Source organism: Hyperoodon ampullatus (assembly GCF_949752795.1).
Source record: "Hyperoodon ampullatus genome assembly, chromosome: 13".
Lineage (NCBI taxonomy): Eukaryota > Metazoa > Chordata > Mammalia > Artiodactyla > Ziphiidae > Hyperoodon > Hyperoodon ampullatus.
In genome coordinates, this window is record NC_136926.1 from 63,385,469 (window position 1) to 63,673,826 (window position 288,358).

General features: G+C 39.8%; 5 protein-coding genes and 2 pseudogenes across 10 annotated transcripts; 3 read left to right on the plus strand and 4 right to left on the minus strand.

Annotated features, from left to right (window-relative positions):
• Nucleotides 1–1,537: 1,537 nt before the first annotated feature.
• On the minus strand, nt 1,538–62,643 carry PIAS2 (protein inhibitor of activated STAT 2; the record flags this gene model as incomplete). Of its 4 annotated transcripts, none has more annotated exons than XM_079717818.1 (13): nt 1,538–2,095; nt 4,789–4,826; nt 9,885–10,024; nt 17,810–17,981; nt 20,472–20,605; nt 26,852–27,012; nt 33,318–33,391; nt 35,015–35,120; nt 37,365–37,499; nt 45,495–45,585; nt 45,716–45,766; nt 55,897–55,981; nt 62,169–62,643. In XM_079717818.1, 13 exons carry the CDS (start codon nt 62,638–62,640, stop codon nt 1,913–1,915), a joined length of 1,842 nt encoding a protein of 613 aa, XP_079573944.1. In that variant the 3' UTR covers nt 1,538–1,912. The 4 variants fall into 4 exon arrangements, with proteins under 4 accessions (XP_079573944.1, XP_079573945.1, XP_079573947.1 ...); XM_079717819.1 differs by having other exon boundaries at nt 1,538–2,092; nt 62,169–62,640; XM_079717821.1 differs by having other exon boundaries at nt 1,917–2,066; nt 62,169–62,640.
• Nucleotides 10,822–11,392, plus strand: LOC307061879 (small ribosomal subunit protein eS25-like; annotated as a pseudogene). The gene has a single exon. The product of its transcript is annotated as a small ribosomal subunit protein eS25-like (transcript).
• Nucleotides 62,644–100,006: 37,363 nt separating the features above from the next.
• On the plus strand, nt 100,007–100,480 carry LOC307062476 (small nuclear ribonucleoprotein Sm D3-like; annotated as a pseudogene). The gene has a single exon. The product of its transcript is annotated as a small nuclear ribonucleoprotein Sm D3-like (transcript).
• A 4,837-nt stretch (nt 100,481–105,317) lies between these two features.
• On the plus strand, nt 105,318–202,874 carry KATNAL2 (katanin catalytic subunit A1 like 2; the record flags this gene model as incomplete). Its single annotated transcript, XM_079717016.1, has 16 exons — nt 105,318–105,418; nt 142,657–142,727; nt 155,543–155,709; nt 157,026–157,068; nt 160,778–160,895; nt 162,219–162,317; nt 172,689–172,787; nt 172,997–173,074; nt 175,953–176,051; nt 178,159–178,222; nt 178,421–178,539; nt 183,792–183,883; nt 186,015–186,125; nt 201,159–201,321; nt 202,121–202,223; nt 202,735–202,874. The coding sequence occupies exons 1-16, from the start codon at nt 105,368–105,370 to the stop codon at nt 202,872–202,874; spliced, it is 1,617 nt and encodes a 538-aa protein (XP_079573142.1). The 5' UTR covers nt 105,318–105,367.
• LOC307061895 (elongin-A-like) lies at nt 118,864–120,576 on the minus strand (the record flags this gene model as incomplete). The annotated part of the gene is made up of 1 exon (XM_079717266.1): nt 118,864–120,576. The coding sequence occupies one exon, from the start codon at nt 120,574–120,576 to the stop codon at nt 118,864–118,866; it is 1,713 nt and encodes a 570-aa protein (XP_079573392.1).
• A 7,888-nt stretch (nt 202,875–210,762) lies between the features above and the next one.
• On the minus strand, nt 210,763–233,081 carry HDHD2 (haloacid dehalogenase like hydrolase domain containing 2). The gene is made up of 5 exons (XM_079717303.1): nt 232,937–233,081; nt 227,853–227,937; nt 216,863–217,079; nt 215,453–215,516; nt 210,763–211,255 (listed from the first exon to the last, which is right to left on the minus strand). Exons 1-5 carry the CDS (start codon nt 232,974–232,976, stop codon nt 211,152–211,154), a joined length of 510 nt encoding a protein of 169 aa, XP_079573429.1. The 5' UTR covers nt 232,977–233,081; the 3' UTR covers nt 210,763–211,151.
• A 19,857-nt stretch (nt 233,082–252,938) lies between these two features.
• On the minus strand, nt 252,939–280,293 carry IER3IP1 (immediate early response 3 interacting protein 1). The gene is made up of 3 exons (XM_079717017.1): nt 280,177–280,293; nt 254,037–254,138; nt 252,939–253,148 (listed from the first exon to the last, which is right to left on the minus strand). Exons 1-3 carry the CDS (start codon nt 280,265–280,267, stop codon nt 253,093–253,095), a joined length of 249 nt encoding a protein of 82 aa, XP_079573143.1. The 5' UTR covers nt 280,268–280,293; the 3' UTR covers nt 252,939–253,092.
• Nucleotides 280,294–288,358: the final 8,065 nt, after the last annotated feature.

The window sequence follows — 288,358 nt, forward strand, 5'->3', positions numbered from 1 at the left end:
TAACAGAACTTGCATCCATATTTAGAGCAGCAACATAAAATTTTACTAGGAAGAAATTCTGTATCTGGACCAAAGGACTGTAACCGTGGACTAAGAAGGTAAAACTGGCAACTATGATGCAACTACTGCAAGAAGATTCAGGTTCGTTTTCCATGCTTATAACTCTCCAAAAGGGATAATACATTAAGGGGATAATGCAGCCAAAGAAGGGATGATGTAGAAAATCACATGAAATTAAATGAGTACAAAAAGAGCACGGGGGGTGGGGGGGCATGAGAACTTGAGAGGGTGTGAAAAACCAAGCAGTGACAAGTCAGCTCCCTGGAGTTGCACCAACCCAGATTGTTCCCTATCCTAACTGAAATTGGTGGACTCTTCATCTGGGCACTTCGGCTTGAGAAATCAGTTAGATTAATCATTTTTAACACAGGTTTATTTTTAAAGTAGATACAGCTTAGGGAGAGAAAGCTAAATATTAGGGAAGTATTAAGTCCTTGAGAACTCAAAATTTTGCAGCCAAATGAAAGCAAAGGAAAGTATAAAATTTGGATAAAAATGTTTCTCTAAGGGTAAAACAGTTTTCTGAGAGACTTTAAAACCAAACACACAGTAAGAAGAGTGGTTTTCAAAGTGGGTTTCAGGCCCATCCTCTCCTCTTCAAACCTTTCTTATATTCAAACATTTCTAATTCTGTTTTGTCTTTTGTGGCTTCAGGAAAGATTTCCTTTTAAAAAAAGGAAAGGGAAATCTGATGCCATCCCCATCCCCTTGCTACTTTTGTTTGTTCTTTAAGTTTGAAAATCACTGCTATGAGAAAAATGAGATCTAAAACATATTTTGTCAGTGTTACTAAACTGAAAAGTTTCAACACAGATCTGTACATTATCCTATAATGTAACAGAGGATAATGTAATTATCCTATAATAAATAAACGAGCAAAAGAAGTTCTTAGGAAGAAATTAAACTTTGCTATTCCCACCGCCCCTAAATCTGTTCTTCCACTGCCTCCAACCTCTCAATATTTCTAGACAGTGTGAACAAAATTCTAACAAACATTCCAGCCCACACCTTAATCTAAAAACATTTCATTTGACGGCTGCAGAGAATTTTTTTTGAGAAGGTAAGCCCCCAATTTATAGAAACCTCTAGAATAAGAATGTACGATTACCAAAATAACACACATTACGTCAGGGCAGACTCCGCATAGGGTTTCTTCAACATAATCACTAATAAAGAACAGCCAAATCCCAGAACTTCACTCTGCATTCATCAGCACACAATACCAAAGTGTAAACAACAACCAGGGGAAAATGCTTAATACAAAGGCCATTTTTCTTTGATGGAATCAGGGAGAAAAGTGGAACTGCAGAAAGAAAAGTGGAACCCAAGCTTTGGCCACTTATCAAGACTTCATTACTTCAACGAAATAGAACAAATCTCCATGGAAAGGACTCATTCGGCAAACGTAACTTCTTTCCATATATTTTTTCCTTCATATCAGATTAAACAAAACTTGTCATTTCAGAATCATTGATTACGTCTTTTTTTAATTAGAAAAAAGTTTACTTGAATATTTACATAACTTTATTGCTGTTTATTACAACAAAAAAAATTTTAACTGATTTGTAGAATCCAACCAGTAACATATGAAATTGAAATCCATCTCTCAAGAAGATGCAGTTACAGCTGAATGTATCTGATGCTCAGAGTACAGCATGAATAAGAAAAATCCTTGCATGTCATGTGGTTCTTGCTGCAGTCATCTGTGTTCATCTCTCAGAAGGCAAAAGGATTCATTTGACACTTCAATAAATATCAAAGTAATCGTTACCAAAAAAATAGCTTCCACGGACCAGAGATCCAAGAAACAGCAGTTTTAATGAATGATTCCTAGAATCGAGTGAGTCCTCCTTTAGTCCAATGAGATGATGTCAGGAATGTTACTTCCACTGCTGGTTATGACCCCTGTCTCACTCCTGCTGCTGGATGAACTAACATGAGTACTGCTTTCATGGGGGCTGGTGGTGGTGACAGACGTACTGCTTGCTGTTAAGGGTGAGGTGAGACTATCCAAAAACATAGGAGGACAGTACTGCTTGAAACAAACAATGATGTCGATGAGGAAGAGGCTACATTGATTTTAAATACAGAGACTAGAAATTGTTAGATATGCACAAGTGATAGCCACATATTTAAATCTCAGTGGGACTTAAAAACTTCTCAAAACTTCACATCTTTGGATAGAAGGTGGCATGAATTTTAACATTTTACATTATTTTGTGAGTGCAGCATATTCCTGATTGTCTCAAAACTTACAGAATTTGTGACCAAATATGTAGTAGTACAAAAATGTCAACAATAACTAAAGTTATTTAATACTAAATACTGGCCCCAAAATTATGACTCATACTTAATCTCAAAAAGAATTTGCTCACTAAATGTATTTATACCAGATTTAAAACACACTGTAAAAGGCTAATAAACTTATTTTTAATGGTGTTAAGAAAAATGCTAATGCAAAATTCAATAATTCTCTCAAAATTTAGTATTAATCAGACCCTTAAGGAATAATGTTAAGACTGATCAGCGGGAAGGCAGCATCTGAACCCTTTGTACATACATATAACAGTACCTGTGTAATTAGAAAATAGCATACATTCTAATATAGAGACTACATGGTAGCTAACTACCATGGGATGCTCAGAAAGAGAGTTATCTCAGGTACTCACAAAATTTTGGAATAAATCTTAAAGGAAATCTAATCTGATCTAGTTTCCTTTGAGATGCTTGCTTGACACCCCCTTCCAACTGTTCAAATTTCTGGTTTCTTTAACATCTTAGTTGCCGATTCCCAAACTAATCCAACCTGAGTTTAGTACTCTAATATTGACCTGGAGAACAGAGAGAGACAAGAGCTAAAAGCTTTATGATCACCATAGAATATTTTATGTGAGAGACAACTGCACTGACTTGAGTGAGATAAGTGAGGTCCAGTATACATTACAAGAGGAGAGGTCCTAAGTCTGTGTTTACATTGACTGTATGAAAGAAGATCAGTAAGGATATCTGATCAATATTATCAATTCTATATATTATTCAACCTATCATCAGAGATATTAAAAACAGAAATTTAAAACTGAAGTTGTTTAGACTACATGATCTTCAAAAAGACCACAAAATGGGAACAATGGCCCCAGGTTTAAGGCTGCCAGTCAGTGGAAGGGCAACAACTAAAATTCAGGGTGACTTTTAAAAAAGTAACTTAATCTTTAGGATGGACAATTGTCTTGGTTCCTTAACAAAATGAATGCCAGGCACAAAGACATTCAAGGGGAGTTCTTAAAGAGCTTCTAAGAACCTCTATAGAGAGTTGCATTGTCAGGTATTAAACTTCTTTAAAAGCAATTTCTAATTTTCCACTAAAATTGAGCCAAGAATCTGGAAAAAGCCCAGAAAGTTAACGTTTTATTTCTACTACCTCTGAGGCAGTTTTTGACCACCTAGGAGTAAAAAGGTACTCTTCTTCATTTGTATAATGAATGCTAGATACTACAGTCCTGCTATCAATAGCCTCTACATCTTGAAATCTTACAATACTCAGGTTGCAGCCAATCTAACTCTGTAGCCTTTCTGTGTAATTTGAACACATCTGCATAAGGATAACAGGGATTCAGGGGGCAATGTGGAGGTAAAGTAGAACAAATCTAAGGATTCAAGGAAAACTGAAAGCACCACCTCACCCTTCATTTGGCTTAGCAACAAGTTAGCCTGACACCAAGCATGCTAAATAGCCCTATAAAATCAAAATCCTCTAGGTTCCAAGATCATTTTTTAAAAAAGAATGATTCACAGTAAAAACAGTAATACTTTAAGCCTGAAGAATCTATTTCCTAAAAAAACAGATAGATATTTTGTTATAGAATCTACTGCTGTAACAAAGTCAACTCAGGGTGAGAAAAAGAAACTCCTCATTCTGTGCCTGTTACCTTGGGCCCAAATTTCCAGTGCTGTTTATGTGATCAAATACAGAATACTGAACCAGGAAGGTGACACAAGACCTGTGGTTAGCTGATTCTGAGCAGCCTACGAAGCAGTGGTGCATGGTTCGTCCTCTATCCCTCCCTACTCTCAACACTTCTCTCAAAGTCTCTTTCTCTGTTTTGCTTTTCCCTTCAGCTTTTCCCATGCTTTTTCCTCCTCCGCTCTGCCTCTGCTAGAAGCCTTATCAGTGGAGTCCATGCTCATTGAAAGGTTTTCATGTTGGGACGCTGGGATACTAGAGTTTCTTATCCCTGACAAAGAAAACAGGAATGACTGGTTTATAGCAATTTTAGATTAGGGAATCTCCAAAGTCTGAATCTGATTGCCTTTAAAAACAAGGAAGAATCAAGCTAATGATTCAGTCTGTTTAATCAGCTTCAGCTATTTTCTATGTATAGAGCAAGTGTTTTACAACTTATCTCTATAAGGTTTTAACTTCCAGTCATTTAGCACTGCTTCCCCTCATTTTAATCACTCAAATGCTCGTAAGAAATGCCAACTGATGATATTAAACTAAATAAAATATAATTTAAAATTCCAGTATTAAAGGCCAAAGTATCATAAACTGAGAACTAGCAACTTCATCCCTCCAAGTAAAATGTTGAAATATTTATATAGTACTTCCTTTCCATCAATTTAAGTAACTGAGAGTTAACTGTCCTGATTTTATGCAACTGGTCATTTTTCGTTAGTATGACACAACCAACAATCAAATACAAATTAGTTGCTTAAATTCAGGATACATACCTGGGGATCAACTGGAATAAGGGAAAGAAAATCCAAACCTAAAACAAAAATGTTCTGTTAATAGTTGTCTCATATGTTGGAGACAAGAATTATTTCCCTAAATCATTTTTTATTTATCTTAAGTCATAAAACATTTGGGTTAAGGTCTTACCATTCTGCCATAGAGAAGGTCTATACCACGATCAGGATATTTCAGGATGTTTATGTGGATAAAACCCCAAAATGAACATATTTCCTAACAAAACAACTAGAAAAACCGCCTCCCAGAGACTTAAAGGGGGCAGTCCAAAATTTTTCAGATAAATAGGACTAGTCAAAGCAAACTTTCCCCCTTTATCACTTAGCAGAATGAGAAGCAATAAAATGAAAAGATGACGATCTGGATTCGGACCATTAAAAAAAATACTTAAGACGCTTAAGGTACTTCACATTTATTTTTTAGAAATACACCACACTGAGCTTCATCTAAAATATCACTTCTTAGGCAGATAAATGTCTATTTCATGGACAGTTCTGTTCCCCTGTTCCCACAACAAGAGTAGCAGTACACAGTTCAACGTGCTGCACAAAGCAAGCACTTGCTAACTGCTGCTCACTAACAAGCTAAATCTTACCAAGGTTTGCTGGGTTATAAGCTAATGCAGTTTTCTAAACCAAAGCTTTGGGATTCTCCAATTATGCTTTTGAAATAGAACTGTGGTAGAACGTTGCCCAGTAATACCATTTTGAAATATTAAAGTTATAACAATAAATAATAAAAAACTTCAGGTCTGAAAAATCTAGCAATAAACTTCAAGGTCAGTCCCCATAGACCTCTGTTTGACTAAATTTCAAAACATTAAAAAAAAATAAAAATCATACTAGGTGTAGGTTACTAAGACAGGCCAATTTCTATTCATTCTATGAATTTTTATATGCTGGTATTCAATGTCATCTCAAGTATAATAATCATACAGAGTGTACTCTAATACTAGACTGTTACTCTAAAGAGAGAATATTAGTGGGAAATGATATTTAAAATATTTAATAACCAGTATGAAAAATTTGTAAATCAAAATGTTAAAGTAGGGCTTCCCTGGTGGCGCAGTGGTTGAGAGTCCGCCTGCCGATGCAGGGGACGCGGGTTCGTGCCCCGGTCCAGGAGGATCCCACATGCCGCGGAGCGGCTGGGCCCGAGAGCCATGGCCGCTGAGCCTGCGCGTCCGGAGCCTGTGCTCCACAAAGGGAGAGGCCACAACAGTGAGAGGCCCGCATACCGCAAAAAAAAAAAAAAAAAAAAGAAAAAAAAAGTTAAAGTATATTTATTCCCTGATAATCTCTAAATAAGGGTATGATAAAAATACTTATCGAGTAATACAAGCTATAGCACCAATCATTTGAAAGAAGTCATTTAATTTCTAAAGCATTTTTGAAAACTGCTGATATTTTTCATTTCATATGCCTATCACTAGCTATATGATACAGCAAGGTTTGAGCCAATACTGGAATCACAACAAACTTTTCCAAGGAGTTTCCCATTACATTGATACTAAGTAGGTGACATATGTCAATAAGCAAAGAGTTTCTCTTCACACTAATGATACTGTCCAGTAAATCCTCTCTCTGCGTCAGCTGAACGGTAATTCACAATTTGTCTAGCCCTTATAATACCTTCTGAGAGTTTTATACATTCAACATTTCAATTATGGACTACGTCACAAAAAGAGCTTATTTGCATATCATTTAATTGGCTTAATTTTATTAATTTTGTTTTGCTCCAAATGGTATATAACATTATTTATATAGTAATTTCTGTTTTTAAAAGCTTATTTAATTTCAAATATTCAATCACTTTTAATGTTTGTTGAATCACTCAGTCCATTTGAATAACAAAATTTCTTTATAAAGCCACAGAAAGTATTGTTATTTCTGTTGGAATATTGTGTATTGAAGCCAAATCACTCAAAATGCTCATTTTCTAAAGTTTATTCCCATTTCATAACTTCAGGTTAAATAAATACACAGGCTTGATATAATTTTCAAGCTGTTTTTGCAGTTCTAGCACTGGAGACTGCCCATCGAGGAGGTGCCAAGTGTCTCCATATTTTCATTATTTCAATTCCCATCTCTTCAGATGTACTGCAATTCTCTTTGATGATTATTTCATGTGTGCTAGTAGATATATAGTCTACTGATAAAACATTTTAAGAGATTTGTTTGACCTGTATCTTTTGACACCTCATCCAGGGATAACTGAATATAGTAACTTATACAATGCCATAATAAAATGTCTAGAAATTTTTCTGAAATTTTGGTTGAAACCCATTGTCTCCCTAGCATTACACAGATGCTGTCTACACAAAATTCAATGTTTTTAATGTAAATATTTCTCACTGAAACCATTTTTCTCAAACAGTAACACTGAAGTTCGATATAGTATTTCAGATGTTATTCCTCCTATTAAAAAAGATTATCAACAATGTCTTGCAATTCTACTTTGTAAGTACAGACTATTAAAACTCTTACATGAAATAGATGAAGTTTCATGAACAGTGATCAAATGTTATTGCCTTATTTTGTTTAGTAAAATGCTGTTTTCTTATTTCACCATAAGTTTGAACTGCAATGATATGCTGTACTGACGTATTTGTAGGCCCTCCTAAGTATTCCACAGTTGAAAATGCTCAATTATCTTTAACTAAAAAGCAGGTAGTGTTAAAAATTCTGATGGTACATTCTAAATGCTTTTGTCAATACTGATAAAATTGTTGTTTTAGATTTTAAATGCTTCTTCATGTGAAACTGACTCTGTATGTCTTATTAACAACAACACATTCTCCTTACTTGAGCCATGAACTTTAACAAAACATAACTCCTACATGATTAAATATGTAAATGTTTAGCACTTTCAAATTTTAATGATACAACTTTTGAGCACTATTCCCACCTGACAAATATGGCACTAGCAATAATAAGGCAGTCATATTTTTTCATGAAATAATCAAGCTGTTTTCCATTCCATAAATACAAATTATGTTTTATTTTGCATTCACTGTTGCACAGTATCAGAAGATGTTCCAAGCTGCAGTTCATTATTAATATCATTTCTTCTTTGTTCTCCTGCAGATTCAGAAGATTCATGTTTATGACGTTTAAAAGGAATGTTAAGAAATGTATTAAAAGTTTGTCATCTCTCCATTCTTGGTGTTCTATTTAATATTTTATTATAAATTATTAAACTTATAAATATCAAAACTGTACAGTATGACTAATTACATAAAAATTATGCACAAAAAAGCCCCAAAGTAATTACTAATTACAAAAGAGCATATTAACAGTAAAACTAAAGTAAAAACTAAACTATTTAGATGTAGTAACTGCTACATAATTCATAGATGACGGTAAACTGGTAACTCTTCTAAAGTACAACAGTTCCTATTCTATTCTGTTTATCAACTGATAAGAAAGCCTTTCAACATTTTAATAACCGGTATGACTATATTGGCTTATATTGGCTAAATATCAGCCCTGGATATTAGTCTTAGTTCCTTAATGTCAGCTTGAAATGCATTTATGTATGAAATACACCGTTAACATATTTTACTGTTTTTCTCAAATCTGTGCATTTTATAAAGTAAATAGGCTGACTTTATGCCCAAATTTTGAAATAATATAAATTCCCTGAAATTAAAAATTCATCCAAACTCACATAATTCAAAAACTAACAGGGCAAGTGATTTGTACATTGTACCTATTCTATTGTTAAACAGCCAGTCACTTAGTAAAAACAGAGAACGTTCATTATCTTTTTTCAGGATTTTTAATTCAAGGTCTTTAGGAAACAAATCCTTCTGGAATGCTTGTTTGTAAGATGACATGTGGACACTCTTCAACTTCATTTGAAACTAGCCACAGTTAAAGCAAAACATGGCAGGAAGGAATTAAGACTCTCTGACTTTCCATCTTTCTTAGGACCATGAAACCTCACCTGTAACTCAGCATCAAGCTTTGTACCAACAAATACTCTATTATTGGTGCTAGCTGGGTTTACAAACAATTTTTTAAAATACCAATTCCCAAAGTACATGTGGAGTAAACACATTTAAGAAGCAAAAGGTACCTAACATTTTTTTTGATGGATACTATTTTTAGTCTACTCTTTTCCATTAAATTTTATTCAAACTGAATAAATGCTGAACAAACTTCAAGTGACAAAATTACACTGGGGCAGAGTACACAACTATCAACTTTTTCAACAACACAAACTTTGCCCAACAGAATATACATTGTGCTTAAAATAAAGACCTTACTAAGAGGGGCAAGAAGAATAAATCATAGGTCAAAATTAATTTCCTAAATCCAGAAAATTAGTAACAGGAGGAGGTGACTGTATTCCACTAAAAGGGCCCTTCAAAGAGAAGGGAAGTCATGATTTTAAGAGTCACCGGTACTAACTTGCTCAAATTTGATCGACCAAAAACTGTCTGCAAAAACAATGGCTATGTAGGGAGAGAAAAAGAGGGAGGGAGGAAAAAGCTTTAATTTTATAATATGGCCTTGGTTCCATACGTCTTGGTACTAAGGTAATTCAAGCAGCCTTGAAGCTTTTAACTGTTGAGTTAACATACATATAAAAGATATCCCTCAATATTAAGCAGAGCTCTAGGGAAACAGCAGGTAGATCCTATTTTTACAGGGTAAAGCTGGTAGGCAACACTGACCTCACAGTACACCAGTATATTCTGAAGTTGTGATGGGATACCAAGAAGTGATGGGCTACTAAAAAAAGTATGAGAAAACACTCTCCCTAACCTGTGAAGCTTCCATGATAAATGAAGAAAGAGTCTCCGAGTACAAATTCTCTATGAGGAAGAACAAATTCTGTAAAATTTTTGTACTATATTTCCTCTCATCAAAATCTACAGATTGCTCTATAGTTAAAATGATAGGAACTGAATGTGATATATTTAAAACAGATACTACCTTTACAGGAAGCCTTTCCTTAGCAATTTCCTTAGCATTTCTATTTAAGATATTTAAATTATATTTGCTCCACAGATTAAGATAAAAAATAAATGGTAAAACTTGATAAAAAAACAAAACACCTCTTCACATACCTGGCAAATCTGATGACATGCTTGATATTGGCGTGTGGTGGAATGGTACTGAGTAGTCTGTTAATGAAGGCGGAATAGCAGCAGGATCAACCGAAGTCACACTGGGCACCCTTACAGAAGATGGCTGATACATGAGAACCCTGTTTTAAATAGCATGGGAAATTACAAACAATCTGGCTGTTAGTTCACAGGAGAGAAGGGCTGTACCACTGGGCATTGTCAGTCGTAAGTTCACTAAGTTTCCAAACAACTATATGGCAGCTACTCACTACACAGTACTCCACTCACTCTCCTCTTTCATAACAGTCTTCACTTTAACATGAACATATGTTGGCTCTCAACAGCAGCTGTGACATAAGAGCAAGGTGGCATTAAAACATAATGGACAGTGCTGGAGCAATACATAAAACTTTGATCCATAAACAGGAATATACTCTACATAATGATTTTATTAATGTATGTGTAACATGTATGTGAATATTAGTAATTTTATATATAAAGAAATTTAGAAATAAAATAGAAGACTCCTAAGATTTGATTAAAATCAGGGTACCTTTATGAGTGAAGCTACTTACTATAGCTCAAGCATGATTTCTTCCATTCTAACGTGAATTGTATTAATTATTAGTGATCTTATCTGGGAATCACCCAAGCCATGAGAGCCAGTCCTAAAGTCAGCCAGCCTGATAACAACAGGCAGCAATCAGAAATTAGAATAAGACAACTACTCAGGATTTAAGACATAATATCCAGAAATAAAAATACTGGCTGCCATGATACCATCTACTCTTCTAAGAGGGCTTATGACTTTGAAATTCGCTGTTCATGCTATGAAAAACACAAATTAAATACACTTAAGATATACTTTATTACTGGTATTTATACATGTACGTATACACACTATATATATAATAACTTTATAATTTTAAGAAGCAGTATAGTTAAACATATTTTTGAAAAAGTTTAGGAAAAAAGAGAGATGATTTTGCATTCTTCCTACTTAACCTTCATTTTATCTTAGTCCAGGGTAAACAATTAGAAGTTCTCAAGAAAACATCTTGAACATATACAAGAAACTAAGCAATGTTACAGACTCTCTGGCTGATGGTGGCCACCTTTTTGTCCAGCATCTTAGTGAGGCTGCAGTGGTAGCACCTGCTCTCCGAGCTCTGCGATGCCACACAAGGATGACAAGAAAAAGATAGATGCCGGAAAATCAGCCAAGAAAGACAAAGACCAAAGGCAAAATGTGGGACAAGCTCAATAACCTAGTCTTGTTTGACAAAGCCACATAAGACAAACTCTGTAAGGAAGTTCCTGACTATAAGCTTAAAACCCCAGCTGTTGTCTCTGAGAGACTGAAGATTCACAGTTCCCTGGCCAGGGCAGCCCTTCAGGAGCTGCTTAGTAAAGGACCCATTAAACCGGTTTCAAAGCACAGAGTTCAAATAATTTATACCAGAAACACCAAAGGTGGAGATGCCCCAGCTGCCAGTAAAGATGCATAAACAGGTCCCACCACTGTACATTTTGAAAAGTAAAACTTTACTAAACTAAAAAAAAAAAAAAAAAAAAAAAAAGGAGGGTGGGGGACGGGGACACAGGGACATTAGGTCATTAGGACATTAAGGTCAGCATTCCAAAGTGCTGCCAGTAAACTACCGTGAGCTTAATGAGAGAGGCACAGAGCTCTGTAGCTGGAAGGGACCACTACAAAGATGAAGCACAACTGACAGAAACAGTACAACAATCAAAGTTAGACTGACAGGACAAGTAGGACCTCTAGACGTCCTTTCCCTTGGTTGAAACTTCCTGTTATTGCTCAGATTATTAAATACTGGTAATAAGAAATGATGACATATTTGCATGACATTCTTCATACTCTAAACAACTGACAAAACTATTTCATAACCTCTATTAAAAATCTCAAACCACTTAAATAATCACCACCTATTTAGACACTGGAGTCCCTCTAAAACCAGTTTGCATTATAACATGAGGCTCTTGTCTAGCTGTTATTCTGTACTATTTGTCAAAAATACAGATGTTGTTGGAAAGGAGGAAAATGAAGCCATCTTGAGAGGACACACATGGCTGTGCTGGCGAAAAGCAAATAAAAAACATAGGTCAGAGTTCAGGAATCTTAAACTGATCCATTTGGGAGGCAAAGGAAATATAACATGCTTGAGAGGGTAACATAAGCCTCATGTTTCAAAACACATTTTCCAGATGTAGATGAAGATGGACAAAAAGAGCAACCTGCCTCTGTTAGAATCAGAAGGTTTCTTGGCCTCCAGTTTTACCTGTCAACCTAAAACCACAAAGGTAGACTCCAGAGGGGGAAAGAGAAAACCTGAGATGAGCTCAAGTACATATGTTATATTAAAGCACATCTTTTTCTGGAGGTTTGAAGACACTGGTCCTCTACAAGGATGAAAGTAGAACAGAAAATCACCAAAAGTGTTTTCAAATTACAAATGATCCTACCTCCCACACAGGAATGTGTATCAGAAATTGGGGGATGGGAGATGGGGATAAGAAGGAAAAAGACAGGGACTTCCCTGGTGGCACAGTGGTTAAGAATCCGCCTGCCAATGCAGAGGACACGGGTTCAAGCCCTGGTCCGGGAAGATCCCACATGCTGCGGAGCAACTAAGCTCATGCACCACAACTACTGAGCCTGCGTTCTAGAGCCCGTGAGCCACAACTACTGAAGCCCGTGTGCCTAGAGCCCATGCTCCACAACAAGAGAAGCCACCACAATGAGTAGCTCCCGCAACTAGAGAAAGCCTGCGTGCAGCAACCAACACCCAACACAGCCATAAATGAATGAATGAATGGAGACACTGGTATATGTTAGTACTAAGGAGGGGGTTTAAAAAGTGGCTCTGATTATTATGGTTGTTTCACAGTATTAATATATCATATATATATTTTTTAAGATGCAAGCTTTTGAAGAAGACCTATATATATGTGTGTGTGTGTGTATATATATACATATATATGTGTGTGCATATATATATACACACACATACAATATACACACATACATATGACTACATTTATTTTAAAAAGTTCCTACTTAAAGGTACATTTAATCTGTCACTTTTTCTCTGACACTGAAAGAAATGAAAAGAAAAATTTCAAGTTTACAAGAAAAAGACAATGGCTGCCTTCCTCTTGCTCCCTCTTCTCTTCCTTTGATATCTCACATTGGAGATTGTCTTTTGTCTTGATCCTGAACTGACCTTTCAACCTGGATCAGACTTATAGAAAACAACAATAAAACTCATTTCCCTACCCTGGCCCCTTTATTTCCATCTGTAAAGGAGTAAGGTCAATGTCCCAATGCACATGTCACCACAGTAACTTTTTTTTTTTTATTCTTTTTTTAACCACAGTAACTCTTAACCACTGCATATCTTCTGTTCTCATAACATGAAACTTTGAGTGATTAAATAACTATTCCTTGTTTCTCCAATACAAAATGCTGTCACAACACATGAAAATGTCACAATCCACTGACAGTACAAATTATTAAATCAACATCTAAAATCTCAGCAAACATCAAACTATTTAGTGTAGGTTAATTCCTATTACCTGAACTTTGTAACCATTAATACAAATTCAACTTTATATAGAATGGTAGAAAGATTTTTGTTTTAATCAGAATCTTCACAAAGACCACATTCAGAAAGGTAAATGAGTCTGATGCCTATGCAAAAAAAGATGTACTTATAGATACGGAATAACAGGAACCATGGAGAAATGTAAATGGCTATGTCTGGTGGAATTGTGGGTATGTGATGCTATAAAATAATAAAAACATTTTTTAAAACTTTTAATATTTGTTACTCCCTCCTCACAGGATTGGCAAATACACACACAGGCTTTGTGTGTACAATATGTATGTGCACATATATAAATTTTTATAGCTGTATCCCTAATATCACAGCACAAAGGTAAACTGCTGGCATGCTGCTAGACAGCAAATATTAGTATTCTAGACTGTGTACTAGATCACTGGATTCATCATACTTGGCCCCAACTTACATGTCTGAAAATTCAATAACTTGAATTTTTATCCATAAACCTGAAATTCACTGGGTGCTCCCACTTTATGATCATAAAAATATTTTAAAAGATTCAATTTTGCTAATGATTCTTAATCTATTTCTAATCTTTGTTTCCTGTCTTTAGAATACCTCCTCATTAATGACAAAGCAGTCATTCAATTTCCCAGGCATGCGGTAGGGACACAATATTTAAAATTATCTTTTAATTTAGAAAAATAGCAGAGGTTTTCTAAAAGTCTTGGATTAAGGTGCCAATTTCTTCTGACAGGCTATGCAGGGAAAGAGGCTAGAAGAATTACCATCAAAGTGTTAACAGAATGCTTTTTATTTCTTGATGCTTTGAAAAATTGTCTATAAGAATAATTTTTTTCAAAAACAATACCTCTTAAAAAATAACTGCTCACCTGAATTTTAGACTGTAACTTAAAGTAAGTTTTCCTGTTTTTCCTCTATTTCCCATTTGCTTACTATCATTGACCAAGAAGTCCTATGATAAACTTACACCTCAGAGAAAATTTCTAGATGCTGACACAAAAGAGAGGATACAAACAGAATGACCAGGAAGAAAAACCAGGAGATAAAAATTTAAGAGTTGGAAGGGATTACAGAGATGATATAACCATAGCATGAGTCTCCACTGTGACACCTGGACAAGTGGCATCCACTCTTCCTTAACACAGAAAATGTGATTTTAGCACAAAACATCAACTTTCTTAGCGTTCAGAAAACTCCAACGGGAAGTTTTCCCATTGGACTTAGATCTGCCAAATGTTATAACAAAGAATAAACTTAACCCAGTTCATCAATGACTCTTGTTCAAGAACTACAAGATAACTATAACATATTCTTTTCTCCTGGCTTAACAGCTTCAATCCTTAGACCCATTCATCCATCAGGCTATGTTTCCACTATTCACATCCTGTTTCCCTCCTCTGGCTGCTCTCATTAATACCCTTCTTGATGACAGCCCTGACTAAAATGGTCTAAGTGAAAGTTTTCTAGCCTAAAATGGAACAAAACTGGCATGCGTATGTATCCTGGACACTGCTTCATTTATTAATGCAGTCTAAGAACAAATCAGCTCAAGTGGTGAACCCTTCAAACCATTAGGTGAATTCTGACATTTCAAAGAGTTTCTATCAGGAATGGCCATTAATTTATGGAATGCCACCATCTATTAATATGACTATATACAGTCATCCCTTGGTATCTACAGGGGATTGGTTCCAAGTACTCTCCCACCCCCTACAGATACCAAAACCCATGGATGCTCAAATCCCTTATATAAAATGGTGTAGTACTTGCATATCATCCCATATACTTTAAATCATCTCTAGATTACCTTATAACACCTAATACAATGTAAATGCTATGTAAATAGTTGCTGACAGCAAAGAGCAAATTTTGCTTTTTGGAACTTAAAAAAAATTTTTCCCCAAGTATTTGTGATGATCCCTGGTTGCCTGAATCCATGGATATAGAGGGCTGACTTGTTATCCTATGACAAGATCCATTTTATCAATGTATTTCCTAATAATAAAGCATTCTTAGATAAACCCTACTTGGTGGTAATGGATGCCATTTTAATATATTATTAAATAATTTACTAAGACTGAATTCAGAATTTTCACTGAACTTCCTAATGTGAGCCTGTTTCATAATGGTTCTTCTCTTTTGGTTGTTAATGTTTAAGTCTAGTTAGGGTATTAAGAGTTATGTCAGTGGCTTCCCTGGTGGCACAGTGGTTGAGAGTCCGCCTGCCGATGCAGGGGACACGGGTTCGTGCCCTGGTCCGGGAAGATCCCACATGCCACGGAGCGGCTAGGCCCGTGAGCCATGGCCGCTGAGCCTGTGCGTCCGGAGCCTGTGCTCTGCAACGGGAGAGGCCACAACAGTGAGAGGCCCGCGTAACGCAAAAAAAAAAAAAAAAAAAAAAAAAAAAAAGAGTTATGTCAACTTTGTGGAATGAGCTGGGAAGCTGCAATTTACAGACATTTTAAACCAAAATTTTCATGTGTTGCTGGTTTAGTCAAAAACTCCTACCTTATACTCACAATGTTAGTTTTTATTTTCTTTTTAACCTCGATGAGGAGACTTACATCTATCTCTACAGTAGCTGACCACAGGTGTGAACTATCCTGATTCCTCTGCATGTTGAAGTCATTTCAGATTGTCACCCAATGTACGTGCCACTCCTCCAGTTCTGAGTCCTCATCAAGTATTGGTAAAAATGTGCTAAAGGACACATAAAGGGTAGACCCTTATGGCGAGCCACCAGAGACACCCTCTACGATCACAGTAACTCACGAGTCCATATCACTACGCACAACCCTTCAACCTGGCAGGAACCCATCTAACTATAATACTGTGCAACCTATGTTTTTCCAGCATATTCTAAAGGGTTTCATTAGAGAGTAAAATCTGGAAATACCACATCTAAGTATTCATTCCCATGATTCTCCACTTCAGTAAACATTTCAAAATTACATTTTCATTTTTTATTATTTAAATTCTAGAAGTGCCAAGCAAATTGTCTGAAAGGAACAATAAATGATCAGCATCCCCCCCAAAAAAATCCCACTTGAAATACTTCATTTTCTGTTCCACTAAAAAAACAAACAAACAAATAAAAAACACCCTTACTGTGATGTGTAAATCACATCTGGAAATATAAGCATTTTAACAGTGAAGAAAGCAGCACAAAAAGTTTAATTCTCCTGGTTTCAAAAGTAACTATAAAAAAAGAATGTTTCAAAAGTGCACCGAGAATATAACTCCACTTGTATAAAATGTCTAGAAAAGGCAAATTTATAGAGATAAAAAGAAGATCAATGGTTGCCTAGATTTGGGGTGTGCATCAGGATTAACTACAAATGAACATGAGAGACGTTTACTGGCTGTTGAGAATATTCTACAACTGAATTGTGATGATGACTATACAACTGTATGAATTTACTAAAATCACTGAACTGTGCAATTGAATACTTAAGATGGGAGAATTTTATGGTATATAAATTATACCCCAATAAAGCCACTAGAGAAAAGAAGTGCTATGAGAGGCCAAAAGATAAGGCTGGCATACCCAAGTTTGAAACAATATGCTCATGGATGTCAAGAGAACCCGCTGCTACTTTCCTGCAGGTTCCAAAATCTCTAAGAAGCACCTATTGCTAAATACTCAAACCTGTCACTCACTATATGTCAGCAACAGCTTCTGCCAGATGACTCATAAATAAATGCTAGACTGCATTTACTAGCCCATATTTTGCCCTGGAGAGGGTGAGAAGGGAAGGCAATCAATTTTTTAGTGAGACAATGACCATGTGGCTGACACTGAGGCTGAGCTCTTTCATTACCTTATTGAAACCTGAATTTAGTCTTATGAGGTAGGCATTATTTAACCCCATTTTACAGAACAGGAAAAGGAGGCTCAAACAAGTTAAATATTTCACCCAAGATCACAGAATGAGTAAGCAATGGTGTCAAAACTGGAATCCACACTTGTCAGATTCCCAATTCCACACACTCGGCTTCCTCATGTTGGTCGGTGATGCCAAATTTACTCCTTTCAAATAGATTCAAGAAAATAACAAAAAGTATCAAATCTGAAATAAATATTTAGACATGAGAAGATTTCAACTCTCACTTCCCAAAGATGGGAATATATTCTTCATCAAAATTTCCTTTCCTATAAACAACATGCTCACTTGAAAATATTTCAACTGAACAAAAGGCAAATTAAAATAGCCCTATATGGTTATGCAACTCTCAAAGAGACATTTACAAACTTATCCCAAGAACAGTTAGTTCCAAGTGTAATAAACAATAGTGAACTATAAATTAACAAACCCTTTGGTTGGGCTGCTTTGTGTTTCTGACATAAAGATGCATTTCCTTTTGGCAGGAGGGTCTTCCTCTTCATCAGAAGAGCTTTCTATTGTTAGGTCAATGACATCCACTTTCTTCTTGTTTGCTTCATTGGCTACAGTCACTGAACAAGGCTTACTGAGGACACCTGCAGCTGCAAGTAGGGAACAGAGGGGAAAAAAAGTCAAAGGTGCAACACGAGCTCTAGCCATAAGAGTTTTAACAGTGCAGCACATCCTGGAGAATACACAGCCAATAAAGCCCATACTCTGTCCGGACAGAGACCAACTCTCTAACTCCAGTCATCTGTCTATAAAATGACTGCTTACCTAGGGAGACAGGGTGAGCGCTATGCCTTGTGAGAAGATCGAAAGCCTCTTTCAGATGGCACACTCCGCGTTATCTCCCCAGTACTGCCGACAGATTTGCACAGATCCTGCTCCTCATGCTATCTCCCTAGGTGAGGACTCATGTTATACACAGACATCCGGAGTTAAGGGGCTGGTCTCCGGCCATGGACAAGAGTATGTTGCTTTACTGGCTGTGTACTCTCACAGACATGTGGTAGGGTTAAGTCAGAATCATACTTCCAATCTAGCAAAGCAGTGGTGCTCATATCAAAGAATATATAAGCTCTACACCATAAGCAAGAACTTGATAAAATTTTCACCTTGATAAGCGGAAAAAACCCCAAACAGCTCACTTAAGTTACTCAGACATCTAAAGTTCTTCTTACCAGCTATCTACTTAGGTTCTCCTTTCTGCCCACTACAATAGTCTCACATGATATGTTAACTCACCATTTCAAAGAGTGGTGAGTTGAATCACCATTCTATTACAATCTATTTAGTAGAAAATGCATGCTACTTAATAATGGAAAAGCAGCAGCAACTAATTAACTAAATCACTATTTTTCTCAAGGATGAGGAAAACCCTGATCATTCCACCCATAGGTTCAGTAACAATCACAGGAGAATGATTAATATTGACATAAATCCTTTACTTTTTCCTCTCTTCTTACTCTGAACACCTATTATTCATTACATTATTAGAATGTTAAATATAGTCAGCACAAAACTCAAATGCAGTGAGTGGACTATGTCAGATAAAAGAAACTAAGTTCACCTATCAGTTTCAATTTCTCAAACAGTCTTTATTTTCCCCACTCAGTGTAGACAGCACAGGGAGTTGAAGGTTGAGTATAATTCCTAGGTAACCAAGGCAATAGTCAAATTTCTTCCCACAAGGCAATGGAAACAATTAGTTCACTTCTTTACCAACTAACCTATGACCATCTTCCCCCACCCTCCATTAATGGATGATACAGCCTCTCTAACCACACCTCCATCTGGGGTTCCTCCAACAGGTGCTCTAAAAATAATTCTGAGGGACCTCCCTGGCAGTCCAGTGGTTAAGACTCCATGCTCCTAATGCAGGGGACATGGGTTCGATCCCTGGTCAGGGAACTAAGATCCCACATGCTGCACAGTGTGCAAAATAAATAAATAAATAAAAATTAAAAACAAATTTTTAAATGAAAAGTTCCAAATAAGTGTCCACAGAAATGTCATTTATAATTTTTCATGTTGTAACAAGCACCAAATATTAAAATGATTTTAAAGAACACAAGTAACAAATGTTGGAGAGGATGTGGAAAAAAGGGAACTCTTGTGCACTGTTGGTAGGAATGTAAATTGGTGCAGCCACAGTGGAAAACAATATGGCAGTTTCTTAAAACATTAAAAATATAACTACCATATATGACCCAGCAATTCCACTCCTGGGTATATATCCAAAGAAAACCAAAAACACTAATTTGAAAAGATACATGCACCCCCAATGTTCATAGCAGCATTATTTACAACTGCCAAGATACGGAAGCAACCTAAGGGTCAACAGATGAATGGATAAAGACAATGTGGTATATATATGTATTAATATATATAATGGAATATTACTCAGCCATAAAAAAGAACAAAATTTTGCCACTTGCAGCAACATGAATGGACTTGGAGAGCATTATGCTAAGTGAAATAAGTCAGAAAGAGGAAGACAAATACTATATGATATGACTTATATGTGGAATCTTAAAAATATAACAAACTAATGAATATAACAAAAAAGAAGCAGACTCACAGATACAGAGAACAAACTAGTGGTGACAAGTGGGGAGAGGGAAGAGGGGAGGGGCATTATTACAGGGGTGGGGAAGCAGGAGATACAAACTATTAGCTACAGGATGTGTTGTACAACACGGGGAATATAGCCAATATTTTACAATAACTATAAATGGAGTATAACCTTTAAAAATTGTGAGTCACTACATTGTACACCTATAACTTCTATAATATTGTAGAGCAACTATACTTCAATTAAAAAAATAATAAAATGATTTAGGTGATTGTTTTATTTACTTTATATATGAAAAATATACTATGAAAAAACTGATTATAATGTGGTATAAACTTTAGCACACTTCTTACGAATAAAAATCATTTGGGAGAAATTACATATGTAATAGATGATCAAAAGATAAAGTGAGCAAACTGAGCTCCAAATGGTAGCTCTAATGGCCAAAGTTAACGCTAATGATAACATCACAAAAGTCTCATCGCTTTGCTCTCTGCTGCCATTCTGCACATACTTTCTATTTTTGTACATGGTTGGCTGGATACTTTCATAGCTTCTTTCTTCGGTCTCATTGGGCACCAAGAACCATCTTCTTGGAATTTGATCTCATCCACATCAGAACAGTCATTGAGAATTTCCATAAAAAGCCTATAAACCAAGTAAGAAGTACAGAAATGTAATCAAATGGCTCTGTTCAAAGGTGAAATAAAGTAACACATTTTACCTTGGAGACAAAAGTAATGCTTTTTGTTTGTTTCGGCCCTAGGCTTTAGTTGTTTAATGGGCAACAAAAGAGTTAAGTGACTTACTGAATATCATCTTAAAAATCAGTGATTAAACAGAAATAGACACCTGGAGCCTTCTTGCTGGGATTGGCAGTAAAGAAACCACCCTCAGGGACATCCCTGGTGGTCCAGTGGTGGTAAGTCCGCCTTCCGGTACGGGGGACACGGGTTCCATCCCTGGTTGGGGAGCTAAGAGCCACATGCTGCGGGGCAACTAAGCCTGTGCACCACAACTACTGCGATTGCACACCTCAACAAGAGAGCCCACGTGCCGCCAACTACAGAGTCCATGTACCCTGGAGCCCGCACACCACGACTAGAGACAGAAAACGTGCACTCCACAACTAGAGAGAAGCCCATGCACTGCAGTGAAGAGCCCGTGCGCCGCAAAAAAAAAAAAAGATCTCACATGCCACAACGAAGACCCAATGCAGCCAAAAAAAAAAAACAGCAACAACCCCCAACATAACACATAAACCAAACATAAAAATTCTTGTACGAAAAATCATTTATAAGCTTACTATCAAGAAAAAAGGATTACAGGGGTGGGGAAAGGAAGTAGAAATATGGACACAGAAGAAGTCTCAATAAATTTAAAATAACTCAGCATACAAATTATGTTCTATGATCAAAATGAAATTAAATTTGAAATGTCTTCAGAAAAATACCTGGAAACTAAACAAAACAACCCATGAGACAAAGATAACATTAAAATAATCAGAAATTATTTTGAACTGAATGGAAATGAAAATATAATACAATCTGTGGAAGGTAGTTAAAGCAGTACAATCTTCCTATATTACAAAAGAACGCAAATCAATAACCTCAGCTTCTACTTAAATGAAACTAGAAAAAGAGCAAATTAAAGTGAAAGTAACCAGAAAAGGAAAATAACAAAAAACAGAAACAAATGAAGTAGGAAAAAATAAAATAAAATAAAATAGAGAAAAATCAATGAAACCAAAAGTAGGTACTTTAAGATCAATAAAATTGACAAACTTCTAGTCAGACTTAGGCTCACTCAGAAAGAAACAGATAACCCAAAGAGCGCTGTGTCTATTAAAGACATTTGTAGGGCTTCCCTGGTGTCGCAGTGGTTGAGAATCTGCCTGCCAATGGAGGGGACACAGGTTCGAGCCCTGGTCTGGGAAGATCCCACATGCCATGGAGCAACTAGGCCCGTGAGCCACAACTACTGAGCCTGCGCGTCTGGAGCCTATGCTCCGCAATAAGAGAGGCCGCGATAGTGAGAGGCCCGCGCACCGCGATGAAGAGTGGCCCCTGCTTGCCACAACTAGAGAGAGCCCTCACACAGAAACAAAGACCCAAAACAGCCAAAAATAAATATAAATAAATAAATAAATTTGGAAAAATAAAAAAAAGACATTTGTAAAAACTTTACCACAAAGAAAATTCTAGGCCCAAATGTCTTCACTAGGAAATGCTACCAAATATTTGAGGATTCATGATACCACCACTTCCCACTCCCTATATAAGGCCAGCATTACTCTGATACTAAAAACAGAGAAAGACAAAACAAGAAAACAACAGACCACTATCTCTCATGAACTTTAGCAAAACAAACCCAACAATAAATATAAAAGATAACAAATCATGACCAAGTGGGGTTTATCTCCAGAATGAAAGGTTGTTTAATATTTGAAAGTCAATCAATGCAAATCATCACGTCAACAGACTAGTCAGTTCAAGACAGCAGGACAAAGATATAAAAGGCATCCAGATTAAAAATGACGAAGTAAGACTGTCTTTATTCCTAAAATATTACTGCCTATACGGAATATCCTATGTTCTATAACAATGCTATTCTAACTACAAAATGCATTTAGTAAGGTTTCAAGATAGAACATACAAAAATCAACTATATTTCTATATAATACAACTAAAAATATAAAAAACAATACCACATGAGAAATATGAAACAATGGGATAAATCTGACATAAAGCATACAAGACCTATATACTGAAAACTACCAAACATACTGAGACCTAATTAACTAAATAGATATATATCATGTTCATGGATCAGAAGACTAAATATTGTGAACTCACCGTTAACTTATCTATAGATTCAACATTATACAAATCAAAAACCCAGATTTGTTTTCTAATTGACAAGCTGATTCTAAAATATGCAATGAAATGCAAAAGATCTATAATTGTCAAAATAATTTTGAAAAAGAATGAAGTTAGAAGTCCCAGGTTACCCTGATTTCCAGACAGTGCAGTACTGACATAAATACAGACAAATCAATGGAACAGAATAAAGTTCAGAGATAAATCCACATATATATGGCCGACTGATTTTTGAAAAGAAGGTGCAAAGGCAATTCGATGAGGAAAATACAATCTTTTCACCAATGTGGCAGAACAACTGCATGACCGTATGCCAAAAACAAAAATGAAGCTAAAACCTTGCTTATCTCACACCATGTACAAAAATTAACTTGAAGTAGATAACAGATCTAAGTATAAAATTAAACTATAGAACTTCTAAAGCAAGCAAGGAGAAAATTTTTGTGACCTTAGGTTAGGAAAAAATGTCTTAATATGATATCAAAAGCACAGTACATAAAAGAAAGCCTTGATAAGCTGGCCTTAATCTAAGAACTTTTTCTCTTTGAAAGACACTATTAAGAGACTGGAAAGAGGAAATGGCAGAAAACATTAGCAAACTACAGATCTGATAACGGACTTACATCCATAATATATAAAGAACTATCAAAACTCAGTAATATGAAAAACAAACAACCCAACTGAAAAATGGGCAAAAGTTTAAGCAGTCACTTCACCAAAGATGACACACAGATGGCAAATAAACACACAAGAAGATGCTCAATACAGTCATAAGGGAAATGCAAATTAAATCCACTATGGGGTACCACCATATACCACTAGAATGTCTAAAATTAAAAAAACTAACCATACCAAATGTTGATGAGAATGTGGAACAACTGGAACTCTCATATACTGCTAGTGGGAATATAAAAGAGTACAACCACTTTGGAAAACAGTTTGGTAATTTATTAAAAGATTAAGCATACACCTAGTATGTGACCAGGTATTCCACTCATAAGTACTTACCCCAGATAAATTAAAACATCAGTCCACACAAAGACCTGGACGTGAATGTTCTTAGCAGCTCTATTTGCAAGAACCCAAAACCAGAAGGAACACATAAACAAGTGAATTGATAAACTGTTGGATATCTGTACAACGGAATGCTATTCAGGAATAAAAATGAACAAACTATTGGTACATGCAGCAACGTGGACAAATCTCAAAGCAAGTATACTGAATAAAAATAAGCTAGACAAAGGAAGCAGACTCTTCATGATTCTATTCATACAAAATTCTAGAAAATCCAAAACAACCTGTAGAAACAGAAAGCATATCAGTGTTTGACTGAGGATACAGTAAAAGAAAGAGATTAGAAAGATAAATGAGAAAACTTTAGGTAGGACAGATATATTCATTATCTTATTGTAATGATATTACAGGTGTATACTGGGTCAAAATGTACCAAATTGTACACTTTAAATATGGGCAGTTCTTATACCTCGATAAAACTGATAAAAACAAATAAGGAAAAATGCTACCTTCATTAGAATATGTAATACTTTAAATATGTATTTTCCCTAATTATATGAAAAACATAATTCCAATCAAAATCCAAACAGGATTTCTTTGTGTAATTTAAGGATGCTTTTATTCAAGTGAATATGGCAAACTGTAAAAACAGTCAAGAAAATGCTGAAACATATGGCCTAAGAGATATTAATAAATAACAGAAATCCAATAATTAAAATAGTTTTGTGCTGGCCAATACTTTGATCAATGGAACAAATACCAGTTCAGAAATGACACTTGAGTACAAAAAATGGTTTAAATGATGGAGGCAGTGTCTTAAGCCCATGGGAGAAATTATTCATTAAGTGTTGGTGAGATTACTGACCAACCTTCAGGTGGAAGGGTGGAGTAGTGGGATCACCTATTCGCTACCCTGAAGTTTCTCCCCATCCCCAATTTTTTCACGTAGTTCCATTCTTTAGCTTCATAGAGCTTAACACAATATGCAGTTCTTCACTGTCTCCCACTCTGGAAGTGCTCTGTTTACCATTTTAGATCTAGTATCTGACACAACAGCCAGTATTTAATAAGTATTATATTGAATGAATTCATGAAGGAATGCATGATGGAATAAAGAACTGCATGAATGGAAGGGGAAAAAAACCCGAAATCTTAAAAGTACCTGACAAAAAAACAAGTGAATGCTCATATAAAATCTCTGGGACTTTCTAAAACACATTGAAGACAGAAAACCAAAATGAAGAGACAGACTTGATGGAATAAAAATTTAAAGTTTCTGAATGAGAAAAATGTCACAATACAATCAGAAGGCAAACTGGGAAAATATATTTAGCATGTGTAAGAGAAAATAATATCCTCACTATATAATGAGCATTTATAAGTCAGTAAGAAAAAGATGAACCACACAGGAAAAAAAACATTAAGAGGCAATTCATACAAAGTATTATAACAACCAATATATGGATGAAGATAATAATTGATAATTATTGATAACTGATAATTCTTACAATAAATAAAAGTCAAAACAATAAGATATCTTTTCAACTAGGAAACTAGTAAAGGCATTTTTAAAATAAGATTTAATATGATAAGCTTGGTAAGAAGACTGAGAAGTGGGCTTCCAATACACTACTGGCAGGAGAGTGAAACGACAACTAGGCGAGTAAAATCGTTTACTCCTCCTGGGAGGCATCTTGGTAATAAATAGTAAAAGTCTTAAAATTATATATTCTCTTTATTCAGCATTTCAATTTCTGAGAGCTTAAGGGAAAACCCATAGACATAAACGAGCAAACAAAAGCTTCAAAAATGTTCATATCACAAGGTAAAATAGAAAGAGTGGCAACCACGTAGGCAATAATATTGGGTTGGCCAAAAAGTTTGTTTGGGTTTTTCCGTAAGATCTTACGGAACTTTTTGGCCAACCCAATAGGAAAGAAAACAAACAAACAAACAAAACGCTTAAATGATTAGTAGTGTACCCACAATGGAACATCAAGTATTTAGGAAACACACCCTAAAATATTAATGGGCAAAGGGACATGACATATGCAACTTAATTCTCAAATGGTTCAAAAGGTTTCTGAAAACAGTTATCTCTTTCTCTCTATATACACACATGCACACACCAAAAATACCTACACATTAAGAGGGAATGTGACAAAACAAATATGGCAGAACGTTAACAACTAACACATTATGCTACTATGCAACTTCTGGCTAAATTTGAAATTATTTCAAAGTAAGTTAAAAAGTAAAAGTTTACAGAGAAAAAAGTCCCATCACTTCATTGTCTCATTCCTCTCTACAGTAATACTCTTTTCAAACTGAAAAAATGCCGAAGTATCTTTAAAGATCTAGGATATTTTTCACTCTATAGAGTGAAAATCATGATGTATATACACATCATTATGCAAAGAGTGATTTCAATCTTTTTAATACATCAATAACAAAATCATCACCATAGGGTGGGATGTTGATGATTTTATTTTAATCTTTTCATTAACTGTATTTCCTAAATGTTAATAGGGGTGCATGGATGATATATGCAATTTTTTTAAAACAGTGTTACAGGAAAAGAAGGGTACCTCATTTACCAATAATTAGTTTATATCATTTTCCTTAATTCTGACATACACAATATGACATGAAAGATAATGCTTAAAAGTTTGGGCTCCAGAGTCAGAAAAACCTGGAAGTGAATTCTAGTTTTAAACTTAACAGCTGCGTAACACAACTCTATCTACCCTATCACTTGCTCTGTGGTTTTACACAGACCTGGTTGCTCTTCAAGAAGTTCTAGGTAAGCAAAATGACATCACTAAGTGGATTTTACCCTTTCCTATGGACAATGAAATATGATCATGAAAAGCAAAAAGAAAAGGAAACTACTCACCCTCTTGTCCCCAACACAAATAATATTATAAAGATAAAAGGGCCACTAACTACAATTTAGAAATAAGATTAAGTATAATTAAGTATTATGTTGGGATATACTTACCCGTCTAAAATTAGACTTTCATAGGCAGCTTTTTTGTCACACACAGGACAAATCCAGGTGGGCTTCTTCTCATTCATTTGCAGATAAAGGGCAGCGTCAAAGCACTGTAGATGTGTACAAGTCACTGCACGGCATGGGATTGTCAGCCTCATTTTTCCTAACTATAGTACAGGGAAGACAACATGGGAAATCATTTCAGAAAAGAGAACAAAGCCTCAAAAGTCATAAAAATGTGAAGAAGTCATACGAGACTAACAAAATGAAAAAGAAACTAAAACCAGAATTTATTTCCATCAAGATTGCTATATATTTTATTTGTATTCACTAAAGGACCTATAATTTTTATTTAAAAGACTATCTCACTTTTTGAAAGTAGGTAAAACTTGTAAATTCACAGGTAGGAAAAGATATATATACAATGAAAACATGTCTCTTTCTCATCTCTTCCCCCGTTTAGAGAGAACCACTGTTATCCATCTCTTGCATGTCCTTTCACAGATGTTCTATGCATAATCAAATGTGTATTTTAAAAAACATTTTCCCAGATATGGTGGCATGAAATTCACACAATTCTGTACTTACATTTAAACTGTCTCCAATCTCATCACTACAAATAATGCTGCAATAAATAGCTATGGGATAAATTCCTAAAAGCAAACTTTTTGAGTCAAAGAAAAAGTGTATGTGTGATTTTTGTCACAATGACAAACTATCTTCCACAGAGGTTACCTACTGATTTACGCATATACATGTATTAATGTGCTTGGTTCCCCTAGACCTTGTCAATATAGCACTATTGAATCCTTTGACCTCTGCCAATCTGATAGGTGAAAAGTACCCCATTGTAGTTTTGGAATACACTTCTCTTATTATAAGTGAAGTTGAACTGCTGCTGCTGGGTTTTTTTATTTTTATTTTTTTACTTCTAAGGGTCATTTGTGTTTCCAAGAACTGTCTATTCATAATCTTTTCTCATTTTCCACTTGGTTATTTATCTTTGGTTACCTGTATTAATCAGCCTCATGTATGTGATAATGAATTGCAAATACATTTTTATATACTTTTCTTCACTTTTGTATAAGCGCATATGTTGATGTTTCAATATATTCATATAACCTAGTACTCTGTTCAATTCTTATTCCAACTGGTAGAGGAATACCAACATCAAGACATATATAGCATCCAGATTAGATCAGATCAAGTTTTTCTGTAGAGGCTTTTGAATCTCCCTGTATACTCCCTTTATAGAAGAGATCTCAGTTTATAACCAGCTCTCTTATTCTGATAGAAAATCTGTTTCTCCCACTACACTCTAAGCCCCACAAGGTCTATGTCACTGTTCACCAGTGTAATCCAAGTGTCACAGCACAGTACCAAGCACGCAGCCTATGCTCAGTATTTGTCAGCCAGATGGTAGAATGAATGGAGAGAGTGGGTACGGGGCAAAGAGAAAGAAAAGCAAGAAGGAAAGACTTCTTTATTTGCACTATAAAGTCTAGAAGAAGTCACAGCTAAACTATAACACTGCTAACTCTGCCTGAGGGGTAGGAGTTTTAGAATGTTCCTGTTTTTTTTTCTTTTGGTTTATCTGTAGTTTCTTTCTGCTAAAATGAACATTTGGTTATTTTATAATTTAAAAAGAAAATAATTATCCAACTCATCATTATAGCAGTAACTAATGCTTATACAGTTGTACCTACATGTAAGGTATCACGTTGAATACTTTACATTAATCTTCGTGACACTTTACATTTTAACCTAACAACTACACTAAACAGTTGATATATATTATCATCCCCATTTTATAATGAGGAAATAGGCAAAAAGAAGCTAACTAAATTGACTAACATTACAAAGTTAGAAAGTGGCAGAGTCAATATTTGAACACAGATGCTCTAACTCCAGAGTCCATAGTACCTCTAAGTGTCTAGGATTCTAAAAGAGATTTTGGAAGTTATAGTGATTCATGCAAGTAAGTAGCACAATTTAACTATTTAAGGTGGAAAAAAAGTGAGAAAAGAATGTGAGGCAATTTCTCTTCTATGATATTTGCCTCTATATTTTCCCTTCCTTTAATAACGAATTATCCCTTAAGTAATGTAGAACCTTACAGCATGCTAAAGACTTTTATGTAAATTTCATATAATTCTCATAATAACCCCATGACTCCAAAATGACTAGTATCTATATTTCTACTTCTGAAATGAAGATGCTGAGGCTACAAGAGGCTAAAAACAATACAATCACTAAGATGCAGTTGCTAGAGCTATAACACAAATCCAAATGTTTTTCACTTTCATAAAGACATTCCTAGTTTTACATTATACATGGTGGTAGTTTTTGGTTTTACTTATCTACCTTTTCCTACTTTGCTAAGAGTTTTTGTTCTATAGGAATGGATGTTAACTAAATATCTATTTAGCACCTAATGAGATGATCAGAGGATTATTTTTTCTTTTCCAATTATTATTATAGATAATTTCAACAGATTTTCTAATATAAAACTATACTTGCATTCCTAAGAGGCATCCCTTTGTTATCACATATTATCCTTGAAAAAGAGTACTGGATTCTACTGGCTAGTGTTTTATTTAGAATTTTCCATCATTGTTTTTTTACATAATCCATGTTTGGAAACAACCCAAATAATCACTAAAAACGGTTGAAAAAAAATAAGCTGTACCATACCAATTCAACAAAATACCTAGAGTGGTTAAAATTAGATCTAGACATATTAATATATTTAAGATATACCATTAATTTAAAAACAGTAAACCACTGAACAGTATATATAGCACAATACAGTTTTTTTCCAATAAACATACACATGATTATAAACAGAGTTAAATCTAGAAAGAAAGATATCATATTATTTAAAATGTTACTTCTGAATAGGTTTTAGTAATTTAAAATTTTCTCTTTTGTTTATTTGAACAACTGTATAATAAAGTAGGTATTATTTGTCAATTTTTTGGATTTGTTTCTTTAAAATAATGCTCTATCTAACTCAACCTACTATGGTTTTTTTAGGCAACCCGTTCTCAAACTTTTGGCTTCAGAATCTCTTTACACTCTTCAAAATTGAGAACCTCCAAGAGCTTATATGTATGTAAGTTGTATTTACCAATATTTATTGTATTAGAAATTAAGAGACATTTTTAAAACACAAGAATACACAAGTACAGATTCCATCAGCCATCAGAGCAACGACAGCAGCCCCTGTCAGGTAACCCCTATCAAATATCACTGTCTACTCATGAGAGAATGAGAGCAAGAAAGGGACAAACTGTGTCCTAGTATTATTATAAAAATAGTTTTGACTTTCTGGACCTCTTCAAAGAGTCTCAGGGATCCCCAGGTACCCTTGGGCCACAATTTGCAATCTGCTGCTTTTTTCTTTTTCTTCCTCTTCTACGCCATTCTCATCTCTCCTGTAACTGCTTTAGAATTTCCATAGCATAAAGAAACAAAAACATTCAGGACTACAAAAGTTGCTGATCCTAAATTTAATGCTACTCTAGTGTCTTACAAGAGCTAATGAACATTTCCCAAGTTAAAAAAGCATTTATTACTAACTGGCAAAATCTGACCGATTTCCTAATACTGATTATGGAATGTTAATAAACAAAGATTTGAATGTGCTGAATTCTATTTAGTCAGATGACGGCACTGTTTTGAAATGTATTGATTTTATGAATAAAATGGTATCTAACACTGTAATGCAGCTTTTTTATTAATCAAATATTAAGCAGGTAGTATTTAAATTGATTTTTACTTCATTATAGACTAATTAGTATCTGTCTAAAGAAAGAGTAGGTATAAGCAAAAATGGCTCAAATCAGTGGTTCCAAACTATTTGTAGAAGCGGTACCTTTTTAAAAAAAAACTTGAGTCAGAATCAAACAAGACATAAAATCAAACCTATTTTTCTTTTCTATACTGGGGCACCCACCTAGCCCACCTCTGCAGGACAGTCCAAAAATCACTAGCTAATATCACTAAGATGGAACTCCTATGTAAAATTCAGATACTGTGTTCAAAAATTTAATTATACACTCAATCAGATCTCTCTTTAACAGGTGTTGTAAAATTACCTTCCTTAGGTCCTAAGGACAGAGGTTTTGAACCGTGCTCTCACTATCCAGATTCATGTCTACTTCAAATCACTTTACAAACCATATTGTGAAATAGAACATTTCTCCCACAACCTTAAGCTATCATTTTCTCTCATTTTTGCCTAATTGACCCATGGTTCACCACTTATCCTTCCAAACGCCTATGATCCTTTTTACTTCACCATTTCTCATCACCACCCCAGATCCTGTGTTATTTCCACAGTCAGCTGGCTATACCCCCTCCATTCTGCTATCTTCAACTGATACTAGTATTATCTCTACCTCTAAAACTACTTTCATCATCTAACTTCTGTCATCTATCTGTTAAATTTGATCAAAACACCTGTTTGGTTTTCTGATAACATAGATCACATCCTATAGTTAGCAACCCAACGTTAGGTTAACACTAGTATAGTCGGAAGAGTACCATTCACTCTTTTCTTAGAAAGTGCTCTGAAAAAATCAGGTAGGATGAATACTGAGGAAAGCTCAAAAGATAGTCTCAGAAACAGATCTGTTTTCACTTGTAAGCAGAGAAAGAAAACATTTAATGAACTTAAAACAGAATCTTGTTACTTCATTTCTTCAAATAATTGAAATGTTAATTTTCTTAAAACTGTCAGTTTTATTAAAATTGACACATGTGAAAGGAACTATTCCCTATTCTTATATAGAAGAAATCCTAACCATGCCAATATACCACTTTCACTATTTTGAATGTCCAAGAATCCAATAGTTCGGTTATTGTTTTGTTTTGGTTGTTGTCATGTAGAACAGCACAGTGTTTTTGTTTTTGTTTTTTTAAATTTATTTGTTTAATTTATTTATTTTTGGCTGCGTTGGGTCTCCGTTGCTACATGCAGGCTTCTCCCTAGTAGTGGTGAGTGGGGGCTACTTTTCATTGGGGTACAGCACAGTGTTTGAAGGAAAAAGTGGAAAAAAATTTAAAGACCAGTTCCAAGACAGTAAGACTTACAGAAAATGGAACTGTGCAAACTGTACAACTCCTTAGGTAAATTGTGTAGAAGCGCTTTCTTCCTGATAGAATAGTTTGACATACTAAAACAAAAAGGTGACGTGAGTTCCCTTCCCAAATAGTGGTTGTGCTTAGAATACAGCTGGCAATGAACATTTGCTGAATATACTAGAGTTAAATCATAAGAAACTTCCAATATCCAAACTGTTTTTGACCAACAAAATGGCAATTTCATGTGTTCCAGTTTAATATCAATCTTAACATGAGAAGGTTCTGTGAAGAAATGAACTCAAATGAACTCATGACCAGCTTGTGAGTAGAGGAGGTCCCAAGCCCCTATAGGGCCCCTGCCACCACCTCAGGGCATTAATGTCCTCCTGCAGACCTTCTCTGTGTTTCATAAACACACGTTTCCGATTTCGAAGCAATCCCAATTTCATGTTAAGTCTATCCCTTTCCAATAAAGGTAAGTTAAAGTTAATGATAATAGATAATAAAGCTTTAGAAAGAAAGATATCTGCTTTCCCAAATAGAGAGGTAGACTTATCATCAGGATATTTATATTTTTGGCCCCATGTGGCAATATGGTACATTGTCTTATAGGAGAACTGGAATAATGTCAGAAGATCAAAATTTAAATCCTTGTTCTACTACAAACTAACTGTGTGATTTGGGTTAGCCAACTCCTTTCAGTCTCACGTTCCTCATCTGCAAAATGGGAACAATTCCATACAGGCTTGCTAATAAGACAATATAAGGAGCACATAATAGGAACTCAACAAATTATTCCCTTCTCTGACAATTCTCTTTCCATTTAAAAAACTGTATGTTTCTCACAATGGTAGCTGGTCACCAAATGCCTCCCCCCGGCAACTATATTATAAATTCCTAATTCCATACTTTTCTCATAAAGTTCCTCTCATCTGGAAAGGGTCCCCTCCAAGAGTAGTGATTTTATAGAAGCCTTCATCCACTATTCCTGATCTTGCCTATCAATTAGCAGTTATTAGGTCCTAATAACTTTACTGCTATTTTTCAATACCGTTTATATTCTGATAAAAGCAGTCAACTCTCTAGATATGTTCAGTATTAGCTGTGGATTATCGATAATTAACAGTGACAGATTATTCTGAACCTAAAACTCTCTTCCCTCTTTGATGCCATATCCCTTTACATCTCTTCTTGCTTAGTCACTGCCTGAAGAACGTTTGCATTCTTTGGAATTATAATGCTTAACCATGAAGATCCTGGAATGGGAAAATGAAAAAAGTTCAAAATTCTATAATATACCATTCATTCACATACTTACTTTTATAGGAAAATTAGTAACTTATAAAAAGTAAGATGCCCCAGAATGTTTTGTTGCTTTACTTACAGGGCACATCAAGGACACCCGAAGGCTAGTGGTAGCAATTTCACTATCAGGATCCGCAGTAAGTTTTTCTTTAACTTTAGGAGGGAAAATCAATAATAAAAACACAGTTTAAAAAATTAATTGTGACATATGAACAGAATTATAGAAATATATATATCATCTTATATAGTCTCCCAAACACTTCAAATAGATCAAGAAACTACAAAAACAAAACAAAATGTTAAGTATTAACCATACTTCCAGTTATTAGGTTAAAGAATTACAAACTTACAAACTCTAGATGACACGTTTAATTGAATTTTTAAAATTTCTTTTTAAAAGTAAAATTGCAGGTGAGGAAGAGTTTCAAAGCAGAAAGCTGTTTAAGACTTAAGAACAATACAACAACTAGGAAAGAAACTTGGAAGGCAGCTATCCTCTGAGCTTCAATGCTTTTCTAAAACACATTCATGACTGTTTTAATTTGGGAGTACTGGTAATTTCCAACAATTGTTAAATCTGTAAACAGAAAAGGTAAAATATTCTTATACTTCCTTTAACTACTGAAAACTACTATGGATGTGGGAATGTCTGTGATCTTAATCATCACGTAATGTATACAAGTTATTGTCTATACAAGCTAATGAAGACATACACCACCTTCAGACGCCTAATTCTCAACACCACGATAGGGAGAACAGGACTGGAAGTAGAGACAGTGGAACCTGAGTGGGGTAAAAAAAAAAACTATGGAAGAGCTTCCACGGCTTTCAGCTCTAGGCAGGAAGATCAATACTGTACTGTCTGACATGAGAAATGGCTTGAGTATAAGAAACAAAATACCATTTCACCCCTACTTGGTTCCCTTTTCAACCTAGAGATCCTCTCCTCCTTTCTGGTTCATTCAGTGATATGGGAGGTAACTGGGAGAAAAACATTCTCTTTCCCCCAAAAAAATGTCCTGCTCCATTAACTTCAATTACTGAACTGAATTATTTACACTTTGGGTTAAGACATTTTTTTCTCTACCTATTATTATACAGTATGAAAGCAAAGTACAAAATAAAACATCTCAGAAGGCAAATATTATTGTTGATGGATATCAACATTCCTTTTGCAAAAAGACCTTTTTTAGTTAGAAGTTTTTAAATGTACATCACACTACACACCGCAGGTTTTGAAGACTTGCATTCCTATTCTCAGGTCAACGTAGGCATCAAAACTGCCATCAACCTGACATTTACCTAAATAACTTCTTATGGAAGGGTGAAAAATCAGATTAGTTGAGATTTAAAATTAATCCTCTTGGGAGTGGTTTCTAAGAGAAGGGCTTTTCAATTCATGGGGCTCCATTCTTAGAGTGTTTTTTTTTTTTTTTTTTTTTTTGCGGTACGCGGGCCTCTCACTGTTGTGGCCTCTCCCCTTGCGGAGCACAGGCTCCAGACGCGCAGGCTCAGCGGCCATGGCTCACGGGCCCAGCCGCTCCACGGCATGTGGGATCCTCCCAGACCAGGGCACGAACCCGTGTCCCCTGCATCGGCAGGCGGACTCTCAACCACTGCGCCACCAGGGAAGCCCCTTAGAGTGTTTTTAATTCATAATTCATTTTAGGTTTCTAATAATTGTTCCCAAATTGTTCCTGTACGGAGGTATATGTGAAGCTTTTTAAATTTCCATTTAAAGCATCTCATATGCTCAGTCTTACAAACATTACTTACTTAGTGCTCTGGAATGATCAGGGTTTCTAATACCTTTCATTTTTAATCTCTGTAATAACATGGCTGATGTGAGCTGTCGTACAAGATATACAGACATGGAGTAATTCTACAAAGAAAGATAATCTGTATTAAAGATGAGAGATAATAGTCTATTTACATAAAACACTTGTCTAAGAAGCTCTGGTTTCTAAAAATAACATTCAAAATAACTTCCACAGGATGGTCAATGACTGGGAAGGGAACAAAATCAACTCAGCTACTTTAGGGAAGATGAACGCTTCATCATCTCAGTGACTGAGATATTTCTCAATCACTTATAACTTTAAAACATCTATGTGAAAGATAAAATGGCTCAGATCAGTGGTTTTCAAACTGTGTTTCTAACTTAGCAAAACTGGTACTTTAGGGGCCACCATGGTATAAATGAGAATGCATTCTCCCATGCCCACTTCTAACTAGAATTTTCTGTTTTTCAATGAATATATTATGAGAGCAATGGGGCTCTCATAATATATTCATTGAAAAATACGTTCCACTGCAGAAACAAAGTTCAAACACCTGTGGTCTAAATTAACACTTCACATCCAGAGTTCCACAGTTCTAATTCTGGCAGACACTTGCTACATGGCCTTAGGCAAATCACTCATATGAACCCAAAATCAGCTTTCTTTTGAGAAAAAAATTTGACAATTAATTCCTGTTCCCAAACGGGCATTTTACTAGGGAAGGGGAAGCTACTACAGTATATAAGACACATGAAGAAACTATAAAAATCAAAAAGACAAGGCCAGAAAATAATAGCATCCAATCCCATACTCTCTTAGATCTGGCACAAAGGAACTTTCATTAGCTATTTATAAAGCTATGAAGAGATGATATACAATTTTACCTAAATGCTAAAAACCTACTTTACCATTTCATTACATTCATTCATTCAATCAATTCTATAATAAACAAAATACTTTTAATAGTTGCCAAACCAAATACTTTAAATATCATTTTTAATGTCCTGTAACAGTCCTTTCAAATTTCTGAATACCCACTATAGTGTGAAAATTTAAGTCAATTAATCATTATAATTACAAGGAAAGAATATTATTCCCATTATGTGGCAAAAAAAACCCCACACCTGTCAGGCCTTCAATGTCTGCAATCTTTTACTCAAAAAATCTGTAAATTCATAATCATTTCAAAAAGATATACTACTCTTCTGTTCAAATTCCTCTCACTAAGCTTTAAAGCATTAATACTTGTTCAGTTAACAATGTCCCTTATATTTGCATATAACACCCATTCTCGAGATTTTATTTATTCTTTATAATAAGCAGGCCTCAGGGAATTAAGCAATTTGGCCAAAATCAAACAATTTGCCGACTTGGAACTAAGCCAAGATTTCCCAAATCCTTATCCAGTGCTTTACCACTGTACATTCAGTTCACACAAATAAAAAATATTAGGGATCAGTGTCTTATGATAAAAAAGTTAGAGTAAAAATTCAGAAATGAGAGCTCAAGAGAACAATCATTAAAGAGATCCTAATGTCTGTACAGTCAATACAAAAATATTCTTTATATCCAGCTCTGCAATTACCTTGGTGATAAAACCAAATAATTCTGGCTACAAACATGACTCAACTTCTCCATCCACAAATAGGAATACTATCCTTTATTTCTATGAAACAGCAACATTAAAGCTGATGTTCAGAAGTTAACTGAAATCTCTTGCCATTCTATTATTTCAGTTATACAAACAAGCAGTTCTAAAACGGAAATCCCTTGTTGTATTAATCAGTATCTCATAATTGACAAAACGCATTTTGAGACTAAGCATCAGCAGAAACCCAGGTTCATCAACCTAAAAATACAGAGGAAATAATATAAATCTAAGTAAATATTTTCATATGGATGCCCACATGTTATCTGTTCATATAAAGGCTGGAACAGATTATTTCTAATCACAACATGAGTACATTTAACCAAATGTTAATCTTCTTCAAAGCCTGAGAAAGCTTTCTTTGTTCCTCTTCAAAAATATATAACATTACCCCAAATTCCCAGTTTCTTAAAATACTACTTAAACACACATAAACACAATTGTGATTAACCATTAACTTAAGAAATACTGTAATGATACTTATTTCCTTTCTAAGAAAATAAAGAGATGATACTCAGGAAACCTTAAAGTTTTAACCTTGAAAATCTCTACATCTCTACCCTGAACTGAAAATTACTGCTTTTTGGGGTTACAAACAGAAAACTGAATGAGCTGGAGCTAGTAGCCTAAGAAAAAACAAAGTAAATCAACACCTAGTGGGAACACTTTCATGCTACCCAGAGAAAATAATCTTTACCTTCCCAATTTCTGATGCCCAAGAAATGGAAATCTGGTTTGGCACAGCTGAGGATAATCTAACTAAAGATGTAATATTCAAAGGGCGTCCAGGGCGCTTCTGTTCAATCCCATTTTTAGGTGGTGGTGCATAGCCCTATAACCAAGAAAGAAAAATAATTTAAAATTCTCTGTAGAGGAGCAAACATTTTCTCCAAGACGAGTACAGTATCTTGCCTAATTTCAGTCACACTTAATTACTTTTATTTTATCCTGGAAATCACATAGTCCTCACCCTAAGGTCACCAATCCAAAAGAGGAAAATGACCTTTTAAAAATGTTACAAAATATTTCACAAATACAGAAAAATACAAAAAAATCCATGTTCCATTAAAATTAAAGATGCTGGGCTTCCCTGGTGGCGCAGTGGTTGAGAATCTGCCTGCTAATGCAGGGGACACGGGTTCGAGCCCTGGTCTGGGAAGATCCCACATGCCACGGAGCAACTGGGCCCGTGAGCCACAACTCCTGAGCCTGCGCGTCTGGAGCCTGTGCTCTGCAACAAGAGAGGCCGCGATAGTGAGAGGCCCACGCACCGTGATGAAGAGTGACCCCCGCTTGCCACAACTAGAGAAAAGCCCTCGCACAGAAACAAAGACCCAACACAGCAAAAATAAATTAATTAATAAAAGTTCTTTCCTTTAAAAAAAAAATAAATAAAAAAATAAAGATGCTGAGATCTTGCCATATTGACTATGATTTTTTTTCCTTTTTTTAAACAATAAAGTTGCACCTCTTTACACTGATTCATCTTAGGAGCTCTCATTCATTCAAATACTAGGGGTGAGAGAGGGAAAACGAACTCTGGAAATTAAAAAAAAAAGCAAATCAGTGAATTTCAAAGGAATTATTAAAATCTTCTGAGTGATATAAAAGCTCTCCACTGTCTTCTCTCCGAGTAGAACAGAGATTGCCATCTTTAAAACCAGGTCACGTTAACAAAAAAGAATAACCAATATTTCATTTGGCATTGAATTAGCTTGATGGCTATAATAAAATCGCTACTTATATATTTTTCTATTTTTTCTAGTCATTAAGTATTTGTTTTAAATAGTAAACAGTCTCACTTTTGATTTCACAGTACATCCAATTCTCAATTACCACAGGACTTTTCAGTTTCTGATTTTCAAAACCAATATAGTTTTTAGAAAATTAAAATTTCTTAACTGCGAAAACATCTACGTATTGAAAAGCACACACCATATTTCATTGAATCTAAGATGCCAATGATGCAATTTATGTACCACTGAGAAGGAAAAAACAGTAAGTTAATGATACAACCTAATGTACTTTTTTTCCTGCATACATATCAAGAAAACATAAGCAAAATGAACTGGCTAACATATTCCTTTAGGATATACAGAAGAATCTTTTGAATCATTTTTTTCACTGTCATCAATGCATGTTTTCCACATGATACTCTCCTATATGCCACCAAGAGCTCGAGATAAAAATACTTCTTAAAATTATATTCTACTCCACAAATATCTCTCAGATTTCCTTACAAGTCACTGACACCCTTAGACTAACTGCAAGTGTTAATGTTGACACACCCTGGATATCAAGAGAACAAAAATTTCAAATAACAGCCAGGATTCACGAACCTTCCTCGAAATGTTCTCAAGTCATTTGTTGACAGAAAAACCGATGAAGGGGAGTTAACCAGTCATGCCATGGGAATAATAACATCAGGGTTGTACAAGTGCAGGCAACAACAATACATTACAGCTGCCACCTGATCATCAGAAACTGTTAAGACACCTCTAGATTTTAAAGATGTCAAAAATATGCACCTTGGTAACTATGAGATACAGTTTTGGTGGTATCACACAGCAGAGCCTAGGAAAACAGTCTATCACACTAGGGAACACCTTTCGCTGCCTTGTAGGATGTAGGATAGTAATTATTAAGTGTGAATTCCCATGATAACTTGTAATCTACAACTTACAACAAGACTTTGAAAATCACTGAGAACTGTCTGAGCAGAGGAATAGAAGACAAAGAGAAGAACGTAAATAACTTTCATTACACTATGGAAAAGGGAAATTGTGTGTGCGTGTGTGTGTGTAGAGGAGGATTATGCCCATCTAAAGTTGTTCAAGTGAAATAAAACAAAGAAGCAAACTCATAAGAAAGTCCTCTTATAAAGACTAGGAATTGGTTCAATGAGCAACACACACAAGGAATATCAACACCAATATCTGGGTAATTGTGAATGAAACCTTTGTTTTGCCTGTTTTGGGCTTGAAAGACAATTCTGTCTTCTGGTATGTCCACTAGTATGCTAACCAAATAAAAATAATGGCACAGGGTGTGCCAAAATGATAAAAACTCATGAACTAGTTAGACAATAAACTCTGTAAATTGGAATTTGAGACACCCAGCAACAATGTTGTTAGTTAATTTGACAGAAGAGAGCAATAGAAGGGAAGAGAATAAATGAGCATATAAGAATGAGGTGTTAGCAAATTCAAAACCAAATATGGTACTAGTATTATTCACCGAAATATTTTAAATCTATTCTCTACCCACATGACTAGTTTAATTTCATTGCTAATTCTGAGTTATCTGTATACTTATATTCTCCCTCTGACCAACAGTATCACCTCCAGTCAACCATCAGTCACCTGATTATTGAGAACAGGATATACAGTTGACCCTTACACAATGCGGGGTCTGGGGCACTCACCCTCCACACAGTTGAAAATCCAAGTATAACTTACAGTCAGCCCTCTGAATATTCAGTTCCTCTGTACCTGAGGCACATGCAATACTGTAGTATTCACTACTGAAAATAATGCAGTATTTGGACCCGAGCAGTTCAAACCCATGTTGTTCAAGGGTCAACCGTAAAAGCTGAGCCTTCACATATTTCTAACAATTTTCCATATCTAAAGCAAAAATACAATTAAGTTCATCTGACAGGAGACCTCTGGAGTAAATCTAAAGCTTTCTAAATAAAGGCTGCTGGAGAGCCATTGAAAGATTTTTTCATCAGTCTCAACCTAACATTTCAATAAAAGATATACCTAAAGAACCTTTTCTGTTACATGCTCTGACAACATCCCATCTACTTGTAATTCTGACAAAAGATGAGGGTTGCTCCTTTAACATTTTCCCCCTAATTTTCTAATTACCATTACTACTATAATACTACCAACATATTTACTATTTTACTTTGTATTATAAAAATTTTCAAACATACACAAGAGTAGAAAGAACAGTAAAGTACCCACCAAACCACTTCAATAACCAACATGTTGCCAATCTTGTTTCATTTGCCTCTGGCCCAACCCGAGCCCACCCCAAAATACATACCCCCCTCCCAAAATACATACCCCACACATATACACATTTATTTTTGCCCGAGTATTTAAATGCAAGTTCTAGACATGCCATTTGACCCATACTTTTATATGCATCTTTAAAAGACCTTAAAAAAAAACAGTATCATGACCTTAATTTAATCATAACTTAAAAAAACTGTCTAGGGCTTCCCTGGTGGCGCAGTGGTTGAGAGTCCACCTGCCGATGCAGGGGACACGGGTTCGTGCCCCGGTCCGGGAAGATCCCACATGCCGCGGAGCGGCTGGGCCCGTGAGCCATGTCCGCTGAGCCTGCGCGTCTGGAGCCTGTGCTCCGCAACGGGAGAGGCCACAGCAGTGAGAGGCCCGCATACCACAAAACAAACAAACAAACAAACAAACAAAAAACTGTCTAATATCTTTATATTCCAATTTCTCAACCGCCTCAGAGATGTCTTTTTATTATTACTGAAAGTTTCAAACCTATAGAAAAATAGGGAAAAAGTATAACAAATTCCCATATACCTATCATCCAATTCAATAATTTACTTATAAGCAGTCTTTACCCCCATCTCAGATTATTATATAAGGTATCCCAGACACATTACTTTATCCATACATAGTTTGGTATATATGATGTCTTTTTACAGTTTGAATCGCAATCCAAACTTGACCCTCACAGTGTTGTTTCTGAAGTCTCCTTTATTCTATATTAAAGAATAATTTTTATTCTCTCCCACCCGCTGCCTCCAATTCTACTCCTTTTCCAGTGCTGTCATTGGAGACCCCAGGGCTTCTGACCTGAAGAATGACCTCTTCTTCTGTATTAGACAGACTGCTTCCTCACAGTATGAAAGTGTGATACTCCCATGTTTTAAGCTGGTAATTAGTTGTACAGGCTTGACCAAATTCAGGTTCAAATTTTCAGGCACAAAAACTACATAAGGAATGTTACGTTCTTCCTATTGTACCACATCATGAGGCACAGAATGTCTGTTTGCCCCATTTTCAGAAATGTAAAAGTTGATCAGTTCAGCTGATGTAGGCCTGATCCTTCCACTATAAAGTTCCGCATCCAGCTTTGACCTAATGGTTTTAATATCCATTGATGATGGTTACCTAGATCCATTATATGATTACGGATTACAAAAAAAATTTTTAAATCCATTCTTCCTTTTGCTTATATTAGTTGAAATCTTTCCATAAAGAACTTGACCACATCAACATTTGGTTACTCTGAAATCAATGATTCTCTCCCTTAACCAGTTTTTAAGAGTAATGAGTTGATGTAACCTCCAATGGTTTATTTTAGCATAATTATAAACTCATTTATATATTTGATAATTTTGAGTCCACTTAAGTATTATTTTTTTAGATGCCAATATTATCCCATCTTAGGCCAAGGGAATATCTTCAAATTGGTGTGTGTGTGTGTGTGTGTTTCAAAAGAAAAAATATTGATTTACTTCAGGCCAGATTTGCTGTGAGGCAGACCATCGGTGTAACTAATATATGCAGGAAAAAAATAATATATCAGCAAAAAGAAATCCGCAAACTCAGAAAGAGAATACATTGAGATAATGGCACTAGTACTAATAAGTCTCCCGCTGCACCGAGAGGAAATACTTAGGAGATCTTTGTCAGCTGAACTGTAAGCACACATTCTCTCCACTCTTTGGAATCTTTCCAAGAAATACTACCCCATGTCAACCCACCTCCACACCCCAACCTTACAGGTCCACAGGTTTACATAAATTTCTCAAAATCCGTTTAAAAGGAAAAATAATTCAGCCTCTCAAAATAACTCTCCAAGCAAAGAATTTTTCTCTTCTGCCCTTAAAAACATGTAATTTTCTCATTTGGCTGTCAGTGTGTATGCTCGCACTGCTTGAGTCAAAGGTGGAGGTGTGGGGAAGATTCTCAGAGGCGGTTTCACTTGTGTCTGTCCACTCTGCACTTATCGTTCTACAAGTCCTGCTATGAACTGCTTACTGTCATCCCTGTATCAAGGGACTGGAAAAATCAAGGGATAAAGATGTCTTATAAAACTCAGCATGTTGATATGGGTAAAACAGCACATAAACTGCTTTCATCACTATTTGACCCTTAAGAATCCAGGGACACATTGCTATTATCAAGGTAACACCATTTCCCATTCAGTTTACTCTTTGTTCATCATGGATCCATAATGACTACATACTGCAATAAGGTCATACACATAGACACTTGTTCCCAGACACAAATTCGAATTTATTCAGAGCTCTAATGGGAAATCCCATGACTTACTCCTCCAGGATCTGTTGTATGATAAACCAGGATCATGGGCAAGGACACATGTCGAACTTCTTTGTGGCCTGTTGATGCTTCTTACAATTAGAACAAAGTCCCTGAAAATCTCCATGGTGGTGAAGAGCTCACTTCTTCTTCTCAGGCAGCAGTACACTCACATGATTCTCATAAATCTGCTTCATGCTAGTAAAGGCTCCATATTACATTAACCCAAACAACAGCAATTGTGGATCAAGGGGAGGTCTCAGCAGTTTTTCATCAGTTGCATGTCAATTTATGTCAACTGTTCCATAGGCGTTCACAGGGCTGAAGACGAAAAACCTGGGAAAGACTGGCATCTGGTCTTTGGGGTGGTCCTATTAGGGTCAGGCAAGCTCACCCTTGCCCCCACCATCACCCCATTGCCTTCTGTTTGTGAAATCTGTTTTGAAATCCTTTGTCCTAATGCTCACCTTTCTTCTCCTCCCTCACAAGTGCTCCTGGAGCCACTGCAGGACTCTGGCTCCAGAGGTGAGTGCAAGACTCATCAGACAAAGGGTGTTTCACGTAGTAGCTGATGTGTTCACAAACAGCTTAGTATAAGTGCTCAACGGTTCGTTAGTGCTTTTGGTAAGAAAGCAGCAGTGACTGAGTAACAATGTCCCAGAGGAAGTGCTCAACTGCCTGATTTCTTCTCTCTCAAAAGTCTTGGAAGAATGACAAATTCAGAGCTATCCATAGTGGTGCTGCAGATCTCATGGATGAAAATATTATAGCAAAAATACTGGTCCACCTGGAAAATTGTGTGGAACGTGTGTATACACATCTGTCACTATCATATTTTCTGAAGCAATGCCAGAGTTTAGGTAGAGCCTCACACATTTCAGACACGACCCCCCAGCATCGGCACATATAATACTGGATAGATCTTCAAGGTGGGTCTATAGACACCAAGAAGATCATCATAATTAGATATTTCTTCAAGGAGAATGAGAGTTAAATAGCAGTAAAAGTCAAAGGTCAAAAGAAATCTTAGCCCATCGTGGACAAAGAAAATTGGATATGAAAAGCAATGGAAAATGTGCTATCATTCCAAAATCCCAGGTTTCCTTTGCTACACATCTGGCCACCCAGTGGCATCCTTCAGCTCCAAGTAAGGCTACTTCTTCCCTTGGTTTAGATCATTATATGATCCATCCAGATAAAAGACAGCTCCTGAGATCTGTTGTTGCTTATAGCCAGAAACCCAAGAGACAAAATGTCCAACCAGGGTTTGAACATGCACAAGGCCATGTAAGCATTCCTCCCCACCATATCTGCTCAGCCTCTGAAATTTCCCCTTTCATCCCCAGAAAACTCTCTCTCATGATTTCAGCCTCACAGACATCTTTCAAAAAGAGTAGGCAGTGGTGCAGTATTGCTCAAGCCCTATAAAATGCATGAAACACGTTATTTCTCAGGTCTCTAAATCCACAGGCTACGTATGAGAGAAATGAGACTCGTGACAACCAAGAAGTCACATCTTTGACTGGCAGGGTCGGCCTTGGCCATGGGCCATCTTCACTTTGGGCTTCAACTACAACCACTTGTTCCTGGTACAGCCTGCTCACAGTTGTTGCGCATATACTTATTCCAGAGACAAGACTTGTGCCCAGCAGGGCTGCTAAACAGCTGCCCCATCTCTATCTCAACAGTCACATGGTATCTGCTTTGCTGAAATGGCAGCTTAACATAATGGTGGAATCACTGTTCTCACAGCACTTCTTCAGTTACAATACATATCCACTCTGTAGGGCTTGAAAAACAGGCCATGCTCTACTACTATTGTGATTAAGGCTTTACTTCCACACAGCTGTACCAAATTAGTAACTTAGTCCAAACCTCAGTGGAGATAGATACATAGTCCAGTTCAACAATAAATTGTTATATTAAGATTTGACTAACAGGATTTGAAGAGTCTGGAGCTGTCTAACAGGTCAGAAACAGGCTATACACACTGAGAGAGAGAATGTGTGTGTTTATCTCCCAGGTGCTGAAGCCCATATACTACTTCACTGCTTAAACAATAGGTTGTCAATCAAATACCACTGCATCCATCCCCCAAGTGTGTGCACCATCAAGGCTCAAGCTCAGAATTCTTAATCTCCATGTCCAGTTGCTCTCAGCAGCCTCTAACTTTCATCATCTCATCCATGGCTGAGGCCCAGCTCATTCAGACATCCACTACAACATGCTGCCCTAGATATGCAGGTCCTGCCCTGCTACTATGCCATTTGATATGATCTTAAGAGTCTTTCACAGCTTCCTTGCTTCCTGGCACAAGATGCTTCAAGCTCATCTTTTCCATCTCCCCCAAACCTGGAATCAGCCACTTCCCCAAGGAGCCATGAATCTCTTTAGTGGAAAACAGTATTTAATGCTGGGACTGTTCATTGGTACTAAGTGATCACTATTTCTAGGCCTTGTTAGTATTTATAATAAACTTACATACAAAAGCCTGTGAATAAAAAGCAACTTACAGGCAAAGGAAACAGCTTCCCATTTACTTTTATGCAGAGACTATTGGGATAGTTATCTTCTTGAGGACAACTCGTCTCTGCCAGGCAAAGTCTGCATTAAAGGAAAAAAAGAAATACTCTTAAATAATGTACTCAAACATGCTTATGTATTTACAAATTCAGGACTATATACATATAGTTACAAGTATAAAATTAAAGTAACTAGAAAATTTCAAACTCACCTCAACTGAACTTGGACTGTATAATCTCTCCTACCACCTGGCAAAAAATCCCTGTTGGAAAGAGAAAAAAATTGGGTTAAGAAAACACAACTAGAATTCACAGAAACATTCTCAACAGAAAAAAGCATTATTGGTATTTTTACTCTTAGTCCTTAAAAAATGAACACTACCTTACCAATAGCACAAGGCTTAATTAAAACACTGTAGTGATGAAAGCCCTCATTTGCTTAACATTTAGTCTTGTCTTTATGGCAATTTTAAAGTATTTTCAATTCATGGGAACTTGCACAATACAATTTTTATTTCAACAGACAACAGTCTTGGTTAACAGGAAAAGGAGCATGGTTCTAAAAGAGATTAATAAATTAATTTGTTTACTTACAGTGGTTCTGAAGCCTTGGCTGAGCATTCTAATCACTTGCAAATTTTGTTTTAATATACAGACCCACTCATCAGATATTCTTATTGGTTCTGAAACACAGTCTGAGCATTAGTAGTTTTTACAACTACTCAGGTGATTCTAATAAAGAACTAGGAGAGAGAACTGGTGTCTAGAGTCTCAAAACCTCTATACCACAGCAACTTCATAACTATGTACCCGAATAAGGAAACAGAATCTCCTAGAATTTCTAGATGAGAACCTAACAGAGTCCCATGTGAAATATCTCTGGGATGGAACCTCCTAAACACTTGCCACTCAAAATGGAGTCCACAATGAAGAGCGTTGTAACTGCTTGGGAGCTTCGTAGTTAGAAATGCAGAATCTCAGGCTCCATTCCAAAACTACAGAATTAGATCTGAATTTTAGAAAGATTCCCAAAGTGACATGTATTCACTTTACAGTTTAAGAAATCTTCTCCTTAGCCATTATCATAAATCCTGGACTGTGTCAGAGAGAAGATCATTAGAGATTAGTCCTGTCTTGAGAGTACATATAGCCCGCCATCTTGTTCCAACTTGCTTCTTACTGCTTCCAATTCTCTATGTTCACTGGAAGGCAGTAAAGCACAGTAGTGACCAGCCTGAGTTCTATAGTCCCAAACTGTATGACCCTGGGCAAATTACCTAACCTTTCTGTGCCTCAGTTACATCTGTTAAAGACTGAAAATTACTGCATCTACTTCATGAAGTTGTTGTGACAAACGTGTTAATACTACATGTGAAGTGCCTGGATATAAGAAGTGCTCAACAAGTGTGAGCAGCTGGCTGCTATTATTGTAAACTGTTTCTCTTGCCAGTAGTAGCTTCCACATTTCTCAAATGCCTATTCAAAATATCCTAGACAACACTGACCTCTTGAGAGTAACTCATATCATTCTGCTCATTAAAATCAAGAAACACTGCAAAGTCTGGGTGCTGGAGCATCAAAGATAAATAAGACATAGTATTTGCTCTCAAAGGTCTCATATGCTAGTAAGTAACAAATATATACAACTAAAATAATATGTGGTGTTATAGTACATTATGAAAAATAAGTGTTACAGAAAAGAGGGAAATTCAATTTTGTCTTGAAAGTTCAAGGCAGTTACCACAATCAGTCCAAACAAATTAGAAAACAGGGTTTGTACAGCAGTGGTTCTATTTCCATGTAGAGAGACACACTTCCATCAGTAACAGTGGCTTCACTAGTAGGGTGATTCTCAATAGAAGGAAAGGTGAGTATCAACCACAGATACATGGCAGAAACTTGTTAGGTTGGGAACGTAATTTTTAAAAAGAGAAAAGACAAAAGACGAACCTAGAAAGATAAACGGGAGAATGTTATAAAGGGTTTTGAATGGTTCACTAAGGATTTGTACTTTATTCCAGTAAGGGAAATTAACATAAACTGGGAAATGCAATGTGTTACAGATCTTCACAAACGTGACGAGTAATGGCTAAGCATCTTCTGACATTCATTTTCTGCCAGTCACTGCTCTAGGAACTTTCACATGTTGAACTCATTTATCAGATATAAAGGCATTTACTATATGCCAGGCACTGTGACAGGCTCTGAGAATATAAAAATGAGTAAGAGATGTTGAATTTACAAACTTCTTAGTGAAACCAAGTAGTCAAATAAATGCTCTAATAGAAAATAAGTTCATGAGAGTAGTACAGAGAGAGACAAATGATGAAGTTGGGGAAATGTGAAAAGGCATCACAGAAGAGGGAAGACTTGAACTGGCCCTTAAAACATGACTCAGGGGGCTTCCCTGGTGGCGCAGCGGTTGAGAGTCTGCCTGCCAATGCAGGGGACACAGGTTCGTGCCCCGGTCCGGGAAGATGCCACAAGCCGCAGAGCGGCTAGGCCCGTGAGCCATGGCCGCTGAGCCTGCGCGTCCGGAGCCTGTGCTCCCCAACAGGAGAGGCCACAACAGTGAGAGGCCCATGTACCGCAAAGAAAAAAAACAAAACAAAACATGACTCAGGTTTGCCAAGCAGAGTAAGGAGGAAGAGGATATGCAAAGATGCACAGCTATGAAAGTCTAGCTAGAGTATAGGCTGCTAAAGAAGAGTGACAGGAGATGAGATGATTAAAAAAAGTTTAGTAGGGCTTCCCTGGTGGCGCAGTGGTTGGGGGTCCGCCTGCCGATGCAGGGGATGCGGGTTCGTGCCCCGGTCCGGGAGGATCCCACATGCCGCGGAGCGGCTGGGCCCGTGAGCCATGGCTGCTTGGCCTGTGCGTCCGGAGCCTGTGCTCCGCGGTGGGAGAGGCCACAGCAGTGAGAGGCCCACATACCACCAAAAAAAAAAAAAAAAAAAAAGTTTAGTAGATCCTACAGAGGCCACTTCTCCGAAGTCGAGAAACAAAACTAACCTCCCACATACATAAAAATACAACGAGCAACTCAGATAAAATGAGGTGGCAGAGGAACATTTTCCAGATGAAGGAACGAGATAAAACTCCAGAAGAAAAACTAAGTGAAGCAGAGATAGGCAATCTACCCGAGAAAGAGTAATGATCGTAAGATGATCAAAGAATGTGGGAGAAGAATGGATGCACAGGGTGAGAAGTTAGAAGTTTTTAACAGAGTTAGAAAATATAACGAACAACCAGAGATGAAGAATATAATAACTGAAATGAAAAATATACGAGAAGGAATCAACAACAGACTAAATGATACAGAGGAATGGATCAGTGGGCTGGAAGACAGTAGCAGAAACCACTGCCACTGAACAGAAAAAACAAAAAAGAATGAAAACAAATGAGGATAGTTTAAGAGACCTCTGGGACATCAAAAAGCACTAATAATTCACATTATAGGGGCCCCCAAAAGGAGAAGAGAAAGAGAAAGGGCCTGAGAACATATTTGAAGACATAACAGCTGAAAACTTCCTTAACGTGGAAAAGGAAGGAAAAATAAACAAATGGGACCTAATCAAATATAAAATCTTTTACAAAGCAAAGTAAACCATCCACAAAACAAAAAGACAATGTACTGAATGGCAGAAAATATTTGCAGATGATATGACTGATAAGGAATCAATATCCAACATTTATAAACAGCTCATACAACTCAACATCAAAAAAAAAAACCTGATTAAAAAATGAACAGAACAGACATTTTTCCAAAAAGGAAATGCAGATGGCCAACAACATTGTTAATTATCAGAGAAATGTAAATCGAAACTACAATGAGGTATCACCTCACATGAGTCAGAAGGGCTATCATCAAAAAGTCTACAAATAATAAATGCTGGAGAAGATGTGGAGGAAAAGGAACCCTCCTACACTGTTGGTGGGAATGCAAATTGGTGCAGCCACTATGGAGTACAGTGTGGAAGTTCCCTAAAAAACTAGAGTTACCATATGACTCAGCAATCCCACTCCCAGGCATATATCCAGAAAAGACAAACACTCTTAATTCAAAAAGATACATGCACCCCAACGTTCACAGCAGCACTACAATAGTCAAGACATGGAAGCAACCTAAGTGTCCATCAACAGATGAATGGATAAAGAAGATACACATACACATAGACACACACACACACACAAACACTGTGGAATATGACTCAGCCATAAAAAAGAATAAAATATTGTCATTTGCAGCAACATGGGTGGACCAAGAGATTATCATACTAAGTAAAGTAAGTCAGACAGAGAAAGACAAATATTATATACCACTTATATGCGGAATCTAAAAAAAAAACCACAAATGAACTTATTTACAAAACAGAAAACAAACTCACAGACATAGGAAACAGACTTATGGTTACCAAAAGGGAAATGGGGCTAGGGGTAGGGATAAATTAAGAGTATGGGATTGAAAGATACCACCATATATATAAAATAAATAACAAGGATTTACAGTATAGCACATGGAACTATATTCAATATCTTGTAACAACCTATAATGGAAAAGAATCTAAAAAAGATACATATATATCTGAATAACATAGCTGCACCTCCCCCAAAACTGATGCAATACTGTAAATCAACTATACTTCAATTTAAAAAATTAAATTTTAAAAAAAGAAGACGAGTAGAGTAGGATGTTGAAGAGAACTGTCAAGCAGTGGAGTATGGACTTCATAAGGTTTTTAAGCACAAGAAAGAAAAAACTACAGGGTTTTTGAGCACAAGAAAGAAAAAACTGAATAGGCTTTAGAAAGATCACTTGGTCAGCTGGGAGAGTTAGGAGGTCATTACAACTGTATAGGCAAAAGATGAGGGCTTGAAAGTTATTTAAACATAAATATCACTGAATGATATTTAGGGATAAAAACTGATAGGACTCAATGACTGCCTAGATACAGAAAGGTAGGATAAGGGGACCTAGGATGGTACCCAGGTTTCGGAATGGTGCAACTAGATAGATGGTGATGCTACTCACCAGGATGAGCAGAGGTAGAGCCAGCTGTGGCATTCAACCACCAACCATTGAATGAGGTGGTGATTATTTTTCCAATTTTACACACTGGGTAAATAAGACTCAATAGGCTTCAGGAACTTACCTAGGGGCATACAGACTTAAGTGATTGAGCCAGAATTTACATTCCAATCGATACTATTCTAAAGACCATGCTAACACCCTCAAAGGTAGAGTTAATTCAAGTTTTAAATCTTGAAAGAGACATAAAAGAAGGATCAACAGAGTGTAGCAAACTGAGGGGATGTGGCAGATGATGTATGGGATAATACAAAGAGGCCTGTCCAGGCAGATCCCATGCCATTAATGAAATAGGCAATAGACTGAAATATATACGAAGCAAAAATCTCTTTGAAGCCAGTTAATAAAAAAAAAAGCACATTCACGGATACTATCACAGGGCAGTGAGAAGAGAATCACACACTGATTTTGGGAACATGCAAGAGATGTCAGTGTAAGAAACTGAGAGAGCATGATTACAGAGGCAATGGTACCCAATGGGAGGAGTGGTGCTATAGCCAAGAACAGAGCTGAACTCACTGATCAATCGTTATAAGATGTAACAGAAAAAAAACAACAACCCAAACCTGAATGTATTCACGCCTCTGGTTTAGACCTTATCACCATTACAGGCAAAGGGGAGGAGCTGGATGCACAGCAGTAGTTTTTAAATTTGCAAACTGGAAACACCTGGGGAGCTTTAAAAACTACTGCTGTTTGGGTTCCATCCTCAGAGATTCTAATTTAATTGGTATGAATGAAATCTGGGTATCTGGAGTCTTAAAGGCTCCCCAGTTGATTCTAATATGCAGCAAAATTTGAGAACCATAGGGATAGAAGTCAAATGATACCACAAGAAGCACAGTTATCCAAATCCAGAATGTGTAATATGCTAACAGAGTCAAATGAACCACTTTTTTCCAAAGAAAGTGGTAGGAAGTACTGCAAGAGCGGAACCAGAGCTCCTTGGAGAAGTTATCTTTCCAGAACTGGGGCAGAGAAAATAAAAGATGAGCCTGGAGCAGTAAAGTAGTCCTCAGAAATGCATGGAGACATATCAAAAGGGCATAGGAGCCAACCTGAAAGAATGGCCAATAGCCAAATGTAGAAAAGTTTGAGCAACAATATGAATTATATAGCACTGGATTACAACCCAGAGTACTCCAGGGCCCACACAGATACAAGCAAGTAATTGAATAAATAAATGGGGGGCAAGGACAGCTCTTCCTTACAAAAGAATAACTCCAATGTGAAAAAGAATAATAATAACAGAAAAATCACATCATTGGAGCACAAGAGTGTTTATGATGAAGTAATTACTGAAGGCAAGATCCATGAGTGAACGCTAAATCGGTGGGAAAAATTTGAAGATAAACAGAATATGTGCCTAGTCTCAAAATATCTCCCCCAAGATATTTATTATTAATAAAGGAAAAAAACAGCAACTTTACAGTGCAGAAGTCTGGTGAACAGTACCTTACCCAAGTGATCAAAATTAACATCACCAAATATAAGATGTATCAATATTATGGAGCACTGTTATGATACACTGAGAAGGGCATATAACTTGAGGTACTCTTGCTAAGAATGCATAATCTCAATCTAATCATGACAAAACATAAGACAAACCCAAACTGAGGAACGTTCTCAAAATACCTGATCAGTACTCCACAAAAATATCAAAAGTTAAGAAAGAGAAGAAAACACTAAGAAACCATCACAGACTGAAAGAGACTAATGACACAACTATTAAATGTGATTTGGGATCTTGGATTGGATCAGGAACAGAAATTAATTAGCAGAAAAACTGATGAAACCTGAATAAAGACTGTAGTTTAGTTAATAGTATTACACCAAGGTTAATTTCTTGGTTTTGATAATTGCACTTACAATTACGCAACATGGTAATATTAAAGGAACTGGCTGAAGAGTATTATCTACTACTTTCACATCTTTTCTATAAACCTAAGATTACTTCAAAGTTTTTTTAAATCTTGGGAGACATAAAAGTCAAAATAATACATGTCTGAATACTGAAGAACAACTGAGAAAATTTCAATATAGGGTAGACACTTTTATATTAAAGAATTATTAATTTTTTAGTGTGAGTACGTTAAAAATTAGAGCTGTATCTTGAGGTATTTCTGGGTGAAATTATACGACGTCTGCAATTTCCTTTAAAATATTTCAGGCAAGGGCTTCCCTGGTGGCGCAGTGGTTGAGATTCCGCCTGCCAATGCAGGGGACACGGGTTCGTGCCCCGGTCCGGGAACATCCCACATGCCATGGAGCGGCTGGGCCGGTGAGCCATGGCCGCTGACCCTGCACTGCGCAAAGGGAGACGCCACAACAGTGAGAGGCCCGCGTACCGCAAAAAAAAAAAAAAAAAAATTTCAGGAAAAAAAGTTGAGGAGTGGTCACATACAGATTCCAAAATGTTGATAATTATTAAACCTAGGTAATGGGTACCAAACTGTTATTTCTGCTTCTTAGGAAGAAGGAGATTTTTTACTATTTGATTACCCAACTCTGAAAAGGTTGGAGTTTGCATGCACATGTGTATGTGTGTTTTGTCTTCTTTGCTGGTAGGATCACAAATAGCCTTACTTTTATGGTTAATTTTTTTTTTAATTTTTATTGTGGTTAAATATTCGTAAGATAAAATTTATCATGTTAACCATCTTAAAGTGTATAGTTCCATGGCTTTAAGTACACTCACATTATACCATCACCACCATCCATCTCCAGAACATGATTAAAATTTTTAATTGAAAATAATTTAAATTTTAGTCATTCACTTTTTTTGACTAGTTAATACATTCACATAGTTCAAACTTCAAAAAGATACAAAAAAGGATATAAAGTGAAGAGACTCCCCCAATTCCGACCCCGGCCACCTGATTCCCTCCTCCAGAGGCAGCTTATCATATTTGTCCAGACATACTTTATGCACTAGGCAAATTACACACACACACCTTTTTAAGGCAAATGGTACATATTATTCACAATTCCATGCTGAGTAAATAATCTCCTTCCTTCAAAGGCCCACCCAACACCCTAAAGAAGCTTTCCCAGACCACCACCGTTAATAGTAATCTTCTCCTATAAATCAGCTCTTACTTGTCATTACTGAATTGGCTCTTTCCATACTGGCTCTTGCAATGCCAACAATCATTTTATGTATATGAGCTAGTTCACTAACGAGACTGCAAGCAACTTGTAGAAAAGAGGCATGTCATATAATACAGTGTTTTGTACCTAATAAACACTTAGTAAATGTTCTCAAGCAAGGAATCATCAATGAATAACACACGAAACTTAATAATAATGATATGGCTTGGATATAAAATATAATTTTTCATTTATCCTATTAATTTTTTAGTTGGTTTATTACTATCCCCAAGATTGAAAGTACTTCCAATTTATAAACTGCCTGCAATGTCTTGCCCCTGGTGGACATGAACTGCATCAAGCTACATTCATTTTACTTCTTTGATAATCTCCTCATCTAAATTTTCTCTACTTTTCTTAAAACTCCTATTATTTGGATATTTGGATATTGGGTCTTTTGGACTAATCCTTAGTACTGTCTTTTTTTTTTTTTTTCTTTTAATCTTATTTTTCAACACTTTGTCTTTTTCCCTTTTGTGGGAGAGCCAGACTATCTAAGCACTACTTTTTGGGAGCTCAAATTTTACCAGGTCAAGTTATAAAATCATTCTGAGACTTTGTTGAGAGCGGTGATGTGATTAATGAAAGAATCTAAAGCTGTGTGTGTCCCATACTCTTCCACATAACAACAGTGCATCTTCAAGATGTCAGGATGTTTAAAAGAGAGAGGCCCATAAATTTGGATCCACCATCCTGGGAGACTGACAATACACATTAACATATTAAAGACTCTGAAAAGTCTGGCTTTAAGAACTATGTACCTAGGTTGAATACAGAATTTCCAAAACTTAACTACAGAATCTTTACTTTTAAAAACTCCTATTAACATCTCAAAGGTGAGTGTTCTAATGAAGAGCTGAAAGGATGCAAAAAACCTCTAATTTGCTCAACTCTTTGTTCCAACTTTTAACTCTACAATCCCAGAAAATCATGTGACCTCCGGGAGTCTCAGTCTCAGTTTTCTTATGCTAAATCTTTCTAAAGTCTTATAAATAATATATTATTAACACCAAGTATGACTATATTTTTAACTGGGAAAGTATATACTACAGATTTCCTTTTCTTTCCTCCTGACTCCTAGTTCATTTGCTCTTTATAAATGTGTTTAAGTTTACCCTATTTTTTGAAATGGAAAAGCTAAGAGTATTTTTCATAATTGTTTTCAGATTTCTGCTAATTTTTTGGTCTAGGTGACCATATAGCTCAGAATGGTCCCAGTTTATGTTCTTATCCCAGAAAAAATTATTAATAATATCCATTTTCACTCTAAAAATGCCTACGTTTGGATGATGAAGTTTATGGTCACTCTTTGTTCTGTTACCACAAATTCTTTATGTTGCTATATTTAGAATAAAAGTTTAATAAAAAAAAAAAGTTACTGCCAGTCCGCCTGCCGATGCAGGGGACACGGGTTCGTGCCCCGGTCCGGGAAGATCCCACATGCCGCGGAGCAGCTAGGTCCTGAGAGCCATGGCCGCTGAGCCTGTGCGTCCGGAGCCTGTGCTCCGCAACGGGAGAGGCCACAACAGTGAGAGGTCCGTGTACCGCAAATAAATAATTAATTTAAAAAATTAAAAAAATAAAAAGTTACTGCCAAATGTGACAAAGAGTAATTCAAAGGGGTTTTATTCAAAAGTTAAATTTTTTTTCTAACAGAGTATTTATTAAATATTTGGCTAAACTTAGTCAAAATATACTATGCTTACTTACTTAAGGAGAAATGGCCCAACTGTTATGGACTGACTGTGTTCCCCAAAATTCATATGCTGAAGCCCTAACCCCCAATGTGACTGTCTGTGGAGTTGGGGACTTTAAAGAGGTCATTAAGATTAAATGAGGTCATAAGGGTGAGGCCTTAATCCACTAGGACTGGTGTCCTTATAAGAAGAAGAAGAGACACCAGGAATACACAGGCACACAGAGGAAACGCCATGTGAGTACACACAGCAAGAAGGAAGCCATCTGCGAGCCAAGGAGGGAGGCCTCAGAAGAAACCAAATCTGTCAACACCTTAGTCTTGGACTTCAAGCCTCCTGAAATGTGAGAAGACAAATTTCTGTTGTTTAAGCCACCCACTCTGTGGTACTTTGTTACGGCAGGCCTAGCAGACTAATACACCAACATCCTGGAGAATATATTCCAAACTCCTCTTACCTGGATATGCATATCTCTCTAACTTGCTGAGGTGTCAGAGCAAAAATAAAAAACTTCTCTTGAAACCGTTGAATACTGCTTTGAACTGGGGAAGAAAAAAGAAAGATAGATAATATTCCAATAACAAATCCAGTAACAGAAGAACCTGCAATAACCAGGTACTTCTGATAAAGAGTCTGCCGAATTCTGAAACTTTTATGGTTAAAATACACCAATATAAAGTACTAAGCTACATTCATCTTGGACTCATGAAAGTAAAGTCACTCTAAAGCAGGTTCAATGTTAAACATTTATCATTCTTTATTCTAACATACTAATTTTAATCAAAATATAACACAACCTTCAAAATTACATTTCATCCTTGACTACAGTATCATCTAATGAAAAGTCTGAGGAAGTCAAAAACACCCCCCAGGAGAATTCTATCCAAGATTCAGGTCTCTTCTGTTCTTGTTTGTTTTGTTTCTTTTGTTGTTGTGTTTTGTTTTCAATACTTTATATTCAATTACACAGAGCATTCATATAAGAGAAAATTTTAAATTTTAAAACTTCTAAGTTGGGAGACTTATTAAGACACAAAATAATTATCGGCATACAGATGATTAGCTAGTTAAAAAAGATTATCTAATGAAGTCATCCTTCAGAAGTGTATTATTAAAAACTGAAGTGTATTTTCTTCTCAAAGAACTTTAACAGATTCAATGATGTTCTAGTACTCATTAAAACAATGAATGCTTTCAATGAACACTTGACTGAATATGCATCTATATTTCAATAATCAATTGTTTACAGTTATCATTAAACACTGCTTTATGAGAACATTTTTAAATGATAATCCTCCTATACACACAGCAAACTTTTTCTAATTTTATGAGATTTAAATAGAATATAGAAAACTTGAATCACCTGGAAGAATTTTATCTATATAGAAACAATCACTATATTAATAATCATCAGTGATGTTTAATACTAAAATACTTTTCTCCCTATACAACAGCTGCAAAGATCATTTGGGGAGGGCAGAGTACTGAGGTTTCACGCTCCTGTAAAACAGTGGCTTTAATTCAGAATTATGAAAAGAGGAGAATTGTTACCAATTGTTCAATCACAGAAATCATTCATTTCCTTTATCTCAGTTCTCCGTCTTCATCCCCTATATCCAGTTAGTCATTAAGTCCTGTTTTGTTTTGTTTTTTAATTTTCTGATTGGCTGCCTCCTCTCTGTTTTCACTACCACCATCCTACTCAAAACCTATTATTACTTTGTACAAATGAAGAAGCAACCCTGCCTCTCTGCCAGTCCCTCATCAGAACACAAGTGCAGAGCTGGTAATCCTTAGCACCACTTTTTCATCACCATCCCTCTGCTGAAAAATGCTAAGCAGAACTTATCTGTGAATGAACCATGTCTAAACTCCTTTATCTATGAGAACCTCCATAACAATGGCCTCAACTCTTTCCTAACAAATCTACATTTCCAGTGTCTCCCGAAGTCCTGCTCTACTCACTGTCAGGTCTCACAACTGTGTCATTTTTATTTCTACTCCTGTGACTACTCACAGTTCTCATCCTTCCTGACGCCTACTCTCCTATACACTCCATCAATTCAAAGCAGGCACATTCATCCTTCAAAGCTCCCTCAAGTGTCACTCCTACTCCAAAAAGTCTTGATTAACTTCTTCATTCATTAGGCCAATACAATATTTGAGCTTTAGGTTCACAAGTTATAGGGCTTCGTCATACAAGCATATATAACTGCTTGCTACTTTTCTCGCATGGTAATAGTCTCTCTCCAACTAAACAGCAAAATTCCTAAAGCCCACTCCATACTTCTGACTTCTCCACAATTAGGCTACATGACCATATCCAAATTAAATCCTCATTATATACTTGTTAACTGAGTTAACAGAAACGAAATTATCCAAATTCTTTAGAAGTGAGATTGTATTTTAATGGCTTTACATTAATGTGCATATCACTTTAAACCTGTTTAACTGCACCCAGAGGCTTAATGAGTATTTCCTAATATTCAGAAATTTAAGAATAAGAAAAGATGTTGATGCTCATTAATTTGTCACCTATCAGATTACAAAGATGAAAAGACCAACAACACAATGCTGATGAGGTGTAGGGAAAATAATACATTCATACATTATTGGGAGTATAAATTGCTACGATGCTTCTGAAGCAACCAAAATTTCTCTACAAAAGTTCAATATCAAAATATTAAATAATCATACTCTTTGACCCAAAATATTCACATCTAGGCATTTACATTTCATGAATATGCAACGCAAGTATTCAGAAACACATATGCAAAAATGCTCACAGCAGCAATGTTTCTAAGACTGCAAGAATAGTGCCCAAGACATGTTATACACTAAAATACTTCTGAATAAATAATAAAAACTGAAAACAACTGAAAATGTACATCAACAGAATATTGGTTCAGTTATGGTACATCTACAAGATAACAGACCTACTATAATCTACAGATGTACAACATATTTCTAAGAAATACAGTTAAGAAAGACTGTCAAGGCGCAGAACGCCAGAGGGCACTTTTCACAGTGGTACAAGTAGAATAATGCCTACTACCTCCACCAGAAAAGTGGAACAGTGGCTCTGTGGTTAGAAGAGCCTTGTTTAATGAAGGGGAAGAGAAAAAAGATGACATAACACGCAGAGAAACAGTTAATTATTGATATGACTCAAGCTGAGTAATAAATGAGGTTATGAGCGACTTTCCCTTTTTGTTATACTTCTATGTTTGAATTTTCAATTACTAGCATAAATTACTTTTGTAATCTGAAAAGCACAATGAAGAAATTTTAAGGAATCAAAGACTCATAATACTTTGAAGGTATTTCACAAAATACTAAACAGTTAGACATATCGACATGTAGATGTTTATAAACAGAGTGAACAAAAAGAGCTAGTCACAGAAGAATATATACACAGTATACCATCATATAAATTTCAAAAGCCAATTAAACATTGCATTTTTTATACACATATGGTAAAACAAGCAAAAGAGAGAAACACAAAATCCAGAATAGTGATTTAACTCAAAAAGGAAAAGGCAAGGAAATGGCTTCAAAGATACTGGCAATGTTCCTTTCTTAAAAACTGTGCAGTGGTTTCACAGGTGTTCATTCATGGATATTCTTTATAACAATGTTTTTTATGTATTCTTTTGTACAGACTGAATATAGACAAACTTTTTAAAGAGAAAGGATTTCATCATCAAAAGAAATCTTAAAAAAAAGAAGAGAAGAAAACAGAAAATTGAAAAAAAAAGACAAAAATACTGCCTGTGAGAGCAAATTAGAAGAGCTATTTAAGGGAAGAGAAGAGAGATTTTGTTAGCCTGTTTTCAGATTAGGGGATTATGCATCTGTTACAGTAAAACCTCAGCTATAGAGAACCTCACTTAGCATTATTGTGTACACTCATGCTTTCTAAATGCCACAGTTTGCCATTTTAAATGCTAAAATAATTTTATTTAAACAATTTTAATAAAACCAAACTGCAAAACTATGTAATAATGTATATCTATTGATATACATGCGCCTTGCTGTAACAGCGATTCCCTCAATACTAAAGGACTATTGGTTTCAATATTCTCAAGAGGTTTTGGAATGACATTTTTTGATTTTGTTTGTTTTTTTCTACCAGGGCTCTTCCAATCTTTCCCATGTTGTTAATTAATTCCTGCTCAACAGGATGTTGATGGCTTAGAAATCATCTAATCAACTATATATTAAATCGAGAATACACAGACTGGCCCACAGATGTAAAGAATATGTGCTTTGAAATACGGATTTGTTATCTCTTTCAATTCCTGAGGCTAATTCTCAGTTCCCAAATGTAAATAGGTTTCTCCATAACAGTGTTCCAAATAAATGGATTTACCTCAAATTTTTATTTTTACAAGTATTTTCAACATTATATAACCAAATCATTAAAACTTAAGGCAATTTCTAAATGTCACTGCATTGCTTTAGACATCATGACACTAAAAATTTTCATATGAAGGTCGTTACTGGAAATGATTAAATTTTTCCACTTTTATTTGGCAGACTATATGGTATTATGCCGATTTTTTAACTTTCTACTTCAAAGTCTAAAACAGCCTTTTATAGATCACTGTTTTATCAACCTGAAATAACAAGACTATATACATTAAGAAAATTCTTTTTTCTTTTTCTTTTTAGGGAAGGCAGGATAAGGAAATGTTTAAGCCTTGTTTTAAAACAAAAATCTGTTTATAAAGTTTATAGAAACAATGATAGGCAGAACTCCTGAAAAATACATGAGTCAACAATTTTTTAGCTCAGGAGCAAAAAGTTATTTTATAAGCTCTGAGGTTTTATGTATTTCTTACATTCTAATGTAAGCTATGAGCAAAAGGCAGGTTTTCTTCTTACCCACTCTTCAACAAAAAATGCCTCTGGCATTATTTTATCTAAGCCACGTGAGATACAAAAATTTTATTTTAGTAAATTTATAAAAAGCCTATTACCTTCCTTTAATTGAGGTTAATGAAAGAGAAACTCTGAAGAATATAGAAAAGTAAGAAAATTCCTATTTCTGTTTCTGAACAAAGGAAAGTATGGAAAGCAAGGCACAAAGCCTCTTAAGAGCTCGCTTCTTGGCACACCGCTGACGCTAGGAGCAGGGAAGACATGCTGCTGCATCTTCTCTCCATCTCCAGTCATCTTCCTTCCAGGCATTCGATCCGGCTGTGAAACACCTTCCCCTGTAACCAGGACCCCACATGGCCTCTTATGCTCAGTCCTTCCTTAGCCATATTCCTGAGGAGTTCCATGAGGTAGGGTCACCTAAGCACATTACTCATCTGAATCTTTCTCAAAACACGAAGAAATAAATTTGCAATAATTCCTAAGAAACATGTGAATGAGCCATGACACTCTATGTACATTGGTGTGAACCAAAAACCATGAAAAAAGGAGAAATAAAAAAATAAATTATGGAAACATTTTAAGCAGATAAATGAACCTGGTTAAAAAAAGTTAAAAATGAAAGTAAAATCATAAAAGAAACACAGCTGGGTAATAAACATTTTAAACATTTGTTCCTGTTATTAATTTTAAAAATGAAAAATCTAAACAAGATACAAGTTTTCATCTACCGAAATTGCAAAGATCAATAAAGGCAGGAAGTAAAAAGTGCAACGAGAGACATTCTCTCACTTTGTGGAATTTAAACTGGCACAGCTATTCTGGAAACTAATTTAGTAATATGTTATCAAGAGTCCTTACTCTTTGATGCAATAATTCTACTCAAAGGACTTTGCACAAATGCGAACAAACACAGAATCCTTATTTCAGAATGAATGTAATGAAGGGATAAAACGCATTACTCTACCTCCCTGGCTCAGTTTTGTTAAACAAAAACAAAGCAAGGAGAAAGGGCCTGGGAAAAGTATATCCACCTTGGCCCGCCACCATCAGGCCATACTGACCCCATTAACCAGCCCTGCCCCTCAAAATTTCCTTCTAGTTCAACCAAGATGTACAAGTATAGTCCTATACAAAACTAAAAAAGCACACTGATATATTTAAGAGAGTTTTCAAATGACTTGAGACAAAAAGGGTTCTTCCTAGGATGGAAAGGAAAATGACCTCCCGGACTAACTATGAAATGCTATTTCCCAAACAATTTATTTTATCAATAAATTCAAATACCTCTGTAAATAATTTCATTAGCCAGTAAGAAATTATGCCATTACAGCACAGAAGTCATGAACCTAGGTATAAATTTGTTAAAGTCACATGTATCAACGTTTAATAATATAAAATTTATTACATTTTCTAAGCAGTCAACGGTTATTAAACAAAAAGCTAAAAAACGTGTGTCAAACTGCCACGTTAGGAAAAAATTAAGTATAAAAGATTTATTCCTTAGGAAAACAGTTTAAAAAGCTATGTTAAACAGAAACTAAGTCTCTGTAAAAATATCAAAAGCATCAAAAGGTGGAACCACGGCAATAAATGAGATTTGTGTCTTTGCGTATACACACAGAAGCAATTTGAGTTCTAAGCTATAAGAAGGAAGTCTGACAAATGAAGAGTTTTATACTAGATTTCTGTCATGGTTGCCAATATTTCTTTTTATTTGTACATTTAAACACTTGGTATTTTAATGCCTCAGTTCTATAATATTAACAGCAAATCATTAATTAACAGTTGACGGCCTCTTGCTTTACTTACTTTCTTGTCCAGAAGAAAGCTTTCTCTAACACTTACCTAAACTCGTGGGCTTGATGAGAACATCAAGGACATCATAAAAGGGTAAGTTTTTTAACTGCACATCAGGATGAACAGGAGGGATTGGGGGAGATGGCTGCTGCATCTCAAACGTGGGTTTAGTATCTTGAAGCAGCACAGAACCAACAGGAGAGGACGGCGAGTGAGGTGTAACTGAAGTGGAAGGCAACGAGTGGATTCCAGCCACAGCCAAGTCAGGTTCTACAGGTGAGGAGCTACCATCCAAACTGAAAACCGATGATTTGATTGTGGATAAATCAGAAAGGCCTTCAAGAGTCCGTGGGTATCGGCGTCTATACAATTCTCGGATTTTAATCTGAACCGCAGGGCTGCAGCCGCTCTTCAATAAATGCAACGCCCTCATCAGGAGGTCATGCTTGCGTCCACTTTTATTCCTTCCGGCAAAGCCTAGTAACACTTGTAGTTCAGAAACCCTAAAACTAGAAACCATATTCTAAAAGGAAAGAAAAAAAAAAGGATATAAGCCAATAGTCAGCCTCAAGCATATAAAAATCCTATCTAAAATCTACTGTAAAATCTGATTTTTCTAGCATTCTATCAAATGGCATGTGCTAGTAACCAGCATTTTCACATATCACTTAGAACTGTTATTGTTTCTATAGCCACCACCCCTCCCCCACCAATTACAGTCAAGTTATAGTGTTAATTATGCTTTGTTGTACTCAATTTTGGTAATCTATGGTCTATTGGTTTCTGCTAACCACTTCATTATCTGATTATGCCCAAGTGTAAACCCATATTTGTTTTATCACTACAAAATCTAAACCAATGAAAATGTTCCTCTTCAAAACTAAGCCCTACCAATACACAATGTAATGTCTGTTACAGTATTATCACCAATTAACCAAAAAAATTTAGGTTTCTGCAACAACGTACCTGTAAAACTTCTGAGATTAAGCAAGAAATCTACAAAATCAAGACAGAACTGTAATACAAGATCCAATGAATTTTTTCACCCCAGCTCAAATATTAAGGAACACACAACATAAGAAAATAAGAATATTTTTAAATATTAAAGCTAAAAACCACATACATCTTATTTAGCAGTCAAACTTCTAAAATGATTGAAATTCTCAGCTAAGTATCCAATGTGAAAAATCGCTGTGAAGAGGAAGGATATGAGTGGTCATAAATCTTAAAAGGCAAGATACCCTCCTTGCCACTCTACCTACTTGTTCTTGGGTGTAGAATGAAGATTATAAGTAGTTCCTGTTTCACAGGAACCTTCTATTTAATTGAACAAAACCTAGTAAATTCTAACCACTTACTGCCTCATAAACCCACCTTAAGTCATTTTCAGCCAATTCTAAACTCAGAGGTAAACCACACTTGGGTCAGATTTATCTGTACCACACATGCACCATCTGGCCAGAAAGAGGAGTAAGACCTGGAGCTGAGCAAAAGCCCTTTCAGAAACCGACCTTAAGGAAACTTTCCCCAGCCCTCCTCCTTAGTGCTGCACACTCTACAGCTGCCTGGGATTCCTTCTCAACCTGGTGAGTATGCAGTGGCCATACCTACAGTTGGCAGTGATTCATAATTCCTCCGTTCTGCACTTTTAAGTCTCATTGACAGCCCAGGAACAATTGCTATAACTCTGGTTTTTAAAATAATTGCTGGCAATACTTGCTAGTTTTCCAAAATGCAAACAAATTTAAATATATCAAAGTAATCTGCATGTACATGCTGTATCATAACTTCATATACTATGTCTCCAAATTTCATATTGTACAAGTCAGAGAATACTAAGTTACAACCCTAGCAACCATTTTATACTCTTGATCAGTGCTGGCCAATAGAAATAGGAACCACATATATAATTCTAAATTTTCTAGTAGCCACATTAAAATAAATTTTAAATTAATTTTGATAATATGCTTTATTTAATCCAATATATCAAAAAGTATTATTTCAAGATGAAATCAGATTTTGTGGCTTAAAAATAGTCATTTTTTGGGGCTTCCCTGGTGGCGCAGTGGTTGAGAGTCTGCCTGCCGATGCAGGGGACACAGGTTCGTGCCCCGGTCCGGGAAGATCCCACGTGCCACGGAGCGGCTAGGCCCGTGAGCCATGGCCGTTGAGCCTGCGCGTCCGGAGCCTGTGCTCCGCAACGGGAGAGGCCACAGCAGTGAGAGGCCCACGTACCGCCAAAAAAAAAAAAAGTCACTTTTTAAGTGTCATTGAGATCTTTTTCATAATAGGTCTTCAATATCCAGTATGTATTTCACACTTGGAGCACATCTCAATTCGGACTAACACCACTTCAAGTGCTTAGGGAGCCACATGTGGCTAGTAGCTACCACACTGGACAGTACAGCTCTAAATCATACTCTAATAGCAACGTATATCACAAATACCATGATCGTTATACTTTAACTCACTTCATTTCCCCCATGTGTAAAAGGAAGACTTTATTTATCTTACCCCTTATGCTATGAACAACAAAGATGGAAAACAAGAAAATTTTTGGCCTATCTCATGGCAGTAACAGTCAAGGTTTCATGCATAATAAGGACTATGACAGCTTTTGGAAGTTTCCTCCCAAGCAAGAAATGCAATGCATCTTTCCCAAAGTCCTCAATCCTAAAAAAATACTTCAATTGAAATCTGCTTATATTACAGTAGCATAAATAACATCAAATCATGGAGAACGCTAACAACAATCACGCTATCTGTGATTCTTTCTAAAGAAATCAAACTAACTCAGAATACACTGCTTCTCTCCTTACACTTATTTTCAGGTATTCTTCACTTTAAGGAAACTTGTTTTACAGAAATGACAAAATAGAGTACAAGGCACCCTAAAGCTTGACTCTCAAAAAGGAATTTCTGGGAGGTCTCATAATCCTTATTTCCAATGGTAACTTTATTTGGCAAAGAATGCTGAAGTAATTGCTCTAATAGCTATTGTAAACATACAAATGAAAAGGAAGAAAGAAAGAAAGGCTTACAACTATGAATGCAGAATCACAGGATTCTGAAGCAAAACAGAAATCCCCCAGTTTAGGGAAGGGCAAAGGAAACAACAGGAGACAGGACAGTCTTTGCACTGCAAAATGTTGCCAAAATAAAGTATTGCCAGGCACGTGCTCAAAGATGATGGTGTTGAGAGTCAATGGTACCCTGTGGAAAACTTCACACCAGCAATCACTAGTTGAAGGTCAAGTCCTGGCATCAAGACTTAGGACTTTGGCAAAGTCACATTATCTTTCTGGTCATCCATTTCTATTTTAAAACAACAACAACAAAAAAACTCTCCTTTATTTAGCATTCACTATTAAGATATTCTCTAAGGAGATTACTAAGTCAAATTCTATGAATATGTTTTTCTTGGCAAACTTTGCTGGATCCCACTTCATCTTAAAGTGATGCCTTTTTTTTTTTTTTTTTTTAACTCTGTCTTCAACCAATTTCAGCAGCCACCAGCTAAGGTGAGCCTGCTATGAATACTACCAAGAATGGATTTCAGCTGTTACTTTCCACCAATCTCTGATGTCTACATTTCTAGTCTAATTTTTTTCAACTGGATTTTATCCAGTTCATCCTGCTGCCTCCCAAAGCCTGCCCTCTAATACCTCAGTTACAACTGCTATGTGCTCTATACAGAGAAATTTCTCAATAAATGTTTGCTGACTGACTTTAAGGAAATTCATGAACTACAGAGAACTATGTTGGCATAACTGATTTTTAAAAAGATACATAAGCAATCTGATTTCTAAAGAAAAGCTAAATAAATTAAGACTAGAAATTTAAATCAATCTTTTTCTTTGTCAAATTTAAATAGCACAAAATTATTTAAAAATTTTAAAGCTGGGACTTTATATAACTGAAACATTACATATAGGAGTGAAGGCCACTTGAAGGTGCTATAAAATTGTCAAAAATAGCACAGAATTTGGGGAAGCTCTAGTGGGTCAGCTAACGCATATATATGGAATCTTAAAAAAAAAGGTACTGATGAACCTAGTTGCAGGGCAGGAAGAAAGATGTAGACATAGAGAATGGACTTGAAGACACAGGGTGGGAGGGGGAAGCTGGGGCGAAGTGAGAGTAGCATCGACATATATACACTACTGAATGCAAAGTAATTAGCTAGTGGGAAGCAGCAGCATAGCACAGGGAGATCAGCTTGATGCTTTGTGATAACCTAGAGGGGTGGGATAGGGAGGGTGGGAGGGAGGCTCAAGAGGGAGGGGATATGGAGACATATGTATGCATGTGGCTGATTCACTTTGGTGTACAACAGAAACTAACACAGTATTTATACTGTGAAGCAATTATACTCTAATAAAGATCCATTAAAATAAAAAGTCATGGTAAAGAACAATACAGCTTTGTAAATCCTCCATCTGCTATGATGTATAATATGGGGGAGAGGAGCTGCTGAGGGAAACTGACAAATCACATTATTAATATCGCCTATCCCAACTACAATATTAAAACAATCTACACCTTCACTTATAAGTAAGAATGGATTGAAAAAAGAAAAAAAATCAGGTACATAATCAATACATCAAAGGCATGTTTGAGCTGACGCCATAAGAAAAACTATGTGGCCAGTTAGAAAGATACTGCAATTCCAGAAGTCACAGGAGGCCCCAGTTCCTGGCCCTGTACTCTTGTGAAATCATGTAGTCCCTATAATTAAATCCCTTTTTACTTGAGATACTTGATGTGGATCTCTTCCTCACAACGCACTGATAAAAATAACTACTCAGCTAAAAAAAAATCAAAATTGGAAATCATCTATTAAAAGAAACAATAAAAAAACCACATTTTAAAAACCTATAAAATTAGCCAAAGCTTGGGAGACCATCTCCCTAAATGCTTCCATTTTATACAAGATTTAAAATAAATTGAGTAGTCAATTCGAGAAGCAAAAAAGTAACAACAAACACACACCCTCAAAAAGAGTGAAGAATTGAAGGATAAAAGCAAAAAAACATGACTTAGAAAGCAAAATGCAAGAAGCCTGTAAAGTCAGGCCAAAAAAAGGGTAAGAAAATGAATACGGTCCTGAGAATGAGAAAAGAAACATAAAGACCACAAATACTAAGCAAATTTCTTTAAACAAAGATAACAGCACATGCTGTTATATTCTAATAACTTCAAGATATAGATGTAAGTTATTCCCTAGAAAAATATAAATTACTCAATCTGATTTAAGAAAAAGTATATTATCTTTGTCCCCCTCCACTTCCAAAAGTATCTGTCCAGACAAGATAGCTTTGTAAATAAATTCTACTAACTCTTCAAGGAAAAGATGAAATTCTGCTCCTTAAACTGTTCAAGAGCATAAATAAGAGTCAGAAAATCAAATACAAGATAGAAGACAAACATGGAAAAAATGGGTGAACACAAAACACAAGTTTTTAAAATATGCAAATTATTGTTTTTCAAACTTAATTTGAAGTTTGAAGCAGGGGAATTTAATTCCCCTGCTTAATTCCCCTTAATTTGAAGCAGGGGAATCCACTCATCCAACCAAAAGTTTAGGCAAAAGCCTGACGAAACGCCTAGTATACCACCTATTCTTTCTCATTTCCCAAGATAGATGATAATGAGTCTTTTTGTAACACATCAATGTTTCCTATGAGTACAGACACAAAAGCCCTCAAAGTACCCAAATAAAGTTTAATCTACGAAAATAAAAATGGTTTAACATAAATTTAGTAAATTACTTGGTTAAGATAATTTCTGTCCTTATAGTCGCATACTGAAATATTTATGAATAAAACTTATATAAAATATATGGAATTTCCTCTAAAATCATTCATGGGGAGTAGGTGAGGACATACATGAAAAAAAGACCAGAGGTGATAACTGTTGGGTATTGGGTACACGGGGAATTCACTACCTTTGTAAGTTAGAATGTTTCCATAGTAAAAAGTTTGCTTGAATGGGAAACTGGTTGTGGGGTATATGGCACTGCACTATCTTCCCAACTTCACTATTAACCTGAAAGTATATTAGATTTAACTAAACAAAAAATGTCAGTTTGTTTAAAGCTAGGATAAAAAGATTGTGGTCTAAATACCATTTCCCACAAAAAGAACCCAGGCTCCTTGAGAAACTGGCAAGTCTGGGGTAGAAAATGCACAAGATAAGCCTACAACATCCTATCCAGAAAGCAAAGAAATTATCAAAGACTACTGGAATCTTGTCAGAAGGACACAGAAAACAACCCAGTAGCCCAAGACAAGCCAATTTGAGCAGCAAAAAGACTAATAACTGCCATCAGATTCAAACACATCAAATATATTAAATATCATTTGCACATAATGATACTTAAAAAAACAACTCACTGATCTCCTTTAGAAAATATTGGGAAACCAACTCATTAGTATTCTGAAAATTGATAAAGAATGAAAACAATACAAAAAGATTTACTGGTTCACAAAAAAGCCATATGATTATGTGGATAAATGCTAGAAAAGCATTTGATTATATCCATTCCTGACAAAGCCTCTCAATAAACAGGAATAGAAAGAAACTCTTAACATGATAAAGGATACCTATCAGAAATCAATAACAAATATACTTAAAGATGAAACACTGGATCATAAAGACCTATAAAATACACATTATATTTTGTCATTTAAAAGAATTCCAAAGAACCTAGACAGTAAAAAACTTAAAAGTAACACTAACAATTTACAAATGATAGAACTTTTTATATTGGAAATAAAAGGAAATCCACTGAAAAATCAGACCCAATAATAATCCGTCAACAAAATTTTTTGAATTATCTGTACATCAAATAGGTTTTCAAATGACTTATCAGGGAAAACAGTATTTTTTTAAATGAATCTAGGTAACATAAGGATATGAAATGCAAAGGTATAAATTTTAAAAATCTGCAAGACCTACATTAAAAAAAACCTGATAGTACAGTTTTTAAAAAACCTTGAATAAATTAAGGAATATATTATGTTACTAGGCAAAAGTAGTAAATGCTGAAAAGATGTCAATTCTCCCCACCTTAAGTTATAAATATAATAAAATTCCAGTGAATTTTGACAGATCAAACTTACAACAAAGAATTAAATAAAATACATAATATGACATGTGGTGATAACACAATGGACAAAAATAAAGGAGGAAAGGGAAATGAAGGGAAGAGATAGAGGATTTGCAATTTTAAAGAAAGTAGAGCTCCCTGAGAAGGTAACTGAGTAAGTAACTGAAAAAGTAATGAAGCACCCAATGTATATCAGAGGAAAAGCATTCCAAGGCACAGGACACAGCAGGTGCAAAAATCCTGAGGAGGAAAGCATACCTAACACATTGAAGGGAAAGTAAAAGCCCATCACTGTTGAACCAGAGTAATCTAAAGGAATGAGTATTCAGATAGCAGAATGATGAGCAAAGAAAATGACAAACCTGGGGAGGGAGATAATTAACTGGATAAAATTATAATATCAAATTTGTGAGGCTAAGAAAAGATAGAACAAAAGTGCTGGGCAAAATGGCATGCATGAAGAGTGGTAAGCAGTTTAAAGTATTCTACAGGCAAGGAAGGAAAAGAAAGTAATTTTAGATTTACATACATATATTAAAGTCTCAAGAGAAAATTCAAGAAAACTTCAAGAGTCTGTGAGAAAGCAAAAAAAAAAAAGTACTAATTTCACAACTAGTAAAATGGGGAAAACATGAAAAAGAGGGAAGGAAAATGAACAACCCAAAAGACAGCAAGAAAACAGATAGGGAGACAAACCCCAGCAAAAGCAAGATGCTCAAAATGAAGGGGTAGAAATAAATGCAAATATATCAATAATCCCAACAAAAAACAATGAAATAAACTTCCCAATTAAAATAGCAAGATTAGGGGATATCATTACAGAAACCACAGCATCAAAAAGATAATATGGGAATACTAAGAACAACTCTCCACACATGAATTTGGCAACATGGTTGAAATGGATCGATTCCTTGAAAAACACAAACCACCAAAACTTACTCAATATGAAGCATAGGGCTTCCCTGGTGGCGCAGTGGTTGAGAATCTGCCTGCCAATGCAGGGGACACGGGTTCGAGCCCTGGTCAGGGAAGATCCCACATGCCACGGAGCAACTAGGCCCGTGAGCCACAACTACTGAGCCTGCGCGTCTGGAGCCTGTGCTCCACAACAAGAGAGGCTGCGATAATGAGAGGCCCATGCACCGCGATGAAGAGTGGCCCCCATTTGCCGCAACCAGAGAAAGCCCATGCACAGAAACGAAGACCCAACATAGGCTAAATAAATAAATAAATAAATAAGATGACATATTAAAAAATAAATAAATAAATAAAATCTTTAAAAAAAAATGTGAAGCATAATTTGAATACCCCCTCTAGCTATTCAGGAAATTTAATTCTTAATTTTAAAACTCCAAAAAAAAAAAAAAGAAATTACCACACACCCAGATCACTTTATTGGAGAATTCTACCCAACATTTAAATAAGAATTAACACCAATTCTACATAATTTCTTCTGGAAAATAGAATATGAGAGAAGACTTCCAAATTCATTTTATGATGCTAGTATTATCCTGATACCAAAACCAAAGACAGTTCAAAAAATAAAACTACAAACCAACATCCTTCACAAACACAGATGCTAAAATATTTAAAGTATTAGCAAATAGAATTCAGCAATATAAAAAGAATTAACAACAAGACCAAGTGAAGTGTTTATTCCAGGGATACAAGGTTGGGTCAATGTTTGAAATCAATGAAGTAAACCATATTAACAACTAAAAAAGAAAATGACATGATTATATATACATAATCTTTTATATATACAGCAATGAAGAAAAAAGCATTTGACAAATTCAATGCCCACTCATGATAAAAATTCTCAGAAAGGGCTTCCCTGGTGGTGCAGTGGTTGAGAGTCCGCCTGCCGATGCAGGGGACACGGGTTCGTGCCCCGGTCTGGGAAGATCCCACATGCCGTGGAGCGGCTGGGCCCGTGAGCCATGGCTGCTGAGCCTGCGTGTCCGGAGCCTGTGCTCAGCAACGGGAGAGGCCACAACAGTGAGAGGCCCGCGTACCGAAAAAAAAAAAAAAAAAAAAAACTCAGGAAAATAGGAATAGAGGAGAACCTCCTGAACTTGACAGAAAGCACCTATAAAAAAATTTAGAGTTAACATACTTAATGGTGAAAGAATGAATACTTCCCCCTAAGATTGGGAATGAGGCAAGGATGTGCTGGAAGTTCTAGCTAGTGGAATAAGACAACAAAAAGAAAAGACATAGGGGTTGAAAAGAAAAAAATAAAACCGCCTGTATTTGCAGATCCCAAGGAATCTGAAAAACAACTACTAGAACGAATAACTGAGTTCAGCAAGGTACCAGGATACAAAACCAACACACAAGTACCAATCACATCTCTATATACTAAAAAGAACATGTGGGGCTTCCCTGGTGGCGCAGTGGTTGAGAGTCCGCCTGCTGATGCAGGGGACGCGCGTTCGTGCCCGGGTCCAGGAAGATCCCACATGCCGCTGAGCGGCTGGGCCAGTGAGCCATGGCTGCTGAGCCTGCACGTCCAGAGCCTGTGCTCCGCAACGGGAGAGGCCCGCGTACCGCAAAAAAAAACAAAAAAACAAACAAACAAATAAAAAGAACATGTGAAAACAAGTTAAAAACACAATACTACTTATAATCACTCCTAGGAAAAAGAAAATACATATGTTTAAAAATATAACAAAACATATACAGGACTTGTTTGCTGAAAACTACAAACACTAATGAAAGAAGCCTAAAAGGATCTAAATAAATGGATTCTTTGTGGATTGGAAGACTCAACAAAGTAACAATATCAATTTTCCCTACATTGATACACAGATTTAACACAATGCCTACCCAAATCTCACCAAGACTTTTTATGGATATAGATGAGATTATTCTAAAATTTACATGGAAAGGTAAAGGAACTAGAAGAGCTAAAACAATTTTGAAAAAGCATAGAGAGAGAGGAATCTGTCTATCCTATTTCACAACTTAGCTCAGTAATTACGACTGTATGTAGTATTAGTAGAGGGATAGACATAAAGGTCAGCGGAACACAACAGAGAACCCAGAAATAGACCTACACAAATACACCCAAATAGTTTTTGGTGAAGGTGCAAAAGTAACTTAATGAAGGAAAGACAGCCTTTCAACAAATGGTGCTGGAGCAACTGCGCATCCATAGACCAAAAAACTAATTTCCACCTAAGTCTCACATTTTATATAAAAAATAACTCCAAATGGATCACATGCTTAAATGTTAGAATAAAGCTGTAAAACTTAGGGGAAAAAACACAGAAGAAAATATTCAAGATCTAGGGCTAAGCACAGAGTTTGTATACTTGACACTCAGAGCAAGATTCACAAAAGGCATAACAATAATATACTGAACTTCACCAAAATTAAAAAATTGTGCCCTTGCAAGACCCTGCTAAAAGGATGAAAAGACAATCCAACAAAGGACTAGTATCTAGAATATATCTAGAACTCTCAAAACTCAACAGGAAAAAAACAATCCAATTAGAAAAAGGACAAAAGACATGAAGCGACAGTTCACCAATGGGGATACACAGATGAAAAATAAGCAAATGAAAATATGTTCAGTATCATTAGCCATTAGGGGAGTGCAAATTAAAAACCTTACTAAGGGGCTTCCCTGGTGGTGCAGTGGTTGAGAGTCCGCCTGCCGATGCAGGGGACACGGGTTCGTGCCCCGGTCCGGGAGGATCCCACATGCTGCGGAGTGGCTGGGCCCGTGAGCCATGGCCGTTGGGCCTGCACGTCTGGAGCCTGTGCTCCGCAACGGGAGAGGCCACAGCAGTGAGAGGCCCGCGTACCGCAAAAAAAAAAAAAAAAACCTTACTAAGATATCACTAGGTACATACCAGAATGGCTAAAATCAAAAACAGTGGTAACACCAAATGCTGGCAAGGATGCAGAAAAACTGGATCACTCCATACATTGCTGGTAGGGATGTAAAATGGTACAGCCACTCTGGAAAACAGTTTGGCAAGTTCTTAAAAAACTATATGCACAATAATCATACAACCCAGCAACTGCACTCCTGGCATTTATCCCAGAGAAATGAAAACTTATGTCAAAAAAAAAAAAAAAACCCTATGCACAAATTTTCATAGCACTTTTATTCATAACAGCCAAAAACTGTAAACAACTCAGATGTCTTTCAACAGGCATATGGTTAAACAAATCCATACCATGGACTACTACTCGCAGTAAAAAAGGATGACCTACCAATACATTTAACAACATGGATGAATTTCTAGAGAATTATGCTGAGTGAAAAAAACTGAACCCAAAAGGTGACAAACTGTATGAGCCCATTTATATAACATTCTTGAAAAGACAAAATCATAGAAATGAAGAACAAATGAGTGGGTCCCAGAGATTAAGGGGATGGAAAGGAAATGGGTGTGGCTATAAAAATAATAATATGAGGGATCCTTGTGGTGATGGAAATGGCCTGTATATTGTGTCAGTATCAATACCCTGGTTGTGATATTGTATTACAGTTTTGCAAGACATTACCAATGGGGGAAACTGGGTAGAGAGTACACAGATGTCTCTGTATTACTTCTTAAAACTGTCAGTGAATTGACAATTATTTTAATAAAAAGTTTAATTTAAAATTACAAAAACCAACACTATTACAGCAGATTAATTTTTTAATTCAATAGCATGACATTCACAAGAGATTAAAATAAAAGAACACAAAAATGTAGGGGAAGGGGGAATTTAAAAAATCAGGCAAAACTAGCTGACCAAAAAAAATAGTAATAATAATAGGTATGTTAATATCAAACAGTAGTATGTAATACAAAAAGCATTACTAGACATAAGGAGTCACTACACAGAGTAAAAGTTTCAATTCAACAACAATATATGATAAATTTAAATTTTCATGTACTAATAACAATTTTAAAATGTATTTTAAAAATTGAAAGAAACTACAAGGAAACTGAAAAAATAATTCTAGTAAAAGATTAACATACACCTGCTCTCTAAAAAACAAAGATATAAGATTTGAACAACAGAATTAACAAGCCTAACTACTGGACATATATAAAACTTTGCACCAACAAATAGAAAATACACATTCTCTTCAAATTCAAAAAACTGACCACAGTCACAACAGATTTCAAAGGACTGTATCATACAGATCATGCTGCCTAACCACAACACAATTACAAATCAATAACCAAATTAACTAAAGAATCACCCATATGTTTGGAAATACAACTTTTAAGTAACTCATAAATTAAAGAATTCATCCTTTGTGTGATGCAGGGAAAGCAAATACATAGAAATTCATGATCATTTAAGCCTGTCAAAGTGCTAAAAGTTAATAAGCAAGGTGTCCAACTTAAGAAATTAGAAAAGTAATAGAAATAAACCCAAAGGAAGTATAAAAGAAAGCAAGCAGAAATTAAGTAGGGGGAGGATACATTAAAGAGCATAAAAAGGACAGAAATTTGATTCTTTGAAAAGCTTTTTAAAATTGGCACTTTTAGCTTTTAAAACTCATCAAGAAAAGGGTAGCATTTAAAAAAAAAAGATAAAAAGGACAGTAACTACAAAATAAGAGACTAACAATTTAATGCCATAAATTCAAGAACGTGAATGAAATGGACAACTTTCTATAAAAGTATAACCTACCAAAACCAGTTTGAAAATTGAAAATATGAGCAATCATATAACCAAAGCAATTGAATCAGTGATTAAGATGTGTCCCACAAAGAAAACAGTAACAATTCTACAAGGGGGTTCTACCAAACACTCAAGAAACAAATTATTCTAATCTTACATAAACTCCTCCAGAAGAAAGAGGAAAAGTATATATATCTTTTAAATTATAGGTCACTATTACTCATTATTAGAAACAAAAATCCTACATTAACTATATTCAAACTGAGTCCAATAATGGAAAAAAGGGACAGACCAGGGCTGACTTTATACTTGGAACACAAGGTTGGTTTAAATATTAGAAAGTCAATCAATGTATTTCATCATGTTAACAGGTTACAGAAGAAAAACATGATCCTTTAAAAAGATGCAGAAAAAGCTTTTGATAAACTTCAACATCCATTCTTTTTTTTAATTAAAAAGCTAATAACAGAAAGGAACACCCTTAACCTGAAAAGATTATCTACAATAAACCTACAGCAAGCAGCATACTTAACTGTGAAACTCTGATAGCATTCCCTTTAAAATCAGGAACAAGATCAGGATGCCCCCATCACCGCTTCTATTCAACATTGTACTGGAGATCCTAGCCAGCACATTAAGACAAGAAAAAGAAAGAAAAAAAAAGCATAAGAATTGGAAAGGAGGAAACAAAGAGGTCATTATTCACAGATAGATCTGTCCACACAGAAAATCCTAAAGAATTCTATACACAATTTATCACAATTAGAAGGATAGCAAGGTTGTTATATGAAGTCAAATTGTACTTCTATACACTGGCAAGGTAGAAAATATAATTTTAAAAGGTACCATTAATGATTTGACACAAAAATAAGGTACCTAGAAATAAATCTAACAAAATACTTGCAAAAGTTTAGTTGAAGAAAATTATAAAACTTTATTGAAAGTGACTGTAAAAGACCTAAATAAATGGATACTACAATGTTCATGGTTAAGAAACAATAACAAAATGCTAGTAGTTCCCTTCAAATTGGTTTACAAATTCAATGCATTTCCCATCAAAATCCCAACAGGTTGCATGTGTGTATCTATATAACTTTAAAAAACAATACTAAAATTTTATGGAGGAGCAAACCAGCAAGAAATTCCTTGAAGAAGTACAAGGCAGGAGGACCTGGCCTACCTCTGTGTCCCTCTATGACTGACTAGACGGTTTCACAGCAACCCTCCCTATGAAAACCTTAAAAACTGAACATAATATAAAAAACATCTGTTTGAAGACAAGAAGCACTACAAAAGGCGGCAAGAAGCACTACAAAAGGCGGCAAGAACCTGGGAGGCCAAGACTGTGGAAAGAAGGGAAGCCTAGAAAATGGAGTCTAACATTTGATGCCTCTTTTCCCCTGGAGATAACTGCCAATGGAAAAAGGGCAATTGATAACTTAAGAAATCCAGCAGAACTTTGAATAGACTTATAGGGCTGGGAAAACCAGAAGATATTTGCAAAATATAACCTGCAAGTCCTGGTATCTGTGATATATAATAAACTCCTACAAATCAGTATGAAAAAGACCCAATATAAAAATGGACAACATAGGGCTTCCCTGGTGGCGCAGTGGTTGAGAATCTGCCTGCTAATGCAGGGGACACGCGTTCGAGCCCTGGTCTGGGAAGATCCCACATGCCGCGGAGCAACTAGGCCCGTGAGCCACAACTACTGAGCCTGCGCGTCTGGAGCCTGTGTTCCTCAACAAGAGAGGCCGCAACAGTGAGAGGCCCGCACACCGCGATGAAGAGTGGCCCCCGCTTGCCACAACTAGAGAAAGCCCTCGCACAGAAACGAAGACCCAACACAGCCAAAAATAAATAAATAAATTTATTTATTTTTTAAAAAAATGGACAACATATATACAATGGAATATTACTCAGCCATAAAAAGAAACAAAATTGAGCTATTTGTAATGAGGTGGATGGACCTAGAGTCTGTCGTACAGAGTGAAGTAAGTCAGAAAGAGAAAAACAAATACCATATGCTAACACATCTATGTGGAATTTAAGAAAAAAAATATCATGAAGAACCTAGGGGTAAGACAGGAATAAAGACACAGACCTACTAGAGAATGGACTTGAGGATATGGGGAGGGGGAAGGGTAAGCTGTGACAAAGTGAGAGAGTGGCATGGACATATATACACTACCAAACGTAAAATAGATAGCTAGTGGGAAGCAGCCGCATAGTACTTGGAGATCAGCTCTGTGCTTTGTGACCACCTAGAGGGGTGGGATAGGGAGGGTGGGAGGAAGGGAGACGCAAGAGGGAAGAGATATGGGAACATATGTGTATGTATAACTGATTCACTTTGCTATAAAGCAGAAACTAACACACCATTGTAAAGCAATTATACTCCAATAAAGATGTAAAAAAAAAAAAAATGGACAAAAGACTTAGCAAGCCACCTCACAAAAGACATCCAAATGGCCAGTAAGTATATTAAAAGGGGCTTAACATCATTTCTCATTAGGGGAACTCAAATTAAAACCATTAAACATCCACCAAAATGTCTAAAATTAAAAGGGTGGATGAGAAAGGACAAGGAGCAACTAGAACTCTATTATTTTGCTATTGGAAGGGAATGAACAAAAAACTACAATTACATACAACAATAAGGATGAATCTCACAAACAAAATTGAGAGGAAGAGGTGAGACACAAAAAATATACACATAATATAGTTCCATTTATATAAGGTTCAAAAATAGGCTAGGTGTTTCCCTTGGAACCCGGCGCTGCTTGGTCTGGTGGGGAGAGGGTCGCCGGAGGGAAAAGATGCAGACAACCCCGGAAAGAAGCACGAAAGCTTGTGGGATCCCAGCTCCCTGACCAGAGATTGAACCCAGGCCCTCGGCAGTGAAAGCGTGGAGTCCCAACCACTGGACCACCAGGGAATTCCCTAAAATATGTACTCTTTAAAGAGGATTCTTTAAAAAGGAGAAGCAGGTTTGGGAGTGAGCTGAAAGAAAGTATTACCAAGGACATCAACAGCAGACTTTAATTAAGCTACCAACCAAGCAAACCTCGGATTGGATCAAGATTATCACAAGGTCTAGAGAGACTTAAAAAAATATATTGTTTTTCTTTCCTTCATTCTTTCACAAGGGAATATGCAAGACATCCAGAGGGAGGGCTTGAATAACTAACTTGAAATGCTGAGACGGTAACTCCTTTGTGGCACGTTATGAGCTGGCAATTAAAGACATGTCCTAAAAGGCTAGAGAAAAGCTACCTGCAGGAGCATCTGAAACCAAGATGTACTGACTCTTCAAATACAACTCTGATAGGAAGAAAATACCTGAGTAGGGTTCAAAAGTTTTCTAAATAAACCTGAATAAAATCAGATTAATAATGATTGTTAGTGCTTAAAATTTAGTGAGAAAGGTACACGTTTATATCTGTCTGCTTTTCTATATAAACTCTTCTAACAAGAGAAAATGGGGCATATAGAATAAGTTTGATCATGTACAAATCTTATAATTTTAGGGACGTGAGTCTAGTGGTCTTATTTGGAATTATTACTATGTTTCTGCCTTCAGAATTGAAATCACGTGTTAATTATCTTTTAAGCTACCGTTGATATTAAAAATATTACAATGAAAAATGTTCTAGTAGAAAAATGCCTAGGAAGATAGACATCAGTATAGTAAGAGTAGGAAATGAAATCACTGTCTCAAAAAGATATCTGCACCCCCATGTTCAATGTAGAATTATTTACAAGAGCCAAGACATGGAAACCACCTAAGTGTCCATCAATGGATGAAGGGATAAAGAAATTGTGGTATAGGTATACAGTGGAACATTATTCAGCCACAAAAAAAGACATTCTGCTAAGTAAAGTAAGTCAGAGAAAGACAAATACTATATGATATCACTTACATGTGGAATCTGAAAAAAAAAAAAAAAAAAAACCAACTCATAGATAAATTGATACCATACAGATTGGCAGTTGCCAGAGGTTGGGGGTGGACAAAATGAGTGAAGATGGTCAAAAGGCTCAAACTTCCAGTTATAAGATAAGTAAGCCCTGGGGATGTAATGTACATCATAGTGACTATAGTTAACAGTACTGTATGTCTGAAAGTTGCTAAGAGAGTAGATTTTAAAAGTTTTCATTATAAGAAAAAAAAAGTATATATGTGTGGTGATGGATGTTAACTAGACTTACTGTGGTAATCATTTCACAATATACACATATATCAAATCAGAAAGAAACACTAAAGGTAATTACATATGTGTACTTATTTCTTTTTTACTCCTATCTGTATTTCCAGATGATTTTTTTGCAAAGTGTAAACAAAAAACATATTTATAAGACTTTCTCTAAATTGAATATAACATGATATTTCATCAAGTTTAAGATGTGCATTTTTTCTATATTCTAATATCTCTGAGATAGGACTGTGTCTTACAATTAATGGCATCTCACAGTTGCTGTTGGTCATTTTTTCAGTTTAATCTCTCAAATCAGGATGCATTTTAAATTGTCAGCACCTTCAGTCTAATGAAATATAATGTTTTACACTTAAAAAAAAATAGGCAAAACTAGTCTAAGATGTTAAAGTCTGGCCAGTAGGTATCTTTAAGAAGGAAGAGGTTAGTCACTGGGAGAGGACTCAAGGGAAATCTCTAGGGTGCCAGTAATATTCTATTTCCTGACCTGCATATGGTTATATTGAGAAAATTCATCTAGCTGTACTCTCATGATCTGTGTACTTTCTTTCTATACATATGTATGCCCTATAGCAATAGAAGTTTGTTTTTACAGAAGCTGTACAAAGTTACAGTAATTAAAACAACATGATGGTGCATTTAGACTAAGAGACTAGAGTCCAGAAAGTACAGACAGATCCAACTGTATAACAAAATCCGCAAGAAATAATTTTTTTTAAAAAAAACCTAGTACAATCATGGGCAAAAGAAATGAATAGAATCTCAGAAGAGGGAAGAACATGTTAATCAGCACAGTAAAAGATGCTCAAACTCATTAGTAAAAGGAAAAAATTGAAAACTAAAAGGTGATACTTCATACTCACTGGCAAAAACTTTTAAAGCCTGATAAAAGTAAGTATTAGCAAGAAAGCTAAGGAATGAAAACCTCTCTATTCCTGGAGGGAGCAAATACTGATACAATCCTCTTTGGAAAATAATCTGGCATTATCCAGTACTGTTGAAGATGCGAATATCCTTAAGTCCCAGCAATGCAATGTTATTCCTAGAGTTTCTACAGTGAAACATACTGTATCAAATATTCACATTAAATGAGATCAATAAAGACTACAAATAACATCATAACAATGCAGATTAAATGTGTTCACAAAGTTTTATTTATTTATTTTGCATTTCAGAGCTTTCTGGATTTCAGAAGTGTAGATAAGGAAAAAAAGGAAACTAGACAAATTTCCAACGAGAATGGATAAATTGGTATTTATACAATGGAAACTCAAAAACAATGATAAACCAAAACACCCCAAATATATACAGCTTTATTCAATTTGTATAAAATTTAAAAACACACAAAAACAAAAAATTTGTATATATAAAATGTGTGATTTATATATATATATATATATAATTTTATATATCTATATAATGTGGATGTGATCAGGGAAGGGCACCCTGCTGACCTAATGAACTATTTCTTAACTTGGGTGGTGAGCACATGCATGTTTATTTACCTACATCTTACCTGTTATAAACAACCTTTTGTACCTATTAACTAATTTAAATATTTAAAAATTTTAAATTAGCATGATATACCCAAATACATAAACCACTATTAACCATTACCAATTCTGAGAAATGACTCAAGAGAACTTTTTGAAGGAATTAGTATCCTAAGAGAGTTCAAGGACAGGTTGCTATTTTTAAAAAAAAGGGAAGAAATAAAGAAAAAGAGGATAAAACTCTTATAAATCAAAAATATAATTACTAAAATAAATTCTATGGAAGAGTTCTAAGGAAACCCTCCAGAATGTAAACAAATAAAATGTCAATCTTGGAAATCCGATATTCACCTGTCAAGAGTCTCAGAGAAAATAGGAAAAAAATTATCAAAAAAATAGAAGATAATTCCCCAGACCTGAAGAGCCTTACAACTGAAAAGGTTCCACCAGAAGGAATGAAAAAGGCCCACAACTAGACACATTTCACAACACCAAAGATAAGATCACCATCGAGACTGTAAACAAGGTTACCACAAAAGATAACCATCAGATTTGCAATGGATCTCTATCAGCAATATTGAGTGTTTTAAATTCCTAAAGCAAAGCTTTCAACAGTCAAAAGGAAAAACTGTATTACCAACTTATAATTCTGTATCTAAACTTTCAATCAGGAACAAATGCAAGCCATTTTCAAACATTCAAGAAATTAGAAAGTTTATCACCAGCATATTCTTTCTAAAACAACTACTCAAGAGGGGGTGGGGGGAGGAAAGGACTGGGAGTTTGGGATTAGCAGATACCAACTAGTATATATAGGATGGATAAACAAGGTCCTACTGCATAACTCAGGGAACTATACTCAATACCCGGTGACAAACCAGAATGGAAAAGAACATGAAAAAGAATATATACGTATAACTGAGTCACTTTGCTGTATAGCAGAAGTTAACACAACCTTGTAAGTCAACTATACTTCAATAAAATTTAAAAAAAACTACTCAAGATTATATTCCAGTAAAATCAAAAAGAAGTCTAAAAAAGAGAAAGGCATGAGATCCAAATAACACACCTAACCCAGGAGTGCAATGTAATCTCAGGATGACAGATGTATAGCAAGATCCAGAAAGCAAGCTGCCCAAATTACAAAAAAAGGTTGAGAGCTCCAGAAAGCCCATCTTCAAGAAAAGTTCAATGGCTACAAGATGAAAACACATTGTACTGGGTTGCCAAAAACTGCCTTCAGGTTTTAAGTAAAAATAAAAGACACATTTTTCATTTTCACCAGCACTTTCTTCCTTTCTTTCTTTCTCTCTCTCTCTCTCTCTCTCTCCCCCCTCCCTCCCTTCCTTCCTTCTTCTCTCCCTCTCTCTCTCTCTTTCTTTCTTTATTTTTGCCTGCATTGGGTCTTCGTTGCCACACACAGGCTTCCTCCAGTTGCGGCAAGCGGGTGGGGGGGCTACTCTTAGTTGCGGTGCGTGGGCTGTAGGCACGCGGGCTTCAGTAGATATGGCACCAGGGCTCAGCAGTTGTGGCTTGCAGGCTCTAGAGCTCAGGCTCAGCAGTTGTGGCACACGGGGCTTAGCTGCTCTGTGGCATGTGGGATCATCCCAGACCAGGGCTCGAACCCATGTCCCCTGCCTTGGCAGGCGGATTCTTAACCACTGTGCCACCAGGGAAGTCCCACCAACCACTTTATTGAACAACGTATTCACCCTTTTGTTCCACTACCTTCTGCCATTCTTCAGGCAACTTCATAATTCCATCTTCCCAAAACTTTTTATCTTTTTAAGCAAAGAACTGTTCCAGATGCCTTTTACAGTCTTCCAGGGAACTGAAATTTTTTCCGTTAAGAGAATTTTGTAAAGACCTAAATAAATGGAAATCCGAAGGTGCAATGTCTGGTGAATACGGCGGATGAATCAGAACTTCCCAGCCAAGCTGTAACAGTTTTTTTGCCTGGTCATCAAAGAAACACACGGTCTTGCCGTTATCCTGAAGGAAGATTATGCGTTTTCTGTTGACTGATTCTGGATGCTTTTGGTGGAGTGCTGCTTTCAGTTGGTCTAACTGGGAGCAGTACTTGTTGGAATTAATCGTTTGGTTTTCCAGAAGGAGCTCATAATAGAGGACTCCCTTCCAATCCCACCGTATACACATCACCTTCTCTGGATGAAGACCGGCCTTTGGTGTGGTTGGTGATGGTTCATCTCCCTTGCCCCACAATCTCTTCCATTCCACACTATTGTACAGTATCCACTTTTCATTGCCCATCACAATTTGTTTTAAAAACAGAACGTTGGGCTTCCCTGGAGGCACAGTGGTTGAGAGTCCGCCTGTCGATGCAGGGGACACGGGTTCGTGTCCCGGTCCGGGAAGATCCCACATGCCGCGGAGTGGCTAGGTCCGTGAGCCATGGCCGCTAAGCCTGCACGTCCGGAGCCTGTGCTCCACAACGGGAGAGGCCACAACAGTGAGGCCCGCGTACCGCAAAAAAATAAAATAAAATAAAAACAGAACGTTTTCATTACGTTTAAGTTGAGAATTGCATGCAGAAATACGGTCAAGAAGGTTTTTGTCGCTTAACTTATGTGGAACACAAACATCCAAGTGATTAACATAATCAAGCTGGTGCAAATGATTTTCAGTGCTTGATTTGGATATTTTAAGTATGTCGGTTATCTCTCGCGTGGTATAACATTGACTGTTCTCTATTAATGTCTCGATTTGATCACTATCAACTTCAACTGGTCTACCCGACCGTGGAGCATTGTCCAGTGAGAAATCTCCAGCATGAAACTTCGCAAACCACTTCTGACATGTTCGATCAGTCACAGCACCTTCTCCATACACTGCACAAATCTTTTTTTGTTTCAGTTGCGTTTTTACCTTTCTTGAAATAATAAAGCATAATATGGTGAAAATGTTGCTTTTTTTCTTCCATCTTCAATATTAAAATGGCTACACAAAAATTCACCAATTTTGATAAGTCTTTTTTTAAATGCACGCTGATATGACAGCTGTCACATACAAGCTAACACAATTGTTTCGAAGGAAGTTAAAGATAACTAAGTGCTACCAGAGCCATCTTATGGAAAAAAGGAAAGAACCTTTTGGTGACCCCAATAATATTAAAGTTTAAAAATGATTTCCATGAGCTCTCCACAATCATGCAGGGCTTTATTATATTTCTCCTTTAAGGAGCCCAGGTTTAACAACACAGAAGTTCCTCAACAGCTCCACACTACTTGGCTCTATAGTAACTAATACTTATATCAGCACACATATAACAAAGGCTGGTTATTAGCATTCAATTTCTAGAATCTTCCTGTAGAAGCACAGAGAAGTTTAGAAGAGTTATAAACCACAATATAAATGCTATAAATCTTGACAACGTAGTATCAACAGAAAATTAAGGCTAGAATGGGGAAGAAAGGTGGAGGCTGGGAGAAACAAAGGGAAAAAGATGGGTGCTAAATCCTCTTTAAGATTGGGAACTAAAGAGATAGTGTCTAAAACTGATAGGTCAAGAAAGAAATGTAACTGTTACAAAAAGATGAAAATAATCAACAGCAGAATTAGGAACAAAAATGTAACTGGTAGAAATCAAAGTGCTAGGGCAGGTGGAAAATGAAATGACCTAAATTTCTTATCTACTACAGAGTCAAGCAACAGATACTGTTTATAGAGTTGAAAGAAAAATCTAGACATAGAAAAACATGCTTTGAGTTTTGGAATTAACCTAAAAAAAAAAAAAAAGAAAAAGAAAAACTAAGGAAAAAAATCCCCATTAAAGGCAGTTATATAAAGATTTAAGAAAGAACTTTTACTTTTCTTTTTGGATTTTTCTGCATTTTTATTAAAAATAAAGAATGAAAGAAAGAAAAAGATGAAGAAAAGAATAAGAAATTTTAAATATGTTATTAAAGCCATTCTCAGATCGGGGGGGGAAAAAGGTCAAATAATTTGTCTAAGGTGGTACAGTTGAAAACCATGCATCTCCAATGCTAATATCAAAAAAACCCCAAAGGACAAACAAAAAAAACATACCTTCTGTGGCATAATCTAGATCTGCTTTTTTACTGACTTGTATGAATAACCAAGTGGAGAACTCCGAATGCCTATGTTAAGTTTATATTCTTCTCTGCAAAGTCACAAAAAAAAAATCTTATTCGTTTCACACCATTTTTCCAAAAAGTCTAGGGAAATGACCATGTTACTAGTGGGTTCAAAATGAACATTCATAGAGGATAGTTTGGACTATGATACCAATTGATTCCACATCACTTTTACTTCAACTTCAATTCAACTGTGAATTTCTTAAATTCAGATTCCTGAATAAAAACAGACAAGCTGTCAAGAAAACTCAATGGGGAAAGAACTGTCTTTTCAACAAATAGTTCTGCAAAAACTGGATATCCACATGCAAAGGAAGCTGTATCTCTACTTCACACCATAAACAAAAATTACCTCAAAATGGATAAACAATCTAAATATAAAAGTTAAAACTATAAATATAAGCTCTTAGATGAAAACAGGAATAAATCTTTGACACTCGATAAGGCAATGGTTTCTTGGATTTCACAACAAAGGCATAAGCAACAAAAGAAAAAACATAAAATTTAAAACATTTGTGCTTCAAAGTACACGATCAAAAAAGTGAAAAGATAGTCCATAAAAAGGAAGAAAATATTTGAAACCATATATCTAAGAACTTTAACTGGAATATATAAAGAACATATACAGTAATAAAAAAGCAAACAACCCAATTTAAAAAATGGGCAAAAGGTCTGAATAGATATTTCTCCAAAGAAGATATACAAATGGCCAATAAGCACATGAAAAGATGCCCAACATCATTAGTCATCAGGAAAATGCAAACCAAAACCGCAATGAGATATCACTTCACACCCACGAGGACAAGGATGTGGAGAAACCAGAACCCTTATACACCACTGGTGGGAATGAAAAATGGTGTAGCAGTTGGAAAAGAGTTGGGCAGTTCCTCAAAAACTTAAACAGAGTTACCACATGACCCAGCAATTCCACTCCTAGTTATATATCCAAGACAATTGAAAACATATGTCCACACAATACTTATACACTTGTAGATAAATGTTCACACCAGTCAAAAAGCAGAAATCACCCAAATGTACATAAATTCATAAACGGATAAACAAAATGTGGTATATTCCATACAATGGAATATTATTCGAATATAAAAAAGAATGAAGTACTGATACATCTACAAGAATGAACCTGAAAAGATTATGTTAAATGAGAGAAACCAGACACAAAAGGGCACATGTAAGATTTTATTTCTATGAAATGTCCAGAGTAGGCAAATCCATAGAGACAAAGTAGATTAGCAGATGCTGAGAGCTGGGGGAAAGAGGGCATAGGGAGTGACTGCTAATGAGCATGGGTTTCTTTTGGGGTGATGAAAATGTTCTGAAATTCAATAGTGGTGATGGTTGTATAACTTTGTGAATAGACTAAAACCACCGAATTGCACGCTTTAAAAAGCTGAATTTTATGGTATGAGAATTATATCTCAAAAAAAAAATTTTTTAATAGACTAGCTAAGATCCAATCCAGAAAAACGAAGGCAAAAATGCTGAGAAAAGAGAAACATTTGGAGAATTTGCTAGAAAAATGCCACCTTTATCAGAAAAGATATTCATGTTTACCAGAGGGAGGGTGCAGACCTAAGGAGCAAACAAACACAAAAATGTCACCACAGCTAAGAGTATCTTGGTTTACTGACTATACAAAATTATCTATTTCATTTTAAATTAAATATTTGGTTTTGAATGTGCTTTCATAGACGTGATCTTAAATGAAGTCCTCCTGGAAGTTTAGTTGTATCCACTAATAACAGCTTTGAATTACACGGTGAATTCTGTTAGCATCTATCATATGTATTAGTCTATTCCTTTGCCCAATAGTTGGCAGCTTGGAGGGATGAGGACCTCTAACCTCAACACTCCCCTTCCCCATTAACTTCCTAGTCTCCCTCTGTATCCCAACAGCACCCGAAGGTACCAGGATGGCAAGTAAGGAACCAAACCCTCAAGCCTTCTAGGCAGAAAATCTTCTGTTATAGAATTATTTAAGCCTCTTATTAGATCTTCCGTGTCTGGCTTACCAGTATCTATTAAGTTACTATCACTGGCTCTTCCACTAGATTCCTGCACACACATTGACTTTCATTCTCTGACACGCACAGAGATAATAAACTCTCAACGCACAAGAGAAAGAGGATGAGGAGTACAGGAGAGAGAGCCTTAAAAAAAAAGTTAATACAGTAGATCCCCCCTCCACTCCCACACTTGAGAGAAGAAGGAAGAGTGGATTAAGCAGGTTAAACTGCAGCAGGGACCCTTTTAAGGACTGCACCAGTAGGAGTATTGAAATTATGCAACTGGAGGAGACAAGGGTAGAAAAGCCGCTCTGGTTGAAGAAGAGGCGAGAGACTTCAGACTCCAACTACTCTGCCTCTCTTCCACCACTGTGCTTGGCACTGCTAGAGAATATGTTGGAGGAAGAAAGCAGGGCAACAGTGACAGAGGCCTAGGCCACCAGACTGCATGAGCTTGTCCCAGGTTAATTCAATAATCAGGTAATTCACAAACTAGTTCATTCACAAACTCCTAACAACATAAATGTTTTAAACAAGCCACCACTGAACGGAATAATTTCTTCTCTAGCACCTTGAAAGCTTCTAATACCTGATGCACTATTATAATCACCTTTGACTATACAGCCCACAATTTCCCTTCACAGAGAACTTACCCTTCCTTTCCCTCAACCCATCAGGATGATCTTGTGAGTCAGGTTTGTATGATGTGACTCTAACCTCCTGGCTATAGATAATTAGAACGGAAGTGGACCCTCACTGATCCTCTCTCCCAGAAGAAATGAAGAGAGGTGTGCTGGTATTCTACTGGTCACTTGAACTGAAAGCAGCGAAGTGTGGGGATGCCATATTCTGCTGTGACTGGACAAGATCTCTGGTACTGGCCCACAGGACAGTCTCAAAAACTGAAATTGTCAGGCAGCCTCTTAAGGTTCTACAGGAGTTCCCTCGTCAAATAACTCCCCTCCCCCGAGCAAAGCAAAGGCACAGGAGTCACTGAAGCACAATGAAGATGACCTTTCCCAAAATTCCGGACCTCCAGTACAGGAGACGCCAGCACTAGCCAGCAGTGACCTGCTCTGGTTATACGGGCTCCTAGGAAGTGGCCCTGAATGATAACGGACAAAGATAAAGGAAATCCTCTCAGCGGCATTATCAGCAGCCAAATAGGTGGCATTCAGGTCGGCTGGCCATTTCTTCTACTGCCAAGAAGTTAGCCAACAAACCAATGTCCGTGATTTTTTCCTGGTCCTTCAATTTACTTTAGAATATATTCTGTAGCAGAGACCATTTAGAAAACCCTCGATGTTTCTTCCCCTTTTCCTCCTTTCTAATTAGATTTTTCTTCAGTTGTCCAGTTTTCCCTACAATATCATATATCATATAAGCAGGGTATTGTTTATCATTCAATTTAGTTCATAAGGTGCAGGATGGTAGCTAGGAGCACCACGTGGACCCAAAGGAAACTGAACAGAGCCGTAGAGCTTAGACTCTAAGGAGCATTCACTCTAAAGCTAGACCTCCGAGGTAAAAATCCCAGGTCTGGGCTTGCCTGGTGGCGCAGTGGTTGAGAGTCTGCCTGCCGATGCAGGGGACACGGGTTCGTGCCCCGGTCCGGGAAGATCCCACATGCCGCGGGGCGGCTAGGCCCATGAGCCATGACTGCTGAGCCTGTGCGTCCGGAGCCTGTGCCCCGCAACGGGAGAGGCCACAACAGTGGGAAGCCCGCGTACCGAGGAAATGAGGAAATAAATAAATAAATAAATAAATAAATAAAATCCCAGGTCTTCCAGTATTGAGCTGTGTGATCTAGGTCAGGTTATTCAACCTCTCTGTGCCTCAATTTTCCACAGAATTGTTGTGAGAACTAAATAAGTATGTATGTAAAGTGCTTAAACCAGGGTCAGGCATGTAATAAGCACTTTCTTATAATGGATATCTGCCATCATCATCATCGTCACGATCTGCAGTGGGGAGTGGGGAGAGCTACAGCACATCTTTAAGTGCAGAGGATGCTACTGAGCAGGTAAGGCAAAAACTGGGGTGGATAACTCTTTCAGCATTTGCACAGCCCATACCCTTCCCTCCTCTGAAAACTCTCCCCAGTTAGTCTCCTAACGTGAACTATGGCAGAGGAGCTATCTTCTAGCAAGTGCAGGGAGAAGAAAAGACAGCTGATTTACAGAAAAAGATGATGAAGCGGACCCACAAAACAAAATGGGAGGGAAGAGAGAGGGGTATGGGATGGAGACAGAGGATGGAGGGAGTGGGGAGGGACGGGGGAAGGAGGGGAGACAAAGAAAGAGAGAATCTTGGTTTCCAACCACTTTCCAGTTCCTGATTCCACTCCAACCTAAGCACTGACTGCCCTTTCTGCCCTATACCAATAAATAAATTCTTCACTTTTTATTAAGCTTTGACAAACAACAGAAAAGTCTAACACAAGCCGTGGAAAACTTTTCATCAACAACAAAAAAATCTTCGAAGAGGTAAAGTTACATAATCCGTTACTACACAAAACTCAAGACAATACTGCAGATATAAATAACTACAAACTTCAGTATTCTCAACCCATCCTAAACCTAATGCATGAATTTACACAGGGGAGGCTCAGGCCTGGTTGTTTCAAAAGCGCTACAGGTGTTATAACCTCTACAGCTGAGGCTCTGACACTAACACCCTTACACTGATCAATATGAACACCCTTTACCTACTATCACGGTTCTCTGTATAAACTAGCATAGGGCATAAAATGCATGAATATACTTTTCTCTTTACTGGGAATTAAATAATTTTTGAAACAGCCAGAGAGAAAATGGCAGGCATTATTCGAACTGAAACAATTTACCTTTAGATCAGAACCATGAATACGTTCTTTTGCTGATGTTCACCAAACCAGTCAGGTAACCAGACAACATGCCTCCCCCGCATCCCATCCCTCTCCAAAAAACAATAATAAATATACAAACTGAATCTTTTACCAGATTTCTCTTCATTCTTATTCGGAAACAGTAATGCTAACAACACGTCCATGGTTGTGCAAACTGATTGCAGTTAACTTAATTTCAAGTTCCTCTTCATCCCTTTTTTGAAAGACTATTTTTTTTAAATCAGCGTTTCCGTCCTTAAGTATCCCATTTATGCCGCCAGTAATTCAGCGATCCATAAAAACATCTGGCTCGTTTATCACAATTTTGTCTCAGTTGAGGGCTTTGAAGGTTATCACCCACGGGAAAAATATCTTTTCCGTTCTAACCCCAACACAGCGCATTTCAAACCTCTACTATACAAAGGTTAACAACAATAAAGTTGTGATCTTGTTCGAAAGGCCAGAGAGAGAAAATTTTCAAGTGCAAAAGGAGTTCACAAACCTCACAACACGGACTTTGCGGAGTTCTTACCATGGCACTAAGAAAATACCAAGGTTTAAGGCCGATCATTGAAGGTAGGGTTCCCAAAAGACCACGCTTCTCCCCAAGATGTTGAGGAAGCACTGGTGGGAGGAAGGGGCCTTTCTCGTGACAGACCTAAGCGGTAGCATCACACACAGAAGAGAGAGAATTCCTAAAAGCAACTTCACGTTTCAGTAGACAGCTTCCCACCAAGTGAGTAGCCCGTAGACTTAGGAATCGCCAGACACATACACCCCTCGCGAAGGTGGAAAAGCAAATCCTGCTTCCCACCTCACCCCTTAAAATAAACGGGGAAGTTGGGTCCCCACGAGCCCCTCCCGAGAGCGGCCCCGGCGTCCCGCGCCAGGTGTGGGGACCCACCAACCGGCTCACCTGGTCCCCAGGCCCGCCACCACCGGGTGGCACGGGCTTCCTCCGCCGCCTCGCTCCCCTCCCCCGCCCGCCCGGGCCCCCGTTGGGACGCGGGCCGGGCCTCGGGGCTCCGCCAACCTGTCCCCGCGAAACAAGAAGGTGGCGGCCGGCGACATTGCGGCTCCCCCGCCTCGCCTCCCCTCCCCTCCCCTCCCCCGCGGCCTCCGCTCTCCACTCCCACGCCCCCGCTTACCCTCAACTCCTCGAAATCCGCCATTTTATACCACCCGCGGGCGCCGCCGCCGCTGCCACCACAGCACCCCCTCCCGCTGCCGCCAACGACACCGCCGCCACCACGGCCGCCGCCGCCGCCTCCAGCACCATCCTGCACTGGGAGCCGCTAAAGACGCCGCGGCCGCCGCCGCCGCCGCCGCCGCCGCTGCCTCCGGGCCCGTCACGTGACCGCCGCCGGAGCTCCGCCCCCGGCGAGCGCGGCCCCGCCCCCAGGCGCCCCGCCCCCTCGGCCAGCCGCTTTCCGCCCGCGTCTTCCGCCAGCCCCACAGGCATGCGGCTCTGGCCTCGCCTGAGTACCCGCCCCCTCCCGCCGCCTGCCCACCTCCCGCACGCCTTCCGGCGCCCGGCTCGGTCGCCGTGCAGCCCTCAGCCCGCGGGTGCCTCCTCTCCCCGGCGCGGAGGCCCAGCCCCAGTCCCTAAAGCGCCCTCGCGACTGCAGCGTTACCCGCGGGACTGGAGGAGGGCCTGGGCTGGGGGGAGGGACGGAGAGGAAGAAGAGATGGCCGGGACTCGTGACGGGAACATTTACAGTGCCCTTCCCCACGGTGGCTGTGGACGGAGGGAGCACCCACAAATAAAGGCATCCCCCGGAGTAGTTGTGGTGGAACAACCTAAATATGGGTGTTGGATAAGCTATTGTTCTGATCTAATGGGGCAAGGTTGGTAAGACCTTTTTGGGTTGCTAATATCCTCAGTACTAACCTGGCTGGTTCTTTCTGACTTTGAAGGGCGACTGAATGTCAAGGACTGCAGAGTTGAAAGGGTTGGGGGAGGGAAGTTGGAGAAGTGAAATAGGAGAGCGCCCAGAAGGGCCCTGATAGAAAGTCGAGGGGTCAGGGAAATAAGATAGCTGGGAAAGATGAAACGTCAGAGGAAGAGAAGATGGAAGGAAGTTTCACGGCACTCCTGACTTGCTGACAAAGGATGAGAAGATGCTGAGTTAAGCTGGTCAAAAAATTCAGGGTTCAAATTTCCTTGAAGAGGTGGATGGAATCCATTTAAGACACCTAGTGTTGATCATTGGGCCAAGAATAGTTTACCACTACACCTCTTCGCCTAACTCCTGTTCATCCTTCAGCTCTCAGTTTAAGTATCACTTCTTCAGAAAGACCTTCCCTAAACCCACATGCCCCCATTTTAATTCTGATCCCTCTCTGACTGCTCATAGCATCGGAATATTTCCTTCCTGATATTTTTCCATGGTAATTACGTAGGTCTTTGTGTGATTATTATATAAGTAATTATTGTTTAACTTTTTTTTCTTAAAAATGTTTTTAAACCCGCTAGACTATAATGACTGACAAATGCTTGGAAAACTGTGGGCCTCTTACCGGTTTAATGAGTAAAAGAATGAACAGTATCTAGAGTAGGTTCTAATTCTGGCTTTCCACCATTAACTTTAGCTTGGCTTATTCTTGATCTTGGCTTATTCTCCTTAGACCTTGATTTCCACCTCAGTAGAGTTTAACATTGTTCAACAGACATTAAGTGAAGGCAATGTGAGCTAGGATCTTCAGGGGAATAAAGATGACTAGAATACAATACAGCCCTTCCACCAAGGAGCTTACAACCCATAAAAAGCACCATGCATGAAATACTGAGTTTAGTTTCTAAGCACCTGTCCTGTTAGTCCTTTCTCTGCCTGTCTCTGAACCCATCAATCCTCTGGATCTCAACATCTCTCTTTTCCTTTCCACTGATTTCTTCCTCTTTCCCTATATCTGTGTTCAAGCCTCCTAGATAGTTTCAAGCCACCTTTCTTCTTTTGCCAAGCACACATCTATTTTAATCACATTTCTTTGCTCCTTTACACTTTACCTTAACCTTTACTGAAACTATACAGTATCAAAGAAAATGAACAATGAATTTAGCCTTTATAGTCCCAATTTTTTACTCTGGAATTTTTAAACACAAAAGTTGAAAGCATAACACAATGAATATCTGTATACATTCCAACTAGATTCAACAGTTATTAGTATTTGAACAATTTTTATTAAGGTATAAATAACATATAGGTAAATCCTCCTATCTTAAGTAAACACTTCAGTTAGTTTTGTAAAATGCTTATCAAGATACAGAACATTTTCATCACCCCAGAAAATTCCCTCCTGCCCCTTCCCAGTCAAACCTCCCACCAGAAATAACCAATGATCTGACTTCTAATACTGTAGAGAGAATTTTAAAATGAGGGAAACTCATTTTAAAATGGTATTATAGCCTCAATGCCAAAATCAAACAAAAATTAATTTTCCTATCTAACTTATAAGCAGATTTTATGCCAGTAATGCAAGGATGGTTTCACACTAGCATATATGTTAAAGAAATTGGTAATTTGATACAACTCAACAACTAAGAACAACCAATAAATATGGATTTAGAAAATCAGAAGCAAGTGCCAAGTGTAAGGAGTTAACCAGTCAAAATCTTAGAAGACAGTATTCTAGGCAGTTAAACTGAACATTTATCCTGAGACATTTGACAATCCAAAAGTAAAATCTATAAACTGAGCTATGACTTTTGCAGGATTGCTGGGCAAGAGAGACATAAATCTAAATCTAGTGCCACAGAAGAAGCAAAGTCCAATAAACACTCCCCATATTTAATACAAGATCCCGTAGGGTAAAGATAAACCAGAAATAAATCAGCACTTCCACAAATTGCGTTCAGGTTTTATAGCAATCAGGAAATCTCACTCCTAGAATACTGAATAAACAGATCCTAGGGTGGTACTCCACAGACACTGGGCAGAATCAAACAAAAATTCTCTCCAGATGAAGATATCATTAGCCCAAACCTCAAATTAATCTACATAAAATTTTACAAATTAAATGACCAAACATAATCAAAAATCAGAAAAAGACTGCAATAAAAACAAGCTTACACAAGTAAATAAATAAACCTTGAAAAAATAATCTAATAGAAACTCTAGAATTGAAATGTTTAAGAACTCAATGGATAAGTTTATAGGTATATATGTATATTACACATGGTTTAAGAGAGAATTAATAACAAGAACAAGTTAGAAGACTATTTAGAATGAAGCTCAGGGAAATAAAAAGATGGAAAATGCGTAAGAAAATATTAGAGACATAGATTTGAGACAGAAGATAATGCTGGAAAAGTCTAACAAATGTTTAATTGGAGTCCTCAAAGAACAAAAGACCAAAATGAGGTAGTAGCAATATGTGACAAGATAAAGTTTGAGATTTTTCAGACTGATAAAAAAAATCACTACAGGTAAAGGGTTAACAATACCTTTTCCTTTCTACATAAGAACTTGACCCTCAGTTAATTTTCTAGCTCTGTTCACCTGGAAACATGACAGAGTTTTATGATAAAAACGACCTCTGATTAGTAAATTGCCTCTGGACCAGGAGGAACTATAAATGGTCTACATTTATAGACCTGATGGGGATACCATACTTGGGACTTTTCTGAGTGAGTTAAGTTCACCAGTAAAATATAGCAATTTTAAATCTGTATGCACCTAATGACATGCACTTAATGCATCTTACAGAACTACAGTGAGAAAATCCACAAGTATAGTGAAGCATTTTACCATACCTATCTCAGTAATTGATACAAAAAGCAAACAGAAAATCATTAAAGATATAGATTTTTGGAACAGCATAATTAACAAATTTGACCCAGTGATTACAAATAATGTGCAGAAAATGTATTATTTTAAGTACATATGGAATATTTACCAAAATTGAGCATAATAGAGTAAACCTCAACAATTTTAAACATTGTGATAAAATATACACAACATAAATTTTACCAACTTAACCACTTTTAAGTGTACAATACAGTGCCATTAAGTATAGTCACGTTACTGTACAGCCATCACCACCATCCATCTCCTGAATTCTTTTCATCTTGAAAACTGCAACTCCATACTCATTAAACAATAACTCCCTATCGATTTCTTCCCCCTGGACCCTGGCAATCACCATTCTGCTTTCTTCATGACTTTACTCTAAGTACCTGATATAAATGGAATTATACAGTATGTGTCTTTTTGTGACTGGCTTATTTCCCTTAGCCTGATGTCTTCAAAGTTCATCCATGATGTAGCAAATGACAAAAAATTTTCTTCCTTTTTAAGGCTGAATAATATTCCATTGTATGTATATACCATATTTTGTTTATCCATTTATCTGTCCATGGACAGTTAGGTTGTGTCTTAATCAGGCTGGGGTACTAAAACAAAATACCACAGAATGTGTGACTTAAATAGCTAACATTTCTCACAGTTCTGAAGGCTGAGAAATCTAAGATCAAGGTGCCAGTGTGTCTGATGAGGATCCACTTCCTGGTTTACAGATGACCACCTTCTTACTATATCCTTACATGATGGGGAGAGAGAGCTCTGGTTTCTTGATCTTCTTATAAGGGCATTAAGCCAATCCTAGGGCCTCCACCCTCATGACCTCAGCTAAATCTAATTACTGCCCAGAGGCCCCACCTCCAAATATCATCGCATTGGGGATTTAAGCATCAACATATGGGTTTTTGAGGGACACAGACATTCAGTCAATAGCAGGTTTCTTCCACCTTTTGATTATTGTGACTAATGTGAACAAATATCTCTCCTAGATCTTGCTTTCAATTCTTTTGGGTATATACCCAGAAGCAGAATTATTGGATCATATGGTAATTCTATTTTTATTTTTTGAGGAACTGCCATACTGTTTTCCAAAGCAGCTGTGCCATTTTACATTCCCACCAGCAGTGCGCAAGGGTTCCAACTTCTCCACATCCCCATCAACACTTGTTATTTTCTGGGTTTTAGTAGTAGCCATCATAATAGGCATCAGATGATATCTCCTTGTGGTTTTGATTTGCATTTCCCCAATGGTTAGTGATGTTGAACATCTCTTCATGTGCTTATTGGCCTTCAGAATAACTTCTTTGGAGAAATGTCTATTCAGTCCTTTACTCATTTTTACATCAGGTCGTTTGTATTTTTTTTGTTTTTGAATTTCAACATATTTTAAAGGATTGGAAGCTGCTACAAGTCTATTTTCATTTGCTCTCTATGACAAAGATTGTCTTGAAACAGTGTTTTATCATCTCTCAGGTTCTGATGAGATATAATAAGCCATGATGATAGTATGTACCCTTGATATGATGTGATGAGAATGGCACTTTACCTCTGTGATCTTCCTCTCAAAAAACACACAACCGGGCTTCCCTGGTGGCGCAGTGGTTGAGAGTCCGCCTGCCGATGCAGGGGACACGGGTTCATTTCCCCGGTCCGGGAGGATCCCACATGCCGCGGAGCGGCTGGGCCCGTGAGCCATGGCCACTGAGCCTGCGCGTCCGGAGCCTGTGCTCCGCAACGGGAGGGGCCACAGCAGTAAGAGGCCCGCATACCGCAAAAACAACAACAACAACAACAACAACAAACACACAACCCCAGTTTAATCATGGGAAAAAGTATCAGAGAAATCCCAATCAAGGAGCATTCTACAAACCACCTGACCAGTATTCCTTAAAAGTGTCAGGGAGGGCTTCCCTCGTGGCGCAGTAGTTGAGAGTCTGCCTGCCGATGCAGGGGACACGGGTTCGTGCACCAGTCCGGGAAGATCCCACATGCCGCGGAGCTGCTGGGCCCGTGAGCCATGGCCGCTGAGCCTGCGCGTCCGGAGCCTGTGCTCCGCGGCGGGAGAGGCCACAGCAGTGAGAGGCCCACGTACCGCAAAAAAAAAAAAAAAAGTACAGACAATTCAAACATTCAACCTGCCCATAGAAGTGCTCTCAAGCTTTTCACTAACACTTCTGAAATTTTTTATTTGGAAGTTTTATGCAAATTTAATATTTTATATTTTCTTAATACTTTAGTATTCCACTCTTTCTTATAATTATACAAAAAAATAATGAGCTTTTTCACCAAGCTCCATATAGATATTCCTGAATCCCCTCCAATTTATTAACATGCCACAGGAATTTTATTGTTTTCTTTGTGTGCATGACCTGAAGTTAGGAAGTACTAACCTAGAGAAACTCTTATACAGGCACATGTGCACCAGGAGATATGTACAAGAATATTTATTTCATCACTGTTTGTAACAGCGAAAAGTTAAAAACAACTTGTCTTGTCCATCAAGGATAGGGTAGATATATATATGCATTGTGGTGTGTTCCTGCAAAAGAATGCTATGTATACAGTAAGAAAAAAATGAATAGAGCCAGAGCTTCATATAAGAATATGGACAAATCCCCAAAACAATGCCAAATGAAACAATCGAGTTGGAAAAAGTTATATAACTTTCATGTAAATTTTGCAAAAAGGGAAAACGATGCTGTATATTTATGGATATGTACATATGTGATAGAAAATATACATGTGAATGATGAGTATCAAAACCAGGACAGTGGGCACCTCTGAGAAGAAGGGAATAGGACCTGTAGGCTATTCTGGGGGATTCTACTATATCTGTAAAGTTTTCCTTCTTAAAAAAAAAGATCTGAAGCAAATATGGCACAATGTTAAGATATGATAGAATTGGAAGGTAGGTATACCAGTCTATTATCCTCTATATTTGTATGCTTGAAATATTTCATAGTGAAACAAAACCCAAAATGCATCCTATATCTGATCATTCTTTACTTCACTGCTGCTGCCACCATTGTCCTGGATGACCACAGTAGCCTCCTCTCTTTCTATCTTGCTTTCTATCTTGTTCCACTACAATCATTCTCCATGTAACATCCAGAATGATTTTTGGTAAATATAAATCTGATCTCACCATCCCCTATTCAAAATCTTTCAACAGGTTTACAGCACTCTAAAAATAAAAATTAAACTCCTTACCGCAGTCCACAGGCCCTGTTTTGTCTCCTACATTTAGCCTTTATTCTTTCTCCACTGTCATTACTTATTCCCTCAAACTGTGGCACTTCTCACTACCTCAAATTATATTTATTCATGGTTTATGGGTACAATTCTTCCCAGAGTCCCCACCCCCACTAGAATATAAGTTCCAGGAAGGCAGGGACTTGGTCCTCCACTGTATCCCCACCGCCAAGAACAACTGTTTGACTCATATTAAGCATGAAATAAATATTTTCTGGATGAATGAAAAAAATGAATGATTTCATTTTTATTCAAATAGAGGAGGAATAACATTTCAGTGGTTAAAAGAATGATGTAATCAAATGTATGGAACCTGAAAATGACAGGGTACACTCTCAACAATGACAACAATTGCTAAGACCCATTAAGCACTTATTATGTGCATTTCCAAGCACTAGAACCACTTACATTTTGGGGTGCATGTCAGCCTTGCTCTCCTCAGAAGCCCTGCAAACCTGAGACATGGGAACCTCCTTCCTAGCCACAGCTGATTGGATTTGGAGGAGAGGGGACTGAGAAAAACCCATATGTTAGCCAGGGGGAAGCAATCAGGTTCTTTTTCTCAAAAATTTGTCCTGAGTGACGTGTGTGCTAACGAAGTTTGAAGATGAGTCATGTTAATGGCAGGACATTTTTGAGTGAAAGGAACAGCTGCTGAGGTCCTGAAAGCTGCACTGGTATCTACCCTTTCTGAACCTTGTTGTTCAATGTTTCATTGGCTAATGACAAAAGCTACCCGACTATTCTTCCAGAAAAATCCTCTCCTTTCATTTTTAAAACTAATACAGGTAAGTTACTTTCTTTGTTGATTATTCATTCTCTTAGAAACAAACCAACAACAGCAACAACAAAAATTAACAATCTCTTATTCAGGGAAACTTGACTAGGGCAGTCCTTCCCACACAAGGTCTCATTTCACTATGAGACGGTATTAATGTTTCCACTTTACAGATGAGGATTCAAGGCTTGAACAGGTCCAATACCTTTCCTAAATCACAGAGCAGTAAGTGATGGGAGAAGATTCCAATCCTGGCCTATGTGCCTCTGAATGTGGCTGCAGGAATGGCAGCAGGAGGACTGTTCACAGATAAAGTTAGGAAGACAGGGCACACATTCTGATACCATTTAGGGTAAATTAGAAAATGACACTGATAACAGTGAAGGGTAAAAACCAGATTTCATTCTGTTTTTGGATAAGATCTAGTAAAAGCTCTCTATTCTTATGTTTCAACAACTGTTGGCAGAGAGAGATTTATACCAACACAGACTGTCTGTATGATTAAAACTTTTTCTCTTTCTACTGACAGAGGTGACAGTTTTTAAAGAATGACAGGATACATTCTTTTTAGGTGACATAAAAAATGGAGTTTTAACAATATATATTCAGAGACAAGTTACAGTTGACTGTCAGAGGGTTTGCAGTTAGGCGGGTATCTTTCTTGTCATTCTTGAAAACTCTCCCTCATTCCTGTATGCCTAGAGAAGCTCTGTGGAAGGTGGTTTGACATAAGTGAGGCTGTGAATACAGAATTCCAAGGTGTTTGCATGGGAAGAGGCTAGTGAAGAGAAAGGGATAGACATTGATGGATTCACGCACAATTTGAAGAGCATAATCAATAAAACAAAAAAGTTTATGAATAAAAAACACTCAAGGGCTTCCCTGGTGGCGCAGTGGTTGAGAGTCCGCCTGCCAATGCAGGGGACACGGGTTCGTGCCCCGGTCCGGGAGGATCCCACATGCCACGGAGTGGCTGGGCCCGTGAGCCATGGCCGCTGAGCCTGCACATCCGGAGCCTGTGCTCCGCAACGGGAGAGGCCACAACAGTGAGAGGCCCGCGTACCGCAAACAAACAAACAAACAAACAAAAAACCCCACTCAGAATCCACCCTATAAAACATCCTTGCCCTAAGAGAAAGAACAAGTGGAATAACTAGTTTTCTCCAACTGAAGTTGCACTGTGGTTTTCAACATTTTAGAAATAATATGCCTTAAAAAAAAAGAAATAATATCTCTTGAGAAACAAGAGGTAAGCTTTGGCTCTGTTTCATACACGTCAAATGACACAACTTGGAAGCATCAATAACGTGGACACCAGACACAATTTTGCTACTTTGGTGATTATTGAAACAATGTTTTAAAACTCAAGGATAAGAAATTTAACGAATGTTTTATAAAAGGAGAGGAAAATAAAAATTTCCTTAGAAAGAGGGGAGTTTTTCTTTTGTCTGTAGGTGTGAATAGTATCGGAAGCAATTAATGGACACATTTTTTGAAATGGTTCTGGCAGCACGGGCGGGTGGTTCGCGCACCCGTCCCTGGAGTTGCAAAAGAAGGGGAGGCAGAAGCAGCACGCTCTTCCTCAGAGATGTCTATTGCTGTGCGTGTTCAAGTCCTACACGAGGCTGAGGACCACACTGTGAATGTCAGACAAACCCGGCGACGTGTATCGTGGGAAGTTCATGAGGTGGAGGACAACAGGAACTGCCAGATGTGCAAGATCACAGTCCCCTACGGAGGTGATGGGCAGCTCACCTGGAGTGTACACCCGTGGCAGGAAGATCCGCTTTCTGATCTTGCCAGATATGCTGAAAAACTTACCCATGTTAAAAAGCATGAAAAAGAAAAACCAAGGCTCGGGGCCAGCCAGTGAAAAACTGCTATTCTGAAGGCCCAACTGGCCACAGGAGAAAGAGGATGTGGAATGGGACGTGGAAACATCTTCCAGAAGCAAAGATACATTGTTGAAGAGAACTTTGCCCTTATTTTTTCTTTTAGGTTATCTGGGTTGGGGTGTGGTGGTGAAGTGCATGCTTATGTATATACCCTAGTTTTTCTTTGACATCTTTCTCTTTAGATGAGGAGAAATGTTAAATTTAATAAACATGACAGTGGGGGTTTTTTTCTTCTTGAGAAAAAGAGATAGGTCTAACCTGGGGCAATTTTGCCCTCCAGGGGACAATTGACATTTGGCAATGTCTGGTGATATTTTTGGTCATCACAGTTTGGGGGTGCTGCTGGTATCTAGTGGGTAGAGGCCAGGGACCTGCTAGACATCCTATGATGCTCAGGTTAGCCCCCCGCAACAAAGAACTATCTGGCCCCGAATGTCAACAGTGCTGAGATAGAGAGAACCTGCCCTAGCCCAACAAATCTAGCTGGAGAATTTCAGTGAGAAAAAATGGGTTCCTCTCTTAAGGGAAAAAACACATGCTGCTGCCTTTGTGTTTTCTTTCTAAAGTGGTAGCTTTAATTAAAACTAATTTTACCATACGACCCAGCAATCCCACTACTGGGCATATACCCTGAGAAAACCATAACTCAAAAAGAGTCATGCACCAAAATGTTCATTGCAGCTCTATTTACAATAGCCAGGACATGGAAGCAACCTAAGTGTCCATCAACGGATGAATGGATATAGAAGATGTGGCACATATATACAATGGAATATTACTCAGCCATAAAAAGAAACGAAATTGAGTTATTTGTAGTGAGGTGGATGGACCTAGAGTCTGTCATACAGAGTGAAGTAAGTCAGAAAGAGAAAAACAAATACCGTATGCTAACACATATATATGGAACCAAAGGGGGAAAAAAAAAAGGTCACGAAGAACCTAGGGGCAAGACGGGAATAAAGACACAGACCTACTAGAGAATGGACTTGAGGATATGGGGAGGGGGAAGGGTAAGCTGTGACAAAGTGAGAGAGTGGCATGGACATATATACACTACCAAACGTAAAATAGATAGCTAGTGGGAAGCAGATGCATAGCACAGGGAGATCAGCTAGGTGGTTTGTGACCACCTAGAGGGGTGGCATAGGGAGGGTGGGAGGGAGGGAGACGCAAGAGGGAAGAGATATGGGAACATATGTATATGTATAACTGATTCACTTTGTTATAAAGCAGAAACTAACATACCATTGTAAAGCAATTATACTCCAATAAAGATGTTAAAAAAAAAAAGAATATTTGAAGAAGAGAAAAAAAATGCTAATTTCAAAACAGGGTGAGATGAGATTGGGGAGTGATGTACATGTCAAAATGAGGGATTTCAATGCTCTAGGTCACAGGATTTTGTAGGTAGCAGTGTGATAAGATCTCTATTCTAGAAAACTAACACTGGGAGTAAGTCGGGGTCAAGTGACCTCCAAAGATGTCCTCTGAGAGTGTCTCATTCATGATAGTCCCCGTGCCATGACCCCTCATCTAGGCTACACAGCCTCCTTTCTGACCTCCCAGCTCCTGGCAGTCACCCTTTCCAAGTCACCTTAATTTCTGGAGAATATTTTCACTGGGTATAGAACTCTTAACTTGACAGTATTTGGTTTTCTTTCAGCCCTTTAAAGATGTTTTCTATAACCATCTGGACTCAGGTTGTTTCTATGTCTTGGCTATTGTAAATAATGCTGCAATGAATATGGGTGTGCAGATACCTCTTCAGGATAGTGATTTCATTTCCTATGGATATGTATCCAGAAGTGGAATTGCTATACCATATGATAGCTTTATTTTTAATTTTTTGAAAAAATCTCCATACCATTTTCCATAGTGGTATACTAGTTTATGGTTTTACCGAGAGTGCAGTTCCCTTTTCTCCACATCCTTCTCTCTTGTATTTTTAATAATAACCATTCCAACAGGTGTGAGATGATATATCATTCTGATTTTGATTTGCATTTCCCTTATGATTAATGAGGTTGAGCACCTTTCCATGTACTTGCTGGTCATTTGTATGTCTTCTTTGGAAAAACGTCTATTCAAGTCCTCTGACCATTTTAAAATTGGATTGTTTGGCTTTTTGCTATTGTATTGTATGAGTTCCTTACACATTTTGTATATTAACCCCTTATCAGAAAGATGGCAAATATTTTACATTCCATAGGTTGCCTTTTCTTTTTATCAATCATTTCTTTTGTTGTGCAGAAGCCTTTAGTTTGATATAATCCCACCTGTTCATTTTTGCTTTGGTCGTGTGTGCTTTTGGTGTCATATTGAAAAAAAAAAACATCATTGCCAAGACCAATGTTAAGGAGCTTTTTCCCTAGGTTTTCTTCTGGGACTTTTATGGTTTCAGGTCTTACATTCAAGTCCTTAATCCCTTTCAAGTTAGTTTTTGTGAGTGGTGTAAGATAAGGGTCCAATTTCATTCTTTTGCATGGGAATATCCAGTTTTCCCAGCACTATTTATTGAAGAGACTGTCTTTTACCCATTGAGTATTCTTGGCTTCCTTGTCAAACATTAGTTGACAAAAAATGTATTTCTTAATGTGTGTCTCAGTTGGAAACATTTGAAAGCCAGTGGTTATGTGGAGAAAATTCTTTAGAAAAACTTATATTACATTTGGAAATAAGTCAAAAGATAGTACAGAATATCCTTTCAATGTCATACTAGAGCAGTGTTTAAGAGGCCCACCTGCTTTCCAAAAGGACTTTTTGTGATGATGGAAATGTTCTATATCTGTGTTGTCCAATATATTAGCCATTAGCTACATATGACAATTAAATATGTGAAATGTGGCTAGTGTGACTGAGGAACTGAATGTTTAACTTTATTTAATTTAAATTAGTTAAATTTTAAATGTAAATGGCCAAAACTAGAGGGATGTTTCTATGTCCTTTAGAAAAGAAAATGTCAAGATTTTACTGCCCTGTAGAACATTAAATAATTTTGTATCTAAGCTAGCAATCTTATCCTAACCTTTCTTCTCAAAATGCCTATAAATACCCAGTTCCTCAAAATGCTCTGTTTAAAGAGCTTTACCATCTTACTGGCTCCCTCAGTGAGTTAGATAAAACCTTTGACATTATGTCCGTTCATATCAAAACAGTTATATTTTTAACTTTTTTTTTTTTTTTTTTTTTTTTTTGCGGTACACGGGCCGCTCACTGTTGTGGCCTCTCCCATTGCGAAGCACAGGCTCCGGACGCGCAGGCTCAGCGGCCATGGCTCACGGGCCCAGCCGCTCTGCGGCATGTGGGATCCTCCCGGACCGGGGCACGAACCCATGTCCCCTGCATCGGCAGGCGGACTCTCAACCACTGCGCCACCAGGGAAGCCCATATTTTTAACTTTTTTGCAAGTCATGTCAACAAAAGAATGTGCTAAGTGTAGCATAAAAGGATATATAGTATCAGGAATTAGTCTTCTCTCCACCTAAGCTCTGCCTGGAGTAAGTATTGTGATCTGATAAACACCACTGAATTGTCCTAGGAAGTGATTCCGGAGCTGACTCTTAGTAGGCAAAATAGGCTTCAATTAGGCAAATGAGGTAGGAATGATCCTTCAAGCAAAAGGAACTGCTCAGGACTGGTTCACAAGCATTGTAAGCAGTTCATTTATGCTGGAGTGAGCGATGAGGGGAGGTGTCTGGGTGAGGGTGGGAATGACAGGTGAAACTGGACAGAAAGAATAGCAAGAGAGTGTAGTGGAAAGGAACACTGGCTTCAGTCAGGAGACCTAGGTTTGCATCTTAACTGTATCTAGTTGGATAACCTAAAATGAGTTAACTCAGCTCTTTCAGCCTGTTTCCACAACTGTCAATTGGGAGTATTAATAACTTGCCATGGGGTGTTAGGAGTAAATTGGATAAACACATAAATCACATAGTACATTGCCTGGTGCCCTACTTTAAATGTTTAATAAATTATAACTATTATTACTAATGAGAGAGCGGTGAACAACTTCAAATGGTCCCAAGTTTAAATTTGGTAAAGTGTAAAATAATCTATAATTGGATTTCCTATTTAGGAAGTTATTGGCAACTTTGACAAGAACAGCTTCAGAGGAGTATGGGCAGAAAGTGTTGAGAAATGAATGGGAGGTGAGGAAGTAAAGAAGAGGATAGCCAGTCCTTCCAGAAAGCTTGAAGTGAGTGCAAGAGAGGTGATTCAGTTTAACAATCACAAGATGAGAACTTTTTTTTTTAGATTGAGGAGACTTGAATATTTTTTTATCCTGAGGGGAGAATGGATGATGGAAGCCAAAGATCATGAGGAGAAGATGGTTTAGAATAAGATTCATAGCAAAAGAGACTGAAAGGAAAGACATTGAAGACACAAGAGTAGTTAGTAGATGAAGAAAATAAAGCAGAGGAAAAAGTAAAGTCCATGTTTGTCCACTTCTAATGAGTAGGTCTGATGTGGGGGAAATTGGAGGGAAGGAAAAGTTTAATGCACAGTTTGCATCCAAGAAAGCCCCTGACAGCCACAGTCCACATCAGATTCTATCAGTCTAGATGGACCAAGTACAGACAATTTCAAAGTAAAGCAGGAAGGAATTTCCAAACCTTTTCGTTAATCAGGAGGGAGAGGGGGGCCTAGAGAAGACGGGATGCCAAAATAGAGCCTTGGGAACAGGGTCACGAAGGCCTGAACAACTGCCGAAATCAAGGACAAATACTATGGTGCATAAACTTTAGAGACAGAATTCATGGAAACAAAGCAATTGCAAATGACCCAAGACCTGCCAATCATCCCCTTTCTGTCTCTCGATTGGTCAGTGCCGTGCAAAACCTCCGGATTAACAGACTTAGTCTAACATTGATTGGCATGAGTAAAGATTCCATCTTTGCCCAGTGACTGGCTGGCATGTCCAGGCTCTGGCCAATCCTGAAGGGGGCGGGCTGGTTAAGCGTCAGGTTTCCCTGAGCCGCCATCGGTGGATGTACTGGTCAGCCTAGTAACTGGTTCCTCTTCTCCCTGCTCTCGGTCCCTAACACAGTGTCCTGATGGAGCTTTCTTACCAGACTCTCAAATTCACGCATCAGGCGCGGGAAGCGGTAAGGAAAGCATATACAGAAAAATAATTGGGACTTCCCTGGCGCAGTGGTTGAGAGTCCACCTGCCGATGCACGGGACGCGGGTTCGTGCTCCGGTCCGGGAGGGTCCCACGTGCCGCGGAGCGGCTGGGCCCGTGAGCCATGGCCGCTGAGCCTGCGCGTCCGGAGCCTGTGCTCCGCAGCGGGAGAGGCCACGACAGTGAGAGGCCCGCGTACCGCAAAAAAAAAAAAATAATAATGTACTACCAGGAGCTCCTCTCCCGTTGTTGCTGCGGGCCGATTCGAGTGTCTCCAGTTGCTGTGGTGACAGAGTCCGCTGCCCGAGTGGAGCAAGCGCAAAGTCCGGGGACTGGGCTTGAGGCAGGGGGTGAGGGAAGGATGGGTCTGGGACGCAGGCGGGTTTGGGCTTGACAACGGGTTTGATGAAAGAGACGGCAGGGTTGGTTTGTGACTGAGGAAATGAGGTGTCGAGGGCGAGGTATTATTAGGCAGGCCGAGTCTTGATGGATGAGCGGGTTTGGGGTGTGTTCAAAATGAGATTGTTCAAAGGACAGCACTGACCTGGGAATTGGAATACTGGGTTCTGGTCCTGACTCACTACTACCAAGGCTGACAGACCTTAGGAATTCAATTCCTCTCTCAGGTTCCGGTTCCCCATTTGAAAGTAGGTAATTGGATTATAATCCTTTTCACAGGAAGACCACATGAATTTTACAATACATACTGTTTCCTGTTGTCTGTGTTATCCGCTAACTGGCTCAGCAATACTTTCCACAACCAAAAAAAAATGTGAATTGAAGATGTACTATATGCCAGGCAGTGGGGAAATAAAAACAATGCTTTAGGGGGGAAAATGATAAAAAAAAATTAAATTAAAAAATACTGCTATCTAAGCTCCACCTCCAGAGATTCTGATTTACTGGTCTTGGTGTATCCTGTGCATTGATATTTTAGAAAATCTCAATAGGTGATTACAATGTGTAGCCAAGGTTATGAACCACCACTTTAGTGTCTCCCACCTTTAAAAAAAACTAATAATACACAAAAAAGGTAACCCTTTGGTCTCACATCCCCTCTACCTAGCAACCTCTCTCCAACTTCTCCAATTTCTCTCCAACTTCTGGAAAGGATTGGCTACACTTGCTGTTGCTACTTCCTCACCTCTGTCCGTTCCAACCTGAGCCTGAACTACCTGCATCAGAACATTTTGGACTGGCGTTTAATAAAGCAGATTCCTGGACCTCACTGAGAATTACTGAATCAGAAACTCTCAGGGATGGGGGTCTTGAAACTTGCATTGTAAATGCACACTCCAGGTTTGAAAACCACTGTCCTAGATGGTCTCATACATTTTCATGACTTCCAATGCCATCTGTATGCCAACAACTCCCCCAAACTGACTCTAGACTGGACTTGTTTGCTGAGCCCCAAACCCATGTGATATCCTAGAATATGGAACACAGAGAGGACAGTGAATCAATTGATTGTTTGACAAATCCAGTGGGGAATCTCAAGAATCTGCATGTTAACTTGTTCAACCCCTAACATTTAACCTTCTTCTCTAAAACCTGTTATCTTTCCCAGTCTTCCTCCCTCTGGGAATGTGAAACCACCCTCCACCCAATTGCTCCAATCAGAATTCTGGGAATCATCCTTAGCTCCTTCTTCCTGCTAATTCCTCCCCCCCATCCTCTACATAAGGAAGGCATCAGCAAATCTTACTGATTCTATTTCTATAATGGGTCTTTAATAATAGCCTTTATCCGGGTCCAAGCCACTATCATCTCTCACTTGAACCACTTCAATAGCCACTTAACTATTCCCCCTGTTGGTTTTGCCTCCTTCCAGTCCATTGTTCATCTAATGATGAGAGTGATCTTAAAATTGTGTCATTCCCTGGCTGGGATCCTTTTAATGGCTTTCCATTACACTTGGGATAAAACGCCCAACCTTGACATGATCTATAGAGCAGGCAGTGATGTGGCCCAACTTCTACATCCAGCCTCTTTCTCACCACTTTCCATATTGCCTCACACTGCTCCAGGCACATTCTCTCAGATCTGACATGTTTCTGAACTCCATATGGTTTGTACCATACAGGTTACCATTTAATTGTGATTAATTTATGTTATTACCTATTTCCTGCATGTGACATAGCCTCTTAAACAGAATTTATGTGACTTGGAAACAGAGACCCAGTCTTATTTTTTTTGTTCTATTCCCTAGATGGGACTAAGAGCCATATTTAGGTATGCTCATTGATGTCTTGGAACTTTTGGGGTCTGAGTGCAAGGAACTGTGTCTGTGGAGGGAATAAGGTTGAGGTGGGGAGGTGATCAGTGAGTTGGATATAAAGAGGATTGCATGTCCACAAGGAATTTTGATCATCTATGTTGTCTACTGTATTAGGATTTCAAGAATACTTCCTTTTTATTTGGTTAATTTTTATTGTAGTTTCAGATTTTAAATATATATATATATAATATATATATATATTATATATATATTATATATTGGATTTCTGTTTTAAACAAAGTAATGCCAGCACTCAGTTTAAAAACATTTAATAGTTCTACAAAACTTAAGAAAAAGAAGTTTCCTGTTTGCCTTCACACTGCCTTCCAATGTTGCTCCCCAGAAGCAACTGCTTTTGCCCTTCTTAGCAGCTTCTTCAAAATAACGAGTTAAAACTTCTGAATTCTGATTTTTCATTCTCAGATGTAAATTCTATTTACTTTGATGGAAAATGAGCATTTGGCTGTTTTTAACCTACCTCGCTCCTTCCCCATCCTCTATCACTAACCCATACTTCCTTCCCTTCCTCCATTTTCCCAAGATCATTTTATCACAATTTTTGGTTACATACATATTCAGTACAGTTATGTATATTAATCTGACCATGAGAATGTTATTCACCGCTGATATGGTACACTGTGGTTATATTTTATTTTTTATTTAACTTTGGGCAGGACTCAATCATAGCTTAAGTATGCCTTACCCTTTGGTTTAATTTTCTGTATATTTGATAACTACTTTCTTCCTAAATTTTCTGCAGGAATTGTAAAACTCCTCTCCATATGGTGAAGCTCACCAGGAAATCTTGCAGTTTCTTTTTTTTTCTTAGTCACATCCTTTCCGGACCTCTTGCATCTCCTGCTTTGTAGACTGGTTGTTCTCTGGGCTTGCTATGCAGCATTCCTCCTGGGAAATCCCTTCCCCTCTTCCCTGTGTCAGACACCCTGTTTCTTGGACCCCATGTCTTCTTCCTTCTTGTCCTATATCCCTGTTTTAGTGAAACATACTGACCAATGACTGCCTGAGAAAAGGTACATGGGAGGCAAAGTTTTTGAAGTAAGGTACTATGTATGAAACTCTGTTCTTCTCTCACCTTGTTGATGGTTTGGCTGAGATTAATATTCTAGGCTGGAATTAATTTCATCTCATTTGAGAAGGCATTTCTCTATTATCTTTTAGCTTCCAATGTGACTGCAACAAGTCTGGTGCTACTCTTTCTCTGAAAGCTTTTAGAATCTTCTCCTTGCCGTTCCTGGTTTCTGAATTTTCATGAAGATATCGCTTGTTGAGAATCCTTTTTCATTCACAGCGCTGGTATGCAGTTATGGGCCATTTAGATCAGGGAATTCATGCCCTCAATTCTGGAAAATATTCTTTTTTTTTTTTTTTTTTTTTGCGGTACGTGGGCCTCTCATTGCCGTGGCCTCTCCTGCCGTGGAGCACAGGCTCCGGACGCGCAGGCCCAGCGGCCATGGGTCACGGGCCCAGCCGCTCCGCGGCATGTGGGATCTTCCCGGACCGGGGCACGAACCCGTGTGCCCTGCATTGGCAGGCGGACTCTGAACCACTGCGCCACCAGGGAAGCCCTCCCTTTCTTTTTTTTTCCTCTCTTGCTCTTCCTTCCTTCCTTTCTTTTTCTTTCTTTCTCTCCCTCCCTCCCTCCTTCCTTCCTTCCTTCCTTTTGTATTTTTAAGGTTTTTCTTTTCCCTGAAAGTCCTATTCATTTGGGTATTTGATTTCCAAATGGAACCTCTAATCATGCTGTTTTCTGTTTTATTTTACATCGCTTACTTTTCTTGCTTTTCTTATCAAGAGACCTCTTCAACTTTTTATCCCCTTTTGTTGAGTTTTAAATTTCTGCTATCCTATTTTTATTTCCAGGTACTTTCTTATGTCTCAACGTTCCTTTTTCACGGCATCTTGTTCTTACAAGATGCCATGGCTCCTTTTATCTCCCTGAGGTTTCCTCTCTCTCTCTCTCTCCCTCCCTCCCTCCCTCTTTGTCTTTTGCTCCTAGCATTATGTCTGTTTCCCCTCAGGTTTTTCTTTGCTTTTTTCCCTGGTACTCTGTCTTTCATGTAGGAGGTTTTCCTCAGAAGTCTAGTGAACCTTGCCTGAGGTGAGACACCTAAAAGCTAATTAGAATCTGTGTGTTTTGGAAGAGGCTCCTCAAATAAAGATGGGTTTCTCTGTAGGATGATCGCGAAGCCAGGGGCCTTTTCACTGGGACATCCCCAAACGCCAGTCAGTGTCTGTAGGTCTTCGCTCTGAGGCCTTCAGTTTCTCCAAGGAGACGTCCTTCTCACCCTTCTACAGGGAATGAGGGCAAAAGAAGCGTGGTTGCCACCACTGTTGGAGTTGAACAGGGAAAGACAATTGAGTGGGGGGGGGCTTCTCCTCACTGTTCAGTATATAACTTATACTTAATTACTCCTTCTTTTAAAAAAAATTCCTTTACCATCACTTTAATGTGATTTTGGGAGAGAGCAGAGATAAACAATCTCTAGAACAGTTTTTGTTTTACAGATATTTAGTGAATGCCTACTGGGTACAAAGACTTGTACTAGTTGCTTTTGCAGGGGGCGGTTTCAGAGAGGTGAATTAAAAAAAAAAAACTAATATATGATTCATACCTAAAAGAAAACTGTATTTTGTTAGTTTCAAGTTAGGCATTTGTCATACATGTTTATATATTAAAATTTACTTTTAAATATGGTTATTTCTTTGCATATAATAGGGGTTGGTGGCTGAGCATAAGAATGGGAGTTAGATACTCTTGAATTCATACTCCGGTTTTTACTTAACACTGAGGTAAATATGCATTTATTCATCAACTCATACAATGAACACTTACTTAGTGACTACTGTGTATAAAACATGGTGTTTTGAGATACCCATAATGTTTTGTGCATTGACACGGTTGATTATCTGTAGGAAATGCCTCTTCTCTTGGTTTTCATGATGCTATAGTCTCCTACAGTTCTCTTTTCCTTCTTGGCCTCCTTAATGCGCTTATGTTTCTCTGCCCCTTACATTTTTGTTCTTTAGGATCTGAACTTGCCTTTCTTGGTCAACCTGCTTCCCACACTTGACAAAGTGCCCCTCCTTGATGCAATGAGTAGACATCACCATGCCACCTTTATCCCAGGAAATTATAATTGAATTTTTCCTTGTTGATTGCCTCCCCTGACCCCAGTAGACTATAAGCTCCTTGAGGGCAAGGACTCTGGCAAGTTTCTTTCCTGACTGGTAAACTGGTCATGCTTCTGCAGGGCTTCTGAGTCTTTAATGTGCACACTAAACACCTGGGATGTTTTGAAAATTCAGATTGTGATCCAGTAGTTCCTGGATGGGGTATGAATCATGAACTCCCTTGTGGTACTGATGCTGTAGTGATCTGTGGGTAGCAAAATCTGTCAGTGGAGAATTTTCTCCTATTCCATTTTAAATTTAGTGTTTAATTAAAATAAGACTGCATGCAATTTGTAAACCTCCGCCACTTTCTTTTTTTCAACTTGAAGGAAAGATCCTGGGGGCAAGGAAGCTCTGAGGAGCAATTGCTTCAGTGTTTTTAGTTTGACCGTACAATTAAAACCAAACAAACAGTAATTGGTCTCAGTGCAGAAGAATGGTTTTTAGAAAGCCATAATTGATCCACACATTCATGTGTACACACAAAATAATCTGAAAAATACTTACTTTTATTTATTCTCATGTGTCCTGTGTCTCATGTGTCATTACATGTACTTTTCAAAAGTTGTGACTTTGCTTGTGTGAAACTTATATTAAAAATATCTGCTATAAGTGTTAGCTAATTAATGAGGTGTCAGATTAGGTTTTTAAATGAGCATTGTTAAATGCCTTAGCTTTTATTAACTGCATGGGCCCCTAAAAAAAAACAACTAGAGTAATTGAAAATTTAATTACATCAATGTTTTTCTTCGGAGAACTAAGGCTTATTAAGCTTTAAATGTTCAAACATTTAAGCGTCTATTGAAATACCAATAGCTATAAACAATGTGCAGTTCTAACTACTAATTAAACAAACTCTACCTCACCATAAAGCTAAGCTGAATTGTAAGCAACTCATGTTTTAAGTTCTCGGCCCTGCTCTTACATAAGGAAGGTTAACCACTTCACTACCGAGCACTGCCATAGCCTTGTGGGCATCTTTAAAAGTGCTGTGGCTGCTGTTGAACCCCATTCTTCCTGTACCTGGACCAAGAAAGGGAGGCTGATCAGACAACCTGGAACATTTTGCTAGTGTCACATTGCTACTCTTGGAGATTTGTTCTTTTTTCTTTTATTTTTCTTTTTAACCACTAACTGAGAATATGAGAATATACAGATATGACTTTGTATATTTGATGCTTTGGGTTAAAAACATCCTTTCTTTCTTTTGTAAAAATAACATTAATTTTATTAGGTTTTATTTTTAAGTATAAAAAGTATATATCTCTCCACCCAGGTCAATCTTGTAAACATTAAAAAAAATGATAAAGCTTTCTGCTCTCAGATGTGGTAGAGTAAAGGGTACCAGACTAGCCTTCCTGCTATATGTAACTAGGAAACTGGACTAAATATATGAATAATCTGTTTTCAGACATTGGGCAATGTGATCATGAGACAAGATCTTCTGCCTGGAAGCAGTAACTGGGTTCTAGCACACAAAGGAGTATCTAAGCAGAGCACAGCAGTTTTGCAGAGATGAGACAGGGAGTTGAGTTTGGGAAGACTTAGCTGGTTAGAATTGGGAGGAAAGAGGATCAGAGAGGAGGGAGCTAGGCAAACAAATTGCTCCATACATCTGAGTTTTTGGCTGAATACTAAGCTGTGCATACACAGAGTGGAAATGTATGAAGCTGGGGAAAAACCAATTATCAGGGAACTATAAGCTAAACAACTACTGGTGCTCACATAACATTGAGAGACATTTGAAGTCCAGCCAGCCTGAGTGGAGACTTCTTGTGGAACAGCAGAGCATTTAGTAGAGATTCCAGGAAGTCAATGCATTAAGAGTAACCTAAACTAGGCTTAGAATAAAAGTGACTTTGGATAACCTCCTTCCTAACAAAGCTTGATAGAATCAGACTTACCTGCAAATAACTAAACTAACTGCCCCCTCAAAACCCTCAAAATACTTAAAAGAAGGCAATATAACCTAGGTATTCACAAGACTGGCATCCAAGGAAATAACTACTAGCGGTCATAAAAACCAGGAAAATGTGCCAAAACCAGGACAAAAATCAGTCAACAGAAGATCCAGTAATACAACAAAAGACAGAATTAGCAGACAGGGTCTTTAAAAATAGCTATTATAAATATGTTTAAACATTTAAGGAAAACATGATTATAAAAAGGAGAAAAACAGAAGATATAAGAAGCATAAAATGGAACTTAACAGACTTGAAAAATATGCAGAATTGTTTCTGGGTCCTCAAGTCTGTTCCATGGGCCTTTTTGTCTATTTCCTGTGCTAATACCACACTGTGTTAATAAATATAGTTGTATCCATTCTTGATATCCATTAGAGCAAAGACTTCTACTTGTTCTTTTTTTGTCAAATGGTCACACTATTATTTGTTCTTGTAGTTCCTTTAGGTGTAAGATTAGATTGTTTATTTGAGATTTTTCTTGTTTCTTGAGGTAGGATTGTATTGCAATAAACTTCCCTCTTAGAACTGCTTTTGCTACATCCCATAGGTTACGGATCGTAATGTTTTCGTTGTCATTTGTCTCTAGGTATTTGTTGACTTCCTCGTTGATTTCTTCAGTGATCTCTTGGTTATTTATTTACTTATTGTTTAGGCTCCATGCATTTGTGTTTTTTACGTTTTTTCCCTGTAATTGACTTCTAATCTCATAGCATTGTGGTCAGAAAAGATGCTTAATATGATTTCAATTTTCTCAAATTTACCAAGGCTTGATTTGTGACCCAAGATGTGATCTATCCTGGAGAATGTCCGTGTGCACTTGAGAAGAAAGAGTAATCTGCTGTTTTCAGATGGAACGTCCTATAAATATCAATTAAATCTATCTGGTCTGTTGTGTCATTTAAAGCTTGTGTTTCCTTATTAATTTTCTGTCTGGATGATCTGTCCATTGGTGTAAGTGAGGTGTTAAAGTCCCCCGCTATTATTGTGTTACTGTCGATTTCCTTTTTTATAACTGTTAACATTTGCCTTATGTGTTGAGGTGCTCCTATGTTGGGTGCATATATCTTTATAATTGTTATATCTTCTTCTTGGATTGATCCCTTGATCATTATGTAGTGTCCTTCCTTGTCTCTTATAACATTCTTTATTTTAAAGTCTATTTTATCTGATATGAGTATTGTTACTCCAGCTTTATTTGATTTCCATTTGCATGGAGTGTCTTTTTCCATCCCCTCACTTTCAGTCTGTATGTGTTCCTAGGTCTGAAGTGGGTCTCTTGTAGACAGCATATATATGGGTCTTGTTTCTGTATCCATTCAGCGAGCCTGTGTCTTTTGGTTGGAGCATTTAATCCAATCACGTTTAAGGTAATTATCAATATGTATGTTCCTATTGCCATTTTCTTAATTGTTTTGGGTTTGTTTTTGTGGATCCTTTTCTTCTTTTGTGTTTCCCACTTAGAGAAGCTTCTTTAGCATTTGTTGTAGAGCAGGTTTGTAAAGCTTTTGATTTCTCCGTCGAATCTGAATGAGATCCTTGCCGGGTAGAGTAATCTTGGTTGTAGGTTCTTCCCTTTCATCACTTTAAATATATCGTGCCACTCTCTTCTGGCTTGTAGAGTTTCTGCTGAGAAATCAGCTCTTAACCTTATGGGAGATCCCTTGTATGTTATTTGTCATTTTTCCCTTGTTGCTTTTAATAATTTTTCTTTGTCTTTAGTTTCTGTCAATTTGATTATTATGTGTCTTGGCGCGTTTCTCCTTGCGTTTATCCTGCCAGGGACTCTCTGTGCTTCCTGGACTTGGATGGCTGTTTCCTTTCCCATGTTAGGGAAGTTTTCGACTATGATCACTTCAAATATTTTCTCCAGTCCTGTCTCTCTTTCTTCTCCATCTGGAACCCCTATAATGTGAATGTTGTTGCATTTAATGTTGTCCCAGAGGTCTCTTAGGGTGTCTTCTCATTTCTTTTCATTCTTTTTTCTTTATTCTGTTCCACGCAACAAAAAGAATGAAATATCTAGGAATAAACCTACCTAAGACCTGTATGCAGAAAATTATAAGACACTGATGAAAGAAATTAAAGATGATACAAATAGATGGAGAGTTATACCTTTTTTCTCTTTTAAGAGATGCATTTAAAGATTTAAATTTCCCCCCAATCACTACTTTGCCTGCTTCCACATGTTTTAATATGTAGCATTTTAATTTTTTCATTTTCATTCAATTTCAAATATTTTCTAACATCTATTATGATTTTTCTCTGACCCGTAAGTATTTAGAAGTGTATTATTTGCATATGGGAAGTCTATTGATACCTTTTGGACATTGTTTTCTAGATTAACTGCATTGTGTTTACATAACAATATTCTACATAACAATCTACATGATTTCAGTCCTCTAACATTTGTCAAGAATTGTTTTATGGCTCAGTGAATAATTAATTGTGTTGTTCAAATCTTTTATATCTTACAGATTTTTTCTTCTTCTTCTGTTAATTATTGAGGAAGGCATATAATATCTTTCACTGTGATTGTATTTTTTTGCCTATTTCTTGTCTTGATTTTGTCAATTTTTGCTTTATTTATTTTGATGCCATGTTATTATGTACATAAAAATTTAGGATTGTTATCTTCAATTAATTTGTGTGTTTTATGTGAGATAGGGGTTAAGCTTTGTTTTTTTCTTATTTGGTTATCCAGTTGCTCCAGTACCTTTAAAAATTTTTTTGAATTACAGTGGCAACTTTGTAAAAAATCACATTACCATATATTTGTGGGTCTATTTCTGAACTCTCTGTTCTGTTCCATTGATAGATTTATCTATCTCCGTGCCAATATCAAACTATCTTAACTATTGTGGCTTAGTATTAAGCCTTGAAAACTGGTAGTGTAAATCCTCTGACTTAACTCTTTTTCAGTGCTGTCTTGGTTATTCTAAATTTCCACATAAATTTTAGAATCAGATTTTCAATTTATACAAAAAAGTCTGCTGAGCTTTTCATGAGATTTCATTCAATCTATAGATCAATTTTCAAGAGAATTAACATCTTAACAAAATTCATTTTCCCAATTCATAAACATTGTATCTTCTTTAGTACCTCTTATCCCTATTTTGTCATTTTCAGCATAGAGGCTGTATTAGTGTGCTAGGGCTGCCATAACAAAATGTCATAGACTGGGTGGCTTAAACAACAAAAATTTATTTTCTCACAGTTCTGAAGGCTAGAAGTTCAAGATCAAGATGTTGGCAGGTTTGGTTTATCCTGAGGCCTTTCTCCTTGGCTTACAAATGCCACCTTCTTGCTGTGACCTCAATATGATCTTTCCTACATTGGAGAACATCCCTGGTGTGGCTTTGTGTGTCCAAATTTCCTCTTCTTCTAAGGACACCAGTCAGATTGGATTAGGGACCACCCTAATGACCTCATTTTAACTTAATCGCCCCCTAAAGGCTTTATCTCCAAATACAGTCACATTCTTAATTATTTAGGGTTAGGGCTTCAATGTATAAATTTGGGGAGGAAAGGACACAATTCAGCCCACAAAAGAAATCTGAAACTTCTTTTGTTAGATTTGTTCCTATCTGATTTTTATATACTATTGTAAATGATATTGGTTGAAATAGTTTTTCTCAAGTCTGTGTCTGAGAGTTCCAATATCTTGAGGCCCATGTGAATCTGTTTCAGTTGTCTGTAATTCCTAATGTTTTTCATTTATGTTGTTCTTTTCTTAGACTGTATATGGCAGTGTAGTTGATGGTTTGTTTTTAGAAATAATTTGAGATGAAGGATGATGATATCTTCCTGTAGAGGTAATTTAGGCTTGTTTCTGTCTTGTGCCTGGGGAGAGGAGCTAGTAATCTAGGAATATCTCAATCTAAATTCAGGGACTGAGATTTTTCTGGGCCATACAGAGCTTAGGCAGCCTAACTTATCCTTTGTCCTTATTCCTTGGACTGAATAAGGACTGAGTATTCATTGGTTTTACCAGGGTCCCCTATCTTGGTGGGTCTTGGATTAGAACTTTTGCACCTGTAGCACTTTGAGGTTGTCAAACACACTACTCAGCATCTTAGCCTCTTAGAAGCAGGCAAATGTCCTGGAGAAAAATTCGATTCAAGTGCCATGGTCATGTCTTTTTATTAATTGAGTACAAACACACACACAAACACACGCAGTTGTGTCTGGAGAATAAAATCCTATAAGTGAAATTGCTATATCAGAGTTTGTATATGTGTATGTTTGATATATGTGCATCTGTAGAATACAATTCTTGTGGAAATAAATAAAAACCACCCAAACTGAACAAACAGAGGCTATTTATTGAGAGCTTGCTATAGCAAGGGAGTCAGCTACCATCACTTGCATTTGGCAGGCAGGGGAGTGGGAAAGCTTTATAGTGAAAAAAAAAGGGAAGGCTTTAGTATTTTCTGATTGGAGGTTGCTGACTTGGGAAATCCGGAGTTGGGCCTAACGAGAAGTGGGGCATCTTATGTGATTTGGAGATCATATTTGGCTTTCTCTGGTTGGTCCTGATTTGGAGGCTGAGGGCAAAAATAGGGAGGCTGGGGCTTCCCTGGTGGCGCAGTGGTTGAGAGTCTGGCTGCCGATGCAGGGGACACGGGTTCGTGCCCCAGTCCGGGAGGATCCCACGTGCCGCGGAGCGGCTGGGCCCATGAGCCATGGCCGCTGGGCCTGCGCGTCTGGAGCCTGTGCTCCGCAGTGGGAGAGGCCACAACTGTGAGAGGCCCACGTACCACAAAAGAAAAAAAAAAATAGGGAGGCTGGCAGTTTTTGACCAAATCCTCACTATTCTGGGCCAATTGCTAAGGAGGTTGTGATTTCGTTTCCTGGACTGATTGCTGGAGAGTCTGTGATTTGGTTTTCTGGGATGGTTGCTGCAGAGGTTGTGGTTTGGCTTCCTGAGCTTATGTGGTTCTGGCCATTCGTCATTTATATATTCAGTTTCTCATCCTAAAAGTGATACTGTAGTACCAAAGAATATATATTTAACGTTTGCCTATTAACTTCCATAGAAGTTGTATTAATTTATCATCTACTAGTAATGTCTGATCATCTGCCCCAACACAGCAGGCTATTAACCTTTTGAACTCTACTTAACTGATAGGTGGAAATTTGTATCATATTATGGTTCTTTTTTCTTTATTTTGAATTTAATTGAATTTAATTTTTTTATACAGCAGGTTCTTGTTAGTTATCTATTTTATACATATTAGTGTATATATGTCAATCCCAGTCTCCCAATTCATCCCACCACCACCACCTCCCTCATATTATGTTTATTTGCATTTTGGTAAGATTGAGCATCTTGTCATATATTTAAGAGTCATTTGTGTTTCCTTTTGTGTGAACCATCTTTTCCTATGTTTGCCCATTTTTATAGTAAATTATTGGTCTTTTTTTCTCATTAATTTGTGGGCCCTTATTATATATAAAGGAAATTGGCCTTCTGAATGTTAACTGAGTTATAAATATCTTTCCCAGTTTGTTGTTTATCTTTCGACCTTGTTTTTTTAATATATTTCTAAATTTTTATGTGGTCAAATATATCAGTCTTTTTAATTAACGGCTTCTGGGTTTGTGTCCAAGAAGACCTCATCTACTCTGAGAGTAAAAAAAAAAATTCTCATGTTAAGTACTTTTCTTTATTTATATAAACACAATCTGGGGATAATATTTGTTAAGACTATGTCATATTGTTTACAAAGAGGCTAGTTAACAACAAAAGTATAATGGATCTTAAAATCGTCAGTGGGACTGAGGCATCTCATCTTCAGAATTCTGAAGTGTTCTCCAGGCAGCAGGCAGTGGCTATGGCAGCTCACAGGTGCAGCACTTGAAAACTACAGGAGTCAGAGTCCAAAAGTTTCCACAAAGCAAAACATTCTGGTCTCCTTTGGAAGTCCCATTCCCTAACACCCACTGCCCTTGTATTCCTCCTCTGGAATTCCAGCTCCAAGGCAAGGCCTCAATTTACCGTTGGGAGAACCTGTTCTTGAAATCTTTAATTGTCTTGGCCATCATGGGGGTGATTTTCTTTGCAGGTTTCCTGCTGCTGACTACCCGCGGCAAGTGGGTACTGGTGGTGCTTGAGCAGGCTCCGGCTGGCTTCTCATGGGTGAGGTTAAGGCTGTTTCTGCTGGAGGGAGTATGGATGGTTCCTGTGGGGTACAGGGCTGGCTTGATCTTGACTTTTTCAGGGGCAGCTGCTTCTCCTATTTCAAACTTCTCCTGCCTCCTTCGAACGTCAGAAGGTGGCCTGGGCAGAGAGTTGAGAAGGATCATCTTTGCTTGTCGGCCTTTGGGCTTATTGGCTTGTGCAGATTGGATATTCATTGTCAGTGCTTGAAGCCGCTGCTCTCGGGCATCCTGAAGCCGCATGTACATCTCTCGCCATGTCTCGTGCTCTTTTGGCCTTTCTTTCCTAAAGTTTTGGTGAGAGTGAATTTTCCATAGTTTGTCTGTTTCTTGGATTAATGCATGATTGTCTTTCTCTATGCGATACAGCTGATCAGGTGCACAGCTCTCCAAGACGGGTTCAAGAACCGAATATGGGACTCCTCCCACTTTAAAGATTGAATTGATGTTGTTTCTAAGTACCCAGATGCACTGCTGGCGCAAGGTCATCATTTTGGCAAGATAGGTACGCTTGGAGCCAGAAAACACTTGCATCTTAGAATTCATTCTACGTCCAGTAAATCCAACTTCTTCCTCTTCCTGGGGTGAAGACAGTGCTTTTTGCTTTGGTCGTAAGGAGGACATCAATCCAGAGGCAAGAAGTGGACGGTCATTAGCCTGGACCCTGGGTAATGGGGGGTCCGGCCACGCTGGTGCATCAGTGGGGACTTTTCCCAGCTTGGCCCAGATGTTTCCAGAGGGCTGCAGCTTCTCTGATCTGTTTTCATTCACCTTAGGTAGTTCCTGAACCAAGTCCAAGTTTTCACTTGAATCATATTTTTTAGGTCCTTTTTCTTCAAGAGCAGTGGCTGAAGTTTTCCTAATCTTTTTCTTTTTCTTCCTAGGCTGGTCGTAGTTGAGGTATGACTCAAAAGACATGGTGGGCGGCTTGAATTCATTATCCATATCCACCTCCTCACTGTTAGGGAGGAAGCCCTCAGGCTTTCCATCCAAATGAGGAGGTCTTACTTTCTCTTCTTGAAGCTTTTGGTTATTGGAAACCTTCTCTTTCACCTTGGGTAACAGGCCTGTTGCCCCCTCTGCTATGTCCAAGCAGTGGCGACTCTGCTTGTTTTTGTCCGGTTTGGTTTTCTCGGAGTCTTGGTGCTTTCGCTTTTTAAGGTGTGAAGCTTGTCTGAAGGGAGGTAAAACCTGGATGCCGCGGCCCTCTCTTTCCTTCTCTTTCTCGACACCACTAGAGGGCGGATTCTCGTTTGCTCTGTCCCGGGGGAGAGGCCGCGGCCTTTCCTCTCTGGAGAAGACCAGGCCTGATTTTCGTCCGGTCAAGGCAGAGGACTCCTCGTGTCCCTTGGTACCGACCAGGCATTTGTCCCTGTGGGGAGGCTGGTGTCCCCTGCTTAGACTCCCAGCCCCTCTCCCCTGGGGTGCACCCAGGTGGCGGTCTCCTCCGAGCTCCAGTCTGGCCCGAGGGGCATCTGAGGGGCCTTCCCCAGGCCTCTGCTGTGCAACACGGGCCTCCGCCAGGCGTCTGTGACAGTCCCCGTACATCAGACAAGGACGGATAGACTGTGGAGGGGACCGGCTGTAACCAGATGATGCCCGCTCCGAAGAATAAACTGGGGAACCCCCGCGGCACCGCCTTCTGTCCTCACCCCTCTCCCGGCCGTGGGACCCGCAGGGCCTCACGACCTCTGAGGGGTGTCTGTGGAGCTCCGGTCTGTGCTCGGGGCCGTGTGATCGGTCTTTGCGGGCTGCGTGGTGTGCGTGGCCGTGCCCCTCCATCGCCTCCTTCTACGAAGGAGCGCCCTCTGGGCGCTGCCGGGAATTGTTCTTCCCCAGGTCCCTCTCGTCAGACTCGTGGTTTCCGTCCACTGGAACCAGCCTCCTCCACAGTGCCGCCAGGTCCCAGCCAGGCTATCGACGCGCTGGCGTTTGTGCCCGCGACTGGCCGTCGGGCCGACCCCACTCTCTGTGAGAACGGCCGCCGCAACGGGCGAAGCCAGTGGCGCTTCTGTTCTCTTCACGGCCTCCTCCGCAACCTCGTGCCCGGACGCCGCCGCCTGGCCCTGCCCCGAGCTCCCCTGGGTGCGCACGGCGCTCGGGGCGTGGAGCCCCCGCGGGAACGGCCACCAGCGCGCGTCCGGGACGCAAGGAAGCCCCAGCGCCCCCTTCCTGAGGGGGCTGAGAGCTGTGCCCAAATTACATCACCACCAGTCGGGAGTCCTTGGGCCGCCCCGTCCCACTTGGGTCCCGAGAGCAGCAGGAATCAATCAACAGTGACGACCACCCTAGCGCTGTGCGCTTGCCATCGACTAATTCCAGTACGGGGGAGTAAACTGAAAGTCTTAGAATTTATTAGATCTAAGAACTCCTGACAGTTACTTTTATTTTGTTTTCAATATTCTCAGTAGTATCAATTGACAGTTCTAACGATTACTTACGTAATAATAAGTCAAGGTTAAAGAAATAGTAGGTAACGGGCTTCCCTGGTGGCGCAGTGGTTGAGAGTCCGCCTGCCGATGCAGGGGACACAGGTTCGTGCCCCGGTCCGGGAGGATCCCACATGCCGCAGAGCAGCTGGGCCCGTAAGCCATGGCCGCTGAGCCTGCGCGTCCGGAGCCTGTGCTCCACAACGGGAGAGGCCACAGCAGTGAGAGGCCCGCGTACCACAAAAAAAAAAAGAAAGAAAGAATAACAGAATAAATAAGGAAAACCACCACATTCCCACAACCCAGATACACTAAGATATTATTAACCAACAGTGAACCTTGGTGTATATCCATATATCTTTCCAGATCCTTTGCTATGTATGTATATACACGTACATGCACACACCCGTATGTTTTACCAAAATGAAATTGTATTGTAAATACTGTTCTTTAACCAACTAGTTCTCTAGCCAGAGTGCAAAACAGGATCATGCATTGTATCTGGTTGTATCCCCTATGTCTCTTTGAATTTGCACAGCTTCCCCCATCCCCTACCTTCTCTATTTCTATTTATTTTATTTATTTTATCTTCTAGTTTTATTGAGATATAATTGACGTACAGCACTGTATAAGTTTAAGGTATACAGCATAATAATTTGACTTAATACATCATGAAATGATTATCACAAGTTTAGTGAACATCTAGCATCTCATATAGATACAAAATTAAGGAAATAGAAAAAAATGTTTCCTTGTGGTAAGAACTCTTGGGATTTGCTCTCTTAACTACTTTCATATATAAATACAGCAGTATTAATTATATTTATCATGTTGTACATTATATCCCTAGTACTTATTTATCTTATAACTGAAGTTTGTACCTTTTGACCACCCTCATCCAATTCCTCCTCCCTCCACTCACCGCCTCTGGTAACCACAAATCTGATCTCTTTTTCTATGAGTTTGTTTGTTTGTTTTTGAAGTTTAATTCACTTACCATACTATGTTAGTTTCTGTTATATGACATAATGACTTGATATACATTCGATTTATATAATTTCAAAATGATCATCAACACAGTAAGTCAGTTTTGAGTTGTCATCATACAACGATATTATATAGTTATTGACTATATTCCCCACACTGTACATTTCCTACCCGTGACTCATTTATTTTGCAGCCAGAAGTTTGTTCCTCTTAACCTCCCTCACCTATTTCTTTGCTCCTTCCCGCTCCCCTGTGGCAATCACCTGTTTGTTCTCTGTATCTATAACTCTTTTTCTGTTTTGTTATGTTTGTTCATTTGTTTTGTTTTTTAGATTCCACATATATGTGAAACCATATAGTATTTGTCCTCAGTTGGATTTATTTCACTTAGCATAATACCCTCTAGGTCCATCCATGTCATTGTAAATGGCAATATTTCATTCTTTTTTTATGGCTGAGTAATATTTAATTGTATATATATGCCACATCTTCTTTATCCATTCACCTATTGTTGGGCAATTAGGTTGCTTCCATATCTTGGCTATTGTAAATAATGCTGCAATGAACACAGGGGTACATAGATCTTTTCTAATTAGTGTTTCATTTTCTTTGGATAAGTGCGCAGTAGTGGAATTGCTGGATCATATGGTAGTTCTATTTTTAATTTTTTGAGGAATCTCCATACTGTGTTTCATAGTGGCTGCTCCAATTTACATTCCCATCAACAGTGCAAGAGGATTCCCTTTTCTGCACATCCTCACCAACACTTGTTATTTGTTGTCTTTTTGATAGTAGCCATTGTGACAGGTACGAGGTGGTATCTCACTGTGGTTTTGATTTGCATTACCCTGATGATTAGTGATGTTGAAAATCTTTTCATCTGCCTGTTGGCTGTCTGTATGTCTTCTTTGGAAAAATGTCTATTCAGATCCTCTGCCTGTTTTTTAATCCAGTTGTTTGTTTTTTGATGTTGAGTTGTATGAGATCTTTGTATATTTTGGATATTAACCCCGTATTGGATATATTTTTTGCAATTATATTCTCCCATTCAGCATGTGGCTTTTCATTTTGTTGATGGTTTCCTTCGCTGCACAAAGCCTTTGATGTAGTCCCATTTGTTAATTTTTGCTTTTGTTTCCCTTGTCTGAGGAGACATATTCAAAAAAGTATTACAAAGATCACTGTCAAAGAGCTTAATGCCTATGTTTTCTTCTAGAAGTTTTATGGTCTCAGGTCTTACATTTAAGTCTTTAATGCATCAAGTTTATTTTTGCGCATGGTGTGAGAGAGTATTCTGGTTTGATACTTTTGCGTGTAACTGTCCAATTTTCCCAACACCATTTATTAAAGAGGCTGTCTTTTCCCCATTGTATATTCTAGCCTCCTTTGTTGTAGATTAACTGCCCATATAAGTTTTGGTTCATTTCTGGGCTGTCTATTCTGTTCCATTGATCCATGTGTCTGTTTTTGTGCCAGTACTATACTGTTTTGATGACTGTAGCTTTGTAGTACAGTTTGAAATCAGGGAGTGTGATACCTCCAGCTTTGTTCTTATTTTCTGAAGATTGTTTTGCCTAATATTTTGTTGAGGATTTTTACGTCTATGTTCATCAGTGATATTGGCCTGTAATTTTCTGGTTTTTTTGTGATGTCTTTGTCTGCTTTTGGCATCAGGGTGATGCTGGCCTCATGTTTGGAAGAATGTGTTTGGAAGTGTTCCTTCCTCTGCAGTTTTTTGGAACAGTTTGAGGAGGATAGGTTTTAGCTCTTCTCTAAATGCTTGGTAGAAATCACCTGTGAGGCCATCTGGTCCTGGACTTTTGTTTGTTGGGAGTTTTTTTTTAAATTATTATTACTGTTTCAGTTTCATTACTGGCAATTTGTTTGTTCATATATTCTATTTCTTCCTGATTCAGTCTTGAGAGATTGTACATTTCTAGGAATTTGTCCATTTCTTCTAGGTTGTTCATTTTATTGGCATATAATTGTTTGTAGTTGCCTCTTATGATCCTTTGTATTTCTGTGGTGTTGGTTATAACTTCTCCTATTTCATTTCTGACTCTGTTGATTTGGGCCCTCTCTATTTTTTTCTTTTCTTTTTTTTTTTTTTTTTTTTTTGCGGTACGCGGGCCTCTCACTGTTGTGGCCTCTCCCGTTGCGGAGCACAGGCTCCGGACGCGCAGGCTCAGCGGCCATGGCTCACGGACCTAGCCACTCCGTGGCATGTGGGATCTTCCCAGACCGGGGCACGAACCCATGTCCCCTGCATCGGCAGGTGGACTCTCGACCACTGCGCCACCGGGGAAGCCCTCTATTTTTTTCTTGATGAGTCTGGCTAAAGTTTTATCAAGTTTGTTTATCTTTTCAAACAACCAGCTCTTAGTTTCATTCATCTTTTCTATTTCTTTTTTTAGTCTTTATTTCATTTCTGCTCTGATCTTTATGATTTCTTTCCTTTTATTAATTTTGTGGTTTTTTTCTTTCTCTAGTTCCTTTAGGTGTAAGGTTAGGTTGTTTGAGATTTTTCTTGTCTCCTGAGGTAAACTTGTATTGCTATAAACTTCCCTGTTAGAATTGCTTTTGCTTTGTCCCATAGATTTTGGGTAGTGTTTCTTTGTTTTAATTTTTTTTCTCCAGGTTTTTAAAATTTTGTCTTTGATTTCTTCAGTGAGCCATTGGTTGTGTAGTAGCATATTGTTTAGCCTCCACATGTTTGTGTTTTTGCATTTTTTTCTTGTATTTGATTTCTAGTCTCATAGTGTTGTGATTGGAAAAGATTCTTGTTATGATTTCAGTTTTCTTAAATTTACTGAGACTTGTTTTGTGGCCTACCACGTGATCTATCCTGGAGAATGTTCCATGTGCACTTGAAAAGAATGTGTATTCTGTTGCTTTTGGATGGAATGTTTCATATATATGGATATGATCCATTTGGCCTAATGTGTCTTTTAAGGCCAGTGTTTCCTTATTGATTTTCTGTCTGGATGATCTGTCCATTGATGTAAGTGGGGGTTGTTAAATTACCTTACTATTATTGTAATACTGTCAGTTTTCCCTTTTCTGTCTGTTAATATTTGCTTTACGTATTTAGGTGCTCTTATATGGGGTTCATATATATTTACAATTGTCTTCTTCGATTGATCCCTTGATCATTATGTAATGTCCTTCTTTGTTTCTTGTTACAGTCTTTGTTTTAAAGTCTTTTACCTGATATAAGTATTGCTACCCTGGCTTTCTTTTCATTTTAGTCTGCATGGAATACCCTTTTCCATCCTTTTACTTTCAGTCCATGTGTGTCTTTAGTTCTAAAGTGAGTCTCTTGTAGGCAGCATATATATGGGTCTTGTTATTGTGTGCATTCAGCCACTCTATGTCTTTTGATTGGAACATTTAGTCCATTTACATTTAGAGTAACTATTGATAGATATGTACTTATTGCCATTTTATTAATTGTTTTGGGGTTGTTATTGTAGTTCTTTTTCTTTCTGTCTTCTTTTGCTCTCTTCCCTTGTGATTTGATGACTATCTTTAGTGTTATGGTTGGATTCCTTTCTCTTTATGTGTGTGTGTATCTATTATGGATTTTTGGATTGTGGTTATCATGAGGTTTATATATACCAATATATATTTTAAGATGCTGATCTTTTAAGTTCAAATACATTTTAACAATCCTACATTTTTACTCCCCCATGTTTATTGTTTTTGACATCATATTTCCCATCTTTTTGTTTTTTATATCCCTTAAATACTTAATATGGATATAGATGAGTCTAGTATGCTTGTCTTTTAACCTTCCTACTAGTTTTACATGTGGTTGATTTACTACCTTTATAGTATATTTGCCTTTACCAATGAGATTTTTCCTTTCATAATTTTCCTATTTCTAGTAGTGGTCTTTTCTTTTTCACTTAAAGAAGTCTCTAACATTTCTTGTAAAGCTGGTTTGGTAGTGCTGAGCTCCTTTAGCTTTTGCTTGTCTGTAAACCTTTTGATCACTCTGTCGAATCTGAATGAAAGCATTGCCAGATGAAGCATTCTTGGTTGTAGGTTTTTCCATTTCATCTCTTTAAATACATTGCCACTCCCTTCTGGCCTGCGGAGTTTTTGTTGAAAAGTCAGCTGATAGCCTTATGGGAGTTTCCTTGTACTTAACTTGTTGCTTTTCTCTTGCTATTTTTACCTCTCACTTTATCTCTAATTTTTGCTATTTTTATTACAATATGTGTTGGTGTGGTCCTCTTTGGGTTGATCCTGTTTGGAATCTCTGTGATTCTTGGGCCTAGATGTCCATTTCTTTTCACAGGTCAGGGAAGTTTTCTACTATTATTTCTTCAGATAAGTTTTCTTCCACTTTCTCTCCTCTTCTCCTTCTGGGACCCTATAATGTGAATGTTAGTACCTTGATGTTGTCCTAGAGGTCTCTTAAGCTATCCTCATTAAAATGTTTTTCCTTTTCTCTGTGCAGCTTGTGTGATTTCTACTACTCTGTTTTCCAGCTCACTGATCCATTCCTCTGTATTATCTAATCTACTGCTGATTACCTCTAGTGTATTTTAAAATTTCAGTTACTGTATTCTTTATCTTTGGCTCTTCTTTATGTTTTCTAACTTCTTATTAATAACTTCCAACTTCTCACTCTGCTCACCCAATCTTCTCCTGAGTTCTTTAAGCATCTTTACAGTTATTACCTTGAACTCTTTATTGGGTCAATTGATTATCTCCACTTCACTTAGTTCATCTTCTGGGGTTTTATCATGTTCCTTCATTTGGAACATATTCCTCTGTCACCTCATTTTGCCTAATTTGCTGTTTTTATTTCTATATATTTGGTAGGTTGGTTATGTTTCCTGACCTTGGAGAAGTGGACTTTTGTAGATGTCCTGTGTTTCCCAGCAATGCACTTCCCTCTGGTCACAAGAGCTGTATGCTCTAGGGGTGCCCCCTATGTGGGCTATGTGGGTCCTTCTGTTGTGACAGGCTGACTACTGTGGGTGGTCTTGTATGCCTGGCTGGTTTACATATAGCAATATATATATATATATTAAAAAAAATATATATATATATATATATATATATATATTTATTTATATATGTATTTTTAAAAACTGGTTTGTTGCCAGGCCCTGTCTTGCGCTGAAGCTGCTAGTCACTGGTGCATGAGGCGGGGTCACAAGGCAGCTGGGTACAAGGCCCTGGTGTGTTCTGGGGCTAGTGCTGGTCCGCTGATGGGTGGAGCCAGGTTCTAGGATGGTGGTTGTGGGGCTAGGTGTCCCGGATCCACTAGATGGCCTGCTGGTGTGGGGCCTGTTCCTGACACAGTTGTCTGTGGGATCTGGGGTGTCCTAAAGCTGGTGTTGGCCTGCTGGTGAGTGGGGCTGGATCCTGGGGTTGGGGGGGTCCTGGGGCTAGTGTTGGCCTGCTGGTGGATGGGCCCAGGGCCAAGGGGTTCCCAGGACTAGTGGCGGCCTGCCATGGGTGAGGCTGAGGCCCATGAGGTCCCGGGGCTAGTGCAGGTTCACTGGTGTGAGGGTTCTGAGGAACAGGACTGTGGGCTCGGGGGTATTAAGGCAGCTAGCCTACTGGTGGGTGAGGTTTTACCCCCACCCATCTAGCTACTTGGCCTGAGATGTCCCAGTGCTGGTGCTTCCAGGCTGGTAGGTGGGGCCAGTCCCAGCACTAATAAGCTAGAGGGAGGATTCCAGAATGACACTGGCCAGCAACAGTGTCCTGTGGTAGAACAAGCTTCCAAAAATGGCTGCCACCAGTGTCTGTGTCCCCAGGGTGAGCTCCAGTTTCCTCCCACCTCTCTAGGAGGCTCTCCAAGATCACCAGGTGCATCTGACCCAGGCTCCTTTCAAATTATTGCTTCGGCCCTAGGTCCCAGCACATGTGAGATTTTGTGTGCATTTTAAAGATGAAGTCTCTATTTCCCACAGCCCTCTGGCTCTCCTGAAAGTAAGCCCCACTGGCCTTCAAAGCCAAACATTCTAGGGGCTTATCTTCCTGGTGCAGGACCCCCAGGCTCAGGAGCTAAATGGGTGGGGATAAAACCTCACCCACCAGTAGGCTAGCTGCCTGAGGGCTTGAACCCCTCACTCCTTGTGGAGAACCACTGCAATTGGAATTATCTTCCCATTTGTGGGCTGCCCACCCACGGGTATGGGTCTTGACTATACAGCATCTCTGCTCTTCCTACCTGTCTCCTTGTGGTTCCTTCTTTATGTCTTTAGTTGTAGAAGAACTTTCCTACTAGTCTTCTGGTCTTTCTCGTCACTAGTTGCTCTGTAAATAGTTGTAATTTAGGTGTGCCCATGGGAGGAGGTGAGCTCAGGGTCTGCCTACTCCACCATCTTGGCCGTTCTCTCCTATTTTAATTTTAATGACACTAACGTGTTCAAGAAACCATGCCAATTGTTTTGGAGAACATCTCCCTTTCTACAGTTGTCTGATTGTTTCCTCAAGGTTTCACCTGCTGTTCTATCCCTGGTGAGACTGTGGTGTCACCTTACTGTGATGGCAGTCTGATCTCTCCATCATGCAGCTATGTTGCAACTAGAAAGTAGCCTGTCCATAATCTAGTTCCATGTTTAATAACAATGGCATGGCACAGCAAGTCCCCTGTGTTTCAGTAGGCTTTATACTTCCCTGAAATCCCCAATTCTATAACCAGTTCAATCTCAGGATTGACAACAAGTGCCTCCCTTCATGGAACACTGTTCCTGAGCGTAGTTGACCTGTTCTGCTTTTGTATTAAATACAATACATACCTTCCCTGGATGTGTAGATACCCCTTCTGGTAGTTCTAGTGCTTTGTCAAGTTGTGCAGCATTTGGCACTTGGGAAGTTTCTTGGTAGAAACAGGAGGTAATCAGGAAACAAATTAGAACCTATGGGTATATATATTCAAGCTTTTAAGTGAATATTAGATGCAAGGACTGTAAAATAGAACTATAATGAAAACATTTGAAAGAAGAAATGTGTCCTTTTTAACTGTTTTTGAGATGGACAGCTTAATGCAAAATTTGGATCTTATTACAGAAATTGAAACAAGCTCATGCAAATTAATCTCCATTGCACCCATAAAAAAGAAATTAAAAGCACGAATGCTGTTTGTGGTGTATATACAGTAACATTTCCTAAATATCTTCTGGGTCTAAAGCTAGGAATGATATTCAATGCTTTCTTTTCCTCAGGCTACAGTATCGTAGGATTCAATTTTGAATCTGATAATGGAGGCACTTTTGTTGCACAGTAGCCCACAAAGGAAATGAAGAAGTAGAAAACAGCCAGATTATTGAAGCAGAGACAAATGAGGCACCCCAGTTAGATGCTCATTTCTGGACCTCCTTTCTTTGGTAGACAGAAACTAATTGAGCATCTAATTGTGTCCATTTCAGGGGCACACCATCTTTTACAGTTTAAATTGACCATTGGTGGTGGCCACTTCTTAGTCTTTTAATTCAGAAGACAATTTTCTATGATAATTTGAATGGCATGAGTAGAAAGGTGTTATAGATCTGGCAAACTTTATACTTTCAATTAACAAATTTATAAGACCATATTCTGTGTTTCAAGTAACCGCACGCCTTAAATATTTAACACTAGGTATTTGAATAGAGTTTTCTTATCTCTCCTTAAATTCTGAATTTCCATCAAACTTAAAGAAGAAGTAGCATTATTATTTTAAGGCCTGGGCACCCCAACTATAAGGTAAGAAAGCCATTTTTGAAGCAACCTCATTATCAAACAATTCTAAGTCACTGAACCAAAGAGTATCCTTCAGTCCCCATCATCTGCTGTAGAGATCAGGACTGTTTGCCAAACTTTGTGATTCCAGCCATAAAGCCCTAGAAATACTCTTGATTGGAGTTGGGACAGCTGTCGTTTTCCAGGAATATAATAAAAACTTTGCACAAGTCCCTCTGATAGATTGTTTATAGTCTTTCAAGAATATGATCAACATTGCTCAGATCAGCTCAGAATCCGGAAGTCCATCCCAAGAATTAGAGCTTTGCCTTCCTATTCATCCTGACGTACCATGAGTTCACTAGGTCAGTGGTGTTCACTGTTTAAGCGACTCTCCAGGGATTCTAAAAGGAATTTGAGGGAGATTATTCTGACAAATCCTCCAGCTCAAGTTTGGTGAGGGCAGCTGTGAAAGCCAAAGCTCTCCCTATGGATAGCGGACAATAAGACTCCTATGTTTCTCTCCCTCAGTGTATACGCACATGGAGGGAGGGAGGTAAATTCAGGGGGACATAGGAGTAGGAAGTGTAGTGTGGAGGAGGAGCTGCCTTTGGGTGACTTTGTCTGGATCTTTCCCTCCTAGTGAATGGAACACCCAAGGCCAGCATCAGTGTCAGGACATTTCTCACCCCACCTCCATATCTACTGATGGAGGGGAGGGGAGGGAACCCAGATGTCAGAGTGGCTCATCTGCCAAGGTGATGATGGAATTCCTTAGCCTGGAAGTGTTTTGATCTGTGAACAGTTGAACCCAAGCCGACGTGTTTCTTTGTTCTTTACTTGCCAAAGTATTGAAGTTAAACAATTCAGAAGTCTATGGATAAAAAATTGAGCTGCTGTGCCCCCATCCCTTTCCTCTACCCAGAGGTAACTACACATCTAGATTTTTATTCCTTTCTTTTTCTATGAGTGAAAGAGTGTGGGTATGTATTTCTGTGATTTTTCACCTTACATATGTCTTAGAATTAGGTGGATTTGCATCTGCTCACATAGAAAGATGTTCAAGACATATTATTAAGTGGGGGAAAAAGCAAGATGCCCAACAGTATATACAAAATGATAAACTTTTTTGCAAATTTAAAAGAATTTGTTTATATATATGTTGATATATTCATAAACCCCTTTCAGAATGATTACATGACAAATTAACAATGGTGGATAGGGTGAAGAGAGAAACATTTCTTTTTAAATTTTTTGTACTAATCAAAGTTTTTCTTTGTCAAATTTAAACATTACCTTTTTTTTATAGGTTTATTGGAGTATAATTGCTTTACAATGTTGTGTTAGTTTCTGTTGTACAACAAAGTGAATCAGCTATATGTATACATATATCCCCATAGCCCCTCCCTCTTGAGCCTCCCTCGCATCCTCCTTATCCCACCCCTCTAGGTGGTCACAAAGCATCGAGCTGATCTCCCTGTGCTATGCAGCAGCTTCCCACTAGCCATCCATTTTACATTTGGTAGTCTATATATGTCAGTGTTACTCTCTCACTTCGTCCCAGCTTCCCCTTCACCCCTGTGTCCTCAAGTCTGTTCTCTACGTCTGTGTCTTTATTCCTGCCCTGCCAATAGGTTCATCAGTACCTTTTTTTTAGATTCCATGTATGTGCGTTAGCATACAGTATTTGTTTTTTTCTTTCTGACTTCTCTCTGTATGACAGACTTTAGGTCCATCCACCTCATTACAAATAACTCAATTTCGTTCCTTTTTATGGCTGAGTAATATTCAATTGTATATATGTGCCACATCTTCTTTATCTATTCATCTGTCGTGGACATTTAGGTTGCTTCCATGTCCTGGCTATTGTAAATAGTGCTGCAATGAACATTGTGGTGCATGACTCTTTTTGAATTATGGTTCTCTCAAGGTATTATGCCCAGTAATGGGATTGCTGGGTCATATTTTTAGTTTTTTCAGGAACCTCCATACTGTTCTCCATAGTGGCTATATCAATTTACATTCCCACCAACAAAGCAGGAGGGTTCCCTTTTCTCCACACCCTCTCCAGCATTTATTGTTTGTAGATTTTTTTTTTTTTTTTTTTTTTTGCAGTACGTGGGCCTCTCACTGCTGTGGCCTCTCCCGTCGTGGAGCACAGGCTCCGGACGCGCAGGCTCAGCGGCCATGGCTCATGGGCCCAGCCGCTCTGCGGCATGTGGGATCTTCCCGGACCGGGGCACGAACCTGTGTCCCCTGCATCGGCAGGCGGACTCTCAACCACTGCGCCACCAGGGAAGCCCTGTTTGTAGATTTTTTGATGATGGCCATTCTGACCCATGTGAGGTGATACCTCATTGTGGTTTTGATTTGCATTTCTCTAATGATTAGTGATGTGGAGCATCTTTTCATGTGTTTGTTGGCAATCTGTATGTCTTCTTTGGAGAAATGTCTTCCACTCATTTTTGGATTGAGTTGTTTGTTTTTCTGATATTGAGCTGCATGAGCTGCTTGTATATTTTGGAGATTAATCCTTTGTCAGTTGCTTCATTTGCAAATATTATCTCCCATTCTGAGGGTTGTCTTTTCATCTTGTTTATGGTTTCCTTTGCTGTGCAAAAGCTTTTAAGTTTCATTAGGTCCTATTTGTTTATTTTTTATTTTATTTCCATTACTCTAGGAGGTGGGTCAAAAAGGATCTTGCTGTGATTTATGTCAAAGAGTTAAACATTACCTTTAATTCACACTTTCTTTCTATTTGGGAGTGGACGGTAAGTGGGTGGAGAGAAAACACAATGTCTTCAAAATCTTTCCTCATCAGTGTATATAGATCTACTTCATTCTTTTTATTGGGGCATAGTGATACATAGTAAGCCCGTATCATGATTTAGTTAACCACTAATGGACATTTTAGAGTATTTCTAATTTTGGAGGGGAATACACATAATGCTGTATTAGACATCCTTGAACATTTATTATTTTGCAGATGTGAAGTATTTCTATAATATAGTATAATTGATCTGGCATAAATGGTGAGTTATGGAATTGCGGGGTCAGTGGGCATGTGCATGTTTCCTTTTGCTCTATAAAAGTGTTGTACTAGTTTATATTTCCACCAATTGTATCTGAGTACATATTCTTTCACACCTTGCCAACTCTGAATATTATCTGGATAAAAAATTTTAAATTTCTGCCTTAAAAATATTTGAGATTCTTTTTGAAAGAAGTTTATTTTTTTCCAAATGAACTGAGGAAATATTAACACTACTTAAGGTGGTTTCTTCAACTTTTTTGTGTACTGCAAGTTGTGATAAAACCAGAAAGAAAACATATAAAGGAAATATCTGCCTAGATGATTTTGTGTTTTCTTTTCTGTCTGGGGAGTCTACCCTGTAGCCACATTGACTCACCAAGCTTGTTACAGCCAAGTCATCAGAGCAAGTAAAGAAGCATCATTGCCGCATCCCAAGACATGACCAGCCTCTGCCATCAGGGTAGTGAGGAGGCCCTCACAGCAGTGTGGGTGATAAGCAGCACCCCCATTTCCATTTTGAATAACTTCAAAATATTGCATGAAATCATTTCTATTTCCAGTCATATTATTTATTTTATATTACTCAAAACATTGCTCAAATTATTTACATTCGTTTTAGCCTTTTTCTCCCTAATTCTCCCTGTTTTTATGCATTTTAAAACAGCTTTATTGAGATATAATTCATATACCATGCAACTCACCCATTTATTTTTTTATTTTTTATTTTTCTACGATGATTCTTTTTTTGATTTTTTTTTGGCTGTGTCGGGTTTTCGTTGTGGCATGCAGGATCTTCGTTGTGGCGTGTGGGCTTCTCTGTAGTTGTGGTGTGCGGGCTCTCTATCTGAGGCACACTAGGGGCTCAGTTGCCCTGTGGCACGTGGGATCTTAGTTCCCTGACCACGGATGGAACCCGCGTCCCCTGCATTGGAAGGCGACTTCTTAACCACTGGACCACCAGGGAAGTCCAACTCACCCATTTAAAGTGTGCAAATCTATGGCTTTTAAGGATGGGGTGATGGTTAAGGGGTGCAGAGTTTCTTTTTGGGGTAATGAAATATGGTTTTAAATTTTCATGGTGATAGTTGTATAAATCTGATCTGGGCTCTACCCAGGTGATCACCTTTAGGAAATTCAGGGCTGTCAGCCAAAGCCAGTGCAGTGTGTGTCGTACTGAGGAGCACAAGCAAAACACTCCCGGCTGTTTTTTCTCAGCATCTTAGTCATAAGGGACCATTTGCATTAGTGCGTGTTTAGATTAGGAAGAAGCATGTGCTTTCAGAGTGAAGGATGGAGGGTCTCTGAACTATATGAACAAAGCAACTAACAGCTGTTAGGTACCCACCAAACACTGACCTGATGCTGGCAGAGCACCCCACAGTTTGCAAAACACCAGGTGGAAATGGACCTGGTCAGTGTCCAGTGCAGTCCCTCTGGGGATATTCATGGCTTTCATGGCTCTTTAATTCAAATCCTTTTGTTCTCAAAGACCTTTGCGTACAAATGAGATGGATGGGCTTTGCATACTGCAGGACTGTGTTTTTCAGGAATTAAAGGCATAATCTCCTACAAGACGCACTACTCCTGGTGCAGCAGGGTGACTAACTGAGGTCTAGCCAGTAGTTGCTTTGAAATGGTCACTAAAATTGTGAGATTATGTTTGAGGAATTGTAAGAGACACCATTTGTTGCTATGTGAGCTCAGCTAAGACTGGCAACCACGGTTGTTTGATTCTGGCAAATTTGGCACAATTTTTGGCAGATTAGAACAGCAGCTTCTCTCTGGTCAGATGTGAATGTGCAGGGGCAGGAGTGGACACTGATGAGGAGGGGTTAATGCAGGGGAGGAGTTGATGGAGGGAAGGCCGAGACCAGAGACCTCGGTTCTGAGTCTAACCCCCAAGCATGAGTTTGAAAATGTGGACATTTAGAAACATATCCCATCAATCTTATTACTGCTTGTTTAATATGCAGTTTTATTTTTATTTTGAAAACTTGATTTGGACTAAATTTTGTGATGATTGTCATCTTTTTTGTTATGTAAGTAGTAATTTGGAACTACCTAAATTTTGTGAAGTACTTCCCTTCCTCATACACTAGATGGCACTACAGGCGAGGCAAATCAACTTAGAAAAATAGAGCCTTTGACTACCAAGGCTAATTTTGGTAGATGAGAAAGGCTTCAGTCTTCACCAAGAGTTGTTGTGTCAGCATCTTCAGAAAGATGAGGGAAAACTGCCAGTGTTGGACATCTTAATAGGATGTCATTTTGTATAGTGGCTTTCAAGTTTTTTTTTTACTGTGACCAACTGTGAGACGTCTTAGACTGGGATCCAGTGGACACACACATGCAAACGCAACAAAAGTTTCACGAAGCAATACTAAGCCTTCTTACCTGTTATGCATTCTGTGATAATTCTGTTGTGTTGAACTATGCTGCTTGTAGCCCATTGATTTCATGACCTGTAGTTTGACAAAAACAATTTTCTAGTGGACCTATCAAGAAATATCAGTCTCTGCTTAGCACTTGGCACCATGACAGGTACTTGGGGGCGCCATGAAGAAATACTTAATTAACTATATTTCTGTTTTCTGGGAAAGAGAAGAGTTACCTTGAGAAGCCTTAGAGAGCAACCCTGTAAGACACTGTAAAATTATGCCCACAGACTAAAAAAACTGCGGAAGCAGATAATTGAAGTGATATTATGGAATAGCTGGATCATACCTAAGCTCTTACTCTGATATGATTTTTTTTTTTTTTTTCGGTACGCAGGCCTCTCACTGTTGTGGCCTCTCCCGTTGCGGAGCACAGGCTCCGGACGTGCAGGCTCAGCGTCCATGGCTCACGGGCCCAGCCGCTCCGCGGCATGTGGGATCCTCCCGGACCGGGGCACGAACCCACGTCCCCTGCATCGGCAGGCGGACCCTCAACCACTGCGCCACCAGGGAAGCCCTGATATGAATTTTTTTTGGGGAAATTACATACTGTGAAACAAAAGTAGTCACAAGAAATACATGTGTATTCCATTCATATAACATTTAAAAATGTAAAAACTAAACACTGGTTTTTTTACGGATGTATAGTTGGTAAAAACCATAAAGAAAAAGGGAATGATGAGCATAAAAGTCAGGATGGAAGTTACCTCTGGTGGGAGGAGGGGAAACGTCTGAAAGGAACAGCACAAGGGAGTTTCTAAGACACTGAAGGTGCTCTGGGGCTTAACCAGGGTGATGCTTGTTATTACTATTATTATTATTATTAAAAATGAATGGATGTTTTATACATTCTTCTATATGAATTATATATTTCATAATAACAATAAAAACATAGCAAAGAAGATTACTGTAATTGCCTTCTTGAGTCTTTAACTCGTCTTGGTAAGTTGCTTTCCGGTTTTTTAACTCACTCGGACAAAAGGGGTTTCTTCAAGGACAGAGGTAGAAATGTACCAAAGGTCAGTTTTTAAGAATGACCCGTCATACAGTTTTAAAGCTCTCCAAATGTTATCAGATCTGTCCTTGAGGGCAAATCTGGATTTCAGAAAGAGTCAAAACTGCTAATAAAGTGCGTTCTTAAATTTGGTGAGGCACAGCTTCAAACAAGAGGACTCTCCAACAGCTGAAGGGTGATTAAGTTATGGTGCATTCTCTGCAGTCATTAAAAGTCATGTTTTAGAAAAACTTCTAATAACTGGGAAAAATATTTACAAAGTATTGATATTTTTAAGAAGAAAAAGCACAGGTTATCAAAACACATGAGAAGCCTATTTTGTAAGAAGATGGAAAAAATGTGACCAAAACATCTAATTTTTTTCTTGTGCCTTGATGCATTGTCCCAGTTTTCTACAGGGCCACATATTATTTTTGTACATGTGGGCTGGAGAAGACTGTGGTCATTAATCTACATTGAAGACAATTTTAAAAGAGGAGTTTCGGAAATATTTTGAGCAATGGAATAAAAGCATGACCTGCTGAGGTAACTACGTTGAAGGGTGACTCCATTTAAATATATTAGGTCTGATATATTTGTTTAAAAATCAGTTAATAGTTTAAAAAATAGACATTTTTTAGAGCAGTTTTGGGTTCACAGCAAAACTGAGTGGAAAGTATGGAGAATTCCCACCCTCCCCCGCCCCGCCCCACACATGCCCCGGCTTCCCCCGTATCAACCTCCTGTGTCAGATGAACCTACCTTGACACGTCATTGTCACTCAAAGTCCGTAGTTTACATTAGAGTTCACTTCTGGTGCACATTCTGTGGATTTTGACAAATCTTTACTGACATGTAGGCACCATGATAGTATCATAGAGAATAATTTCACTGCCCTGGAATTCTCTGTGCTGTGCCTCCCTCCCTCTCCACCAAACTGGCCACCAATGTCTTTTTACTGTCATCATAGTTTTGCCTTTTCCAGAATGTCATATAGTTGGAAACATACAGTATAAAACGGTTGACACAAATAACCCATAAATAATCTATAAAAGGACTGAAAAGGAGTTTTATTTGAGCCAAATTGAGGACGATAGTCCAGGAGACACAGATCCAAGAAGCATTTGAATTGTGTTCTGCAGGACTACAAAATGGGGGAGGATTATAAAGGCAAAAATTGCAAGGTTACAACTAGTTAACATGAATTGTTTATCACGAATTATGATTGGGGCTGGCAAGAAGTAAGGGTGCTTGTTAATAAGTAAGTATCGGTTGGATCCAAAATGGTTGCAGCTGCTAGCAGATCTTGTTTTGAGAATGGCTGGTGGTGTCCTTGAGTCTCATACAGTTCAGAAATTCAAGTTCTTAGTAATGCAGGAACATTTCTGAAACCATATCCACAATGGCCACCAGGCTCCACTTTGGATGCCTGAACCGCAGTTACTCCGTTTTTCTGTTTTTTTGTTTTTTTGCGGTACGCGGGCCTCTCACTGTTGTGGCCTCTCCCGTTGTGGATCACAGGCTCACGGGCCCAGCCGCTCCGCGGCATGTGGGATCCTCCCGGATCGGGGCACGAACCCGTGTCCCCTGCATTGGCAGGCAGACCCTCAACCACTGTGCCACCAGGGAAGCCCAGTTACTCCGTTTTCATTTTTAAACGCATCTTTTCCTTAATGGTTAAAGCAGATGTACAATTTGTCTGATAGGCTACAGAACAGGCTATTCTATTCAAGCCAAATCACGTATACGCCAGAATGACTTCCCCATACCTCAATATGTGAAAATTTCTTGCATTGTAACCTTTTTAGATTGGCTTTTTTTACTAAGTAATATGCATCTAAGTCTCCTACATGTCTTTTCATGGCTTGGTAGTTTATTATTATTTTTTTTACTACTGGTTAATATTCCATTGTGTGGATGTACCACACTTTATTTATCCATTCATCTACTGAAGGGCATTTTGGTTGCTTTTGGCAATTATGAATAAAGCTGCATCAGCAGCTTCAGTGTGCAAGTTTGTGTGTAAACATAAGTTTTCAACTCTGGAGTAAATACCAAGGAGCGTGACTGCTGGATCATATGGTAAGGGTATGCTTCATTTTGTAAGAAACCACCAAACTGTCTTCCAAAGTGGCTGTACTCTTTTGCATTCCCACCAGCAATAAATGAGACCCATTGCTCTACATCCTCACCGGCATGTGGTGGTGGTGTTAGGGTTTTGGATTTTCACCATTCTAAGAGGTGTGCAGTGCTATCTTGTTGTTGTTTTAATTGGTCATTCCCTGGTGACATATGATGTTGAGCATCTTTTTATATATTTATTTACCATCCATATATCTCCTTTTGTGAGGTGTCTGTTCACCTCTTTTGCCCTTTTTTTTTTTTTTTTTTTTTTGTGGTACGCGGGCCTCTCACTGTTGTGGCCTCTCCCGTTGCGGAGCTCAGGCTCCGGATGCGCAGGCTCAGCAGCCATGGCTCACGGGCCCAGCCGCTCCGCGGCATATGGGATCCTCCCAGACCGGGGCACGAACCCGTATCCCCTGCATCGGCAGGCGGACTCTCAACCACTGCGCCACCAGGGAGGCCCTCTTTTGCCCATTTTTAATTGGGTTGTTTATTTTCTTATTGTGGAGTTTTAAGAGCTCTTTGTATATTTTTAAAAATAGTTCTTTATCAGATATGTCATTTGTAAATATTTTATCCCAGTCTAAGTCACTATTTTTTATGTTATATATTTTATTACTTCAAGGATTATAATTTTCCTTTAATCTCCTTTTCTCTTAGACTTCTGAGATCTTGATTTCATTTATTTTAGCCTGAATTCAAAGCAAAACATTAAACTAACAAAAACAACAACAAAATGTGTATAAAACTGTGATAAATAAAATGCAAATTAATTTTTTAAAAAAGCAGTAACTACCTTTTGAGTGGCAGAAAACAGAATACCTTTACGTTGAAAAAGTGGTACTTACTATACTTCCTTCACAGGCTCTTTGAAACACAGGTTGCTTCATTTATTTTCTGGCAGTCTGAATAAAAACTTATTACCTTAAGCAACAAAACTTTATTTGAATCATTTTGGATGGATATCTTTATAAAATAGTGTTTTACCTGCCTACATAAACAGCAAATATTGAACATAACTGACATTGAATCATAAGAGAATAGTGCATTCAAAAAACAAGAACAAGGGACTTCCCTGGCAGTCCAGTGGTTAAGACTCTGCACTTCCAATGCAGGGGGCGCAGGTTCTATCCCTGGTCGGGGAACCAAGATCCCACGTGACGCATGGTGTGGCAAAAACAAACAAACAAACAAATAAATAAATATTGGGAAACTGCTATATGTCTTAAAAAAAAAAAGAACAAGATGTTGTGAAAAAGGAGCAATCAGAGAATAAGAACAAGCTCTTGGAAGTTAAAAATATTATTGTCTAAATAAATTCTGTAGAGTGGTTCAAAGACAAGGCCAAGGAGGTTGCCCAGAAAATAGGAAAAAGAGACAAAGAAAAGGGACACTATAGGAGAAAAAACCTTAAAAGATCAATCCAGGTTATATCCCGTTCAATTAATAGAGGTTCTTAAAAATAAACTGGAGAAAACATAGGGGAATAATTTATCACAGAAATAATAAAAGGCTTTTTCTTTTAGAACGGAAGCATGAGAATGTCCAACTTGACAACAGCCAGCACAGTGAATGGAAAAAGGCTGGCACCAATGAAGTTGTATAATTTCAGAACACCAGAATTAAAAATAAGATTCTAAAAGCTTCCTGGGAATAAAAGATCCTTTACCTGCAAAGGAATAAGAATGTTTTGCCCTTTCAAACTATCAAATTTTTAAATAGAATAAAAACACTTTCAGGCATGCAAATTCTCAACCACATTTATCTCCGTGTACCTTTACTTTAGAGGATGTGTGCTTTACTACACCAAACCAGTGACCAGTAAAGGAGAAGACTCCATTTCTAGGGGATCCAACGCAGGAAAGTTTCAAAGGGAAATCCCTGGATGAGCACCCATAGCAGGCCTAACAGTCAGCAACCTAGAGTGGAGAGGGAGGGTGGAGGCTTCAGGGAAGCCATGGCTGGGGGGAGTGTAACTGACACATTGTCTGATGTATTTGATGTGTGGAAAGTGATGTGAGGGGCCTTTAGAGGTATGTTGGGATTTGAAAATTAGCAATAGGTATATAGAAAAGTAACCAAACTTTTAAAATGAGGCAATTCTTCATTCCAAGGAAAATAATGTTGTCCGGAAATGGTAAAGTAACCACAGTACTTTTTGACTCAGCAACATTATTTACACAGTCATAATTAATGTAATCACTGCATACTGCTATAACTGTAAGGGGAGGAGAGGGTGAGAAGTCTGTAAGGCAGCTTACTGGTCATCTACCTTAACAAGAAATGAGTAGTTTAATGTCTAATATTCATATATTATGAAACAGTGATATGTTTAAAAACATGGAGGCAAATATCAGAAGAAACAGCTAAAGTAATTAAGGTTGTTGCCTCTCGGGAGTGGGGGGAGGGGGTCGTGGAGTGGGACAGAGACTATTGTTTTTCCTTAAAAATGTATAGTACTATATTACAGGGCCACGCACACACTACAGCATGGATGAACCTTGATGACATTATGATAAGTGAAATAAGCCAGTCACAAAAGGACAAATGAGTTCCCCCTATACGAGGAACTTGGAATAGGCAAATTCACTGAGACAGGAAGTAGAATGGTGATGGCAGGGTTTAGGGGGATGGAGTTATTGTCTAAAGAATATAGAGTTTTAGGGCTTCCCTGGTGGCGCAGTGGTTGAGAGTCCGCCTGCCGATGCAGGGGACACGGGTTCGTGCCCCGGTCCGGGAAGATCCCACATGCTGCAGAGCGGCTGGGCCTTTGAGCCATGGCTGCTGAGCCTGCGCGTCCAGAGCCTGAGCTCTGCAACGGGAGAGGCCACAACAGTGAGAGGCCCGCGTACCGGAAAAAAAAAAAAAAAAAAAGGAGAATATAGAGTTTTAGTTGAGGAAGATAAAAAATCCTGAAGATGGATGGTAGTGATAGTTGTGCAATTTGAATATACTTAATGCCACTAAACTGTACACTTAAAAATGGTTAAAATGGTCAATTTTATGTTATGTATATTTTATCACAATGAAAAAGCAACTTGAAATGAAAGAAAATATAGTACTATTTGATTTTTAAGTAACTATGCATTTTTAATTTTATTACATTAATTTTTAGAAAGCTTGGATGAATGCCTGAAAAATTTTTGTCATCAGTGTGTTTGTGCCTAGGTTTTATGACATAATTTGGCCCACTCTGGGGCCTTTTTTGCTTTCATCCAGTTCTTACCTGTGTTCTCCTTAGATAAATGTAAGTTATTTTCAAATAAGGGAAGTGTTAGTGAAAGTAAATATTTTCTGAATACATTTCAGGGGAATTTGAGATACCAGATAACATAATGTAGCACATTAATACTGTGAGTAAAAGTACAAATTCATCCAGTTAGAATAAGGACACTGTTATGCAGGAATGTCCCCTTTATGGCCTCTGCTACTCAGTGGATATTCTAAGTGCTCAGCTGCGGGGTCCCCCTGAATGGATTATTGGAACTCATCTCCACGTTAGTGCAGGGTCTGGGTGGGACTCCGAGTGAATTTAAGATGCAGTAGCAGGTCAGTACCTGTGATGGTACAGCTTGATTTCTGGCTCATGAGTTTATCATCACTTTCCTTCACCTGGTCCAAATAAACGTGCATATATTTGTTTCTTTGCGGTGATAAGCAACAAAATGCCAATTAGCTTGGCAGTAAGAAGTTAACTAGTCAAGTGCAATCCCAATCGAAATCACTGTACCTTCAGTTTACAATCGAGAAGGCAGCTCTGAGAAGAAAATAACCATGGAAAACAACTTTATATATCCTTAGAGACGTCAAACTGCCTTCCAGCCTTTAAGTTACGCTTCTTGCTTTTGACAGGTTACATTTACCGTCAAGGGTTTATTACTATAAAAGGAGTGTTATATTTCATCGTCGTCTCACCTACATTTTCCTTTTTGTTCACAGTGCGAGATGAGGACAGAAGCACGACGGAAAACTCTTCTTATCTTGATTTTGCATTACCTCACCCGAGAAGGGTATGTTACATTACACATATCTACAGAGATGATTCCTCTCTCTCTCTGACCTCTGCTTTTCCAGATACTCACTTTTAAAAACAGTTAATAACTTTATTTTTTAGAGCAGTTTTCTATTTCCAGAAAAATCAGACAGAAAGTGCAGACAGCTCCCGTACACCAGCAATACCCCGCCCTGCCCCGTCTCCCCTGTTACTAACATCTTACACTGGTGTGGTACGTTTGTTGTAATTGATGAGTCAATATCGATATATTATTATTAGCTAAAGTCCATAGTTTACATCAGGGTTCGCTCTTGTGTTGTGCAGTTCTACGAGTTTTGACAAAGGCATAAAGTCACATATCCACCATTGTAGTATCGTACAGAATAGCTTCCCTGCCCTAAAATCTCTTGTGCCCTACCTATCCCTGCCCACCCACAGCAACCTAGACGCATACTTTTTATTTTTTATTTTTTTGCGGTACGCGGGCTTCTCACGGTTGTGGCCTCTCCCGTTGCGGAGCGTAGGCTCCAGACGCACAGGCTCAGCGGCCATGGCTCACGGGCCCAGCCGCTCCGCGGCATGTGGGATCTTCCCGGACTGGGAGACGAACCCGTGTCCCCTGCATCGGCAGGCGGACTCTCAACCACTGCACCACCAGGGAAGCCCCAAGACACATACTTTATTGTCTCATTTACCTAGATATTTTTCACGTTATGCATTTGAAAACTTCATTAACAAAGCTACCCAGTTCATGGGATACTTTCCCTTTCCCATTCAGGTTTGAAGATAGTGTAGGCCATTCAAAGAAGGTTTCGGGGTCCCACTGCTTGCTGGCTAATGTGCATAAAGATAACATTCTTTCTCCCCAGTTTTCCTTCTCTCAGAATAAAAGTATTGCATTTCCCTGGACGACCTGTGCTCAGATCTCTTTCCTGTGCGATGCTCATTCTATAGCTGGCAGGGGGAGGAAATTTGGAATCATTTGAGTTTGGCCACCTACCTCATGTGCGAGCACTTACATGAAGGCCGCTGATATGCTGGGACTTGCAAGAGGGAGAGAGACCACCAAGTATCCGAAGGCTACTCTTTAGAGTTTCCTTTCGTTTCAGTTTTCAGCCAGGAAGAAAATATTCAGGTTTCAGGGTTCGGGCTCAAAACTTTCAAGTCAGAGCAGTGGTTCTCAACCTGGAGAACCCCTCAGAGGACATGTGGCAACGTCTGGAGACCTCTCGGGTGGCACACTGGCATCTAGTGGGAGGAGACCAGGATGCTTCTAAACATCCTTCATAAGCAAGCGCAGGACAGCCCCAAATGTCAATCACGCCAGGATGGAGAAACCCTGCCTTAGAGCAGGAGAAACCAACCAGCTGCTGTATTTTCCCAAAAGGTTGAAAGAGCATCTTTTCCTCTGATAAACATAGTAGCTATCAGTGAACTAGGACAGCTACCATAACTAAAAGCCACATTTGAGAATCTAGTAACCCTAGTGCTGAGGTAGGAAGGAAAGCTGATGAGGGCGGGAGGGTAGGAGGCAGCTGGGATGAGAGTGAGAGTTGGTCCTTGTTTCTTGAGCTGTGCCAGCAACAGCTGTTTTTTGCTTTGTTTTGTTTTGTTTTTTGTTTGTTTTTGCGGTACGCGGGCCTCTCACTGCTGTGGCCTCTCCCGTTGCGGAGCACAGGATCCGGACGCGCAGGCTCAGCGGCCATGGCTCACGGGCCCAGCCGCTCCGCGGCATGTGGGATCTTCCCGGACCGGGGCACGAACCCGTGTTCCCTGTATCGGCAGGCGGACTCTCAACCACTGCATCACCAGGGAAGCCCCGCAACAGCTGTTTTAAATGAATCTAGTGCCTTCTTGAGGGGAATGACCGTTCTAGGGACCTTGAGGAATTTTTCTGTTAAAGTTTAAGGGAAGTAGTATTAGGGTCCCCATTTGAAGAAATCGAGGCTCAGAGGAGTCTAGGAACTTGCCAGAAGTTTCCTGGCCTGTCTCACCCCAAGAGTCTTCAGGGTCCACTTCGTCTGCTCCAGTGTGGAAGATTTAGTTTTGTTTGAGGGTCACCTCAGGAAAATCAGAATGTATGTGGGGCATATTTTATGAGTTTTTAAAAAAAGATGGCTTTTTAAAGTCAGAAAATGAAATCACTGCAACTGTACTTAAGCATTCTTTTATTATCTAAGTCATTGAAGGATTTGAATTTTTATGCCAAAATTTCAGAGACACTGCATTTTGGTGACCAATTACAACACTGCACTTCTGAACAAACTTTGTTATTGAGTAATTTGATTTATTTTCTCCCCTGGACTGACCATGTAAGATCTTCAATTACAAAATGTGGCCTTTTTCATAATACCTTAACATCACAATTTTGGAAATGGCCCTTTTCTCAGGGTAAATATGATGAATTGTATCGTCTTTAACACAAAAACGTTTCTCAGTCCACTTACTTTGAAACAGTTTTATCAGACAGTTCTCTTTTTGGTGTTGGGGATTTAAATTTTATTGAGAAAATGGCTCATTCTTTCCACATCACCACCAGTCTCAGACCAGAGAAATGAGTCCCTCCCCACCCGCCATGGTTGGCAGGCAGGCCAATCAGGTGATGTTCAACTGCTAAATCTCTGTGTCCACACACAGCAAGGGGGTGGAAGCAAGAGCCCAAGCAGAGAAAGGCTGACTTTGGTCCTGTCTGTGCCTTTTTTCCCCATCTGGAATATGAGAGTGTTCCTGAAGTTGCTCCACACTGTTCACATCCATCCATGGAAAGCAATTCCAAGGGCAGCATGGAGCTGAGTGTTTTGCTCTAAGACAAGGGCTGGCAGGTTGGCGTGGTAGGGGGGGCTTCCTGGGTAAGAACACAGACTCAGGAGCCAGCCTGCCTTGGTTCAAATGCCCACTCTACTCTTTGCTAACCAGCGACCTCGGGCAAGTTACTTATTCTCTTTGTTCCTCAGTTACCTTGCTTGTAAAGTGGAGTAATGGAAGATAGTATTTAAGTGTCAGGCAGATGTTATTATTATGACGATTAAATATGTGAGATGCTTAGAATAGTGCCTGGCACAAAGTAAGCGTATGTGAGTCCTTGCTATTTTTACTATGCAGGAGGTAGGAGTTGGATTTTATTCTTTTAATACCCAACCTGGTTCAGCAAAGGACTTGAAGCAGTGGGAATGTGGGTTTGGCACATTTTACATTATCTTTTGATAAAATCTCAGCTCCATTCAAAAAACCCTGAGCTAAATTACCTCAAGGCAGTGTTTTCTAAGTGCATGGAACCCTGAAACAATCGTTCTGCAGAATGTTAATTGATGTAACTTTATTTTATTTTTTTATAAATTTATTTATTTATTTTTTGCTGTGTTGGGTCTTTGTTGCTGCGCGCGGACTTTCTCTAGTTGCAGCGAGTGGAGGCTACTCTTCGTTGCGGTGCGTGGGCTTCTCACTGCAGTGGCTTCTCTTGTTGCAGAGCACGGGCTCTAGGCGTGCGGGCTTCAGTAGTTGTGGCACAGGGCTCAGTAGTTGTGTCTCACGGGCTCTAGAGCGCAGGTTCAGTAGTTGTGGTGCACAGGCTTAGTTGCTCCACAGCATGTGGGATCTTCCCGGACCAGGGCTCAAACCTGTGTCGCTGCATTGGCAGGCAGATTCTTAACCGCTGCACCACCAGGGAAGCCCAACTGATGTAACTTTAAAAGAGCTTATGGTCAAGTAAGCTTGGCACACATTGGGTTAAACCGGGTTAAACAGGTTCTCTTATTTCAGGACTTCTCAGATCCTCTGACTTATTAATGTGCAATGGGAATATCTGTGCTAAAGTCACAGTATTCAGGGCTTCGCAAACCAGTTTGGCCAAGGAACCCTTTTTTTCCTCAGGCCAACTTTAGGGACTAGTTTTCCATGGAACGCTCTGAGAAATGCTGCCTTCATAGATTAATTGACCCTTTTAAAACCTGAACTCACCTTACAAGACCCCAACACTGTAAGCATTGTATTAATAGATGCTTGGTAAATGTTATTTGAACAGCCATTAAAGAACTTACTAGCAGGTAGATGGGTAGAATAATTAGAAAGCGACTCAGTCATTTACACAGGTAATTCTTTTTTTTTTTTTTTTGGCTGCATTGGTTCTTCGTTGTCACGTGCGGGCTTTGTCTAGTTGCGTTGAGCGGGGGCTACTCTTCATTGCAGTGCGTGGCCTTCTCATTGCGGTGGCTTCTCTTGTTGTGGAGCACAGGCTCTAGGCACGCGGGCTCAGTAGTTGTGGCTCATGGGCTCTACAGCACAGGCTCAGTAGTTGTGGCGCACGGGCTTAGTTGCTCCGCAGCATGTGGGATCTTCCTGGCCCAGGGACCGAGCCCGTGTCCCCTGCATTGGCAGGTGGATTCTTAACCACTGCATCACCAGGGAAGTCCTTACACAGGTAATTCTTGATTTTTATTGTAATGTATTCTGTATTTCAGAAACTGTATCAGAAAGGAGAACTGTAAAAACAAAAAGACAAAAGTCAGATAGCTTTCCCTTCTCCTGCAGGTGCCTCAAGAGTTTCCTGTTTACAAAGCATGCATTTCCCCTTCTTGCCACAAGATGGCCTCTTGAATCTAGAATCGATGAAAATTATACTAGAGTTGATCATTTTTCTGAGACCTGCTGGGAAAGGGATTCACGAGTGGATTATCAAGATGAAAAGTAAACTATAGGTATTCTTAAGGACATATCAGTGTCAGAAAAGTAGACCTGCCTTTAACGAAAAACTGAGAATTCACAAAGAGGACAGATTATTGTGGATTGGAATAAACAATCAGAGAAGGCTTGGTAGGGAAGGCGATGTGAGCTGGTCTTGAAAAATGTGTAGAATATGGATAGACAGATGGGATGGGCAAGGACATTCTAGGCAGGGGCACAGAGAAAGAAGGGGCAAGGCGTAAGTGGAACCACTAGGTAAACAGAAAGAGCAGAGTTCAAATCATGAGGGAGAGTTAGTGAGATCAGACAGTGGAGGGTCATGGCTACAGGTTCTTCTAGGTCTGCACATGCATCTCCTCTGGCCTAAGTCCCTGTTAACAGCCTCCCCATCTCTCCTACTCTGTCTTTCTCTTTACTGCTCATGCCATTTTTTTGAAGTCTTGTCCTGTTACTCTGTTGGTTAAGAATTTCCAGTGGTTCCTCCTGCCAACCCTATTAAGTTCAGACCTCATGCAAGCCCAAACAGTGGAATAGGAACACAGAAGCACTTCTGTTCACCTGATCAGTTAGTTTAGGAAACATGGGGCCTGCCATCATCTATTCTTTTTTATTTTAAACATCTTTATTGGAGTATAATTGCTTTACAACGTTGTGTTAGTTTCTGCTGTACAACAAAGTGAATCAGCCAAATGCATAGGTATATCCCCATATCCCCTCCCTCTCGCGTCTTCCTCCCACCCTCCTTATCCCACCCCTCTAGGTGGTCACAAAGCACTGAGTTGATCTCCCTGTGCTATGCAGCTGTTTCCCACTAGCTATCTATTTTACATGTAGTAATGTATATATGTCAGTGTTATTCTTTCACTTCGTCCCAGCTTACCCTTCCCCCTCCCCGTGTCTTCAGGTCCATTCTCTACGTCTGTGTCTTTATTCCTGTCCTGCCACTAGGTTCATCAGAACTTTTCTTTTTTTTTTTTTTTTTGAGTTTCTGCTTTATAACAAAGTGAATCAGTTATACATATACATATGTTCCCATATCCCTTCCCTCTTGCGTCTCCCTCCCTCCCACCCTCCCGATCCCACCCCTCCAGGCGGTCACAAAGCACCGAGCTGATCTCCCTGTGCTCTGCGGCTGCTTCCCACTATCTATCTACCTTACGTTTGGTAGTGTATATATGTCCATGCCTCTCTCTCGCTTTGTCACAGCTTACCCTTCCCCCTCCCCATATCCTCAAGTCCGTTCTCAAGTAGGTCTGTGTCTTTATTCCTGTTTTACCCCTAGGTTCTTCATGACATTTTTTTTTCTTAAATTCCATATATATGTGTTAGCATACGGTATTTGTCTTTCTCTTTCTGACTTACTTTTTTTTTTTTTAGATTCCATATATCTGTGTTACCATACAGTATTTGTTTTTCTCTTTCTGACTTACTTCACTCTGTATGACAGACTCTAGGTCCATCTACCTCACTACAAATAACTCAATTTCGTTCCTTTTTATGGCTGAGTAATATTCCACTGTATATATGTGTCACATCTTCTTTATCCATTCATCTGTCAATGGACACTTAGCTTGCTTCCATGTTCCAGCTATTGTAAATAGTGCTGCAATGAACGTTGTGGTACATGACTCTTTTTGAACTATGGTTTTCTCAGGGTATATGCCCAGTAGTAGGATTGCTAGGTCATATGGTAGTTCTATTTTTAGTTTTTTAAGGAACCTCCATAGTGTTCTCCATAGTGGATGTATCAATTTACATTCCCATCAACAGTGCAACAGGGTTCCCTTTTCTCCACACCCTCTCCAGAATTTACTGTTTGTAGATTTTTTGATGATGGCCATTCTGACCTGTGTGAGGTGATACCTCATTGTGGTTTTGATTTGCATTTCTCTAATGGTTAGTGACGCTGAGCATCCTTTCATGTGTTTGTTGGCGATCTGTATGTCTTCTTTGGAGAAATGTCTGTTTAGGTCTTCTGCCCATTTTTGGATTGGGTTGTTTGTTTTTTTGATATTGAGCTGCATGAGCTGCTTTTATATTTTGGAGAGTAATCCTTTGTCAGTTGCTTCATTTGCAAATATTTTCTCCCATTCTGAGGGTTGTCTTTTCATCTTGTTTATAGTTTCCTTTGCTGTGCAAAAACTATTAAGTTTCATTAGGTCCCATTTGTTTATTTTTTATTTTATTTCCATTTCTCTAGGAGGTGGGTCAAAAAGAATCTTGCGGTGATTTATGTCATAGAGTGTTCCTCCTATGGTTTGCCCTAAGAATTTTATAATGTCTGGCCTTACATTTAGGTCTTTAATCCATTTTGAGTTTATTTTTGTGTATGGTGTTAGGGAGTGCTCTAATTTCATTCTTTTACATGTAGTGATCCAGTTTTCCCAGCACCACTTATTGAAGAGGCTGTCTTTTCTCCATTGTATATTCTTGCCTCCTTTATCAAAGATAAGGTGACCATATGTGCCTGGGTTTATCTCTGGGCTTTCTATCCTCTTCCACTGATCTATATTTCTGTTTTTGTGCCAGTACCATACTGTCTTGATTACTGTAGCTTTGTAGTATAGGTTGAAGTCAGGGAGCCTGATTCCTCCAGTTCCGTTTTTCTTTCTTAAGATTGCTTTGGCTATTCGGGGTCTTTTGTGTTTCCATACAAATTGTGAAATTTTTTGTTCTACCTCTGTGAAAAATGCCATTGGTAGTTTGATAGGGATTGCATTGAATCTGTAGATTGCTTTGGATAGTATAGTCATTTTCACAATGTTGATTCTTCCAATCCAAGAACATGGTATATCTCTCCATCTGTTTGTATCATCTTTAACTTCTTTCATCAGTGTCTTATAGTTTTCTGCATAGAGGTCATTTGTCTCCTTAGGTAGGTTTATTCCTAAGTATTTAATTCTTTTTGTTGCAATGGTAAATGAGAGTGTTTCCTTAATTTCTCTTTCAGATTTTTCATCATTAATGTATAGGAATGCAAGAGATTTCTGTGCATTTTGTATCCTGCTACTTTACCAAATTCATTGATTAGCTCTAGTAGTTTTCTGATAGCATCTTTAGGATTCTCTATGTACAGTATCATGTCATCTGCAAACAGTGACAATTTTACTTCTTTTCCGATTTGGATTCCTTTTATTTCTTTTTCTTCTCTGATTGCTGTGGCTAAAACTTCCAAAACTATGTTGAAAAATAGTGGTGAGAGTGGGTAACCTTGTCTTTTTCCAGATTTTAGAGGAAATGGTTTCAGTTTTTCACCATTGAGAATGATGTTGGCTGTGGGTTTGTCATATATGGCCTTTATTATGCTGAGGTAAGTTACCTCTATGCCTACTTTCTGGAGACTTTTTATCATAAATGGGTGTTGAATTTTGTCAAAAGCTTTTTCTGCATCTATTGAGATTATCATATGATTTTTATCCTTCAGTTTGTTAATATGGTTTATCACATTGATTGATTTGCGTATATTGAAGAATCCTTGCATTCCTGGGATAAACCCCACTTGATCATGGTGTATGATCCAGTGTATGATCCATTTAATGTGCTGTTGGATTCTGTTTGCTAGTACTTTGTTGAGGATTTTTGCATCTGTGTTCATCAGAGATATTGGCCTGTAGTTTTCTTTCTTTGTGACATCTTTGTCTGGTTTTGGTATCAGGGTGATGGTGGCCTCGTAGAATGAGTTGGGAGTGTTCCTTCCTCTGCTATATTTTTGAAGAGTTTGAGAAGGGTAGGTGTTAGCTCTTCTCTAAATGTTTGATAGAATTCGCCTATGAAGCCATCTGGTCCTGGGCTTTTGTTTGTTCGAAGATTTTTAATCACAGTTTCAATATCAGTGCGTGCGATTGGTCTGTTTATATTTTCTATTTCTTCCTGGTTCAGTCTCGGAAGGTTGTGGTTTTCTAAGAATTTGTCTATTTCTTCTAGGTTGTCCATTTTATTGGCATAGAGTTGCTTAGAAATCTCTCCTGATCCTTTGTATTTCTGCAGTGTCAGTTGTCACTTCTCCTTTTTCATTTCTAATTCTATTGATTTGAGTCTTCTCCCTTTTTTCTTGATGATTCTGGCTAATGGTGTATCAATTTTGTTTATCTTCTCAAAGAACCAGCTTTTAGTTTTATTGATCTTTGCTATCGTTTCTTTCCTTTCTTTTTCATTTAGTTCTGATCTTTATGATTTCTTTCCTTCTGCTAACTTTGGGGTTTTTTTGTTTTTCTTTCTCTAATTGCTTTAGGTGTAAGGTTAGGTTGTTTATTTGAGGTTTTTCTTGTTTCTTGAGGTAGGATTGTATTGGTATAAACTTCCCTGTTAGAACTACTTTTGCTGCATCCCATAGGTTTTGGGTTGTCGTGTTTTTTTTTAATTATCTTTTTTTTTTTTTTTTTTGCGGTACGCGGGCCTCTCACTGTTGTGGCCTTTCCCGTTGCGTAGCGCAGGCTCCAGACGCGCAGGCTCAGCGGCCATGGCTCACCGGCCCAGCCGCTCCACGGTATGTGGGATATTCCCGGACCGGGTCATGAATCCGTGTCCCCTGCATCAGCAGGCGGACTCTCAACCACTGCCCCACCAGGGAAGCCCGGGTTGTCATGTTTTCATTGCCATTTGTTTCTGGGTATTTTTTGATTTCCTCTTTGATTTCTTCAATGATCTCTTGGTTATTTAGTAGCATGTTGTTTAGCCTCTTGTGTTGGTATTTTTTACAGTTTTTTTCCTGTAATTGATAACTAGTCTCATAGCGTTGTGGTCAGAATAAATACTTAATATGATTTCAATTTTCTTAAATTTACGAAGGCTTGATTTGTGGCCCAAGATGTGGTCTATCCTGGAGAATGTTCCATGAGCACTTGAGAAGAAAGTGTATTCTGTTGTTTTTGGATGGAATGTCCTATAAATATCAATTAAGTCCATCTTGTTTAATGTGTCATTCAAAGCTTGTGTTTCCTTATTTATTTTCATTTTGGATGGTGAAAATGGGGTGTTAAAGTCCATTGGTGAAAATGGGGTGTTAAAGTCCCCTACTATTATTGTGTTACTGTCAGTTTCCTCTTTTATGGCTGTTAGCATCTGCCGTATGTGTTGAGGTACTCCTACGTTGGGTGCATAAATATTTACAATTGTTATATCTTCTTCTTCGCTTGATCCCTTGATCCTTTGATCATTACGTAGCGTCCTTCTTTGTCTCTTGTAATAGTCTTTATTTTAAAGTCTATTTTGTCTGATATGAGAATTGCTACTCCAGCTTTCTTTTGATTTCCATTTGCATGGAATATCTTTTTCCATTCCCTCACTTTCAGTCTGTATGTGTCCCTAGGTCTGAAGTGGGTCTCTTGTAGACAGTATATACACGGGTCTTGTTTTTGTATCCATTTAGCCAGTTTATGTCTTTTGGTTGGAGCATTTAATCCATTTACATTTAAGGTAATTATCGATATATATGTTCCTATTACCATTTTCTTAATTGTTTTGGGTTTGTTTTTGCCGGGTGGAATTTAGGCAGGGGTGGGGTTTAGGGTGGGGTGGGACCTAGGCAGGTGGGAGGTGATGTTTGAGCATGGGGCGGGGCCTAGGCTCAGGACCCATGCAGCCAGAAAAGGCCTTTGGGGTGGGGCCTTTGGGGTGGGGCCTAGGCGGGGCGACATTCAAGCATTGGGCGGGGCCTCTGCTTAGGACCTGCTGGGAAAGGGAGAGGCAGCACGTGGAAAGGAGGGCCTGTGGAGTGTGGAGTTCCGGAGTTTGAAGGTAGGGCCCTGGGTGAGGGTGTGTGGGTGGGGTTTAGGCCCAGAGTGTTGGAGGGGGTCTCTGAGTGTAGAGGTGTGGCCCTGGGTGGGGGTGTAGGGGCGGGGCTTGGGCTCTGTGCAGCAGGAGGGAGGCTCTGAGGGCAGAGGATTAGGCCCGGGAGCCCAACAGGCTTCCCGGTGCCTAAGTGGACAGGGAAAGAGCTGGCCCCGTTCCCTTCCATTCCTTCATGCCCCTCCCCCACCATCTCCCCCAGGGTCTCCCCCGTCGCCGCTGGACCCCTAACTGTGGGTGGGTCCCTCTGGGTGTAGGAACTCCTCCCCTCCCCCAGCCACCCCTCAGGGGTGCCGGTCCCGGAGGTCTGGCCTTTACTTTTGCTCCCCCTTCCCTCCCTCCCACTCCCTCAGGACCCACGTGGCTGGAGGGACCTAGGTGAGCAGAAGATCAGGCCCGGGATCTCAGCAGCTTCCTGGGGGCCCAAGTGGGCAGGGGAAACCTGGCCATGCTCCCTTTGGATCCTCTGCCCTCCCAGTGTTTCCCAGTTTCCCCCTTTGGGCGTGGGATCCCTTCCCCTCCCCAGCCGCCCCTCGGGCACCATTCCCGTCCCGCCTCCACTTCCCCTTCCCCTGCACTCCCCCCACGCCCCACGTCCTACCCGGTTGCTGGGGGTTCCTCCCGTCCCCTTAGGTGTCTATGGTCCCCCTCAGGTGCCTGGTAGGTGCCCTAGTTGTGAGGAGACGCGAATTCCGAATCCTCCTAATACGCCATCTTGACTCCGCCCCCCATCATGTATTCTTATAATTTTTGTTTAAGTCAAAACCCTATGATCGTGAGGGAGACGCAAGAGGGAAGAGATATGGGGATATACGTATATGTATAACTGATTAACTTTGTTATAAAGCAGAAACTAACACACCATTGTAAAGCAGTTATACTCCAATAAAGATGTTAAAAAAAAAAAAAAGAAAAAAGACTCCCCCCCAAAAAAACAGAAAAAACCCCTATGATCCTGGGAAGAGTTCAGAATGTAATGTGATGTCAGCATCTTTATATTGCTGACAATAAAAGCAATCTTTATATATACAAGCAATCTATAGTGTAGACTCCCATCTTCCTTTTTTTTTTTTTTTTAAACAAGTGCATATATGTAAGTATATGTGTTTTTAGTCATTTAAAAAATGTTTGGAAAGAGAAAATGTAAACAGTCATTATCTCTGAGTAGTGGAATGTTCTTTTGACTCATCTGTATTTTCTAGTGTTTTCTTAAATGAACATGTATTACATCATACTAAACAAAAAGTATTAATAAAAAATGTATTTAGTTTTTCTCTCTGTAAAATGGTGATTAAGACATCGGGTAGAAGCGTGGTGAGCCATTAATAAGTATAGAAGCTGACAGACTACAGTCAATTGATGTTTGCAAATTCTTTAAAATTAGCAAGGTCATTGGAAATAGCCACGGCAACCTCTTTCAAGGAAGTCCAATCTTCTAACTGATCTGAATCTGGGACAGGGAAGGAAGCATAATAAAAAAAAGTTTTCTCCTCTACCTTCCCAGATTTGAAATCAAAGAGAAGGAACTCTAACTGCAATGAGAATTCTTAATCTGAGGTCCTTGGATGAGCTCCTGGAATTGTATGCTAATTTGTGCATATTGCACATTTTTCAGGAGAGAATTTTTGGTTTTAAAAGAAGTTAGGGACTCAGATTAAAACCAGAGAGTTTTTTCACTTTCAGAGGATTGTGAGACAAGGAGCTTGCCTTCATTGCTAAGACCACTTAAGTCAGATGGCCTTACAACTGACCACGTTAAAAATGAGTGAGAAACCCATGGTGATGACACTACATGCATGCAGAGGCACCTGGTAGTATAATCTGTGACTGATGAAGAAGTTATCAGAAATACAATACATCCAAGTAGATGACATGTTCTTATACTAATTTTCCTCGGTGATATTGATCAACATATTTTTGGAATTCCCTTTAGAGCACATGACATATTCTTTTGAGTTGCCTCAATGATGGCAAATCTTGCCTGTTGGGGTTGAACTGGGGTTTTATCAATTGTCAAATGTTACCTAAAATGAATACTGGTAAATAAAGAAGTAATCAAGTTGGGCAAATAATCATCTTTGGCTAAAAATGAGTAAAAGTAAATTACAAGACATTTTCTTAGTTTATTTACTTATTTGACTTTTAAGTACTTCCAAAATGTTTTGAAAGACAGTATTTGGATTTACTTAACCTATGTGGGGCTTCTTTCTCTATAGGCAAACCTCATGTATTCTAGTTTTCATTTGATGTACTCTTTAATATAAGCTTTCTATTTGTATTGAGTCTCCTTGGACTTATGATGCCTGTTTGCCTTTATTGTTTTTACCTAGAGTTAATTTTTTCTTTCTTCTGTGAAATGGCCAGATATATTGATGCAGCCAATGCTTTGGAGCAAGAAACTAAACTGGGGTTACGACGCTTTGAAGTTTGTGACAACGTTGATCTTGAAACTATTTTGATGGAATATGAGAGCTATTATTTTGTAAAATTTCAGAAATACCCCAAAATTGTCAAAAAGGCATCAGACACAGGTATCTTTAAGTTTCGTGTTTCTTCCTCATTTTATTTCCAGATAGATGATGTCCCCCACCCTACACTGAAGGAATAGACCAGAAGGATTGTGTAGCCTCTCTTAGATCCAGTGCAGACAACTTAAACATGACATCTGGGACATCTGGACATTGACGTCCCTTTTGTCACGTTGGCATTTGTTTGAGGGCTGTATGATTTAGGGCAGTGAAAGCAAAACCCCAGTGTGTCACAGTACTTTTTAGAAGATCAACATTACTTTCATTTCTTTAGAGATGAAAAGAGCTGTTGGAAGACAATAAATGACAGAAGACTTTTTTTCTTGTTGGGAAGACCTATTATCTATCTTGAAAATAACATGAAAATGAGTATTGGTGAGGCTAATAGCTCATGTATAGATAATGAAATGCTTTTGAAAGCCATCAATCCAGATAATGATCAATATAATGCAAAGACCCAGTATAGGTTAACAGTCAAGGAGGCTGACTGGAGGAAAGATCTAAAGTTAGGGCCCTGTGTTTTGTAGTGACATTGACTTAGAAGTCTGTAAGTGGGGGAAGTACTTATAAACCAAGGGAGATCATTCCTGTTTACAAGGCACTTGTTAAGCCACAGACTTTAACATTTCATGTGGGGACCAGGAAACTAAGAGGAATATCAATTAAAAATGTCCAGCACTGAATCTCAGAGCTGGAGGTGTTCCGAGAGGGTGGTGTTTTATCTGAGCTCCCTTTCCAATGCAGGGTTCAAAGCTCCACATCCTTGGCTGGTTGTTGGATCTGGGTTTTGGCAGAAAATGCACTGACTCCTAACCACTGGGCCACCAGGACTGTTATTGACATGATCTGATGTCTAGAATGCTAGTTCTAGCTTGGAACCACACTCTCCTGGGGTATTGGACACAATGTCTTTTTTTTTTAAGGTAAACAGGCAGAATAGACTGGTAAGTGTTCCCTGCCAGGCTCATGCAATCATCCTGGTGTCCCAGGGACCACAGCAAAATGGTGTCAAGTTCATGAAAACTTAATAAAATGGTAACTGTAAAGCTAGCCCACATTGGAGGTGCACTGAGTCTGTGGTCTCCAACATGTTTAATATCTGAGGTCTTTGGGGTCCTTGTGTGGAAATGCTTGGGAAGCATGGGCTTCTTTCTCTTCGCCGGTAGGTAATTCCACTCCTCTCTGGATGAGAATAGCTTAGAGTTTCTGGATGTAGCACAAATTTTAAGAACAATGTAAAAGGACAAACATACCTGAAAAATCACTTTCTCTTAAAAATTAAATCTTTCCTTTTCCTCCCAATATTTGTTTTGTCACAGCAGAAAATAATTTACCACAAAGAAGTGGAGGGAAGACCAGAAGGTAAAGTAAATGGTAATTCATCTTGACCAACTCAACTCTAGGAGTTTGTGGGATCTGTTTCCAGAAGATTCTCTAGTGCAGCTCCATATCTGCCTACCAGCAATACCAGACTGTGGTCCTGTGACCTTGGTGGACCCAGCCATGGGTTCCCCTCATGTCATAGATGTTCAGGACACGGACCAACGACTGTTGGTTCTCTGGTTTTACCACAAAGAATTGCATCCACTGATGCTCTGTCTTTCTAGGCTGGGTGGTATGAAAGGTATGGACCTCAGAGATTAAAAGACCCATGTTCAGCTCCCAGCTCTGCCACTTACAAGCTTGGAGCAGGAGTTTGACATATAGTGAGTTCCTGCCACATAGTAAGCACCCAAGAGCTATAATTTTCCCTTTTCACATCGTATCTGTCATTGCTTTGTGCACTCCAGATCACATGTCCTGACTGTCTGAAGGGAATCAGGTCTATCTTTTCCTCTCCTTTTCTCATGCTCACCTTATATTTCTTTCTCCAGCTTCTCAAATCCAAGTCTCATCTGGCACTTGGGGTATCTGATTAGAGCCCCTCTGTCTCTTGACCATACTGGGTTGACACAGGCCCCCAGTCTTGCCTCAGTGTCCGTCCCATTCCTCTCTTCACTCCAGACCACACCCCTGTCGTCGGAGCCTGTTCAGAAATGCCCCGGACGGCACAGCTTTGGGGCATCAAGGCCTGTGAATTTTTGCTATTACAATAAAGCCCAGACCTCAGGGGAAGGTGGAAGTGGGCTTCCGGTAGGGGCCACACAATCACTCAGGCAGTGAACAAAATTTTTTAAAATCTTTAGAATGCAATTGAAAGGAGAAAACTTAGATTGTGATCATAATAAGCAACTCATTAGGCCATCAAGAAGTGTTGTGAATTCCACGAGTCCCACTAGGCTGTCTGCTCTGTGACTCCAGTCCCTTGTCTGCAGCCTAAGAAGGAAGGGACTGAGACACCTCACCTTTTATGAGCGAAGGTGTTTACATCGCTTGTAGAAGAGCCGTGGAGCCCGAGCCTGCTTCATGACGATACTCACGGTGATATTCAGCCTGAGGCTACCTTTGCTTTGTGCAATTCTTTAGGAACAGGTTTACTGTTTTGACCAAAGTGTTCTTCTTTTATTTATAGTTTCCATAAAGCTAGTCAGACTCTGGTAATAAATGATAACTACTTGGGAACAGAAACAGTGAGCAGCATTTTAAGAGGCAGCTTTGGAGCGCATTTGGATTCTGATTGCTTTTCAGCCACGCATTCATGTCTGGAACTTCCTCAGCATTCCTTACCTGGCAGAACGTTCTGTGGGTGAATGTCCCTGGAGCCCTTCGCCTCCCTTTAGGGCTGGAGCATGGTGGCATCGGACAGCTGGGGGCTTCTTCAGCCCCCCTCTGGGTAGCTGTTTGTACATGGCAGCCATCGAGTTTGGATGGCAAATGGTTGGCGTCAGGAAGGATAACTAGAAAAGTGGTGTTTGTGTATCATTTTCTACTTAAAATAGTTACTGAAATGAGAGGTTGTGTCATGAGACTGGTTATTAACAAATGAACGTGCTTTTTCCTAATTCCTGCATCTCACACCAGAGAGCAAGCTCCGACTTTACAGATTTGCAGATGACCCAAAGGAGGAAAGCTTACCTTGTGTGACGAATGACAGAATTAGGATGCCAAAAGATCTTGACAAATTAGGAGACGGGGTCCAAAATAGCAAGATGAACTGTAATGAAATAATGTTTAAGGTCGAATCAAAGATTCACAACAAATAGCTCCATTATTACACAATCTGAGACCTAGAAATCTGAGTGACAGAAGATGCAGTGTGAGTCAACAGTATGATGTGATTGCTAATGTGGTCTTGGGCCTCATCAAGAGAAACACAGCGTCCAAAAAGTAGGAAATGACTCTATTCCAGTCAGATGACAGTGGACAAAGGGAAGATGACCAGGATGAGGATGACTCTGGGAGCCTTAGGAGTGCTTGGAGCAACTGGAGGTGTTTAGCTTGAAGAACAGAAGACTTGGGGTGGGGGTGGGCGCCTAGAGCAACCCGGTGGCAGTCTTCACTTTCTAAAGAGGGATTGGGCCTTCTTTGCAGAATTTCATAGGGCACACCAAGGACTGGTGACTAAAGTTAAAGCAGGGTGAATTTGGTTTCATATTCGGAAGAATTTTACAATCTTTAGAGCTGATTGGAAATGAATTGCATTGCTTGTACATTAGTGCACTTGTCTTTGGTCATGTCAAAGCAAATCTGTGAATCAGTTACCTCCAATGGGAAATCAAAGTGGGAAGATGACTCTCAGTTCCTCACCAGCCTCACAAGGATGTTTAGGCACATTTTATATATATATCATGTATATATATGTGTGTGTGTGTGTGTGTGTGTGTGTGTGTATGTCTCCTTACTTCATTTAAATCAATGCTATTCATAGGGTTTGTACTTGTACAATGCTTGGCACTCATTTCATAGATACTTGATTTTTGTGCCAGCAAAATGCCTAAGGGACAGACATTCTTGTTCCTAGGTTACAGATGAAAGACAAATGCCCTGAGAAACTGCCAGTTGTCCACGTCTTAGGACACTCACCCCAGTGGGCCCAACACTGGGATCACCACGAGCGGACACTGGTGGTGTTATTGGCGTGGGTGGTCTTGCTGGCCAAATACCTATGCGTTTATATTAGACATCAGCAACTTTTTCTTTCCTACAAAAAAAATGGGGTTGAAATAGCAGCTCTGTGAGACCACTTAGGACATGGGGAGAAATACTTCTAGCGAACGTCCTGTAAATGCTCCTCACGTGAGGGACGAGAACCAAACGACTTCCCACGGGGGAGCTCCTGTTCTGCCCAGCGAGCACACCCTGCCTCTCTCTGGATATCATCGCCTACCTGAAAATATTCCATGTCTACTATGTGGATGTAGTGACAGGTTTATTTTACCTTTGAATTGATGTATGACATAAACACAGTCAAATGCATGCATACTCTTTGAACCACCACAAGTCCCACCCCCGGGCGGGCTCCCTTCCAGGCAAGGCTCCCCGTCTCCACCAGAGTTAGCTACCACTGGGACTTCCAGCCCCATCAGTTCATTTTGCCTCAAGTGAACAATATTTGGTGAAAATTTGTTCTGCTAATATGAATGATCTGTGACAGCAGAGATGAGGGAACTTTGCCTCCCTTCCACAAGCCACTTTTGATGCTGGCAATGCGTGGCTTGAAAGGCAGTAGGCAGGGTGCACCCAGCACGATGGATTGAAACGACGGACAGACGCCCAATACTTCCTAACGTTTCTTAATTTGAGCAGGAGGACTCCTTCCTGCCCCGCACCCTTCCCCTGGTCTGAGTGCTATTCTTTAAGGAAGGTGGGAAGAAACATCGGAGGAATGCTTGTAGAGCAGTGTGTTCTTAGGGATAGAAAGCTATCTGTAGAAGCCAGGTGATGTGAAGGGGAAATGAAAAGAGGGTGTCGGGGACCTCCAGGAGGAAGTGGACCCTCTAGCCCAGTCTTGGAGGAATCCAGATAGACTGAAGAGGGACAGGGCCGGGCTGGGCAAAGTGGGAGGACGGTGCAGACAGACTTGCATCTGCAGATCTTTCCAGAACTCTCTTTAAATGCACTATGCAAGGTGTTTAGCTGCCTCAAATTCAGTTAAAAGGACTTCCACCATGGTCTTTGTTCCCTTCTCTAGAGTGATGAGCGACGGTTGTCAAAATCTTCCCAAGATCAGCCAGCAGAGGCCACGGTCCAAAACCACAGTGGGGAAGCCAGAGGGCACCAAGCCCCTCCACAGGGAGCATCCTAAACAGGTCGGGCCGGCTTTACTTGACGTTGGTAAAATTGCAGGTGGCTGAGAAACAGCCCCAAGAAAAAAGTCACATTTGGGGGCTTCCCTGGTGGCGCAGTGGTTGAGAGTCTGCCTGCCGATGCAGGGGATACGGGTTCGTGCCCCGGTCTGGGAAAATCCCACATGCCGCGGAGCGGCTGGGCCTGTGAGCCATGGCCGCTGAGCCTGCGCGTCCGGAGCCTGTGCTCCGCAACGGGAGAGGCCACAACAGTGAGAGGCCCGCCTACCGCAAAAAAAAAAAAAAAAAAAAGTCACATTTATTTGCTTATTGAGCACAATTTGATTTTGTTAAATTGTAGATTTTCTTCCAGCACACTGGGTTAAAAGGACAGGCAGAACCCCAGGCTTCCTAACGTTTCTTCACTTGGAAGGAGGACTCCTTCCTCCCCACAAGCTTTCCGCTGGTCTGAGTGCTGGGTGACAGGTCTTGAGGGGTGAGTCCTAGGCCCAGTCAGAGCAGGAGGGCCTGGTCCTCACGAAGCACAATCCTCCCGCTTGAGGAAACTGTAGGTGCCAGCTCTACCTGTCCTGAAGCATGTCCCTGGGATCCGAAGTGTAGGCCAATGTAGTCTCGGGTGTGGCTGGGCCTCACAGTCGCCTGCTGGGTTTCTCCAAGGCGCACATGGTGGGTCACCACCCCAGACCTCCACACTGGACTTTCTGGGGAAAGAGATGCGTAGCAAGAGGAGAGAGCCCAGCAGGCGTGTGAAATCCATGCCAAGAACCTTCTGGTTTAGGACAAAACATACCAGTTTCAAAGGAAAGAGAACCAATGGAAATGGTGAAGAGGAATGGAAGAATGCGTGATGGAAAGGTATCAACACAAAACTCAGTTGGTCAAAAGGAATCTCTCACCTGCAAGGAGGTTGTGTGGTCCTGGCCATTGCAAACTGGCTCAGGGGGAGGGGAGGTGAAGGGGGGCAGGATGAATCCCACAGGAGGCTGGCTAACTGTTGACTATGTTGCATCTCCAAACTCAGCCGCCCCTGCCCACAAATACCTCTGGTCCGAGGAGAAAAGACAGGCCAGTGAGTGGGCATGGGTGAAGACCCAACCATTTCCTCCACTGCTTGCGCTGCTCAGAGCCCGTGGCTTCCTGCGACAGCTCCTCCTGCCTGTCACAGGCAGGGTTTATTCATCTTGTTGGGTCTGCACAGAAGTGGTTGAATCACACATGGGAGTCCCCGTTTGCAGAATGGTGTGGGACGACGGGACAGGCAGCTGCAGCCAGCATCTCGAAGTTGCTTTCCGCAGCTGACTTCTCACTGTCTTCCTCTTTCTCCAGGAGCTTGTCAATCACACTCATAAGGAGAGTGCTGACTTTGGCTTAAGTATATCTGGAATCAACAAAGGCAGTGGAGAAGGAAACATCCGCCCACCAAAAGTAAGTGGGACTCATGAACTGAACACTAAACGGGGGAATTCCCTTTTCTTTTTGAAAATGAACATTTTTAAGTGTTATATTTGTCAAAGAGGAAAGGTAATATGTGATGATCAAAGGTTGGCTGTGGGGTGAATTGGGAAGGGACTGGCTGAGGATGAGACCCTGAGGTGCTGGTCTGGATCTCCCTCCTGGGTGGATGGACTTGAATGAACGGCCCCATCTCCAAGGGGCTCAGTTTCCCATTTGTAAGTTGCTGGTTTGGAAGAGACGGCTTCTAAGGTTCCTTCCAGCTTAAAAATTCTGTGATGACAGTAACAAAGTCCTCTGCATTACCTAAGGAGTTGTGGCCTCGCACTCATTCTTTTCTGCCCTGTCAGTAGGAGTTGACTAGCAGTGTTCCTTTCTCCTTGGAGATATGGCTCCAGGCTTGAATGTAATTTCATGTGAACCAGGAAACCTCAGTTGATACAAGGCTGATCTTGTCCTCAATAGATATTTACCCCTTTCCTAATGAACCTCATGTCCTGATTCGTAAATAATAGTCTCTCAAACAGAAAAGACCCATATTGGGTAATTGTAGGCCAAAGGTAGGTAAAAATGGGTCACTTGGAAATAAAAAGCAGCATCGACACCAACGTGTTTATCTTTTTAAATTTATTTATTTATTTATTTATTTATTCAATTTTTTATTAGTTTCTGCTTTATAACAAAGTGAATCAGTCATACATATATATCTGTTCCCATATCCCTTCCCTCATGCATCTCCCTCCCTCCCACCCTCCCCATCCCACCCCTCCAGGCGGTCACAAAGCACCGAGCTGATCTCCCTGTGTTCTGCGGCTGCTTCCCACTATCTATCTACCTTACGTTTCGTAGTGTATATATGTCCATGCCTCTCTTTCGCTTTGTCACAGCTTACCCTTCCCCCTCCCCATATCCTCTAGTCCATTCTCAAGTAGGTCTGTGTCTTTATTCCCGTTTTACCCCTAGGTTCTTCCTGACATTTTTTTTTTTTTAATTCCATATATATGTGTTAGCATACGGTATTTGTCTTTCTCTTTCTGACTTACTTCACTCTGTATGACAGACTCTAGGTCTATCCACCTCATTACAAATAGCTCAGTTTCGTTTCTTTTTACGGCTGAGTAATATTCCATTGTATATATGTGCCACATCTTCTTTATCCATTCATCCGATGATGGACACTTAGGTTGTTTCCAGCTCCGGGCTATTGTGAATAGAGCTGCAATGAACATTTTGGTACATGTCTCTTTTTGAATTATGGTTTTCTCAGGGTATATGCCTAGTAGTGGGATTGCTGGGTCATATGGTAGTTCTATTTTTAGTTTTTTAAGGAACCTCCATACTGTTCTCCATAGTGGCTGTACCAATTCACATTCCCACCAGCAGTGCAAGAGTGTTCCCTTTTCTCCACACCCTCTCCAGCATTTATTGTTTCTAGATTTCTTGATGATGGCCATTCTGACTGGTGTGAGATGATATCTCATTGTAGTTTTGATTTGCATTTCTCTAATGATTAATGATGTTGAGCATTCTTTCATGTGTTTGTTGGCAGTCTGTATATCTTCTTTGGAGAAATGCCTATTTAAGTCTTCTGCCCATTTTTGGATTGGGTTGTTTGTTTTTTTGCTATTGAGCTGCATGAGCCGTTTATAAATTTTGGAGATTAATCCTTTGTCAGTTGCTTCATTTGCAAATATTTTCTCCCATTCTGAGGGTTGTCTTTTGGTCTTGTTTATGGTTTCCTTTGCTGTGCAAAAGCTTTGAAGTTTCATTAGGTCCCATTTGTTTATCTTTGTTTTTAGTTCCATTTCTCTAGGAGGTGGGTCCAAAAGGATCTTGCTGTGATTTATGTCATAGAGTGTTCTACCTATGTTTTCCTCTAAGAGTTTGATAGTGTCTGGCCTTACATTTAGGTCTTTAATCCATTTTGAGCTTATTTTTGTGTATGGTGTTAGGGAATGATCTAGTCTCAAACTTTTACATGTCCCTGTCCAGTTTTCCCAGCACCACTTATTGAAGAGGCTATCCTTTCTCCACTGTACATTCCTGCCTCCTTTATCAAAGATAAGTTGGCCATATGTGCGTGGGTTTATCTCTGGGCTTTCTATCCTGATCCACTGATCTATCTTTCTGTTTTTATGCCAGTACCATACTGTCTTAATTACTGTAGCTTTGTAGTATAGTCTGAAGTCAGGGAGCCTGATTCCTCCAGCTCCGTTTTTCGTTCTCAAGATTGCTTTGGCTATTTGGGGTCTTTTGTTTTTCCAAAAAAATTTTGAAATTTTTTGTTCTAGTTCTGTGAAAAATGCCAGTGGTAGTTTGATAGGGATTGCATTGAATCTGTAGATTGCTTTGGGTAGTAGAGTCATTTTCACTATATTGATTCTTCCAATCCAGGAGCATGGTATATCTCTCCATCTATTTGTATCATCTTTAATTTCTTTCATCAGTGTCTTATAATTTTCTGCATACAGGTCTTTTGTCTCCTTAGGTAGGTTTATTCCTAGATATTTTATTCTTTTTGTTGCAATGGTAAATGGGAGTGTTTTCTTGATTTCATTTTCAGATTTTTCATCATTAGTGTACAGGAATGCCAGAGATTTCTGTACGTTAATTTTGTATCCTGCTACTTTACCAAATTCATTGATTAGCTCTAGTAGTTTTTCGGTAGCATCTTTAGGATTCTCTATGTATAGTATCATGTCATCTGCAAACAATGACAGCTTTACTTCTTCTTTTCCAATTTGGATTCCTTTTATTTCCTTTTCTTCTCTGATTGCTGTGGCTAAAACTTCCAAAACTATGTTGAATAAGAGTGGTGAGAGTGGGCAGCCTTGTCTTGTTCCTGATCTTAGTGGAAATGGTTTCAGTTTTTCACCATCGAGGACAATGTTGGCTGTGGGTTTGTCATATATGGCCTTTATTATGTTGAGGAAAGTTCCCTCTATGCCTACTTTCTGCAGAGTTTTTATCATAAATGGGTGTTGAATTTTGTCGAAAGCTTTCTCTGCATCTATTGAGATGATCATATGCTTTTTCTCCTTCAACTTGTTAATATGGTGTATCACATTGATTGATTTGCGTATATTGAAGAATCCTTGCATTCCTGGAATAAACCCCACTTGATCATGGTGTGTGATCCTTTTAATGTGCTGTTGGATTCTGTTTGCTAGTATTTTGTTGAGGATTTTTGCATCTATGTTCATCAGTGATATTGGCCTGTAGTTTTCTTTCTTTGTGACATCCTTGCCTGGTTTTGGTATCAAGGTGATGGTGGCCTCGTAGAATGAGTTTGGGAGTGTTCCTTCCTCTGATATTGTTTGGAAGAGTTTGAGAAGGATGGGTGTTAGCTCTTCTCTAAATGTTTGATAGAATTCGCCTGTGAAGCCATCTGGTCCTGGGCTTTTGTTTGTTGGAAGATTTTTAGTCACAGTTTCAATTTCAGTGCTTGTGATTGGTCTATTCATATTTTCTATTTCTTCCTGAGTCAGTCTTGGTAGGTTGTGCATTTCTAAGAATTTGTCCATTTCTTCCAGGTTGTCCATTTTATTGGCATAGAGTTGCTTATAGTAATCTCTCATGATCTTTTGTATTTCTGCAGTGTCAGTTGTTACTTCTCCTTTTTCATTTCTAATTCTACTGATTTGAGTCTTCTCCCTTCTTTTCTTGATGAGTCTGGCTAATGGTTTGTCAATTTTGTTTATCTTCTCAAAGAACCAGCTTTTAGTTTGGTTGATCTTTGCTATCGTTTCCTTCATTTCTTTTTCATTTATTTCTGATCCGATCTTTATGATTTCTTTCCTTCTGCTAACTTTGGGGGTTTTTTGTTCTTCTTTCTCTAATTGCTTTAGGTGCAGGGTCAGGTTGTTTACTCGAAATGTTTCCTGTTTCTTAAGGTGGGATTGTATTGCTATAAACTTCCCCCTTAGAACTGCTTTTGCTGCGTCCCATAGGTTTTGGGTCGTCGTGTCTCCATTGTCATTTGTTTCTAGGTATTTTTTAATTTCCTCTTTGATTTCTTCAGTGATCACTTCGTTATTGAGTAGTGTATTGTTCAGCCTCCATGTGTTTGTATTTTTTACAGATCTTTTCCTGTAATTGATGTCTAGTCTCATAGCATTGTGGTCGGAAAAGATACTTGATACAATTTCAATTTTCTTAAATTTACCAAGGCTTGATTTGTGACCCAAGATATGATCTATCCTGGAGAATGTTCCATGAGCACTTGAGAAAAATGTGTATTCTGTTGTTTTTGGATGGAATGTCCTATAAATATCAACTAAGTCCATCTTGTTTAATGTATCATTTAAAGCTTGTGTTTCCTTATTTATTTTCATTTTGGATGATCTGTCCATTGGTGAAAGTGGGGTGTTAAAGTCCCCTACTATGATTGTGTTACTGTCGATTTCCCCTTTTATGGCTGTTAGTATTTGCCTTATGTATTGAGGTGCTCCTATGTTGGGTGCATAAATATTTACAATTGTTATATCTTCTTCTTGGATCGATCCCTTTATCGTTATGTAGTGTCCTTCTTTGTCTCTTCTAATAGTCTTTATTTTAAAGTCTATTTTGTCTGATATAAGAATTGCTACTCCAGCTTTCTTTTGATTTCCATTTGCATGGAATATCTTTTTCCATCCCCTTACTTTCAATCTGTATGTGTCTCTAGGTCTGAAGTGGGTCTCTTGTAGACAGCATATATATGGGTCTTGTTTTTGTATCCATTCAGCCACTCTGTGTCTTTTGGTGGGAGCATTTAGTCCATTTACATTTGAGGTAATTATTGATATGTATGTTCCTATTCCCATTTCCTTAATTGCTTTGGGTTCGTTATTGTAGGTATATTCCTTCTGTTGTGTTTCTTGCCTAGAGAAGTTCCTTTAGCATTTGTTGTAAAGCTGGTTTGGTGGTGCTGAACTCTCTCAGCTTTTGCTTGTCTGTAAACGTTTTAATTTCTCCATCAAATCTGAATGAGATCCTTGCTGGGTAGAGTAATCTTGGTTGCAGGTTTTTCTCCTTCATCACTTTAATTATGTCCTGCCACTCCCTTCTGGCTTGTAGCGTTTCTGCTGAGAGATCAGCTGTTAACCTGATGGGGATTCCCTTGTGTGTTATTTGTTGTTTTTCCCTTGCTGCTTTTAATATGATTTCTTTGTGTTTAATTTTTGACAGTTTGATTAATATGTGTCTTGGCGTATTTCTCCTTGGATTTATTCTGTATGGGACTCTCTGTGCCTCCTGGACTTGATTAACTATTTCCTTTCCCATATTAGGGAAGTTTTCAACTATAATCTCTTCAAATATTTTCTCAGTCCCTTTCTTTTTCTCTTCTTCTTCTGGAACCCCTATAATTCGAATGTTGGTGCGTTTAATGTTGTCCCAGAGGTCTCTGAGACTGTCCTCTGTTCTTTTCATTCTTTTTTCTTTATTTTGCTCTGCATCCGTTATTTCCACTATTTTATCTTCCACCTCACTTATTCGTTCTTCTGCCTCAGTTATTCTGCTCTTGATCCCATCTAGAGTATTTTTCATTTCATTTATTGTGTTTTTAATCGATGCTTGATTCATCTTTAATTCTTCTAGGTCCTTGTTAACTGTTTCTTGCATATTGTCTATTCTATTTCCAAGATTTTGGATCTTGGAAATAGAATCTTGGATCAGCTTTACTATCATTATTCTGAATTCTTTTTCAGGCATACTGCCTATTACCTCTTCATTTGTTAGGTCTGGTAGGGTTTTATCTTGCTCCTTCACCTGCTGTGTGTTTTTCTGCTTTCTCATTTTGCTTATGTTAGTGTGTTTGGGGTCTCCTTTTTGCAGGCTGCAGATTCGTAGTTCCCGTTGTTTTTGGTGTCTGTCCCCCGTGGCTAAGGTTGTTTCAGTAGGTTGTGTAGGCTTCCTGGTGGGGGGGACTAATGCCTGTGTTCTGGTGGCCGAGGCTCGATCTTGCCTTTCTGGTGGACAGGTCCACGTCCGGTGGTGTGTTTTGGGGTGCCTGTGGCCTTATTATGTTTTTAGGTAGCCTCTCTGCTAATGGGTGGGGTTGTGTTTCTGCCTTGCTAGTTGCTTGGCATAGGGTGACCAGCACTGTAGCTTGCTGGTTGTTGACTGAAGCTGGGTGCTGGTGTTGAGATGGAGATCCCTGGGAGATTTTCGCTGTTTGATATTATGTGGAGCTGGGAGGTCTCTTGTGGACCCGTGTCCTGAAGTTGGCTCTCCCACTTCAGAGGCACAGCACTGACTCCTGGCTGCAGCACCAAGAGCCTTTCATCCACCTGGCTCAGAATAACAGAAAAAGTAGAAAGAAAGAATTAGTAGAAGAAAGAAAGAGAGAGGGGAAGAAAGGAAGAAGGGAAGGAAGGAAGGAAGGAAGGAAGAAAGAAAGAAAGGAGGGAGGGAGGGAGGAAGGATGGAAAGAAAGAAGGAAAGAAAGGAGGGAGGGAGGGAAGAATGAAAGCAAAAGGAAGAGTGAATGGAAGAAGGGAGGGAGGGAGGGAGGAAGGAAAGAAAGAAAGAAAGACAGGAGGGAGGGAGGGAGGAAGGAAAGAAAAAGAAAGTGGAAAGAAGAAGGGTGGGAGGGAGGGAGGGAGGAAAGAAAAAGAAAGAAGGAAAGGAGGAGCGGAGGGAGGGAGGGAGGAAGGAAAGAAAAAGAAAGTGGAAAGAGGAAGGGTGGGAGGGAGGGAGGGAGGAAAGAAAAAGAAATTGGAAAGAGGAAGGGTGGGAGGGAGGGAGGGAGGAAAGAAAAAGAAAGAAGGAAAGGAGGAGCGGAGGGAGGGAGGGAGGAAGGAAAGAAAAAGAAAGTGGAAAGAGGAAGGGTGGGAGGGAGGGAGGGAGGAAAGAAAAAGAAAGAAGGCAAGGAGGTGCGGAGGGAGGGAGGGAGGAAGGGAAGGTAGGAAAAAAAGAAAGAGCAGGTAAAGTAAAATAGAATAAAGTATGAAATATAGTAGCGTTATTAAAATTAAAAAGTAATTATTGAAAAAAAACACGGACCAATAGAACCCAGGGACATATGGTGGAAGCAAAGCTATACAGAGAGAATCTTACACAGAAGATTACAGATACACATTCACAAAAAGAGAGCAGGGGGAAAAATCAAAAATCTTGCTCTCCAAGTCCACCTCCTCGATTTGGGATAATTCGTTGTAAAAAGAGGAAAAGGGCGAGAAGTCTGAAATCTTGCTAAGTCCACCTCCTTAATCTGGGATAATTCGTTGTAAAAAGAGGAAAAAGGGGGGAAAGTCTTAAATCTTGTCCTCAAAGTCCACTTCCTCAATTTGGGATGATTCGCTGTCCATTCATGCACTCCACAGACGCAGGGCACATCAAATGGACCGTGGAGCTTTAATCCGCTGCCTCCGAGGCTGCACAGAGAGATTTCCCTGTCTCTGCTCTCACAACTCCCGGGTCTCAGCCTTGGATCTGGCCCCGCCTCTGCGCGTAGGTCGCCGGAGGGCGTCCGTTCTTCGCTCAGACAGGACGGGTTTAAAGGAGCCGCTGATTCGGGGGCTCTGGCTCACTCAGGCAGAGGGGAGGGAGGGGCGCGCAGTGTGGGGCGGGCCTGCGGCGGCAGAGGCCGGCGTGACGTTGCAACAGCCCGTGGCGCTCCGTGCGCCCTCCCGGGAAAGCCGTCCCCGGGTCCCGGGACCCCGGCAGTGGCGGGGTGCACAGGCTCCCCGGAAGGCGGGGCGGACAGTGACCCGCGCTCGCACACAGGCCCCGCGGCGGCGGCGGCGGGCGGCGGCGGCGGCGGCGGCGGCGGCGGCGGGCGGCGGCGGCGGCGGCGGCGGGCGGCGGCGGCGGCGGCGGGCGGCGGCGGCGGCGGGCGGCGGTGGCGGCGGGCGGCGGCGGCGGCAGCGGCAGCGGCAGCAGCAGCAGCCGCCCCAGCGTCCCACGCCCGTCTCCGAGGTCCGCGCCTTACCCGCGGCTCGCGCCTGTCTCCAGCGCCTCCCCAAGCAGCCCTCTTAATGCCCTCTCCTCGCGCACCAGGCAACAAAAGGGAAAAAAAGTCTCTTGCCTCTCCGGTATCTCCAGACCCTTTCCCCGGACTCCCTCCGGGCTAGCCGTGGTGCACTAACTCCTTCAGGCTCTCTTCCTGCCGCGAGCCCCAGTCCTCTCCCTGCGCTCCGACTGAAAGCCGATACCCGATCCTCAGCTCCCAGCCCCGCCCGCCCCGGCGGCCGAGCAGACAAGCCTCTCGGGCTGGTGTGTGCCTGAGGGCACCGATCCTCTGTGCCAGAATCTCTCCGCTTTGCCCTCCGCACCCCTGTTGCTGTGCCTCTCCTCCGCTACTCCGAAGCTTTCCCCCTCCGCCACCTGCAGTCTCCGCCCGCGAAGGGGCTTGTAGTGTGTAGAAACCTTCCCTCCTTCACGGCTCCCTCCCACTGGTGCAGGTCCCGTCCATATCCTATTGTCTCTGTTTATTCTTTTTTTTCTTTTGACCTACCCAGGTATGTGGGGAGTTTCTTGCCTTTTGGGGGGTCTGAGGTCTTCTGTCAGCGTTCAGTAGGTGTTCTGTTGGAGTTGTTCCACGTGTAGATGAATTTCTGATGTATCTGTGGGGAGGAAGGTGGTCTCCGCGTCTTACTCTTCCGCCATCTTCCCTTTGTCCAAACGTGTTTATCTTGATTATAATTTTTCAGGGTTGAATGTCATTGAGTCATCTTTCTTTCTTTCATCGTACGGGACTGCTGACTTACCTCTGGCCAGCTCTTCTCAGGCAAACTAAACTCCGGGTGTGTGTGTTTGGAGGGGAACTGGGAGCATCTCCCTGATATCAAGGGGAGCCACTTCATGGGCCAGAACTGGCTCCTTTTAGGGCATCGATTATATGGGTGATTCCTGGAGGTGACACATTCGAATCACTGCTGCCCATGGAGAAGTACTTCCCTGCTCACCGTCACTACCTATGTCACGTTTTTGGTCACTTGTGTGCCCAGCAATGCTGCTCTCATGAACGTCTCATGTTAATATGAATGAATGTTTCTGATCAGGTCAAGGAAGGGCTATTTAACCCAGCACTTAACCTTTGAAAGAATCTGGCTATAAATTCTCTTTGCAGCAGAAATGTCCTCAGGGTAAACTGTGGACGGTTTTCTCCCTAGCATTTCATAAGCTGAATGAGGGCATATGGTCAGGGGCCTATCTCCAAAATGGGTCTTTCATCGCCATCTCAGAGCCCCTAGCTTCATGATTCCCAGGCCCCCGTGCAAATTTTGTAGATGTGCTGTTTCCAAAGGCACTAGCTTTGGAGTCAGCCTGCCTAGGTTCAAACCCCAGGTCAGACCTTCCTGGCTGTGAATCTTGGGCAAGTTGTTTAATCTCTCCAAGCCTCATTTCTCTCATCTGTGAAATGGAAATAATCATAGTGCCCACTTCCAAGGTCATAATGAATGGAGTGCCTTAGTCTTACACCCAGCACATAATAAACACTCAGTAAATGTTGGCTACTGTTACTGTCTTTTATTTTTTACAGGCATCCTTGCTTTTTCATTCTGCCTCTAGGGGAGGCAGAAGGAGTATGGGTAGGGGAGATGGATATCTGGGTTTGAATCCTGGTCTTAAGTCACTTGTTAGCTGTGTGGCCCTGGGCAGATCATTTAACTTCTCTGGCCTTAACTCCACATCTGTGAAACTAGGATACCACTCCCGACTAGCAGAAGTGTTAGAAGGATTGGAAATAATCCTCACAAGTACCTTGCACACCTGTTTTGTGCCAGGCAGTCTCCTGAGTGGTAAATGTACAGTGTAGTCCATAAATAGGAGCTATCAATATTCTTGTGCCAGTGAGGTCTTCCTGCATGTGGAATGTTTAAAAAGGACGAGACAATACAGGGAAGTAGACATGTAGGAAGCAGATGGTGTGTCAGGGACTGGCAAATGCTTGGGAATTTTATCCAGACCAACTCCATTCTGAAGAATTTCTTTATAACTTGTTTCTTTTTCCTAGAGTGCCCCAACTTGATGAAATCATCTTGTTCATTATTAGTGCAGTTTCTTTCTTTTTTTTTTTTTTTTTGCGGTACGCAGGTTTCTCACTGTTGTGGCCTCTCCCGCTGCGGAGCACAGGCTCCGGACTCACAGGCCCAGTGGCCATGGCTCACGGGCCCAGCCGCTCCGCGACATGTGGGATCCTCCCAGACCAAGGCACGAACCCGTGTCCCCTGCATCGGCAGGCGGACTCTCAACCACTGCGCCACCAGGGAAGCCCTGCAGTTTCTCTTTGAGGCTTTAAGTTTGCACTACATACCAAGGCACATAAATGTGTCTTAATTTAATGAAACTGAGCTATTAAGGTTAGTCTCCCCTCGTGTTTTAATAGCTGTTTCAATAACTGTTACTCCCTTTCAGGGCCAAATCATTGACTTCCGAGGGCTCCTCACAGATGCCATAAAAGGAGCAACCAGTGAACTTGGCTTGAACAGCTTCGACTGTAACCCAGACCCTTCAGTAAGTGGCTAAGATGGGACATTCATCTTGCAAACTGCCAAAATTCAGATGAACTTTGGGAATATAATTTTGGGTCCAGAGAAACCTTGAGATCAAGTCAAAGTTCATAGCAACTTGCCACCATTTGTGTCCTGGAGATCCGTGCTCTGTTTTTCTTCCCAAGTGATGAAGTAATATTGTAACGTTAGGCTTTCTATTTCCATCGTCAGGAACGGTTGTTGAAACCTCTGAGTGCATTTATTGGCATGAACAGTGAGATGCGAGAATTGGCAGCCGTGGTGAGCCGGGTAAGATCTGATATTCAATTCACAAATTTACGGAGGCGGATTGGGGCTCCTGGAGTACTGTGGGCTGCTTCTTTTATTAATAACAATAAATATAATCATTTATTTATAAAGTGCCCCCACTTGCAAAGGCACTCATATTGTTTAGAGGCACAATCATGCATGATGAATAAATTATAGAATCGTAAAATTACAATATAAAAAGCCCACCATCTCACTATAGAGGCCAAGAAAACCCAAAGAGAAAAAGACTTAGAGTGGAAGGGACAGGTGAAAGGGTTTAGAGCCGAGCCAAGACTTAAGGAAAGAAAGCCTCCCAGAGAAGGAAAGAGCACGTCTGCGTCTTGTTTAAACAGTCGAAGCCTAGAAATAGAGATGTTGGGAGTCTGATTTCCTACTTGGAAATTTTCATGAAGAAACGGATTAGTAGGAAAGATCTTACCATCCAAACTACTGATTTTTCAAGATTGGCCCCCAGGACCTAAAGACAGTGAAGTCTAATGGTTAACGACACAGGCTGTCGAATAGGTTGACCTGGATTTGATTCCTAGATCCTCCTCTTTCTAGCTGTGTGACTTTGGGCAAGTTCCTTGGGAATAGAATAGATTCCTGAGTTATAGGAGGTTTTTCTAATTTCCAGTGATCTCGTATTTAATGAAAGACTGAAACCTTAGACAGGCTCAGAGAGATGTTTAAAATGATGCAAGAACTTTACAGCTGCTCTGAGGTCATTAAGGTCCCCCAGGTCTCCTTTCGGCCCAGCATTTGTCCCCTGCACGCCTCTGATGTGTCAGGCATGTGCTGATGGCTGGAAACACAAAGGTGAACGACTCAACACAGTCCTTGCCCATAAGGGTTTCTCGTCCCACAGGCAAGGTTCACTTTGAGAGCGTAATGGATGGATGTTGTTGCGCCAAGGAGTGGGGAAAGTGTTAGGGAAGAAGATACGTTAGGGAAGAAGATATGCAGGAAATAGCCACGTGAAAAAAGAGTAGAAGAGGGTGGGGGGAGGCACTCTGGGCAAAGGTACAGACCTGTGAAATTCTAGCGCTTGTGCAGTGCTTCTCAGGAGCCAACTGGGACGCAAGGAATGGTGGGAGATGGGCTGGAGAGAGAGGCCAGGGTTCCTGCGTGTAAGGGTGCTGCGAACAGGACCCAGGGCCGGAGTCGGTCTGCAGGAGACTGGGAATCTTCGCAAGTCGTCCATCAGGAGAATGGGGCAATCAAATGTACTTTTAGACAGTTTGTTCTAATGACGGTGTGGAAGGCTATCAAAGACATGGAGATAGGAAGACCAGCTCTGAAGTTATTGCCAGTGAGAGGTTGAGGGATGGAGCCAGGCTGTGGTAATTAGGATGCGTAAGAGAGCAGAGAAAAATATTTTTATACCCCCACATCAATAGTCTTGTTAGTGTTTTTGCAAAAGGATACCAGGACTAGTGATAATAAAGTTGTAGAGTATAAGTGGCCTGAAAGGATTCCATTTGGAACCCTTCCCACAATACAGTGGGAGGCAGTCATGCAGACCCTGCTTGAATGCTGACAGGGATGGGAGCTCACCACCTCCTGAGGCAGTCCTGCTGAGTCTTGAGAACTTTTGATTGATATAAGGAGGGACTTCCTACTGGGAACTTAAACAGTACCACGTGGAATTCAATGTCAACTCTAGAAGAAGGCAAGAAATACTGCTATTATCTATGGATGCCTTGAACTCCAAGGTAGTTGAATCCCCACTGTGTGCCAAGCTTTTCCTAAGAAAGTGTGGTAATAAGAATGAGTGGGTGGTCCTTTAAAGACAGGGTGGTTCTCCCAAGATTTTGGAAGACTGAGACCTTCGTCAGCTCACCCAGGAATGGATCATACGTATTATACACCATGAAAATCACCTGTTTATTAGCTTCTCTAATAAAATTTGTCACTTCTGGTGAAGGGAACTGGGAGGATGGGGGACAGAAGTGGAGGTATAACATCTCACCAGCATTTAAAAAATATGTATATTTTTGAGCCATGTGCATGTATTACTTATTTAAAAATTAAATAAATATAAAAGTAGTTTGCAGATTGTTCTGTAGTCATTCAGAATGACTTTGGAAAAGAGGTGGGTTTTTTGTTTTGTTTTGTTTTGTTTTGTTTTTGGCTGTAACACTCTAGACATTCAGCTTGCCCAAAACAGCTCCTACTGAGAAAGGCCCCTGAGTGACTATTCTGAGCATCTAGTGAAATTGAAGTTTGGAAACTGTAAATTAGTATCAGTAAAAGCTACCTTAATTGATTACCCTCAGTGGTTGCTACAGGGCTCTGCTATGCGAGGGGAAGACTTTCGCTTGGTTGTTGGCTTCCTTGGGTTTTGTAGAAGCAATTGCTCCTGATGGAAGTAGGGAGCGATCACTAGGGAAAAAGAGAAATTGGTTTCAGAGGAGCATTATCTCTTTTAGGCAGCAAATTAAGAAAGTGTTTTCAAGATCAAGGAGCAAGAGAGAGGCCAGGCAACGGCTAGGAACTATGTTTCAGAGTAAAAGCTAATGTAATTTGTAGGCATATTCTGTAGCTTCTTTGATTACGGTTGTAAATCAGCATGGTTTGCTATTGACCGAAGACAGGTATAGTCCCTCATTAGAAGATTTTTTTTTTTACCCTAAAAGTACCATATTATATCAGCAATGTCTTCTTCAGGGAATATGACTGAATATTTTCATGACATCCCTTTGGTGAACTAGCCTCAAATTACAATGTGTATATATACACATGTATCTAACATGAAAAGTGTTTATCACAAGCACTTTATGTCCTATTGTAAGTCAGGTAGTCTGCTGCTCCAATGTTTATTACAGCTGTAGAGGAGAACATTAGTTTTAACAAAATGATCAAATGTGCATTGCAGGACATTTATCTCCATAATCCAAACATAAAGTGGAATGACATTATTGGACTCGATGCAGCCAAGCAGTTAGTCAAAGAAGCTGTTGTGTATCCTATAAGGGTAAGGATGGGAAGGAAGCCTCTTGGGAGATATTTCTGTTCATTATCCATTGGACAAGCTATATGTCATATACCCATCAGGAAGAGAACGACAGGGTGATTTTCTGTCCACAAATTAACTTTTTGCCTGTGTCACAATATTTTGTCAACACTGGAGCACCAAGGCTCAGTCCATTCTAGGCAATTTGAAATCATGTTACATATCGGTTGAAGGCAGGTGTCTGCTCTTAGGTAATTTAAGATCTAAGACTCTATAATATATATGATTTGTCAGTTACTATAGGTTCAAATCAGCCTGCCTCCCTAAAAATATACTTCTTATAGTAGAAATACCTGCCATAAGAGAGAGCATCTGACTTTGTTTGCATAGATCTTCCCCCTGCCCCCAACACCCCCATCATCGGGGGCTTTGCTTTCAGCTGGTTGTAAAGACTAGACAGCCCCTTCCAGGGCACTGGCCAGTAGAGCCATAGGGTTGTGCTCAGCTTATTCCTGACAAATTTTTGTGCAGAGTGGCTCACTAAATAGGAAGAAAAATAGAAAAACAAGACTCTTCATGTTTGGTTTACAACAGTGGTGATGAGAAGGTCAGTGTACCACATGGCTGTTGCTGTGTAACAAACCACCCCAACACTTGGTGCCTTAGAATGACAATCATTTATTTGTTTGTTCTGTGGGTGGGCTCTTTGGGCTGGGCTTAGCTGGGCCAGCTTGGCTCTTTTCCACGTGATGTTGCTTGGGCTCACTCACATGTCTGGGGCATCAGCCAGGGTGGCTGGAAAAGATGGAAAAGCTGTGAAAGCTGGGATCACCAGGGCAGCTGAGGCCTCTCTCTGCCCCTCGTCCTCTGGCAGGAGAGCCCAAGTCTTGTTCACGTGGTGCAGAGAGTTCCCAGACAGAAGCAAGAAAGGGCAGGGCCCAATCCGTGAGCCTTTCCTGTGTCTCTTCTTATATTCCGTATATTTGCTCGTCTCTATTTTCAAGTCTCTTCTTCTATTTGCTAATGTCCCACTGGCCAAATTCACCAGGCCAAATCCAGATTCAAGTGATAGACAAATACCCTCTGCCTCTTGGTGGAAGGAGCTGCAAATAATTTGTGGCCATTTTTTGTAACCTCCTGCAGTTAGGATTACAGATTTACTTTATTGAATAAGCTATTTATTCTTACCACTGGGCCCTTGCAGCCCCTGATTTTTGGATGCTTCTTTTCGAATGGGACAAAATCAGTAAATTTGGACTGTCTTCCCTTTCTTCCTTCCTGTGTTCAGACATGGGGGTAAGAAATATACTGGTGTTCAGAATTAGTAGAAATGTATTTATTCCCTATTTCCTCTGAGTGGCTCTATTGTACAAGACTTCGTGCATGAAAGAATAGAACTTCCCAATCAGACTCTCTGGTTGTGTTATCTCCATGGTATTAGAAGTTCCACATGATGTCAACATTTTGACATCAGCATCAGCAAGAAACTAATAGCTAGTTATAATTTTACTATTATTTTTCCTTCTCCTTGGTTCTCTACCAACTCCAGATGGCTTGAGTTTGAGCTAATGGGAGAGACTCACTGAAAGTCCACGCATGTCCTGTTTGGAGTCAGTGTCTCATAATGTATTCTGCACTGAATGTTCGCAACTTCCAAATCAGGCTTCACCATAGCTTTGAGCTTTATTCACATACACTTTTGTATGTTGGTTCTAGTGTGTATCTTAAAGAGCATACCTGCTTCACAACATTCAAAAGATTGCCAGATGCTCTGCATATATATCGAACTCTGGGGGAAATGATGTTATGCATGTGAGAAATGACTATTGAAACAGGAAAGTAGCTACATATGCCTTTCTTCTCCTTAAAATAACTGCTCTTTTAAAAAGTGACAAAAATTAAGCCATGCATCCTATCAAGTGTGAAAGTAAAATTGGGATAAGTGAGATATATATATATATAGAGAGAGAGAGAGAGAGAGAGGGAAGGAGAAAGCCAGCCTTAAAAAAAGGAGGGCCTGACGCAGAGTTGCGTGTGTTTCACCCTAGCTCCCCTAGCTTGCCTGAGCTCAGGGTGCGCAGGCTGACGTACAGGTACTAAACCTCATCCTTGTTCCTTGTTCCCATAGTACCCACAGCTGTTTACAGGAATCCTTTCCCCCTGGAAAGGACTGCTGCTCTACGGACCTCCAGGTAAAGGGCTTTCTGTTTTGGCCTTGGTATGAAGCGTGTGTGCAGAGGACGAGCTGCCCCATCTGTCCTTACTTCAGGGCTGGGGCAGTGCTTGCTGAGTAACCACCTCCTGTTTTGCTTGTGTGACTGCCTTCTGTCTGCAGGCAGAGGAATGGAGTTCGAGGGCCGCTCATATATTTTACCCACATGTGATTCTAGGTACAGGAAAGACTTTGCTGGCCAAAGCTGTGGCTACGGAATGCAAAACAACCTTCTTTAATATTTCTGCATCTACCATCGTAAGCAAATGGAGAGGGGATTCAGAAAAACTTGTTCGGGTAGGGATTCTCGATTTTGGTTTTTTAGAATAAGTTCCGGCAAAATACCGTGGTACAAAATGAGGTTATATCTTATTTGTTTTAAGTGATTTGTATGTTCAAATTTATCCTGGATCTTAATTACCAAAAACCTGGGAGGTTGATTGACTGCTATATGTGGCTATCAGTCATGCCCCTATCAGCAAACATGATCTCCCTTCCTTTGGGAATTTGACCAACAGCCCTTTTGCGATCCATGCAACTTGGGAATAGAAGCTGGAAAAAATTGTCTCTGAGGTGGCCTATTTTTTCTTCATTCAAGAAGCATTTATTATTAAGCATGTGCAGTATATTTAGTTAACATTTATTTAGAGGCTACTACGGTATGCTAGTCCCTATACTAGATACTCTAAGGAAGAATCAAGAAACTTGAAACTTAATTATTCTTTCAGGTGCTCTGAGCAACTTTCCTTCGCAGAGCCCATAGCCTGTAGGGATTTTTTTCTTCCCTTAAGAGATTGTTTCCATCTTTACAATATCTCATTCATAGTATATGGTATATTTTATATTATAAAATTTTACTATATCTTCCAGTCACCTTATGAGAACACTTGTTTTTTGATTTATGCCTCAATGTAAGGTGGGTCCTGCTCAGAAATCCTGTTAAACTATTGCACTCTGTAGGGTGACTGATAAGTAATCAATACAAAGTGGATATAAATATGATATATTTTCTGAAAAGAAATTACCCTAAAATATTATGCTTAAATTACATTACTTTGGATAGACTTATTTTCAAAATATTGTGGCTTATTTGGAAGTGATAATAAAATATTTTTAAAGGATTGATTTACCTAAAATAACCTATTACTTATTACTTTGTGATTGTTCTCAAGTTACTTCAAATGTGTAAGTTTTTATAAATTCTATCACCCCTACCAGATTGTAATTCATGGAAATCTATGTTGACATCTTCTATTTCATTGTTCTTCATCTTGAGTCTAACTCAGTGCCAGACAGGGTTTAAATTTAGCTGCTCCTAAATTTATGGGTTCCATGTGATTCTAGTTAGCTAGATTTCAATTAGCTTAAATCCAACAAACTAGAATTCTTATCAGCCTGAAGACTTTTTTCTTTAACATTCCATTTCTGCGTGATGAAGAACAACAAAACTTACAAGGTGCCCCCAGAATCAGTTTAGATTCATCTCCTGTTATGAAAAGTGGCGTTTTGAACTATGAGCACAAAACACTGCAAGGTGCTTAGAGAAAGATTCCCTGGACAAGACGCACCCAGGCAAAGAAGAAATTCAGATGTTTAATGAATATTCTTAACAAAGATTTTAACTAAATGGACTTTCTTGTTTAATGTTGAATAGCCAGAAAAGTCATTTAACTAGAATGCTCCATTCTGTGTGAGCATGTTATTTAACTCAAGTTTTCCTCTGCTTCAGTATTGTTTTGTTAGACTTCTAAGAGTTAGGAAATGATTCCGCCCCCAATTTTTTCCCCTTCCTTTACCATACATTTAAAAAGTAGCCTTTCAGGGACTTCCCTGGTGGCACAGTGGTTAAGAATCTGCCTGCCAATGCAGGGGACACAGGTTCAATCCCTGGCCCGGAAAGATCCCACATGCTGCAGAGCCACTAAGCCCGTGCATCACAACTACTGAGCCTGTGCTCTGGAGCCCATGAGCCATGACTACTGAGCCCATGTGCCACCACTACTGAAGCCCACGCACCTAGAGCCCGTGCTCTGCAACAAGAGAAGCCACCGCAATGAGAAGCCCATGCACGGCAACGAAGAGGAGCCCCTGGAAGAGTAGCCCCCACTCGCCGCAACTAGAGAAAGGCAGAAAGCCCAGGTGCAGCAATGAAGACCCAACGCAGCCAAAGAAAAAAAAAGTAGATTTTCTGAAAAAAATAGTAAAAAAGACCCCTGAGCCCTCTCCCTGGAGGAAACTACTACAATTGCTTTCCAGAACATTTACTTATATCTACATTAACGTCAACAACTGTATCTCGATCTCCCTCCTTTTAAGATACAAGTAGGAACATAGCACACATACTCTTCTGTACCTTGTGGGTTTTTTCACACTTAACAATGTAACTTGGATATTGTTCCACACTATTATAGATAGACAGAACATGTTTTTAATATGTCTGCATGACACTTCATTGCATGGTTGTACCAAAACGTGATTAACCAATCTTTTCTTAATACACATTTAGGTTGTTTCCAGTCTCTTGCTATTATGAAGAAAGCTACAGTGAAGAGTCTTTCTATACACGTGTCTTTGCATATAGTGAAGTGTAGGACAATTTCTTAGAAGTAGAGTTGCTGGGTCAGAAGGAAAGAAAACCACTGATTGCCAAATTCCCTGCCGACAGGGTTGCACCAGCTTACATTCCCATCAGTGGTGTGTGTTTGCTTCCTCACACCCTGGCGAACACCATGTACTACCCAAATTTAAAAATCTTTGCCAGTCTGATACTGAAAGTAATATTTAAGTGCTCAAACACGCATTTCTTTAATTCTGAATGAATTTGAGCATCTTTCTATAGGTTTAGAAGATATTCATATTATTTTCTATGAAATACATTTTTTGGATATTAAAAAATAATTCAAAAGGAAAACAGGACTTTCCTGGTGGCGCAGTGGTTAAGAATCCACCTGCCAATGCAGGGGACACGGGTTCGAGCCCTGGTCCTGGAAGATCCACATGCCGTGGAGCAACTAAGCCCGTGCGCCACAACTACTGAGCCTGCGCTCTAGAGCTCATGAGCCACAACTACTGAGCCCGCGTAGTGCAACTACTGAAGCCCGCGAGCCTAGAGCCCGTGCTCCGCAACAAGAGAAGCCACCGCAGGGAGAAGCCCTCGCACCACAAGGAAGAGTAGCCCCCGCTCGCCGCAACCAGAGAAAGCCTGTGCGCAGCAGTGAAGACCCAACACAGCCAAAAATAAAAATAAATAAATAAAGTAATTAATTAATTTAAAAAAAAGGAAAACAGATAACTCTGCTAATGCTAATCTGGAAGGATCTTATCTTCTGTCCTTTCAGAAATTACTCTTGTTTTCTGAGCTCCTGGAAAGAGCCTCACCTGGAAAACCTTGGTCATGCTGTCAAGATTCTTAACAGTGAAGCTTTCAGATAAAGAAAGCCCTTCAAGGCCTTCCCCTAAATCAGAGACACTTTCCTACCATTTGCTTCTCTTTCTATTCCAATTAAAGAGTTATTTATAGGGAACCCTTCGGTTACGTTTCTCCCTCCCCTCCTAATGTTCATGTCTCTTAGGAGTGGATGCTATTGAGTAGCTGAGTGGTCTCTTTAGCAAATGCACACACCTGTTGTTGCTTACATCTTTCAACATTCCACCCTCCCCCAGTTGTGTGATTTAACTTCCTCCAAGAACTTTTGAAAATTTTAGACTAATGCTTCCCAAGCACTTACCCAGGATTCTATATATTCTCTGGCAGTGGAAGGGCAGTGGCGTGGTCCATGTGGAGACATAGGCTCCAGACGTGGTTCTCCTTCCAGCAGGATGTTTGGTCTTATTGAGGCTGTTGGTCTCTCTGCACTTTGGGGAGTGCCTTAAAAACGTGTAAAAGTGTTCTAATATGCCGGTTTTCATTGGGTAGATTGCTGCTGTTGTAATCATCCTGAATACCAGGTATATTTGAGCTTTTCTTTTTGTGACAGGAAGACAAATTACCTGCTGCTAATGAGTTGGTCTCTGTTGTGTCTAAAAAACATTTGTGATGAGTGTCCCGGCATTGACACTGTTCTCTTAAGCTCACTGGGCTGAGCCAGTTGTCTTGGCTGAATGAAATAGGATTCTGTGAAAGGAAAACACTTGCACATGAGCATGGAGGGACCACACACACACAAGCAGCGGTGAAAGTGAGGAGTTTCCCATTCAGTGACAGGGAGGCCTGTAAGGGACGACCTGCTACTACTATGAAAACCACAATCTGGCCTTTTCTGAGCCCTTCCCCTCTTATTTATTCTGTGATGCTTTGCTAGTGCTAAGTGACACAGAGGATAAATCTCCTATGCCTATTAAAGAACATCTATTCTTTTCTAAATCTCTAATGCTTTCTCTGATCAACCAGGGAAGAATTGTATATGGTGCTCAAGAGATTAGTTTCAGGGTTTTTTAAAAAAAGGTCTTGTTTTTTATACTCTTTTCATCACTACCACATCTCCCTTTAGAGCTCTCCATTTTGTTTTTATGGCTGTTCTTTTGCTGGTTGCTTTCCTGTTCTTATTCAGTCTATAATATTTTATTCTGGAATGGAACATTTTATTCAATTGGGAATTGCCTTCAAGTATCTGAGTCTACCAAACAGCAGAGTTGGGGACCCCGTGGAGTAATTTGGGGAACAGAAAGGGCAAAATTCTTTGGCCTTGTTACCCATGACTGGAACTCTATCCTTTCTCTGCAGTTCTTCCTTCTGAGAATAACGTTCTTATTGTCTCTAAGTGGTAAGGGAAAAAAATTATTAACTGATTTTACGTATTCCAAGGCTTTTGTGTCCATGTGGAACATGTTATTGGCAGGGGGTCTCAAGGGTTAACTAACAAATTAGCTAACAAAGTGACTAACAAAGCTCAGGAACCGAGTTTTATCTTAAGCTCTCCCATTTATGATTAGTAACTTAAAAAAAATAAATTTATTTATTTTTATTGATTTATTTTTGGCTGTGTTGGGTCTTCGTTGCTGTGCGTGGGCTTTCTCTAGCTGTGGTGAGCGGGGGCTACTCTTCACTGCGGTGCGTGGGCTTCTCATTGCGGTAGCTTCGCTTGTGGCGGAGCACGGGCTCTAGGCGCATGGGCTTCAGTAGTTGTGGCACACGGGCTCAGTAGTTGTGGCTCGTGGGCTTTAGAGCGCAGGCTCAGTAGTTGTGGTGCACGGGCTTAGTTGCTCCACGGCATGTGGGATCTTCCCGGACCAGGGATCGAACCTGTGTCCCCCTGCATTGGCAGGCGGATTCTTAAGCACTGCGCCACCAGGGAAATCCTATGATTAATAACCTTGAGCTAACAACTTATTCTCTCTGGCTCTAATTTTACCAAGTGATAAATGGAAATAATTGGACCATGGGGTAGTGCTAGGGAGAAGTAACTGTAACGATTATAAAGTTATTGTGAAATAACAAAGTGAAGCATAAATGCTTAATATTACAGCTATCCTAAGCTTTTAATCTCTGGGAGCATCTGAGAACTTTAAGTATATGAATTTGAACAAGTGGTTGCTTTTCTCCCACCCAGGTGTTATTTGAACTTGCCCGCTATCACGCCCCCTCCACCATCTTCCTGGACGAGCTGGAGTCAGTGATGAGTCAGAGAGGCACGGCTCCTGGGTAAAAGAAAGGGTTTTTTTGGTCATCACTTCTCCCCTCTCATAAGTGTGTTTGACGGTCGGAAGCCCATCGACATTTACCAACAGTATTAGCCTATTAATAAGCCCACAGATTTTCTGCAGACACACAGAAAGGTCTTCAAATTAGATCCTGTTAACTGAATAGCTGATTTAAGTAGTTTTTATAACCAGAGGAAATGTCATCCTCCCTTCCCCCTTCCCCACAGAGTGGATTTCAGGCCTGAAGATCACCCAGCCCCTGATCCCAGGCTGCCATAACCATCCTGCTGGCTCAAAATAGCCGCCTGTGAACACCTCCCTTGGAGCCAGAGGGGCTGCCTGGGGGGAACGGGGCTGCCAAGGGCTAAGCCCTGAGAGGCAGCCCTGGACAAGGCGTGTGAGGCCAGGGAAGCCGCCACTTCTCTGTGACACCAGACTGTGGCTCAGCTGGACCGATTTTAAATATGTCACATATGTTATTCTAAAGATTAAGTGTCCACTAATGTCCCCAGCAGGCAGAACACATCTCAGACTGTAATGAGGTTGTGTGTGTGTGTGTTTTAAGAACATCTTTCTGTCTTCATCAGAGGTGTTTTTCTTTGAAACTTTTTACTAAACTTGGTATCCCTGGCTTGAAAAAACAGCTCTCAGGGAAAACTCAACACAGCTGCATTTATTGATGGCCTCTAATGGTCTGTCATCAAGGCAGAACTAATATTAATGAAAAGTAAACAATTATCTTGTTGGAAGCATAACTAGAATATAATTTATGAAATTTTACTTATTAAAAACCATTTTCCCAGCAGAGAAAAACAACCATCAAGATGCATCCAAGATGCATGAGATTCATGTCGTTGATTGAAATGCAACTGTTTCTATGGCTTCATGGGTGCTAGTCAGCCCCAGGCTGGATGCTCTCCCTCTCCAAAGGGAGCCTGGCGGGAACAGGCAACTGCACGGGGGCCTGGCTGGGAGCGCACCAGGCCACCCCAGTGGTCAGTTCCTCTGCAATGCCCTGTGCTCCTGGCCTGCCTTACTGCAGTGACACTCGCCCTTACATGCACTCTGCCCATCTCCATCCCCAGGGCCCTCCACAGCTTTGATTGAGCTACTTTGGAAACTTCATCTACCAGCCTTGAGCATGTCAGTTTCCTTGTCTGGAAGTTAAACACTAAAAGAGAGTCTTCAAAGGATAAGGGAATAAGGGCAGGTGCTCTGAAGACTTTGGGGGTCATATTATGTTAAAAGAATAGTAATTATGTGTAAATGCTAGACAAATATATAACGATGTTTATATTTATATTTCCTCTTAGATAGAAAGGGGCACAGTTCCTAAAAAACCCATAAGCCTAATTTGGGCTGCCACCGTATACAGGCAGAGATGAGAAGCTGAATGTCGTGTTGTGCTAGAAAGGCGCTTTTTTGTCCTTTTAACTTGATCTGCATGAGAGTCTGCTGGAGCTGGTCAGGACCTTGAGCCACTTTCGATTGTGCACGTCCTATGGTGTAGTGATCTCTTTCTTGGCGGGAGGGTCTCAGCAGTGAGGGTGGTGGGAAAATCGGAGGATGAATTTGCACAGAAAACTGCCTCTAATCTGCTGTGCAAGGAAAGCCTAGTTTCCGTGTCATTATCTTGTCTCTTATTAGAAGAGAATGAAGCATTGTGTTGTAGTTCATCTCTTCTTGGACAGTTTATGTCCATACATTATACTAAAAGAAATAGTGTGTGTAAAATACTTCATGCCTGCTGTATAAATGAAAAGGATTATTCTCAATGAAGCCATTTTTTAAAAGGGTAAATGATACGGCAGGTCAACACAGCCAGGCTGCCTTTTTTAATCTACTAGTGCCACTGTCTCCTCTTTTCTGGTTCATTGTCAACCTTTGGTTTTCTTTTCAATATCATCATTGTATTCATTTACTTCCTTTCTGTTACTGTTTGAAAGTAGTACCAGTTGCTTCTTTTCTCCAACCCTGGGATGAGTCGCTCCTGAGAATGCGGCAGGGAAGGGGTTAGTTGTCAGAAGGGCAGCCGGTCTGCCGTCACTGAGTCCTTGCTATGAGTGTCACTCTGGTCATGGAAGCAAAGACTCCGCCTCTTGGCAGCATCTCACCTCCTCGTCTTTCTCCAGGGGAGAGCACGAAGGAAGCCTGCGGATGAAGACTGAGTTGCTGGTGCAGATGGATGGGCTGGCCCGCTCCGAGGATCTCGTGTTTGTCTTAGCAGCCTCCAACCTGCCATGGTAAGAGATCTAGGGAGTACATTCTGAATGCATTTTCATGAGCCACTGAGTACAGATGAAGATATTATACTGAGCACTTGAGGAAAAGTCCTCTTGTTTGGTTCCAGCCCCGGAAGATTAAGCTGAAGGCTTTCCTGGTCAAGTCCTCAATCCTTGCTACTTGTACCGTGAAAGAATCTGCCTGAACAGAAGGAACATAGGTCAGGGCTACCACTGACAATATTTAAAATGGACATTCTGAGTTTAAAGCCAAATTATTAACTGTGTTTAAGCAGGGGTTTGGCAGAGAACTGTAAAATGCTAAAATCTGCAGGACTCAAAGAATATTCCAGAAATAATATGTTTGGATTTTAACATGTTAAAATGAAACTTTAGGGCTTCCCTGGTGGCTCAATGGTTGAGAGTCCGCCTGCCGATGCAGGGGACATGAGTTCGTGCCCCGGTCCGGGAAGATCCCACATGCCACGGAGCAGCTAGGCCCGTGAGCCATGGCCGCTGAGCCTGCACGTCCAGAGCCTGTGCCCCACAATGGGAGAGGCCACAGCAGTGAGAGGCCCGCGTACCGCAAAAAAAAAAAAAAAAAAATTGTGGCTGTGAAATCCTTTAGAGAAACAATCTCCCTTCCTTCACCTGTTTGAAACAGGGTTGATTATAACCTCTCTACTTATGACCCAGGGGGACTGTGAGAGTCAGCTGAGGAGGGTGGGTGAAAACTGGATAGCTTCGTGCACGGCTCAGGGAAGGGCTGTGCCCCCCAGGGAGGAATAGAGAGCCTTACCTCCCAGTGAAACCTGGGGCTTTGCTGAGGAGGTTATAGTGCTGCTGCAGTTTCCCTAAGGTGATCAGTTGTTGGGAAACCTGACATAAAATGGTTCAGAGAGGAAAAACAAAAAGCTAGTAAGCAATCAAAAATAGAGAAGCCTAGAAGGGTTTTTCTGAAAGAATTGCCTCTCATCATGTCAAATGGCACGTACATATGTGCTTTTGAGCTTGGATTCCTTGACATCACAGATTGCATCCTTTCAGCATATCTGGGAACCGGTAAGTCCTACCCATTCTTGAACATCGCTGGGTTTAAAAAACAACTTTTTATGATGAACATTTCTAGACAAACACTAAAGAGAAAAGAGCACAATGAACCCACCATTTCCTAGTTTCCATAATTAGCATCTTGCCCAATTGATTTAATCTATTTAATCTATTGATTTAATCTATTGCTTTTAGTCTAGAGTAATTTAATCTATTGCTGCCTCCTCTCTTGTTTTGCCACAATATTTTAAACTGTATCCTAGATTCTCATGTTATTTCTCACATATATATACTTCAGCATACATCTTTAAAAAAAATAAGGACATTTTCTTATATTACCACAGTGTCATTATCAACCCCAACAAAATTAACAGTAATTGCTTAGTATCCTCTAATACCCAGTTTATATTCAGATTTCCCATATTGTTCCAAAAATGTCTTTTTACAATTGGTTTACTGAACTGGTAACCAATCAAGATTTGCATTTTGTAATTGGTTGTTCTCTTAAGTATCTTTTAATCTAGAACAGACTCCCTCTTTTTTTTCCCCCACTTGCTATTGACTTGATTGCTAGGGAGGTTGTCCTGCAGAGTCTAAACTTCCTGGATGTGGCTCATTGTATGCTCATGGTAATACTTAGCTAGTTCTTCTTACCCTTATAATTACTCTAGACTAAAAGTTAGATTGATTAGATTCAATTCAGGATCAATATAATTTTTGGGCGACATACTTCATACATGATGCTGAGTACATCACATTCCATCGCATGCAGAAGTATGTAGTGCCCTGTTGTCCCACCTGTGGTGGTACCAAGATTGGTCCGTGGGTTCAGGTGTGTCAGCCAGGTTCCTCTGCTCTATAGTTCCCATCAATGGTTGTAGCATCCATAGATGAGCTTTGCCTGAATCACTTATTTCGCTAGAGGTGTGATTCTGTCATTCCTTCTGATTGATAGCTGGAATTATTCTCTACCATAGAACTTTCCCCCATCCAATAGTTATTTGGTTACCCTGAAATGTAGTTCATACTTGAAAATCAGAATTTTCTCTTTGATTTTTAGAGTCATGAGTTGTGCCCTAGCAACCTCCAGTGGTAACCAATGAGTCAGTCTCCCTCCCTCCTTCCCACCCTCCCTCCCTCCCTCCCTCCCTCTCTCTCTCTCTCTCTCTCTCTCTCTCTCTCTCACTATGATCTCATGACTTGTTTGGTATAACATCATTAGTGTTTTTTTTACAGCTTTATTGAGATCTCGCTCACATACCATACAATTTACCATTTAATGTGTACAATTCAATGGTTTTAGCTATATTTATATTTATATGATTATACAATCATCACTGCAATCAATTTTAGAACATTTTTCTTTACCCTGAAAAGAAACCCTGTACCCATTAGCAGTCATCCCCATCTCCTACCCCCAGCACTAAGCAACCACTAATCTATTTTCTGTTTCTATAGATTTGCCTATTTTTATACCTATGAGTGGAATTATTATGGTAACTCCGTGTTTAATTGAGGAGCGACCAATCTGTTTTCCAAAGTGGCTGCACCATTTTACATTCTTACTAGCCATGGATGAAGGTTCCAATTTTGTCACATCCTCATCAGCACTTGATATTCTCTGTCGTTTTGATTATAGTCATCCTAGTGGATGAGCAGTGGTATCTCCTCTCTTTGATATGCATTTCCATGATGACTAGTGATATTGAGCATCTTTTCGTGTACTTATTGGCCAATTGCATATCTTCTTTGGTGAAATGTCTTTTCAAATCCTTTGTCCGTTTTTAAATTATTGATTTATAAGACTTGTTTCGTCCTCTGTCATTTGTAGATATTTTCTTCTGTTCTGTGGCCACTAGTCTGTCTTCCCTCCCTCCCTCCCTCCCTCTCTTAAATTTTTGTTCCTCTTTCTCTCTTCATGCCTTTGATAAACTTCCCATGTCTGTCCCATTTCCCAAGCTCCGAGCCTTTCAGAAGACCCTGTAACTGGTTTTTCTAGAGCAGCGCTGTCTAATAGAAATATAATGTGAGGCACACATACTTAAAAATTTTCTAGTAGCCACATTAAAAATTATCAAAAGAAACAGATACTATGCAATTTTGATAACATATTTTATTTAACCAAGTATATCTAAAATACTATCATTTCCATATATAATCAATATAAACATTATTGTGATCGTTTACATTCTTTTTTTCATACTAAATCTTTGAAATCCAGTGTACACTTTATACTTAGGGCATGCTTCAGTTTGGACTAGCCTTTCTTCAAGTGCCCAGTAGCCACATGTGGTTGGTAGCTACTGTACTGGACAGGGCAGATCCAGAGACTGATTGTCAGCCCCCATGCTGCTGTGGCAGAGATTGATAACTGCCTCCCAATATTTACTTCATCCTTCTACTCTCATAATAGAACCCCAACTTTTGGATTCTATTTCTTAGCCTCCCCTTCTGTTAGGTGTGGCAGGGCCAAGCTTCTTTGTCATTTGCACAAGGTGACCCAGGCTCAATTTGAATATTCTGCTGCAGACCTGGAATCAGCCATTGATTCACAGAGCCCTGGTTCCCTTTGATGGGAAATACCATTTAGAGATCACAGTCTCACAGTTATGGGTGTTCCTTGCTACTGGATTATCATTGCTTCTTGGCCTTTTGATTGGGCAGAGCTAGGAAATACATACCTAGTTTTATTTATTTATTTATTTATTTATTTATTTATTTTGCGGTACGTGGGCCTCTCACTGCTGTGGCCTCTCCTGTTGCGGAGCACAGGCTCCGGACGCACAGGCTCAGCGGCCATGGCTCACAGGCCCAGGCGCTCCACGGCATGTGGGATCTTCCTGGACCGGGGCACGAACCCGTGTCCCCTGCATCGGCAGCCGGACTCTCAACCACTGTGCCACCAGGGAAGCCCATACCTAGTTTTAAGAAGAGGCAAATGATGAGTTCATACTAATATTTACCACTCAAATTTAATATTACAAGGTTTTTAAATTATTTGATTTTATATTTGTGTCTTTTCTCTGTGAAAATTTTAGTTCTTAACATTAATATAATTGCTATTCACTTTAACCTAATATGTAGATATATTTTATATTTGTGTCTATAACAGAATTTTCAGTAATAATACCAAACCTATTGTAACAGTAACATTTTGATGAAGAAAATGGTACAGACCTGGCATAACTAAGATGGAAGAGCTAATTCTGGATTTCTCATCTTCAGCACTCTTGACATTTGGGGCCAGAGAATTCTTTGCTGTGGGGCCTCCTGTGCACTGTGCCATGCTGAGCAGCATCCTTGGTCTCTCCCCACTAGATGCTGGTAGCATCACCCCCAGTTGTGACTGCCAAAATAGGTCTCCAGACATCGCCAGATGTTCCCCAGGGAGGGGGGCAAAATTACCCCCGGCTGAGGCTCACTGGACTAATGGAAGGAATGACAGACATTATTTAGAGACAGACTGTCACATCCTCCACAAATAAACTGTCAAGTTTTTTTTAAGAACTCCATAAAATAACTGAACTTGGTTTACTTACACAAAAGGCGGCATATTACAGAAATTGTTCTGTATTTTTATTTTTTCCATAATAGAATGTTCTGGAGATCTTTCCAAATAAGTACAGAAAGTTCTCCCTCCTTCCCTTTGTAGCTGCGTGTATTCCATCTTGTTCATATGATAATCTACCCCAGTCACCTACTGATGGGCATTTGGGCTGTTGCTACTCTTTTGCTCTTATAAATAATGTTGCAACAAGTAATGGTGTGCATATATCACTTTGCGTGTTTGCCAGTGTATCTTTGGGGAAGGTTCCTGGAAGTAGAATTGCTGGGTCAAAGGGTTAATGTGCATGAAATTATAGTAGAGATTGCCATATTTCCCTCCATAGAGGTTGTACATTTTGTATTCCCACCAGTGTCCTGCTTTCATTACTTAACATTATAGTAAGAACATTTCCAATGTCATTAAATAATCCTTGAAAATTGGATTTTGTAATGGCTGCCCAAAATTCCCACGTGTGAATATACCACAATTTAGTTAATCATTCCTTTCCTGTTGAACGTAAATGATGCTCCCAACTTTCTCTATTATAAATAACACTGAAATGAACTTCCTTGAATAAAAATCTTTGACCAAAATCTAGTTATTTCTTGAGTACAGATTTCTGGAAGTAGGATTGCTGTATGAAAGGGCATAGTTTTTTTTTTTTTTTTAAGTATTTTGCTACATATTGTCCAAGTCCTTAAATTAGGAAATAGTATATTTTTATCAAGAGTATTGGGACAGACCTTTATTTTGGCTTCAGGGTCTTAGATGAGGGAATAAACTTATCTGGTTCAAGCAATCTAATAGGCTTGTTGGGGAAATAACTAAATTATATACCAAACTATGTAAAAACCCAGTCGTAAAATCCCCAAAGAAATTCTTTATGGTTGGTTAGTGGTATTTCTTACCTACAGCATCTTCCAGGGCACTAGGCTACCATCTACTGCTTGATAACTTATCACTTTCCCTAGACAAATCCATTCTGTCTCAAAGGGCTAGTCATTTTCTCCCTTCTCAGCAGTGAGGTGGCGTGCAGCATCTTGGTTTATTCAGTGCTTCTCCTCCGAGGACCTCCTTCCTTGATCTGTAGCATCACAGAAAGGACAAGAAGGAAGCAAGAAATAACAGCTCATCTGTGTCATTTGATGTGTAAATTAGCAATGAGAAGAATAACGAATGTTGCATATTTAATATTACCACTTAAAGTAATAGCCATGGAAGAAATGTTTAACAAGCACGGTTAGGGCTAATTTGACCCGTCTCGATTGTTGAGTATTCACAAACTCAGGCCTAGGAGTACAGAGGGAAACAAAATACTGAACAGGGCTATTAAGGCAAATGCCATCTTTAGATGTCTACTAAACTTGATGGTAGTTCGTACAAAGAAGGTATAAAAATTGTATGTGTGAAGCATGTTGAAACTAATCTTTTCCTTGTTATTTTCAAAAGGGCTAGACATTTCACTATCCCTTTTAAAAATCATCCACCTAGTATGACCACACTCTGGATTAAAAAAAAAAATCTTAATATGTAAAGAAAGCATAAGATCCTAGAGATTCTGGCACTGGGAATGTGGAAGAATGTACCCATGTAGGCTGACTTCTTCCCATATGGGCTCTCTCCTGTCTGGCGTGAGATTCCTATAGACGTGTATACATGTCACTGAAGGGGTCAGCAGACATAACCCTGGGTTTTTCCGCAGTAGCTCCATGTGTCTCCTGGGCTCTAGGGAGAAGCTGTGCTCTCTGAGGTCCTACCTTTTGGCCTCGTGCCTTGACTATCTATTACCCTCTAGATCAACATTTCTCCAGGAATGGTTCCCCACAGGTCATTATCCAAAAAATGGGATCTAGTGGGATCTAATTTAACTCAGAGATACTGAGTTACAGTTCAACTGATTTCCACCCTGGCAGGACTTCTCAGTGCCTTTAAGATGCTATTGTGTGTTGTGACTCTCCAAGAAAAGCTATGAGAAAGCAGTACATTCCATATTTATTTGACCCCAGAATTCCCTCCTTAAGGAGCATCTCATAAGACCCATGTTCTATTTGAAAACCTTTCAGGAAACGGTGGTTTGCATTAACTCACTCTGATCTGATAATTGCATCTTTCATTGCAATAGCATTCAATCATGCTTTCAGGCTTTTAAAATCTTGTATCATTTTAAAAAAGGGACAACAGGCCCCAAATGAAGTCACTTGTTCTAAACCCACATCATCAAACCGAGACTCAATACTTAACCTAGTAGCAGTTTCAATCTCTCCCAGGAATGTAATCTTAACCAGTCAGCCTGGAATTACCTGGTCAGTACTAGTGAGGTAATCCACTGGGTGGACTCTGCTGTTCCCCAAAAGAAGGTGACCTTACCCAAAACAATCCACTCTTTGCTCATAACTTTCTTGTTGCATCTCCTTCGGCCTATAAAACATTTTCCATTTTGTACGTGTCTTCAGAGCTCCTTTCTGTTTGCTAGATGGGATGCTCCTGGATTCCTGAATCATTGAACAAAGCCAATTAGATCTTTAAAGTTACTCACTTGAATTTTGTTTTTTAGCAATAGTATGTCCGTGCCTACCAGTGGTCAAATTGCTTTGCTTGAAATTGCTTCTCTCTATACAAAGCTTCACTAACCTGTGCAATGATATCAAGTTCATGATCCTCCATATGTTGTTGATGGGTGATTCTGACACAACCAGGAAAAAAGTGTGTGGTGCAGGATTTGGTCGGTGCAGCGGGGCAGGCACAGGACTGACTGGGCAGGAGGTTACTAGGAGTAACCTTGCCCTTGCCTCATTCACACCTTCTCAGTTTGTTTGGTTTCATCAGACATAAATTGATTTCAGCCTGGCCTACTGTGGCATTACTTTATCTTAACAGGGTGCAGGTTGACATGTGAACTGTAATTCTAAAACCAAATTTTAAAAAGTGTAAAATTAGCATAACCATTTTATAGAAAATTTGAGAATTAGGGAAAAACTACTCATAATTTCACCACTGTGACATAAGTATTATCATCTTTGTATATACCCTAATGGTGAAAATGGTTTGGTTATTTGCTATCATTTGTTGCCTTTGTATCCTTCTGTGGCAATTTTTTTCCCCAAGAGGGAAATCATTTTCACCATTTTGGCTATTTAGAAAAATAATGCATGTTCATTATAAAAGTTATATTTTATATGCTTTGGTGTTGCTTGAAAGTGCACAGTCCCCTATAACTGTACACACAGACACCACCCCACGCCCCACACACAGAAACAAAAATGTGAACGTTCGTGGATACGTATTAATTTGTTCTATGGCCTGTTTTTTTCTTTCACTTAATACGTAGTGGACAACTTTGAAAATCTACCTAATTCCATATAGAATCCCACGTATGAGTGGGCCTTAATTTATTTGACTTTTCTTTTTCTTGAGGGTTTTACTATGGCACCAGCGCATTGGACCAAGCTCCTTCCACCATGACTCCCAGCACAGACACTCAGTGGGGGCAGTTTTCCCTCTGACGTTTAGCTGGGGTAGGGCAGATATTGTCAAAAAGGCTTTGTGTCCTGGTGGACCTGCTCTTCCCAGCCCTTTGTTAGAGAAAATGAGCTTTTCTTGAGGCTTCTGTCTCTGCCTGTTAGCAGTTTGTCAGTGGGCTTCTCCAGCGCCCCATGTGGGAGGTCTGAGAGAAGCAAAACAGAAACCTGAGAACACTGCCCTGTCGGTCCTCATATCCCCCGCTCCCTAGCCCCTCGTCCTCCTTCTTTCCAGTATCTTCCTATGTTAAGATGCTGTATTCCATGCAATGAATTTTAGTAGTAGTGGGTGGACTAGAGAAGGATGGGCTACTCCATCTTGGCCAGAAGCGAGTCTCTCTCATATTTTTGATTCCCTCTTTTATCATTTTATACATCTTAAACACAATTATTTTATCATCTGTATCAGTGGAGTTTAATTCTGTTCTTAGTTTCTTCTGCAGACTCTCATTCTTGGTGGTTCCTTACATGTTTCAGAATTTGGGATGGTGAGCTTACATTTAGTGAGGGGAACTCTACCTGTGAGAGTCTTACACGTGTCCTTTCACAAAAAATTTATGTCTGACTGTGTCAGGCTTTGGACAACTGGAAGCTAATTTCTTAGCATAGGGTTTCTTCATCCATGCCAGTGAGGGTAGGTCAGATTCTGAATTATCAGTGAAGACTTTTTTCCCACCCCAAAGTATAAGACACATTCCATTGCTAGTGGGGAGATTTTTCTAACCCATCCTTTCATAGACGATGTGCCATCTGGTTTTTTGTTTTACGTGATGGGCCTTGTTTCTACCTGCCACCTTGAATGGGCCCAAGGCCTTCTATGCTATCCCACAGGTAGACTTTAAAATCCAAACTTTTCTTGCAACTAAGAGGCAAACACTCAGCCACAGCTTCAATTTCAGCTGCCCAGTCTTGATTTTTGGCTTCCTCTTCATTTTTAGGGCTTGAGAATTTTGCTGCTTCCTGTGGACTCATTTGTTGTGTATACCAAAAGTGTTTCCTGTAATTCACCAAGCTTTTAAAGTGGCTTTATAACAGGAGATTTCTGAATATCTAGTTCATCATTTTGCTGGAAATAGAAGATTCCCATTTCTTCTCTCAATTATTGGTCATAAATTTTCTGGCAAGAGTAATAGGAATATATCTCCTTGTTGGTATTCTAGTAACTCGAAGTAATTGTCATTCTTTATTATAAATATGTGATGCTCTTACCCTAACATCAGTAGGACATAGACTGAACTGATGGCTCTCCTGTTGGATCCCCTTGTCTCTTGCTTGTGAGCTCACTCTTCAGAATGAGAAGTGCAGTCTCTGGAGATGAGAGGCCCCCTATGGAGACTACATCTTTCACCTCATCTTCAAAAGCACTGCCCAGCCAAGTGAGTTGAATAAATCATCCCTTTAAATCATCATTTCCGTGTTTTGTTTTTTTTTACTAAAGAGGAAAATAGAATGCTTTATTCCCAAGTTGATGCTTGTTTTCTCTGTTAATTTGAACTAATGATGCTTATAAAATGCTAATTTTCAACAAAGCAGATTTGCCTTCGTAAATAAAGACTGGGCTTTAAGGAAGCAGATCCCTTACATGAAGCCAGTAGCCCTGAACTGAAAGTTTATTCATTCACTCAAGTAGTATCTATTGAGTACCTCCTGTGAGTATTCTGCATGATGGAAGGAGGGGGAACCCAAGATATATGGTCCGTGACCCTTGGCCTCTAGAGGCTGGCTATCTGATGGGACGATGGATGAGATATAAACACAGATAACTAAGAAGTGAGGATACAGCCAGCCACGTGGCTGGTACAGACAATAAGTAGAATAAAATTATATCGGGAAGAGGCCATTTCTGATTAAAGATATTTGAAAGAAAAGGGTAGAGAGCACTTGAACTGGACCTGTGAAAAGGACCTGGCTCTTGGTAGACAAACTGGAAGTTCCAAGTAAAGAAAATGACCTGAGTACATGCTCAACTAGGATGGCAAAATGTAGATTCAGATAACGGCCGACAGAGCAGTTTGGCCCAGGTGGGAAGTGTAGGTAGGAGTCAACTTACTCAGAGCTCAGTGCAGGAGACAAAGTAAACTTCAGCGCTTTATTCATTGACTCCCTCTCATCTACCAAAGAATACAATTCCTGAATCTGCTTTTCAAGGATTGCCACGATCTCTGACTTCACGTTGGTTAGGGACATACTGCAAAGACTTTGCCTACAAAACTGAAGGTTGCTTTTCTCTTGTCACACTGAGATGGTTTGAACTTAATGTTTTCACTATGGAATGAACAAACTAGAATTATGTTTGATTTCCAAATTCTGTAAAATTTGAAATGAACATTATCCCAGGAACAACATGGTTTAACAGGGGAGACAGGCCAAGGCCTGAGGAAGGGCCCCGAAGATTTGGCGCGGGAGCCCAGGTGCTCAGGTGCAAGGCCTCGTGGCCCATGCAAGCTGTCTAGGTGACCAGTGGGCGCTGCCACCTTGTATGTAGCAGCGGGCACCGGTCCAGTGGCCAGGCTGTGAGGTCTATGAGCCCTCACTGTGTCACAGTCACTCTTGCTGGTTGCTTTTGACCTTCGAGGTGACGGAAGTACCAAATGACCAAGATAAAGGAGATGTGAGAACAGAATAACTTGGGTGTGAAAATCAAAATGTAGCAGCTAAAGGGAGTGTTTTCTGGTTGCCGCAGGTTAAATTTTTTCACATAAATATGTTGGCATAGAGAATGATTCCTGGGTACATTCCATTTGTCCTTTGTTTCCTCCCTTGTATGATTATATTATTATTGATGTCATTAAAAGTGCATTAATCAGGCCTGGCTGTCAGAGAGTTGCACTTATTTTGTGCCCACAAGCAGTTTTGAGGTCAATCTCTTGCTTTAGGGCATTAGCTGATCAATACAATCATCTATAGTGAGGGATTGTTTTCCCACCTCCCTCTGCCTGCCTGCATTTTCCTAGGGCCTTCGGGGATCTGCTCTTCCTTTCAATAAGAAGTCCCCCTGGCTGGGACGAAGAGACCAGAGGTGCTCCCACCAGAGAGCCTTCCTTCTGCAGCCCCTGCCCTTTCAGGAGGGGCAGCTGGTCCAAGGAAAGGCCTTGGGGGAAATATGGCAACTGCTCATCAACCCAGCACTGCCATTTCCCCAGCTTATTCTCTCTTCCTTCCTGGTTTTAGCTTCAGGTTCCCAAGTCTTATTTCATTTTTAGAGTTTACAGGACCAACATTCCTGCGGTCCAAGGCCCAAACCTCCCAGTTATTGCCTATTATTTACATTGAAGTAAGGAGTTTGTCATATTCATTTCTGTGTATTGGAGACTCAGCAGTGACAACACACTTGGCGGGTGGGCAATGTTGCTGGACCGAATTCCTAAATGTGAGTCTCATGGTTTCTCTTCTCTATATCTCCCTGACCCCCCTCCTTTCGTTCCCCCTCACTCACCTCCTCCTGCCACTAATCGAGGCCCAGCTCCCTGCTAACTGTCTAAAACAGCTCTGGATTTACTCAGACATACCAGGTATTCAGTCAAGTTTATCTTCTTGGAGGCACGTCTTCCAGAGCCTTCTCACCTTCTCCAAAATGGGCGGATTGTCCTCTGCACCCTAGGCACCCCCTGCGTCATCCTGGAGGTTTCCTTCTCTCTCTGTGTCAGACCCTCCATTTCTTGGAGCCCATGTGGCCCTTTGGTTTGGTTTCTCTCTCCCTTTGGTCCTCCAGTACTTTCCCGATAAAGGGTACATGGGAGGTAATATTTTTTAGGCTCTGCATATTGAAAATGTCTTTATTCTGTCCTCCCACTTAATTGATGGTTTGATCAAGATACAGATTTCTACACTGGAAATTATTTTTCTTGGACTTCCCTGGTGGCACAGTGCTTAAGAATGCACCTGCCAATGCAGGGGACACGGGTTCGATCCCTGATCCAGGAAGATCCCACGTGCCACGGAGCAACTAAGCCCGTGCACCACAACTACTGAGCCTGCACTCTAGAGCCCTCGAGCCACAACTACTGAGCCCACGTGCCACAACTACTGAAGCCTGCATGCCCTAGAGCCTGCGCACCGCAACTACTGAGCCCACGTGCCACAACTGCTGAAGCCCGCGTGCTCAGAGCCCGTGCTTTGCAACAAGGGAAGCCACTGCAATGAGAAGCCTGCGCCGCAATGAAGAGTAGCCCCTGCTTGCCGCAACTAGAGAAAGCCCACACACAGCAACAAAGACCCAACGCAGCCAAAAATAAACAAATAAATAAAATAATTATAAAAAATTATTTTTCCTCAGAATTTTGAGGCATTGCTCTATTTTCTTTTAATATCTCACATTGATGATGAGAAATCTTATTCTCCATTCATTGGATGCAACCTGTTTTTCCTCTCTGGATCCTTTGTTCATTCTCAGGGTTCTGAGATTTATCATTTTATGATCCTTTGTTCATTCTCAGGGTTCTGAGATTTCACCGTGATGTGACTTAGGGTCTCCCTGCTGTTACTGTGCTAGTATCAGGCCAGTTACTGAGGCACAGTCTCCAGAGTCTCACTGTTCGGGTTCAAGTCCAGGGCTGCCATTCACTAGCCTTGACCTTAGGCAAGCTACTCGACCTCTATGCCTCAGTTTCCTCATCTTAAATGAAGATATTACCTACCTCATAGGTAGGTTCTGAGAATTAATTAATATCTGAAAAATGCTTGAAACAGTACCTGCCACCTGGTGAGTGCTATTTAAGCACTAGCTTTTATTAATATTTCAAACGTAAAAAATAATTTCCTAGAGCTCTGCAAAGTTCCCTCAACCCTGTGTCTGGAATATAAATGTTGGCCCTGAGAAGGGGCGTGGTTGTGCAGGTGGCTGTCTCTGATGAGATGAATTTCAACAGGGTGAAGCTGATAAAGAACAAAGCAAATGCAAAAAAGAAATAGGTACTTTTCATTGCTGGGAAAGCAGCCCTGGAGTGGATTCTCAGCTCAGGACGGGAGGAATAATAGGTAAAGAAAAGACACAATCTTTTAAGAAACCTGGTCGCTCCCGTTTAGGATTCAGATATGCTCCCTGGAAGGGTATTTTCATGTTTTCAATTTAAAAGGAAATATCATGACATAGATTCAGAATAAGAAAAAAGGGAAGGTGCTTTGGAAGTTCTCGGTATCTTTATGAGTGAGAAAATCTGGTGATGATGTTTTCATTGTTACTCTTTATTATCGGCTAAGCCAGACCAATACACAGGCATTTCCTAATTTCTGTGCTAGAAAATCAAAGAGGTATTTCCCTCCCGTCTAGGAGCTTGAAATTTTAACATAAAAAGGGTTCACAAACTCACACTCAAAAATGATCTGTTTTCAATAGGAATGGTAACTCAAGGTAACCAAAGAGCCCCAGTTAATGAGGGAAAGCTCTCCTTTACATAATAACTCTAAATAATCATTTGGAATGGAAAAAAGTTTTAAATCACCATTTTGCACCACTCTCATGAAACAGTTGATTCAAAGATCATCAACAGATGCTAAAACCACTAGTTGAAAGGGATGGGGAAAGGGGTATTCACATGGTGCCAAAGTACTGTATGTAGAATATTTACTCCTTACAAAGAGATGCTTGAGAGATCGTCCAGTGAAGAGAGCTGTGGTCACCAGATGATCTCAGTAATTAAACATCCCATCACTAGCAGTGAAGCACACCAACATTGGATTCCAATGTAATGAATGTGAAAACATATTATCTATGAAATATACTTGCCAAAAGTGTTTATCCTGATTCTGATTAAGCTTTGAGGTCTAACTTCCATCTTGGAGGACAGGGGATACAGGAACCAGTTACCTGATACCATGAGGAAAACCTCAGACGAATCCAGAATGTGGGACATCGTACAACTAGCCTTACCTATTCAAAAAGGGGCCAAGGCAAGGAGACTGCTTTGGATTACAAGAGATTTAAGAGACATAATCATATGTAGTGCATAATCCTTGATTGAATATTGGTTGGGAAAACTGTAAAAGATATTTTGGGGGTGATTGGAGAGATTTTAATATGGAATGGGCATTAGACATATTATTCAATCTGTGTTAATTCTGTTAGTGTCATAATGGTATTGTAGTTATATAAGGAAATGTCCTTTTTTTGGGAAATGCATACTGAAGCATTTGGGGGTGGGGTTTCATGATGTAATTTACATTGAACTAATTTAACAAGAATAGATAAATATATATGAAGCAGATACGGCAAAATGTTAACTGTTGTTGAATCAAGATGGTAGGTATGTGGATATTTGTTGTTTTATTCGACTTTTCTATTTGCTTGAAATTTTTATATTAAGAAATAGAAGGAAATGGCCTGCAGATGCAACTTGCATAAACCTGGCCTGACAGTGTTTTGGGAGGGAGGCCAGGAATGAGTGTTTCAAAGGGCCACGTTTGCACTGGGCGCCCAGGAAGGAGCCTTTGCACTTTACTTCACCAGAGCAAGGGAGTGAGATAGTCATTCACTCCAGAATATACGAGAGTTTCGGAAGAATTAGCGTACTTCCCAGAGTGCCCAGGTTATGTCAGGACTAATGTACTCGTTGGCAGGCTCAGGTAGAATAACTGATGTTACAACTGCAGTGGGAATGCTCACGTTTGGTTGGTGTTAGCTGGATTTATTCCCCCTCAAATTAAGTCACCTAAAACTACCTCCTTCACATGAAGTATTTGGGGGATGTATATTTTCTTTCTCTTTTTCTTCCTTCCTTCCTCCCTCCCTCCCTCCCTATCTCTCCTTTCTGTTTTTCTTCTTTTAAACCATTTGTTTCTCCCAAACAACATGAAGTAATGGTCCTACCCACTCAGACATTGATGTAGAGTAACAGTTAAGATGCAGGATTGGTTCCTGGTAAATTTGTTCTTCAAATATAGTTGTTGCTTAAGAAGTGAGTTACTGCCCCAACCAGTTCCTGTGTTTTGGACGTGACTCAGGGAGCTAGACTGTGCCATGTTGCGGCGCCTGGAGAAGAGGATTCTGGTGGACCTCCCGAGCCAGGAGGCCAGGCAGGCCATGATCCACCACTGGCTGCCGCCCGTGAGCAGGAACAGTGCCCTGGAGCTGCGCGCGGAGCTGGAGTACAGCCTGCTGAGCCGGGTGAGCTGCCTGGGGAGGCGCCTAGGCTGAGGGGCCACTCCACGACCGTCTTCTCAGCTGTTCGGAGCCTCGAGTCACTTAGAAAAGATCCAAGCTGCCCCAACAGCACAACGGGCCTCTCCTTCTTGAAAGACCGAGCTCTTTGTCCCTCGGAAACATTCAAGCAGAGAGAGATGTGATAAAGTGGAATAGGGTTTAGACTCAAGAGGACCTACGGTCAGATTCTGGCCCTACCACTTATTAACTGTGTGCCATCAAGGAAGTCACTTCCTCTCTGAGCCTCAGCTTCTTCATCTGTAAAATGGGTAACAGGCCACAGAGGATTGCTGTAATGATTAAATGCAAGTCTTTCACAAAAGGAAAAGCATGTTACCCCCATGCCCACTGGTGTCATTGCCTCCTTGAGAGGACACTTGAATGTGATGTTCTCTGAGGTTCCTTAAAGGCAGGTTACAATTTTATTTACAAGAACAGAAGTGTCTACCAAATTTTGCCATCCTTGAATTTGGGCACAAGGGCCCCATTAGGCTGGCTTGGGTGGGCCAGTCGTCACCAGCATCTCACCACCTACGTTTGGATGGTGTTAGGAAGTTGTTTGTGGCCCCAATCCTTAGGTTATCCAAACACATTAGCAGCCTCTCTCCCCCTAAACACTATTTATCTGGGAATCTTTATATAGTGTCCATGGGTGACGGATACAGAATCCAAACGGGCTCTGACACCCTGTCCTGCCTGTAAGCATGTAACCACCACCAGCGTTCTGCCTGCTCTCTAATGGCTGGGTTTGCGGCTGTTTCAGGAGATGGAGGGCTACTCGGGCTCTGACATCAAGCTAGTCTGCAGGGAAGCAGCCATGCGGCCTGTGAGGAAGATCTTCAATGCCCTTGAAAATCAGCAGTCAGGTATGGTGAGGATGACAGCCAAAGTGCTCTGGGAGAGAAATTTGTTTTTAAAAATTGGGCTTTCACCAGCAGGTGGCACCTTGCCCCTGTTCTCTGTGGCTTGTTACACTGGCACTCATTCTTTGGTCAAAAATCCTTCTTCTGCACCCAACTGCTTTCTCCTCTGCTGTTCTGTTTCAGATCAACTTTGCCCCCAGATGATAAACTCCTTAGGGCTCGGGCTTTTATTTCCCTGGCACACTATGTTGGGCTGGATCCATTTGTGGCACTATATAAATATTAAATAATACTTTATAATGATACATTTAAGTCACATTTTGTGTATGGGCTGCAGGGGCTGAGTTGCACGTTAAAGACTTTTTCCCCAGCCCTCTTTAGTCTTGCCTGTTGCTGCATTAACCATTAAGAATGCTGCATTGTGCATTGTCTTGAAAGAGGTCTATTAGTGTTTCAAGAGCATTGATCACCATTTGGTAGATTGTTGTGCTGTCCCTCCTGTGTTTCTATCTAGAGAGCAGCAGTTTACCCGGGATCCAGCTGGATACAGTGACCACTGCTGACTTTTTGGATGTGCTGGCCCACACCAAGCCTTCAGCAAAAAATCTGATTCAGAGATACTCAGCCTGGCAAAGTGAGTTCGAGTCTGTGTGAAATCACATTTACCCTGACCTGGCCACAAAGACAACTACAGAGGCCTCCTCGTTAATTAGTGTAAGTGGAAGAAGAACATTATGCTTGGAATAGAAAACAGAAAATTACTCTTGAAGACTGGATTAATTTGGACAACTGTACCATTTTGGAAATATATATTTTCATGGTTGATGTCAGCAAAATATTGAAGATTCCAATTACAGGTATGTGTGCTATGAGGTCTCGCAACAGAGACTTTTCTCACAATGAGATCCCATAAAATTTAGATGAATAATTTCTTGTAGTGTTCCTCATTTGTGAACTGGCATTTTCATTTTTTTTTTTTTTTAAAAGAAGATGTTGGGGGGTAGGAGTTTATTAATTAATTTATTTTTGCTGTGTTGGGTCTTCGTTTCTGTGCGAGGGCTTTCTCTAGTTGTGGCAAGCGGGGGCCACTCTTCATCGCGGTGCGCGGGCCTCTCACTATCGCGGCCTCTTTTTTTTTTAATTAATTAATTTATTTATTTTTGGCTGTGTTGGGTCTTCGTTTCTGTGTGAGGGCTTTCTCCAGTTGCGGCAAGCAGGGGCCACTCTTCATCGCGGTGCGCGGGCCTCTTACTATCGTGGCCTCTCTTGTTGCAGAGCACAGGCTCCAGACGTGCAGGCTCAGTAGTTGTGGCTCACGGGCCTAGTTGCTCCGCGGCATGTGGGATCCTCCCAGACCAGGGCTCGAACCCGTGTCCCCTGCATTAGCTGGCAGATTCTCAACCACTGCGCCACCAGGGAAGCCCTGGCACTTTCATTTTGAAAAAGATGTGGTAAGGAAAGTTGTGTTGGGATGCAGAGGGTGGTTCTAAGTTGGGGAGCCAATCAGAAGCTAAGCTTGACAGACCATCTGACAGCTGACAGTTCAAGGGTGGATAAGGGTGGGAGCAAGGAAGAGAAACAGCGTCTGCTTCTCTTGACAATATTCTGAATCTCATCAGCTCTCCCTGATTCTGACTCCAGTCAGTTTTATCAGCAGAGCAAACCCCTACCAGACTAGCCCCACTCAGGAGTATCACTGGCCCATCTCTGGAGATGAGCTAATGGCAGTGGTAACAAGCACCCCACTATCACTACCTACCAGTTGCAGCGTTTTGAGTTCTGGCCCCTAATAACATCTTCACATCTCACATCCTGTGTGTTCTGCCCTTCTCTTTCCATTGCCACAGCTCCTCATTGGATCCAATACTTAGGATGGGGTACCTGAGCTTCTAGAACAGTCTTCCCTGCTCTTAGGCTCCTCCACATCTCCTTATGGGGTTGGAAACAGCTAGAAACATCTCATTCAGAAACCCACAATCTGAGGCAGCTACTTTCAACTCCTGGTAAATCTTGAAGGCTTCCACTAAGTAATGCCACCCCTCCCCCCGCTTAGAATTTTCCTATGGTCACCTTTTGTTGTCTCCCTTGCCTTGTTTTCTTCGTCCCTGCAAGGCAGACTCCTCCAGAGAAGAAAACACTTCCAGGAAAAGGGACATTTTGGCTAAACAGTCCAAAGTATTTCACCCTTTTAAACAAAAACATTTTGGGGTTTTGACTGTTTTGAATAGAATATTCTCAAATGCCTCTTAAAATATCATTTTATGGCAAATGTAGTCAAATTGAATGAGTTTAAAAGAAACAAAAAGACATTTCATCTTAGTAGAAGCTCAGCTGAAACTTCTTCATGGTCACTAGGTAGTACCCTGTGAGCACTGCTGATATGCAGACATGGAGATCTCTAAGCTCAATGGCCTAGACTGCTGTGCTGTTCAATTTCCAACATCTGCCGTCTGTGCTTTTGGGTTACTTTCTTTGTCAGGCTGTCAGCTGACATTTCTTATAGCTGTTAGTCCATTTGCTTATGGCCTTTGCCACCCTTTCTGATTTCATAAAACCTCAAGTGGATGGAACCTCAATTATAGCTGATTTGCTGTGGTTGGGAAGCAGGTTGTGTGTGCACTGTATGTGTACCTAAGAATGAACAGGCAGAGGGGCAGAGGAGGGCTCCCGTGGACAGCATGCTTTGTGACAATAGGGTTGGGCCCTTTTAGCTCACTACCCCGGAGTTCCTGGTTCCGTTCAGGGACGTGTGGTTGGGCCATCCCTCCCAGCACACACCGGTAACCTTCCACTTCCAAAACCCACCTCCACATCCTCCCTCCATTCCTTTTAAGAATCTCCAAGTTCATCTTTGTAACACTTTGAGTTACATTCAGTCACACAGTCCATCCTTCTCTCCTCATTCTTTGGAAAGGTTGTCTACAAATGATCACGCACATATGTTTTTAGGTCATGCCTTTATTTTGGTGGCTTCTTATCAGTTTTATACATTATCTAATGACTTCCTGCTTTGGAGGAAATGAAACATAGCCTTTTCATCCCTTTGCCCCATCCCTACCACACACACGTCTTTCCCTAATCATCCCCAAACAGTTGTACTACAGTTTTAGGTTAATTCAATAATCAATATTTTTATGATATTGTTCACTGTACATTGTTTACTGAAGAGCCAACTAGTGGATTAGGATTACATTTCCTTTCTTGTTGAGTTTTGTCTTTCTTGGAATTAATAACTGCCTCATTTTTTTCATTTGCTTAATTTTCTAAGTATTCATTCTTAATTTTTTGGGCAACATTTTCCTATCTGCCCCATACCCATCAGTATTGTCTTCTAAATGGCCAAACATATCAGATTAACTTTCAACTCCACTCCCACGCTCTCTGGTCCTGGTTGTAAGGGGAAGGGGACCAGACAGTGGCTGGAGAAGCAGAGATTTACCTACTCCCGTTTGCAGCCCTGCCTCTCAGCCTGGCCCACCACCGTGCCCAGTGTCTCCAAGGCTGGAACGTTCATAGTTCCACTTCTCCAGAGCGTAAACCGTCCCCTCTCCTGCCTGAGGGTGCGTATCTGGCTGCTCAGGGTGGGGAGGGTTTCTGGGGCTCCAGCCACTTTCCCAGCTTTGAACCAATTCCTTGCTTCTCAACCTTGCCTCACACCTCACGACCTCTCTACCCAGTGTCTCCAAGCCTTGAGTCTTTGAGGAGATGATCTACAGGATGAATTTTGGTTTTTTTCTTTGTGCTGATTTTAGTTATCGACACTCCATCATCCTCTTTCCATCTCCCGAATTACTGAACCCTGCCATCCACTGCTGTCTCCTCTACCGTTCTCTTGTGGGTTGTCCTTGGTTTATAACATCTTTATTCCTTTCCTCTTCTTTTAGTGGGGCTTTGAGAGAGATCAACTAATACATGACTCATCTGCTGTTTAGAGTCTCTGGTTATTTATTTTTTTTTTTTTTGTGGTACGCGGGCCTCCCACTGTTGTGGCCTCTCCCGTTGCGGAGCACAGGCTCCAGACACACAGGCTCAGCAGCCATGGCTATGGGCCCAGCCGCTCCGCAGCATGTGGGATCCTCCCGGACCAGAGCTCGAACCCGTGTCCCCTGCACCGGCAGGCGGACTCTCAACCACTGCGCCACCAGGGAAGCCCTCTGGTTATTTTTTTAAAAGTAGACTAAAGGGGCTTCCCTGGTGGCGCAGTGGTTGAGAGTCCGCCTGCCAACGCAGGGGACATGGGTTCGTGCCCTAGTCTGGGAAGATCCCACGTGCCGCGGAGCGGCTGGGCCCGTGAGCCATGGCTGCTGAGCCTGCGCGTCCGGAGCCTGTGCTCCGCAACGGGAGAGACCACAACAGTGAGAGGCCCGCGTACGGCAAAAAAAAAAAAAAAAAAAAAGGCCTTTCCCAGCGTAAATGCACAGGGCCTTTGCTGACTTTGTGTTACACCAGCCATCAAGACCTACTACCCAAAGCATGCTGCTGTCCTTGAGAGGCGAGGTGCCAGAGCACCAGAAATCGTTTATCATAATTCAAACCATGTCTGTTAAAATGAAACAGATTTTGATATCTTTTTCCTGTGTTTAATGTCATACACATCTCAATGCCTGTTTGTTTCATGGGCTGATGTGCCTGAGAAAACCAAATATTTATTTATTTTATTTAAATTATTTATGTATTTATCTTTGGCTGTGTTGGGTCTTCGTTGCTGCACACGGGCTTTCTCTAGTTGCGGCGAGCAGGGGCTACTCTTCGTTCTGGTGTGCGGGCTTCTCATTGCGGTGGCTCCTCATGTCGCAGAGCATGGGCTCTAGACGCACGGGCTTCAGTAACTGTGGCGCACGGGCTCAGTAGTTGTGGCTCACAGGCTTAGTTGCTCCACGGCATGTGGGATCTTCCAGGACCAGGGCTTGAACCCGTGTCCCCTGCATTGGCAGGCAGATTCTTAACCACCGCACCACCAGGGAAGTCTCTCAAATATTTTTAAATGCCCCTGGGAGTAAATCACTGAGGAAGACAGCAGAAGGTAGCTCCAACTCCTAGATACGTATCTTCTAGTTGGGAAATTGAGCTATCTTCAGATAGTTCTGGCCTCTCCAGTTCACCACTTGTGTCAAAGAAACTCAATAATGCAAACATGGCTCTATGCAAACAACTAACAGGACGAAAGTACTCTGCTGCCCAAGGCAAGTGTTTTAATGAAGTAGATTAGTGCAGTTTTAAGAATTCTTTATTATAGGTGCCCAAGGACTTCAGTTTCATCCAACATGAACCACCACTGATCCAAAACCAACTGAACAGAATCAGTGCAGGTGTGTTTTGACTTTCCTGTCCAACTTGCTCCTGTAATTTTTCAGTGTGGGGTTAAGAGTGAGGTGATGACACTGTCACTCCAGGGCAGTTTCTGATACCCACAACCGCAGGTGTTTGAGGGAACCATCACTAGGGAGGTGGGCCAGCCCCCTTCTCCTTTCCAGGCATTACAATCCCCTCCGACAGGGGTAGAGTGGTGGGTAGGCAGAGCCACTGCAGAACTAGCTGATTCTGGACGTGTGTGAAGTGGGTGCAACAACCTTGTCTCCCCCCCAGACTGGCCCTTTGCCCTCCTCCACCCCCAGCTCACAGCAGATGCCCAATAACCGCCTCCTGACAATGGGCATTCTCTAATGCCCTTTCAAGTCCTAAGATGTCACTTGGTCCGCTTTCTGGGGCCAGGACAGGATTATAGTAAAGCTGGCACAAACACTATCCTTGGGGTCAGTACCACAAGACAGCCCCTGAAATGTAATGGCTGGAAAATGAAGTCCTTTACGTACTTCGGTTATTCAATCTCCTCCATGAAGCCCAAGGCAAGCCAACCAGCTGAGCTGGGAATGTTTACAGTAACCTCGACCTAAACCAAGATTTCTGTTTATCCTCACGAACTTCACACTGTGGACAGGTCAGTTAGGAAGTCCTATATAATGTTTATTAAGTAAATAAAATAGCCAACTAAGATTTTAATGGCCTAGAGGGCCAAGCGAGAATGGAGGAAAGTAGAGCGGCCGTTTCTCTTGGTTGGCTCGTTACACGCAGCTGGGTTACCCCCTCCTGCCACTCACCCATCAGTGATGTCTACTGCTTGGATTTAGCTCTAACCTGTCTCCAGAGCATCAGAGCCATTATTTAAGTGCCTAACGGGCCTCCCCTATGGGCAGCAAGTCTAAAATGAAACATTTTCTCCTCCCTACCGACAGCTATACCCTCCAGCATTCAATTCCTATCATATTTACAGCTAATTTTGAGTTGTCTGGTGACGGCCTGAGTGCCCGTCTGTGTTGTAGCACAGACAGAGTCCTGTCTGGTGGGGAGAAGAGACGTTTGAAGACCTAAGTATAATCTAACAACTGCTCCAGGGCACGAAGGAGGGAACGCTTCACTCCACCCTGCGGTCAGGACCACGTCACAGAGGAGGGAGACAGAGTGTGCACGCTGCCTTGGGTATTCTCCTCAACTCCTCACCTAGTAAGGGCCCTCCAGGCAAAATCCTTCTCTTAAATGTTTATTTCCTAGAAGGCACTTCGCGCACAGCAGCTAGGAAACCCCTGATAACGCTTGGGCCAAGGAATCAGTGACCCAGGTGCCCGGGAACAGACTACTGGTGAACACGCCCAGCAGCCCCTCTTGCCTGCACGCTGGGCTTTTCTGTGTGGCTCCGGCCTGAGGGAATTGAAATGTAGTAGAATGTCTCTCTTTTTTAAATTCTCAGGAAGACTTTCCCCACTGAACTGACTGTAGAGATGAATTCTACCAACCTTTCCAGATTGTTAAATGCAGATACTCCTGCTACATCTGTGTCATCATCGCAAACAGGCAACACTTAACATTCGTCCGATTCTATTTAAAGTCCTTGATATACGGGTTGTGCATTTAACCCTCACAACAAGCCTACATGGTGGGCACTGTGGGTATCTCCACTTTACAGAGAAGGCAGAGGAGGCAGGAACGGCTAGGGGAGTTGCCCAAGGTCACCGAAGGGAAGTGCTGGCCAGGCTCCCTGCTCTGTGCCCCCAGTCACTGCACTCCTCCTTCTGATCTGGGGTGGTGCCCTAGCACATCTGTCTTCTGCACTCTAGGATCATAAGGACTAAGTTGGGGCATCTGCAAAAACAAGAAAAGTGTTCACCAAACGACTAGAAGGAGAGGAAGCGGCCATTTATTTAGCTTTGCTCCCCCCCATCCAAGACCAAGCTGATCTCTAAACAAGCATCAAAACCCAAAACTCATTAACACTGCTGTGTACTTCAATAAGGTGAGCACCATGATAATGGACAATTATAGGCTAATAATCCAGTGCCCAAGAGCCCAGTAAAACAATTGCAAAGGCCCAGGATCATCACAGTATGCAAATGCACTAAGAAGATCATTACCTATTTAGTCCCCTTCATTTTGGTGGGTTTAACACGAGAAGAAGAATCCATGCTGCAAGACGAGATTTCATTTTACAGCCGTAGTAACCAAGTACATAAAAGCTTGAATCTGTCCCAATAGCTTCTAAAAGATTTCTCCCATAGTGTCAGAGGCAAAAATAATGAAATCTTGCAAATGTACAGTTAATAGGACCCGGGTGGACACTAACCTCAAAAATGCATGGTCTATAAGACATTAAAGGTTTGATTTTAGTTTCTGCACTGTTCCTGTTAATAACAATGTCTAATTAAAACATCTGTAAAATACTGATAGTTTTAATTTTACATAAAATTTCCAAAACAACTGTTACACAGTGTAATAGGTATCTGCAATGAATAGGTTATTAATGGAAATATTATTTTAAATTAAAACCAGGTTCTAAATTTAAATTACTCATCTCTGGCTAACGAAGAGAAAAAGAAGTCACCCATGCTGGGAATAATACAGTAGCTAATCTAGTTTTCAACATCTGTTAAAGCAAATTCATTCCTTCACTTGGGCTAAAGGACACTTTATTTTGCTGCTTCTGTCCTGTACCCCACTTGGCACTTCTGATGGATTTCACAGTTGAACTCAATATTAAAACTACAGCCTAGGGCTTCCCTGGTGGCACAGTGGTTGAGAGTCCGCCTGCCGATGCAGGGGACACGAGTTCGTGCCCCGGCCCGGGAAGATCCCACATGCCAAGGAGCGGCTGGGCCCGTGAGCCATGGCCGCTGAGCCTGCAAGTCCGGAGTCTGTGCTCCGCAACGGGAGAGGCCACAACAGTGAGAGGCCCGTGTACCGCAAAAAAAACAAAACAAAAACAAAAAACAAACAAAGAAAAACTACAGCCTAATGCACTCTTCAGTGCAGTACTTTATAACTTAAAAAACACCATTCAACGGGCTTCCCCGGTGGCACAGTGGTTGAGAGTCCACCTGCCGATGCGGGGAACACGGGTTCGTGCCCCGGTCCGGGAAGATCCCACATGCCGCGGAGCAGCTGGGCCTGTGAGCCATGGCCGCTGAGCCTGCGCGTCCGAAGCCTGTGCTCCGCAACAGGAGAGGCCACAACAGTGAGAGGCCCACGTATCGGGAAAAAAAAAACAAAAAAAAACAAAACACCATTCAACTTTATTCAGAGTCTGAACCCCTCCAATTTACCAGCGAGGAGACAGCAGAGAACAGGGTCCCTGCAGTAGACTCTTCCCCAGCACCGCTAATCTGATGAATATTTTAAAAGGAATGGCACAAAATCTCAGCTTTCCCTTTCTTTGGATCTCATCTTCTTTTACGAAAAAAAAAAACAAAAGGGATTAGCCAGGCTTGGTGTCTGGCTGCAGTTCAATACCTTTCTTTCTAATTACTGCCCAATAATAGAGGGTTAAATGGTGACCAGGGCTGAGTGGTCTCTGTCTGTCATTAAGTGGCATTACGTTGTTGAGGGATTCTTTCCAGACAATGAAAAGCTGCGTTTCAAGTTGCTTCTGATTCACATAATGGTTCACAGTAGATGCTGCAGAATGTGGTCCACGGCATGAGGGAAGCTGTCACAAGTTAAGTAAGGAGCTGGACTAATTTTTTCTTCGTCTGCTGCTCGATATTTCCCTGAAATGAAAGTAAAGCCAGTGAACAAAGGCTACTGGTAGAACACCAGATTAATCACACCCCGTGAGCACCTGGGACACCAGAGACCACCCTTATAATGATGAGAGAATCAAGGTCTCCACAGCTCCCAAAGCACCTTTTATCCAGGCTTCAGGAATGCCATGAGGCAATTCAAAGCAAGGTCATATTCAGCATTTCCCAGGCCCTCTGGTCTTTCATGATGGACAGTCACAGGTACTGGGTCACCTGAGAGCTAAGGGTGCCTTCCAATCTCCTCAGCTGTTGAAATCATTTTCTTCCCCCAGCAGCCCTACAGATAGGGATGGTGATTAAATCAGTGCTTTTAAATGAAAGCCCAGACCCCACAGGGCAGAGACCTTGTCAGCTCCAGAGGGTGACTGGAAACAGCATGAGCTGCTGCCAAACAGGAGCCCTGTGAGTGGGCAAGTGAGGGCGCCCAGGGGTGGGAGGGAAGGAGGGATGGGTGCTCACGGTGCTCATAGGCGGGCCAGCAGGTCAGGCTGCCCGGCAGGGCACCGACGGGTGGGCCTGCTGCCGAACTCTCGCAATTCAAGGCCCACAACTGAACAGTGCAGCATGGTCACAGACTCTTACAAATGTAAATCAGACCATGCATGGCCCCTGTTTAAACACCCTTAATGTGTTCCAATGCCCTTCAGAAAGAACCCCATATCCCTGTTGTTGCCTACCAGGCCCCTCAGTCACCAGGCCCAGTACCCCTCACCTTAGCACGTGCTACTCTCACCAGCTGCAGTCCTGTGCTGGACACATCTGCCGCTCCCTTTGCCTGGAACATTCTTCTCAACTGACAACCTCCTTCAGGCTTCGGGTCAGTCCCACCTTCCCATCCAAATGAGATCCCCTCCCTGTTATTCATTCTCATCCTCGCATCCTCTCATTCATTCTCTCTCTCTCTCTCTCTCTCTGTACCCTGTTCTTTGTCTCCACAATATTTATAACAATTAGTAATTATATATTTATTTGTTTAATGTGTGTCTCACATCTAAGACTGTAAGTTCTCTAAGTCTATGTCTGTTATGTTCCCCAATGTATTCCCAGCACCTGACATAATGACTAGCACATGGTAAGCATTCCACAGCATTTTAGGAAGGAAGAAAGCAAAGAAGGAAGCAAGGAAGGGAGGGAGGGAGGGAGGGAGGACCACTGTTTTAGACGGGGCCTTGGGGGAACGAGGCCGACTGCCCTGTAGTCTCAGCGCTGCCTCTGCACTTGCCCTTTCTCCTTGCTCCTTCATCCCCTTTTCTGTGGTCTCTGCTATTTATTCTTCTGCATTTTTCAGTATTCTCTGTCTAAATCTGGGTTCCCCAACAACAGAGCCACCACTTTCTACAATCCCTTCTGTTTTCTATAACTACTCTTTAAGAGGCTTTGTTCAGCAAACAGCAAGCCTGAAAACCCCCCTTCCCCAACTTGACAACGTGGTAGTGAAGATGCTTCCTGTCCTGTCTTGCTGACTGTGAATTCCTACAGGAAAGGAGCCAGCATCTAACGTACAAAGCTAACTTACCTTAGCGTCCTCAAGGCACCTGTCCACAGTATGGTCCACACAGCAAACTCTACTGCTAGTTTTTTCTCAAGCTTAAATCCCATTGAGTATAAACTCCTCTGCAAGGTTTCTGCTTGTTCTCACAGGTAAGTTAATGACTAACTTTTGCTATACCACCCACTTCTTGGAGCCAGTGGTCTAAAGGCAAATGTGTGAAAGTCATGTTTCTTAGCCGTAAGCTTCCAGAATGCTTTTGCTTAGTCTGGCTCTGCAAGTGGGGTTTCTACAAAGCACAAATTGACACAGTGGCTCATGAATGGGTGATAGTTCTAGCAACCTGCATCGTGTCTGGCACATGGCACATACTCAATAACGTTGGCTGAGTGAATGAGGCAGGCCGTCACTCAGGCCTGACTCCATGTGCCAGTCTCTACTTTCCTGGACGAATAAATGGTGAATGGAGGGAGAATGCAGGAAGCCATGTTGACAACAGTGGACAAAGGGTGATCCCATCTTTTCTAGGTGATTGTCTTACATGCTAAACAGAAACGGATTCTAGTTATGGCTAGTCAAAAGTCTTTACTAACAAATCGTGGAGCAAATGTATATTGAGCACCTATCATGTTACTGAGAAACAAAACTGCTCAAGACTATCACTGAATAATTTTAAATCTCTCTGGTAATTTTCAAACACTGGGAAACCCAGCAGTTGTTCACTGCACTGAGTTCAGATTTATGAGTGGAGCCGGCTGCTCTGTACGCTTTCAGAACAGTGGGCTTACTTGGGACTTTTTTCTGACCAAAGATGAACAGTACAAATGGGCCTGTTTTCATGAGCTGGACTTAGCTACGTTTCTAAGTTAGATATTTTAGATTTGATTGTGTGGAGCAGCTGGCTTGGAGCTGCTGGCTTCTCTAAGACTAACTGGATGCCTCTGTGACAGGTTGACCACAACCAACTGCCTGTCAGAAAAGAAGGCAGAGCCAATGGAGACCAGCTAGGGAAGCTGGGTCTACAAGACCCTGGCAAAGGACCAGTTTTCATACTTGGTGTAAATCCTTAGTTATGTGACCTAAAGAAAGGAAATGTTCATGGGAACAATACCCGAGAGGAAAATAGTTATCTGAGGGTTTCCTCAATGACCAGATCATAAAATGATGAGGAATGATAAGAGTCTGAAAATTCAGATACAGGGGAGGATGAGGAGTGTGGCTATTCTTCCTGACTCCCTGATATATCCTCTTTTTTGCTTCCATCAGAGGGCATGTTTCTGGGAAGACGGTGATCATTTTGAATTAGAAATGTGAAAAAACAATACTATTAATTCTAGAGTGACTGGAGTCACTATCTGCAAGGCTCCAATGGTTCACTCCAGACACCCAGCATGAGAAGACTGTTCCCATTCTTTGTTCACACAGGGCCTGGAAAATACTTCTTATTCAATTGTAGCAACATCTATGTTTTCTTGTTTCTGTTTTTAAATTCAAAATAGCTGTTATGCAACCACATTTTACTGAACATCACAGTCATGAGTAAATATACTCTATCTAAAAAATTTCCCAGTGGCAGCTCGTCTGTGACTTCATGTTTAAATCTTCCCTTTTCTGAACAGCCTGTATGAAGCCAGGCATATGAACTCACAGAGCCATCTACGGAACCACCTATCTGCTGTTTAACTGATAAGAGCCCGATGACAATTCTCAGACCAGACTCCTGGCTGTCATCCTCAAACACGTGCTATTAGTTTTAAGCTCAGCAGGTGGCAGCTGGGGGCAGGTGCGGGGGAGACCTTTTCATTTTATCTGAAAAGGCTCATCAAGTCCCTAGTCAACAGCACACAAGCCCACACAACTCTCATGACTATTCTTTCCTTACCTTGAAAGGACTTTATTAATCACACTCCACATAGGAAAACTGCACAGTGTAATACTCATATACTGTGAGAGCTAGAAGGGACCAGTCCAGCCCCATCATCCGTAAATGGCCCAAAGAGGTGAAGGGCCTTGCCCAGAGTCTCACAGTCAGTGTAGAGCTGAGACCAAGACCCAGGACACCTAACTGGTCCACTGTTGCCATGATACCGTATTAGCTGAGTCTCCCCCATCAGGTTCTTTCTCTTTCCTTAAATTTATTTGAGGGACCACACCCGGTTTACCTAATTTTGGTACAGGAAATTGTTACTAAAACAGTAAGTGAAAAGACCAAAGTTTTTTGTATGGTTTTTTAAAAAAATGTAAACATTAACACAAAGTATCAGATCACTTAGCTAGCCAGTTGCTAAAAAGATCAACTTCATCTTATAGCTGGTGCAAAAAGAAAACATATTTTTACAGAGCCCCACTATCAATGGTCTTTTGGTCAACTTTGGTGATTTGTATATCCAGAAAATCATACAAATGCTAATGGTCAATTGTGTATGGATATCTCTGTGTAACTGTTAAAATACCTCTGAACTCTGATCTGATCTTCCTAGCTTTGCACAGCATGGGCCCTTTCACATTGTCTTTTTCCCCTGCAATCCTAAGCCCATTTTATTTTTGCTTTGTGGCAGAAAGAGAATTAAAGTGCCCAGTGGGCTTTGCCATTTCTTCAAAGACTGTTCTTTAAGCAGTTGTGTATTCTACCATTCTGTTTTAGAGAAACAGAATATTACACTGAAGATACATACCAGTTTTGACTAAGATGCCCAGCATGCCGGCATTCTGAGCCCCACCAACATCATCCCTGCAATCCTAGAAAAGCATAACAAAGCATTTAGTCCAGTGCCATCAGTGAACTTGCCAACAAAACTGACCAACTGATTGGATAAACCCACGTCTGAGGGAGCATACCATTGGAAAAGGGAAGCGTAATAGAGGTAGAGGTAAAAAACAGAGTAGTAATCCTAGTAACCAAACATAAAGAGCACAGTTACAGTGCTTCATGTTTTGCCACATGTACATCTATTTCCTTTTTAAAAAGGAATTCTATCATTTGGAAAAAAGTATTCTATCATTTGGCAGCTTTTAAGGTAAATGATCCAACTGCAGGACAGTGAATGAACTAGGTTCAGAAGACAGCTCTTGTGCTGTCCACGTAACATTATCCTTACTTTCCATCCAATCGTCCCTAACGGGGAATCAAATCAGATCAGTGTACTTAAACAGATTCTGAGACTGTCTGATATTCACTTCACACTTAGGAATAACAGATCAGTTTCAAAGGGAAGCTTTTGTTTTCCAATTCTTACTCAAGATAGGGGTGAATATACTTGGCTAATTGTGATGACAAATGCAAGGTAATAAAAATCCAAGAACTGGAAGAAACATCGTCAATAAAATCAATCCTACCATCTCATGTGTATAAGCAGGATTCATTCAGATCACACCCAAAGAAAAGTTTTTTCCTTAAAAATCATTCATATTATTCAACAACAGCCCTTGGAAATGAGTCTTAAAATGTCAAAATCTTCCTTCAAGGTCTAACTGAAAAGCTTTTCTGTGCCTCTAAACTTGCCTTGTTGAAGCAGGGGAGATGGGGGAGAGGGACAGAAGGAAGGGAGGTGGGAAAAGTGAACAAGGAAAGGGAGGGCCCACTGGGTAGGGCCGCATTGTCCAGGTTCAGCCCTGCCACTCCTAGGCCTGAGGCAATCGATACCTTTAGCTATTTGTGGCACACGGACTGGGAAGTTCTTCCATAAAGCATATACTAGCAAAAAAATCAATAATTTTGATTATTGAGAATTCTTTGGGTATAGGTGTTCTTTGCCTTAAGGAATAGTCAAAAAAGTCTAAATCAATGTAGAAGTTTTCTTCAAAAAGACATATGAAGCATTTAATTGCCTTGCAGTTGATGGTCTTTTGAATTGTATATATCTCGTCACACTATGAAGAATGTCAGAAATAATCGATATTTCAGTTCTTTAGAATACCAGTAAACAACTACTGGAAAGCCTGTTTTATGGGTAGCCTCTTACTACCATCTGATATCACCATCACCAATAAGAGCCTGCTTGTGTTTCAAAGCAGTGCTGCTTTGAAGTTGGCTCCTCCCAGCATGACAGGTAAGCCCAGGGCATTTCCTGGGCTCTTCTACTTACATCTCCAATCATGATGGCCTCCTCAGGTTCACAGCCAGTGCTCCGCAATGCCTCCAAAAAGAACATTTTCTCTGGTTTCCCCACGACTGTGGCTTTGGTATCTGTGGCATACTCTAAAGCAGTCACAAATGGTCCGGGCCCCAGGGCTAAGCCATCTTGCCTCTTGTAATACCTGGCTTTGTGGATTGCTATCAGAGGCGCCCCATCCAGGAGCAACCTAGAGAGACAGAGAAAATGGAAACTGGCTAAAAGCAAGGTTTCTATGACTGGAAAAGAATGTCAGACTTACAAAGTGGTTTTATTCACACTCACAGAAACAAATAGTTTCTTATTAACTTTTAATGACTTGCTGTCTTCTAATGAATTCGCTAGGAACTGCTGAGAATTACACTCAGATACACTAAAGAAAGGTGATAGATTATTAAATTTGGGATTGCTTCAACCTTTTACCTTTAGTGGTTTCAGACATTTTACCCAAATCACCACGGAAAGAAAATTAAGGGAAGTAAAGCTAAATAAGACACTTGAGGGAAGAAGCTTAACTTAATGAGACAAGTTGTTTCAACCTCCCTAATGGTAAGCAGGAGGCTCCTGAGCCTTTTACAATGCGACTCAACTGATGCTGCAGTGACATGTTCAGCTAACTCCTAAAATACCTGGTTTCCTCTTTCCTCTGCTCCAAAATATGATTCTTTCGAATTCAGAAATTTCATAGACCATTTTACAAATACTTTCTGCTTGTATCTTTCCCTCTTCATTTTACCTTTTGACTGCTTCGGACGTTACTTTGCAAATCAGGCTGTCTTCCCTGAAGGACACAGCAGTAAGGCTTAAGGGTGAGCCTATACTGTCAAGTCCTTTCCTTCTTCCTGATGTAGGACAAATACTCTCATACCAACCGAAAGGGCATAAAGAGTTTTCTTGTTAGAGAACTAAACTCTACATATAGTCAAGGATCCTCATTACTGACTCAGGCAAAACATAACACATCTAAAAAAACCTCCACCAACCCCCATCCAAAAATATCTGACAACCATCCCAACAGTGCAGCCTATAAGTCACAGCAGAGAGAGTCACACACATATTATCATCTAATCGAATGCAGGACATGATATTCTTCTTAAACTGCTTTTAACCAATGTAATAAATGATCTCACTTAGCTTAATTTAAGTCATCTACTTAGTTAAATATTTAGTATGTCCATCGAGAAAGAATTCATCACATCTTACCCTTCACAATTATGACTAATTAAACGCTCAACTATGAAACTGCTAAATTATTCTTGTCAGTGGGCATGGAAATGCCTTCCTGTGGGAGATGCAGGATTCAGACATTTATGATTAAATATTTTATTAAGTAAAAACCAATACTGGACTCTTACAGGGCCTAATTGTTAGTTACTATGAATTGCTCACAGCACAGGACGGATCCTTCAAATTTATTCACTAATAGTAATACAAATTTATTTCTTAAAGCAGACCTTAAAATCCAACTGTTAGGAAACCTGATAAGGCCACTATGTTGGCCTTAAAGAACCACAGCTGATAGCAACGAGATAGTAACGGGTGAGTTATCTATCTCCCCTCTTGTCACTCTGCCCCCAACCCCATTTATCTGCTACTCTACCACGGAACTGGAATTCTTTATGCAACAGACCTCAAAATTGCTTTCCACTTACATAGCTAAACTAAAAACTCATTTGATTTAGCTTTGTTAATATTTTATTATGTATTAACTGGGGATGAGACTTATCAGCTTGATTGATGTGTGTACTTAATTCCCGTGCCTTCTCTGGAAGGGCTGAAACTGTGGGTTCCTCTACACTTCTCTAAATGGGAACTGGTTCTTCAGGAGCTTGGAGAAGACAGGCATCTCTCAGGGAAGTGGTTCTTGCTTCTGTCATTCTTCTACGTACAGCATAAGCTTTACTGACTCTCTGAAGAGCCAAGGCATGTTCAGGATAGATTGAAAGGTAAATATTTTCAAGGACACAAATTGAAAGATTTTTGTATAGTTAAACATTTTCAAAATGTTAAGAAAATAGACACCCCAATACTTGGGACTATTTTCACACTTCCTAGACAGGGCAAAAAAAAGTTGGTTGTTTTGTTACCAGAAGTAATGTATTGGGAAGAAATCTGAGAATCTTCTGTCTCTATTTAACTATAAGCCCATTGAGGTGCAAGAAACAAGAAAAAAAGGCATAAAGAAGGGCTGATGCAAAAATCCATGGCTATAAATTCCATGTCGGCAAAGGAAAAAAACGATAAAAAGTCCTAGCCAGGGAGCTGGACCACATTATAAAAATGTTAGGCAGAGCAGTGAGAGAAAAGCTAAGGGGATGACTTAAATTCAGAGCCACAGTACGTTACTGAAAGGGACCGTAAAGAACACCAAGTCCAACACGCCCCATTTTACAGATGAGAAGATCACCTTGCGATGCTGGCCAAGACCAAGGAGAGCGGGAACCCAGAACTCCAGAAAACCAATCCACCACTCTTCCAAATAAACTCACTTTTTTAGAAAAAATGATCAACTTTTCACCATTTCTGCTGAAGATGGAGAATGTGGAAATGAAATTACACGGCAGCTTAATAAGAAACCTAATATGCCTGACATCGAACGATTGAGTCCTTTTCTTTCCACCCCCCAAAACGACCCTCCCCCAATCTTTCCCAACTCAGTAAATTGGCCCCATTGCTCAAGTCAGAAACTAGCAGTCATCCTTGATTTCTCACTTTCCCTCACCCTTCCACATCCCTATTATTAGCAAGTCCAGTCACTTCCAAGTCCAAAACAAAAACAAAAATTTCTCAAAATGGTCTTACTTCCTCTGGCGAACCTCTGCAATAGTCTTAACTCATCTTTCTGCTTTCTACTCTTCCCCTGTTATTCCAACCCATCGTACATGCAATAGGGGGAGTTTTAAAAGTACAGATGGGATCATGTCCCTACCCTGCTTAAAACCTTTCAATAACCTCTCGTTGCAAAGATATAAAACCCAAAGTCCTTACCAAAGCTTGTAAGGCCTGGCCTTACCTGGCCACTGTCTGCATCTCCAATCTCAAGTCACCTTCTCCGTCACTATGTACCAAAAATGTACACAGTCTTTCCTGCTTCAGCCCCCACACCTGGTGTTCCCTCCTCCTGAAACAGAGCCCCATACTTTGCACACAGCTATCTTCTGCTCACTTGTCAGGTCTCAGCTTGAATGTCAGCACATCAAAGAAGCCATTCCCAATCTCCCTGCAAAGTGGACTTCCTCCTCACATTTCATCTCTATCTCATCCCCTTTTTCCTTTATATCACCTTTATATCACTTCCTATAGTTTATAATCCTTACTCAACTGTGTTTGGTTTGTCTTCCTCACTAGCTTACAATCTCCACTATGCCCATTAGTTTTACTCATCACTGTATTTCTTACTTCCAAAAAAAAAATCCAAAACAAAAACAAAAACCCTGGTACCTTTCACTAAATATTTATCGAATAAGTTAATTAATGGATGAAGCATTGTATGCCTTAGTGTCCTGATCTATAAAATGGGGAATAACACTTATCTTCTTGGGGAATAGAGATGATATATGCAAACTTTTTCATACTATCTATCTGACAGTAATGACAATTATTTTTATTCATAAATATAGGAAGTGTAGTGTCTGTGCTACTTAAAATAGGTAACAGCAAATCACTTCACATTTGTGGGCCCCAGTTTCTTATCAAATGAAGGAACTGAATCAGATCAGGTCTTTTCACTCTCAACACTTCTGACATTTTTTTCCTGAAAAATGCTTTATGTGGGGGGATCTGCCCTATACCTGTGGGATGTTTAGCCGCATCCATGGCCTCTACCCACTAGATACCAGTAGCACCCAGTTGTGACATCCAAAAATGTCTCCAGACATTGTTGAATGTCCCCTGGGGAGGAAAAATGTCCCCAGTTGAGAACAAATGAACAAGGTGATGCCAAAATCTTGACATTCAATACATTTAAAACTAATACCGACCAACCTGACAAACACGACTACCAAAAGTTCAAATTAAAACAATAGCAAACCATGAAATATATCAAGAGAAAATCCCATCAACACTTAATTGAAACCCCCAGAATATCTCCAATATCATACTGACACAGCAATTTTCTCATTAATAGTAGGTTACCTACTATTCCCACTTCTATCTGGTATTGTAGTTCCCAGAGAGTGCAATAAAGCAAGAAAAAAAATGAAAATACAAAGATTGGTAGGTGTGAAGTAAAATTGTCATTATTTGTGGTTGACAACTGTCCATGTAGAAAATCCAATTCAAAAGATTCTATAAATAAATTATTAGAATTAGCAAGTGAATGTAGTAAGAAGGTCATGAATACAAGGTTAACATACAAAATCTCAATTATACTTCTATGTATTAGCAACAAGCAATTAAAAGTGAAATTTAACAAAATACCACTGATAATCGCATCAAACAACATGAAATACAAGGATTAATTCAACAAAATTTCTAAGACCTATACTCTAAAAACTGCAAAACACTGCTGAAGAATGTAAGACTAAGATCTAAATAAACGGAGATATATTCCATCTTCATAGACTGGAAGACACATTACTGTTCAGTAAATTCTACCCAAATCCACAGATTTAATAAAGTAGCAATCAAACTCCTAGTGAGCTTTTTTGTGGAAACTGACAAGTTGATTCCAAAATTTATATGGAAATGATGTAGAATCTTAAAAAGGATTAAGTTGAAGAATGTATACTACCAGATATTAAGATTTATTATAGAGCTACAGTATTCAAGACACTGTGGAAGTGCACAAGTATAGATAAAAAATCTAGAAACAGAGCCACACATATATAGTCACTTGATCTATGTCAAAGCACTAAAACATCACTGCAATTCTGTGAGGCTTTTGAAAGAATGGATCTAAGCAATAAATGTTGCAGAAGCAACTGGATATCTGTAAAGAAAAAATGAAATTTACTTCACACAATTCACAAAAGTTAATTCAAAACAGACCTTAGACCTAATTGCTAAAGGTAGAACAATAAAGCATGCAGAAGAAAACACAGGAGAATATCTTCATGACCCTGAGGTGGGCAAAAATCTCTTAGGCATAACAGAAGAAAATATTGACAAATTGGACTCCATCAAAATTAAAAACTTCATGTTCTCATACTGTTAAAAGAATGAACTGGCAAACCACAGACAGGGATAGGACATCTGCAGTACATATATCCAACCAAAGACACGTGTGTACCTAACACATACACAACCCCAACAAATCACTAAGAAAACTATAACCCAATCAGAAGCGATAAAAGACTTGAATGTGTAGATCACGAAAGAAGTTATCCAATAGCCAATAAGTATATGAAAAGGCTTCAACAATCTTACTTACCAGGGAAATACAAATTGAAACTCAGTAAGGTATCACTATACACCCCAGAAAGAATAGCTACAATGACATAGACTAACGAGAGACTGGTGAGAATGTGGAGCAACTGGAACTCTTGTTCATAGCTGGTGGGTCATAACATATGACTCCACATAATCACTGTGGAAAATTGTTTGGCAATATTTACTAAAGCTAAGCAAGTACTTATCCTATTATCCTGTAATTTCACTTCCAGATACAGACCCAAGAGAAATGAGTGGATATGTCCCCAAAAGACATGTAGAAGAATGTTCATAGCAGCTTTATTCTTAACAGCCAAAACTGGAAAAATCCAGATGTCCATTAACAATTGAATAAATTGTGGAATACACATATAATAGACTACTACACAACAACAAAAATAAAGAACAAACAAAACAAAAACAAAGTACTGCTACATGCAACAATTTGGATAAATCTCAAAAACAGACCAAAAACAAAATGCTACAACTGTGTGATTTCATTCATATGAAGATCAAAAACTGGCAATATTGATAGAAGTCAGAGTAGTGGTTACCTTGAGGAAGGGGTGGTATTGACTGGGATAGAGAGCCTTCTAGGGCCCTGGAAATGTTCTGTCTCGTGATCAGAGTGGTGGTTACACAGGTATATCTATGTGTCAATTTTTATTGAGTTGTACACTGACAATCTGTATACCTTATTGTACATGTTATACATCAATTTTAAAAGATCAGTAACAATATATTTATGTGGTTTATTCACCTAAAGCTTTTATTTAGAGTAGCAAGAGTTGCCTTGATCATAAAAGAATCTCCCCAGTTAATTAAATAATGAGTAATGACTAATATTAAACTCAATTCTGTGATCCTCAAATTGGCATATAAAGTTGTTCTGCATATACTAATGGAACGCTTTAAATAACTCAAGTTCTTAAGTCTTCAACAATTTCTCATCTCCAGAGTGTTTTATTTTTATAGTCTGGACCTTAATTAAAAAGATTGCATAGGGGGCTTCCCTGGTGGCGCAGTGGTTGAGAGTCCACTTGCCGATGCAGGGGACGTGGGTTCGTATCCCGGTCCGGGAAGATCCCATGTGCCGCGGAGCAGCTAGGCCCGTGAGCCATGGCCGCTGAGCCTAGGCGTCTGGAGCCTGTGCTCCGCAATGGGAGAGGCCACAACAGTGAGAGGCCCACGTACCGCCAAAAAAAAAAAAAAAAAAAAGATTGCATAGCAGTCAGCCCTTCCAAAATGGAAACAGCTCACAGAAATATTTCTAATTTAAGCCCTACTGCCACATTGTTCTAGAATTCCTTATGCTCTTAGAAAAGATTCAGGAGCTGCTGTACAAATGCAGTAACTGAGGCCATTATTGTTGATTCTTCCCCTCCCCTTCCCTTCTTCCCTTTGTAAGGAATTGAATACATTAGTAATTAAACTTTTTATTCTTTTCTTAATGAGAAGGGGAAAAGAAAGCAATCCAATATTCAACAGAAACCTTTTATGGGGATAAGAATCTCTTCCCCAAACACACGAGAAACTAATTTCTGCGCACCTCTTAAGAATTTTGGAGGATTCTCGTACCTTGTAACAATTATAGGAAAGAAGTCATTAGCAAAGCTTCAAAACATTATTCTTAAGCAGCCTTCATCTCTGCATTTAAATGTGAAAGTTATATGATGTCGCCTATCTTCAATTGTAACAACATTTTAATCAGCTCCTCGAGAAACTAGAGGGCAGCTGCTCTTAATGTAGAAAAATTTTTTTTCTGTGAACTATTCTTAAGTTAAGCAATTTCCATGCAGTTTTTTCCCAAAATTCCTTTGATCCAGCAACTGTACTTCTGAGAAAACATGTTATGTAAATATAAATATTGCTTATCAAACACGTTCAGAAGTTTTTTTAAAAAACTAACTCATGAAACCTGGAAATAACTAATAATCAGAAATACATGGCTACACAATTTATTGCACTTTTTCAAGTGGACTATGCTCTGGGAATCAAATATGTTTTAGAAGAATATTTAAGAATATAGAAAAACATGCACGATATATTGTCGGCTTTTTAAAAGGCAATTACAGCACAGTATGTATACACTCTCATTTATATATGAGAGTATATATTTACATATATATATTATATATGAGAGTATATATTTATATACTCTCTAAATATATATGGGCATGGAAACAAATAAACTAGCTATATGCTAAAATGTTAACTGTAGTTCTCTTAGGTGGAGAATCACAGGTAATTTTGTTTATTCATGTTTCTTTTTTGAGCATTTGAAAATTTCCACAATGAGGACATATTAATTTTTTTTAACATCTTTATTGGAGTATAATTGCTTTACAATGGTGTGTTAGTTTCTGCTTTATAACAACGTGAATCAGTTATACATATATCCCCACATCTCCTCCCTCTTGCGCCTCCCTCCCACCCTCCCTATCCCACCCCTCCAGGTGGTCACAAAGCACCGAGCTGATATTCTTGTGATATGCAGCTGCTTCCCACTAGCTATCTATTTTAAATTTGGTCGTGTCAATGCTACTCTTTCACTTCGTTCCAGCTTACCCTACCCCACGGCCCCGTCCTCAAGTCCATTCTCTACCTTTGCGTCTTTATTCCGGGAGGACCTATTAATTTTGAGGTTAGATATTCTTTAGTCTTGTTAATACCAAGTTCATTTAGATTAAGTGATCTGCTTGCTCAGGTAGGCTTTCTCCGAATAGAATTTAATTAAAATTGGTCCCTTACTAAAATGCTCAAGCTTTTTTTTCCCTAACAGGTCAGAAGATGAAAAAAGACCTTGCTACAAGCTAGTACTACAACTGTGAAAATGAATGAACTGGAGTTATAGGTATTCATATTGATGAATCACACATTATTTCTAGGGAAGCAAACTGATGTGCACATAAAGTATAAAACATGCAAGATAATACTACATATTGTCTAGAAATACCTACGTATGTGTTACAAGTATAAAGAAATGCAAGACAATGATAAACAGAAATTCACAATCCTGATTACTTTTGGGTCTTGGCTGACAAAACTGAGGAGGGATACACAGGGGATATCAAACGTGTTGATAACTTGTATTTTTTAAACCGATTGACAGACATATGGGTATTCATTATATTACACTTTGTACCTTTTAGTATTAGGTAAAAGGTAAAAAGCCATCCATGGCTCTCAGGATTTGAATGTTTCATAGAATCCAAGCCCAAATCACATCTATCCCCTGTAAGTGGTTCATATCCTTCCCCAAAATTAATTCTTTAAAATTCAGTGTTTTCAATCTTATTCAGACATTTAAGACATTTTTGTAGACAGAGCATACTATGCATTTCAGGGGGGTCTACACACTCAAAATACAGTAAATAAGAGGAGTGTAATGTGGAAGGCTGATGTATCTGCCTAAGGGCAATATGCCCCTAAAGCTGGTATTTAAGGCAGCTATGCAACGGGGTTTAAAATCCAATGTTTATTCTCATTAAGAACCTGAATAGTAATTTAACTAATTGGCGGTGCATTTGAGATGTCACAACCCAAACAGCTGTAGTCATTGGTTGGAAGGCATAGTCTCTGTGGAGACATCAATATGCAAAGAAGGGCAAGACCTAAAATCCTTTTGTTAACTTTCCACCCAGCTGTTAAGTGCATTTGTGAAATTAGAGTTGACTTATAAGTGCACTGTAATGCTTTAAAAGGTAGTGTTTAAAAAAATCAATATGGTTAGGGAAGTGTACAATTACAAAGTCAGTATTATATCAACATACATTTTTATTACCCTGAGTCTAGTATTTATCTAAGACAGAGACCTCCCAACTTCCTATTAAATAGGTCCTTCCCAAATTACCAGCTAAAATCCATCAATACCTTCTCCTTGAATTCGGTGGTTCAGAAATGAATAAAATGTAGCAGGGGGTAAATTCGGAAGTAAGAAATAATAGCAGGTTCTCTATTTCAAATGAAAACTGTTTGGTTATAGTTATAAACCTTAAGGAGCTGGTGAGATAATCCCTTTGTCCCCCTGTACCCCAAGAAGCTACAGTAGAAAACTGAAGTAGGTGAAGCAAAGAAGTTTTAATACTCAAGCAATCTGGCACAATAGTGGATCTTTGGGAAATAATGTCTACTGAGCAATTATAAAAAGTGAATTTGTTTTTATTTAAACAAAGGCTTGACTATCACAGTAACTAAGAGAGTCACAAATAAAAGTACATTTAGTAGCCATAGTTTTCATAACCGAGGATCTAAAATTAATGTGCAAATGGAAAAAAGGTGACTGTTCCCAAAGGGCTATTTCTGGCCATATAGATTGTACACAGGGTAGCCATCTTCAAGACCAAATAATAAGACCAAATAATGTGCCCAGGTGTGTGAACCTTGTAGTGAGTTTTAACATTTTGATTCTAGAACATATACATCAAGAAGTGAATTCTACATCAAGTATAAGTGAGAATGATTCTTGAAAATCTTCGTACTGGTAAGAAAATGATGTTAAATTCCAAAAATTTACCAAGCTATTAAAGAAATTTTTTTTTACGTTAGTTCAATGTACATCTATGCAATATGTAGGACTACTTAGCTTGTCATAAATTTAAAGGCAAATTACACTGTTTAATGTTCAACAAGAAGCAAAAGGCAAGATAAAAAATGAAAAATCTATAAAAAATGAAAAATCCAAGGGGAAAAAAAATCACAATCTCACTCTAGGGTAGACTTGCGAATAAATTCTGATCCAATTTAGTTTAGGAAGTATGAGAACCAGTATGCAGTCTGCCTTTTGGAAGTAGCAGTAAAAAGTTCATACAGGTAAAATGCACACACAAGTGAAGATTTATAATATTTTACGTGTTAGTTGTGGTTCCTCAATTTCTACCAACAACTATTGGAACCCCTCCACTTATACAGCCCACAGTTCGAAGAGCCCCACCCTAAACTCATCACCTCCTGAACCCACACAGGGAGTGTTCTCTATCACAGGCACTTAGGTTAGATATCTAGATGTCGACTCACTGTTCTTCTTCACCCCCTTGACCCAACTGTCCATCAAGTCATGTTGACAACACCAGGATCTCGTTTTCTTCATCCCTACTGCCACAATCACAGATCAACTACCATCATCACTCGTTGAATAATTTCTTTGAAAGTGTGGTCAAACGTGCCAACTTTTTTCGATAGCCTGGATTCTCACTGGAGGAAGAATCACATCTACTGTTTTGGGTGAATTAGCCTGGATCTTACTTTCCTTCAGAGATCATAGTCAGTGAAGAATCACAGGAGTGATAATAAAAGATAAAACTCCTAGCTTTAGATTTACAATTTGATTATGAATTTCTGCCCCAGAATATTGATCCTATGAACTAGAAAAACCCCAGTGATCACCACGTTTTAACATGCTGATTATTTTTTAAAAACTAAGGAAGACAGTAATAAATATTTAATGTTGATCTTGAAGTGATCTTTAAGATATCTGTCCACCTACAATCTAGGTGGCCAGAAAGTAAATTATGTATAACTTTACACAACAAAGACTTAAGAAGAGAAGAAGGGAGTATATGATCACATGAAAAATAAACAGCTAAAGACTTACCGGAATGCTTGATTCAGAATTTGATAATGAAAATAGTCTGGTGCCAATCCTATGACCACAGCATTAGGATCACTTGTTTGTATTCCTGTGAATGGAAAGAAAAAATTATTGAAAAATACAATTAACAGTAATGTCACATTTTATGATAAAGTAGTTTTAGTCAATCAAGTACAAATTTTTGCCGTAGCAATAATCTGAAGTTTAAGAGATTATCCTGCCCAGTGTACTTTGGAAGTATCAGCTATAACTTAAAAAAAAAAAGGTCTCCTAGTATTTCTGTATATTCCTTTTGCATGGTCTTACAGCTACTGAGTAACTAGAAGATCTAAACTGAAACTTGTAACCTGATGTTCTCAAACAAGCAACAATTTCTAACTTCAAAAAGCTTTACTGATTAAAATCAACAAGAAGAGCCACAGTTCTCTATGAGCTATCAGATCAATAGCAACTGATGAGGGACTGAAAACCTAACAGGCAAGGGAAATTAGACTCTCTAGGTGATACAGCTGAGGCTAACACCATCATGATAAACATGGAATGCACTGTAGGCTCTATAGTTTTCTACATAATACCTAATCCACTTCTAGTTTCACAAATATTATTCTATAAGTAAAGCATGTTTTAAGGCCTTGGTACCTTAAGGCAAGACTTTAGATACAAGAACCAAACAAGTACTTTCACCATCACAGTTATTAAAACTCTGATTGAAGTGTCTGTGCATTATCCATATGCCGATTCCTATTTGCCTCTCTTATTGCCTGCCTTTAAGCATTCTCATTATCGATTCTACCAAAATGTGAGGGGAAGAAGTAGAAAGAGCAGATACCCAAGATTTCCAATTTCCTCCTTACCAGCAGCCATGAGTATTGAGTAATTGGTTAAAGTTTGTTAAAGGAAGAAAATAAAATCAATGGCTACAGTTAAGAGTTGGAGTTTTACGTGTTCTTTTTATTATCTCCATCTACCACTGGCTAAGATATTCAATATAAGCCAAGATATTTCCATTCCCTTCAAAAACCTATCTACTTTGGGTATTTTCATGTACACAAACATGTTGCAAGTTTAGTCTTACATCAAATAACAAAGATTTCTTCCAGACCAGAGACTGTGCTTATATATGTCAACTCCAGCTCACTACTGCACAACTAGAAACTTTCTTCAAATAAAGTAAAAAATCGGAAAAAAAAAATTGTTTTGCAGTACTTCAGCTAACTCAGAAATATAAATACACTGATTATAGAATGTATTTGTCCTTGTTTTTCATAGCCCAGTTTCTGAAGACCATTTTCATAGTTAGGGAATCCACTAGCTCATAAGGCTTAGTGAGGAGCAGAGTTCACCCTCTCCTGAGAGGGTGAAAACACCAGATACTTATTTTCCAGCCTCTGTAGCTACGGGTACTGGCCTGAGACAGAGGTTCTGGCAATCAAAAGCACACCCTCCCCACCAACCCCGGGCTTTAAACTGGGAGCTAGGAACATAAAGCAGCAGGGAGAACCTCACTGGAAATTCTGAGGCAGCAGTGCTAGCTGGAACTTCCAATCTCCAGTGCTACTGGGGTGAACAGGCAAGCTGCAGAGGTCAGTGTTCAGCAGGGACACTGAGGGCGCCGGATCAGCTCTGCATGAGATGTCGCACGCTGCTCCTCAGCGCACAGCCCCCAAGGCTAATCTCCAGCTTCCCTGGGCAGTTAGTTCTGTGGGCTACAGTCTTTTTTCTTTTTGTCATGGACATTTAAAAAATATTAAAAAATAGAAAGACTAGCTCATAATGAGCCCTGATGTACCCATCACCCAGCTTTAGCAGTCATCAACGTTTTGCCAATCTTATTTACCATTCTCTACATATTTTAAAGTCTTTTAAGTATATTCCAGTATCATCTCACCCTTTCTTATTTCAGTACGTATCGTTAACTGATAAAGACCTAAAAAAAAAAAAAAACCCACCTAAACATTATTACACCAACAAAGTTAATAATAATTCTTTAATATCACTCAATACCTAGTCCACATTTGAATCTCCCCAAATATCTGAAGATGTCTTTTTACATCTGATATGTAATTGACACCCAACAAGGTCCATATATTGTATTTGATTGTTATCCTTTACATCTCATTCTACGGCAACATTCCTCTCCACTTACTGGAGCAACTAGATCATTAATCTTGGAAAAGGTCCCACATTCTGGATTTGGCTGATTGCTTATGATATTAATTTATTCCTTTACTCTTATTATTTCCTATAAACCAGCAATTGAATCTAGAGGCTTCGTAAGTTCACATTCAATTACTAGGCAAGAGTACTTATAGGCAATGCTATGAATTTCCAATTATATCACATCATGAAGCACAAGAGTTCTGCTTGTTCTACTTCCAGTGATGTTAAGACTGATCAGTAGGTTCAAGTGGTGTCAGCCTGATTCCTCCATTTTGAAGTTCCCCATCAACTCTTCACCTAATGTGTTTAAAATCTATTGATATTGTTGCCTATTTCACTAGGGTTTTTTGGGGGTTTTTTAAAACATTTTTATTGGAGTATAATTGCTTTACAATGGTGTGTTAGTTTCTGCCTTATAACAAAGTGAATAAGTTATACATAGAAATATGTTCCCGTATTTCTTCCGTCTTGCGTCTCCCTCCCTCCCACCCTCCCTATCCCACCCCTCTACGTGGTCACAAAGCACGGAGCTGATCTCCCTGTGCTATGAAGCTGCTTCCCACTAGCTATCTTTACATTTGGTAGTGTATATATGTCCATGCCACTCTCTTACTTTGTCACTAGGGTTTGCCAAATGGTGATTTTCTAATTCTGCCATTCCTTTTCCATTTACTAGCTATAATTCTTCTATAAAGAATTTACCCTCATCAAATGCTTAGTTACTATAAAATATAGTTAAAATAGGAAAGGCAGGATAAATGCTTGTTTCATTTATCCATTTTCAGAATGAGTTACTGCCCTAACAACTTCCCATAGTGACCAATGAGTTTTGTGGGGATGAATATCATTTTGAACTTTTTATACGTATGATGCGTTGCAATTTATTGCAATCAGTATTCTTTCTGATGCTCAAACTATCCCTTCAAATTGGCTTCAGTGTCCTTTAGGCATGACCTTATTAGTTTTCAATAGTTTCCTTGCCAACAATTAGTTATCCCAGACTCATCTTATACAACGCCTGCCCAGATCTGGAATCACCCACTTCTCCAAGGAACTAAAGTGGGAAACCATAGTAGACACCAGTCTGACCACTGGGCTTCACTGCTTCTATGCCTTTTTAGTTGAAGATCTAGATAGTATGTACTTTTTGAGAGAACACGGGAGTTGATAATATTTTTAATTCAAAATTAATACATACCTCATTTGATTTTTATATTTCTCTTTTCACTTACGCTTAAAACCTGGAGCACTAACAATACTAGCGTAACTACTACTTTATCCTATAATACATCTATAATTACAAAATAATATCAACACTACTAATAACACTAATACTACTGAATGCAGTTTTAGATTTCTTTGCAGTTCTTTTATCCTTAGAATTGATCCCTCCATGAATGAACTGTCAAAATACTGAATTTTAAAGTCATCTGAAGTAATTCTTTTCTCTGAGTGGTTATGTCACCAACTTAATATACAGTTCATTTGTTTCAATCTGTTTTTGGTTTTCAGGGATTGGTTTAACTTTTTAATTCTTTTAAATATGTAAAATATTTACATGGTTCCAAAGTCAAAACTAGATAATAACGTACTTTTAGAGAAATCACCTCTCCTCTTCCCACCCTCCCCCTTTAGATAACCATTTTTACTAGTTTTTCATTTATCTTCCTTCAGCTTCCTTTCACAAATATAAGACAAATACATTTATATCCATTTTCCTCTAATTTTTTTACACAGAAAAAAGCGTGTAAGGTTTTCTATACCATCATTTTTTCACTTAATATATCCTATGAAGATCACTCTTATCAGGATTCGCCATTACTTATCTTTCAGCTACAAAGCATTCCATTTTGTGGACATTTCATAGTTTTAATCAGTCTCTTCCAATGAACATTTGGGTTGTTTCCAATCTTTTGTTATTACAAATAAGGTCACAATGAACAACCTACCTTATTCATATGTCCTTGCACATTTTTGTCACTGCATCTTGGAGATAGAGTCCTACAAGAGGCAGTACTGCTTCACATGCAATTTTGAGAGCTACTGCCAAATTCCTCTCTGCAGGAGTTGTGCCATTTTATATCCTGTCAACAGTAGGATCTTTTAATAAATTTACTTTCTGTTTAATTCACCCAAAGTTGGTTTCTGGTTTTTGCAAATTCTGATTGATATACAGTTATATTTCCTGATAGTATAAGTTTTGAGGTTCTGCCTAACTATATATCCATGCTGAAGTTCTCTAATCATTATTTGTAAAGCCATCACAAGGTTTTATAATGATGTATTTATACCCACTTTTTCTATATTGTGTATTTCACTCTGAGTATCATCTACAAAAGCAGTGTGGCAAAGCTTCATAACACAAGGATATTTTTCCAGTTTGTTAATTTTTCCAAAGAGAAAAGTTTTATTTTCTCTTGATTGAAAATATTTCATGGTCATTGCAAAAACTTCACACCATACAGAATGACATCTATTTTTAAACAAGTTGACCTTGGTTTATCTCATATAATCAAACTAATACAGTGGCTCCAGGAATGACGATTATAATACTCAAAGAAATCTTAACCTGTGTTTTTTCAAACTGTGGGCCATGATCCATTAGTAGATTGTGAAACTAATCTGGAGGACTCTAAGCAGCATCAAAATCACACAGTTAAGTAAACCAAATGGAAAATAGAGTACATCTCACAAGTAAGAGTACTGTTTAACATATACAAATACACATACATACATTCTGGATTTCTATGTAATGTGTTTCACTTATTTTGGAGTGCAGTCAAAACAGGTTTGAGAAACACCAATTTAGATTCAAACTACTGTTGACAGAGGAAATCTGACTAAATGCTTCTAAACATCCAGTTTTAAGAATGATTTATAAGCAGATATGAAGAACCAATTTTTAAATCTTTCCAAATTTCTCCTACCTTTAAAATCAGGTAGGGCCCGATCATCAACCAGCAGCATGGGTCGGACTTGTTTCTGCTCTACCAAGTTTCTGGCTGCAGTCAGAGAAGTGAATATTTCATCTTCAGAGATATCAAACTCCAATTTTTTCAATCTTTCCAAGAGGTCTTTCTTGCTCTCTTTGGTTGTATTGGTCACAAACCTAACCATTACAGAAGTAGCACGTAACCTGGAAAAGTAAAATTCAGGTGTCAATAGGCAACTTTTACATTCCAGCTCCATAAAACCTAATTTGGTAGCACTTGCCAAAGGTCAGAAAATTAAGGGTAAGTCACTGAGTAAGTGTTTTTATGGCCAGTAGGTTTTATAATCTATTCAAAATTGCTTACAGATTATCCACACCCTGTGGACTGCTTCATCTCCAAAGGCTGTAAAGTCTACCCTTTCAAGGGCCTTCTATACTTTAACTGAATTTTACTACAGGTTTTAGTAAAGAAGTAAAAAATAAAACAAAAAAACTGAACACTTAGTAACCACCATACTCACAGAACATGAGAGGTGAAAGTTATCTTAGAGATTATCTACTAGTGTAACCTTCTGAAGATGAGAAAACTCAGGCCTAGAGGATTAATGACTGGGCTCAGCTGTACACAGCTGGGCAGCAGTAGGGCTGTGACAAGAACTCCAGCCTACGTCCTAGACAGGGTCTGACCCCCTATACTAAAAGAACAGAGGACACCTCAAGAGTTCTTCCTTCCTCTTAGCCAATTAGACACTGGCTAAGCCCTAATGTGCTACTAAGTTTACAAACAGAAACTACTTGGGGAAAGAAACATTCCATTTTTACAGACTCGAATGTGTTTTCCCTTTGAACTACTTTTGATTCCACAATCTGGTTTTGGAACCTAAACTGGCAATCAGGTATCAGAGAAAGAATTCATGATAGTCCAGCTTTCTTTCAAAACAAAAATTATTTTCTTGGTCCTACAGTGCTTTAACCTAAAAATAATTTACCTACAATTAAAATTTTTATATTAATACCCTGTTGCTTTTTATCTTATACCTGCCCCAAATAGACACAAGACATAGAGCACTATCCACAATTTAAAATAAGCAAGCAAATAAAACAGAGATTTTTAAGAATTCACTCAAAGAGCATTCATAAATTTATATGATTAAATAGTTCATTATAATAATGATTATCTCTATAATATCTGTATGGTAGCTTTTCTGAAAAACACATTAAATTTGGTAGTTTATCTCTCAAAAGAAATTGAATACTTCAACCTAACTATTATCTTAAAAATGAACAAGTCTAAGTACTGAAATGATGATGTCATTTTTAACGAGCATTTTAAAAACCTTTTCTTTTTGCTAGTCCCTCAACTTCCCTTAGTCTGTTTGTTTCTATAGAAACCAAAACTGGCAGTGACAGTATAGCAATCTCTCTGGGATGGAAACCCGCCAGTGTCAGTGAGAGAACAATCTGTAGGCTCCTGCCCCTCCAGAATGGCAGGCTCATAGTTTACAGAGGTACTTAGAGATGTCATTCACTGTTCACCAGAAATAAGATTTTTCTTTCCATCCAGAGCAGAAAGCTCATCTTTGAAGCAGTAAAAGCTCTTGTCCAACAGGAGAGGAGACTGATCGACAGACATCCTTTTCCCTAGGAAGTCTGAGAGAGACCATGGCAAGGAGTCAAGAGAAAGTCCCCGTCTCCAACTGATTTACTTCAGGCTTTAAACATGTTGTTGTCCACCTGTAAAATGAATGTCATGACTGCTGGCTAAGTCAACAGCTTCCAAATGACACCTACCAGATCTAAAATCTCTTCACACTGATTGAAGCCCCAAATGGAGAGTAAGCTCCTTGAGAGAGTGCCAAGTCAGTGTTGATCTCTTGCCAAAATACCTGGCACTGTGATACTAGTCACTAGATTTCCTGAACACCACCATACTATGTGAACATTGTAAGGTTTGAAAATGATAAAGCACCACATGTTAAGTATTGTTGATTTTGAAAACTCCTCTAAATTATTTGAAGATGAGATGCTTAATAACATTACTAGTTCTGTTGTACTGAGGAGTACTTTTTTGAGGAACAAACATTCACATTCAGTTCACTTTACCAAGATTTCATTATGTATTTTGCATCTAGACTTGTGGTGACGCATCAGAAATGTAAGACAATCTCGAACCTTCAAAAGCATTAAGTTTAGTTAATGGAAATAATTCTAAAATTTCAAGTTCCTTAATTAAATTTTATTTGAGCAGCTGCACACTCAGTGTTAGATCTTAGCTGAAGAAGAGTGTGCAGAACTATGGCTTTGTATATGTGTGTGTTTCGTTTTGTGATTCCAGGATTCATTTGTGATTTTTCCAGTGCTACTTATTCCACATTTCAGAGTCTCGAGTTTTCATTCCCAAATTTACACTACTGACTTAGAAAAAGAAACACATGAAGAACAAAAAGACTAAATCAAAAGGCCAAACCTAACAAAAGGCTTAGAGAACAATGTTTGGAAGATATTACAATGCATACATCTTCTAGCTAAGCCCAAGGCAGTTCCTGTATATATGGTAAACTGGTGAAATGCCACCTTAAGGCCATCCCTTCAGCTAATGATCTGCCTTGGTAAAACAGCACCTACAAACATATTTGTCAGCTGAACGCGGAGGATAGCTTGCCTTTGAAGAGCTTCCTGTGCGCCTGGCACAGCTGCATCTTCAATGTGAAGGGTGCCACTGAGATCCACCAAAACAGCTTTTAATGCACGGCGTGCTGCCATCCTTCATTCCCTAAGAGAGAGCAAATGAAATTAAAAATACAGTTTAGGAAACAATGGACAATTAAAAACTGGTAAGTCTTCAAAATATCATTCATATCTAGGAAGATACCTAGTGTTAAGCTGCCTCCCTTTTAGAAAAAACGTTTTTTAAAAATCAAAAATCCAAATTTGATCCATAAAACTTTTATAATGGTTAGGGGTTTTTTTTTCAGTCTTAAATTAAAACCATAGGAAGGAAAATGTTAGAAAAGGAGGTTACTATTTACTTCAGGTTTCTTAAAATAACTCTTCGTGGAACAATTCACGCATTTATTTTTAAATATGAGAAAATGTACTCTGAAGAATGGGTGGATGGAAGGAAGCCCTAAATCATTGGCAATATCTTTTTCCTCTTTAGTTATATACAATGAAATGTTCTAATCGCCCATCTCCATTGTTATATCCTGAAGCAGCATATATGGCCAAAGAGCTACCAGTATTTATACTGGTCAGTGAGGAGGAAATTTCAAGTTACACAGCAACTTTAGTCAGGAGATGTTTTCCTTACCTTACAATGTCAGACTTTTGCATATTTTCCCTTTAATATATGTTTATTATGAGCTATATCATATATACAGTGGAGTATAAGGTATATTTGTGGTTTAAAGATAATAAGGGAGTGGGTAAGAATAGTGTGGAAGCTAAAGAGAATAGGATGGGACTTCATTTTTAGTTTTTTAAAACTTATTCTTTTTTCCATTAAAAAATTTTTAGAATAAAATATTTCAGACATACAAAAGGTATCAAGGATAATACAACCCCCTTTACCCATCATTCAGCTTCAAAAATAAAACATCACTGAAGGAGTTGGAGCCCTCTGTGTACCCTCTCTGATCTGATTCCACTTCTCCCCCTCCCCAAGGTTACTACTTTCCGATTTTGATGTGCTGAAAGCTTTGTATTACTGTTCTTCTACAGACACTTCATGACTTGCTTTACCACTCCACACTGTTTGTGAGATGTAGCCATGTTAACACATGTAGATATAGGTCATTCATTTTTCACTGCTGTGTGGTATTCCATTGTGTGAAAACACAATTTATCTTTTCTGTTCTCCTGATCATGAAGACTTAGGTAGTTTTGTACATTTTATTACAGTGAAGAGCACCTCTATGAACATCCTTCTGCACATCTCCTGGTGGCTGTGTGTGTGAACATTTCTCTGGGGTCTTCCTTAGTCTGAGGGCACGTGCTAATCTTCACCCTTACAGAATGTTGCCAAGTTGCCCCATTCATTGTATCTTCATAGGGCAAATGTGTACTGAGCACTTACTATGTCAAGCCCTGATGTGGCAGCAGAGCTGGAAGAGCCATCTTCTTTAAAGTGAGAAGCAGAGAGAAAAGGGGGAAAGAACCAGGGGAGAGATAAGTAGTCAATGAACAAGAATTTGCAGAGAATTCTACCAGAAGAGTTCTCAGGCGGTTTATGACATCCATGGGACACATGGTGGATGGAGGGGAAGACCTCTCTCTCCTAGCTAGCTCCCTCTGAGATGTCATTGTGAGAGCTCAGGACTGACAGTCACCAGGCCCAGGTATTGGTCCTGGTTCTGCCTCAAATTCACTGTGTGACCTTGGTCTAGTGCCTTCTCTGGTTTTAAGTTGCTCTTCAATATGTGGGGCAGGGAGGCAAGATGAGGCCTCAATCTTTTTTTGTTTGTTTGTTTGTTTGTTTGGCCGCGAGGCATCTTAGCTTCCCAACCAGGGATTGAACCTGCATCCCTGCATTAGAAGGTGAAGTCTTAACCACTGGATCACCAGGGAAGTCCCGAATCCTATTTTCTCTTCTTCAACATTGGCCTGCTAGTCTCTGCTGGGTCCATCTCCCAAAGCTGCCAGTAGTACTCCAGATTGCACAGTGTTACCCTTTTAAATGTTGCTCTCCCCTAGGTGTAGTCCTGTCAGGAGGCTGAGGGATAGCAAAAATGACCCCTGAATTCCCTCCCAGCTTCTAGCTTTTAGCTCCTTTGCTCCTCTCATTTTCCAGACCCCGCTCCTACTCCAAGTCAGCTATCTCTGCACACAAGGTATAAATACAAAAAATAAACCCAGACTAAACCCAGAACTGTAGCCAATTGCTGGCAAGTGCTAGCTGCTGATTGGCATGCATAGAGGACTTGCCACTGGGCATATTGGAGAGAACTGCATTTTCCCACAGGGTCAGCTGTCAGCACGGTCCAGACTGGGGAGGGATACAGAGGGAGGAAGGCACAGAGACGGTGCTCCGGCTGGATCCACGCCGGCTCTGTTCCTTATATGCGCTCCCCAAATCTGAGCGGGGTTTCCCTTCGGTGAGCTAGAACTTGGGTCCTAAGTGAGGGAGATGCAGAAGGTGGGGGAAGCAGAGCCAGGTGGTGAGGGTGAGGTAGGCCCAGGGTCCAGGATTAGCTGAGTAACCTTGGGCAAGAGCACTCATCATCCTAAGCCTCCATTTCTTCGTCTGTATAAGAGAAAGAATACTTGTAAAGACCCTGCAGGGATGTGAGGGTTCACCGAGTTAAGGGTGATAATTACATCACTGGCAGTGATAAGCACATAGTGGGAACATAAAGAATGTGCCCTCTTCCTTCCCACTCATCACTGTGGAACAGGTACCTCCCTCCACCTGCCCACCTACCCCACCCCATGCACAGCCTGGGGTCACAGACCAGGAAAAGTAAAAAGCCAGAGAAGCGACTGGGAGGAATTCATAAAAAAGAAGGGAAATAAGAACAGCTCATATTTATTGGATGCTGTAGGTGTTCCGCACTGTGCTAAACACTCTGTAGTCTTCACTACATCATTGAAACTTCTCAGCAATCCTACAGAGACACTGAGAAGTTACAAACTTGCCCAAGCTCAGCTTTGACTTTGAACCATGTTAATGGTTTATATATTCAAACTTAAACAAAACCAGCCCTAAAATAGAATACAAACACAAACTAATCTAAGACAACTTCTGCAGAGTGCTGACTCTAGCCCTGCCATAGGATATATGCAAAGGACAAAAGAACTGCAAGGAAATCTTGAACTTTACTTAGTAGGTTTCTTGTTGGTAATGGTATGAGTTCCAAAATAATTCTGTGCATGTTACAGGACCGAGGAAATCAGTATAGATATATTGTTGATGTTTAAAAAAATTAGGGTTCTTAAATGGAAGAAAAGAGCTATAAACATGGAATGGGAGGACAGGAAGAACCCTGTGTTGGTTTGGAATCAGAGGTGTCATTATGAATTCGCAATTTAAATACATATATATTTCTTAGCAGCGCCCACTAAAAGGAACAAGAAGCAACAAGACTCCAACAGCTATGAGCGCAGCTAAAGTGCACTAAACAAAACCTGGACTGGGTCAGCCAAAATACAAGGTGAGCCAACATACTGTTTTACCAGATCACAGGTGGACAAAAGGACACAAGAACCAGGGGTTCCAACTAGCCAAATCTGGGACACCAAAAAGAAAAAATAACAGAAACGAATAACACATGATAAAACCACTGGATGAAAAATTGTTGGGGAATAGTACAGTTGACCCTTGAACAATGCAGGGGTTAATTCATGCATAATTTAGAGTCCACCCTCCACATCCAGGGTTCGTCTGCATCCTTGGATTCAACCAACCAGCAACTGCGTAGCACCATAGTATCTACTACTGAAAAATATCCAAGTATAAGTGGACCCATGCAGTTCAAACCCACACTATTCAAGGGTCAACTGTTTAAACACTCAGGCTCAAATAATCACCCACAAATTAAGATTCTCCACTAACTACAAGGAGAAGATACTTTTACAGTGGAGAAAACAGCCAGATACCCCCTTAACCAAATGATCAAAGTAACACATTAATATGAGAAACTGACATTATGTGCTTCCTGAGAAGACCACTGCAGTCGTCCTGCCTTTGTAGAATTTCTGCCAAAAATGTTTAACACAAATCAATCATGAGGGAAACATGAGACAATTGTAAACTGTATAAAACAACTTGCTTGAACTTTTCAAAAATATCAATGTCATAAAAGACAAAGAAGGGGCTGGGGAACTGTTTTAAATTAAAGGAATGTGAAAAGACATGACAAATAAGTGCAATGCATGAGAGAAACATAAAACAAATATAGCAAAATATTAACAATTAGTGAATTTTGGTGAAACATATATGGTTTTCACTGCAATATTTTTACAAATTTTCAACTTTTGGAGGAAAACAAATTTTATAAAGATCTCTCTTAAAAATGGGTTGAAGGCAAAAGAAAGACGTTTTCATACCTAATAATAATAGTAATATAAAAAATGAAACTTGTGTGTTTAGCCAGCCCCTAGTTTAAGATTAGAACACTGTCAATACTGCTGAGGGTCCTATATGAGCCCCTTCAATTACATTCCTGTCCTACCTCCCAGAAGTAATTAACATAATGAACTCTGCGATAATCATTTTCTTGCTTTTCTTTATATTTTTACCTGTCACACAGCTTTAATGTCTTTTAACTTTATAAGAATGAAGTCATAATCTTGCAACTTTCATGTTCTGCTCAACATTGTATTTCTGAGATTCATCCATGCTGATGCCTGTTATTTTCCATCAAAACAAACACCAAAACCCCCCTTTTGGGATTCTGACTGGAACTGCACTGAATCTATAGAGCAATATTGGGAGACTGAGATCATTACCATATTGAGCCATGGAACTTCTTTAAGTTGATAAAAGACAAAAAGCCTATATATAGCCAACATTAGATTTATCAGTAATATACTGATATTTATCAGTGTGTAACTTATACTTTATACTATGATATCACTTTTCAGTAATATACTGAAAGCACTGAGATAGGGAATAACACAAGGATGTTACTTTCACCACTTCTATTTAACATTGCAAATGATACCTTAGCTAGTGCAGTAAAGCAAGAAAAAGAAGGTATAAGGATTGGAAAGAAGACACAAAACTATCGTTATTCACAGATGATTTGACTGTATATACAAAAAATTCAAGAATCTAAAACAGATTAACATGGTAAAAAAGTATAGCAATTAAAAAAAATCACTATGTCACAAATAATTAGAAAACTAATTTAAAAAAAGATATCACTTACAGTAGTATACAGTTACCAGGAAAGTCTAACAAAAGAAGTCAACACTTTTATGGCAAAATTATAAAACTATAATGAAAGACACATAGAACACAAATATATAGATAGATCTATTAAAGGACCCAATACTACAAAGATATCAGTTTTTCCTTTTAATGATCAACAGATTCAAAGCAATTCCAATCAATATCCCAAAAAGGGTTTTGTGGAACTTGATAAGCTGATTCTAAAACTTACACAAATAGCCAAGTGCAAATAGCCAAGACACTTCAGCCAAGATTGAAGAGAAAGAAAATGGGAGCCTTGCTTTCCCTAATATCCAGACAATTAATCAGGTCTTGTAATTAACTAAGATGTTATGGTATTAGCACATAAAGAGACAAAGTCAATGGAACAGAATAGGGAACCCAAAAAATGACCCCCCCACCCCCTACCCCAACCAGTGTGTGGAAACTTGATATATGACAGAGATAGTGTTTGAGATCAGCGAAGAACGAAAAATGGTGTTAGAACAACTGACTATCCATAGGAGAAAAAAATGGAATTGGACTCCCATATCATACCTCAAGTACATTTTTTCCCCAGGAAGATTAAACAACCATATGTTTAAGGCAAAACTGTAAAACTTTTAGATAGGAGAGTATCTTCATGATTTGAGGGTAGGCATGACTTTCTTATGATATAAAAAGCATAAAGGAATAAAGGAAAAGACAGATATTTCAGAAGTACTGTAAAGAGAGAAAGAGTAGAAATATACAGAGTGAAAAACAAATTTTCAACACATGTGAGAAAGGATCAGAATCCAGGAAATATAAACTATAAATATTAAGAAAAAGACAAACAACCCAATAGAAAAATGGCACAGGATCTGAAAAAGGAACAAATCTGAAACAAATGAATAACCATCAACATATCCTTTACAAAAGAGCACATAAACAAATGAAGATGTTCAAAACTCACTGGTAATCAAGGATATGCAAATTTAAAGCAGAATGAGATCACTACAACAAAAAAGACTGGCAAAATTTAAAAGTCAGAAAATATCAAAGGTTTTCAAAAGCAACTCCCTAGCCTCTTGAATAACTGGTGCTGGGAAAGCTGGACAGCTACATGTAAAAGAATGAAATTAGAACACTCCCTAACACCATACACAAAAATAAACTCAAAATGGATTAGAGACCTAAATGTAAGGCCAGACACTATAAAACTCTTAGAGGAAAACATAGGCAGAACACTCCATGACATAAATCACAGCAAGATCCTCTTTGATCCACCTCCTAGGGAAATGGAAATAAAAACAAAAATAAACAAATTGGACCTAATGAAACTGAAAAGCTTTTGCACAGCAAAGGAAACCACAAACAAGACGAAAAGACAACCCTCAGAATGGGAGAATATTTTTGCAAATGAAACAACTGACAAAGGTTTAATCTCCAAAATATATAAGCAGCACCTGCAGCTCAATATCAAAAAAAAACAAACAACTCAATCCAAAAATGGGCAGAAGACCTAAACAGACATTTCTCCAAAGAAGATATACAGATTGCCAACAAACACAGGAAAGGATGCTAAACATCACTAATCATTAGAGAAATGCAAATCAATACTACAATGAGGTATCACCTCACACCGGTCAGAATGGCCATCATCAAAAAATCTACAAACAATAAATGCTAGAGAGGGTGTGGAGAATAGGGAATCCTCTTGCACTGCTGGTGGGAATGTAAACTGATACAGCCACTATGGAGAACAGTATGGAGGTTCCTTAAAAAACTAAAAATAGAACTACCATACGACCCAGCAATACCACTACTGGGCATATACCCTGAGAAAACCATAATTCAAAAAGAGTCATGTACCACAATGTTCACTGCAGCTCTATTTACGATAGCCAGGAAGCAGCCTAAGTGTCCATCGACAGATGAACAGATAAAGAGGATGTGGCACATATATACAATGGAATATTACTCAGTCATAAAAGGAAACGAAACTGAGTTATTTGTAGTGAGGTGGATGGACCTAGAGTCTGTCATACAGAGTGAAGTAAGCCAGAAAGAGAAAAACAAATACCGTATGCTAACACATATATATGGAATCTAAATTTTAAAAAAAGGTTCTGGGGCTTCCCTGGTGGCGCAGTGGTTAAGAATCCACCTGCCACTGCAGGGGACATGGGTTCAAGCCCTGGTCCGGGAAGATCCCACATGCCACGGAGGAACTAAGCCCGTGCGCCACCACTACTGAGCCGGCGCTTTGGAGCCCGTGAACCACTACTACTGAGCCCGCGCACCTAGAGCCTGTGCTCTGCAACGAGAAGCCACCGCAATAAGAAGCCCGAGCACCGCAAGGAAGAGTAGCCCCCGCTCATCACAACTAGAGAAAGCTCCCAAGCAGCAACGAAGACTCAATGCAGCCAAAAATTTAAAAAAAAAAGGTTCTGAAGAACCTAGGGGCAGGACAGGAATAACACAGACGTAGAGAATGGACTTGAGGATACGGGGAAGGGGAAGCTGGGACGAAGTGAGAGAGTGGCATGGACATATATACACTACCAAATGTAAAATAGATAGCTAGTGGGAAGCAGCAGCATAGCACAGGGAGATCAGCTCTCTGCTTTGTGACCACCTAGAGTGGTGGGATAGGGAGGGTGGGAAGGAGACGCAAGAGGGAGGGGATATGGGGATATATGGATAGGTATAGCTGATTCACTTTGTTATACAGCAGAAACTAATACAACATTGTAAAGCAATTATACTCCAATAAAGATGTTAAAAAAAAGAAAGGCAACTCCCTTATACTGCTAGTGAGACAATAAAACAATACATTTTGGAAACTGGTTTGGAATCACTATGCTCTATAACCCAGCAGTTCCACTCCCAGGTATTATATATCCTTGAGAGAGTCTTTCATACTCTACCATTAAATACAAACAAAAATGTCCAAAGCAGCACTGTTTGTAAAAGCCAGAACTGGAAACAATACAAATGTCTATCAACAGAAGAATGGACAAATAAATTGTGGTATATTCATACACAGAATGCGAAAGGCAGCGGAAATGAATGAACTACAGTTACATCATCCTAGGTAACCCTCCAAAATCTTCTACAGAGTGAAAGAATCAAGTCACAAAAGACTACATACCATATGGTTCCATATTATAGCACACATAGGTGATAAAACTGGAAAGAGAAGCAAGGGAGTGATTAACACAAGAGTGAGGATAGTGATTCCTCCAGGCAATGCGGAGGAGACAGAAACCAGGAGGAGCACAAGGATGCCTCTAAGGTCTTCTTGACCTGGACAGTGAGTGCACAGGTGTTTTTTATTATAATTATTTAAAACTTACATATGTTTTGCATACTCTTGTGTAGATGACATATTTCACAATAAAAATTAGTCTTATTATGTTTTAGTCAGTCATTTCTCATATATTTAATTTTATAAAAAACTAAATTAGTCCAATCATTATACATCAGTATAACCCTCATCAAGTATTTTGATTTTAAAATAAATCCCTGGTTCTGTTTGCCTTTTATAATGAATCTGCCGGGGGATGGGGGAGAGTGCAGAGGCAAAAAAAAAAAAAAAAAAAAAAAAAAAGATATTAAGAGCTCTGGTTAATCAAGATTCCACTGAAAAATCCTTTCTTTTATAACAGTCCTCATATGTTATTCAATTTCCGATCTTTATTATGACCTTGAAATGGAGGATTACACCAACAATAGCATCAACTATTACCTGCCTGAGAGGGGAAACAGTTTGTTACTCAAAAGACTAGACTGTTGCTAGCGACTCTATTTGGATGTGTGACAAAGGATTCTTTAATTTAAAATACATTGCACCGGGCTTCTCTGGTGGCGCAGTGGTTGAGGGTCCGCCTGCTGATGCACGGGACACGGGTTCGTGCCCCGGTCCGGGAAGATCCCACATGCCGTGGAGCGGCTAGGTCCGTGAGCCATGGCTGCTGAGCCTGCGCGTCCGGAGCCTGTGCTCCGCAACGGGAGAGGCCACAACAGTGAGAGGCCCGCATACCGAAAAAGTAAAAAAAATAAATAAATAAAAATAAAAAAATAAATAAAATAAAATACATTGCACCACAAAAGGTAAGGCTATGCAAAATGTAGACAAAGCATTCTCTTTTTACATACAGAAGAACCTAAAATTTCTTCTCTCAAAACCCAACTTTTATGAGAGGCACCTAATATTCCATAAAAAAATGTTAACTCCATTCGGAATTCCCTAGCGGTCCAGTTGTTGGGACTCGGTGCTTTCACTGCTGGGGCCTGGGTTCAATCCCTGGTCCGGGAACTAAGATCCCAAAAGCCATCCGGCCCGGCCAGAAAAAAAAAAGTTAACTCCAAAGGTGATTAAAGAATAAAATATGAACAAGACTAGAAAAACAACAAAAGAATTGTACTGTTCAAAGAAAAGAAAAAACTGTCCAACTAGAACCACGGTCATAAAAATATTGATAATTCTAATCTTTATTGAAGGGTCCACAAAGACTTAATGTTACACCAAAGCACTTCCATCAGTTCCATAGAACATACCTTTTAAACTCTAAAATGCTCTTATAGAGCTTATCTGAGAGTGATTGAGGCCTATAAGAACATAACTGAGGTGTACCACTCAAACCTCAAAATATACTTCTTCAGTTAGCCCCACTACAGGCCTCTACCACTTCTGCCAGGATCTCTTTTCTTGTCTAAATCTTTATAATACTTGTTACCGGAACTACAAGTTAGTACTTGATAAACTGTAATTGTAAACTATTAGTATCACCCCAGAAAACTGAAAAGGCTTCAAAGCTGGTCCATGTTTGTTTATATTGAGTCCACCTCCCACCATCTCGCATGGCTTGAACAAGTTATGTGGGATATACTTTAGAAAGTCATAAACAATTGATATTGGTACATATTCAATGCAAAGAAGAAAAGTAAATTCTCTCTCATCCCAAAAGGAACTCTTCAAGATACTTCAGAGGACATCTCCCCTTGAATATTCCAGGGGCATCTCAATCCAAGTCCTTGTTACCCTCTAAGCTGCTCTTCATCCTGCAGTCCTTATGAGGGAATGGCAGCACCATCAATGTAGATGTACCCACCACTCTCCCAAGCCTTCTTCCCAACCAGTCAAGGGCCAAATCAAAGCATGTCAGTGCTACCTCCTGTACAGTCCTGAATCCACTCACTTCTCTTCACTGTTACTAACACTATCTTAGTTTTGAAATCATCTCTCATCTAGCCTATTTCAACAACTTCCTAAATGTCCTCTCTGCTTCGACTCTTCTCCCTATTTCTAGCTCCAAATCCATTTTTCGAAATGCAACAGTGCAGTAGTTAAGTACAAGAACTACGGAGTTGTACATGCCTGGATTTGTACTCACTAGCTGTGTGCACGTGGGCAATTTTCTTAACATCTCAGCCTGAATTTCTTCATTTCTAAAGTAGAAAGAATAACACCTCTAATGGTTGATTGGAAGACTAAAGGAAGTAATACATATATTGTGAAGTGTTCCGCACATAGAAAGGCTGGGTTATAGGTCATATATGCGTATTGGGGGTGGGTGTGTGTGTGCTGGCGGGGGGGGACATGATGGATGTGTCAAGGGCTACAAAAATCACAGGATAAATATGATACAGTCCTAAAGCATTAGTATAATTTGAGGATATGGGAAAACATTTTATACCAAAATAAGGATATACTATGGCCTATCATTAAGAACGTGCATAAATATTTAAAACTGATTTCAATATAAATTTTCTCCTGGGAGGCTGAGGCTCTTCTGAATATGTCTCTGGACATACTTATACTCACCCCCTGGAGAGTACAAATTCTCTTTTCTTCCCCATATGCTTCCAGTGAAAAAGTCGGGAACCACACTGCATGCACTCACTCAACAAATGTTATTATGCAGTCACTCCCCACTGCGTCCAGGATAAAATATGAACAATGTACACTGGTGTCCAGAGCCCTGGTTTACCTCTCCAACTCGTTTGTGTCTACTCCTGCACCAAAGTTCAACGGCACTGCAGTCGCCCACCAGTCCTATACGTTACCTCCCTCATCGCTGGACTTTTGTCTGAAACCATTTTTGCTCCCTGAATTCCACCACCCCTGTCGCCTACATCCTCCCTTTCCCTGACCAATTCCTTCAGTCCCTGGGTCTCAGACAAACATCACTTCCTGTTTTTCCTGAGTCCAACTCCTTTTCTCCCAAGGCTGGGCCAGGACCCCCCAGCGTGCTCCATTAGTACACTCCTCACTCTGTTCCATCCGTGGAGCCCTGTGAGTCAACGGGCTGTTGCGTTTCCCCCTATACTACTGATCGCTCAATAAAGAGTTTTTAATTAGCTAAACTCATGAATCCCGGCCTCCATAACTGGAAGGATTCCACGAACAAGGCTCTTTCAGCACTAACTCAACTGCAATCCCCTCCTTATCCCGGGTGTGAAGGGGCCAAGACTGGTCACACACCCTCCCCCATCGCAAGTTCCAGCACCTGGCAAACGCCAGACTGACCCGAAGGGACGCCGGCTTCGAAATACACTTCAGGGGCACGTTAGAGGGAAGGACTAACACCCCAGATTCACCATCCGCCCCGCGCACGCGAGACCTGGCGTAAATGCGGCTCGCCCCGCGCCGCGCACGCGTGGTGGCGCCACGCCGAGGGCCGCGAGGGGTGGGCAATTCTCACACAGCGAGCGCCCGGTTGGTCCGGGCCCCAGGAGGGTGGTGGCCTAGAAACCCAACCGGTATGTCCCCAGCCAGCTCACAAAGAAATGCAGCCTCCAGACAGGCGGGCGCTCGCCTGTCCCAGTGCGGCTCCTCACCGGGCTCCGCACGCCGTCCTCAGCAAAGGCAAACGCCCCGCTAGCAGAGAAGTCAGCACAGAAGCTCCGCTCCGCAGCGTCCTTGCCGGGGAAAAACGCGCCGCTGCTGCTGCCTGAGGACGCCGGAAACTGGGCTAAGGGCCGTGCCGGAAGTCCCGCCTCTCCGCACATGTCTCCGCCCCATCCATCCAGGGCTACTTTCCGGTTTCGAAGACCAACTACGGGGTCTACTACTGCTCATTCCTCACCGTGTAACAGAACGGTAAGTTATTATCGAGACCTGCTCCCTCAAGGGCGGGGCCTATTGGGCCTGGATGCAGCAGGAAAAACAAAAACTTCTGCCTTTGCTCAGTAGCAGTTTCTCATTCTACTGCAGTGTTGTCAGACCAAGTATTATTACCTTTCTTTGCCGCCACCCTTGCTCACTCCACCACTTCTGTTTTCCAGTCCTCACAACAGGGCAAAAAGAGGTCTTGGGGCAAGGAACGGTGACTTTATTTGGAAAGCCAGCAGACTGAGAAGGTGGCGATCCGTCTGAGTTGGAATTCAAGGCTTATTTTACACTGAAAGGAGAGGGGTGTGGCTGGTTGTTGCAGACTTCTTGGTGCCAGCCAGACCCCAGAGGGGATGTGATAATCCTTTGTTCTTTTAGCTGTCCACTTAAGTCAGGTCACCATGTTCCTGTCAACCTCCAAGAAGACAGATGTTATCCTCTGTCCTGCAACTTTTTCTCTCTACAGGAATGAAAAGTATGACACCTTTAAAGCAGCGGTCCCCAACCTTTTTGGCACCAGGGACCCAGTTTCGTGGAAGACAGTTTTTCCACCGACAGGGTGGCGGGGGGCTGGTTCAGGCGGTAGTGCACGTGATGGGGAGAGGCACATGAAGCTTCGCTCGCTCGCCCGCCGCTCACCTCCTGCTGTGCAGCCCGCTCCCTGACAGGGCAAGGACCAGGACCCCTGCTTTAAAGGGCAAGCCTGGGAGGCAGAGCCTTGAGAATGGGCTGTATTTCAGGCTTTGGGCAACATTCCCTTACAAAGGTGCAGAGTCACCATAACTAAGAGCAGACAACAGAGCACACAGATTAAAGGAACAGATCCAATATGGAGCCAGGTTTGTTCTCCCTTACACTTCTCACCCATTCTCGAGGGCTACCTCAGAAGTCATCTCCTTCATACTTCCCTTGAAACACCCAATCTCTGAAGTCATTTCCTGCTTTCCTACTTGAATAGCATCTGGCACTTATTGCTGTCTTTTATTAACCACTACCGCTGGCAGCAGTGTCCCTCTTTTCTTGCATCAGCTATTCCAAAACTTTACGCTGTCAAGTTTCCTACCCTGCCTCTCTGAGGGACAGCTACCACAGGTCTTGCCTGTTATCCCTAGGGGAGCAGTATCTTGGGATTCATAGAACCACCTCCCTCACTGCTCCCTTCCCACACCCATGTTGGGAGTCTCCACTTGTCTTCCTTTGATCCAAATAAATTAAACCCCTTGAGTGCAGAGACGGTCATCCTATGCACTCTATATGAAAATGACTAAATGAAAAGCTTTCAGGAGCAGTCTGACATAATAGGCTCTAGTTTACATCTATGGAACCCCTTGACAAAACTACTGATCTGCCCTTGACTGGGGACTCATTTACTGCTAGAACACCAACATCCCCTCTGCCCACTGCTGCAGTCAGCCACGTCGTAAGCTATAACACTTTCTGTTCCCTGGACTAGGGACCCTTTGCTTTTCCTCCTCACTGGGTCTGGAGGTTGTTTTCGTCTTATATTTACTAAGTCTGAGTTTTCTGTTTCAGGGCCTACTTGGTTGAAGGAAACAGAAACTGATCCTAGTTTCCCCTTCAGAATTAGGAGCTGTCTTTGACCAGATTAAAACACCACCGAAGGTGGGTAATATTAAGACATGCATTTTTCTAAATGCTTACTCTGGCTGCAATATGGAGAACAGATGGGAGAGGTGCCAAAATGTGTGTGAGACCAGATAAGAATCTATTGCAGGGCCACAGAGAGATGCTTAAACTAAAAAGTGTGGAAACAAAGCAAACGAAACAAATTTAAGAAATCTTTAGGAGGTAAGAGAAATTGGTGGTAAATTAGATTAAGGGTAAGGGAGAGGAAGGCATCAAGATAATTATTAGGTTCCAGGTTTGGGCAATTGGGTAGTATGGTGTCATTCACTGTGATGTGGAATAATGGAACATGACTATTGGCTTCCTCCTTACCAAAAGACTCAAATGGCTTTGCCTGCCAAAGGGCAAGATGAGTAAAGATGGGATGGGACCTCAGAAGGAGAACTTGAGAAAGAAAAAGATGGGATAAAGAACCCAGAGGAGCAGAGGTGTAACGAAAACAGTATCAGAACTAAAACAAAAAGAGTAGAATTCCACAACTTACCTTGATCATTAGTATCAGTGGACACTGCCCACTATGTGTCCCAGGTCCTTGCACAGATGTTTTCACTATATCTGACATCTAATGACCAATTAGGGGCCAAGGAAAATTTTAGCAAAAATGATCCATTTTGGTTGGTATCAAAATTTTATTATTGGTAATAACTTTGAAGCTGCCAGTAAGAAAGTAATTTATTTCACCAAAAACATTTTACTTCAAAAGAACATCTCTTTGATCTAGGATCAAAGGTCAGTGACCTGGAGATTATATATATATATATGTGTATATATATATATATATATATATACATATATATATATATATATGTATGTATAATCTGGAGCAGACTTCTGTTCTAAAACAGTTATTGACTAATTTTACAGAGGAAGGAACCAAAAACAACTGAGGTCTTAAGAAGTTTATTTAAGTCATATGATAAAACGTGCTAGCATACTAGCAATATCCTACCTCCTATTTTACTCAGATGTATTGCTTTGTCTCAGGTCATTTCATGAGTACACACACATATACACACAAGTGATTGCAAATATCTATAGAGCACAGATCAACGTGCCTGCTCTACCTAAAGCAAGGATTTTTTTTTAAAAAAGATACTTCATAACCATGTTTTTGAAAACTTAGGGTTTCATGGAAGTGCCTTAGGAAGCTTGTTAAGAGTGAGGTGGAGGCTGAACAGTGGGCCTATGGGTCCCATTCCCGCTTCAACTGATATATGGACCTGCTCCCATCTATTTTAGATATTGGACAGTTACACTTCTATGTTATTATTCTTTTGAAAATCCAGTTCTGTTAACAATCAAAGTTTGAAAACCACTGTACTTGATTAAGGACTAGGGTGTGAATTTGAGTATGTACACACTACAGCCAAGAGCCTTCACCACAGGTCATAGGCATACAGACACAGGGTCAGAATACACAAGACCATTAACACCACAGATATTTGGAGTCCAGAATAATCACAAATTGTTAATCCTGATAATGGCTAAGGGGGAAGATGTTGGCAGGCAGGCAGGCACTTAAGTTACTGTCTACTAAAACAAGATGCTGTCGTTACTGAATTGCAACTTCTCTGGATAAACCAGGGTTAACCTGTGAAAGCTTACAGACCTGTCTTCAGGCACGGTAAACCTAGAACTGTGCAAGAGTCCTTTAGAGATGAAATATTTTGATGTCCATGCTGCACTTTCCTCAGAACCACTTTGCTACAGAAAACTCTGATCCTGCCCTGCTATGACTGCTCTCCACTGGAGTGTGAACTTGGACAGTATTCCGACAATTAATGAATATAAAGGTGTGTTGTAATGTCTTAATGAAAATGGTATCAGGCCAAGGTCTCTCTTTGCTTTCTTTTTAAAATTCTATATGGCTCACTGCCTGTGGAGAAACAGGAGTGCCCTCAATTAACTGCTACTTTTGAATCTGTTCAGCAGCTTAAACTTGAACTTGTGCATCAGATCCTTCTAAGGCCAAAAGAACATTGCCTTTAAGTGCCAAATATGTTAGTTACTCCCATGAGCCAAGTAATCAACTTAGGATCCCTGGTACATTTCTTTGGTTCAGCTGCAAGGCCCCCCTGCTCAGAGATCTTCCGCTCTTCCATCTCCAGCTCAGGCATGGCCAATAGGCATCCAATACCTGCTCCAAAGTTTTAGAAGTAACTTAAGTCATAGAATCAAAATTGCTCACGAGTCTTCCTGATATATGTCAGCAATTCTGTTAATTCATTGAAGAAAAAAAAAAAAGGAAGAAAAAAAAAGGAATGTGAATGTTTACTTTCATTAAATCTGTACTCAATGATTTTACAGCAAAGAACATATATAAGTGTTGCACACAAAATGAAATTAATTAACAGACAGGTTATATACTGAAGTACAAAAACAAGTGTTTGACTTGGAAACTGAACTTTATTTACAAATGTTCTCCTATAGACAAAGATTCCATTCCACCCCCTTTCAAATATTATAACTAATACTTCCCAGAAAAATCATTTACATTGTTTTAATCTTTCTGCATAAAACAGTATTATGGCATAAGCAAATATGGGATGGTCTAAGACATAAAAAAACAAAAGACAATTTATCCACCATGAATGCTCTACTGACTGACAGAATGAAGAATTACAAATCACACCCCTTAATGTGCTACTCCAAGAAACGGAAACGTGATAATTTGGGGAGGTAAATGCTTCACAATAAAGTCTTCTTACTGTTTAATAAAGTCTTCTTATGGTTTAATGGTGATTGTTTAGGATTGCTCCTGCAGGCTGCTATTTATGCTGATTTTAAAAAATAAGTCATCACTGTTAAAAAGGGCATAGACTTTTCTATACAGATTTTTTTTTTACCTATGGAAATATGTAGATACTGACCCGGTCTCATCATTCAGGCCAATTAATAAAATAACAAACGCATGAAAAGAACTTAAAACTTAAATAAACAATCATCATGTGACTAACCGACTTACAAAATTAGAATTCTCCCAGAAATCAGAGTATTGCTCTTCAATAGTTACTATGAATTTGAATTTTTCATAGCTGAGACAGTATACAGAAAAAAAATTTAACCAAAGAGTTCAAAATAAAATAATCCAAATTTCCTATCTAACATTTTATATTTTAAAAATCCTTTAAATTTTATCTAGGAGGATAATCATTCTCACATCATAGCTAAGTCACAAGGAACTTTGAAAAAAAAATTCATCCCTGAGAAGTCAAAGAAAGAAACCTCTAAAAACACAGAAGTGACAGTCCTGCACCCTTTTAACAATCTTTACCATAGCATGAACTTTTATCAGCAGTCAGCAATCAAATGTATTCCAATCTGGCCTCTGATGATCTGATCTTTTTGCAATAAAACTATAAGTGCAACATTCAAAAAAATCAGATAAATAGGGACTCTGGTTTTATTGGCAGGTTTACATTTTTGTCAAGTCCAAGGTCAGCCAGCTAAGATACGTATGTTCCAATAAAGACTGAAGTAATAACTTCCGCTGGCAGCTCTTCTCCTGAGTCTCCATTTTCCCCATTGATCTTCACCCAAATAGTAAAAGTAATACAATTGCAATTGAGTTTACTATTATCAATGGCACTGCAAAAAAAAAAAAAAAAAAAAAGAAGTTTTTTATTATTAAAAAAATCAGAAAAAAATGAAGACATAGTTTTACTAGCATCCAGGAAGGATGGAAATACAGTATGTCATCAGAATCACATTGCAAATCCTTGTAACAGAGTAACGTTCAAACATGCATTGGATCATAAAATCCAAAACTTATTGTAAAGTGGGCTTGTGTGACTGGGGATAAGGGTCACACTGGTACAAGATCAATATAAAGTCATCTGTGGATAGTGCTGGTGCAGCTCTAGGAACACAGAAGCATACTGGACCCAGGCAGAAGTAGACCCACATGGCTGCCAGTGACAACTGACATTAGAAATACAGTGCAAAGAAGATTCTGTTGCTTCATCACTAAGAATGAAACTTATCATTCTACCCAAAGCTGTGATGAAATCAGTTAACAAAGAGAGAGACAGAGAGAGAGATAGAAAGAGACCCTAATTTTAATGGTTTTAAATAAAAGGTTTTGAATTCTTGAGTTGCTCTAAAATATTTTCTAATAAAAATAGCAGATATGGGACCTGTATTTTTCTCTTGAAAGTCTTACAGGACTGTAGATGATTTTTCTACTTAGAAGCAAAAGAATTTCTAAAAGGTAAGAACACCATTGTCTTTCAACTCTGAGAGGTGACATACAGGTAGCATACAAATATTATACCACTGAGCATTCCATCTGCATCAAGATAGAAATAAGATAGAAATAAGAGGCAAGCTAGGAAAGAAACTAGTAACTTTTAAGCAGTAAAGCCAAGTTAAATATTATAGAAAAAAGTTCCCACTACAAAAATGGCATTCACACTTGGAAGTTTTGCTACTTAAATCAAACCACAAAATTAAGAGTGTTCCACTAGTTTTTCTTACCTCTCATCACAGTTCTCACAGATCGAATAAGGTTCATTAGCTGAGATTTAATTCCTGGCTCTTCTCCAAATCCACCAATTCCCTGGTCTGTTCCCCAGCCAACTGCATAATATAAAGATGATTAGCTGTGATAAAATTTATTATGCACTCACCTTGCTCCCTCATTAGTCACCTTCTAAAGATGATTTTGAGCCTTTGTTAGACATAAATTATAGTTATATGACTTAAAAACTTGAGTATATTTTTTACTTTTGATAAGCAGCACAAACTCATTTAATTTCGATTTTGATTTTATAAGATAAACTACAGTCTAATAAATTCTTCCATGGCACTGTATTCAGTAAAGATGACTGTTGTGACACCCTGATTGTTTTCTTTCTCTTTTTCTAAACTAACAAGCAAAATATTTTTCAGGTCAGAATTGAAAACCAAAGCATAATGTCAAGTTGAATAATTAGCTCAATTCAGAATTCATAAAACCCAAAGTAATTATCAGTATAAAAGTGTTGCAGCTGAGCTTCACTATCTGTTCACCTGGGGAAATGTTAATGTAAACCTGGTAGCAGCTTGGTTAGGCCTTCATAGCATGCTCTAACCTGACAACAGAGGCACATCTTTTTAACTTGATCATTCCTCTTCATTTCTCAAGTTTGAGGTAAGGAATTTAGCCTATTATCTAACCCTAACCCCACTTATTTTCAGTAAATGAGTCTTTTACCTTCTATCATTTTCCTGATAATATAAATCATTCTTTCTTTTTTTTCTTTTTCTTTTTTTTTTTTTTTTTTTGCGGTACACGGGCCTCTCACTGTTGTGGCCTCTCCTGTTGTGGAGCACAGGCTCCGGACGCGCAGGCTCAGCGGCCATGGCTTACGGTCCCAGCCACTCCACAGCATGTGGGATCTTCCCGGACTGGGGCACGAACCCATGTCCCCTGCATCGGCAGGTGGACTCTCAACCACTGCGCCACCAGGGAAACCCTAAATCATTACTTCTTTACCTTTATCTGCTAATTCTTTTTTTATTGCCTTACGCATTCTTCTAGAGGCTTACATGTCCTCATTTCTGCAACGTCCTTCTCTTGTCCTCATTTCAGGTCCACTTTTCATATCTCACATGACTATGTATTTTTTTACTCTCATATAACTACAGGGCTTAATTAATTCCTGACATGTTAACCCTTAAACTTGAAGACAGAGAACAAGTTTTTATTTTATACATGAAAGAACCATGTATCAGGTAACAAGATTTCACTTTGTTTAATCAACTTTTACTTGGTTGTAATAAAGGTTAAATAATGGTTGCTTGTTTTTTTTTAAATTTTTTGGTCACATCAACACTGAGATATGTTGTGGTATAAAACTAATGTAAAATTCAAGTTCACAGCAGAGCTGATGTGTTTTCACTCCCACTCACCCTTCGAGGCCTAGCTCACTTGTGCTTACAGCCTTCCCCATACACAGGGCTGTCACTCTTTTTTGAGCTCCCACAGCACAACTTCTATCACAGTGGTTAATATCACAGCCTCTACTATCTCTTGCCAGACTCTCAACAGATGCCTCTGCAATTTCCTCTCGACTTCTTTCTCCCTTAAAGTGTCAGATCTTTCTAGCTCACAATGTGTGATGATTCCCATTGCCTACTGAGTGAAGTTAGAAACTCCTTAAATTGACATGCTAGCCTTGTATCATACTACAACCCCCCAAGTAACTAGTGGTTACTCAATTACCCACTAATTGCTATACATGTTAAAGGCAGCTTCTGAATCTAGGTTTGTCTGACTTCAATGTCAGGGCCTTTCCTAATTCCCTCCCATGCCATAATGAACCTTTCTCTTTGCTCCCCAAATAGTAACTACTGATTGTAAGTTACATTATAAATTCCTGGAAGACAGGAACTGAATTTAGTCTGTCTTTACCTTTCCCCTCTCCCCCACCCAGAGCAAGTACTTAGTAAATGTTTGTGGAATTAAACTGAATTTATAGCAGACCAAGTTAACTTTGGATAAATAAAGATAAGGTAAATCCTAGAATCGCAGATAAAACTTCCAAAGAAACATGTTTCTTTATTTTTAAGACACAAGAAGTGTAACCAATCATTCAATTGTAGCTTTGCAGGAGGGAGGAAGAAATCCTCCAATATTAAATGTACACATCTCTCCAAGATAAAAACAATCTCAGAAGATACACCTGCATCTTGCTTCCTACTTCTGGATCTACTTCTGTCTCCGACAAGCAAATACACTTACGCTGTTTCTCCAACGCTGACTTTTACCATATAACAAGTTCTACTGTAAGTTCTTTCTCCCACATACCTGTCTCACTCTTCCAGGGAGCTCAATCAGCATTCTCCACTACATGGCAGTCCTCTTTTTGTAATCTAAGTTCAAAGGTGTAGTACCAGCCTTTAACTACTTATAATGTGGTAAAAACTATTTCATAATAGTGTCTCTAGAAGGACATAAAGTGGCCACCACCACCAGGTGTATCATTTTCCAAACCAGTTAATCTTACTCATATAAACCTACTTAACAACTCTGCACAATAAGAAAGCAGCCTGGTTTTGGTTAAATATAATGGTTACTGTAATGAAGGAGAAAGTGTTCCTTGACCCTCTTAGGGTCCCTGGCTATGTCTGAAAATTAAACTGACAAAGACAGATTAACAGGAGAAAAGCACACAAATTTTATTAAGTTTTTACATGTACCTGGGAGTCTTCACAAGAAAATGAAGATCTGAAAAACTGACCAAAGCAGGAAGTTTTTCTACCTTTTAGACAAAAGAACAAATTTGTGAAGAATTAACAAAACAAAGGGGTCTGGGCTATGGGTAGGAAATGCAATAATGTCTGTTTATACAGTCTTCCTGGCCCTAAATTCCCTGTCTCTGGTGATAAGAATGTCTCCTTTCCTCCTGGTACAGGAAGGATACCTCTCACACGGGAGATTTATCTCCTGCTTTCAAGAAAGAAGGTCCAGGGAGGGAGGAGGGCGGAGTGACCTCTCTGATTCTGGTGTTTTCTCTAACCCCTCAGCTTAAGATATTCAACATGCCACAGTGCCTTATTTGGGGGTAGCACGTCCTGAACCCCATCAATGGATACACACTTTTATCTTAGCTTTCTCCTGAAACCCTACTAAAAATGACATTAAAAGAGTAACAAGAGAGAAGTCTGAAGGCAAGAGAAGTCAATCTGGACAATGAAAAATAAAGGGAAGAATAACTGACTTAGCAGAGAAGGCTGAAACCTAAACATCCAGGGAGCACACAATAAAAAACTGAGGTGAATCGTGCTGAGAACCTTGGAAACTTGAAAGAAACTTCAAAATGCCAGTGAGGGCGACAAAGCTGAGACACAGGAGGACTAACTGAAAAGTCTCCAGGAGAGCAGTTAGCGCTGCTCCTCCTTCCCCTCCCATCCCATCCCCTTCCCTAAACTGAACTGATAGGAAGAATGTCCCTCTCTTACACCCTCAGAAGACAGGAGGTTTACTCTCAGCAGAGAGTGAAGCATGGAAGCTCTGGACCTGGGGACATCTAGGGAGGGTGGATTGAATTAAAGTCTGCAAACCTAAGTGTCAGACTCCTGCCCACTTTCCTTGCTTGTGTCTCACGTAAGCCTGTAAATAAGAACACTTACATTCTGCAGACAGGAAGTGGTAAAATTACTCTGGTAATTGACCAGCTGCCCAAGAAGACTTCAGATACTGACATACTGGGGGCTTTAATGAAACAGCGAACTTACAGAGAGGCCCACTGGTGAGCAAATCCCAACCACATACACAGAGCTTCCTAAGAGCCTCTCGGTGCTTTACTCTTTCGAATGAACTGACAGTCAAGAGGGAACAATTCTTAACGTGGACAGACAGAACAAAACCAGAAAAAAAGACTCTGAGGAAGAGACAATGCAGGAACTAGAAGTTCATTTTAAAAAAAAAACAAACATCCTTAGAGAGAGAACAACTACTGTAGCTATAAACCCCAGAGAACAAGATGCCATAAAAAAGGGGGACATAAAAAAGAAGGAGTGGGACTTCCCTGGTGGTGCAGTGGTTAAGAATCCGCCTGCCAATGCAGGGGACACGGGTTCGAGCCCTGGTCTGGGAAGATCCCACATGCCGCGGAGCAACTAAGCCCGTGCACCACAACTACTGAGCCTGCGCTCTAGAGCCTGTGAGCCACAACTACTGAGCCCGTGAGCCATAAGTACTGAGCCCGCATGCCACAACTACTGAAGCCCACCCACCTAGAGCCCATGCTCCACAACAAGAGAAGCCAGCACACCGCAATGAAGAGTAGCCCCCGCTCGCCACAACTAAAGAAAGCCCGTGCACAGCAACGAAGACCCAACGCAGCCAAAAATGAATAAATAAATAAATAAATTTATTTTTTTAAAAAAGGAGTGCTTGTTCTTGTTATATTAGCATAAAAAGTTCAAAAGAAGGGGCCGACACACTAAGTTGAAGACACCTACCAGACAAGGCAAAATTAAAGAAAAAATAAAGTATCAACATGTCAAAATAACAGGAGTTCCAGAAAGAGAGAAAAAAAGAGTAGGAAAAAATGATCAAACAAGATGGTCAAAATGCACATGAAAAGTTCACCATCACTAATTACTAGAGAAATGCAAATCAAAACTACAATGAGGTATCACCTCACACCAGTCAGAATGGCCATCATCAAAAAATCTCCAAACAATAAATGCTGGAGAGGGTGTGGAGAAAAGGGAACCCTCTTACACCATTGGTAGGAATGTAAATTGGTGCAGCCACTATGGAGAACATTATGGAGGTTCCTTAAAAAACTAAAAACAGAACTACCCTATGACCCTGCAATCCCACTCCTAGGCATATACCCAGAGAAAACCATAATTCAAAAAGATACATACTCCCCAATGTTCACTGCAGCAGTATTTACAATAGCCAGGTCATGGAATCAATCTAAATGTCCATCAACAGAAGAATGGATAAAGATGTGGCACATACATACAATGGAGTATTACTCAGCCATAAAAAAGAAAAAAATAATACCATTTGCAGCAACATGAATGGACCCAGAGATTGTCATACTGAGTGAATACTGAGTGAAGTCAGACACAGAAAGACAAATATCATATGATATCACTTATATGTGGAATCTTAAAAAAAATAAAAGGTATAAATCAACTTATTTATAAAACAGAAGTAGAGTCACACATGTAGAAAACAAACTTATGGTTACCAGGGGATGGCGGCGGGGGTGGGGCAGAAAGGGATAAACTGGGAAGTTGGGACTGATATATACACACTACTACATATAAAATAGATAACTGATAAGAACCTGCTGTATAGCACAGGGAACTCTACTCAGTACTCTGTAATGGCCTATATGGGAAAAGAATCTAAAAAAAAAAAAAATAGAGGATATATGTATAACTGATTCACTTTGCTGTACACCTGAAACTAACACAACATTATAATCAACTATACTCCAATAAAATTTTTTTAAAATTATCAAACAAATATTAAGAGATGATATCCCAGAACTGAGGGATATGAGACTTCAGGCCAAATGGGCCCAATCAGAACACAGCCCAATGAATGAAAAGGAGACCCACATGTTGCCACATTATTGTAAAATTTCAGACCTATAAAGATAAAGAAAATACCCTAAAGGCTTTTAGAGAGGCAACTTAGGTTACCTACAAAGAATCAGGAAACAGAATGGCATTAGACTTCTTAACATCAACGAGGAAAGGAGAAAATTAAATGGAATAATGTCTTCAAAACTCTGAAGAAATATTGGTTCCAATCTAGAATTCTACAGCCAAACCATAAATCAACTAGAAGAAAGGATAAAATTATGATTTTTTTTTACTGTTCATCTGTAATACTCATAGTCATAGTAATGTAAATATGGAATATTGATATCACCAATAATTGGTTGGAGATGGGAGAGATGGAGAAGGGAAGTACATGTGTAATTGTGCTTACACAAGAATGAGTGTGCTGCTGATGGCATAACTGTGCTAAACCCTTCCACAGTAGCAGGTCAGTGACTTAAAACTGAAGAAGAGTTGAAAATAATTGCTTTTGAAGAACGGGGGAGGTTGAGGAGAGATGGAGCAGAAGGCTTCTATCTTTCTTCATAAACTGAAGGGGCTTTTTTGACCTTTTTTCCACACACATATACTGCTTCGATAAAAATAAAAATAACATTTAAAAACAAAGCCTGTAAAGCTGCTCCTCTACTGGAGAAACCCCTGTGGAATGAGGCCTTCCTCTCCAGAGCATGAACATCCTGACGGCAGGGACGGGTTCCAAAAAGTAGAGGGGTTTCAACCACTAATCACTCTGAATATTTAAGCTTGCTTTATAACCAACTTTAGATGGTACTGTTGGTTTCATTTCCTTTACTTGCTTTTTGGAAATTTATCATTGCTAAGATTATCAATTCCTTCCATTCATGGCCACAAGCTCTTACATGGTAAAAAAAGAACTTGTTTTAATCACTTCGTGGATCATGCACTCAGTTCTTATGAGAAACCATGATTTTCAACCATCTTTTTATCTTTTAGACCTGTTCCAAAAAGATATTTAAATATATGCTTTTACATAATGGGAGGAGTGACTCCCAGAAAAAATTTACCTTCCAACTGCTCTTCAACAAAACAGGATAAAATTCTACAATATAGGGAGGGAATAGCATTGGAGTAATTTTTTAAAAATAGTAAGTTATCAGAGGGGGTGCCTTCAAGATGGCGGAGAAGTAAGACGTGGAGATGACCTTCCTCCCCACAAATACATCAAAGCTACATCTACATGTGGAACAACTCCTACAGAACACCTACTGAACATTGGAGACTTCCCCAAAGGCAAAAAAAACCTCCCCACGTACCTGGGTAGGGCAAAAGAAAAAAGGAAAAACAGAGACAAAAGAATAGGGATGGGACTTGCACCTCTGGGAGGGAGCTGTGGAGGAGGAAAAGTTTCCACACACTAGGAAGCCCCTTCACTGGCGGAGACGGGGGATGGGCGGGGGGAAAGCTTTGGAGCCACGGAGGAGAGCGCAGCAACAGGGGTGCAGAGGGCAAAGTGGAGAGATTCCCGCACAGAGGATGGGTGCCGCCCAGCACTCAGCAGCCTGAGAGGCTTGTCTGCTCACCCGCAAGGACGGGTCGGGGCTGGGAGCTGAGGCTCGGGCTTCGGAGGTCAGATCCCAGGGAGAGGACTGGGGTTGGCTGCGTGAACACAGCCTGAAGAGGGCTAGTATGCCACACTAGCCGGGAGGGAGTCCAGGAAAAAGTCTGGAGCTGCCGAAGAGGCAAGAGACCACTGTTTCGGGGTGCGTGAGGAGAGGGGATTCAGAACACTGCTGAAACAAGCTCCAGAGACGGGAGCGAGGCGCAGCTATCAGCGTGGACGCCAGAGACAGGCATGAAACGCTAAGGCTGCTACTGCAGCCACCAAGAAGCCTGTGTGCAAGCACAGGTCACTACACACACACACACACATGCGCGCGCGAGCCTGTGCAGCCTGCCACTGCCAGGGTCCCGTGATACAGGGATAACTTCCCCAGGGGGACACACGGTGCACCTCAGGCTGTTGCAATGTCATGCTGGCCTCCGCCTCCACAGGCTCACCCCGCACTCCGTACCCCTCCCTCCCCCCGGCCTGAGTGAGCCAGAGGCCCCTAATCAGCTGCTCCTTTAACCCTGTCCTGTCTGGGTGGGAACAGATGCCCTCAGGCGACCTACACACAGAGGCAGGGCCAAATCCAAATCTGAACCCCAGGAGCTGTGCGAACAAAGAAGAGAAAGGGAAATCTCTCCCAGCAGCCTCAGGGGCAGCAGATTAAAGCTCCACAATCAACTTGATGTACCCTACATCTCTGGAATAACTGAATAGACAACGAATCATCCCAAAATTGCGGCAGTGGACTTTGGGAGCAACTGTAGACTTAGGGTTTGCTTTCTGCATCTAATTTGTTTCTGCTATTATGTTTATCTTAGTTTAGTATTTAAAGCTTATAATCACTGGTAGATTTGTTTACTGATTTGGTTGCTCTACCTTTTTAAATTTTATATATTTTTTCCTTTTTCTCTTTTTATGAGTGGGTATATGCATGCCTCTTTGTGTGATTTTGCTGTATAGCTTTGCTTTTGCCATTTGTCCTGGGGTTCTGACTGTCCATTTTTTTGTTTTTGCTTTTTTTTTTTTTTTTAGTATAGTCTTTAGCGCTTGTTACCATTGGTGGATTTGTTTTTTGTTTTGGTTGCTCTCTTCTTTCTCTCTTTTTTTAATTACTGTTCTATTTTTAATATTTTTTTTCTATTTTAATAACTTTAATTTATTTCATTATTATTTTTTCTTTCTTTCTTTTCTTTTCTCCCTTTTCTTCCGAGCCGTGTGGCTGACAGGGTCTTGGTGTTCTGGTAGGGTGTCAGGCCTGAGCCTCTGAGGTGAGAGGGCCAAGTTCAGGACACTGGTCCACCAGAGACCGCCTGGCCCCATGTAATACCAAATGGCGAACGCTCTCCCACAGATCTCCATCTCAACGCTAAGACCCAGCTCCACTCAGCAACCAGCAAGCTGCAGTGCTAGACACCTCATGCCAAACAACTAGCAAGACAGGAACACAACCCCACCCATTAGCAGAAAGGCTGCCTAAAATCATAATAAGTTCACAGACATCCAAAAACACACCACAGGATGTGGCCCTGCCCACCAGAAAGACAAGATCTGGCCTCATCCACCAAAACACAGGCACCAGTCCCCTCCACCAGGAAACCTACACAACCCACTGAACCAACCTTAGCCACTGGGAGCAGACACCAAAAACAATGGGAACTACGAACCTGCAGCCTGCAAAACGGAGATCCCAAACACAGTAAGTTAAGCAAAATGAGAAGACACAGAAATACACAGCAGATGAAAGAGCAAGGTAAAAACCCACCAGACCAAACAAATGAAGAGGAAATAGGCAGTCTACCTGAAAAAGAATTCAGAGTAATGGTAGAAAAGATGATCCAAAATCTTGGAAACAGAAGGGAGAAAATGCAAGAAACATTTAAAAAGGACCTAGAAGAACTAAAGAGCAAACAAACAATGATGAACAACACAATAAATGAAACGTAATATTCTCTAGAAGGAATCAATAGCAGAATAACTGAGGCAGAAAAACGGATAAGTGACCTGGAAAATAAAATAGTGGAAATAACTACCGCAGAGCAGAATACAGAAAAAAGAATGAGAAGAATTGAGGACAATCTCAGAGACCTCTGGGACAACATAAACATACCAACATTCGAATTATAGGGGTCCCAGAAGAAAAAGACAAAAACAAAGGGACTGAGAAAATATTCGAAGAGATTATAGTTGAAAACTTCCCTAATATGGGAAAAGAAATAGTCAATCAAGTCCAGGAGGCAGAGAGAATCCCATACAGGATAGATCCAAGGAGAAACACGCAAAGAAACATATGAATCAAACTATCAAAAATTAAATACAAAGAAAAAATATTAAAAGCAGCAAGGGAAAAGCAACAATTAACATACAAGGGAATCCCCATAAGGTTAACAGCTGATCTTTCAGCAGAAACTCTGCAAGGCAGAAGGGAGTGGCAGGACATACGTAAAGTGATAAAAGGGAAAAACCTACAACCAACATTACTCTACCCAGTAAGGATCTCATTCAGATTTGATGGAGAAATTAAAACCTTTACAGATAAGCAAAAGCTAAGAGAATTCAGCACCACCAAACCAGCTTTACAACAAATGCTAAAGGAACTTCTCTAGGTAAGAAACACAAGAGAAGGAAAAGACTTACAAGAACAAACCCAAAACAATTAAGAAAATGGTAATAGGAACATACATATAGATAATTATCTTAATGTAAATGGATTAAATGCTCCAACCAAAAGACATAGACTGGCTGAATGGATAAAAAACAAGACCCATACATATGCTGTCCACAGGAGACCCACTTCAGACCTAGGGACACATACAGTCTGAAACTGAGGGGATGGAAAACGATATTCCATGCAAATGGAAATCAAAAGAAAGCTGGAGTAGCAATTCTCACATCAGACAAAATAGACTTTAAAATAAAGACTATTAGAAGAGACAAAGAAGAACACTACATAATGATCAAGGAATCAATCCAAGAAGAAGACATAACAACTGTAAATATTTATGCACCCAACACAGGAGCACCTCAATACTTACGGTAAATGCTAACAGCCATAAAAGGGGAAATCGACAGTAACACAATAATAGTAGGGGACTTTAATACCCCACTTTCACCAATGGACAGATCATCCAAAATGAAAATAAATAAGGAAACACAAGCTTTAAATGATACATTAAACAAGATGGACTTAATGGATATTATAGGACATTCCATCCAAAAACAGCAGATTACACTTTCTTCTCAAGTGCTCATGGAACATTCTCCAGGATAGATCATATCTTGGGACAGAAATCTTGATAAATTTAAGAACATTGAAATCATATCAAGTATCTTTCCGACCACAACGCCAGGAGACTAGATGACAGTTACAGGAAAAAATCTGTAAAAATTACAAACATATGGTGGCTAAACAGTACACTACTAAATAACCAAGAGATCACTGAAGAAATCAAAGAGGAAATCAAAAAATACCTAGAAACAAATGACAATGAAAACACAACAACCCAAAACCTATGGGATGCAGCAAAAGCAGTTCTAAGAGGGAAGTTTATAACAATACAATCCTACTTTAAGAAACAAGAAACATCTCAAATAAACAACCTAACCTTACACCTAAAGCAATTAGAGAAAGAAGAACAAAAAAATTCCAAGGTTAGCAGAAGGAAAGATATAATAAAGATCAGATCAGAACTAAATGAAAAAGAAATGAAAGAAATGATAGCAAAGATCAATAAAACTAAAAGCTGGTTATTTGAAAAGATAAACAAAATTGATAAACCATTAGCCAGACTCATCAAGCTAAAAAGGCAGAAGACTCAAATCAATAAAATTAGAAATGAAAAAGGAGAAGTAACAACAAAGGATCAGGAGAGATTACTACAAGCAACTATATGCCAATAAAATGGACAACCTGGAAGAAATGGACAAATTCTTAGAAAAGCACAACCTTCCGAGACTGAACCAGAAAGAAATAGAAAATATGAACAGACCAATTACAAGCACTGAAATTGAAACTGTGATTAAAAATCTTCCAACAAACAAAAGCCCAAGACCAGATGGCTTCACAGGCGAATTCTATCAAACATTTAGAGAAGAGCTAACACCTATCTTTCTCAAACTCTTCCAAAATATAGCAGAGGGAGCAAAACTCCCAAACTCATTCTAAGGGCCACCATCACCTTGATATGAAAACCAGACAAATACATCACAAAAATAGAAAACTACACGCCAATATCACTGACGAACATAGATGCAAAAATCCTCAACACAATACTAGGAAACAGAATCCAACAGTACATTAAAAGGATCATACACCCTGATCAAGTGGGGTTTATCCCAGGAATGCAAGGATTCTTCAATATGTGCAAATCAATCAATGTGATACACTATATTAACAAATTGAAGGAGAAAAATCATATGATCTCAACAGATGCAGAAAAAGCTTTTGACAAAATTCAATACACATTTATGATAAAAAGTCTCCAGAAAGTAGGCATAGAGGGAACTTACCTCAACATAATAAAGGCCATATATGATAAACCCATAGCCAACATCGTTCTCAATGGTGAAAAAGTGAAATAATTCCCTCTAAGATCAGGAACAAGACAAGTTTGCCCACTCTCACCACTATTATTCAACATAGTTTTGCAAGTTTTAGCTATGGTAATCAGAGAAGAAAAAGAAATAAAAGGAATCCAAATTGGAAAAAGAAGAAGTAAAGCTGTCACTGTTTGCAGATGACATGATACTACACGTAGAGAATCCTAAAGATTCTACTAGAAAACTACTAGAGCTAATCAATGAATTTGGTGAAGTAGCAGGATACAAAATTAATGCGCAGAAATTTCTTGCATTCCTATACACTAATGATGAAAAATCTGAAAGAGAAATTAAGGAAACACTCTCATTTACCATTGCAACAAAAAGAATAAAATACCTGGAATAAACCTACCTTAGAAGAGAAAAGACCTGTATGCAGAAAACTATAAGACACTGATGAAAGAAATTAAAGATGGTACCAACAGATGGAGAGATATACCATGTTCTTGGATTGGAAGAATCAACATTGTGAAAATGACTATACTACCCAAAGCAATCTACAGATGCAATGCAATCCGTATCTAACTACCAATGGCATTTTTCACAGAACTAGAACAAAAAATTTCACAATTTGTATGGAAACACAAAAGATCCTGAATAGCCAAAGCAATCTTGAGAAAGAAAAATGGAACTGGAGGAATCAGGCTCTCGGACTTCAGGCTATACTACAAAGCTACAGTAATGAAGACAGTATGGGGCTTCCCTGGTAGCACAGTGGTTAATAATCCGCCTGCCAATGCAGGGGATATGGGTTCGAGCCCTGGTCCGAGAAGATCTCACATGCTGCAGAGCAACTGAGCCTGTGCACCACAACTACTGAGCCTGCGCCCTACAGCCCGTGAGCCACAACTACAGAGCCAGCGTGCCACAACTACTGAAGCTCACGCGCCTAGAGCCCGTGCTGTGCAACAAGAGAAGCCACCACAATGAGAAGCCCGCACACCACAACAAAGAGTAGCCCTGCTTGCTTAAACTAGAGAAAGCCCGTGCGCAGCAGTGAAGACTCAACGCAGCCAAAAATAAAATAAATAAATTAACTTATTAAAAAAAAAAAAAAGACAGTATGGTACTGGCACAAAAAAACAGAAATATAGATCCATGGAACAGGATAGAAAGCCCAGAGATAAACCCATGCACATATGGTCACCTTATCTTTGATAAAGGAGGCAAGAATACACAATGGAGAAATGAAAGCCTCTTCAATAAGTGGTGCTGGGAAAACTGGATAGCTACATGTAAAAGAATGAATTTAGAGCACTCCCTCACACCATACACAAAAATAAACTCAAAATGGATTAAAGACTTAAATATAAGGCTAGACATTATAAAACTTTTAGAGGAAAACATAGGCAGAACACTCCATGACATAAATCACAGCAAGATCCTTTTTGATCCACCTCCTAGAGAAATGGAAATAAAAACAAAAGTAAACAAATGGGACCTAATGAAACTTAAAAGCTTTTGCACAGCAAAGGAAACCATAAACAAGACGAAAAGACAACCCTCTGAATGGGAGAAAGTATTTGCAAATGAAACAACTGACAAAGGATTAATCTTCAAAATATACAAGCAGCTCATGCAGCTCAGTATCAGAAAAACAAACAACCCAATCCAAAAATGGGTGGAAGACCTAAATAGACATTTCTCCAAGGAAGATATACAGACTGCCAACAAACACACGAAAGGATGCTCAATATCACTATCATTTGCGAAATGCAAATCAAAACCAAAATGAGTTATCTATCACCTCACACCAGTCAGAATGGCCATCATCAAAAAATCTCCAAACAATAAATGCTGGAGAGGGTGTGGTGAAAAGGGAACCCTCTTGCACTGTTGGTAGGAATGTAAATTGGTACAGCCACTATGGAGAACAGTATGGAGGGTCCTCAAAAAACTAAAACTAGAACTACCATACGACCCAGCCATCCCACTACCTGGCATATACCCTGAGAAGACCATAATTCAAAAAGAGTCATGTACCACAATGTTCACTGCAGCTCTATTTACAATAGCCAGGACATGGAAGCAACCTAAGTGTCCACCGACAGATGAATGGATAAAGAAGATGTGGCACATATATACAATGGAATATTACTCAGTCATAAAAAGAAATGTAATTGATTTATTTGTAGTGAGTTGGATGGACCTATAGACTGTCAAATAGAGTGAAGTAAGTCAGAAAGAGAAAAACAAATACTGTATGCTAACACATATATCTGGAATCTAAAAAAAAAAAAAAAAAATTGTTCTGAAGAACCTAGGGGCAAGACAGGAATAAAGACGCATAGAGAATGGAGTTGAGGACACGGGGAGGGGGAAGGATAAGCTGGGACGAAGTGAGAGAGTGACACGGACATATATACACTACCAAACGTAAAACAAGTAGCTAATGGGAAGCAGCCGCATAGCACAGGGAGATCAGCTCAGTGCTTTGTGTCCACCTAGAGGGGTGGGATAGGGAGGGTGGGAGGGAAACACAAGAGGGAGGAGATATGGGGATGTATGTACATGTATAGCTGATTCACTCTGTTATACAGCAGAAACTAACCCACCATTGTAAAGCAATTATACTCCAATAAAAATGTTAAAAAAAATTGTAAGTTATCAGCTAATTTTAGCCTCTCTGTTCTTATGCCACTAGAATGAAAAAGAAAACTGAATTTTGGGTAGAGAGAGTAAAACATTTGTCTAGATATTCCATAGACACAAAGGTGACAAGTAAAAGCGCAGCAAGGAATTATCTCTTACTATAACAAACAGTTTTCTATCCAACTGCTGGTTAGAGTGTCAGTTGTTTTTCTAAGGAACCTAGCCAAAGCTTTAAAGAGCTTTGCTTTTTTTTTTTTTTTAAGGAGAAAGAGTGAACTCTGCAGCTTTCTTTTCCAAAGCTAGAGGGCCTAGCAGAAAACAACTGATAAAACCACCCAGCAGTCGCTGCTGCCAAATTTCAGGAATGAACTTAAATGGAAAACACCACATATACATACATCCTTCGACTGCCCAGACTTCAAAAAGTCACACACAAAACGGTAATCCATTCAGATTCAGTCAGCAACCCTCAGCTAGATATTATTTTGAAGAAAAAGTTTTAGCTACAGTTTTGAGGACTGGCTGACCCTGGCAAACCTCAGCCTCTTTGAGGTCAGTTTCCATTTCTGTAAAAGAAAATGAATGTGCTTTACTTTGTCAGTGTCACCAAATTTACATGTGAATCAAATGCTATCATAAATGTGAAAGTACCTAATAAACTACACAAATAACTCTGTTAATGTAAGTTTTAAAAAATTACCTTGATCAAAAAGATCACTGCTGAAGTGAATGATCTAGTACACTTAGACCAATCTCTCTCAGACCAATCCAACACAGTAATTTCCATTTATTCCCTGATGAAATTAAACAAATGTTTTTCAGGAGTATATATTTAAATAGAAACTTACATATCCAGATGGTTTCTTCAATGTTTCATAAACTGCCATGCTCATATTATGTCTATCATACGCAAGGCCTGTGGAATGCCTTGTTCATTTCTCTGTACATTTATGCAAACCTGATTTACTGTTTAAGGTCTAGCTCCTTTAGGAATTCTCTTTCTATTACTTAGGCTCACACAGCTCTCACTGTTCTAAAGCCTAATATTACAGTGGTCTGGAGCAGTCATTCAAACCTGAGTCAAATAACAACTTGTAATATTTTAATTGTTTGCTATGGACTGATTTGTGTTCCCACCAAACTCACATGTTGAAGCCCTAACCCTCAAAGAGACTGTATCTGGAGATAGGATATTTAGGAGATAATTAAAATTAAAGGGAATCTTAAGGGTAGGGCCGTAATCTGATAGGGCTGTGGCCTCACAAAAAGAGGAAGTGAGAGATCTTGACTCTGCCCAGCCATGTGAGGACACAGTGAGAAGGTGGCCATCTGCAAGCCAGGAAGAGAGTCCTCACCAGAATTCAAACATGCTGGCACCCTAATCTCAGATTTCCAGCTTCCAGAACTGTGAGAAAATAAATTTCTGTTGTTTAAGCCACCCAGTCTATGATACTTTGTTATGATAGCCAGAGCTAATACAGTTTCATGTGTGAAATGTTTCTTCTGTATTTACTCATAACTACTACTGAAACCGAATTCCCCTAAAACCAAGTTCCTCTGCTGAGTTTATGATTAACATCTCTAACAAACTTATGGTTAGCAGGGGGGAAAGTGGGGGAGGGGGAGGGATAAATTGGGAGATTGGGATTGACATGTACACACTACTATATATAACACAGATAACTAATAAGGACCTACTGTATAGCACAGGGAACTCTATTCAATATTCTGTAATGGCCTATATGGGAAAAGAATCTTAAACAGAGTGGATATATGTATATGTAAAACTGATTCACTTTGCTGTACACCTGAAACTAACACAGCATTGGAAATCAACTATACTCTAATAAAAATTTTTTTTTTTAAATCTCTAACCAAAATGTTATTCCTTTCCTTGTCCAACACTTGTTCCCCTCAAGGTTGAGGAGTATCAAAGAAAAGGTGGGACTGAAACCAAGCAGGACCCTGTGGGGCCCTCCTGGGCACACAAGCCTTTCTGTGTTCCCCGTTTCTTGTTTGGAGGAAAAAGGCTTTCAGCCTCCTAGATCTTCCCTGAGTTCCAAAGGGCAGATTCGAACAGTTGCTATTTAGGGGAGTGAGGGAATGCAGAAACAAAGGAAAGGCTGTCAAGAAATGGTAGTGCAGTGATAGGGCAGGGTCCTGGTTCCTCCTCAAGAAATATACATAACAATCTAGCACAGATCTCTGAGTTCTTCTACAGGAACTAAGGCCCCAGCCAGGCGGAGGATGGTAACTTCAGGCTAAGCATAAGCACATGGACCCCAGACTGGCTGGGACCAGAAGGCTGACTGGAACACCACCCCGTTACCTCACCACCAACCAGTCAGAGAAAGGTCACATACCCTGCAGCCCTCCCTCCAAATTTTGCCTATAAAAACTCTTCCCCAAAATCCATTGGGGAGTTTAGGCTTTTTGAGCATGATCCACCTGATCTCCTTGCTTGGCCATTGCAATAAACCTTTCTCTGCTCCAAACTCCGACTTTTCGGTTTGTTTGACCTCACTGTGTGTCAGGCACACAAACCTGGACATAATAAATATATGTCAAATTGATACTGGGCATCACAAACGAAACCTAGTAAGAACAATTTTGGCAGGTATTAAAATCCATTAGGTAGGGGCTTCCCTGGTGGCACAGTGGTTAAGAATCTGCCTGCCAATGCAGGAGACACGAGTTCGAGCCCTGGTCTGGGAAGATCCCACATGCCGCGGAGCAACTAAGCCCGTGCGCCACAACTACTGAGCCTGTGCTCTAGAGCCCACAAGCCACAACTACTGAAGCCCACACCATGCCTAGAGCCCATGCTCTGCAACAAGAGAAGCCACCGCAATGAGAAGCCCATACACCGCAATGAAGAGTAGCCCCTGCTCACCACAACTAGAGAAAGCCCATGCACAGCAACGAAGACCCAACGAAGCCAAAAATAAATAAATAAATAGATAAATAAATAGATAAATCCACTATGTGATTTTTTTTGGTACATAAAGGAAATTAGCATCATTGTGGAGCACTAAAAGAAACAACACGTTCTCTGCACTATTGCCAAAATACTGGCTAACCTATGTGTATAACTATAATAGCTCTCAGGTCAGGAATCACAAGAATATGACAATGGAAACATAAAGTTATCTAGAAAACATTCATTGACTGATGGAATGAATTGTAAAGATAAAAGGACCCTTGTTGTCAGTCTACTGGAGGAGACAGAAAAGAAACTGCACTGGTATATTACCCACAAAAATGGGTCAGAGATGGTTTCTGGGAAAGGCAAATGCCAGAAGTAGGCCTTAAAGGATAGGCTGAAGAGTTAGCCAGTCAAAGAAATGAAGTAAATCAAGGTCATCACAGGCAGAGAAAATAATTTGAGTAAAGGCTCAGCAGTGAAGAAGAGTATCATGGTAAAAAAGGTACACGGTAAATATTAGGGAAGGGTAAAAGAGGGGAAGGACAGAGAGGAAGGCAAACATTATGGTGGGTTTATAAGTCACACAAGGGAGTATGAATTTTACGTTGAAGGCTAGGGATATTAAAGAACTCAGAATTTCAAACACTGAGGAACACGCTCAGCTTCCCATAGAAGGGAGAACAAAGAGAAGCAAAAATGGATGGAGTGTGACCAGTGAGGAGGTTACTATGAAAATCTAGGTAAGAAGAGTTAAGAGCTTATATAAACAATATTTAACACTTAAAATATTTTAAAATTCTGTCTTAAAACTATTCAGATATTTTAGAACAATGGCTTATCCACTTAGTCAAGGCAATGTCGTGTTTTCCCTTAGCTCTGGAACCATATTCAAAACACATGCTCAAACAAAATATGTCTGTACTATTTCTGGATAAAAGAGGAAATGTGGAAAGCAAAGTTCTGAAGGGCAAAGTACTAACAATTCTAGGCCATTCCAATAGTTTGTGGCAGTGGTTGTCATCTAGGAGCACAAATCTCAATCATCTGTAGAAATTCTGGAAAAGACACACTGCTCAACTTCACTTCTGGGAAATTTGAACGCAGGTCTGGACTAAGGTCTGGGCACTGTATTCTCTTTCAAAGTTGTTTTGGCTATTCTGGATCCCTTGAATTTCCTTTAGAACCCAACTTGTCAGTTTCTGCCAAAAGAAAGCCAACTGGAATTTGGATAGACATTGCCTTAACTCTGTAAATCAGTAATATTAAGTATTGTTATCCTAACAATATTTAGGCTTCCAATCCATGAACATGGAGTGTTTTTACACCCATTAATTATCTTTAAAAATCTTTATTCTTTAATTTCACTCAACAATGCCTTGTAGTTTTCATAGTATAAGACTTACACTTATTCTGTTAAATTTATTCCTAAGTATTTTGTTCTTTTTGATATTGTAAATGATGTTTCTTTAATTTCATTTTTGATTGTTCATTGTTCATGTACAGGAAAACAACTGATTGTTGTTCCTGATTTTGTATCTTGCAACCTTACTAAACTCATTTCTTAGTTCTAATAGTTTTTTAGTGATTCCTTAGGACTTTCTATATACAAGATTATGTCATCTGCAAACAAGAGATTTACTTTTTCAACCTCACAATCTGGATGTTTTTTATTTCTTTTTCTTGTCTAATTGCCATGGATAGAATCTCCAGTACAATGTTAAAAAGGAGTGGCAAGATCCTTTTCTTATTCCTAGCTGGGGAAAGCACTTAGTCTTTCATCATTAAGTCTGTTAACTGGGGGGTTTTCAAACATGTTCTTTAACAGATTGAGGAAGTTCCTTCCTATTCCTAGTTTGCTGAACGTTTTATCATGAAAGGGTATTAGATTTTGTCAAATGTTTTTCTGCATCTATTATATCATGTGATTTTTATTTATTTTATTAATATGATGAATTACATTAATTGATTTAAAAATGTTAAACCAACCCTGCACTCCCAGGGTAAATCCCACTTGGTTTAGTTTGCCAGTATTCTGTAGAGAATTTTTGCGTCTATATTCAGCAGATACTGGTCTGGAGTTTCTTTTCTTGTGCTGTGTCTGGTTTTCATATCAGGTTAATACTGGCCTCACTGCATGAGTTGGGATGTCTTCTCTCCTCTCTATTTCGGAGTTAAGTCTTCTTTAAATGTTTGGTAAAATCCAGCAATGAAGCCTGGGTTTTTCTTTGTTCAAAGTCTTTAAGTTACTAACTCAATCTCTTTACATGTTACAGGTCTAATCAGATTTCCTAGTTCTTAAGTCAGTTCAATAGTTTGTAATCTATCTAGGAATTTGTCCATTTCATCTAAGTCATCTAATTTGTTGGCATACAGTTGTTCACAGCATTCCCTTATAATCCTTTGCATTCTCTAAGATAGTGATGTCACCTTTCATTCCTGATTTTAGTAATTTGAGTCTTCTTTCCTTTTTTCTTGGTCTAGCTAAATGTTTGCCGATTTTGTTGATCTTCTGAAAGAACTAGCTTTTAGTTTTGTTAATTCTGTTGTTTTTCTACTCTGTATTCCATTAATTTTCACTGTAATCTTTATCATTTCCTTTGTGTGTGTGTGTGTGTGTTGGAGAGAGGGAAGAGCTGGTTGTGGCCCAAATGCCAGAGATTCTCATTGCTCTTACTGAGCTTTTTTTTTTTTTTTTAATTAGTCTCTGCTTTACAACAAAATGAATCAGTCATACATATACATCTGTTCCCACATCCCCTCCCTCCTGCGTCTCCCTCCCTCCCACCCTCCCCATCCCACCCCTCCAGGCGGCCACAAAGCACCGAGACGACTTACTGAGCTTTAATAGATTTTCTTGGGGGAAAAAAAAAAGTTTCTTCATTTGTTGTACACTCTTCTGACAATTCCCAGAGTTGTTCATTTTTAAATGTTCATTTTAAAAATAATTTTCACTAGTTATAGTTGTTTTATTGGAAAGAGGGTCCAGTGGAGGTTCTCACACTACCATTGTGGAGGTGCTTTCCATTAATAATTGCATTTCCAAATAATTCAATTAAAACTGGGCAGAGGACTTGATTAGGTATTTTTCCAAAGAAGAAATAAAAATGGCCAACAAGTACACGAAAAGGTGCTCAACATCACTATTCATCAGAAATATGTAAATCAAAGCCACAATGAAATATCACCTCACACTTGTTAGAATGACTATTACCAAAAAGACAAGAGACAATAAATGCTGGCAAGGATGTGAAAAAAGGGAACCTTTGTGCACTGTTGATAGGAATGTAAATTAGTACAGTCACTATGGAAAGCAGTATGGAGGTTCCTCAAAAAATATAAAATATAATAGAACTTCTATATGATCCAGCAATCCCATTTCTGGGTATTTTTCCAAAAGAGATGAAGTCATTATCTCGAGGAGATATTTGCACTCCCATGTTCACTGCAGCACTATTCACAATATCAAAGACATGGAAACAATCTAAGTGTCCAGTGACAGATGAATGGATAAAGAAAATGTGGTGTGCATATATAATGAAATATTATCCAGCCATAAACAAGGAAAACCTGCCATATGTGACAACACAGATGGACCTTGAGGACATTATGCTAAGTGAAATAACTCAGAGGAAGACAAGTACTGTATTATCTCACTTATACGTGGGATCTAAAACCATCAAACTCATAGAAAGAGAGAGTAGTATGGTGGTTGCCAGGAGTGGAGTGGTAGGGGAAATGGGAAGACGTTGGTCAAAAGGCACTAATTTTCAGTTGTTAGATGAATAAGCTCTAGGGATCTACTGGACAGCATGGTGATCCAACACTGTTTACTTGAAAGTTGCTCTGAAAGTAAATCTTAAATGTTCTCACCACAGCAACATTAACAACAAAATAATAATTATGTGAGGTGAAGGATATGCTAACCAGCCTTACTGTGGTGAGCATTTTGCAATATATACGTGTATCAAATCATCACATGTACATCTTAAACTTAGACAATGTTATTTGTCAATTAGATCTCAAAGCTGGGGGAAAAAAGAATGATGTCTCACATTTATAAACGGTTATATAGATACCCGCTTAACAGCCTCAGTTCTGCCTCCTGGCCTGCAAAAGCCTACTTATTTTTTTTTATTTATTTTTTATTTTTTGTGGTACGCGGGCCTCTCACTGTTGTGGCCTCTCCCGTTGCAGAGCACAGGCTCCGGACGCGCAGGCTCAGCGGCCACGGCTCACGGGCCCAGCCGCTCCGCGGCATGTGGGATCTTCCCGGACCGGGGCACGAACCCGTGTCCCCTGCATTGACAGGCGGACTCTCAACCACTGCGCCACCAGGGAAGCCCGCCCACTATTTTTAATATGGCCCTTTCAGAAAAAGTTTGTTTCCTTCTAGCTTTGTTTTACCTTCCTCATTTAGATCTACAATGCTCTTGCAATTGGCTTATGTGTTTAGCCTGAGGCAGAGGGTCAAGATTCACTTATTTCTTTTTGAATATCCAGTTAACCTAGAATCATTTATTGAAGGACCATCCTTTCTATCACACTCTACTGTTAACTTCATCATAAATTAAGTGTCCATATAAATATGTGTCTGTATTTGGATTCTCCACTCTGCTCCATTGTTCTATTGTCCAACAACCTTTTAGTAAATTTCTTTCTGTTTGATCAGGCAGAGTCAGCTTCTATTGCTTGCAACCAAGAACCCTGACAGGAGTGAGTAATCTCAGGACTCAATCCTTGAACCTCTTCTCCCTCTGAGAAATAGGCTTCATTCCAATGGTTTCAAATTACCAGCCAACACCAAAAATCCCCACGTGTAAATCCTTCCCAGACCTCCTCCCTTCTGGGCACCAGACGTGTATATGCAAATGCCTACATGATATCTCTACTTTGAAGTCTTAAAGGTACCTAAAAATAGGCTAATTCCTATTCCTATTCCAGGACTTAGCTTTAAATGCTATTTCCTTAGGAACTGATGCTGTTCTGATTCAACCAGGAGGTTATATTCCCATGGTTCTCACCCAGTTCTCTTCCTTCAAAGCATTTATCCTAGACTCAACTATTTGTATAATTATTTATCTGTTCTACCATTAGACTCTAAGAAATGAGAACAAAGATACTGTGTTATGCTCACTGCTACATCTTTTCCACCTAGCTCACAGTGACTGGCCTATTTGTTATAAGGAATGAAGAAAAACTTCCTGCCACCAAATCTGGGAACCTCCTCTTTCTCCAGCTAATCCTTCCTCCTTTTTCAATGAAGAAAGTATCCCACCTCCCACTTAATGCCATCTCCTCCATCTGTGCCTTAGGACCCATCCCTATCCACCTTCTCAGAATCCTTGAGTTATCAATTACCTCATTTCTCTCCTGTACCTTTTATATTTCTCTCATTACTAGATCTTTTCCCCTAGCAACTCCTTTTCTAACCTTTAATTATGAAAGTTTTAAAACATACCTATCACTCAGATTTAATAATTATTGATTTTTTGCCTACGTGCTTCATCTTTTTTTCTGCTTGATTACTTTTTTTTTTTTTTTTTTTTTTTTTTTTTGCGGTACTGGGCCTCTCACTGTTGTGGTCTCTCCCGTTGCAGAGCACAGGCTCCGGACGTGCAGGCTCAGCAGCCATGGCTCACGGGCCCAGCCGCTCCGCGGCATGTGGGATCTTCCTGGACCGGGGCACGAACCCGTGTCCCCTGCATCGGCAGGCGGACTCTCAACCACTGCACCACCAGGGAAGCCCATCTGCTTGATTACTTTAAAAATGAATTACTGGTACTGAAATATTTCAGTATGATTTTTATCACACTAACAAGATGTACACTGATTCCTTAATATCATCTAGTATCTACTCCATACTCAGATTTCTTCAAATGTTACCAAAATGTTTTTTACAGTTGGTATGTTTGAACTAGAATTCAATCAAGGTCCACATGCTGCATATGAACATCTCCCTACATCTCTGTCTCTCTTTTTGTCTTTTTTATATTTTGTATATTTGCCTCAGTGGTCACTTCCTCCCCACTTATTTCATGGCATTGACTTATTGAAGAGACCTGACTAGTTCTCATTGTTGCTGCTGAGACCTAAAAAACAAAACAATCATAAAACATATCTCTGCATTCCCTTCCGGCTACCATTTCATTTCCTCCAACTCAGTGATACATTTGGATAATTTGTGCTGTCTCCATTCTATGACTTTCAACTCGCTCCTCCCCATTCCAATGTGGATTTTACCCACTGTTGTAACTGCTCTTACAGAATCACCAATGACCTCTACTACCCTGAATCCTCGGGACACTTTTCAGTCCTTATCTTGCTTGGCATCTCAGAACATTCCACTGTTGTATTCTCTCTCCCGCTTCAAACATTCCTTGGCCTCTGTGAAATCCCACTGTCCAGATTTCCCCATCTCTCTGTTTTGCTCACTCATCAATTTCTCCTGTCAGCTCTTCTATCATTACCTGAACATTAAATACTGGAAGAGATTTTAGGACTGTCCTGGTCAACAATTCTCCTCTGTACTCTATTCCTTCCCTGAACAATTTCATCTCTTCACATGGCTTATTTATCATCTGTGGTTGACAAACTCAAATCTCAGTCTCCACTCTGGCTCTTGCTTCTGGTCTATGGACTTAAGTCCAACTGACTATTCCATATCTCCACTTGCGTACCTCACAGAAATCTCAATCTCAGCACGTGCGGAACTTCTTTATCTCTTCACCTTGTTACCTGCACCACCCCCCACAATTTTCCACCAGTGCCAACTCAGTAAAGCTACTACCCTTCACTCAGTTGCTTAAACCAGAAAACCAAGAGAGATCTTTGACTTTTTCCTCTCTCCTCATTCCCAATGTCCAAACAGTAAATTCTACCTTTTCTACGTTTAAAATATCTTCTGATTTGTACTAGTACTAGTTTCCTAGGGCTATTATATCAAAGTGCCACAAACTATGTGGCTTAACACAATGAAAGTTTATTATTTCACAGTTCTGGAGGCCAGAAGTCCAAAACCAAGGTGTTGGCAGAGTTGGTTCCTTTTCGGGGCTCTTGGGATAATGTTGTCTATGCGTCCCTCCTAGCTTCTGGTAGTTACTGGCAATCCTTGGCATTCTCTGGATTGCAGATGCACCACTCGTCTCTGCCTCTGTTGTCACATGGCCTTCTTCCCCCTGTGTCTGTGTGTCTCTGTATCTCTCTCTCCCCATAGGGACACCTCATTGGACTTAGGGTCCATCCTTTTCCAGTGTGACCTCATCTTAACTTAATTTCACCTGCAAAGACGTTATTTCCAAAAAGGAAACAAGGGTTAGGACTTTAATATCTCTTTTAGGGGCATACAATTCAACCCACAATGGGATTCCTTCTACTTTTCTGGATAGCATAGTGGTGAAGAGATGAACGTGAGTCAGACTGCCTGAACTGAACCCTAACTCTGCTGCTCTCTAGCTGTGTGATCTTAGGAAAGCTACCAACTCTTTTGTGTTTCTGGTCCCCATCTGTAAAGCAGGAATGAAAACAGTATTTGTCTCACAGGGTTGTTGTGAGGGTTACACAAGTTAATATGTAGAAAGCACTAGATACAGATCCTGGCACATGGTAAGTGTTAAGTGTTAGGTATCATTATTGTTATTATACCCATTCAACTTATATTATACCCACCATCTCTACTTGCCCTATTTGGAATGGTGCTTTCCACATCCACTCTTCTACACTTCTGATCTGTTCTCCACACAGTAACCAGCAAATAACACAAATCAAGTCATGTCACTGCCCTGCTTACGACCTTTCCACACCAATTTTCACACCAGCTCTTACTCATCACCTCCCGACCCTTCACCTAGTTAATGTTTACTGACTTATCTGATTTCGGGTTAGACACACTTCCTCCATACTTTCAAAGAGTCACAAGTTAGTATCTCCCAGCACTTCTCTTTTGTAACATTCTGCATACTTGTTATTGGTACTTGTTCAGTTTTTATTTAGATTAACTTTCATTAGGAGGGCAGGGCAACTGTTTTAACCTCAGTTTCGCATGGCACATAATTTGTGCTCAATAAATCTCTCCTGAAGGAAAAAATGAAACCAATAAATCTTGCTCATGGGTTTGAGTTTCAGTGATCTACACAGACATATTTGGTACGCTGTGACAAATGATGCACATCACGCAGTATACTGCCTTAATTGTGCCTCATGCAGAAAAAAGCAGTCTGCCCAGGTGGCGTGGAGGTCGCTGGATTGTGAGATCCCGGTAGGCATAACTTCTGTCTTCTCTGTATTCTCAGATTCTAGCCTGGCACATCCTAGGCACCCAATAAACTGTGCTGAATAAACTTTTCTTGGAACATGGATGACTGTATGTCGTGATAACCCCAACACGTCCCCTTCCTCTTATCCCCAAAGCCCAGGAACCCCTATGGCCTTCCATCAGTTCATTCTTCTGATTACCTACGCTCCAAAATGAGCCACGCCCCCTCCCTCTTTCACTGAAAACTCACACCCCAGGTTTTTGACAATTAAAAGCGGTCACAGAGAAGGGTACTAAATTCCTAACCTAAACTGGACGCAGGCAAGGGCGTTCCCTGGCTCATCCCTGCCTCCCCCCATCCCGACACGCAGGGTCCGACACACAGTGGACGTCTGTTGAACAATCTTCACCCCCCTGAACAATCTTCACTCCACTGGTGAGACGAAAGTGGCTCGGCTTCCCCACCCAAGGAAGGGCCCCAAGAGGCGAGCCCTCGGCCGCCCGTCTGTCCCGGCCCAAATGGTCCACTCACGCGGCCCGACTCGGGTCCGCGTCCCCGGAGCTCGCTGCCGCCCCCGCGGCCCGTCCCCGCGGCCCCACTCACTGTTCTTGAGGAATCGCTCCTCGTGCAGCACGGCTATGGCATTGACGCAGAGCAGGGCCGCCTGCAGCAGCGAGTACAGCGTAAAGGCCATGGCCACCCGCCCCGAGGCCCAGCTGATCCTCTTCCCTCCGCGACAGGGAACGTGGCGCCGCCACGGCCGGCGCTTCTTACGGCAGCCGACGAGGCCCAAAACGCGTTCTAAGAAGCTCCGCTCCCATCTGGCTAAGACCCGCCCCACGCTTACGTCAGCAAGGCCTGTAGAGCTGCGCTGTCCAATGCAGCAGCCAGAAGTACTGAACCCTTGAATTGTGGCTGGCCCGAACTGAGGTGTTGTAAATGTAAAATACATAGGACGAAAACAAGAATGTAAAATCTCCCAATAATTTAAAAATGTTGATTACAAGTTGAAATATTTTGAATATATTAGGTAAATAAAATAATTACTAACATTAATTTTTACTGTTTATTTCTATATACTTTTTAAAAACTGTGGCTATGAGGTTATTGATAATAGCTTGTGAGTCTTGTCCAATACTTCTATTGGACAGCGCTGCATTAGATGCTCCTAAGAGCTGTATGAGATGTTAATAAGTAATTCCTATTTTACAGATGGAAAAAAGGAAGGCTTTGGCAAATAAAGTTTTTTAAAAAATTAAACTAAAATAACATGTATTGGGCTGTACCCCACAGGCCTGTAAGGCTGTAGTTGCCCAGGTTCAAGACCAAAGGAAGAGCCCAGAGTCAGCAACAGAGACATGATTTAATGGATGGGTGGCTGGGGGAGGATCTACATGTCGGAAGCAAGGTCCTGGAGCGACACCCCATAGCAGGCAGGACATGGTGGCAGTTTTTGCTCTGGGGGTGGGGGATGGGAGTGTGAAGATTACCAGTTATAGGAGGGCAGTGAGGCACAGTCACTAGCTGGGGTGGGGGCAAGTATGTAGGAAGATCAAGGTCAGTCATGTAAGCAGGGTATAGATGAAGCAGGCACTGGTCAAGTAGGGGATGTACAGAGAGCAAGAGAACAGCCATCTTGGGTGGCCTGACCATACAACATGTCTTAAAATTACTCAGTGAGAAACATTCTCTCCTTGATCAAACTCTAGCAGGCCCTCTGAGCCTTCATCTCGACTATACTTCAAACTTGGCCTGTAAAAACTACAGATTTCTCAACACAAATGATTTCATCCACTCCCCTACCCCCATGTTAAAAGACTTTAGCATAGTTTCTAACAGCTCAAGTCATCCCTAGGATGACCCTAGACCCCCTTAAAGTGCCTGCTTAAAAAGCTCAAGGCTCCCCCCAAAATTTACTGTTTGTTCTACCCAACAACTGAAAATAGACCCCTGACCATCCTTTCTTAGAGCATTTATTAAAATGGATTTACAATTGTGAATCTTTGCTCTATCCCTTTGAGATATGTATATGTAGCTCCTACAGTCCAAGGGTGTCTTTCTCAAGGACCTGAAAGCCATTCCTTTAAAATGTAATCACCAGGAAGGATAGGGCCTCTGTCTCCCAGTCTCTGTATGAAGGAAGAATCCTAATTTTGATAATTGCAGCTAATAGACACAGCTGGCCTAATCAGCATTTACACTGACCACCCCTTGGTAATTTTTCTGCTTCCCCAACTCTACTGAGCCCCTGCTCACCTCCCTTTCTACTCCCTCATTCTCCCTTTAAAATGCCCAGGGCTTCCCTGGTGGCGCAGTGGTTGAGAGTCCGCCTGCCGATGCAGGGGATACGGGTTCGTGCCCCGGTCTGGGAAGATCCCACATGCCGCGGAGCGGCTGGGCCCGTGAGCCATGGCCGCTGGGCCTGCGCGTCCGGAGCCTGTGCTCTGCAGCGGGAGTGGCCACAACAGTGAGAGGCCCGCGTACTGCAAAAAAAATAAATAAATAAATAAAATGCCCAGTCACTTCTGTACAAATCGAAATTGCAAGAGTATATTACTGATTAAAATCTGTCTTACCATTCTAACTGATGTCCAGCTTTATTTATCTTTGACAGCAGCAGTGAGAGGCTGAGTCCAATCATGTTAAATTTTAGATATTTTTTGAGATCAAATATACAAAGTAATCATCTCCTGAACTTCTCAGTTTCCCCTTAAAAAAAGGGAAAAGCAGCACATTAGACCCAGAAAGGACTTTGGAAGCCTGTGTGTTGCAGCTGCTGGAAGAGACACTAGCCAAAAAAAAGAATAATTAGTTAAACTCCCAAGAAGAAATTAAGCTTAAATAGGCCAACTAGTTTGTGCCTACAGGGAAGAAGAGATGTATCGCTTCCCACAGATATACATAAACACTATCTCCAAAATTGGCCCTAAGTGCAAATCAGGTAGGGAGAAACACAGGAAGACAAAGTAAAGGGAATGAAAGAAACAACAGGATGCCAACAAATCCTCCGGTTTTTCAAGGCCCACAAAACCCTAGATACTAAAGACAGAGAAGGAAGGTTGTTCTTGTAAGTGGACAGTGACCATTCCAGGATTTCTACACTGGGCTGGGTGGCAGGAGGAGGGTACCTGGGGGCCTTGTCTGGAAGCTTTGGTTGAGCAGTGACTTACAGTTTTTACTAGATTTATGCTTACTGAAGAGGGGATAAAGAGGGATGACTGGAGATTACAGGGACGGATGGAGCGGAGGTGAGAGAAAAGCATCCCATAGTCACCCCTTTCTGTCACCAGCCACTGGGTTACAACTCACATGATCTAATTCTTTTATTGTCAAAAGAATCAGGTTAACTTCTGTGGGCCTCTGTTACATCATCTATAAAATTAGGCAATTATGATCTCTAGGGCTCCTTCAGCCCCCAAAATCTCTAGATCTAGCAAAAGCAGCTTAAAATATAAATAGTGTACAAGTACTTGTACCATGTTATCTGATTCATTACTTTTCAAAAATCCAGACTTGTAGCCTAAGCTAGTAACAGCAGATTATATCCTTAAAACGAATTTTTCCTCTGATCTCTGTACTTCCAAAAAAATTCAAATTCTAGAATTTGAAAATGTATTTATAAAATAGTTGTCTCAGTAAAAAAAAAAAAATCCATCCCCAAACAAAGAACTGGGTAATGCATAAAATATTCTGCATATTAGTGGCTTGAAAAAAATTACTGGCTATGGCCTACTTAAAATTAGAGCTTGCTACTTGGTGCTGAGCTTCTGATGTCTGTATGAGAGGTTTTCATGCACCCATGTTAGATATCCTATCAGACAACTCTACTGAGGATGAGACTGTTTTTCCAGTTTTAGACACAAATGTCTCCTTATCATTTTCTTCTTCAAATTTTGTTTTGCTTTTTTTCTCTTCAGACTGTTAGATGGCACAAGTTGGCACCCTGGATCATATTGCTTCAGACTTTCTTTGTAACTAGTAATATAGTGTCCATGTTTGTTTGTTTGTTTTGCGGTACGCGGGCCTCTCACTGTTGTGGCCTCTCCCATTGAGGAGCACAGGCTCTGGACACGCAGGCTCAGCGGCCATGGCTCACGGGCCCAGCCGCTCTGTGGTATGTGGGATCTTCCCGGACCGGGGCATGAACCCGTGTCACCTGCATCAGCAGGCGGACTCTCAACCACTGTGCCACCAGGGAAGCCCTAGAGTCCATGTTTTTATTCCGTTGACAAGAATCAAAGAATGGATGCCTTCAGTGAAGTTCCTTTAGGCAAGGGGGAGCAGTGGTTAAGATTACGTCTAGGGTAATACATTTGGCCACTGATTAAATGTGGGGAGCAGGGTAGATACAGAATTCAAGCTTATCTTTTAAAGTTAAGATGGCTCAAGATGGAGTCAGTCCTTGGACTTGTGAGAGACTGCAGTAATGAACTCTATTTTTTACCCTTTTCTGTATCAATGCCTTTGCCTTCCCATTTTGCTGGTCCTTGACTTTGGGTTCAACTATGTGACTTGCTTTGGCCAATAGAATGAGGCAGAAGTAATGCTGTGCCAGCTCTAACCCTAGACCTCAAAAGGCCTTATATATTTCTCCTTTCCTTCTTGTGCTTCTGACATTGCCATGAAAAACAACAACAACAAAACCTAGTCCACTAGTCCTAGGAGAAGGATGAGAGCCACTTGGAGCAGAACCAAATCACCCCAGTCTAGCCCAGCCTAGATCAGCAAACCCTCATCCAACCACAGATCCATGAGAATAAATGATTGTTTTAAGTCACTAAATTTTGGGGTTGTTCTTTCCATAGTATTTTTGAAGGAAGAGATCTCTATCTACTCCGTTGGTGATCTAATTTATTCTAATAGCTTTAAAACATTTATATACTCTGAAGACTCCCAAATTTATATCTCCTACCCAGAGCTCACCCATGAACTCTTGGCTGATATTTCTAGCTAACCACTACTTAGATCTAATACATATCTCAAATTTACCTTGCCCCAAACTGAGCTCCTGATTTCCTTCTGAAACCTGCTTCTCCTGCATCCCATTTCAGATAATGGCAACTCCATTCTTCTAGCTCTTTCTCTCATACTCTATACACAATCCATCAGCATTTTCTTTTGACTTGAACTTCAACATACATATATCCAAATCTGGCTACTTCTCACCTTCTCTACTACTAAAACCCTGATCCAACTCACCATCATCTCTTGCATAGAGTAGTGCAATAGCTCCTAACAGGTCTCTGTGTTTTCCCCTTTCCTCTCTACAGTTTATCCTCCCCAGAGCAGCCCAAGTACTTCTTCTAAAACCAAGTTAGAAAAGCAATTTATTTGTTGAGAGGATGGGGTCATTTGTCCTGTAGAACTTTCCACATTCTGGATTTTTCTGATTGCATCCCCATCGTTCTGGATGACTTAAATGCTATGCACAGTACCCGAATCATTTGTGAAAAACAAAAACACTTGCTGATTAAAGAAAATAGTCACTATGGGAACTGACTAAAACCTTTTACTAACTCAATGAAAAATATCAGGTATGTGATAAAGAAAAAAATTTCACAAGTCAGATCTTCGAATAATTCTTCAATAAACGTGTTGGCTGCTCTCTTTCCATGCTTTTTTTTTTTTTTTTTTTTTGCGGTACGCGGGCCTCTCACCGCTGTGGCCTCTCCCGCTGTGGAGCACAGGCCCCGGACGTGCAGGCCCAGCGGCCATGGCTCACGGGCCCAGCCGCTCCGCAGCATGCGGGATCCCCCTGGACTGGGGCACGAACCCATGTCCCCCACATCGGCAGGCGGACTCCCAACCACTGTGCCACCAGGGAAGCCCTCCATGGCTATTTTTAAATTTTAGCATTTCTATTTCTGCATTCATTAAAAAATAGCTCATTAATAGATTAAACATGTTATTTATTAAATATTTAGATTCACCATGAAGAATAAAAATGGATTATTGGTTTTTAACATTTTTATCCTAATATATTTTAATAGACATATTTATTTTATTATTTATGTCTGAGATATAAATCAATGATGACTGAGGTATGTTTGCTTTTAATCCTGCTATTTACAGTGGCTACCTTGAGTTTAAATGGGTTTATGGCAGCAGTATTCACCCAAATGGATTCTATTTGAGGTAAGCATTGGACTAAAATAGGAAAATCCCACAAGATGAGCCTCATTCATGTTTATGGATTCATACAAGCTTTTCCTGGTATGAGACTCAAATAAAACCATTTGCAAGCTGAAAGCTTGTGCATTGTGAAGTGTTTCTGGAAATAGGGTTCTTGGAAATAGAAAGTTTCTTTAAAAAATAAAAATAAGTCACTGTATCTATTTTTAAAGGGAATTAATCCTGAATGGCTGCATATAGTTGACTAGTTCTATTTTTAAAAATCTGAGTAAATGAAAGCAGCATAAAAAGACTAGAGAAACCAGTTACTCAAATGCATATCATTCCTTCCCTCATTCATTCAGTTGCATTCTTTTACTCAAGGAGAATTTATTCAACTTGTAAGATGTACTTTACATTGTACAAGGACTAGGGTAAGATGCAGTAGGCTAAGCACAAGTAGTAATCAGATATCCTGCTCTGATGAAAATCATCAACCAGTAAGAAAAATGAGCCATAGAATGCAAGGAGTTACAAAGCATTAAGTGCTCAGTGCTTAAAATAAAGGGAAAGTGAGAATAAAAGATAGTTTGGAACAGTGTCTCCCAAATTTAGCAGATCATCAGAATCACCTGGGAGCTTTTAAATATATATGCATTTCTACTAGTTCAAGATGGCACATAAAGCACGTGTATTTCTCTTCACTATTTCCTAAACTCCATTAAATTATAAAAGAATAAAAAGGTGACATACATTTCTAACAGTAAAGATATAGAGGAACATAAGAAATTTCAACAATCTCTGGAAGACAAAAAATAGAAGGAAGCATATCAATGAATGACACTCAGTGGATAAAGCTGTAGCCAAGAATGAACCATGAAAGGGTTGCATGGAAGTGGAAGTTACTGTCCTGAAAATTTCACGAAAGCTCTTGATTCAGAGGTACACCAGAGATCCAGAAGGAAAATTGGGGCTGAAAACAGGTGGGTTGACTGATGATCTATTTATGAAGTAGTCAACTTTCCCAGCCTGACTCCCAAACTACTTGAACAATATAGTGAACAGTCTGCATTTGCCCCTGGGCAAGACTGAAAGTACTTTCCTCTTAGGAAATTAAACTACCTGAGGAGAGCTAAGTCTTCTAATGTGCATAGTGCTGCTCTAGTGTAGGGCCATTCTTATTTTGACATTGGGGAGGCTGTTAGCTTGATGACTGATTCCTTAGTAGTTGGGTCTACAGCTGAGCTGCTGATTACATACTTTTCCAAGTACATAGAGCTTCTAGTTAGATATTTCTCCCCACACCATTATACAAGTAGTCATTCAAGTTCATTATTATTAAGTATAAACAGGCAACCAGGACATGATGAAAACCATCAACATGGAGAGGAAAGATTAAGATGAAAAAATCAGTAAAACTGACTTCAGGAGAAAATGAGATAATTCAGTAAAAAAAGACCAATTGGTGATAATGAAAGTGATTTGAAAGGCATTTAAACAGAGTCTCCCACCCACTCACCCACACAGAAATTTCTATACAAAAGGAAGAATCAGGGCTTCCCTGGTGGCGCAGTGGTTGAGAGTCCGCCTGCTGATGCAGGGGACGTGGGTTCGTGCCCCGGTCCGGGAGGATCCCACATGCCGCAGAGCGGCTGGTCCCGTGAGCCATGGCCGCTGAGCCTGCGCGTCCGGAGCCTGTGCTCCGCAACGGGAGAGGCCACAACAGTGAGAGGCCCGCGTACCACAAAAAAAAAAAAAAAAAGGAAGAATCAGAGGAAAAGAATGAATTCTTAAAGTTAAAACATGATAGCCCTCCAAAAGGGTTTATTGGAAGATAAAGTTGAAAGAATATTCAAGAATATAGAAAAAAATACCATAGAGACAGAAAGTATGAGACAGAAAGAAAACATAGGAAAAGTGAGTTTCATAAGGACAGAAATGCAGGATAGGAAATAAAAACAAAAATCAAAAATTTCAGAGATGAAAAGTACATGAATGTTCAGACTGAGAAGACTTACTAGATACTTAATAGTTTAAATGCTTAAGAAAAACCTGGACCCACCATCATGAAATTTCAAAGCGTATTAAATCATAAATCTTAAATTTCAAATCCTATTAAAAGAAGATTCTAAAAGATTCAAGGGAGGGAGAATGTTATCTATAAAGAAATGAGAAACTGATTACCACTAAATGTAGAAGACAATTATGTGCTTCTTTCAAGGTTTTGAAAGAAAATAATTTGGAGCATTGTATTCTATAGCCAATCAAACTATCTATTAATGGTGAGGGCAAGATAAAGATTTTAAAAACAAAGTCAAAACTAACATTTTCTAAACAAAACTCTTTTTAAGAAATATTTTTAAATGTACAAAAGACTCAGAAAGCTTTTGCCTAGTGAGTCAACAAATATTTACTGAGTATCTAGTTTGGCATTATTTTAGGCAATAGACATACAAAAATAAACATGACAGAGGCCCTGCCCTCAAGAAACTTATGTATAGATAATTTTCTAGAATCCTTTTGGAGAAAGTTATTTGAAGATGTACTCCAGCAATAGATTTGTAAAAAACAAAAAGTTATATGAATTGACCAAACTAAACTAAGTGGTCAACGAAAAAAACCTAAGATGAGGGCTTCCCTGGTGGCGCAGTGGTTGAGAGTCCACCTGCCAATG

What these genes read in the sequence shown, in the direction of transcription:
- HDHD2 (XM_079717303.1), bottom strand. Translation starts at nt 232,976, where the DNA reads ATGCTGCTGGTTGATGATCGGGCCCTACCTGATTTTAAAG. An exon ending in AGGCCATCATGATTGGAGAT is followed by an intron (nt 215,517 to 216,862) that starts GTAAGTAGAAGA and finishes ATGCTTTTCTAG; the next exon opens with GATTGCAGGGATGATGTTGG. An exon ending in GGGCATCTTAGTCAAAACTG is followed by an intron (nt 211,256 to 215,452) that starts GTATGTATCTTC and finishes CTTTCATTTCAG; the next exon opens with GGAAATATCGAGCAGCAGAC.
- IER3IP1 (XM_079717017.1), bottom strand. Translation starts at nt 280,267, where the DNA reads ATGGCCTTTACGCTGTACTCGCTGCTGCAGGCGGCCCTGCTCTGCGTC. An exon ending in GGAGCGATTCCTCAAGAACA is followed by an intron (nt 254,139 to 280,176) that starts GTGAGTGGGGCC and finishes TATATTATGCAG; the next exon opens with TTGGCTGGGGAACAGACCAG. An exon ending in TGTGAGAACTGTGATGAGAG is followed by an intron (nt 253,149 to 254,036) that starts GTAAGAAAAACT and finishes TTTTTTTTGCAG; the next exon opens with TGCCATTGATAATAGTAAAC.